At 45.0% G+C, this 288,358-nt stretch overlaps 4 protein-coding genes and 1 long non-coding RNA gene across 6 annotated transcripts in view; 2 read left to right on the top strand and 3 right to left on the bottom strand.

Annotated features, from left to right (window-relative positions):
* KALRN (kalirin RhoGEF kinase) overlaps positions 1-60,241 on the top strand; it is a 605,233-nt gene extending 544,992 nt beyond the window's left edge. Inside the window, exons 34-56 of the mRNA XM_057544931.1 lie at positions 2,444-2,574; positions 7,053-7,119; positions 8,980-9,083; positions 9,265-9,334; positions 9,636-9,722; positions 10,563-10,655; positions 11,424-11,474; positions 12,345-12,422; positions 15,540-15,725; positions 16,097-16,268; positions 20,405-20,643; positions 22,799-23,052; positions 26,624-26,747; positions 27,848-27,907; positions 41,597-41,624; positions 42,132-42,303; positions 43,469-43,590; positions 44,274-44,405; positions 45,919-46,083; positions 47,889-47,967; positions 53,381-53,581; positions 56,854-56,992; positions 57,550-60,241. Coding sequence (XP_057400914.1) covers positions 2,444-2,574; positions 7,053-7,119; positions 8,980-9,083; positions 9,265-9,334; positions 9,636-9,722; positions 10,563-10,655; positions 11,424-11,474; positions 12,345-12,422; positions 15,540-15,725; positions 16,097-16,268; positions 20,405-20,643; positions 22,799-23,052; positions 26,624-26,747; positions 27,848-27,907; positions 41,597-41,624; positions 42,132-42,303; positions 43,469-43,590; positions 44,274-44,405; positions 45,919-46,083; positions 47,889-47,967; positions 53,381-53,581; positions 56,854-56,992; positions 57,550-58,095 — 3,300 coding nt within the window. The 3' untranslated portion in view covers positions 58,096-60,241. The remainder of the gene's footprint in view (positions 1-2,443; positions 2,575-7,052; positions 7,120-8,979; positions 9,084-9,264; positions 9,335-9,635; positions 9,723-10,562; positions 10,656-11,423; positions 11,475-12,344; positions 12,423-15,539; positions 15,726-16,096; positions 16,269-20,404; positions 20,644-22,798; positions 23,053-26,623; positions 26,748-27,847; positions 27,908-41,596; positions 41,625-42,131; positions 42,304-43,468; positions 43,591-44,273; positions 44,406-45,918; positions 46,084-47,888; positions 47,968-53,380; positions 53,582-56,853; positions 56,993-57,549) is intronic.
* Positions 60,242-66,435: 6,194 nt separating this feature from the next.
* On the top strand, positions 66,436-110,029 carry UMPS (uridine monophosphate synthetase). Its single transcript, XM_007175645.3, has 6 exons — positions 66,436-66,591; positions 83,137-83,290; positions 85,183-85,854; positions 89,808-89,983; positions 91,555-91,669; positions 109,770-110,029. Exons 1-6 carry the CDS (start codon positions 66,436-66,438, stop codon positions 109,937-109,939), a joined length of 1,443 nt encoding a protein of 480 aa, XP_007175707.2. The 3' UTR covers positions 109,940-110,029.
* LOC114236904 (uncharacterized) lies at positions 88,215-118,578 on the bottom strand. 2 transcript variants are annotated; one of them, XR_003622752.2, is made up of 3 exons: positions 118,360-118,578; positions 92,016-92,063; positions 88,215-89,531 (listed from the first exon to the last, which is right to left on the bottom strand). It is a non-coding gene; the product is annotated as an uncharacterized LOC114236904 (long non-coding RNA). The 2 variants fall into 2 exon arrangements; XR_009008148.1 differs by lacking the exons at positions 88,215-89,531; positions 92,016-92,063 and adding an exon at positions 109,655-111,375.
* A 2,039-nt stretch (positions 118,579-120,617) lies between these two features.
* ITGB5 (integrin subunit beta 5) lies at positions 120,618-232,605 on the bottom strand. The gene is made up of 15 exons (XM_057544988.1): positions 232,139-232,605; positions 222,699-222,784; positions 212,291-212,495; positions 201,553-201,802; positions 189,344-189,512; positions 171,294-171,455; positions 169,733-169,828; positions 167,862-167,951; positions 160,438-160,572; positions 151,615-152,044; positions 129,910-130,132; positions 125,958-126,061; positions 123,605-123,724; positions 122,113-122,279; positions 120,618-121,337 (listed from the first exon to the last, which is right to left on the bottom strand). Exons 1-15 carry the CDS (start codon positions 232,206-232,208, stop codon positions 121,242-121,244), a joined length of 2,403 nt encoding a protein of 800 aa, XP_057400971.1. The 5' UTR covers positions 232,209-232,605; the 3' UTR covers positions 120,618-121,241.
* Positions 232,606-246,905: 14,300 nt separating this feature from the next.
* LOC103012581 (mucin-13) lies at positions 246,906-284,099 on the bottom strand. Its single transcript, XM_057544930.1, has 13 exons — positions 284,089-284,099; positions 282,096-282,832; positions 281,984-282,040; positions 276,898-277,020; positions 275,546-275,652; positions 272,049-272,104; positions 261,654-261,805; positions 254,473-254,598; positions 254,003-254,132; positions 253,307-253,344; positions 251,606-251,690; positions 249,214-249,415; positions 246,906-247,631 (listed from the first exon to the last, which is right to left on the bottom strand). Exons 1-12 carry the CDS (start codon positions 284,097-284,099, stop codon positions 249,214-249,216), a joined length of 1,824 nt encoding a protein of 607 aa, XP_057400913.1. The 3' UTR covers positions 246,906-247,631.
* Between the last annotated feature and the right edge of the window lie 4,259 nt (positions 284,100-288,358).

The following is a 288,358-nucleotide window of genomic DNA, read 5'->3' as shown; positions in this document are numbered from 1 at the left end:
AAAGCCTGTCTGTCCGGTGGCTTGTCAAACCTCAGCACCAAACACTCATTTCCTTAATAACTGGTTGCAGATCCTGAATCTATAAATTTAGCTAAACTCTTCTTGACCTTTCTATATTTTTAGCCTAGGCTGCTTCTCTGGATGACAGCTTCCATGGTTGATTACTTGTTCTGTGAGATACCTTCATGTCAAGTTAAAAGAAATTCTCTCTCTCGAGCTTGAAGACCCTGTCCTCTTAATGCTGGGTTCTAGTGTTGGTAACAAATTCCTGTTTGGCCCTTGGCACAGGCCGTTGATTTGGGGATGGAGTGGGGGAAAAGAAGGTTGACATCTCAGCTTTAAGTTTTTCAGCCTCCAATTCTAATAATCCCCACCTGTTCTCATATAATGGCCCATTGGTCACCTCATTCACTTTTTGTTTTGTTTACCTGGACTTTTCCTACCTCTATTCAGCCTGTGTTGAAATACAGCAGCTAAGTTAGTTTATGACAGATACTCCAAGCGTGGGTTGTTTAAGACCATGCTGAAGCCTTTTGTTCCTACTACCTTTGGGGGCACTTCTTGATCTTTGTGACTTTAACCTTAGGGCTGATGTTTTCAAAGACTGCTAAAGTAAAGCCTTTCCTTTTCCTACAACAGTGGCTGTAGTAGACAGTCGTTTCGTGTGGATAGTTTGGATTCCTCTCCCGTATTTGTTTTCCATTTGCCCACCTTGACCTTGGTCTCCAGTCTTACTGTTTATCCACATGGTTTCTGCCAGTTTGCATAATGAAATGCTAAGCTGCGTGCTCTTTCTTCTACAGTGCTTATAAAAATGTTAAGATTGGGGCTTCCCTGGTGGCGCAGTGGTTGAGAATCTGCCTGCTAATGCAGGGGACACGGGTTCGAGCCCTGGTCTGGGAAGATCCCACATGCCACGGAGCAGCTGGGCCCGTGAGCCACAATTGCTGAGCCTGCGCGTCTGGAGCCTGTGCCCCGCAACGGGAGGGGCCGCGATGGAGAAAGGCCCGCGCACCGCGATGAAGAGCGGTCCCCGCACCGCGATGAAGAGTGGCCCCCGCTTGCCGCAACTGGAGAAAGCCCTCGCACGAACCGAAGACCCAATACAGACAAAAATAAATAAATAAATAAATTAAAAAGAAAATCTTTAAAAAAAAAAAAAAATGTTAAGATTGACCCCATTTTTTAGCATCCTTATTGTTAATACTTCCATCCATGGGGGCAGTGGGGGAAACCCACCACTGTAGAGCATTTTAAATTTTTCAAGGGGTTGTACACCTATTGTCTCTGACTTTTCCTTAAAAATCTGTAGAAAGGAGAGACCCAGCTTGAAAATTGAGAAAAACTGAATCATGGAACAATTTTATCTGTCTCACTTAAAATCATCCAGGAACTGGCAGGTCTAGGATTAGAATCCTTTACCCTTAGCTCTTTCGAGAGTAACATATTAATCCCTTTAACTTGTTTCTTTTCTTTCTTTTTTTTTTTTAAATTTATTTATTTTATTTATTTATTTTTGGCTACGTTGGGTCTTTGTTACTGCACGCGGGCTTTCTCTAGCTGTGGCGAGCCGGGGCTACTCTTCATTGCGGTGGGCAGGCTTCTCATTACGGTGGCTTCTCTTGTTGTGAAGCACAGGCCCTAGAGCGTGCGGGCTTCAGTAGTTGTGGCGTGCAGGCTCACTAGTTGTGGCTCACAGGCTCTAGAGCGCAGGCTCAGTAGTTGTGGCGCACGGGCTTAGCTGCTCCGCAGCATGTGGCATCTTCCCAGACCAGGGCTCAAACCCATGTCCCCTGCATTGGCAGGCGGATTCTTAACCACTGCGCCACCAGGGAAGTGCCCCTTTAACTTGTTTCTTCGTCCTGCAGCACCTTAATTAAGATGAAAGGGATTAATAAATGAAAGAAAGCCCTTGGTAAATAACCTTAGCAAAGATGTTTTTAGAAAAGGCTAAGTCTGTTTACCTCTTCTTGTCTACATCTCATTGGTCTCTTCAAAGAAAATCGTAGCTGATTTAACAGACATGATTTAACTGAAGAAATTCTCCTATCACTGCCCTCCCCTTGTCAATTCACATTTGATGGTCCTACGAGTGAGGATTTTCTTTCCTCACTGCTTGTTTGGTGTAGAATTGCGATGATTAGCTTTACGTCTGGAGCTCTTACCCAGAGATCAGTCACTTTGACGGTGTTCATTATGTCTGGGAAATTGGCGGCCCCTGACACCAAGCACATCCTAATTGCCTGGGAAGGTGGCGACTCTGGGCTCCCTGCTGCAGGAAGATGGGAGTCTCTGGCCTCCTGGTGCTTCCCTGAAGTTCGGTGAGGACAGCCTTGGTTACTGATCCACCAAGTTGGCTGTGGCTGGGCTGGGGGGACACGAGGACTTCCAGACCACTTTCCCATGTACACTTCTCTGAGGCTATTCATTCTTCTCTTTTCAGAGTCTGGAAGGAGGCTCGTACCGGGGGAGCTTGAAAGACCCCACAGGCTGCCTGAATGAGGGCATGACCCCACCCACACCTCCTAGAAACCTGGAAGAAGAACAGAAAGCCAAGGCCCTGAGAGGCAGGATGTAAGTGCTTCCCCAGACTCCAGCCTGGTGCACGTGTGTGCAATGGACAAGGGACGGGGTCCTGTGAAGTTTGGGGAGAATTAAGGATTCCCCACACTGTGTTTCCTTTGACACCATTCATTCTAAGTAAAGGTCTATACAGTGTGACATTGATCAACAACGAGCTGTTTGGCACTGACTTTAAGGATTTTCAGCTGAAATATTTTCTGTAAGATAGGGGCTGTTACTGACAGTGTGGTTGTAACCAAGTCTGTTAGAAATTTAAAGCATGCTGATAAAAAAGAGAACAACAAAGGTCAGGGAACTATGGGACCATTACTGTGGCCCCGTATCAAAGACTCCGTGTTAGAAAGTCTGATGGAGTTTCATCTGAGGAAACGTTTCCCCTGATGTAGGAAAGTAACGTATAGGAAAAGGGAGCTGTTGGGCTACCAGACTGGGTTCTAGCTCCACCCCTTCTCCAGCGGTTTTATTTATTTAAAAAAAAATTTTTTATATAGTAATATTTGTTTTTTGGGGGGTTTTTTTAGCCCAATTTTTAAAAATTGAGATACCGTTGATGTGCAATATTACATAAGTTGCAGGTGTACAACATAGTGATTCACAAACTTTAAACGTTATACTTCATTTATAGTTATTATAAAATATTGGCTATATTTCCCTGTGTTATACAATATATCCTTGCTTATTTATTTTACACATAATAGTTTGTACTTCTTAATCCCCTACTACTATCTTGCCCCTCCCCCTTCCCTCTCCCCACTGGTAACCACTAGTTTGTTCTCTATATCTGTGAGTCTGTTTCCTTTTTGTTATATTCACTAGTTTGTTTTATTTTTTAGATTCCATATATAAGTGATATCATACAGTATTTGTCTTTCTCTGTCTGACTTATTTCACTGTGGGCTGAGTTCCAAGAGAACCTCTTTACTTTTCGAATGGTTAGGGGTAAATACAATTCACATTGCAGTCCATTCACAAGAACCCATATGTTTTGCAAGGTTTGAGTTATCTACAGTGATGTTAAGTCAATCTTCGGTTACTTAATTTGATCAAGAAGATAGCAACACCATTACTGCAAAACCGCAATCCCTCCAAAACTTCAGTTTTGTTGTTTAGGGTTTCATTCTGTGTTGCACGAAGAGCTGCTGATGAGTCTTGCACATAACTTGATGTGTGAGAGATGGTAAGCACAGTGAGAATGGGATAGGCAGGCGGAAAAGGTCCCGCCCTGTTGCTAATTAGCCTACCCTTCTGCCTTGAACTCGTCACTCCTTTAGCCTGGTCATAGACAAGAAGATTAGCAAAAATAAAGGAGGCCAGGTCCTTCTGTTGCCTGCAGATAGACAAAGTGACCATTTATGACTGTTACCAAGGAAACATCATAGCTAGGGCCTGGCCCCAGAGCAGGGCTGTCACCTCCTAATGGAAATGAGCAAGTGTCTTGTAAGCGCTCTGGTTCCATATTTACCCCCTGAACTTTATGGGTGCTCAGGGGAACCCCAAGAATAGAATAGAGGTAAAGAAATACCATCCCCAAAGGGAAATTTCTTAGGACTTGTACAAAGCTGCTTCTCCTTAGCTTTTCACTTTTTACATAGATGAGGCAGGATTGGAGTTGATGTTCCAGTCTTGTCAAGCCAAAGCAAAACTTATACCAGGAAGGTGAAAGCTTACATTAGGGAGGTAACCTTTAAGGTGACAGGTGTTCCTTGGCAAAGCTTATCTCTACTCTTGTAAAAGGGCCTATGAACAGTCATTTAAGTCATTGTCTTGCTTCCAGACATGATATTGTCTAATTTTGCTCCAACAGCCAAAGGTTTGTTGCCTCTTTCACCCAATTCACTCATTTCTTCCCCCTCTTCTCACTCTCTCACCCTCCTCCACATATTTCCACATCCTGCAGTGTCCCAAAAATCCAGGTGTTAGAATGAGTCATTCCTTTTACTGTATATTGCCCTTATTCTGCTATACTTTATGGTCACGATGAAAGAGAGGATATGAAGGTGTTTAATTGTAAACACCATGTGAAGCTGGAGGCTGGGAAGGGATAGAGAACTGAGACTCAACCCAGTAAGCCCTCAAAAGGTTTAATGAGAGCTCCATGGAGAGAAGATGTAAACAGACAGTTATTTGTCCAGGAGAAGAAAAAAGCCAAGAATGGACTTAATTGTCTTCAAGTTTTAGCCACTCATTTATTCAACAAATATTTGTTGAGCACCTGTTACGTACCAAGTGCTTGGCATACAGCAGTGAATAAAACAAACAATAACAACAAAAGAAAAGTCCATGCTCTCATGACATGTTTACATTCTAATGGGAGAAATCATACAATAAACAAAATTTAAAATAAATCATGTAGTATGTTAGAAGCTGGAAAAAAAGGAAAAAATAGTAAGGGAGATCGGGAGTACGGATGAGGCCATGTTGCGGCTTTAAATGGTTCTGACCAAAGTGGTCTGCACAAAGACCAGAAGGAGGTAAGGAACTAGCCTTTAGCCATGGAGGAAAAGTATTCTCGACACAGGCAACAGCCAGTGCAAAGGCTGTAAGAGATTTTCTGTGGAAGACCAGCCATTCCCTACCATTGTGAAGGACAGAGGTCAGAAGTAGGTCTGACCTGTAGCTGGAAGAAGTTTAGTTGGACCAAAGAATAACATTTACTTTGTAAATAACCTTTACTCATAAGAACTGAATATGAAAAAAATTGCTTTATTGTCAGTTCAGTTTATTTGGCAATTGATTGTGTACTGCCTTGAGATGCCTGTAGCATAAATCTTTTATGTACCTTTTCAGAATGTCTTTTAATGTGTCATTATCTCTCCAAGTGTTTTTCATCAGCTCTTCAAGGGAGGAGATGCTAGGTCCACTGGCAGCACCTTGTCTAATTCTCTTCCCTAGAGGCTGGAAATCCCAGGACACCCTTCAATGTCAGCAGGTAGCTTAGCATAGAAATACCACCCAGAGGCAGAGAGCTGGACTTCATCTCCAGAAGGCCCTTCTAGCCCCAAATTCCCACTCTAACTTTCCTGTGGTTTTTCTTCTACCACTTTCTTCCAAGTGGTAACTCAGACCATGCTAAAGATACATTTAAATGCTTTTATTTGGCCTTGCCGGTTCCTTCCTGTGGCCTGAAACACATAACTGTGTGTATCAGAGAGAGGGAGCTGGTTGGAAGTGTTGGGCGTGCTGATAAAGAAGCCTGTGTTAACCCATTGCCCTGAGGCTCTAGGCCCGGGGATTCGGTGGCTTCTCTGTGCTGTATGGACAAGAATTTCAGAAGAATTGCTTCCTGGGTTCAGAACGGCTACTACCCTTGGGCTGGGGCCCCTCTTTGACATCCTAGAACTTGATCCCTTCTGCCACTCGGGTCAAAAATGCAGTTGTGAGGCTCCGGGCTAAACTCTTGCCAACTTAGATAATACAAATCAGACTCCATTCAGCTGCGTACACCTACCCTGCCCCTGTGCACAGCCATACGTGTTTTATGTCCAGCTCTTTACTGTCTGGACAGGGAGAAAGAAGTGTTTGGGTTTGACACCTCAGGGACTCCAGAGAGCCAGTCTGAGTAGTTTAACCAGGCAGCGGGCGACAGTGAAAGAGCAGAGTCTTTGGACTCTTGTACAACTGGGTTCCAATCCCAGCTCTGCTTCTCACGTTGTCATCTTGGGCGATACTGCCTCAGTATTTCCATCCACATACACTAGGGCTTATAGTACTTACCTTCTCATAAGCTTGAGAAAAGCCAGATGAAGCAACTGGCACAAAAGCAAATGTTCTAAGAGGAAGAAATCATTACAAGAAAGAAACCAAGAAAGTAAATGTCCTCGTAGTGATTAAATCACACATCTGGTGGGGATGGGGACGTGGCCGCATTGAAAGGGGTGATTAGGGAATCTTTCTGGCCTTGACGGGGGATTTTTGCAGGCCAGTTACCACGGACGCCTATCTGAATAACTGTAGCTTCTATATCTCAAACACTTCACTTGATGACAGTGTCTCTGAGGCCCAAAGGTTGCTTATCAGACAAATGTCTTTCTCTTCTTGTTAAGCAAAGAACAGAGCTGACACGAAGGAGGAAAAGCCTCATGCTGATCCCTTGGCTTTGAAGCTCTCATAACTCAGTTTCGCCCAAGTGACTGTTACTCCTTCTGCCTTGTGTCTGTACAACTATTCAGTTATAGGTGAGGGAGGAGGAAGCATAAGGAAGAGGAAGACAGATGCTGGGCTGTGAGCGTTGTTCTTCTGGCTGTCGCTGCCATCTGGGAAAGCCTTCTCAGCCCCGGTGCCCTCAGCTCCTCAGCAGCGGGGGCCTCTCATCCAGAGGGCATCAGCCAGCACCTCCCCCAGGGTGCCCAGCGTGGGTTTGGGTGGTCTTGTCATAGAGACGCCGAAGTAACTTTCCTGTGACCTTCAGTGTGAAGATTTCTTGCTTCACAGTGAAGAGGAACCCTCACTGTTCTTAATCTCCTGCTCAGGTTTGTCCTGAATGAACTGGTACAGACAGAGAAAGACTATGTCAAGGATCTGGGGATTGTGGTAGAGGTGAGTACATGGCCCAGGGCGGGTCTGTGGTCACCCAACCAGTGGCATATTGGACCCTACCTGGGCCCTGCGGTGTTTTTTTTTGGTTTTGTTTTATTTATTTGTTTGTTTATTTATTTTTATTTACTTTTTGGCTGCATTGGGTCTTCGTTGCTGCGCACGGGCTTTCTCTAGTTGCAGTGAGCGGGGGCTGCTCTTCGTTGCGGTGCGCAGGCTTCTCATTGTGGTGTCTTCTCTTGTTGCAGAGCACGGGCTCTAGGCGTGCGGGCTTCAGTAGTTGTGGCTTGTGGGCTCAGTAGTTGTGGCTTGTGGGCTCCAGAGCACAGGCTCAGTAGTTGTGGCACATGGGCTTAGTTTCTCCGCGGCATGTGGGATCTTCCCAGACCAGGGCTCGAACCTGTGTCCCCTGCATTGGCAGGCAGATTCTTAACCACTGTGCCACCAGGGAAATCCCGGCCCCAAGGTGATTTAACTTGACAGTATGTATTTTACTCTCCCTGGGTATTTGTAGAGATGAAACTAAAAATGGTAGTAGATCAAATAGAATATGTAGGTAAGTTTTTTTCTTTTCCCCTTGAAATATTATGAGAGATTTAGAGGAGGGTAGGGCCCCAAATGTTGCAGCCTCTTAGTTAGACCTGAATCCAGTTCACCTTGTTTTAGGTGACCAAGTTATTGTCTCCAGAGCTTTTCATTGGTGTCTAACCAATATATATGCTAGTTATAAATATATATATATCTCTCTAACCATAAATATAAGAATATGCAGACATATATTCTTCAGTTATGAGCCACCGTGGGCACTAAGCAAGTCAAGCAGGTCACTCTTAGTGAAACCTTGGGGCTTCTATGTTTCCCTAGTTTGCTACCAAGAGGACAAAGAAAAAACCACCAATAAGGCAAGATTGGCAGGTCCACAGTTAAAAGTCAACTTGATAGTAAATAAAACAGCTCTCTCCATAGGAGTTTACTTTAGGGGGATTTAGACACTTGGAGGAAAAAGTCTAAGAAAGTAAATGGATAATTTAGATGCCTTAGAGCCCTGCTGTTAATCATCTTAAACGACAGGATGTGAAGTCTAAAAAGTGAATGCCTGATATCTGAATCACCTGCTGGTTCCTTACATTGGGTCTGTAAGCCCCCATCCTATGCAGTCTGCTGATTTAGGGGTTCGTATTTACCTGTCCTGAACCTTGGATACACAGACTAGCCTGGCATATAGAAGACTTGAATTCTAACTTGTGGGAAGTTATCCTCTTTTCCAAGGTGGGATGGGGGCAGCTAGGGGTGTAGCAGCCTCCATAAGCAGTCTAGCCTGGAAGTGGAAGGCTTGGGAATCTGCAGACTGAGGTCCAGGGAAGTCAGACATCAGTGGTGTGACTTAGACAAATCACATAATTCCCCATGCACTGGCTTTCTCATCTTTCGATGGGGATAAATGCTGGTACAACCTCAGAACCTGATTTTAAAACTGAGATAAGATTATATATGATAGCACTTTACAGAATCTAAAGTATTCACATATTAAGACTTATTTCTAGGTCAAACACATCTAGTTTTAAGCCTTTAAAGATGTAATTAATTGGATTGGGAGATGGGAGAAGAACAGGCAACTATTTCTTCTTTGTCCTGCTTTCTTACGGGGGCTGGAGACAAAGAAAGGGACCAAGAACTTCACAGAAGTTTTGTCTGTCCCTCTGCACAAGGGTGAAGTCCTGGTTGAGTGCGGAGAAACCACGGAAGCCCTTGCCCTCCTCCTTACACGCAGGGGGGGCGGCTTCCACGGGGCTGCAGGGTGGGTCTCGGCCCAGAAAGCCTCCTCGTGAAAATGCTTTACTCACCATTGCCTCCGCCCCGCAGGGCTTCATGAAGAGAATAGAAGAAAAGGGTGTCCCTGAGGACATGCGAGGAAAGGATAAAATCGTGTTTGGAAATATTCACCAGATTTATGATTGGCATAAGGAGTAAGTGCTACGTTGCCCTGAGGATCAGGGGGTCTTGGAATCCAGGACTCTCCTCTCCTCCCCCTGTGTCTGACCTTAGGGGTGGGGTTTGGGGAGAATCTTGTGTCATTCATCTCACCATTGAGAAATGATACAGTTCTGAAGAATGTGCCTTCCTTCTCTTCTCTCCATCCTTTTGTAGTGTTTTCCTGGGTGAACTGGAAAAATGTATCCAGGAGCAAGACAGACTGGCACAGCTCTTTATTAAATATGTGAGTGTTGCCCTGCGGCCCCTCCGCTCCCCCTGCCACCAGGCTCATTTGCATGTATTTTACTGTCCCTTCCCTCCTCTGCTCTCCCTTCTCATCCCTCTCTGAGCTGTTGGGGTTTTTTCTCTGGCAGTTTGGAAGATGGGCTCTTGCCCCCTGTGTTTACTCTTCTGTCCTTGGTGCGTCCCCAGAGCATGGGCCACATCTTTGTCCTTTGTCTCTCCGCCCGTAGACCAGCTTAGCACTCTGAGATGATGCAGCGCAAGGCACAGCTGCCTGAGCGCCTTTCCCTCTGCCTTTGCAGGAGCGGAAGCTGCACATCTACGTGTGGTACTGCCAGAATAAGCCGCGCTCCGAGTACATCGTCGCTGAGTACGATGCCTACTTTGAAGTAAGCTGCTCGGGCTTGGCTGAACCACGATCAGGCCGGGACCGCCCCATTCACAAACACCAGCCGTCATCCGTCCACGCGTGGCCCCCTCACGGCACTGTCCATCCCTCAGGACAGGCAGGGCTGCCTCAACAGAGCCGTTAGCTTCTTGGCTAAGTTCTCGTCAGCTCCTCCCCGCTTTTAGAGCCCCCGCTGGCAGAACGACTCTGTAACGCAGAGACCGCTGCAGAAGCTCCGGTCCTCCTTCCGTGACCCCGGAGCCCACTGTGCCCACGCCCTTCCTCAGCGGGCCCTGGAGGCTGCTTGCTGAGGACCCTCCTCCCGGAGGTGCTCACAGCACCTTGTACGTAGCCTCTGCTCCCGTTCCCTGAGGCCCGGCAAGCACCTCAAAGTGTTTGTTCTGCCCCAACCTGGAGGTGTTTATTTTGCTGGAGGAGAGGCAACACCATCACCTGGAAAGAGCCCTTGCCTGAGTGTTTGCAGATCTGAGTTGAGGGCCCAGCCCGTAGGCTTGTGATGTCCCAGGGGAAGCCCTTCATTTCTGACTTGGCCGTGGTGTGGGAGAGAGAGCAGAACACCCATGCTAGCTTGTCCCTGGGACTGGGGTAAGGACACAGAGTGTGGCAGAGCTTGATAGGTAAGAAGGTGATGGTGAGGTGTGCTTTGTCGTCAATAACAAAATGAGCTATTGCGTAGGCAATTCTACCCATTGCGTGGTTTGAAGATTCTAAACCTTTATTGGCAGACACCAAGACCTGCCGTCCTTGCCTTTGAACCCCTACCCAGAGCACCCCAATCCTTTGGTTCCTTTTCCCCTAATGTAGCTCCCTTGTGTTCCAGGAGGTGAAACAGGAGATAAGTCAAAGGCTGACACTTAGCGACTTCCTTATCAAGCCCATTCAGAGAATAACAAAATATCAGCTGCTCCTCAAGGTAAGCGGGCTGTGAGCCCCGCTCAGGGCCAGAACAGGGTCTTCATCAGGCTCTGAGTTAGGGAGCAGGTCAGCTCGAGGTTCTGTCTCCACCACACTTGCCCTGTGAACTAGCTGGGGGCATGTGTGGGTTTTTACCTTTTACCAGCTGGTTATTTGTGTCAGCTTTGCCCCTGAATAAATTGCATGCCTGTTGTTCCTTCCTTAAGGTTGGTGGTTATTTGATTTTCTTTTTTCCAAATCACTTTCTTACCTTGTTGCCATCACTGACTGACTTGGTACCTTTAAAAACTAAAAAATAATAAGAGCATAAAATCAGAGTAGGATACACAGAGAAAGAAAAGGAAAGGCAAAGCCCTAGGAACCTTAGATGAGTAAAACCTAAAATTTGATCATTTTTTTACTTTTTAAAATCATTTAGTTTGACTTGTCTTACAGAAATATGAAGCAAATGAGAGATTTGACAGTCCTTTGTCCCTTTCCTTCTTGTCATCATTCCCCTTTTGTCCCTATTCACACACTTTCTCTCCCCTTCACCCCTCCCGCCCTTTTCCCATAGCTTTGAATCTTTGAATATTCTGGGGCTTTTCTCTGTGTGATTACATCCACCATGACTCACAGCTTCATATCTCAGCTACTACAAAGCATTGCCATCTCTGTGAGGAAGGAAAGTCTCCTGAGTGTCATCTTGGTTTTTACGATGCTACGTTTTTTATAGGGCTCTATTTTCCTAACTGGTTTCACTCTCCCTGCTTCCCCCACTTGCTAGGACTTCCTGAGATACAGCGAGAAGGCTGGTTTGGAGTGTTCTGATATCGAGGTGAGTTTTCTGCTTGTAATGCTGGTGGCTCTTATGGGACAGTATTGGATGTCTGCCCCTAAAGGGGAAAGATGGGCTCTGGGGAATGGAGAGTCCAGGCTGGCTCCTCTCAGACAGCAAGAGCCCCTTGCAAACAGCTGCCCAGCAGGATGTGAAGTGGCAAGTATTAAGGAGCACATTGAACGTTTTTTGAGAATCCGGTCCTGGGCCAGACCAGAGCTTAGCCCCGCTCATGTCCTCCTTGTGGCTCCCAGTGACATGTGGTGGGAAAGGGTGGTGTTTGAACCCTCTAACATCCTGCAGAGATTGGGTGTTTCATTGTGCAGCTTTATCCACGAATCCAGGTACTATTTGAGGCTGACATATAAATTACTCCATTTTCACTCCCTCCCCCGTCCCCGAGGATTACTCCCTAAGTGAAGTCCTTAGAGACAATGTCACCATGGGGATTATTTTAAGCCAGAGAGGTTACAGACCATTCTGGCAGGTTATTTTAGGTTAAAACCTCTAGTATTTCACAAGCGAGGCTAAGCTGTTGCTTCGGCAGCCAGGGAGCAACAAAGAGAAGAAAGAAAATGCAAGAAGGAAAGCAAATGGATAAACAGAAGTGGGAAGGTGAGGAAAAGGATGGGCTGGGTAGCATCCTCCCCGCGTGTGGTCGCTGATTCACGTGGAGCCCCTGCACGGATGACCAACACCCCCCAACTTAGAACAGGAAAGCCCTCCCTCCTCTGAAGTGGACAGCAGGGACCAGTGTCCTTTTCTAGGGTCAAGGAGCCCCCAGGAGGCCCCTGGCTTCCAGCATGGAGCTGCCGAGCCCCCTACCCGAGTTCCGCTCCCCGTCCTGACTGCTGTTGTTCTTTCCCACAGAAAGCAGTGGAGTTAATGTGCCTTGTTCCAAAACGCTGCAACGACATGATGAATCTGGGGCGCCTGCAGGGCTTTGAGGTGAGCCCTTAAGAAGGCTTCTTAGCCCTCTCCCTTCAGGGCAGCAGGAGCCCAGGCTTCCCTTTGAAGTCCTGTGCGCGTGTTCTCTGCCTCTCTCACTCACCGCGTTTGCCCTTGTGCCCGGGCCCCTTGGAATCACAGGCCTGGAAGGTGCACCTATTTAGGACCTCCAGTGATAGGGCAGTCAGAGGAAGTCAACCAAGCTGCAGTCAGGATTGCAAGGGGCTTGGAAAGACCCCAAATTCTTTATAGCTATGGACCTGCCAGTGACCTCTTCCCTTTTCTTGCTTGCTTGAGAAATGCCGGGAATGTGAGGGAGAGCAGGGCTACGTGATGGGAGTAGAACCAGAGGAAAAATGGAACACTTTTTTTTTGGAGAGGGTGGTTCTAGTAAACAGGTCTACATAGTGGCTGGCTTTTTAGTTAAACGAATGTTTAAAGCTCTAAAACATCACAGTGCACATTTCTGTTCTTTGACAAGAAGAATCAAGTCTTGGGAGAAACAGCTAGATGTACCCAGGGTTTGGATTTCAACGAATATGCTAGTGTGCTAGGGCTGCCATAACAAAGTACCACAGACTGGGTGGCTTAAACAGCAGAAATGTTATCATCTCACATTTCCAGAAGTTAGAAGTCCGAGATCAAAGTGTAGGCAAGGGTGGTTCCTTCTGAGTGCTGTGAGGAAAGGGTCTGTCCAGGCCTCCCTCCTTGGCTTGTAGATGGCCGTCTTCATGTTCACATGGCATTCTTCCTGTATCTTCACATCGTCTTCCTTCTGTACATATCTCTGTGTCCAAATTTCCCCTTTTTATAAAGACACCGACCATGTTTGATTAAGGCTCACCGTAATGACCTCTCTTTAACTTGATTCCCTTTGTAAAGGCTCTGTCTTTTGATAAGGTCGCATTCTGAGGTGCTGGGGGTTAAGACTTCAACATCCAAATTGGAGAGGGGATTCAATTCAACCCATAACAGTGAACCTTAGAAGAGCAAATTGACTTTCCTGGTTTAAACTTAATAAGTGGCTGTTATTAATTTATATCCAAACTTCTAACTAAACATAATCTGTTTTAAATATTAATACGATAAAACTGGAACTGATGCAGTTATTGACTGGTGCTTAGTTGTTGTTGAGCCCCTTAGAGAAAGATGTGGATCTTCTAATCCTGTTTCCCAGTAATCCTGCAAGATTTCATTATTCATTTTTTTTCTCTGGCTAAACTAGAATAAAATAGACATAAGGCAGACTGGTATACAAGTAAAGTTAGGAAATGCTATATTCAGGTTTGGGTTAACGAGTTGGATTCATGATGGTCTTGAGCCAAATTCTTCTGTCCTTTTTGCCCTTGCCGCCCATCCTGCTGTCCCTGTCTGATTTCCATTGATTTGTTGTGACCAGGAACTATGTGGAGGGTCCTTTCTGCTGTTCATTTTTTCACAGGTTCTTGTTCTCCACAGTAGACATGAGGCTTTCGAGAAGCAGGGTCATGCAGCAGAAATTCACCCCAAGTTCTCACACAGTGTTTCTTTAGTCATGCTAGATGACGTTTTACCTGTTCCCTTGGAATTATGCCAGATCTGAGCCTATTCTGAACAAAAGTAATTCCTTTTGCTCTTCATCCTTGGTGTCCCTGTCTTTTTCTGAGCAGGAGTCTGACTTGACTTTCTCTTGGTCTCTGGAGGAACTGACCACTGACAGGAGGAACAGCATCTGATGTACCTTCTGACCCAAGTCAGACTTCACAGGAACTGTGTTGTGCATGTTCGTGTGTCCACGGAAGGCCACACACAGGAGGGTGGAATTATTTTCTCTTTTAAATCGAACACCACCATCTCCTTTTTTCATCAAGCCCTAGAGAATATGCTTTGCATTCCTTCAGCTAATTGGCAAGGACCATGAACGTACTTCCATTCCTTCTGAAGTCCGTGGCTTTGGGTCAGGGAGAAGTTAGCCCCTTCCCTTAGATTCTCTCCCTTTTAAATCCTCTAGCTTTCCCTTTGGCATTGACAGGGCTCTAACTCATGGGTCAGGCTCTTTTGTAATATTAATAGAGCTTTTAGAGCTGGTCACTGGCTTAATATTAACTTTGGACCAGGGTAGAGATAAGCCTGTTTGGCTGCTGACCTTGACAGTAAGGAACCCCAATCCAAGCAGAGGGCAGGCGTTTCTCAGGAACATGAAAGGAAAATGGCCTGTGTGTTAGGTAATGTTTGGAACAAGGCATCACATACAGAGAATAGGCCACATTTGCACTAAAGGGCAAAAGTTGTCACCTGAGAGTACAGTTCAGAGGAGGCCCTCTGGCCACTATCTCAGATGCCAGTGTCTTCTTGTTGCAGAACAGTAGAAAAAGCAAGAGCATCCATGAAGACTTGCTGGGTTAGGCCATATTCCCTTTGAAGATGTGACGATGTTTCTGAAAATCTGGTTAGAATTGGCAAACCAGATAGGCTCCACCTCCTACCCTGAGTGTCAAGTGATCTGGCAACTGGAGGCATTGAAATATAGGCACCTGTCGATAGTATCTCAACTGTACCTGCTGATCTGTAGCAGGAGACTAAGACCTCAGAATTTCCCCATTCTGAAATAATAGAAGAGAGGAGCCTGACTCGTCTGATTTTTTTTTTTGTGGTCCGGCCTCCATCACTTCCCTTGGCCCCAGGTTGGTTCTAGGTTCATGACTAGCACCCCAGATCTTGGCCACAAGGGCCAGGCAGGCACAACTCTCAGAGCTCCGAGGACAGAAAGGCCGCTTCCAACTCCAGCATCATCTACTTTCTGTTCTCCTTTTAATAAAAAACAAGAAGGGCCAGCATAATCCCCAAACATTATTTTAGCTAATAATTTTACCTTCCTTCTGGTGTTTTCCTGGAGCTGCTTCTTAGTGGTTCCGCAGCTTTCTTTCCCTTCCCTCCAGGGCCCTGTGTGAATGGGAAGTTGGCCACAGTCTGCCCTAGATGGCTGGGTGGGCCCTGATTCAGTCTCTTACTAGAGCCCCAGGCTTTTACTGTCAGGTCTGTTGTCCATGTCCCCACAGAGGGAGGTTCTGTGACCTAGAGGATTGTGGTCATCTCCCTGTCTTTCACTTACTTCACCCCAGTCCTTCTTTCCGTCAGGGCACCCTGACGGCTCAGGGCAAGCTGCTGCAGCAGGATACATTCTACGTGATTGAGCTGGATGCCGGCATGCAGTCGCGGACCAAGGAGAGGCGTGTGTTCCTCTTTGAGCAAATTGTCATCTTCAGTGAACTGCTCAGGAAGGGATCCCTCACCCCAGGCTACATGTTCAAAAGGAGCATCAAGGTGAGGATCCAGGCGGGGATGAGAAGGGGCAAGGAAGAGTCACACTGGGGGAGCCACTTCCCTACGACAGAGACACTGGCACGAGTGAGGGTCCAGAACACTGAAGATCTTTCAGCCTAGTAACCTTCGGGATTGAAGGTTGATTATCTGTGAGAAAAAGTGACAGGCTCGGTGCCAGTCTCTAACATGATCCTGCAGGTTCTCCAAGATCATGTCGTCCACTCAAAGACAGAAACCAAAGTATTTAAGCTATTAGATTCAGGGCACATTTTTGGAAACATTTCCTGAAATACAAACTCTGAGGAACTGTAATATGTTGTTGATTTTTTAAAACTGCTTCGTATGGAAAGGATCACCTTGGTTTCTTCCAGATGAATTACTTGGTCCTGGAGGAGAACGTGGACAATGACCCCTGCAAGTTTGCACTCATGAACAGGGAGACTTCGGAGAGGGTCATCCTGCAAGCCGCCAACGCTGATATCCAGCAGGCCTGGGTGCAGGACATCAATCAAGTCTTAGAAACACAGCGAGACTTCTTAAATGGTGAGTACTGGGTCTGGCTTCTTGCTGGGCCATTTTCAGGGGACCCCACACCTCTGAGCCTCCTTGGGTCTGGGCTCATGGTGAGTTATGAGCCCCGATCACATTTATATGCATTCCAACTTTGTAGTTTTCAGAAACACTTCGTGTAGAATTTTTCTGAACCCGAATACACAAGTGGGCAGATGGGGCATGATAAAGAAGGCCATCTTTCCAAAAGGAGAAATAATCTCTTGCAGCCTTGACATAGAGGATGTACCTTGTGCCACCATTACCAGCTGGTAATAATTGGGGCAGAAGTCTGAAATGGGCACATCCTCTTTGTCTCGGGGGCCAGCTATCAATGACGTGTATTATTCCATTTAGTAGCTCATGGCTGGTCATCTCAGAGGTTCTCCAGTGCTATCTAGAGATAACTGGCAGTTTGGCAGATCAGCTCAAATCCCCCCTTTGCTCCCAACAGAGGTGATTGCTGACTCTAAATTTCAGTAATACCTTGAAACTTCCCAGAACAAACTGTCAATTACACAGAGAATGAAGCTCCCTGTGGACCTGAAGGAGTACCGTATGGCCATATGTGCTCCCATGTTTACACATACATGTCCACCCTTGGGTGTGTCACCTTTTCTAGTCTAGAATCTGGTCTCTTTCAAATGATGCAAATAGAGCACTTGCTGGGTGTTGTCATGGAACTCAGTGCTGTGGGGATGGACCTTGGGCAAGTCATGACGTTTCTCTGGGCCTCAGTTGGCTCTTTTTTTTTTTTTTTTTTAAAGTTTTTTAAATTTATTATTTATTTATTATTTTTATTTTTGGCTGTGTTGGGTCTTTGTTTCTGTGCGAGGGCTTTCTCCAGTTGCGGCGAGTGGGGGCCACTCTTCATCGCGGTGCGCGGGCCTGTCACTATCGCGGCCTTTCTTGTTGCGGAGCAGAGGCTCCAGACGCTCAGGCTCAGTAGTTGTGGCTCACGGGCCCAGTTGCTCCGCGGCATGTGGGATCCTCCCAGACCAGGGCTCGAACCCGTGTCCCCTGCATTGGCAGGCAGATTCTCAACCACTGCGCCACCAGGGAAGCCCTCAGTTGGCTCTTTTTGTGAAAGACCTACTCTGCAGCACTGGAAGCAGGAGAACATGGCACGCCTCCCATAGAGAGCGTCATTCTCTGTGTACTCGTCAGTCTGTTCGGGGAAGTTTCAAGGCATTACTGAAATTTAGAGTTAGCAATCGCCTCTGTTGGGAGCAAAGGGGAATTTGAGTTGGTCTGCCAAACCCCAAGTTATCTCTAGATAACACTAGAGAGCCTTGTGAGATTACCAGGTATCAATTGTACTCCATGGTAAGGGATTTAACACGGTTGTGTTTATTTTAAAACAAATAAAAAGAGATTATGGAGCAGAATGCCTTGCCTTTTTAAGATAGAACACGAGACTTCAAAGCAATTACACGCTTACGGAGAGTATTTGGGAGCCATGCCCCTGGTCCCCCAACTGTAGAACAGTTTGGTGAAAAAAACTAAACTAAGTGATTTCTAGGGTTCTTTCTCATTCTAAAGAGTCTAAAATTAAACACCAGCCCAGTCCTGAGGGATAGTAATGAAAGCTGTACATAGTTCACAGTTATTGAGTATACAACATTGAATTAATGCTTCTATGGATAAAATAATTTTAAGCAAAAACATGTGCATCTATAAAATACATTCATTAAATTGCATTCTATTAGGAATTTCTGATAGATTCTAAGCTGGAATGAGGTTTTTGAGTTCATCAATTCAGGACAAAAGAAAAATAAGGTAGGACAATAAGTTGAAACCGGAAATAATTGAGTAACAATAACGGCTCCCATACATTGAGTCCTTTCTCTGTGCGAGGCACAATGCAAACCATTTCACATGTGTTACCACACTTAATCCTCACATCAGTGTGGAAAGCTAAGTAATATCATCCTGTATTTTTCAAGTGAGGAAAAGGAGGCTCAGGGAGGATAAGAAACTGGTCCAAAGTCACAAAAACAGTAGGTGCTAAAACAAGAACTGGAACCCAGAACTGTATAACTTGTATAACTTAAAATTAGGCTCTAACCCCAAAACTGCAGTATAGTTGCTAGTGGTAGGGCACACATTTGTCTATGAGTTCCCCAGCAAACAGAGCAAAAAAACAGGACCAGGTATAAGACACTGTATCCATCAGCCAGATACAAACCCTATCCGAAGATGCACAGCTTTCCTGATCCTAAGACCTAAGTTATGCAGATTGAGGCTGGTGGAAGAGCACAGACTTTCTATGCAGCTTATTTAAGAAGACATACTATTTTCAAACACTTCAGCACAGTTATTGCGTATAATCGGGTAATACCCCACTTCCATGAGATGGGTAATGATTCATCAAATCAGTGTGCTACAGCCTGCTTCACAGCTGTCTGCTATCTGCTTCAAACTTAGAGCGGTACTTCTTTGGGCATAGTCAGTTATCCAGACTTGTACATGGTTCCAAGAGACCTTTTGCCTAATTATAGTGAATTATGGAGCTATTAATGAACCAGATTCTCAATACATAAATATTTAATGCTCTCCAGGGAGAAAGGCTGAGGTCTGGCAGCAGCCTGTTCAGCACTTTGACACACTCAAAAGACAAGGATGTGACGATGGACTGGGGCCAGGCTTTTGCTTGTAGACACACGTGCAGGCACCTCAGAGCCAACCTTTCCCTCCTGAGACCTCAAATAGAAAGGAAGTGTGGACTATATGTTGAGTCCTATTAAAGTATATACCTATTACTATGGAAATATCCTTATAATGGAAAGTTCTCAGGGCCCCAGCTGTTAACCCAATTAAATATTTGTTACAGTGAACACTGACAGAAACAGCATAATCGGGCCAGCCTTGAAGTCACTGTTACAGAATTTGACCTGTATGGCTTTTGCCTGGCTGTACCTCTTTATTTTTTTTATTTTTTATTTTTTTAAATTTATTTATTTATTTATTTTTGGCTGTGTTGGGTCTTAGCTTCTGTGTAAGGGCTTTCTCCAGTTGCGGCGAGCAGGGGCCACTCTTCATCACGGTGCGCGGGCCTCTCACTGTTGCGGCCTCTCCCGTTGCGGAGCACAGGCTCCAGACGCGCAGGCTCAGTAGTTGTGGCTCACGGGCTTAGTTACTCCGCGGCATGTGGGATCCTCCCAGACCAGGACTCGAACCCGTGTCCCCCGCACCAGCAGGCGGACTCCCAACCACTGCGCCACCAGGGAAGCCCCGGCTGTACCTCTTTAGTACTAAGACCTTGGAGCTTTATCATCTTAAACTCAGGAAAACAAAGCTCACCTCTTTCCTTTCAAAGCAGCTTTCTCCAGAGTTCCACTGACCACCACTTCTCCCAGCTTCCAAACCCAAGTTACCCTGGCTTCTTGCCATCTTTTCCCATCTAGGCTGTGTCAGCCTCAGCTCCCTCTGGAGCGCTTGCCGCACCGCACCCCTTCCGCGTTCCCGTGGCTCTGCTCAGGTCCAGCCTCTCCCCTTCACTATCTCATGGCTCCTAATCAGCCTGGCCGATCCCTCCCCGCACCCGCAGCAAGGTTAATGTTCTTCAGGTGTACTCTGGTGCTAGCACCTGCATTGAAAACACGAACGTTTACTTAATTCAGTCACTTTTCGTGAACTTCAGAATTAAATCCAGACTCATTCACCTGCTTTCCAGATCTTTCACATCATGGCACCTCCAACTTCCCTTACCTGTCTCATCTCCTCTTCCTCCACAGAGACCCACGGCTCTGTGCTCCAGGGAATCTGACTCCATCCTGTTCCCCAGACCCACTTCCCATTTGCTTCCATCCTGCAGAGCCTGCATGTCGGGGCCTGATGGCTGGCAGTTTCTGAAGCTCTTTACTACCACCCTACCCATCCCTGAGTCCACCCACACACACACGTACTATAGAGCCCTCTCTCCGTCCTTTTGCACCATTTCGTTTTTGCATTTTCATCATTTAGACAAAACTAAGAATAGTTCTCGGTAGATGATACATTCTTTAAAAACGGGGCAGTATCTTCCTCACGTATCCTCACTCTGCCTCACACCAAGCCTGTACCTCATAAGCCTTCAAAGCTTATGGGATTTCCCAAGCTGAGAGTAATGGTCTCCTCTTCCCCTGCAGCCCTACAGTCGCCCATTGAATATCAGCGGAAAGAAAGGAACACAGCTGTGATAAGGTCCCAGCCTGCTAGGGTTCCCCAAGCCGGCCCCAGGCCTTACTCCTCCATCCCCGTGGGCTCCGAGAAGCCCCCAAAGGGCTCCAGCTGTAACCCGCCTCTGCCACCCCTGAAGATATCTACCTCCAATGGCAGTTCGGGGTTTGACTACCACCAGGCTGGGGACAAGTTTGAGGCCAGCAAGGTAAGTGACAGCCCACTACTGCCAGCCTCACCACTTTGAGGGTACAGCCTCTGGGCTTACTTTATAAAGTAGCATCTTTTTTTTTTTTTTTTTTATAAATTTATTTATTTATTTATTTTTGCTGTGCTGGGTCTTCGTTTCTGTGCGAGGGCTTTCTCTAGTTGTGGCAAGTGGGGGCCACTCTTCATCGCGGTGCGCGGGCCTCTCACTATCGTGGCCTCTCTTGTTGCGGAGCACAGGCTCCAGACGCGCAGGCTCAGTAATTGTGGCTCACGGGCTTAGCTGCTCCGCGGCATGTGGGATCTTCCCAGACCAGGGCTCGAACCCGCGTCCCCTGCATTGGCAGGCAGACTCCCGACCACTGCGCCACCAGGGAAGCCCAAAGTAACATCTTTTTATGCCGATCATTTTAGCAGGAAGAGCCCACTCAATACAGCCTAATCTCAATGATTTCTCTTTCTTCCCCTGCAAATTGAGTGAGTTAAACCAGTTCCCCACCTCTCCACTACCCTCCTCCCCCGCCGTCCAGATACTCTGTGTTAAAGGGCTGTCGTCATCTGCAGAAACACTCCACAAATATGGTAATGTTGGAGTGGCAATTAATGATTTGTAGCAAATAGAGGAGCTGTGGTGTGGATCATCTAAAAGTCGCAACTCTAGGGTTTGACGTCTTGAAGAGATTGCCCTTTCTAACGATGAGCCGCTGAAGCGAGCTCACGCCCACTGGCTGAAGCAGCAAGAGGATGTTGCCCATCAGTGGGTGAATGGGGGAAGCTAGCCTTGGATTAGACTATCCGAGATAATCCACAATTCAAACATCTCCATGGGGAGAGTCATCAGTGTAACTGCAGATCCAGTCTACACAGCTGTTTTGACCCCACCAGGTAGTAGGAATGACAATGAATGGGAAAAGTGCTAGATCCCGAGTCGGGCGATCTGGTTTCTATTCCAAATTATGCAACTCAGAACTTTGCCACTTGCCCTGGAACCTCAGCAGTTTACTTAATCTCATCAGGCCTGTTTCCTCTAGAACTCAATGGGTCTATGAATGGGAACATCTGCATTTTTTACCCACATGTTCCCACCTTATAGTTTTATTTTTCTTACCCAAATTATTAGGTGATGTTGATTTTTTTTTTTTTTTTGGCCACGCCGCACAACTTGCAGAATCTTAGATCCCCGACCAGGGATTGAACCCAGGCCATGGCAGTGAAACCGCCAAGTCCTAACCACTGGACTGCCAGGGAATTCCTAATTTTTTTTTTTTTAGTTAACTATTAATGTCTAAGTTCAGTTCTGTGTAAGAGTAACTATACTGACCTATTTTATCACATCAGCTGGAAATTATTTTTTCATCTTAAAAATCCCCTGCCCTTGTGAATAAGTTGAAGTCACATTAACTTACTGAAGAATTTCTGGCTCTCACCATGCTCTATGAGACAGCCAGGCATCTGTGGAAGTTACAGGTCTGTCTAGAAGCAGCTTCCCTGGTGCAGAGTCATGTGCAAAGGTCATGGAGGCAGGACCCTTCATATTAATGAATACAGGGGGACTGGAGTTCTCTTCCCACAGGAGTTGGGTCAGGGTAGGTCATGGCCTTGCCTTTGAATTGGGCAAATGTCTCATTGTTACTGCTGTCTCAAGGAGGGTCAGAATGTAGAGTAAGACCAATGCTTTTTCAAAAGGAAGAAAAACATGTATCAAAGAGCCTGTGTTCTTTTCTTTGGGGGATGGTGACCACTGACCTGACCTTTGCCCTGACCTCACTCTGCCCAGGTGCTTACATATTCCCGTGTCTGTGCCACACTCTTCCTTCCGTGAGCTGGAGGATGCTGGTGGGCAGATGCATGCTAAGGAGGGACTCCCAGGTGGAAGGCGTGTTTACACCTTTACCTAAGGCTGGGCAGTATCTCCACCTTTTCACCCTCAATTATAATATTAATGAGACATTTTCATTATAAATTTTTCATTATAAATAAAATACATTTTCAGAGCCCATTTATGAATATAATTCCATTTCTCAAGATAATCTTCTGCCTGCCATTTACCCTGCTGGCGGGAGGGCTGACTTTCAACCACACATTAGGATGCAGAGCAAGCCCATGTGAACCAGCCTTCCTGTGTCTGTGTCCCTCTCGCCCTTGTCTCCTGGCAGAGCGACCTGGGAGGCTGCAATGGGGTCTCATCCATGGCCGTGATCAAAGATTACTATGCACTGAAGGAGAACGAAATCTGTGTGAGCCAAGGTGAGGTGGTCCAGGTCCTTGCCATCAACCAGCAGAACATGTGCCTGGTGTACCAGCCCGCCAGCGACCACTCCCCCGCCGCCGAGGGCTGGGTCCCAGGCAACATCCTGGCACCCCTCACCAAAGCCACGGCAGCCGCAGAAAATAGTGACGGGAGCATCAAGTAAGTGCCTCGTTGGCTTCCCCGGGAGAGGAGTATGTGGATTAAAAAAAAAATCAAAACAAAGAACACAAAAATGCAAACACACGGTAGGGAATTACTGCTGCTTATTCTCGACAGTGCCACCAGAACCAAGGTTTCAGTGCTGGAACCACAAGCAGCAGGGGGCAACCGGGCTGGAGCGTTCCGATTTTTTTTTTTTTTTTTTGGTGGTGGTGGTAACAGTGGTGGTGTTCCTTTCCTTTTCATTTGTAATCTTCTGTTTGTTTGTTTTTTTTCTTTTCTCCCCCGCCTTGTTAAGAAAAGAACCCTACTGAAACCCTAGGTGACAAAAGGCATGCCTCCTGTTGCTCCATTTGACCCACCACAGGATTCACTGGACTGGACTTCTATTTATATTGTATTAAGTTACTGATATATATATATTTTTTTTTTTGATTGACACCAAAAAATTACCTTAGCACAAATGCCAGACCTGTATAGGTCAGAGGCCTGCTGCTTCTCCCAGGAGAGAGGGAACTTTTTGGTTGTCTATGGCAATTCCTCTGTACAGATTGTAACTTTTTTTTTTTTTTTGATTTTCCCCCCTCCCCTGTCACTTTAATATATGTTCATGGTCATTTGTAAGATATTTCTTTTCCTTATTTTGATTGCGAAGATCCTTCCAAACACATTCCTGTATAAAGTATTTTGCACTATTTAAAGAAACCCATATGGATGAAGTCAGGCTGTGCAATATAATGGAGAGTCACAATGTTCATCATTGTACCTGTAATGTAACTAATAATTTTAAATGTACTATTTTAAATATGTAAAATAAATTTTCACCACGAGCATGTTTTAATGAGGTTAAAGACTAGTTGACCCTTTTTCCTCAGTGCACTATTCCGGGACTTGTAAATGTACAAACGATTCTTCTTCTTTTTTCTTGAAGAGTTGGTTGAATGCATTGGCAGTTCTTTCCTACACAAGAAGTGCCTTTGTGGCCAGAGGTCCAACCCTAGCCTTCCCTTCTAAGCAGCCCGTGTGGGTTCTCTGTAACCTCCGAGGTGAGGGATGATGCAGATCGGATGCTGTCCAGCTGGGCGACCTTGAGGTGCTGACGTAAACCAGTGGCTAGTGTAGAAGGCGGTGGGCTGGCTTGCGGCCCCCACTGCTCTCCACGCTGTGTGGTCACCGGCGGCCGGGGTGGAGGAGCTCCCATGAGATATCTGAGCAGCGACACCAACAGAGCTGCACCTCCTTGGAGCTTTCTCTAACTCAGGGACAGAGACTGCTGACCCCACCCTGGCCTTTCTAGGTAACCGCAGGCCCAGCTGGAAATCAGCAGTGGCCCCTACATGGCAACAGGCCTGATTCATTTTATCCTAAAGACACTTGGTTTCAGTACCTTTTATGAAGCCTTGGATATAAAGGCCCTCAAAGCATTGAGGTTCTTATTAATCAGTGGCTTACAGAGCTAGCTAACTCGTAATGAGTTGTGATCTAATTATCCAGTCACTCAGCACTTCTCCCTTGCATCTTTTGGTCACTTTTTCATACCTTCCATGGGAGGACTCGTAGGAAGGGTGTCAGGCTGGGCAGAAGAGAGCAGGTTCAAATACCAATTGGTCATTCGGTTCCTTGTCAGTGGCTCTTGCACAAGGGTTGGTGGGAGTGGAGCAGAGCAATGGACTAAAAGTGGTTGTCACTATTTATCAGTGAAGGACACTAACCGCACCCTCCCCAGGGCTGCTATGACCACAAGGGTCAGTTGGTTGTGATGCCTATGGGATAAATGTCACTGATACCCTGTTTCCACATCAGTCCCCAGGCTTGTGGCCAAGAGATGGAAGCTCCCCAAACCATGATGACGCGTTCTTCTGGGAAGAAGAATACGAAATTGAGCGTGTCCTGCCACTTGTACTAGTCTGAGTCTCCTTCTCAGTGTTACTTGTAGCATTTCTAGTTTCTCACCAATCATACTGAATGACCCAGAGGGTTGTGATAAACATAGGAATGCACCCCCATGCTCACGCACACACACACTGTGCGGGCTGCCCTAGGAGTCTTTTCAGCAGGGACCTCCCTGACTCAAGATGTTCTCAGGATGAGCCAGGGACATGGCTTTGGGGGTAAAGATAAGGGATGAAAGTCTGCAGTTAAGAGTGATATTATCTGAGGTTCATTTCGGTGACCGTTCTCACTCAGAAACAACAGTTGGAGTGAGGAGCTGGTATGCAAGGAATCCCAGGGAGCCTGCCTCTTTAGGAGGTACAAGAGAAGGGCTGGCCAAGAGATCCTTTTTTGCCTTTTGAAGGAGCCGCTTTCCAAACTAAATTTGAGGACATGACTATTATCGCTCTTTCCTACTCAGAAAGTTGATCGCTAAACCTCCATGCTATTGATAAATATCTTGAGAACACCTTCCCCAGGGCATCCTAAAATCCCTGACATTTATGGAGTTTTGTGGAGGAGATGCTACGCATTTTGGAGCAAATCCCTTCCTCCTAAACCTCATAGGCCTCTCTCTCTCTCCCCTCTCTCCCTTGATGATTCTCTTTTCATTGAGCCCTGTCTGCACAGGCCTAAATTTGATAAGGAGACACTGAAGGGAAGCCAGCCTCACTTACTCCAGACATGACAAAACTTCATCCAAACTCTGTGACCACACCTGAAACTGATGCTGCCTGCCCAGGGTCCCTGATGCTGTTTGAGACTTGGCTTTTGGTGTCTTTGAGTCCTAACATATGTAGAACTCAAGAGCTCTGCTCTGAGCCTCTCTTTCAGGTCTGTGAAGAAATAGCTCCCAACCCTCTTGTGAGAAGGAAGAAGTTAAGATAATGTGAAGGGACATTGCCACCCTCACCTCCCTGAGAGCACGTGTTGGGTCTTCTCCCAACAGGAAAACTCTAGGACCTCTTAGTGGTTGTCAGACAGAGCCTTGTATTCACAAACACTGAGTGATGTGGAGAACATAGACCAAGAAACCCTTCATCCTAAGTCATCCAGATAAATGAGTGGTGCCCACGAGTTTATAAAGTCAAATGCCCTAGAACCTCCTATCTGTACTACGGTGTTTGGGAGTGGCCACAGCCTAAATACAAATAATGAGATGAAAACCTCAAAAGCATCCTTTTGGGTCTTTATATCTGATCCTGGGAAAGTACCAATAGCTTATACACTATAGAATGTACTTCCCTTATCTTTCCTATTTTATCGCCCCCTCCCCACAGTCTTCTCCCATCCATCATACCCTTCAGGAAGGGAATTCCTGAGTCCTATAAGGCCTCATCAGTATATGAAAACTTCCCTCGGTAGAGTTTAATCACTTAGTACTCAGACTTGCCTCAAATGCTACAACCAACCTTGTACATCTATTGGGAGGGGTCAGAGTTCATCCTCACTCATTTCCTGTTGGAGGTGAGATCTGCTGCCAGCCACCACAGGAGCTGGTGTGCAGGTTTGGGGCCTCTGAAGCAGGGGCTTGACTGGAGCGCCTCACCTACTGACTCACCCAAGGGTGGCAAGCCCACCCACCGCCTCACTCTGCCCTGACCTGCCATTTTGATTGGTGCATTTTTTGGTACAACAGGAAGTCATGTTCATGGCATACTCTACGCATGAGAAAGCGGGCGGAAGTGGAGAACACGGGTAAAAATGAAGCCACAGGGCCTCGTAAACCCAAGGATATTCTGGGCAACAAAGTCTCTGTTAAAGTGAGTAAGGTGTTCCGGAGCTGTGTCCGACCTCTCATCTACTCCCACCCTGCAGCATTCTCACGAGGCAACTTGGGTGGATGGGGACCAGAGGGGAAGTAGTTTAGTAGGATTTTGCATGCGAGATCAATTTATTTTTTATGTTTTATTTCTCCTGGCAACTTCGAGTCAAATAAGTAAGTATCTCTTTTTTTTTCTTTTATACCTTCCTCCTTATACTGTGCAGATGTTTTATAGCAAAATTATCTGCAGTATTGTTTATTCTCTTAAAAATGCAAGATGCTTGACTCATATTAAAGTACTCAAAGCCACCCATTCAGTATCCTCGGTTTGAAAATACGTGCAGGGTAAAGAGATTAGAGATGCTTTCCAAACCTCCAACCCTTTGAAGTCTGAGGTTTGGAATTTAAGGGCTACTGTGTCCTTGGTGAAGTTTCATTTCTTTTCCCCAGAATTCAGATGCCATCACCTTCAGGCCTGTGCATGGGCAGAGAAGGGAGGCACATTGATGAAGCCCAAGTTATTGCTTCGTAACAATCCAAATGTTATAGTGAACTCACTGATTCTAAGCTTTGACAGACCCTTGTCCCCCATCTTGAAACGATGTGATCTGTTTTCTTTACATTGGGTGCTCAGAAAAGTCATGGCTCTGGACAATGGAAATTAGACCGCTGATGTTTAATATCGTTATAATGTGTGATTATCTACCTGAGTCTTCCTGAGCAAAATAAGAACAATCAAAACCCGTTCTAATGTCCTTCTTGGGGAAAAGAAATTGTACTCTCTCCCTCACCCTCATCTGGGAAGTCCAGCCTCACAGAAGACAACAATTTAAATTCGACAGCACTCATGCTTCATTTGGTTGCTTCCATTGCTATTTCCTGTGAGATGAGCAGCTTACACGATCCCAACCTCCTCTCCCTGAAAAGAGCATGCTGCCGCCCTAGGTGATCCACACCCCACCTTAGCAGCACCTGGTTTTTCTCTGCCCGATTTCCCATTGTCCATGCTTCTTTCAAGTTCTCCCCACCCTCTAGCCAAAGCTGCCTGTGTTCTAACTGTGTTCTCTTTCTTCCCCCTTCCTCATGCTGCCCATCAAGGAGACGAACAGTTCCGAGGAGTCAGAGTGTGATGATCTTGACCCTAATACTAGCATGGAGGTAGAAGCAGCTATTGTTGTCCTCTTTCCTACAATGATTGTCTTTTTTGATGTGTTCTGTAACAGTGACCTTGCTAAAAGTGACCAGCCAGTCAAAGATACATTGTGATATTAGGGCATCTCTCGGTGTCCCATCCAACTTACAGAAAACAAAACAAAACTTAATTCAGTTTGATTCTGATAGAAAACTTTTCCTAGGTGCATTATTTAAAACTTCTGGTTCTCTTGAATGCTTGCTTAGTATTTTCTTCTTTGGCAGATTTGGCTTTGTGTAGAAAATATCCAACATCGTAATTGGAAACTTAGAAAACATTTTTTTCATGGAAAATAGCATTATAAAGAGTGGTTGGTTCCCAGCTAAAGATAAGAACTCATTTGTTTTAGTTTCTCCTTCCTCCCTTTCCCCTCTTTTTTTCTTTCCCCTTTATGTTCTTTTTCTTCTGGGACTTATTCCTCCCTGAAGGCTCCAGTAAAATCATGGAGTAGGTTATGGTTTGCGGGGATGACCTAGCCCCTAGTCACTGTGTATAGCTGACCAATAGCAAATGAGGAGTGACCGCAGCAACTCCAGAAGCCCCCCTTCCCCAGCCCCCAGGGCTCCTGGGCAGTGGCTGTTCCTGCCACGAAGGAAAAGAGCCCTGGGCACTACCTCCCTCCTGTAGGCCTAGCAGAGGCCTCTCTAGAGACAAGAAGGCTGAAACCTTGCCCGGGGGCCTTTCTCATACTCCAGGGTTACAAAGATGTGGAAGTGAAACCAGTACCTCCACCAACAAGAACATCCAGTCAACTTCCAGGTCCTTCTAGGCCAGGAACTCTTTGGGGTAATAGAAATAGGACTCTCACATGGCTTGCCACTGAATGACGAGCATCATAAATTTACAACACCTAGAGAATTGGAGCAAACTTGGCTTTCCCTGCCATTTTGCCTTTCAGAGTAAATTGAAATGCTTTTCTCCAAATCTGTACCCACATCCCCGATAATGGATAAAAGTTTAGAGATTTCTTCTGTGCACAAAATACAGAATATTTTTTTTAAAACCTTTTCCTTTTTATAGCCCTACGCTTTTCACTTAACTAGATGGAAATTTATTATTCTTATTCTAATTTGACCTAATCCCAAAGAAAGCCACCACCATACTATGACAACCACCACAAAACCCAAGGAAGACCATGTGGCCCCAGGAGGGGTAAGTCAGCGGTGGGAGGCACCAGTTGAGTCGAATCAGGCCAGAGACCAGTGGTTGAAAGTGGGAGTTCTGCCAGAATAAAATAGTCCCCTATGGCTGTGGGTGTTGCCATGGAGCGAAATCTGGCAGATGTGGGCCAGGGCAGGGCTCCCCTGTGGGAGGAGGTGGATATGGCATTCATAGCCTGAATGTATCTTAGAGAATGGGGAAGGCGGGGGAAACTTCTGGCTCTGCTTTCCTTGCATTTCGTAGGATAGGCACCAGCTCCTGGGAAGCCCACATCTGTCAGCCTGTAGATGCCTCATGGTACCTGTATCTCCAGACCTCAGTATTGCTGGCATGTACTGAAAATGTCATCTGCAAATACATGGAGGGAGAGGGAAAGCCAGGTATCTGTGTTGCACAAGGCAATTTGGGACGTTTTTCAACTCTGGTGGACTTTCCCACTCTGCTCTTTAAAGGAAGAATTGGGCCCAGGGAGATGTGGGACCAGATGAGCAACATACACTGAGAAGGTTAACTGATGCACTCCGACGCTCCATTCAACATTTAGATAAGCAAAAGCTTGCACGCGCGTATGTCTTAGCCCTGCTTTGTGAATTGCACACGTTTCTAGGGTTCTTATTCAGCCAGGGCTTGCTGCCCTTTGCATGAGCTGTGTGAGGTGGGTCCCAGGGAGGTGCTGTGGGTGCATAAGGAAAGGTGTTAGGATGTCAGTGCTGAACAGAAGAAAGCCGAAAACTGTATCGATGCGTCTCTGAAAAGCTTTCAAATATAATAAGTTGAGGCAGAACTGGAACTCTTGAGGGGTCATGTGGTTGGAAGCTGCAAATATTCTGGTTAACCCAAGGTTTCTGTAGTAGGTGTGCCTGCAGCCCTTGTATATTCCTTATGGATCCTTGTAGGGGTCAGCAAGCTCTTCTGAACTGTGTTGCCATGTTGAAATTAACTCTGAGCACATAAGCAGGTGCTGAGGGGAAGCAGGCATCTTGGCACTGCTAGTATTTTCAGACACGGATAACAAATAAGATATAGAAAGTCAACCTATTCAATATGAACTGAGAATTTTCTCAAGGGGTAGGTAGGTAGTGCTTTATTGCAATGTCCATTGTAGAAGAAAATGGCCGGGGGTGCCTACTGAAAAGAGCTAAACCTTAAAGGCCGGGTTTGAGAAATAGGTGGGCTGGCCACCTCATAAAGGACTCTTGCTGTTAAACTGATAGCTTTGGGCATCATTACCAGGCCTAGCTTGGCCCCCAACCTCACTCTTGTCTTTTGAACCTGATGACTGCAATAGGTGTTGTCTCATTGGGAGCATGTCCCTGTGCCCTGCTGAGCTGAACTGCAACTCCTGTGGCCTGTGCTAAGATCCCCTGGGCCTGGTCCCCCAGCTGACACCCCTGCCACATACCCTGTGCACTGCTCAATGTTAGATCTCCGAATGCTAAGTCCTGCCCTGCTGACTGCCCACCCTTGACCTGATGCCAGCACGTTGATTCCAAGCCTAGCCGTGTGTAGGCTTTTATCTCCTGCCTCTGCATGAATATCACTTCCAAAACATTCTGATTCTCAATTGGTGGGTTGAAGGGTTCCTTTAAGGAGCAGTTTCCTAGGGTCTTTGCTTACACACCAGCTGCTTGCTCCCCTCAGGGCCGGCGTATGTCCCAACATACTGTTTTAGGGAGATATATAAGCACATCCTTGAAAGCTAATTAAGAGGAAAATAAAGCACCTTGAATCCTAGGAATCTGATTTCCGAGAACACCCAGTTATATAAAGGGAGGCGATTCTGCTCTAATGTGTACATCCTTTTTCTTCCCCTGTAGAGACATGCTCGTGAATATTCTCAAGTACAGACCCACCTCCCACTCCCAGCACCACAAGCCACACCACCAGCTGCTGCAGGACTGGCTCTGGGTCTATGCGATCCCCTCGTGGCCACAACCCCCTTCCCTCCTGCTGATCCGTGGGCACACCTCAGAGGGGACCGTTCTAAAAATGACACGGATCTGTGCACAGTTCAGCCTTCTTCTTTACCCTGCACTGATTACACTTTGGGGGTGGCAGTGGAGGGGGATATTCTATATGAGAGAAATGTCTCTGCATGGAAGAAGAGTCAAATCAGGCTGGAAATCAAACACTAGGCTCTCTTGGGAATGGGTGAATATTAATTCATTTTTTCCAGTAGAGCTTAAACTGCTGATTGCCTTTTATTGACAAGCTAGGCAGGCGTGATGGTGGGCTGGACGCCACATGCCCACCTGCCAGCTTCTCACCCTGCCCTGCCCAGGCTGGAGACAGGGCTGGAGGCTCAAGGCTCAGAATCCCCCCTCTTAGCTGACACCCATCTCTGAGAAGCATGGATTTTTTTCTGAGCTGTACTGGATTTCTCCCAGGACCCAGGCTAGGAAGGTTCCCACATCCGTGCCACGTCTGAAACGTGGTCTGTCGATGCTTGGGTTTTGGCATCTACCCTCCAACCCCAGCACTGCCACTTGCCCGCAGCAGACACTGGAGTAGGAAGGCCTGACCCAGCCTCCCAGTCCCGGGCCTCGGTCTTCAGCCCAGCTTTTATGTCAAGTCCAATTAATTAAATGCATCTTAATTGTTTTGTTAATGCCCAATACCACTTTTAGCAGAGATGGTCAATCCATCAGAGTAAGAGGTTGTCATGATTCCAAAAAGACTGCATCTCTGCCCCAGCCATTTGACACAAGGCCAGCCTCCCCCACGGCACAGGCTGCGTGCGGTCATGATGCCAGCCCCCAGGTATTTAGCTCCGGGTGGAGGTCGGGGTGCTTGAGAACCGGCTTGGGATCCGGTGGGAGAGAAGGCACTTGGAAAGGTGAAGCTAATTTGGAAGGAAATTTCCAATTAGGGTAAGATGCATAGACTCTTAGAGTTGATGAGAACTTGGAAAACTTTAGTTAACCCTATCCCCTTCATTTATTTACTCTTTATGGTGGTAAAATATACACGACGTAAAATTCACCATTTTTACCTTTTTTAAGTGGCATTAAATGCTTTCACAGTGTTGTGCAGCCGTCACCATTATTCATTCCAGAGCTGTTTCATCATCCCAGACTGAAACTGTAGCCAGTAAACAATAACTCCCCTTTACTCTCCATCCCTCCAGCCCCTTCCAAGACTTTGAGAAGAGGAAACTGAGGCAGAGGAAGTTGTAACTTCCTGTTCTAAAGTGAGCGGGTGCCCTGAAGGCAGTTTCTGGTTTCCCTAGCCCTTGTTCCCCACCCAACACCATCCTGCTCCTCTCTTGGAGCCCCTCCCACCTCCAAGTCCAGGTTGGTTTTAATCTAAAACACAGATTCTGGCAGACAAGGAGACGTGCCTTCCAGGGCCAATTTTCCTCTGTGAATTTGTTACTTAACTTTCCAGCTCAACAAAGAGGAATATCTTTTCTGCCCATCCCAGCCCTCCAAGGCTGAAGTAGGACTTAGATAAAAATCACACAAAGGCAGTATCACATGGAAAGAACACTGGACGGGAGCCGGAAAACCTGGACTGCAGGCTGGGCCCTGTCAGCTATGAGACCTCGGGCCAGTCAGCCTTTCTGAGCCTCGGGGTTCTCTGTGGGAGGTCGCACAGCTCCTCGGGCACGGGTGTTTATGTAAGGGACATGAGCCCTTTGAGCCTTGTGCAGATCTAAGGTGTGATATCCAAAGACTTTGCTCTCCTGAACGTCTGACTCTGACAACAGTGAGACCCGAACAGGAGAGAAAGTAGAAGATTCTGTGCTTTGCCCCAGAAACTTGCTTTGCAGGGGGTGTGGCGGGAATGGCCTGGGTACATTTCCTCCCGAGACCCAGCTGGAGTGTCCACTTCCGGTTCTGGGAAGGGCTTGAGTGGCCAGAGCTGAACTTTTCTGTCCCTCCCCAAACCCACAATTCCCCAGGCCCAGCTTCCACGTCTTCAAAGAGCTAGGCTGCTGCTGCCACCTCAGCTGCCTTGGCGCCTTGTCCCAGATTCGGAGCTTCAAAATAACCTGGCCAGACAGATTGAAGGAAACTTTTACACCCCTAGTCGGGTGACTGACCTCCTGGCATCACCAGTGTTTCTACCGGTGCCTGTTTCTGCATTTTATAAAAAGAATTTTTTTTATGAAAAGAACTCTTTGGAGAACAAGTGAAGTATCACACGCCTCTCGTTTTATTTTTACAAAATATTTTCTTTGTAATAGACCTGATAGGTTGGGCCCGGAGACTGACTCTGCTTTGCCTAGCTCTGTTCTAACTCCACATGCAGATTGATTTATATTCTGCCACTGGGAGAAGGATACTCAGCAGACTGGAGCTGGCGTTTCTCCCTCCCGGGAGGTTAATTACAAAATCTTCTACAGCATTAGTCCGTCTATCATGCTTTCTGTTCCTTCCAACCGCCTGGTGAAATTCGGTTTTCTTACCCTCCTAGAAGAAACAGGTTCAGAAAGGTCATGGTCATACAACCAGGAAAAAGGGCAGGTCTTGACTGTGGTGCTTTGAGATGCCAAACGTGGCAGGTGATAGGACGTCTGCTCCCCAAGGGAGGCTCAGGTACTTTCCTTAAGGAGGGTCAGGTTCAGGCCCTCCCCTGTTGCATATTTGCTTGTTAGAGGAGAATTTCTTCCTCAACAACTTTTTTAATCCCTTGACAGTTGGGCTAATTATTTGGCCTCACCACACCCCTTTCCCAATGACTCAGGAGTCCAGCCACAAAAGCCAAGAAAGAGGTCCAATTTCAAGGGCCGGAAACGTCTGAATTGGTTTCTCAGCCCAGCACAGTCACTCAGCACACCCTCACCCTCGTCTGCAGGCCTAGCCCCTTTCATTTAGGTCATACACCAATGAGATTACTAGGTGCCACTGACCCAGGAGAAGTCGCTCTCAGAGCCAGCTATCAGCGGGGCAGAGGTCACCACCTCCGTTGCCCACACCCCGTGCTGTCGAGATCCACCTACTGGCTCACTCAACGTGTTTTCCTAATCAACTCAATATAACAAAAATCAGTTGACAAGGCATTGCAGCGAGTACTATGGAGGGCCAAAGAATTATGTAAGATCTGGTCCCACCCAGTGCTTACTACCGTCACATGAGGGAGGCAGCTCTGATTAAACGCCTGCGTTATCCAGCAGACTTTGAAACTTGCTCTAATGGAGGCATGGAGCCATTCATGTACTCATTCAGTGAATATTTAGATACCCACTCAGGCCCTGGGCTAATAACAGTAGCTTCTCTTTAGCAGCCTTTCCTATATACCTGGCTCCGTGCTGAGTCCTTTCCTCCCAACAGCACCCTGACGTAGGTACTATTATCATTATTTTTGTTTTACAGGTGAGAGAGCACAGAGAGGTTAGTAACTTCCGCAAGGTTGTGGATTCACAGCCTGTCTCCCAGGATGCCGTGAGCGTGGTCATTGGCTTCACACGATGGCAGGGTATGGGTTGGAGGGACTGATAGGATGGAAACAGTCTTGGAAAAGGGTGAAGGGTCAGAAAAGGGCTTGAGCAAAGGCCCAGAGGTATGAGAGTGGCTGGCACATTTTGAGAAGAGACTACGGTCTGGGTAGCTGGGGTTTAGGTATGTGGGAAGAGTGGTGGGAGATAAAGCCTGGCCGGTGTGTTGAAACCAGACTCTGAAGGCCTCAGGGGACTTGCTAGGAAGCCTGGACTTGGTCCAGTAGACAGCGGGGAGCAGTCGAAGCTTGTTAGGCAGAGTCAGGGTGATTCATTCTGGACATTAGGAAGATCACTGGCACCTGACTGAGAACAGTGGGGACAGGCAGGCCCGCTGGAGGGCTGTTGCCATCGATCTAATGAAAGGTGGTAAATACCTGACCCTGACGGGTGGGACAGGGAGAGGAATGAGCGCTAGCAAAAGGCAAAGGAGGAGCAGTGGGGGAAGCAGAGATGACAGCGGCTGAGTGCAGCGGGGGATGTCAGGGAAGGAGCATCGGGCGTGGGAGTTCCCACAAATCAAACTTCCACTCTCCTGTGTCCTCGGAACACACTGTAACCTGTCGTGGGTCCACAGACCCTGGGAGGGTGTTTCACTCAATAAAAGAAGCTTAGGGGATAGGGGTATGATCAAGGTCAAATCATTGAGGGAGGAGACCTCAGAACATTCATCTATAAAGACTTTGAATATTCAAAGTCAAGATCTTGGCTTCCAAGTTGCAAACGTGACTTATAGAAGGGAAGTGATAACACCACCGCTGCACCATCCCACCCTGCAACCCCAGCCCTGTCCTGGCAGACTTCTCTGTGGCTGACAGCCCCGGGAGACCAATGCATGCACAGCAGTAAACCCCCTTTCCGTTCCTTTCCCCTCTGCTGTTTTGTGGGACAGGTGATAGATTTTCTTTTCATTATTCTATTAAAGTCATATATTTATCCTTTTTATGTTTGAGAACACAATAAATGTTCTTTAAGCAAAACACCGAGGAGGAATAGGAGAGGGGGTTGGACTAGAAGTCCCCGTGAAACAGTGTGCTCCACACGTGGACATTCATAGCTCTACGCAGCAATTAGTGCTTATACGTTCTTCCCAGGAACACATGGAACTTTTTATGAAATGTGACCATGTACTACTCATAAAGCAAATCCTATCGAAAATCAAGGAATCAGTATTGTATAGACCAAATTCTCCAACCACAATGCAATTAAGTTAGAAATCAGCAAGAAGATAATTTTTTTAAACCTCATACATTTGTAAATTTTAAAACAATGCTATTACTATTGGGTCAAAGAAAAAAATGGTTGAAGAAAAATACTTAGAACTAAATGATAATGAAAATACTTGGGAGGTACAGAACTAGTTCAAAGAGAGAATTCTATTGCTGTTCAGGGTTGTGTTGCATTTATGTATTTTTTTTTACTGCAATTTATTTTGTGTCCTCTTAGAGATGAACAGAGGTAGGAATATTTTCTAAATTTTTAGAGAAATGTTTTCTAAAAAATTAGAAAATCGTGTCTGGTTTGGCCAGATTAGAAACATGAAGGGTTAAACCTCCAAACCAGAAATCATACCTCAATTTTTAGAAAGTGTTTTTCTGGTATCTGTTCATTTTATTGCCAAATCTCATCATCTAAAATCCCTTTCCTTCCTCCTCTGAACACAGATTCATATGAAACAAGCATAAAGAGAATAGAAAGAAGAGGCAGAAGACAGAAATGTTGTTTTATTCAAGTAGCTCTGAGTTGAGTTCAGGACATTTGGTTTGAGTTTCGTTTGACCATTTTTATTCCCTCAACGCTCTCGATATGTAGTTTTGAACTGTGTTTTGTGACAGGTGATGAGGGATTTAGAAAAAAACAGGTATTTTTCTTCTGGAGTCAGTTGACACCTGCTTTTCTAGGCAGATGGGATTTCACCCTCACTCTCAGGTCTTGAAGTCAGAATCTTAGACACTGAATGGCAAGAAAAATAGACTCCAGATTTCCTCAAAGCTCAGCGTGTTATTCATTGCTGGTTGATTTTGCCTGTGATTCTTTCCTATTACCTCACTGCCCTGCCGTTTTGAAGAAAAATCAAGAAAACGAATGGAATTCTCTCCGGAAGGAAGAAATTAGGTTGCTGATGGACCGCGTCGCGGTGGTTCTAGGAGGACGCACTACCGCCTGCCGCCCTCTGCTGTTCAAATAAAACCAGGCTTCCCAGCAGTTCTTTCCCACCCGGCCTGTACCAGCCTCCTCCTCCTCCTGTACTTGGGTCTCCCAGAGAGAGAGCGTGCATTTTATGTAAATGTCTTCTTCCCTCCACGGCCACTTCCATTTTAGATTCCAGATCTCTCCTCCTGCCCAGCCATCACTTTACATGGCCCCCAGACTGTTTCTAAGGAAGGAAAATGTTAGGATTTAAGAAATAGGCGCATCTCATGATTAACCCTTCAGGTCCCAGACTGATGCCTCAGGTCCCTGCCCACACCACCGGTGATCATAAGACAAGGTGGTCAGGAGACCTAAATTCTAGTCTACTCATTGGCCTCAGTTAACTTGATTTAACAAATTTTACTTGATCTTTGCTATGTGCAAGGTGCTATGTTAAGCAACATGACAAACGGTACATAAAACAGATGAACAGGTTACTATCTTCGAAGGGTTCACAAGTCTGGTGGTGCAATTAACATGCAGGGAAGATGTGTTGATAGATGGCAGCACGTGATCAGAGCCATAGGGAGCGGCCTCTGGAAGAGCAGAGAGGAGAGGAAGATCACTGTTGGCTAAATCTCAGACCCTGACTGACCAGCGAGATTCCAGAACAAGTCAAGTTCCAGATTAATGGAAATCGGGAAACACTCCCAAGTTCACAGCAAGGCATTTTCTCAACTCTCCTCTCCCAAATTAGGACCCCACCATTTCACATTTTCATTGATTTAACAAATATCAACGGAGCACTTATGTGCTAGGTATTACGCTAGGCTCTGAGGCAATGACAATGAAATGAAACATGGCCCTTGCCTGCATGGGCCTTGTAGTCCATAGGGAGCCGTAGGCAAATACAAGATACAGTGTGAGAAGGTTGGCATGACTCTTCTCCAGTCCATACTCTGATTTGCTTCAAAACAGAAAGAGAAAAAACGAAGGAGGAATCTCCTATGGGCATAATCCAGAGTCACAGTTAGAAAAACATTGGTATGGACTTTTTCCAGGCTCTTTGGTCCTTGCTGGAGGAGTTTGCTGAGGAGGACTTGGTAGAGATGATATGTAGAGCAAGGATGGGGATTAAAGGTCAGCAGGCAGGCCTTTGACATCGATGACAAAGTCTCGCGATGCTTTTCCCCAGACCTTGCCTCTGCACTGAGCACTGAGGTGGGAAGAGCTCTGGGGGCCAGTCCCCCGTCACTGTCTCCATAAGGCTGCACTTACTTCCCTGTCTCCTCTGGAAATGGGAATAAGTAACAGCTGCTCGGCACCTCTTCCCAGGGCTTTGGAGGGGCAAGTGAAGGAGTTTGTGAGTAGTTTATGCAGGCCATGCGAGGTTAAACAAATCAGTGATGGTATTACCATTGTCAGCAACACCTAGGCCAGCCAAGAGGCAGCGGCATGAAGACGGGTGCCTTCCACAAGCCGCCTCCAGAGAGAGAAGCTGCAGTTAAGCCGTATCAGCAGCCTTTCTCTCCAAAGTCCCCACTAAGGTCTACACGGAAGCTAGGAAGATTTTCTTTCTAAACGGTGCCTGTGTTTAACAGTATACTTAACACGGTTGGGGTTGTGACGAGAAAGAGAAATAAGGTAAGAAATTCTCTAAGCAGCCGTTTGGGATGTTTATAAAAGTACTGCCACAGTGCAGGTTTACGAAACCCCACTTAAATTTTTATAACGTAGGAAACTGCCATTTGTCTCTTCCATTTGTCATCTTTCTCCTCTCTGTGTCTCCTGGCATGGACTCGATGTCTTGCTCCCTTGTGGATTCCCATCAAGATGGGAAATACAGGCCATCGAACAAAGCTGGCAGCATTCCCAAATCTTTTTTACCCTGGAGTCCTTATGATTGAGTCGGGGTAGGACGAGGGAGAGGGCAGTGCTCTGTGTTCACTGGAGGCTGGCTATTGCCATCAGCCAGGCTCCCTCCTGGACACTGTGAGCCATTTAATTCCATCTTTCCCGCTAGACCATTGGCCCAGTGAGGGCAGGCCACCACCACCTAACCAAGGGTCAGCTCAGTAAATCTTCGTGAAATAGATTGAGCCCTTCAGTCAAACAACTTTCCAGGTGGGCATTATTGTCCCCAGTTTACAGATAAAACCGAGGCCTCAGGTGCTTGGGAATGTTGTTCAAGGCAAGGGAGTATGTCAGCTTAGGGTCTGGATACTACGTACTCTGTCTGCTGCCAGAGTTTACAGTCCCTCCTGCAACCCACACTCTTTAAGACCCTCCTCTCTCAGAGGCCATGGATTTTATTGTTTTTTAGTCATTTTCCAAAACGTTTGCATTCCATTGTGTTTGAAAATAGATTCTATTCAAATAGTATTATACCCAGGAGTAATTATGTTATAGATCTTTTGGTCCTACTTCCAGATTCTATGTATGAATCAGTCCTAAATTCGTTGGAGAACTGAAATGTGGACATAAGTCAAATACTCATTCAACCAACATGTATTAAATGCCCATTACGTGGCAGACCGGGGGCTAGAGGCCTGAGGTACAAAGATGAATAACAAATGGTTCCTGTTTTTGAAGAACTTATGGTCTAATAGCTCTTAAGTGAACCATTTTTCCCTTAAAAAAAATATTACAAAAGTGAGACATACTGACTGCAGAATATTTGGAAAGCCCAGGTAAGAAGAAAAAGAAAAAAAAAATCACCAATGTGCAGATGTTTTATAAATCCTGAGGTCAGGGCCTATGTCTTAGCATCTCTGTATCCACAAAATCTTACACCAGCCTGAAGAAGCAACGTTGTTTGAATGGGTGGACGGCCACCCTTCATCTCATCACCCCGAGAAAACCACTATTAACGTTTAAGAAATATTCCTAGTTGCCTTTTCTTTGACCGTGAAATGACTGGTTCGATGTCATTCTCCCGCCTCACCTAAGTCAGGTGGACCAATTTATGGCCTCCTTAGCACCCCCTACAAGTGATGCTGGACTGCCCACCATGTGTACTGGTAGTTTAGTTAATTTTTCAACTGGAGCAACTCTTTACACGTCTCTGCCTACCATGGCCCAGGGCCTCTTCACATAGAGGCGATTTCTAAGGTGTGGGAAAAGCAGTCGCTTTTACCAAATGCCCCATGCGTCCCCCACACCCACCCCCAGAAAAGACTCAGGGGCAGGAAGGTGGTTTATCTGAGATCAGTTCCCTTGGATGGAGGGGAACTTTCAGCAGCTTTGCTCAACAGGCTGCATGTTGATTCACCTGAGGCAGCTTTTAAAACTGCTGATCCCAACCCCACTTCACTCCAATAAAACAGAATTTCTAGGCATGAGGCCCAGGCACTGGGTTTTTGTGTGTGTTTTTAAAGCCACTTGGGTCAAGGATTGAGAACCGTTGATTTAAAAGCAGGCCGGGCAGTGGTGTGAGTGGCCTTTGGAGACTAGTATAGGGCACTGTGATGGTCAGAGTCTTGAGACACTCAGCCCCGGGACTTGGCGTTGCAAGAGTTTTCTGCAGCCTGCTTCATGAAAAACCTGGGTGGTAGATGCAGGCAATCGGTTTGCAGAGGGGAACTCAGAGGAGGAAATAATATCTTTTTCCAAAGGGCTCGTATGGATGCCTGTGTCAGGTAAAACCACACAGAAGCCAAGTTCACCTATGACTTGGGTAAACTGGGGAGATAAGTGTGACTGCCCCACCAGACGATTTGCAAGGCACATGAGCCTCCTAGCTTCATTATGGAGGAAAGAAGAATTTTGCAAGATAAACTATTAGAGATAAGCCCCTGCAACAATAGGCCTCTTAGCAGAAGGGAGATGATTAGAATTAGATAATCTTTATTCAAATAGTCATTGAATACTTGTTATTTGTCAAGCATTGTGTGACATACAATATTTCATTTAATCTTCATGATAACACTTTGTACTAGGTATTAGTTATCACCATGTTACAGTGAAGGAAAGTGATGATAGTAAGTTTTTAAAAACGAGGATAAAATCACATTAAGCAAAAGAGGTAAACCCCAGCCTCTCCTACTGGGAAGCCCAGATTTTGTTCACCCCACCCAGCTTTATGACCCAGACTGTAGGATTAGAGGTAATACAAAAGATAGGAGAAAAACCAAGGCAACATCTTCTCAAGAAGGGGTAATGGCCAGTCGACTGGAAGGTTTTCCCTTCTGTAAGACCCATGGTGTCACAAAGCAGACACTGTAGTGTGCAGAGGGCTTCAGCACGGCCTCTGCCAACCAGCCACGTGACCAGATAGGTCACTAGGGCAGCCCACGTCTCTGCTTCCTCAACCATGCAGCCAAAAGGGCTGTGCAGTGCTTTTCAAGTTGCCCTGTGGAGGCCTGGGCTACAGGAGCAGTTCAGGGGGGCAGGATGGACAGCTGGGACTCCCCTCTTCCCCCTTCAACCAGACAAGCTCTGCATTTAGCTGCTGGAAGGAAACCACTGGGCTGGTTAACGTCCATGACTCTTCCGGTTTAGTAGATGTCAGTTGCTCTGTTTTTGGAAATTTCCGATGCTGGGAGGAATCAGTGTCATCACGATGCTGGAGTGCACGTTGAGGTGGGGGAGAATGGGTTTTTATGCACATGGCAGGGAGCAAGAGCAAGTGAGGGGAGGGAGGGTAACAAGGCCGGCTGTGGCCAGCCCAGCTCTGCAGTCACAGTACACCTGCCTGCGGCCCGGGCTGCCCAGAGGGAATGTAAACAGTCAGAGCAGATGGGAAAGTAAACCAGGTGCCTTGTTGTTACTGCAATAGTGATGCAGTCACGAGCCACAGAAGCTGGGCTCCACGCTTCTCGCCCCAAACTGTACTGGCTTTTTACTCACTAGGATAGAAGTCTCCCATTCTCTTTTAGTAGCTTAGGATTTAAGCAATTTTCTGTTTCTTTGTGTTTTTCAGATCTTAAATCCAAATTTCATCCAAGAAGGTGAGTTAAAAAGTGGCAGAATTGCGTACGTGGCGATTGGCTAAATAAATTATGGCAAATCCAGCACTGAGGTAGCACCTTTAAACAATGGTGATATAGTTCTCTACTTAGGGACAAAGAAAATGTTTAGGATACACTGTTAGGGTGAAAAAGACCACACCTTGTAATGTGTGTAATGGGATCCACTTTTTGTAAGAAAATATGTGTTTATATAAAGTCGAAAAGGATATATACCAGACTGTTCACAGTAACCCCTGCGTGATGTCACCATGGAGCTTTTTTCTTCTCTTTTTTAATCTATATTTCCTAATTTAATCTAAAATAAACATTTATTACTTTAAAAATACTTTTTCACGGGACACAGGTGACTCTACAGAGTTAAGCTGAAGGTTATTTGAATCGTTACACAACATGGGTGGGGAATGAGAGGGTTGTGTTATAAAATAGCTGTTTTATTCTGTCTGTTCTGAATGATGCAAATTTATGTCGATGTTGATTTGACCACAGTGGCGCCAGAATTCCTTGTGCCCTTAGTGGATGTGACCTGCTTGCTTGGGGACACAGTGACACTGCAGTGCAAAGTCTGTGGGCGGCCAAAGCCCACCATCACCTGGAAGGGTCCAGACCAGAACATCCTTGACACTGACAACAGCTCAGCTACGTACACCGTCTCCTCCTGGTAAGCTAACGTCCCCACGTCAGCAACCCCAGCACCTCAGTGCGGTACCCGGAGGCTAAGTCTGACGTGTAGCTCCTGTTCTGGTTACTTGGTCTCTCAAGAGAAGAGCTGCCCTGGGGCCTATCCTAGCACAGAACCTTTGTGCCCCTCAGAATCCTGTGAAACAGTGTTATACTCAATTCCTTCATTAACTACAGAACAATTTTCTTAGAAGAAACAAAAAATGACTTACTCCAAAGTGTGCAATAGAAAACAGAAAATCCAGCCACAAGCATGCTTCTCACAAAGACTATTTAACACATTTGGTTGACTGCCTCCCAATTATTCTGTTAGTATTTATTGCAGCTAGTTAAGAACTTTTTTGCACAGTACTGCTTACAGAGGAAAGCCGTAAGAAGCTCTAGATGCTTAAGAAACATTTATGGAAGAAACAGCTAGGATCAAGACACTTCATCCTTTAACTTAATGTTTTTGCATGTGAAATGGTGTTCCCAGCAGAGACTCCCTGGCCAGGTCCTGAAATAACAGTGGACCCAGGGAGCTTAGCGTGAGAGTCAGTGCATGGTGAGGCTCATGAAGATCACCAGGTTTTGTGGGAAGGGAGTGGGGCTGACTGTGACCTCTGCATTTAACCCTTTCAGAGCAGTTCTTCCCCTTGATGTCCTGGACCCCAGGCTGGGACTACTGGGAAAGTTAGTCCTTTTGCCTTTGCTTAAGTCACTTAATTATTTTGAGGGTCCCAAATGTAGAATGTGAAATACTTGAACATTTCATTCTCTTTCCATTTTCTTGTACCACTTGTTATTGATTGTGGACTGAAAATGTTTTAGGACCAAGTTGCTAGGTGGCAATGACACTAGTAATATTGGGGACCAGTATTTGCATAGGACTCGATATATTTCAAACCACGTTCTGATTCTTATCCCATTTTACTCCTCTACTAAGCCTCATTTACAACCAACTTGAGAGATGGGCATGGCAAGAATTTTCTTCCTCTGTATGGCATTGGGGAGATGGAGAGGCAAGGTGCTCAGCCAAGTGTGTAAGAAGGTAACAGAACAGGGACTAGACCTTGGTCCTAAGGACTCAGCTCAGCACCCCTTATACTTTTATAGTCACTTGTCTCATTACTGGAGTCTGAAGGGCATCCTTTCCGTGTCCCTAGTGATTCCGGGGAAATCACCCTGAAAATCTGCAATCTGATGCCCCAAGACAGCGGTATTTATACCTGCATAGCAGCAAATGACCACGGCACCGCATCAACGTCTGCTACCGTTAAAGTGCAAGGTACAGTCTCTTCGACAGTCAAACATTTTTTGTGCTTTCTTTTTAATATTCATTTTCTAATTCTGGTAAAATACACATAACATAAAATTTACCATCTTAACCAATTTCAGGTGTACAGTTCAGTAGTGTCAAGTACATTCACACTGTTGTGTAATCCGTCTCTGGAACTCTTTTCATCTTGCAAAGCTGAAACTCTGCACCCGTTAAACAACGACTCTCCATTCCTCCCCACCCCCGGCTCCTGGCAACCACCATTCTACTTTCTGTCTCTATGAATTTGTGTTAGTCAAACATTTTAACTGGACATTACAAGGGATCCCTGAGACCTGGGAAGGAAGAGGTACATTGTGAAAGTTGCAAAGCAAAGTTCCAGCAAATGGGAACAGAATGAATCTTTGATAAGGGCTGTCCGTGCCCTACTGTACACCTCCTCAAGCCTAGTTCTCTGACCAAGCTTTCTCTCCAGGGTGCAGCATTTAGTCCGAGGAAGGACTTCTGACAACAAGGTATATCTCCCAGCTCTCCCTCGGGCCTAGGGAAAGGTGTGCCACTCGGTGGAGAAGGTCATAGGAAACAGTTGAGACACAGGTTAGGTGCCAACATTCCCTAGGTGACTTTCAGCCTTGGTGTAAAATGCCAAGTTCTGCAGAAATAGCATTTGACCCTAATTTCTGTCCCCGTAGGTGTTCCAGCGGCCCCTAACCGCCCCATTGCCCAGGAGAGAAGCTGCACCTCCGTGATTCTCCGCTGGCTGCCCCCATCCAGCACGGGAAACTGCACTATTTCTGGTTACACTGTGGAGTACAGAGAGGAAGGTGCGCCGTCTCCCCCTGCTCTTCTGTTTCTATCTTCTCTTTCTCTTAAGGAGGGCCTTCAGAGTCATAAAACTATTTGCCTCTATGCCTTTCATCAGCTATTCCTTCTCGTGTCTCCCAACTCAGCACAAAGGCCTCAGTGCCGGGCTACAGCCACCTTTGATCTCAAACACCGAGCAGGGTTTTTTGCCAGAATGATAATGACTCATGGCAGGTTGCAAAGTACCTTCACGTGCACTTCTCTACTTAACCAGCCCGATCACCCAGACAGGGACCATCGGGCCCATTTTACAGATGAGGAGGCTAAAGCTTAAAGAAAGTTAAGAAACACGAGGCTGGGGTTCATAAGAGGGAGAGCTGGCACGAGAACCCAGGTCTCTAGTTTGCTAATCTGTGATCTTTCTCCCAGAGAAGTAACTAGGGTGGCAAAAGCAGAGCTCTACCCCACCTCCACCTGCCAACTTTACCCCCAGACAAACTTTAGAGACCACTATATATATATGATGACTTTTCAAATTGTTCAGTTTTTAAATTTGTTACATTTACATGCTAAGAGTGCATACATTTCCTTAGCAGTTAGAAGCAACTATTATCAAGAAGAATTAGTTGAAATGAGAAGCTGCCAGGTAGCTCTAATTGTTAATAACACCTCTCTGAACCGTGTGATGAGTCACACACCTGAATTGAAAGCAACTGTTTGCACCTGGAACCAGAATCCTCTGTTTTACTCTCTGTTACTCTTCTTATTTTAACCCTTCTTTCTTCTCTTAAACAGGCCCTCTGCAGTTATAAAGCTATTTATGTTTGCCTCTTTCTTTAGCTGTTCACTGTGTCTCTCAACACAGCGCAAAGGTATCGATCGATGCTGAGCTGAGAGACATATCTCCCCAAGCCTGTATTTCCCTTAGCATTATTCAGGTCATAGTTCATAAGATGAACTAAGTTCTCTCGGGAAAGTTGTTTAATCATTCTGAGCCTTGGTTTCTTTATCTGTAAAGTGAGATTAACGCTCCCAACCTCATAGGATTTCTGAGGATTTAAGTGAGAAGGTTAAATGAGAGAATTAATGGCTAGACTCCTTCCGCAGTATTTTACATGTACCTAATGCTCCATACATGTTCATTTCCTTTCTGTTTCAATTTCCAAATGCATATTTTCTCTCACTTTGTTATTAATTTACAATATACTTTTCTGGCCTTATTAAAAATGTGCCGTGTGTGCTTCTGTAAATTATGCATGCTCTATGTCTTTTCACTCTCCCATGTGCCCATTTGGAAATGAACAGACTCCACAGGCCAGCTGCTTGCACCGCTCTCAGGACGTGTTCAGTCTTTTAGGAAATTGAACCCAAACCTGCCACAGCTAGCCCACAGGCTCTCAAGGCCCGAGGCAGTGACCACAACTGTCCCTTGAATGGAATGTGTCACTTTTCCTTTCTTTGTTTGCTGAAGGTCTTTGAAACAATGTGCCTCTGGCCTTACCTCTTTCCTTCTCCTCGGAAATTGTGCCCTAGGTTCCCAGGCCTGGCAGCAGTCGGTAGCGTCGACCTTGGACACTTACCTTGTCATTGAGGACCTCAGTCCTGGGAGTCCTTATCAGTTCAGAGTCAGTGCCAGTAACCCCTGGGGGATCAGCCTTCCCAGCGAGCCCTCAGAGTTCGTGCGACTTCCAGAATACGGTGAGTCCCAGCCATGCCCAGTACCCCAGGCGACAGAGACAAGACACCTGGCCGACTGTCACATACTCACTGGCACTGGCTGCCCACTGGCATGTCACTGCCCACTGGCAGTGTCAATAGGCCACTGAGCTAGAGGTGACCTGGATTTGCTTGTCGGCTTCTGCCAAGTAGCATTTCAGAGGCCTCACGAAGAGTGTTTCCGTAAAGTACAGGGCTCAAGTTAGAGCTGCCACCCATGTCTACCCTGGGCCTGCCAGGTTCCCGGGCACCTGTGTGTGTCTCCAGGAACCAAGAGGGGCAGGCAGGGGCCGTGAGTCACATGGATGCTACCGACCCTCTTCTGAGACGGGAACACCGAGCCACCTCTTCCCTGGGAACCCCTGCCGGCCTAAGTGTACCTCAGCCCCACTCACCAATTTAAAACTGGGAGAGGAAAGCAACCTGCCTGAAGGATTTGAGTCAAAATGAGTATTCAGTACTTTCTCCACCCCCAACCCTCCCAGAATGTCTTGTTTCAACATGGATATGTTTTTACGTAGATGTGTTGAATAAGATACGCATTTAACTAGCTGCACATGAGTGTTTTGCAAACGTGGTTCTTATTTTGCCCCCCTATTCATTATCTCATCAAGCCACCTTGGTCCCTGGGACATTTGGTAAGACGAAACTTGTTAACCTGAAGACATCTCCAAATAGCAAGGTTTTGGGCAGTGCAGGGCAGTGGACTGCGTATGTTGGGGCAGGGAGAGGAGGTCACTGTGGTTAAAAGACAGTGAACGTGCGTCTTTGGGTTAAGGGCATCCTGGAGTCTCAAGAGGAGCTGTGGACCCTCTAGGGCCCCGGGCTGCAGCCCCGCCCCCGTGGTTAGCTCCGGAAATGCTCCCCAGGCCTCTCCCCACTGCCAGCCGGGCTCAGCTCTGCTCCCAGGGGCCTGTGACTCACTGGGAAACCTTGGCCCCGGTTCTCTATTTCCTGAGAACTCAATATGGCTAAGCCATGTCCAGGCTCAGCCCGGCTGTGCTCTGGGCAGCCTGAGGTGACCGGGGTCAAAAGAGACATGCTGCAGCCTTGACTACTCTGCTCCCAGGCCACTGCCTAAATCCTGCCCAGGGATGACTGCTGCTTCTGTTTTGCTTCTTTTTGTGAGCCTTGCTCCCCAGCAGTCAAGACAGATAGATATTGGTGTGCGTGCTTGTGTGTGTGTGTGTGTGTGTGTGTGTGTGTGTGTGTGTGTGTAAATCATTGCCAGGGAATTAATGCATCATACAAGGTAATACCATCGAAGATTTTGGGTTAGGCTAAATCACTCAGTACACCAGATAAGCTCATTAATGCTGAGAACAAAGGGGTGAGAAAGCAGTTTTTAGAATGTTTTGAGCACGTTCCTTTCCTTTTCTCCTTGGCCGTATAACTCTTCCCCTTTCCTCTCTGCTGCAACCTCCGTACAGCCCTGATTCTCACTGGCTTTTCTAGGCCTTTCAAAGTGTTTTTCTTTCTCCCTTTTAATTTTTTCTAGCAGATTTCTATTTGACAACACCCAGAAGTTACATTTCTGATTGTTCGGAGTTTTCCCTTGGTTTATGGAGATGGTACAGGGAGTCTGACTCTGTCATGTCAGTTTCCCCTTGGATAATATTTTTTTAAGATAACATTTCAGGGAATTGTGGCATTTTCCCACTGAGTTAAGATTCCATATTTAGTCATGAGAATTGCTTCGGGGGTGATGCTGGAGCTTTTCTGTTAACCTTTTCGTTACTCTTATACGGCTTTCTCAATACTATGAATGGATTCTTTCTCTTCCAAAGATGCTGCTGCCGACGGTGCCCCCATTTCTTGGAAGGAAAATTTCGATTCAGCTTATACGGAGCTGAATGAAATTGGAAGGTAATAACCCAGTTTCCTGTTCCTTTATTCATGAACACTTAAAAACATCACATGATAATGACGACTTCTTGTTTTGTGTTTCTTTCACTAAGTGCATTTTCTCTATACTAAGAAAAAACTAGCATATTTATGTGTATTTTCTATGGTTCTTTTTCTAACTGCTTACACTGAAGTTCTCAGCCTTTCTACTCTTCTAATATAAGAATTTAAGGCTCAGTCTTTTCTTCAAAGTACAATTTTAGCTAAATCCTGAGTTCTGATATGTGGCATTTTCATAATTCAGTTCTAGGTATTTTTCCTTCAACTATGATTCTTTTCTTTGACCCAACGGTAGAACTGTTTTAAAATTTCCAAATGTATGAGATTTTTAAAAATTGTCTTCTTACTACTGATTTCTAATTTAATTGCTTTATGGTTGGAGAATTTGGTCTATATGATACTGATTCCTTGATTTTTGTTGGGACTTGCTTTATGAGTAGTATATGGTCAATTTTCATAAGAAGTTCCATGTGTTCTTGAGAAGAATACATAAGCACTAATTGTTGGGTACAGATCTCTCTCTCTCTCTCTCTCTCTCTCTCGGTTAGAAAAATGTGTCCTCAAAAATGAAAAGGATAGAAATGTGACTTTTAACAGAATAGTGAAAAATAATGTATCACCTGTCTCACAAAATCGTTGATGGGAAGGTTTTACATGCCTGTGATGTATTGGTCTCCAGGAGGTCTAGGTGAGAGAATGTGGGTAGATCTTACAAGTCACCCACCCTCCTGTGATGTGTAAATAAAAGAGCACTCGCTAGCAACGGGCCATTAGCATCCTCTCCATCTCTGATTGACGTCTCTCAATGAAGGGTAAAATTTCCTACATGGTTGTGACAGAGGTTGTGGAGAGAGCAAAAATGTTCATTAGTCCCATTTCTTAGGCAGGAGTAACAATGTAATTCCCTGCCTTTTGTTACAGCTCCTCTCATCAAAAACCAGCTTTAGCTCTACTTTCCTATCTTCTTTGTGTAGCCAAACAGAAAAAAAAAAAAGCCAGTGGAAATTTACATGGCGATGATGGTGATGATGATGATGATGATGGTGATGATGAAGCTTGTCGAGTAATGCAGTATTCTGGATACCATGCAGATAGTACACAAAAGTTATTTAAGCTAATCCTTACAACACCATGAGGTAGTGTATGAGTAGATTTCCAGTAAAGGAAACTCAGGTTCAGGAGGTTAAGTAACTTTCTCAAGATCCCACAACTAGTACGTGTAGAACCAGGATTCAAACCCTGGGCTACCTGACTTTAAGCCTGTGCTTGTTTTACTAATATATGTTGTTTCTCATCATAGCAATTTTTGTCAAAAATAAGTTCTAGTAGTTGAAATCTAGTTTGCTCCATGATATTAAAGTTTGTGAAGCTACATATGACCCCAATAATAAGCAAATCAAATCCCCATCTGGTTCTAAATGAAATTGGTTCCACCACCTGGATGTACCAGTTAATTCCTCCCCAAGGCATGTATTTGCTGTTGATAGCCATAGGCTAAGGCATGTTTTACCTAGAAGAGATGGACGTTTTGATATTTCTTAAGGGGAAATCAATTTTCTGATCTGTTCAAAGCAATTGATGTTTTTGTTTTAAAATTTCATCTCCAATAACCTGAAGCTTTCCCTCTCTCCCAAGTATAGTCTTCATATTTTTAGAAAATCCTTTAAAATGCTATATATTAACAGAATGGAAATAAAACATATAGATACTTACATGAGATACATAAAAGATATCTGTGCCAGGGACATGTAAGTGAGTCAGCTTTCTCCATCACACTTAAACCTAAAATTCTAGATCTATATGACTATCTTGTTAAAAATAGCTCTCCAGTAATTAAGTATTACAAAAAACAAAAAAGAAATAGCTTCACTCCTATAGCCCATCCATAGAAGCAAAGAGCACTTGAGCATGGCATACTTAACCAGAAATAAACTATATAGGCACCGTTGCAGCTTAAAGAAGCCAAAGACTTATCCCTTGGAAATGCTACCTGGTTACCTGTACAGGATCCAAAAAGGTAGCAGTACCAGGCCTCCAGATAAGGATGGCAGGTTGGACACAGGCATCCATTTTCATTCCCTCCTGAGACTTCACTGACTCTACAGTAAAGGATTTTTTTTTAAGCAGGCACGTAAAGATGAGGACATTGGAAGAAGAGATAGCAAGTATTAGAAGCAGAAAAAGAGGTGAAAGTGACAAATGACTGAGAGACCTGAGAAACTCAGTCCAAGTCAGTTGTGGGGTCAAGTGAGAGCCAGTGTAACTTTTGCAGCAGAATTCCCGGAAGGCTCAGGGGCTGGCAGCATCCAGTACCTCTGGAAATATGTGTAAAGAAGATGCTAAAATTGGAAGGGTTGTCTGAACCTTGTGTGAGAAGAAGTTGTGACTCCAGACCTCCTCCCCAGCTTCAGGTAGCTGTGTGATTGTCCTTCCCAATCAAGGAAAAGACTGGAGATTTATCCCCTGGAAAGGGTGAAACAGAGTGCCTCTGTTCTCAGGGACACCCGCCCAACTGAGGGCAATGGAACCATACTCCAAACAGGGCCACTGTGAGAGTATATAAATGCTAGATTCTGAGGACCCCTGCTCTCCTACCCACCAGGCCTCCAGAGGTGGACAGCCAGGGCTTCACCTTCCAGGCAGAAAGTAGGAGGGTCTTTGGGGAATCTGACCAGCTCAAGAGGAAAAACTTAAAGATACTGACTTTGGAGTTTCCCCTGACAAAACAGTCGGTTCAGATCACCCTACAGTGAAGGCCAAGTTGACAGGCTCCACCCACACACACAGAGCTTCCAAACAGCGTTTTAGTCCCCAGCTTTTAAAATGGGCCAACCTCTGATGCTGGCCAAGATGGAGTAAGCCCATTGTAGCCTTTCTCTCCCACTAGCTACAACTAGAATCCGTGGATGAAATACAGATAGCAACTATCTGAGCATTCTGAAAAGTAAGTAACAGAGAGATTGGGGAGGGAAGTTAACACCTGAAAAAAGACAAGGGCAGTGGCAGTGAGTTTTCTGGGTTTTTTTGTTTTGAGGGGTTTTTGGTTTTTTGTTTTTCTCCTGATCTCTTAGCTTTAACCCAAGGGTGGGCTAAATCAGTGAACTGTGCAGCATGCACAGAGAGTAAAATCTCCAAGAGAAATCCATCTTTATGGCCAAAAGACAGGAAGAGAGCAGGGAGATTCCTATTTTTTCCCCTTTCTTCTTTCTCTTACTCTTTTACCCACAAGGGCATTCATGTGGAAGTGTATGAGGATGCCAGAGGCTAAAACTCTTGACAGAATCCCATATTTCTGGCCAGCGGAACTATAGAAAGTGTCCATTTGAGCCAAAGAATGTGGGAGAAATCTCAGTGAGGAGAGACCTAAATATTTTTATAAGAATCATATGCAAAGGATTAGGAATAATAATGCTTTGAACATTAACAGTTAACATCATCAATCACACTAGAAGTTAGAAGGCAATAGAATAATTCCTCAAAATTTTTTTTCAACCTAGAATTATACCCAGCAAAACTAACAATCAAGTATAAATGTAGAATAAGCATGTTTTAGATATGCAAATCTCAAACAACTTATTTCCCATGCACTCTTTTTCAGAAAAGATTGAAGAATGCATTTTACCACAAAAAGGAAAAATAGTCCTAGTTTACTAGAGGTTTAACTGTGACCAACACTGACATAGTTGCAATAATGGAAACACTGAATATTGATTACAATATAATTCTCTTGGGGGGACAGGGGATGGGAAAAGTGGTTATGTGATGGGGACAAAGGAAGGAAAGAGACTAAAATCTCATCTTCTATAGTGGGATGTCAACAGATAATAACTAAAACTGAAAAATCAAGAAATAGCCATACAAGACATACTATATTTAGAGTCATAGAAGTAAATACCTAAATAATCAGCAAAATATACTGAAGTGATATATTAAACTGCCTCTAGAGGAAGAAAAATGGGGACAGGTGGAGGATGAGACACTATTGTTTTTAATAGGAAACTTTGTTAAAGCTAATTGACTTTTTAAACCATGGGGATGCATAACTTTGATACACACAAAATATATTTTAAAAATTAAGGTAGCAGTACCTTGACATAACCACTAATTCAGGAGATCTCTCCTCAGCAATCAATTGTTTTCCTGCATCCAAAGTCCTCTGGAAGGAGGTGACCTATAATAAACAAACAAGAGAAGGTGCTGTTAAAACCCAGAATGGCAGTTTATTAATGGATGATGTAAAACAGAACTGCCAGTCTGACCAAATACTTGTTCACTATGCCAAGAATGATGTCTGACATGTAATAGGCATTTGATTAATATTTGTCTAATACTTGCTTTATTAATTAGGGCTTTCTCTTCTTTGGGGAAAATCTATAGTTAAAAAAAAAATTATTATTATCAGGAAGTTGCTTGGTGAACACAGAGCCAGGTCAAGGAGTCTGTTGGACAATCTTAGTAGTGGCCATGGTGTCTGATGCATTCGTTTCTGCTAGAGGAGTGGACTGCCCTTTGGACTGCTCATTCCTCTGCTCTTGGGTTAGGGCACCTCATGAACAGGCTTTGGATGATGCTGCCTTGTCACCTCTTTGACCCTCCCTCTCTCTGCTTCCATTGCTGACCAGTTTCTCCATCTATCTCCCTCTCTTACTACCTTCCATAGGCCTACAGGTGAGTCTGGGAACCATTCTGTCTATTTCAGCTACAGTTAATTTTGTTAGATATAAAAATGGCATGGTGGTTATATATTTTCAAATGTCCTTGTCAACTAGAGATGCAAACCAAGTATTTATGCAAGAAATAACATGCACTTAAAACACTCCAGAAAAAAAAGAGCAGGAGGTGGGAAAAGAATAGATGAAAGGTTGGCAAAATGCTGATAATTGTTGAAGCTGGCTGCTGGGTGCACAGAAGATCTGTTCTACTATTCTCTCTACTTTTGTGTATATTGGAAATTTTCTGTAACAGAAGGATCATAAATATAAAATAAAATGAAAAAATTGCCTCTTTAGAAAATGTTTTGAAATTACCATAAAGCAGAATTCCTCCTTCTTTAACATTGTCACTGTTATATTTTATAGAAATATACTCTGTTCAGCAAAGAAAACTGAACCTGTGGTTGATGTTCAAAATGACAGAAAAATATATTGACTAAAAATATTTAGTTTTTTGCATCTCAAAGAACCCTAAAATGCTAAGAAAGGAAAGATGGCTTTTCTGAATGATAACATTATAATTAAAAATACAGAAAAGTAGATTCCTAATAAAATGTTACTCTCTAACCACTTCGGATAAAACGTCTCATATCCTTGAATAAAATGATACCTAGTTGATTGAGGAATCTTGGCAAAACACTTTTCTCCCTTTTGTTTTCCAGAGGCCGGTTCTCCATAGTAAAGAAGTGCATTCACAAAGCTACTCGCAAAGATGTTGCTGTGAAATTTGTTAGCAAAAAAATGAAGAAAAAAGAGCAGGCTGCCCACGAGGCTGCCCTACTTCAGCACCTGCAGCATCCCCAATACATCACTCTCCATGACACCTATGAGTCCCCCACTTCCTACATCCTGATTTTGGAACTGTAAGTATAGGCGTCATCTCTCGAAGGTGGTCCCCAGCTATTTGGGTTATTTCTTGCCCACAATTAATGGAAATGGCAGTTACATTTCATACAATGTCTTCTAGTTTACGGAGTGTTGTATGTAACATGCACTCTCCCCTCCACTGTATAAAAATGTTATTCCCATTTTATAGATCAGAAAATCAAGGATAAGGAAGATCATTAAAAGTAGCTCCTTAAAACTAGGAAATGGAGAAGCTGGGACTTGAACCCACATCTCTCTTACTCCAGTTTTCATCTTCTTTCTCTTATGGACTCTTGGGCTGGGCAGGAGTTTAGGAAAAGCTTATTGACAGTGGGCTTATTGACAGGGGTGGAGTTGAAATGAAAGAGAGGGGTTTGTGCATCTATCCACTGCCATAGCATCCTCAATCTACCACCCAAGAAATTCCTTTAAGGGTAGAATCTTACCCTCAAAACCTTCCACTCATTTCAGATTTTCTAGGTACTCAGGTAGCCATATACTTGGGGCCACATACTGGGCCCCAGAATAGACCAATAAGGTCACATCCTTCCCACTTCTTTCCCAAGCTAAGAACAGAGATCGTGCTCTGTGGTTTAGGGAGATCTTACAGAGGCTAAAGAGAACAATCTTTTCAGAAGTATGGAGCCCTCGTAGAAATGTTGTCTGATTGGTGCTGATGAGGCCCTGTGCCTGGAGAGGAGATAGACATTTACACCGAAGACCAGTGCTGTGTCTGGCTCCACATGAACCTACGTTCCGTAGAGAAGCACCTCCGTTTACACCTTTCAACTGTCATTTTAGTCTTGCCCTTGTGTGCTTGTTAGTCTAGGTGTGTGTGGTGGGGGAGGGAGGGGTTCGAAGCAGTAACTTTCTGTAAATTTATTTATGATGAAAAAAAGAAAGCCAAAATGCAAACATCTTAGGCTACATTTTTTAACTGGTTGAAAAGAAACAAGAGGAGACAAAACCATCACTGTTAGTAATTGTAATCCTTTTGTGATACTTAACTTTCTATAGCTGTGTAGTAGCTGGTAAGTTGTCACTTTGTGCTTCTTTTTTTTAATTGATAAAAATAAGTTTAATTTATATGCACGTTAACCACTTATTCTGACCTCATGCTTTACTATTTAGTCCAGTTCTTTTTTTTTTAATTTTTATTGGAGTATAGTTAAGATTGTCACTTTGGATTTCATAAATACATTTACAAACAGCCTTTCAGAGCCTAACCTGTTTGTTAAGAGCTTCCTAACTCAAAAGGTACATTCTGTTGACAGTGAACTATGTTTGTTTACAAGTGACAACATGTTGTACTTGAGTTCCAGTAAAAGGTATTGTCACTTGTGTACCAACCAAGGTGGTACAGCAGACCCAGAACCTTTGCCTCTTCAGACTTGTCAATTACCATTCTGAGGGAAGGTGTTGACTACCAGGCTGCCACAGAGTAATGGAAAGAAGCTGTTCTTGGCATGGAGAACCTGGGTTCTAATTCCAGCTCTGTGATTTGGGGCAGTGTACTTAGTTTCCTGGGCCTCAGGGTCCTCATCTGTGAATTCTGAAGATGTTTCCGCTTCTCAGAGATGTTGCAGGGGTTAACTGAGATGAATATTGCATTGAACTAGTTTATCAAACATTTACTGAGCACTCACTATGTGCCACCCATTGTGTAGACCTGGGCCTGGGTGGCAGGAACAAAGATGAAATGTTACATTTCTTGCCCTTGAGGAGTTAGAAGTCTAATGAGAAAGTCCATAAGTAAATGAATGATTTCAGCATAGTCTGGTAAATGCATATTTTGGAGAGAGTTGTGTGAGAACATATAGAGGGGCTTGGCTGGACTTGAGGTTCAGGGAAGATTTGTGGAGAGGCAGTACCTGAGCTAAACCCTGGTTATGCCATGACTGTGCATACCCCTTTGGTGGCCATCCAAATTGCTGGTAGAGCTTTTCTCTACCAGGCAACTGAGGTTCTGATTCCCTAGTCTATGGAGGGACCTGGGCATCTGCATTATCTAAGAGCTCTAAGGATGAACTTGGTGGCTGAGACTTTCTGGTCTCAGAGTAGAGCTACTGTTAACTTCTCCCTAAAATGCCCTAAGAAGTTCAGGGGGCTGCATCTAACAAGCCCAGTCCTACTCCACTCCATGCTCACCACCCCTATCCCACCCTGGCAGGGTCAGAGGAAGGCAAAGGGGGCCTTCATGGGATCTAGCCTTTGATCCTGTCAAGGAAAGCAGGAGAAGAGAACAAGTTTGTGGGAAGGAACAAGCCAGAGAAGAGAATGGAAACTTGGCAGGGGGATGTCAGCTGTGTTCAAAAGTAGTTTCTGACTCTGGCTCAGGCTCCTCTGCCTGGGCCTTTCCTGGGGATGGGCCTTAATGGCCCAATGCATATTAGAGACCAGCTGCCTGACATCTGGTCACTCCCTGCTAAAGAGGGCCCAGAGCACCTGAAAATAGTTGCCATTTATTGCACACTTACTATTGCTAAGAATTATGCTTAAATGCCTCATTGTCTCACTTGATCCTTGGACAGTCCTCATAATGAAATAGGTATTATTATTGTTGTTGTTGTTACTCTTACTTTAAAGATGAAGAAACCAAAACACAGAGAGTTTAAATGACTTGCTCCAAGCCGCCAACCTGTTAGTGGCAGAACCAGGATTTGAATCCAGGTCTGGCTGGCCCCTTGTACCAGGCTTTCAGATATAGTTTTTAAGATTGGAAAGTTGCCCAAGAGGGATGGGATTCAAAAGGGGGGGTCAAGAATGCCAAGATCAAACTTTGCCTAGTTTCTATTTTTCCCCAACTAAAAATTAACAAGTAAAAGCTATTTGCAAGACATATATGAGGTTCCTTGAAGCCACCAGATTCCAGTTATTCAGACAATTGTAAGATCTCTCTCTCCCTCCTTTCTCTATTTTGCAATCTAACCTCTCTTAAAGGGGTGTCAGACCTTTTTCCCTGTGAGCAGTTTCAAAATTTAACGAAACATAATGTGTCTTAAGGTTATACAGATTTCTTCCCTGAAGCATGCTTGCATCTATCTATCTATCTATCTATCTATCTATCTATCTATCTATCTTTTTAATATAAGTTCTGAACATTGCACTAACTTTGGGCTCTAACTAAAATACACATGTGTTGCAACATTGATCTTCATTTATAATAGGGAGTAGGAGAAATGTTAGCAAACTTACAGATTTTTGTGTGTGTTATTTTTCTGTTTTCTTTATAAACATATTTCCTTTGTCTTTTCCTCCCTATTTTCAGGATGGATGACGGCCGACTCTTAGACTACCTTATGAATCATGATGAGCTGATGGAAGAAAAAGTAGCTTTCTACATACGAGACATCATGGAAGCCCTGCAGTACCTTCACAACTGCAGGGTTGCACATTTGGACATAAAGGTAATAAGAAGTAGCAACCCTAGCAGGGAAATGGTTAAGTCTAACCTGCCAGTCATTACCCTTGAGGGGGGTAAATTCTCATTTTATTTACTTACATTAGAATCCCTATGAATATTAAACACAAAATGGGTTGTCACAATTTAAGTGTGTTATTCATGAATTAGTGAGAACACTCCAGAGTCACATGACACCTGGGGTTAGGGAAGGTAGGGAGGCTTTAACCACTTTGTCTAACTTTATAGAAGGAATCCACTAAATGTCACCATCTTTTTCAAAAAGAAGCCCCTGTTCTCCAAAATAAATAACTTATTCTTTTCTTGATTTAGTGCAGAAGTAAGGGCTAGTTAAGAAGACATGATTTCCAATGTCAAACAACTTCCCTAAAGTACCATTTAACCTCAGAGTTTAGTTCAGTTTGAACATAGGGAATGTCCCATACACTACAGGCTTTTTCAAAGAATGGCAGAACCGTGTCTGAATGGATGGAGTCCTACTGGTAGTCAAAACAGAGAGCTGAACTTGCCTTCTCTTATCCCCGCCTCCTTGGATCTCCACAGCCTGAAAACCTGCTCATTGACCTTCGGATTCCAGTGCCTCGAGTGAAGCTCATTGACTTAGAGGACGCTGTCCAGATCTCAGGTCACTTCCACATCCACCACCTGCTTGGGAACCCTGAGTTTGCTGCCCCAGAAGTGATCCAAGGCATCCCTGTGTCCCTGGGCACTGATATCTGGAGCATCGGGGTTTTGACATATGTCATGCTGAGCGGGGTCTCCCCCTTCTTGGATGAGAGCAAGGAGGAGACATGTATCAACGTATGCAGGGTGGATTTCAGCTTCCCCCATGAGTACTTCTGTGGCGTGAGCAATGCTGCCAGAGATTTCATCAATGTGATCCTACAGGAAGACTTTCGGAGGCGGCCCACGGCAGCCACCTGCCTGCAGCATCCATGGCTGCAGCCCCACAACGGCAGCTACTCCAAAATCCCCCTGGACACCTCCCGCCTGGCATGCTTCATAGAGCGCCGCAAGCACCAGAACGACGTTCGGCCTATTCCCAACGTCAAGAGCTACATTGTCAACCGGGTAAACCAAGGGACGTAGCCATCTCCCAGCCCTCGAGGTTTCACATGGAAGTGCAGTGTGAACCAAAGCAAGACTGAATGTGTCTGTAAATAATTCTGTTCATTATTTCACTCCACGTGGTTTTCTGGATTGAGAGATGTACCTCTTAAACCCCTTCAGTGGTTTTTCAGGGTCTGAGCAGCAGTAAAATCACCCTAAATCCAGGGACTTTTCAGAAGGTCATCCGGAAGAGATACAGATGCAAAGAGTCACGGAAAGTATTCAAAAGAGAGGCAAAGATAAGAAGAATAGCAGCTGTTATGAAATTTTAATTGCGTGTTCCAAAATGAGTGGTTAACTGGGCAAAACTTCAGCTCACTGACGTGAGTATAAAACGTTTCCGCCTTTGCTGAAATTTTAAGCAAAAAGTTCTATTTAACAGAGATGTCATGTATGTCAACTATACTGGATTAGATTACTTAGATATAGTTTCTTAATAGGATACATGTACACATACAGTAAAATATATTGCATTCAGCTTTCAGAGTTTTATAATATAGAGATATATATGAAATCAATCATAAGTAACTTTGGCAGAGTACTCCAGTTAAGACAGTGACTTATTTACTGAAGCATTACATTGTTTTGACTAAGCACAATTAGATGACAGGTTTTTTAGAGCATTTTATAAACCTTGTATAGAACTCTTTTACCAGAACCTGTGCATTAAGAGATAGCAATGTTACCCTTTCACAATCTGTGAAGAGAAGATTTTTCTCTCAGTCACAGGTATTTGACTAACCTAGGTTCTGTTTATGAAATGCTACCCCAGATTCACTGGCAGCTCAGAGTTCATCTGGCAGGAAAGCCTGCCAGGAAATAAGTCCAAATACAGTAAGAGGTGTGGGGCTATTTTTTATGTCTACACTTGGTTTGAAATAGGTAACAAATAAAACAGGTTCATACAAAAGTGCAAATAGAAACCTTTCCTACAGTTCCTGTGAACAACATAACAATGCTTTCTGATGTCTTCTGCCACTGCAGAATGCAGTCCTCCAAAAACTGGCCTGCTTTATTTCTAACCCCTTATGGAAGTGAAGGGGTGCTTACCAAAAGGAGGCAGCCATATAGGCCTTTTAAAGGCCTGGTCCCAAGTCCTTTCTGAAGCCATGGAATAAAATCTGATACATCACCCTAACAGAGCATTGAGTTTTAACTGTGATTGCAATATCTATCACCACTCAGCCACCAATATTTCCCTGGGCTAAAAGGACTAATTGCACTTTGAGGCCAACGCTGCTTTCTGGTGTATATTCTCTGTACAAGATGATTATGAACTGCCCTTTTTTCCACTGGTGGGAAAAAAAAATTAAACCTGGGCATTTCATGGTTTTTTCTTCCTTTCTTTCTTTCTTTTTTTTTTTTGGTTTTTGGGAAAGAGTTTTTGTTTTTGTATGTGTACATGATCCACCCTTTGTTTCCGAGAATGTTTTTTAAATTGCTGTTATGCAAATGATATTTTAAAAATATAACTTAACTGTTTGTCCAGATCAGGTTTAATGGCATCGCTTCTCTCCTGTAGTAGGATTGAGAAAATTAAAATCATGCAGCACAGAAGTGCAAGCAGAAAGTTTATGAAGGATAAATAGAACTACAAACCTATCTTAATGAAGAGGAACGGTGGAAACTAAGACTGAACTTTAATATATAAAAACACTTATTCCCACAGTGGAAATGTAGAATTAAAAATACTCATCATTCTTTTCCATTGGTATCAAAGTCAATTTCCTCATCCACCCTCCACCTCATCCCATCCAAGATTATAGATTAATAAATTAGTAGAAAGTACAAGCAATAAGACTAGATAGCACTTATGTATTTTCAGGATTAACCAAATATGTGGAAACTGACTCCGACTGTATTTGTTTCCTAGTTTTCATATGGCCCTGGGTCATCAAGGCTCCCTTCCTCAGAGCTCTCTCTTGACTAACCCTTCATATTCTTCATTCAAACCCATAGGTATATACAAATACTATATGATACAATATTTTGAAATATAAAACATATTTACTAAAAACTCTTTTAGTAAACATGTCTTCATTATAAGATACAACAAAAAAGAAGAAAGCCTGGTCCCTAGGGCACATCATGGGATGGATTACAGGCACTGAGGATTCCAAGTATCTGTACAGTATGGCTTGGCAAGTTCTGTTCCATCCACTGTGGATGATGAATAAAGAGCCCCCTGCTGAGTCATTGTGAGTTTTTATGACCATGTAGGAGACAAGCTGAGTTTCTGCTTGAGAAAGACAATGGTGTCCAGACTAGACAGGAGAGCATTAATGAAGTCGTGTTGTCGGGAGGGCAGTTGACAGAGTATTAGGCAGAGCCAAAGCTTTTATAACAGGTTTTACATCAGAGTTGGGATGGTCCAGATGGGAGGTTGTTTGGAATCTCCCCCAAGTACACATGTTGGGGAAGTGAAGAGATAGGAGAGGAGGGACAGAGAAATGAAAAGTAGTATGACTTTGTTAACTGGACCCACAGTACAATCATTAGAGTAGAATGGATTTAATAGAGGCCCCAAAAGAAAGGGTGTATATTTTATATAGTTTGATAACTGAAGAAAACTAACAAGGAGGCATCCTATCTGCAAAGCTCCTGGTCCTTCGCAACAGGGATAAGATGATAGCATTCCTGGTTCAAGAATTCTCCATAGCAAGTTGGAAATAACAAGGAATCCCAGAAGATGGGGTTGGGAAATACACTTTAGGTTGCTCTGTGGGCAACTGTGGTGAGGGATGAAGGATTAGGAACCACTTTCTTGTACCTATTTTGGCAGAGATATTTATTAATAGGATATATGTACACATACAGTATTTGTGGTAGAGAAGAGGGGAGAGACAAGGAAATAGTCCCCTTCTACTATAATTATGGTAGTTCTTGCAATCAAAACTTAACTAGGAATTAGTAAGAGTGAACTTCCAGTTGAAATGGGAAAAATAAATGTTGGTTAAGGTCACAAGTTTCTTGCTTGGCTTATATTCATTGCATAGGGTTTTGGGGGTTTTTGTTTTGTAAGGGTGGGATGCAGAAAGAAGGAAAAGATCAGGGACAACCCACAATAATTTTTCTAATGTATAATACTTTACTTCATCTTTTACATTTGTTTCAAATTAAATAGATTTATATCCACTTACAGCTGAATGTGGGAAAATTTTTAAGAAAAAAATCATAATGTTGGAGGTGTCCTTCAGGTCTCTGACAGCCATAAACACTCTTGGGGGAGTAGAGGAAGCAGAGGAAAAGCTGGCTGCACCGCTTTGTGGTTCACAAGTCTTTATAAATAGTAGTGCCTTTCAGAGGGGAGGATGGGAGATAAAGAAGTTCATTGTATTTAGATTGACTGATACTGCAGCATTTTTTCTTTATTTTAACATATCTTTTAAATGAAACCATCTGAACATAGGGTGAGCCCAGGAATTCTTGAGTTTCAACCTCAGCTATTCCTGATTCGTCCTTTCTTACAGAAAGTCTTTGTTTTTTTCTGCCCCAAATGTCCCCATTGTTAAAATGGGAGTTGGGGGGATGGAGGGAGGAATTAATCTCATAGGAATGTTGGGAAAATACCTTAGTTGGGATGTCTAGAAAATACTTTGATTTTTTTAAAGTGCTACACACTGCCAGTGCTAAGAATTTTATCGATAGTAACTTTGAACATTCCAGGATTTCAATATTCATGTCTTTAGATACCATTTGCAAACTCATGAGATTAAATTCTATAAATTAATTTTAATTGGAAGTACTAGGTGCTCTTTGTCTGAATGTTATTTGGTCTTAGCCTGTAATTTCAATCATTTAAAAGCTTGTGTACAGAAAAAGGTTAGGAGAGCTGATGAAGTGTTTGTCGATAAACTGTTTTCTCCAGTATGTCTTATGGCAGAAGCAAAGAGTGAGATGCCCTCCAAAGCAACCGTGACGCTCTTCTCAAGCTTTATGCTCTAGAAAAATTGACAGAGAAGAGCCCAAACAGCCACTTTCCTCACTGGGAGGGCAGAAGTGAGAATAAAATATTTTCTGATATCACAACTCATTTCTTCAGATTCTCACAGGTATCTATAATGAGGCAAGTTAAATGCACAGGTGTAGAAATGAATTGCACTGTTAGTTTTTGGAGGGAATACCTTGGATTTTTTTTTTAAAGATAATTAGGTGTTTCAGGAGTAGCATATTTGCTTTTCCATAGTCTCCATGATTTAGTGCCCGTGAGTTAGTCATTACTTTTTTCTTGCCCTGTGGAAGAGCATGGAAATTTAGATTTGTGAGAATATGAGGGAGCAAATATGTTATAAACTAGATGGTGGTTATTTCTGTGTATTAACTAAAACCTTGTCCCATGAATTTGATAGAAGAGGAAATATTTCAAACATAAGGGGTCTCTGTAGTAGGGCAAAAGTGCAAACTCACCACTTCCTTGTTCAGTTTTGAGGAATGTGGGCCTTATTTATTTCTCTCCTGTGTAGCATCTCTGTGGAGTCTGGGTTAGGCAAACATAGCATGTGTGTTTTCAGTGTATTTATTTACACTACAGTTTTTCTTAACTATTTAAAATCTAGGGATCATTTGAAAATGAATGATTAAACCCAGGTTGGAGTTAGGAAAGATAAGGTTTACCAATTCTCCACTAAGAAAAGGGGAGCTACCACATTAATATCCATTTTCTAAAAACTATAAGGCACTTAGTTGTTTCATTAATTCTAGAGGATTAAAAACGACTGAAATTTGTCCATAGCATTAGACGTCTTTAATAGAGAATATTATGCATGTGAGAAATCTATACAAAAATAGTAGAACACAGAAATATCACAGGCCATATTTTCTATGAAAGACATTTCTTCCTCATTTTCAGTGCATGTAGAAGTTAGAGGAGAGGAAAAAACAATTACTCTAAGACAAATTTTCATCTTTAAGGGACATTTATGGAAAGACTGAAATTAATACTCATGGGCTATTGTGTTTCCTGTCAGCCTATTTACTGGGAGATTCTAAAATGTGGTCAGATTTAGTTTTTATTCAAATGATCAAGATTAACTGTTTATTCAGATAAATGTTATTTCAGACAGTGAGGATGGCTGAGAAAATGGAGGGTGGTAGAAAAGAGTGCAAATAACAATTCTCAGAGTCCCAATCCTGAGGCTTAATTTAAGCAAGCGAATTTGCTAGCCCAGGAATAGCTAGTATAATAGTTCCATCAATGCCTGATTTCCATCAAGAAATGAAGCCACATCCTGGAGTGTTATGGAGACTGTTACTGTGATCTCAAAGACTGTGGTTATGAATTTGAAGTTAACAAAACATACATCTTCTCTTACTAACTTAAGCCATATCTGTCATCTCTGTGTTTGATTTTTTTTGACCCTGGTGCTTTTACTTCTGTTTCTGCCAAACTGCGGCCCACTCTGTGGGGAAGGTGAGTAAAACTAGTAGTTAGGACAAATGTGAAGACTGTGAAAAAACTAAACCTGTTCTTCAGAATGAGATCCTAGTCAGAGAACAGTAGTGATCAAAGTGCAAACTGTTGGAGAATATGGATATATGTACATCTGTACATGTATATAGTGTATAATATGTATGTATATGTTATTGCTCATATGCAGAAATCTATCCAGTTGAAGACAGCCCAGGTGTGTCAGTTTTTCTAGTAGAAAACCATCTAGGGCTATTCAAAACCATTAGGGCTGATAGGTAGAGTTAGATTCTACTCACTGGGGAATTATTGGCTGTCTTTTGAAGTCTACAAAGCCAAATGAACAAAGCTTGAAACATAGTGGGACCATCATATAGGTTATTCCTTTTACCTGGAGTCAGAAGGATCTTTATATTTGAATATTTAATCGTTGGTTTGCAAACTTCACTGGCACCTCTTGGTTTTGAGTGACCCCTCCCCGCCAAGTCTTTTGAGAGTTTGGGGTGGGCTTCTCTGGCCATTCAGATAAAGGGCCTTATCCATAAGTGGACAGGTTTCCCCATACGGACCATTATGCATATACATATAAGTACGTACTTCCATCAGGCTTGTAACAATTGATTTAAAATCACTCCACAGTATTGATAAATAGCTCTATATTTTCAAGGTGCAGAAGAATTCCACAGCCTTAATTATTTCGGTGTCTTGCTGGTCTGCCTTAAGTGTATCTTCTGGGTTTTTGGTTGTCTCATTATTTTTAAATTTTTCTGCAGTTGTTCATTTTGTATGCACACAGCGTCGTTTTGTAAAGGTAGGTTGTAAATATTTTATTTGTAAGTCAAAATCACTCATGTGTGATGTTGTAAAGTGATGACCTGCTGTCTTGTTATTATTACTACAGTAAATGTTATAAGTTATGGATGAAACTTCAAAATGTACATCTCAAGTTATGCATTCCTATAAATATACTATACTAAAGATATTATTTCTTGTGGTCTTTTGTTTTCTAATTAAAACTTCTGGTAGAAAGAAAAGAGTAATTTTTTTTTTTTGCTCTTCCTCCAAATATATGAAAGCCTTTGACAAGGTGAAAATATTGCGTTATCATTACATAACACATTTTGCCCAGCATTTGGAAAGAAAGCAACAATTTTGTTGCCTGGAGAAGTATTCAAAGGCATTTCTCTATCCAAAAGTGCCAAATAAGCCTCCCTGTGTGTTGTTAACTTCATTCTGATGTTTTATTTGGCAACTTTGTTAGAAAATTGGCAGGCCATTTGGGATGGATCCCACAAGTTTACGCAACATATTGTGGACTCCAGGAATCTGGATTGGACTCTGCAGACATGATCAGGCTTTGAAAGTGTCTGTGTGCGCCACCCAAGTGCAAATGAAAGTGATTCATAGTACACTGTCAATTAGCTAGAGTGTGTGAAAACTAATAAAGGAAAATCTCATTTAAAGTGGAGTGAGGAAGCCCTGAAGGAGGAGCTTTCATGCATACACCAGCACATACCACCCTATGCAGCTTATTTTACATCCCTGGGCAGGAAGATGCTTACTTAACTTCCCTAGCATGAGGGTGGAAGATGTTCTCCTTGCACACCAACAATGCAGCCAATAAGAAACTGTCACGACCCTGAACTCTTGATTTCCTCCAATGGACTTTCCTTCAAAGCAGCCCCTCCCAACTTCCCGTTTCTCTGTAAAGTAACATTCCTGGCCTTTGTTCTCCAGACTTGCCTATGTTTTGCCATAGTTTCCATGCCTCAAATGCAATTCCTCTGCCATTCCCAAGTAAAACTCATTTTGTTGGTAAACTAACAGGCCATTTTATTCTTAAGGATGACAAGTATTTGGGATTGAAGTATTTTGATTAGATTATTTTGCACATAAGAAGAAAAATGTTTTAACAGTGGGTTTGTATTTCATCAAGATTTTACTGCATGTATTTGAAATGAGAACTGTCAAAAGCATGGGCTCCTTCACACTGGCTGGTCATCTTGCCTTCAGAGAAAACAGACAAACATAAAAGAACATAGAAACATAGAAATGACTTGAGAATCAATTTGATGAGTAACAATCGTGAGACTTATGGTTTTAAAGGTAATTATCCTTAAAGTATTGCCTTCTACCCACAATGGGAATTTCCTCTACTTTAAGGAATTTATTTGTGAATACAAAATACGCTTAGATTTTCAGATTAGCTGGCATGATTATCCTCCTGGATAACCTTGATACCAAGGTATCAATTCATCTTCTTCTGCTCTCCTCCCTCTCTTCTTCATCTGCTATACATGTATTATGTACCAAGCACTTGTGCTACTCTAATGGGACTAAACCCACGTCCTCCTCCAGACGCAGAGGGCCGACAGAAGAGGTAATGAATAATTACCTGCTAAGAGCTTTATAGTCCCATGTGCAAATTGCTATGACACTGACATTTGCCAAATGCCATGAAGTTAATAAAAGAATTGAGCAAAGGTCCCCGTCTTCCAGAACTTACACTCTATTTGGAGAAAGGGGAGGGGAGGGGACAGTGGTGTTTAATAACGGGCAAATATATGCTCGCCCAAGAAGTAGAATTAAGAGGACACTGCGCTATAAAAAGTAGGTAGGATTCATACAAATTCTCTTGAGAGTCTTGATTTTATGATCCTGGAGCCAATCTAACTATTGGGGCTTCAAAGTCCAGCTATCTCACCCACAGGCAGCGTCGGGGTAAAGTTCGCTACCACTGCCCGGAACCGGACCTGAAATCCTGGGCCCTCGCTACCTGGCACCCGGAGCCGAGCGGAGCAAACTCGCCCAGCCGCCGGAAAAAGGGCCGGAAGAGGCGGGATTTCTCAGGTGACGTCACCGGGCGCCGCGGGTAAGCGGCGGTTTGGAGTTCGGAGTGGGAGAGCGGCACGATGGCGGCCGATGATGCAGCTTTGGAGTTATTGGTAACGGGTCTGTACGACGTGCAGGCTTTCAAGTTTGGGAACTTCGTGCTGAAGAGCGGGCTCTCTTCCCCCGTGTACATCGATCTACGGGGCATCGTGTCTCGACCCCGTATTCTGAGTCAGGTACCTGCCCAGGAAAGGAAAGAAGAGGGTTGGGTGGCGGGGATGGGGACCAGGAGGTGGAGGAGGGGTGACAGGAGTTGGGCTGTGGGTGAGGGCAAAAGAGCCAAGCAGGCGGGTCGACCCTGCTATCGCCCTGGTGGAGTCTGTTTTGCGAAGCCCAGAGACCAGGAACTGTTAGGCTTTTGAGGACCTAGAGGGCAGCCTGCACGGTGACTCGCTTGCTTTGACACGTGCTCTGCAAGAGAGTCGGGGAAACACAGTTTGGGGCCTTGTCTTGCACAGAAGTACTTGAAGGAGTTCCGCGTATTTAACCTCGTGAAAATGGGACGGCGGGGGGAGGGGAGGAAAAGGTGTGTGTGGGGAGAATTTGGTAGCTGCTTAAATACTTGGAAGGGCTCTTGCTAGGAAAGGGGGATTCGATTTTGCACTGTGTGGCCAGGAGCAAGAATTAAGGCCAGAGGGTGGACATTTCATGGAGGTAGTTTTTTGGTGAATAAAAGGGAAAACCTTTGTACAAATTAGAGTTTTCTAGCACAAGGCTTCTTAAACTCGGAATAGATATGAATCACCTGGAATTTTGTTAAAATGCGTACTCTGATTGAGTAGACCTGAGGCAGGGTGGGAGGTTATGCATTTCTCACAAGCTGCCCCCAAAAGCTGCAGACCACAGTGTAAGTAGAAGGGTCTAAATGTGCTAACAGAGTTTCTACTAGCCGCATGTGAATATTGAGCATTATGAATTTTTAAATTTATAGTCACATGCGACTAGTGGCTACCTTATTGGACAGTGCAGATATAGAACCTTTCAGTTATCACAGAAGTTCTATCTAGAAGACTTAGGTAAGTTTTCTCCACCACTAAGGGTTTATGTTCGCCCTTTGTGAACCCCACTCTGGTGTTATTATGAAAAGGACTGAAGCACTAGTTGATGTGGGTTAGACTATTCTCACCATCCAGAATCTTGCTATGGTGCATCTCATCAGTGCTGAGAAAGTGAATGACTAGGGATCTTCTTTTGAAAAGTTGGTTTATTTTTGAAGAAGTCATCAGTTAACAGATGACTAAAAATTATTTTTTGATACTAGATATTGGGGTGTGTGTGTATGTGTCTGTGATGTTTGGTAGTTCACTCAGAAGGAGTTCAAAATATTGAGAGAACTGGATATAACAGGACTCCTTTCATGTCTACTTATTTATGCAAATAGGGTTTCTTATTATTTGCACCCCCGAAAAGCAAAAGAACTTACACTGAACTCTGACTTCCTAGTAGTAAGTAATAGTCAACTACAGTAGATACATTAATTGCCAGGATCAGGTACCATTCATCTCACTAAGAAATGCATTTCCAAAATAATCTGTTTTTATGCTTCTATCAGAATTTGCAGATTATGTTTTAATTAATTTTATGCTTATAACAATTGTAATGATAACAGAATTTTTAACACTTAGTGACTTATGGTCACAGGAAATTTTTTAAATTTACAATTTAAAATTTCAGTTTACATACATTTTTTTTGTGGAGAAGTATCATAGAATGATCAGTAAAAGTTTTTCAAGCACAGATATATATTGCATTAGAATAAAATTTTGTGGAGACAATGGAATGAAAATATGAGTTCAAAAAAATGTAAAATTTTCCAAGTTCATAATTTAGCATTTTCATTTTTTTTTTTTAAGCAGATGTTGAGTATCAAATCAGTATAGCATTTGGATCCCATTGTATTCACTTAAAGGAGTGATGTAACAGTTCTAGGATAATATGTTAATTTTTTCAGTACTCTAGAAGTTACATTTTTTGCAGCTTAAAAATATTCATAAATTTTTCAAATCTTTAGAAATACAGGAACAAAAAGTTTTGAACACCTCTGATCTAGTTCACTACGTAACTCTGATTTTCTTCTTAAAATAAGATGGTGTTGGGTGGGAGTATGCATTCTGGCATTAAAATGTGATGATTTATGTAGAAAAGGATATTATCAACTAGTGCTTCACACAGTAGGCTCTGTATTTATGAGACCTTTATTTTTTTTTAAAGTCACCTTTTTTTAAAATTAATTTATTTTTGGCTGCGTTGGGTCTTCGTGTTGGGTCTTCATTGCTGTGCATAGGCTTTCTCTAGTTGTGGCGAGTGGGGGCTTCCCTTTGTTGCAGAGCACAGGTTCTAGGCACGCGGGCTTCAGTAGTTGTGGCACACGGGCTCAGTAGTTGTGGCTCACGGGCTCTAGAGTGCAGCATCAATAGTTGTGGCACGTGGGCTTAGTTGCTCCACGCACTTGGGATCTTCCTGGACCATGGCTCGAACCCATGTCCCCTGCATTGGCAGGTGGATTCTTAACCACTGCACCACCAGGGAAGTCCTATGAAAACTTTAAGAAAACACTTTGGTATATATTCTTCTGTTGATTTTTTTATTGAGATATAATTGATATATAAAATTATATTAGTTTCAGGTGTACAACGTAGTGACCTATTTGTATATATTGTGTAATGATTGCCACAGCAAGTCTAGTTAACACGTCTGTGTTCATAGTTACAAATTTTTTTTCTTGTGCTGAGAACTTTTAAGATCTCTCAGTAACCTTCAAATATGCAATACAGTATAATTAACTATAGTCACCATGCTGTGTATTACATCCCCATGACTTACTTATTTTATAACTGTAAGTTTGTACCTTTTGAATCCCTTCACCCATTTTGCCTACCCACTACTCTCTGCCTCTAGCAACCACCAGTCTGTTCTCTGTATCTATGACTTGTCTTTTTGTTTGTTTGTTTTTGTAAGATTCCACATATAAATGAGATCATGAAGTATTTGTCTTTCTCCGTCTCACTTATTTCACTTAACATAATGCCCTTAAAGTCCATCTACGTTGAGCAAATGTCAGTGTTTTACAATTATCATGGCTGAATAATATTCCATTTTGTGTGTGTGTGTGTACCACATTTTCTTTATCCACTTGTTCATTCATGGTTGTTTTGCAATTTAGGTTGTTTCCATATCTTGGCTATTGTAAATAATGCTGTAGTGAACATGGGGGTGCAGATATCTTTTCAAGATAGTGTTTTCATTTTTTTCAGATAAATATCCAGATGTGGAATTGCTGGATCACGTGGGAGTTCTGTTTTTAATTTTTCGAGGAACCTCCATACTGTTTTCCACAGTGGCTGCACCAATTAACATTTTCTCCATCAGTGCACAAGGGTTCCATTTTCTTCACATCCTCACCAACACTTATTATTTCTTTTTTTAAAATTAATTAATTAATTAATTTTATTCTTGGCTGCATCGGGTCTTAGTTGTGGCATGTGGGATCTTCATTGTGGCATGTGAGATCTTTCATTGCAGCATGTGGGCTTCTCTCTAGTTGTGGCATGTGGGTTTTCTCCCTAGTTGTTGCTCACGGGCTCCAGAGCACGTGGGCTCTGTAGTTTGCAGCACACGGGCTCAGTAGTTGTGGCACATGGGCTTAGTTGCCCCGTGGCATATGGGATCTTAGTTCCCCGACCAGGCATCGAATCCGCATCCCCTGCATTGGAAGGCAGATTCTTTACCATTGGACCACTGGGGAAGTCCTTGTACTTACTATTTCTTGCTCTTTTGATAATAGCCATTCTGAAAGGTGTGAAGTGATATCACATTGTGGTTTTGATGTGCATTTCCCTGATGATTAGTGATATTGAGCATCTTTTCATATGCCTGTTGGCCATTTGTATCGATATGTCTTCTTTGGAAAAATGTCTATTCAGATCTTCTGCCCATTTTTTAATCAGATCTTTTTTTTTGTTATTGAGCTGTGTGGGTTCTTTACATGTTTTGGACACTAACCCCTTTTTGGACATACAATTTGCAAATATCTTCTGCAGTTCAGAAGGTTACCTTTTTTTGTTACTAATGGCTTCCTTGCTGTGTGGAAGCTTTTTAGTTTGATGTGGTCTCATTTGTTTATTTTTGCTTTTGTTGCCATTGCCTTTGAAGTTAGATCCAAAGAAATATCACTAAGAGTGATGTCAAGGAGCTTACTACCTATGTTTTATTTTAGGAATTTTATGGTTTCAGGTCTTACATTCAAGTCTAATCCATTTTGAGTTAATTTTTGTGTATGGTGTAATATAGTGGTCCAGTTTCATTCTTTTGCATGTGGCTGTCCAGTTTTACGAACACTATTTTATTGAAGAGACCATCCTTTCCCATTGTATATTCTTGGCTCCTTTGTCATAAATTAATTGAACATACGTGCTTGGCTTTATTTTTAGGGTTTATTCTCTATTCTGTTCCATTGATCTATTTGTTTGTTTTTATGCCAGTACCATTCTGTTTATAGTTTGAAGTCAGGGTGTGTGATACCTCCAGCTTTATTTTTCTTTCTCAAGATTGCTTTGGCTATTTGGGATCTTTTGTGGTACCAAAGAAATTTTAGGGTTGTTTGTTCTATTTCTTTGGAAATTTGTGTCTTTGGAATTTTGATAGGGATTGCATTGAATCTGCAGATTGTTTTGGATAGTATGGACATTTTTACAGTATTAATTCTTCCAATATATGATCATGGAGTATCTTCATTTATTTGTGTCATCTCAATTTTGTTCATCAGTGTCTTATAGTTTTTAGTGTACGGGTCTTTGACCTCCTTGGTTAAATTTATTCTTAGGTATTTTGTTCTTTTTGAGGCAATTGTGTATGGCATTGTTTTCTTAATTTCCCTTTCTGATGGTTTGTTGTTAGTGTATAAAAGCACAACAGATTTTTGTATATTGATTTTGTACCTTGCAACTTTACTGAATTTGTTTATTACTTCTAACAATTTTTTGGTGAACTCTTTATGGTTTTCTAAATGTAAAATCATGTTGTTGCCCACTTAGTTACTTCTTCCTTTCCAGTATGGATGCCTTTTATTTCTTATTCCTGCCTAATTGCTCTGGCTAGGACTTCCAATATTATGTTGAGTAAAAATGGCAAGAATGGGCATCTTTGTTATGTTTCTAATCTTAAGGAAATAGCTTTCAGCTTTTCGCCATTGAGTATGATGATTAGCTGTGGGCCTGTCATATATGGCCTTTATTATCTTGAGGTACATTCCATCTCTACCCTTTGTTCAGTCTTTATCATAAATGGTTGTTGAATTTTGTCAAATGCTTTTTCGGTACCTATTGAGATGATCATACGATTTTTATCCTTCGTTTTGTTAATGTGGTGTATGTATCACATTGATTTGTGGATGTTGAACCATCTTTGTATTGCCTGGGATAAATCCCACTTGATCATAGTTTATTGTCCTTGTAATGTATTGTTGAATTTGGTTTGCTAATATTTTGTTGAAAAGTTGTGCCTCTAAATTCATCAGCAATATTGGCCTGTACTTTTTTTGTTGTGTCCTTATATGGTTTTGGTATCAGTGTAATGCTGGCCTTGTAAAATGAGTTTGGGAACATTCCCTCCTCTTTAATTTTTTGGAAGAGTTTGAGGAGGATAGGTATTAAATCTTTTTTGAATGTTTGGTAAAATTCAACAATGAAGCCATCTGGTCCTGGACTTTTGTTGTGAGTTGTTTTTTCTTGTTGTTTTTGTTTGTTTATTACTGATTCATTCTCCTTACTAGTAATCGGTTTATTCATATTTTCTATTCATGATTCAGTCTTAGAAGAGTGTATGTTTCTAGGAACTTACCTATTTCTTCCAGGTTATTTAATTTGTTGATGTATAGTTGTTCATAGTAATCTCTTATGAGCCTTTGTATTTCTTTGGTATCTGGTGTATGTTCTCTTTCATTTCTGATTTTATTTATTTGAGTGCTCTCTTTTTTTCTTGGTGACTCTAGCTAAAGGTTTATCAATTTTATCTTTTCAAAGACCCAGCTCTTAGTTTCATTATTTTTTAAATTGTCTTTTTAATAGTCTCTATTTCATTTATTTCCACTCCAATCTTTATTATTTCCTTCTTTCTATTAACTTTGGGCTTCATTTGTTCTTTTTCTGCTTTGTTTGGATATAAAGTTAGGTCGTTTATTTGAGATTTTTCTTATTTCTTGAGGTAGGCCTGTATCATTATAAACTTCCCTTTTATAACTGCTTTTGTGGCATCCAGTAGATTTTGGTATGTTTTGTTTTGATTTTCATTTGTCTTAAGGGTTTTTTTTCGAAATTTCTCCTTTGATTTCTTCATTGACCCACAGGTTGTTCAATAGCATATTGTTTAATCTTCACGTATTTGAGATTTTTCTTGTTTTCTTTCTGTATTTCCAGTTTCATGCCATTGTGGTCAGAAAGATACTTGATATGATTTCAGTCTTAAATTTGTTGAGACTTGTTTTGTGGTCTAGCATATGATATATCTTGGAGAATGTTCCATATACACTTGAGAAGAATGTGTATTCTGCTTTTGGATGGAATGTTCTCTATGTATTTATTAGGTTCATCTGGTCTAGAGAATTCTTGGTTGGAAGTGTTTTCCTTTGAGCACTTTGAATATATCATGCCACTTCCTTCTGGGCTGCAACGTTTTTGCTGAGAAGTCTGCTGATAGTCTTATGGGGGGGGATTCTCTTGTGTATAACAAGTTGTTTTTCTCTTGCCACTTTTAAGAGTCTCGCCTTGTCTTCAACTTTTGACATTTTAATTATGTGTCTTGGTTTAGGTTTCTTTGGGTTCATCTTCTTTGGAACATTCTGGACCTCCTGAATCTTCAGGAAATTTTCAGTCATTCTTTTTTTTTTTTTAAATTGTGTTCCTTTTTTTTTAATATTATAGTTGATTAACAATGTTGTGTTAGTTTCAGGTGTGCAGCATAGTGATTCAGTTATACATATACATGTATCTATTCTTTTTCAAATTCTTTTCCCATTTAGGTTATTACAGAATACTGAGCATAGTTCCCTGTGCTATACAGTAGGACCTTGTTGGTTATCTTTTTTTTTTTTAATTTTTATTTATTTATTTATGGCTGTGTTGGGTCTTCGTTTCTGTGCAAGGGCTTTCTCTAGCTGCGGCAAGTGGGGGCCACTCCTCATCACGGTGCACGGGCCTCTCACCATCAAGGCCTCTCTTGTTGTGGAGCACAGGCTCCAGACGCGCAGGCTCAGTAATTGCGGCTCACGGGCCCAATCGCTCCGTGGCATGTGGGATCCTCCCAGACCAGGGCTCGAACCCATGTCCCCTGCATTGGCAGGCAGACTCTCAACCACTGCGCCACCAGGGAAGCCCAGTTATCTATTTTAAATATAGTAGTGTGTATATGTCAATTCCAAACTCCCAATTATCCCTCCCTGCCCCCACCACCTTTCCCTTTGGTAACCATAAGTTTGTTTTTTAAGTCTAGGAGTCTATTTCTGTTTTGTAAATAAGTTCATTTGTGTCATTTCTTTTTAGATTCCGCATATAAGGGATATCATATGATATTTGTCTTTCTCTAACTTACTTCACTTAGTGTGATAATCTCCAGGTCCATCCATGTTGCTGCAAATGGCATTATTTCATTCTTTTTAATGGCTGATTAATATTCCATTGTATTTATATACCACATCTTCTTTATCCAGTCATGTGTTGATGGGCATTTAGGTTGCTTCCATGTCTTGGGATATTTTGACCAGCACGGCAGTGAACATTGGGGTGCATGTATCCTTTTGAACCATGGTTTTTTCCAGTTATCTGCCCAGGAGTGGGATTGTTGGATCATATAGTAGCTCTATTTTTAGTTTTTTAAGGAACATCCATACTGTTCTCCATAGTGGCAGTACCAGTTTGTGTTCCCACCAACAGTGTAGGAGGGTTTCCTTTTCTGCAGTCCCTGTCCAGCATTTATTGTTTGTAAACTTTTTGATGATGGCCATTCTGACTGATGTGGGTGGTACCTCATTGTAGTTTTGATTTACATTTCTCTAATAATTAGCGATGTTGAGCATCTTTTCATGTGCCTCTTGGCCATCTGTATGCCTGTCTTCTTTGGAGAAATGTCTGTTTAGGTCTTCTGCCCATTTTTTGATTGGATTGTTTGTTTTTTTGATATTGAGCTGCATGAGCTGTTTGTAAATTTTGGAGATTAATTCACTGCCAGTCTCATCGTTTGCAAATATTTTCTCCCATTCTGTGGGTTGTCTTTTTGTTTTGTTTATGGTTTCCTTTGCTGTGCAAAAGTTTTTAAGTTTAATTAGGTCCCATTTGTTTATTTTTTATTTTATTTCCATTACTCTAGGAAACGGTTTGAAAAAGATATTGCTGCAGTTTATTTCAAAGAATGTCCTGCCTATGTACTCCTCTAAGAGTTTTATAGTATCTGGTCTTACATTTAGGTGTTTAATCCATTTTGAGTTTATTTTTTTATATGGTGTTAAAGAATGTTCTAATATTCTTTTACATAGCTGTCCAGTTTTCCCAGCACCACTTATTGAAGAGACTGTGTTTTCTCCATTGTATAGTCTTGCCTCCTTTGTCATAGATTAATTAACCATAGGTGTATGGGTTTATTTCTGGGCTTTCTATCCTGTTCCACTGATTTATATTTTTGTTTTTGTGCCAGTACCATAGTGTTTTGATGACTGTAGCTTTGTAGTATAATCTGAAGTCAGGGAGCCTGATTCCTCCATCTCTGTTTTTCTTTCTCAAGATTCCTTTGGCTATTTGGGGTCTTCTGTGTCTCCATACAAATTAAAATTTTTTCTGTTCTAGTTCTGTGAAAAATGCCATTGGTAGTTTGATAGGGGTTGCATTGAATCTGTAGATTGCCTTGGGTAATATATCATTTTGACAATATTGAGTCTTCCAATCCAAGAACACAGTATATCTTTCCATCTGTTTGTGTCATCTCTGATTTCTTTCATCAGTGTCTTATAGTTTTCAGAGTTGAGGTCTTTTGTCTCCTCAGGTAGGTTTATTCCTGGGTATTTTATTCTTTTTGATGTGCTGGCAAATGGGATTGTTTCCTTAATTTCTCTTTCTGATCTTCTGTTGTTAGTGTATAGAGATGCAAGAGACTTCTGTGTATTCATTTTGTATCCTGCAACTTTACCAAATTTACTGATGAGCTCTAATAGTTTTCTGGTAGCATCTTTAGGATTTTCTATGTATAGTATCATGCCATCTGCAAACAGTGAGTATTTTATTTCTTCTTTTCCAATTTGGATTCCTTTTATTTCTTTTTCTTCTCTGATTGCCAGAGAAGAAAGTGGCAAGAGTGGACATCGTTGTCTCATTCCTGATCTTAGAGAGATGCTTTCACCTTTTCACCACTGAGTATGATAGCTGTAGGTTTGTCATATATGGCCTTTATTATGTTGAGGTATGTTCCCTCTATGCCCACTTTTTGGAGAGTTTTTATCATAAATGGGTGTTCAGTTTTGTTAAAAAGCTTTTTCTGCATCTATTGAAATGATCGTGTGATTTTTATTCTTCGATTTGTTGATGTGGTATATCATGCTGATTGACTTATGGATACCGAAAAATCTTTGCATCCCTGGGATAAATCCTACATGATCATGGCGTATGATCCTTTTAATGTATTGTTGGATTTAGTTTGCTAGTATTTTGTTGAGGAGTTTTGCATATATGTCCTTCAGTGATATTGGCCTGTAATTTTCTTTTTTTGTGGTATCTTTGTCTGATTTTGGTATCAGGGTGATTGCGGCCTCATAGAATGCACTTGGGAGTGTTCCTTCCTCTGCAATTTTTTGGAAGAGTTTCAGAAGGAGAGGTGTTAAGTCTTCTTTAAATTTGATAGAATTCTACTGTGAAGCCATGTCGTCGTGGACTTTTGTTCATTGGGAGGTTTTTCTGTTTGTTTGTTTGTTTGTTTATTTAAAATAAATAAATATTTATTTTTGGCTGCATTGGGTCTTTGTCACTGTGCGCGGGCTTTCTGTAGTTGCGGCAAGTGGGGGCTACTCTTTGTTGCGGTGCACGGGCTTCTCATTGCAGTGGCTTCTTTTGTTGCAGAGCACGGGCTCTAGGCATGCGGGCTTCAGTAGTTGTGGCACGTGGGCTCAGTAGTTGTAGCTCCCGGGTCTAGAGTGCAGGCTCAGTAGTTGTGGTGCACAAGCTTAGTTGCTCTGCAGCATGTGGGATCTTCCTGGACCAGGGATTGAACCTGTGTCCCTTGCATTGGCAGGTGGATTCTTAACCACTCTGCCACCAGGGCAGTCCCTGCTGGGAGTTTTTTAATCACAGTTTCAATTTCAGTACTTGTGATTTGTCTGTTCATATTTTCTATTTCTTCCTGGTTCAGTCTTCGGAGAGTGTACCTTTTTAAGAATTTGTCCATTTCATCTAGGTTGTCCATTTTATTGGCATATAGTTGCTTGTAGTAGTCTCCTGTGGTCATTTGTATTTCTGTGGTATCCATTGTAATTTCTTCTTTTTTCATTTCTAAGTTTATTGATTTGAGCCCTCTCCCTTTTTCTTGATGAGTCTTTCTAAAGGTTTATCTGTTTTGTTTATCTTTTCAAAGAACGGGATTTTAATTTCATTCATCTTTTCTATTGTTTTCTTCATCTCTGTTTCATTTGTTTCTGCTCTGATCTTTGTGATTTCTTTACTTCTACTAATTTTGGGTTTTGTTCATCTTTCTGTAGTTGCTTTAGGTGTAAAGTTAGGTCGTTTATTTGAGATGTTTTTTGTTTCCTGAGGTAAGATTGTATTACTATAAATTTCTCTCTTAGAACTCTTTTGGTGCATCCCATAGATTTTGGATTGTCATGCTTTTGTTTTCACTTGTCTCTAGTTAGTTTTTGATTTCCTCTTTGATTTTTTCAATGATCCATTGGTTGTTTAGTATCATATTGTTTAGCCTCCACTTGTTTGTGTTTTTTACAGTTTTTTTTCTTGTTGATTTCTAATTTCATAGTGTTGTGATCAGAAAAGATGCTTGATATGATTTCAGTTTTCTTAAACTTACTGAGGCTTGCTTTGTGGCCAGCATGTAATGAATCCTGGAGAATGTTCTCTGTGCACTTGGGAAGAATGTGTAGTCTGCTGCTTTTGGATGGAATGCTCTATAAGTATCAATTAAGACCATCTGGTCTAATGTGTCATTTAAGACCTGTGTTTCCTAATTGATTTTTCTGTCTGGATGATCCGTTCATTGATGTAAGTGGGGTGTTAAAGTCCTTCACTATTATTGTGTGACTGTCGATTTCTCCTCTTATGGATGATAGCATTTGCCTTATATATTGAGGTGCTCTTACGTTGGGTGCCTATTTATTTACAACTTTTCTATCTTCTTCAACTGATTCCTTGATCATTATGCAGTGTCTTTCTTTGTGTCTTGTGACAGACTTTATTTTATTTATTTATTTTTAACGTCTTTACAGTCTTTATTTTAAAGTCTATTTTGTCTGACATGAGTATTGCTACTTCAGCTTTCTTTTGATTTCTGTTTGCATGGAATACCTTTTTCCGTCCCCTCACTTTCAGTCTGTATGTGTCCCTAGTTTTGAAGTGGGTCTCTTGTAGACAGCATATATACTAGTCTTGTTTTTGTATCTATTCAACCAGACTGTGTCTTTTGATTGGAGCATTTAATCCATTTACATTTAAGGTAATTGTTGATATGTATGTTCTTATTGCCATTTTGTTAATTGGTTTGGATTTGTTTTTGTAGATCTTTTTTCTTCCCTTCCTCTTTTGTTCTCTTCTCTTGTGATTTAAAGTTTATCTTTAGTGTTGTGTTTGGATTTCTATTTCTTTTTTGTATGTGTATCTATTGTAGATTTTTGGTTTGCCATTACCATGAGGTTTTGATATAGCAGTCTATATATATACAAGATTGTTTTAAGTAGCTGCTCGCTTAATTTCAAATGCATTTCCAATATCCTGCATTTGTACTCTCCTCCTCTCACAATTACTGGTTTTGAGGTCATATTTGTGTGTGGATGATTTCCTACCTTTACTGTGTGTTTGCCTTTACTGGTGAGCTTTTCCATTCGTAATTTTCTTGTTTCTAGTTGTGGCCTTTTCTTTTCTGCCTAGAGAAGTTCCTTTAGCATACGTTGCAAAGCTGGTCTGATTGTGCTGAATTCTCTTAGGTTTTGCTTGTCTGTAAAAATTTTGATATCTCCATCGAATCTGAATGAGAGCCTTGCTGGGTAGTGTATTCTTGGTTGTATGTTCTTCCCTTTTTATCACTTTAAATATATCATGCCACTCCCTTCTGGTCTGCAGTTTCTGCCGAGAAATCAGCTGATAACCTTGTGGGGATTCCCTTGTATGTTATTTGTTGCTTTTCCCTCATTGCTTTTAATATTTTTTCTTTGTTTTTAATTTTTATCAGTTTTATTACCATGTGTATCGTCATGTTCTTTGGGTTTATCCTGCCTGGGACTCTCTGTGCATCCTGGACTTGGGTGACTGTTTCCTTTCCCATATTATGGAAGTTTTCAGCTATTATCTCTTCAAATACTTTCTCAGGGCCTTTCTCTCTTCTCCTTCTGGTACCCCTGTAGTGCGAATGTTGGTGTGTTTAATGTTGTCCCAGAGGTCTCTTAGACTGTCCTCATTTCTTTTAATTCTTTTTTCTTTATTCTGTTCCGCAGCCGTGATTTCCATCATTCTGTATTCCAGCTCATTTATCTGTTCTTCTGCCTCCATTATTCTGCTATTGATTCCTTCTAGTGTAGTTTTCATTTCAGTTATTGTATTGTTCATCTCTTTTTGTTTGTCCTTTAGTTCTTCTAGGTCTTTGTTAAACGTTTCTTGTATCGTATCCATCTGTGCCTCCATTCTTTTTCTGAAATCTTGGATCATCTTTACTATCATTACTCTGAATTCTTTTTCAAGTAGATTGTCTCTCTCCATTTCACTTGGTTGTTCTTCTGGGGTTTTATCTTGTTCTTTCATTTGGGACATATTCCTCTACTGTATCATTTTGCCTAACTTTCTTTGATTGCAGTTTCTGCAGGCTGCAGGGTTGTAGTTCTTCTTACTTCTGCTGTCTGCCCCCTGGTGGATGAGGCTGTCTAAAAGGCTTGTGCAGGCTTCCTGGTGGGAGGGACTGGTTCCTGCCCACTGGTGGGTGGAGCTGGGACTTGCCCCCTGGGGGGCAGGGCCACGTCAGGGGGTGTGTTTTGCAGGCAGCTGTTTGCTCAGGAAGGCTTTAAGCAGCCTTTCTGCTGATGGGAGTGGCTGTGTCCCCACCCTGTTGGTTGTTTGGCCTGAAGCATGCCAGCTCTGGAGCCTGCCAGCTGTTGAGTGGGGCCAGGTCTTGATGAGAGAATGGCACCCTCCAGGAGGGCTCATGCCAATGAGTACTCCCCAGAACTACCACCGCCAGTGTCTTTGTCCCCACAGTGAGCCACAGCTGCCTCCCCCACCCCACCTTCGTAGGAGACCCTCCAGTACCATCAAGTAGGTCTGGCCCAGCCTCTTATGAGGTTACTGCTTTATTCACTGGATCCTGGTCACATGAGACCTTTTGTGTGCCCTCCAAGAGTAGAGTTTCTATTTCCTCCAGTCCTGTGGAATTCTTGTGATCAAACCTTGCTTGCCTTCAAAGCCAGATTCTCTGGGGGCTCCTCCTCCCATTGCCAGACCTCCAGGCTGGGGAGCCTGATGTGGGGCTCAGAACTTTCACTCATGTGGGAGAACTTCTGTGGTATAATTATTTTCCAGTTTGTGGGTCACCTGCCCAGCGGGTATGGGTTTTGATTTTATTGCGATTGCACCCCTCCTGCCTTCTCATTGTGGCTTCTTCTTTGTCTTTGGGTGTAGAATATCTTTTTTGGTAGGTTCCAGCATTTTTTTTGTCTATGGTTGTTCAGCAGGTAGTTGTGATTTTGGTGTTTTTGTAAGAAGAGATGAGCTCAAGTCCTTCTCCTCTGCCATCTTGTCTCTGCCCCCCAGTCATTATTTCCTCAAATAAGTTTTCTGCCCCTTTTTTCCCTCTCTTCTGGGACTCTTCTAATCTATAATGTGAATGTTATTCTCAATATTTTTCCCTAGGTTCCCTAGGCTATTTTTGCTTTTTAAAATGCTGGTGTTTTGTTTTGTTTATTGCAACTCTGTTAGGGCGAGTTCCACTGCCCTGTCTTCCAGATTACTGATCTTTTCTTCTGCTTCATCTTATCTGCTGTTGAACCCCTCTAGTTTATTTTTCAGATCAGTTATTGTATTTTTCAGCTCTTTGACTTGTCTTTGGTACGTTTTTATATTTTCTGTCTCTTTGTTGAAGTTCTGTGTTCATCCATTCTTTTTCCTATTTTGGTGAGCATCTTTAAGACCATTACTTTGAGTTCTTTATCAGGTAAATTACTTATCTCTGTTTCATTAAGGTTTTTTCTTGGGGTTTTATCTTTTGCTTTCGTTCGGAACGTATACCTGTTTTCTCATTTTGCTTGACTCTGTGTTCTATGTGTTAGGTGATACAGTTATCTCTTCCAGTCTTGACGGGGTGGCCCTGTTTGGGAAATGAACCTTACTGTTTAACCTTGCTCTGGTTCTTGGTTGTTTCTCAAACTGTGTCTTTGATTGTTTCACACCTGTGGGGCCCAGAAATGCAATCCCCCCTAGCAACGAGAGCACACACTCAAGTGGTGTCCCCTATTTGGGCTACATGTGCCCGCTGGCTTTGGTGTGCATCCACACCACTGGTGTGGCTGCAGGATCAGTGGAGGGTGGGGGGACAGGCTGCAGCAGAAGCATGGGGAAGTGGTGTATTCACCCACTGCCTCTGGTGGGGCTGGGGCTGTGGTGCAGGGAGGGGCAGGCGGTAGCAAGTTAGAAAGAGAGTGTAAAAGTGGTGCCTGCCAGTGGCCCCATGCCCGGAGAGAGCCCCAGCAGAGCCCCTCTGGCAGACACTTTAAGGTTAGCAAGTGAATTTACTTCACATGTGATCTAGGCTTTTTTCAGACTGTAGCTTTTGTGCTGGGTCCCAGGGTGAGTGAGTCTGCACGCAAGTCATTTAAGAGCAGATCTCTATTCCCTACATCCATATGGTTTTCCTGGATCCAAGCCCTGTTGGTTTTCAACGCCAGGTGTTGTGAGTGCTCATCTCTCTGGTGTAGGTCCCAAGGGTTGGGGTGACTGATGTGGAGCATCAGGGAGAAGTTCCGTATTTGTGAGATCTCCTGGTTATGGGTTGCTGAAGTAGTGATGGAGTCTTTGTGAGACTATGTCTCTAACTCTCCTACCCATCTCCATGTGCCCTTTTATCCTTTGCTGTGGAGTAGCTGTTCAGCTAGTTCTCAGGTTCTTTTCAGAGGAATTGTTCTTAATGTAGTTGTAGATTTGTTGTGTCCATGGGAGGAGGTGAGTTCAGGATCTTCTTACTCCACCATCTTGAACCACCTTCCCACTTGTTTATTTTTGGTTTTATTTCTTTGCTTTTGGTGTCAAATCCAAAAAATCATTGTTAAGACCATTGTCAAGGAACTTACCGCCTGTTTTCTTCTAGGAGGTTTATGGTTTCAGGTCTTACATTCAAGGCATTAATCCATTTTGAGTTAATTTTTGTGTATGGTGTAAGATGTAGTCTAGTGTTCCCAAAGCCATTTTGTTGAAGAGACTGTCCTTTTCCCTTTGTGTATTCTTAGCTCCTTTGATGTAAATTAATTGAACATATATGTGTAGCTTTACTTCTGGGCTCTCTATTCTGTTCTGTTGACCTGTGTGTCTGTATCTATGCCAATACCGTAGTGTTTTGACTACTATTACTTTGTAATATAGTTTGAAATCAGGGAGTATGATACTTCCAGCTTGGTTTTTCTTTCTCAAGATCGTTTTGGCTATCCAGGGTCTTTTGTGGTTCCATACAAATTTTAGGGTTGCTTGTTCATTTCTGTGAAAAGTGCCATTATAATTTTTTAGAAATTTCATTGAATCTGTATATTGCTTTTAGTATGGACAGTTTAACAGTTTAATTTTTCTGATGCATGACCATGGAATATTTTTCCATTTACTTATGTCATCTTCAGTTTGTTTGTTTGTTTGTTTTTTAAATCAATGTCTTATGTTTTTAGTGTACAGGTCTTTCACTTCCTTGGTTAAATTTATTTGTAAGTGTTTTATTCTTTTTTTTTTTTTTGGCTGTGCTGTGCAGCATGTGGGATCCTAGTTCTCTGACCAGGGATTGAACCCATGCCCCCTGCAGTGGAAGCACGGTGTCTTAACCACTGGACTTCCAGGGAAGTCCCTGTTTTATTCTTTTTAATGCAATTGTTTTCTTAATTTCTCTTGTGAAACTTCTTAATTGAAGACTTCTGTTGGGAAAATAAAACTAGCAGGTGTTAGGTTTAGACATGACAAGCATAATGAATTACTAAGGAAAACTGTGAAGCCTAGGGGTCATCCTTAGTCTTCAGGGTGAACATCATAGCTTTTCCTAACACATTCCGTGTTGCCCTTGGAGCAGCCCTGAGTCTAGCTAAGTAGGTTAATTCTTCTGTTTTTATATTTATATTTGTAAACTGGGATTTGTGGAGAGGATAATCTAACAAAAAGGCATTTATATTTTTCTGATCAGGTTTAAGACTCTCCCTTGCTGGGTTGTTACTGTCTTTATATTGTTACATGATTTATACACCACTTAAAATAGTAATAGTAATAATTGGTTTATGTGTTGTTTTTTGACAGGTTGCAGAAATTTTATTCCAAACTGCCCAAAATGCAGGGATCAATTTTGATACTGTGTGTGGAGTACCTTATACAGCTTTACCATTGGCCACGGTTATCTGTTCAACCAACCAAATTCCAATGCTTATTAGAAGGAAAGAAACAAAGGATTATGGTAAAGTAAAAATAGTATAAGCTTTAAGTTGATATGTAACCTGATACTTTTAGAATTTGTTCTTCTAGGCACTGATGTTCATAGTCACCTTGAATATTCTTCATAGGGCCTTTAAGTTGTTATGGCCTGTGGAATTTGTTAACTGTTGTTATAAATCACCTCCCTTTCCTTTAGAGTCTAGAGGTGAAATGCTTTGTATTAATTAGGCAATGAAAAAAAGTGCTTTTTTTGTGCACCAGATGTATGAAACCCAGCATTTTTACCAGCACTTCCCTCATCAGAAGAATATTTTAAGAGCACTTACTTTCCCAGTGTATTTATATTTAAATTGAATGAATAAAATTAATCTCTTAAAGCAATGTCAGGGAATTCCCTGGCAGTCCAGTGGTTAGGACTCTGCACTTCCACTGCAAGGGGCCCAAGTTCGAACCCTCGTTGGGGAAATAAGATCCCACAAGCTGTCCAGGGTGGCAAAAAAAAAAAAAAAAAAGGCAATGTAAATGCCACATGAAATTCTAAATAGAGATTTTTTTATGGGTTCATGGCAGTAGCTTATCAGGTGGGTGTTTTAAACATGGGCTGCTTTAAAACTAAATCAATCTAAAAGTATTGGAACTGACTTCATATTTGATGATCTTAAGAATTAATGATTTTTTCGTGTTGTTTTGTGTTGGTGTGATACTGTTTTTGTTACTTATTTTTGAAAAGAGTCCTTTTTACAGATGTGTTCTAAAAATTTTATGATGAAATCATATGATGTCTGGGATTTGCGTCTAAAAATTATGAGGGGGGAGGGTGGTGTTGGAGTTATAGTTGAAACAAGATTGCCCATGAGTTGTTAAGTGGTGAGGTGCTGTATTTGTGGAGGTTTGTTATACTATTTTGTGTAGTTTTGTTTGAAATTCTCCATTATAAAAAAATTAGACAAATATTTTTGCCGCTTAGTGGCACAGTGTTTATCTATATGAGTCCCTGCCATAAGACTACTGTTTCTATTTCCTTATTATGTATCTTCAAAAATATTTCTTAGAATAAGATCATTAATTTAAAAATATACCTATAAGTACTCGCAGTCTTATGTTCTCGTCTAAGGTGATTCAGTTAAACTTGCCGCTTCTGCAAGGGAAGGAAAGGAGTTGGGGAAAGGGCAAAGACAGTACCTGTGGGAAGTTCAGAAAGTAGGCAAAATGCCCAGTATATCTATTCTGTTTCAAAATAAGATAAATTTGGTAGTGGAAAATATAAAAATGAATCTCTAAACCATGAGTCTGTAGTCTACAGCCTGAGTATTTACAGTTTGTAGATTATCTGAAAATAGTCTGCAGTAGGGGTTGGAGTGGGGAAGTGTGTTTAGTCGCATTACATTACATAGCTCATAACGCTGTGGTGATTGACCTCAATGGTTGTCGAATATTTTCCCTCCTGCATTTATGTGCTCAGAAGGCCAGTTGTTTGGCTGATATTGAATAAAGAAATTGTTAATGGAAAAAGGAATGATTTCATTGATGATATTGGGCTATTCTTTGTTTCATAACTTTCATTGACCTAGGTGATCTTGCCTTAATAAAACCTGTATTTGAAATTTTGATCATAAACACATTAAATGATGTTTTACACTGTTAAATAATTTGCTAGTTTTACTAAAAATGTTCTGTATATGTAACTTTGACAATTTTGAAATACATAGGCACTGAACAAAACAGTAATTGTGGCACATTGAAGATTCATTAGGAATTTTAAAAATAAAGTAGTTCCAAAGTAGATTATCAGAAAATATAATTGATTATCCCCCTCTTCATAAATACATGCCAAATTTATACTGCAAGATACATCTTGAGTTGGCTGAAATATATAACTTTAAAACAGAGTCAACGTAATTTTTTCTTTTCTAGGTACTAAGCGTCTTGTAGAAGGGGCTGTTAATCCAGGAGAAACCTGTTTGATCATTGAAGATGTTGTCACCAGTGGATCTAGTGTTTTGGAAACTGTTGAGGTTCTTCAGAAGGAGGGCTTGAAGGTCACTGATGCCATAGTGCTGCTGGACAGAGAGCAAGGAGGAAAGGACAAGTTGCAGGCGCATGGGATTCGTCTCCACTCAGTGTGTACATTGTCCAAAATGCTGGAGATCCTTCAGCAACAGAAAAAAATTGATGCTGAGATGGTCGAGAGAGTGAAGAGATTTATTCAGGAGAATGTTTTTGTGGCAGCTAATCACAATGGTTCTCTCCCTTCTGTAAAGAAAGGACCCAAAGAACTAAGCTTTGGTGCACGTGCAGAGCTGCCCGGGATCCACCCAGTTGCATCAAAGCTTCTCAGGCTTATGCAAAAGAAGGAGACCAATCTGTGCCTGTCTGCTGATATTTCAGAGTCCAGAGAGCTGTTGCAGCTAGCAGATGCTTTAGGACCCAGAATCTGCATGCTCAAGACTCATGTAGATATTTTGAATGATTTTACTCTGGATGTGATGAAGGAGTTAACCATTCTGGCAAAACGCCATGAGTTTCTAATATTTGAAGACCGGAAATTTGCAGATATAGGAAACACGGTAAAAAAGCAGTATGAAGGTAAGTATTATTCAGGAACCAACAAGAATCACAAATCCAGCTTAAACTGGCTGAAGAACAGAAGGAAATGTACTGGCTCACATGACGAAGTCCAGCTGTAGAAAAGCCTGTCAAGCGTGGTTGGCTCTAGGAGCTCAAGTGATGTCTTTTGGCCTTGCTTTCTCTCCAAGTCTCAGCTCTGCTTTCTTCTCTCTTGACTTCTTTCTCAGGTAGGCACACTCCTCATACCTGCCCCAGACCAATCACTCAGACCTGGGGTATAGAATACCTTTATTAGCTCACCTGGGTAATATACCCTGCTCCTGGTGATGTGAGGCTATTTTTTTAAAAAATTTTATTGCAGTATAGTTGCTTTACAATGTTGTGTTAGTTTCTATCGTACAGCAAAGTGAATCAGCTATACGTATACATATATCCTCTCTTTTTTTGGATTTCCTTCTCATTTAGGTCACCACAGAGCACTGAGTAGAGATCCCTGAGCGAAACAGTAGGTTCTCATTAGTTATCTATCATAGTATCAATAGTATATATATGTCAATCCCCATCTCCCAATTCATCCCCCCCGCAACTTGGTCTCCTTACGTTCGTTCTCTACGTCTGTCTCTATTTCTGCTTTGCAAATAAGGTCATCTATACCATTTTTCTAGATTCCACATACATACGTTAATATACAATAGTTGTTTTTCTCTTTCTGACTTATATGACAGTCTCTAGGTCCATCCATATCTCTACAAGTGACCCAATTTCGTTCCTTTTTATGGCTGAGTAATATTCCACTGTATATAGTTACCACATCTTCTTTATCCATTCCTCTGTTGATGGACATTTAGGTTGCTTCCATGTCCTGGCTATTGTAAATAGTGCTGCAGTGAACATTGGGGTGCATGTGTCTTTTTGAATTATGGTTTTCTCTGGCTATATGCCCAGTAGTTGGATTGTGGGTCACATGGTAGTTCTAGTTTTAGTTTTTTAAGGAACCTCCATACTGTTCTCCATAGTGGCTGTATTAATTTACATTCCCACCAACAGTGCAAGAGGGTTCCCTTTCCTCCACACCCTCTCCAGCATTTATTGTTTGTAGATATTTTAATGATGGCCATTCTGACCCGTGTGAGGTGATACCTCATTGTAGTTTTGATTTGCATTTCTCTAATAATTAGTGATGTTGAGCAGCTTTTTCTGTATCAATTGAGACGATTATGTGGCTTTAATTCTTCAATTTGTTAATATGGTGTATCACATTGATTGATTTGCATATATTGAAGAATCCTTGCATCCCTGGGATAAATTCCACTTGATCATGGTGTATGATCCTTTTAATGTGTTGGATTCGGTTTGCTAGTATTTTGTTAAGGATTTTTGCTTCTATGTTCATCAGTGATATTGGCCTGTGATTTTCTGTTTTTGTGATATCTTTGTCTGGTTTTGGTATCAGGGTGATGGTGGCCTCGTACAGTGAGTTTGGGAGTGTTCCTCCCTCTGCAGTTTTTGGAAAGAATTTGAGAAGGATAGGTGTTAGCTCTTCTCTAAATGTTTACTAGAATTCGCCTGTGAAGCCATCTGGTCCTGGACTTTTGTTTGTTGGAAGATTTTTATTCAGAGTTTCAATTTCATTACTTGTGATTGGTGTGTTCATATTTTCTATTTCTTCCTGGTTCAGTCTTGGAAGGTTGTACTTTTCTAAGAATTTGTCCATTTATTCCAGGTTGTCCATTTTATTGCCATATAGTTGCTTGTAGCAGTCTCTTATGATCCTTTGTATTTCTGCAGTGTCAGTTATAACTTCTTTTTCATTTCCAATTTTATTGATTTGAGTCTTCTCCCTTTATTTCTTGATGAGTCTGGCTAAAGGTTTATCAATTTTGTTTATCTTCTCAAAGTACCAGCTTTTAGTTTTATTTATCTCTGCTGTTGTTTTCTTCGTTTCTATTTATTTCTGCTCTGATCTTTATGATTTCTTTCCTTCTACTAACTTTGGGGGTTTTTTGTTGTTCTTCTTTCTCTAGTTGCTTTATGTATAAGGTTAGGCTGTTTATTTGAGATGTTTCTTGTTTCTTGAGGTAGGATTGTATTGCTGTAAACTTCCCTTTGTTGCATCCCATAGGGTTTGGGTCGTCGTGTTTTCTTTGTCATTTGTCTCTAGGTATTTTTTGATTTCTTCAGTGATCTCTTGGTTATTTAGTAGCCTATTGCTTAGCCTCCACGTGTTTGTGTTTTTTACAGTTTGTTTACTGTAATTGCTTTGTAATCTCATAGTGTTGTGGTTGGAAAGTTGCTTGATACGATTTCAATTTCTTAAATTTACTGAGGCTTGATTTGTGACCCAAGATGTGATCTATCCTGGAGAATGTTCCGTGTGCACTTGAGAAGAAAGTATATTCCGCTGCTTTCAGATGGAATGTCCTGTAAATATCGGTTAAGTGTATCTGGTCTAACGTGTCATTTAAGGCTTTTGTTTCCTTATTAGTTTTCTGTCTGGATGATCTGTCCATTGGTGTAAGTGGGGTGTTAAATTCCCCCACTATTTATTATTGTGTTACTGTCGATTTCCCCTTTCACGGCTGTGAGCATTTGCCTTATGTATTGAGGTGCCCCTGTGTTGGGTGCATAAATATTTACAGTTGTTAATGTCTTCGTCTTCTAGGGTTGATCCCTTGATCATTGTGAGGCTATTTATGTAAACTTCTTGAACCCCAAGGTATAGTTAGGGGTAATTTCCCTAAAGAAAATGGCTGTGCTTATGCCAGAAGAAAGGGACATGGGTTCTAGGCAGGCAAAAATGACAGATGTTGGCCCTGCAGAACACAATGAGTTCTGAATATTCAAAGAATGAAAATTGCAGATATAGAAAACAAGGAAAAGGTAGTATAAAGTAAGATTTATTTTTAGCAGAAAAAGATCTGTTGATATGCATCCTTTTTAAACAATTTTGTTAAATAGGAGCTCAAGGTAGAGCATACATTAGTTTTAGAAAACTGCTTAATTCTTTACCAATTCTTTACCCATTCTTCTATGCAACTTTCTGTTATAGTGTGTATATCTCTTTTTTCACTTACCCTTACAACAGACATTTTATATTAACAGTTATAATCATCTTTTGAGATAACAATTTTTCTTAAAGTAATACATACATATTCTTAAGCTATTTCTTTAGGCGAGATTTGTCTGTAATGACTTTCTTCATGTGCTAAAGATATTGACTGTTGGGACTTCCCTGGTGGTCCAGTGGTTAAGACTCTGTGCTCCCAATGCATGGGGCCCATGTTCAATCCCTGGTCAGAGAACCAGATCCCGCATGCTGCAACTAAGAGCCCGCATGCCACAAGTAAGACCCGGTGCAGCCAAATCAATAAGTAAATACTTTTAAAAAAAAGATTGACTGTTGAAAGAGTTATACAAACTTTCTACAAGTTTGCATACAGTTTTTTTTCAAAAATCTACTTGGGTTACTGTTGTCTGCTTTTAAAATGAATACAATTGTCTATTGAAATTTGAAGAGCTAAAGAGACCTAAGGAACAAGTAGATTTGAGAGATGGTAAAGTTTCTGAGAGATCCCTACAGAATGAAAATTTGTCATCTTCAGAGGAATTTCAGTTGATATCTTCCACTCAAACAACCTGTCTTCACTGGACCCTTTCCAGTTGCATAAATCTTATTGGTAGTCACAAGCGTCAGCCTGCAAGGAAAAACAGTCTTATCAGTTTTGCTAGTAAACTAAGTGTAGAGCTTATAAGATTTTTTTCTCCTTGTGATTTCTCAACCAGCTAACCAGGTGGACAGATAAATTTTTCACAAGTAGGTCCATTGATAATCACTAAAATTCTTGAAGTGTTTCGCTATTTCATTAACATGTTACTAGGAGATTATTTCCATATTGTAGTTGGTTGGTTGGGTAAAAAGTTAAGGGTTCTTGTTTGGAAATTGACAGATATCTTTTTTCCCCTTTTCATAGGTGGTGTCTTTAAAATAGCTTCTTGGGCAGATCTAGTAAACGCTCATGTGGTTCCAGGCTCAGGAGTTGTGAAAGGCCTGGCAGAAGTAGGCCTGCCCCTGCACCGGGCATGCTTACTCATTGCAGAAATGAGCTCTGCTGGCTCCTTGGCCACTGGGAGCTACACTGAAGCAGCGGTAAGTGACAGAGGAGAGAGACTGGGGCAACAGAAGGCCAGGGCTGTGACACTAGATGTTACAGGGGAAGAAAATACCTTAATTTGGGGTCTATGGAATTGCTGTCAAAAACAAAAAAAATCACCTGCTGTTTGTGTGACAGTATATTAATACTAGTTGGCTAGAATACCCTGATGGTTAATAGCATTTTATATCTTGTAGTGTACACCAAAGAAATTTGAACTGTACTCTAAGAGAGAAACATTGAAACACAGATATTGGGTCAAATAAACATATGTCTGTATTTACCTGGTCTTCAAGATAGAGGAGTTTTTTCCCTTTCACCATGAATTGAAATTGAATAGCTTTTTCCCAGATACACAGTTTCTTGGAATCTCCCGAGTCACACAGAGATGCACATTCTCATGACAGCAGCCCACATGAAGCAGCTTACCTTTTTAGTCTTTGATATTGATTGGCATTGTATGGCATTGTACTCTTAACTAGAGTCCAGACACATTGTTTCCTTTAGTAACTCCCCATTATTAAAAACCTTTATAACACCATACATGTTAGTACCCAGCTCCAACCCCCTGCATGCCAGAAAAAAATGAGAGATGGATAATCATCTAGTTATAAAGCTCCTCTTCACATTCTCCTCTGGGCAAGTTTCATAATTGGATAGTCACCTAGAAAGATGGATGGATTATCTTTGCAGATATTTTAAAGACTATTACTTTTTAAAGTAATAGGAATTTTTATTTTAATAAAATTTTAATTTTTACATGGGAATTTATTTTTCATATTTCAAAGCCTGTGGAACTGTGAAGAATTCACATGGCCCTAGGACCAGGTTTTAACACCACCCCTGAACTGACCATAAATGTCTATGATTTCCCAACTCTCATAGCAGAGGGTCCATGAGTCAGTGCTAATATTTGGCATTCTGGATCTGGCTCAAGGACAATACATTGATTTTTGGTTGGTGGTAGTACTTAGTGGCAAGAGTGGAACAGTCTGGGCCTCAGGGAAGAGCCAAATTAGAAAGTCAGGCAGACCTTCTAGGGAAACTTCTATGAATGTGAGGTAATGGTAGAGAAATTGTGGAGACAAGTTATTGGCAAATGATAAAGAAGAGGGAAAGCTGTAGAGGTAAGATTTCTTTAGCTAGCTCTTAACAACGTAGCGGTTTTTTATGTGGTGGCTATCCTTGAGTATCTATATAGATAGGCAGTAAGTCCGTGTGGTTTTATACCATTATACATGTATTCTAGAGTACTACTTATATTCTTTTTGGAAGTAGGTAGGTCCCCAAGCATTATTACAAATAAGTAACGATGCAGCATCTAGATTTTAGATGCACATAATATAGGATTTTTAGTGTTTTTAGTGTTTGATTATAGGAGAAGGGGACAGAAGGGGTTATTTCAGGGTGGTCTTAATGGGGCAAGTATGTAGATTCATATCTAAGATTACCCGTTTTAGATGCAATTAGTTTAATATGAAATGAGGAAATGCATCTATGAAATAAAGTTTCTTACATTCTGTGTGGTTAAGTGCTTTCTTGTAATCTTTTATTACATTCCATTTAGGTGAGAATGGCTGAAGAGCATTCTGAATTTGTGGTTGGTTTTATTTCTGGCTCCCGAGTAAGCATGAAACCAGAATTTCTTCACTTGACTCCAGGAGTTCAGTTAGAAGCAGGAGGTAAGTCTATTCATTGGTAATGGTTTTTCCAAAATGCTTCTTTACCCAAGTCAGCAAGGACAAAATAAAACCTAGATATGCAAAATAGCTTGCAGTCTAATTTTAGGATGAAAATCTAGAAAGCTACTTTTTGTTGAAAAATGCCCAGAAACTGATAATTTTAATTGTTCCCAACTGATTTTCCAAATATGCTGCCAAGAAAGGTGTTCTGTGCTCAAGGAGGAATGCTCTAGGTTAAACAAAATCAGACATTTGTTTAGGACTTTGCAGAGCCTTTGATGTGCTAATGTTTATTGTGGCTCTTCAGTGTGGAGATACACGGTTCTGTCATGTCATCCAAACTTACCTGAACACGTTAACACTTTTAGCAGTCTGAGAAATGCAGTTGCAGTGACTAAAAGAAAAAGAGCAGACTTTCTCAATGATAGTCTCTAGTCAGTGAAAGAGTAATCTAGGTTATTAAATGTCCTTTTGGGGTTCAAAGTTGTTATGTTTTTTTACTTTTTTAAATTGAAATATAGTTGATTTACAATGTTGTGTTCATTTCTGCTTTGCAGAAAAGTGATTAAGTTACACATATATATACATTTTTAAAGTATTCTTTTCCATTATGATTTATCACAGAATATTAAATATAGTTCCCTGTGCTATACAGTAGGCCCTTGTTGTTTATCCACTCTATATATAATAGATTGCATCTGCTAACCCCAAACTCCCACTCCATCCCTCTCCCACCCCACCTCCCACTTGGCAACCACAAGTCCGTTCTCTGTGTCAGTGAGTCTGTTTCTGTTTCATGGATATGTTCATTTCTGTCATATTTTAGATTCCACATATAAGTGGTATCACAGGGTGTTTGTCTTTCTCTTTCTGACTTACTTCACATAGTATGATAATGCCTAGGCCTATCCATGTTGCTGCAGATGACATTATTTTGTTCTTTTTTATGGCTGAGTAGTATTCGTGTGTGTGTGTGTGTGTGTGTGTGTGAGACTTCTTCTTTATCCATTCATCTGTTGATGGCCATTTAGGTTGTTTCCATGTCTTGGCTATTGTGAATAGTGCCTCTATGAACATAGGGGTGCATGTATCTTTTTGAATTATAGCTTTGTCCAGATATGTGCCCAGGAATGGGATTGCTGGATCATATGGCAACTCTAATTTTAGTTTTCTGAGGAACCTCCTTACTGTTCTCCATAATGGCTGTCCCAACATACATTCCCACCACCAGTGTAGTTAGGTTCCCTTTGGTCCACACCCTCTCCAGCATTGTTATTTGTGGACTTCTTAATGATGACTATTCTGACGTGTGTGAGGTGGTACCTCATTGTAGGTTTGATTTGCATTTCTCTAATAATTAGTGATGTTGAACATCTTTTCATGTGTCTGTTGGCCATCTGTGTGTCTTCTTTGGAGAAATGTCTATTTAGGTCTCCTGCCCATTTTTTGATTGGGTTTTTTTGTTTTATTGTTGTTGAGTTGCATGAGCGGTTTGTATATTTTCTGAAATCAAGCCCTTGTCAGTCACATTGTTTGCAAATATTTTCTCCCATTCTGTAGTTTGTCTTTTCGTTTTGTTTATGGTCTCCTTTGCTGTGCCAAAGCTTGTAAGTTTGATTAGGTCCCATTTGTTTATTTTTGCTTTTATTCTACTGCCTTGGGACTGACCTAAGAAAACATTAGTATGGTTTATGTCAGAGAATGTTTTGCCTATGTTCTCTTCTAGGAGTTTTATGGTGTCGTGTCATATATTTAAGTCTTTAAGCCGTATTGAGTTTATTTTTATGCATGGTGTGAGGGTGTGTTCTAACTTCGTTGATTTACATGCGGCTGTCCAGCATTCTCAACACCACTTGCTGCAGAGATTGTCTTTTCTCCATTGTATATTCTCGTCTCCTTTGTCAAGATTGACCATAGGTATGTAGGTTTATTTCTGGGCTCTCTATTTCTGTTCCATTGATCCATGTCTGTTTTCATGCCAGTTCCACACTGTTTTGATTACTGTAGCTTTGTAGTATTGTCTGAAGTCTGGGAGGTTTATGCCTCCTGCTTTGTTCTTTTTCCTCAGGATTGCTTTGGCAATTCTGGGTCTTTTTTGGTTCCATATAAGTTTTAGGATTATTTGTTCTAGTTCTGTGAAAAATGTCATGGGTTATTTGATAGGGATCACATTAAATCTGTATATTGCTTTGGGTAGTATGGCCATTTTAATGATATTAATTCTTCTAATCCAAGAGCCTGGGATATCTTTCCATTTCTTTAAATCATCTTCAATTTCCTTTATTAATGTTTTATAGTTCTCAGCATATAAATCTTTCACCTCCTTGGTCAGCTTTATTCCTAAGGGGTTTTTTTTTTTGTATGATTTTAAAAGGTATTGTTTTTTTACATTCCCTTTCTGATATTGTGTTGTTAGTGTAAAGAAATGCAACCCATTTCTGTATGTTAATCTTGTATCATGCTACCTTGCTGAATTTATCAGTTCTTTAGGGTTTTCTATATTATAGTATCATGTCATCTGCATAGAATGACAATTTTACGTCTTCCCTTCCAATTTGGATACCTTTTGTTTCTTTTTCTTGTCTGAATTCCAATACTATGTTGAATAGAAGTCATGAGAGTAGGCAACCTTGTTCCAGATTCTAGCAGGATTTCAGCTTTTCACTGTTGAGTATTATATTCGCTGTGGGTTTGTCATAAATAGCTTTTATTATGTTGATATGTTTCCTCTATAACCCACCTTGGTAAGAGTTTTTATCATGAATGGATGTTGAATTTTATCAAATGCTTTTTCTGTATCTATTTAGATAATCATGTGATTTTTGTCTTTTCTTTGTTAATGTGATGTATCACATTAATTGATTTGCATTTGTTGAACCATACCTGTAATCCGGGGGTGAATCCAACTTGGTTGTGGGGCATGATCTTTTTTATGTGTTGTTGGATTTGGTTTGCTAATATTTTGCTAATATTTTATTTGGTTTTGCTAGTAGTTTTTTGCATCTGTATTCATCAAAGATAATGGCCTGTAATTTTTTTTTTTGGTGGTATATTTGTCTGGTTTTGGTATCAGGGTGATGGTGGCTTCATAGAATGTCTTTGAGAGTATTCCCTCCTTTTCAATATTTTGGAAGATTTTGAGAAGGATTGGTATAAGTTCTTCTTTATATGTTTGGTAGAATTTGCCTGTGAAGCCACCTGGTCCTGAACTTTTGTTTGTAAGGAGTTTTTTGTTTTTGTTTTTTGTTTTTGTTTTTGTTTTTTTTTACAGATTCTATTTCACTTCTAGTGATTGGTCTGTTCAGATTATTTATTTCTTCTTGATTCAGTTTTGGTGGGCTGTATGTTTCTAGAAAAACTTGTCCATTTCTTCTAGGTTCGCAAATTTGTTGGCATGTAGAGCTCTAGTATGTGGTCAATCCTAGAGAATGTTCCACATGCACTTGAAAAGAATGTGTATTCAGGGTTTTTTGGATGTAATGTTCTAAAAATATCAATTAAGTCTAACTGTTCTGTTGTATCATTTAGGATCTGATGCCTTATTGATTTTCTGTCTAGGAAGATCTGTCCATTGATGTGAGTGGGGTGTTAAGGTCTCCTACTAATATGGTATTCCAGTCAATTTCTCCCTTTATGTCTGTTAATATTTGTTTTATGTATTTAGGTGCTCCTATATTAGGTACATATATGTTGATGAGAGTAATATCCTCTTCTTGTATTGATCCTTTTATCATTATATAGTGTCCTTCTTTATCTTTTTTTAATGGCCTTTGTTTTAAAGTCTATTTTGTCTGATACAAGTATTGTGACCCCTGCTTTCTTATCATTTCCGTTTGCATGAAATATCTTTTTCCACCCCCTCACTTTCAATCTGTGTGTCCTTTGCCCTAAAGTGGGTCTCTTATAGGCAGCATATTGTAGGCTTTTGTTTTTTTTATCCAGTCTGCCACTCTGTGTCTTTTGATTGGGGCATTTAGTCCATTGATGTTTAAGGTAATTCTTGATAGATGTGTATTTATTGCCATTTAAAATCTTTTTTCCAGTTAATTCTGTATTTTCTCTTCTTCCCCTTTTCTTTTTGTTTTTCCTTTTGTGGTTTGATTTCCTTTTATTTTATGGTTGTGTTCTTTTGGGTTTTTGTGAATCTATTGTGTGTTTTTGACTTGTGGTTACCCTGTTTTTCAAGTATGTTAACCCCTTCGTATATCTACTTGCTTTAGACTGGAAGTCATATAGGCTCAAATACATTCTAAAAAAAAAGAATCTACATTTTCTTAACTCTCCTCAACATTTTATGATTTTGATGTCCTCTTTTACATCTTCATGTTTATCCTTTTGCTGTTCACTGTGGTCATCATCACTTTCACACAAAAAAAATTTATTTTTTTCCTTTTTAATTTGTATAGTGGCTTATTTAAGTGATTCACTTTTTGATTGTAATTTTCTCTTTGATATAGCTTCTTGCTTTTCTATTTAGAGAAGAAGACCTTTATATTTCTTTTTTTTTTTTTAATAAATTTATTTTTTTTTTGGCTGTGTTGGGTCTTCGTTTCTGTGCAAGGGCTTTCTCTAGTTGCAGCGAGTGGGGGCCACTCTTCATCGTGTATATTTCTTTTATGATAGGTTTAGTATTGCTGTATTTTTACTTTTTGCTTGTCTAAGAAATTCTCTCTCTCCTTCTATTCTAAATGAATATATTTTGCCACTCCCTTCTTGGCCTGAAACGTTTCTGTAGAGAAAGCAGCTGATAGCCTTATGGAGGTTTCCTTGTAATGAACTGTTTTTCTCTTGCTGCCTTTAGAATCCTCTCTTTAACTTTTGTCATTTTAATTATAATATGTCTTGGTGTAGGTCTGTTTGGGTTCATCTTGTTGGGACCCTCTGTGCTTCCTGTACCTGGATGTGTTTCCTTCTTTAGGTTTGGGAAGTTTTCAGCCATAATTATTTCTTCAAATACATTTTTGATCCCTTTTCCTGCTGGTGAGGGGGCTCCCCGGGGTACGGGCGTCTTTGCTCTTTCACAGCTTCCTCCCAGGGGTGCAGGTCCTGTCCAGATTCCTTTCTGTTTTTTTATCTTTTATCCTACCTGGTCATGTGGAGATTCTTTTTGTCCTTTTAGAAGTGTGAGGTCTTCTGCCAGCATTCAGTAGGATTCTGTGAGAATTGTTCCACATATAGATGTATTTTTTTGATGTATTTGTGGGAGAAGGTGAGCTTCTCATTTCTTCTCCACCATCTTGATTGCTCTGCTTTGGTTTTGAATGGGGAAGAAATAGTGGCCTGGAAACATTTTTCCTGAATTGGTTATTGTACAAGAAACCTTGCTTATCACAGGAATGGGAGTTTATTCTATCCCACTTTCCATCTCTTTCCTTCCTTAAGATTGGAACTGTGAACATCTGGTTCTCAGCAAAACAATTTAAGATGAAAACAACTCTGCTTCATCGAGTATGGAGAATGTTTTGTGTATGTGCTGCTGTGTTACGTTTCCATGTCTAGTTACCTTTTTACAACTCCACAGTGTATCCTAGTTACAGTTGGGCCATAATATGTTTAATCATTCCCCTGTTGATGCATTTGGACTTTTAACAAACTGAACATCCTTATATATATTTTTGCATGTGTAGAGTTTTGGAATATTCTCCCACTAGGCTACAAACTCCTTGAGGATGAGAGCTCTTTCTGAAGAATGCATATCCTCTAGCACAGTACCCCTGTGCATCATAAAGGTTCTGTAAATACTTATACAGATGTTGAAGGGATGGATAATATGCTGCATAGGAGCAGATGTAAGAGTTGGTGTTTCTGTGAGTGGAATGATAACACTGAGAACATGATTGAGACTATAGATTTGGTAAACCTTGTTTTTTTTAAAACCCTGAAATACTAGAACTGTTGGATACCTATCAACCTTGAAGGAGCTAGTTATTTTATATAAATAATATAACCACACTTACAAAGAAAGATACTACCTTTTTGGGGTTTTGATTTCAATTAAGTACTTTAAACAAAAAACATTATAGCAGGTTAACCAAAGAAAAGTAGATGTTCCCCTGGGGTTAGGGAGGATTGGAGGTCTCTGTTCCATTTCTCAAGTTTCACATTACAGGTTTTATATACTACAGAGTAGGCCGCAGCAGAATGACTTGCCTATCTAAGGCTTTAGGATAGTTGCCTTAGTACTCTACAATTTTTAAACTCTACATTTGTGCTGAACAGTATATGAATCAGGTAGATTTGTATTCCTGGCCCTTCCAGTATCTTTGGACAAGTCACTTCCCTTCTTTAGACCTCGTTTTCTTGATCTGTAAAATGTGGGTAGTAACACTGTTGAACCTCATAGGGTTGCTGAGAGGCTTAATGAGATAATGTACGTAAAGCAACTTAGCACAATGTCTTGGCACAGAGTAAGCACTCTTTGCTTGGCAACTGTTGTTAATGTTCATTGGAAGCCTCCACAATCTTTGACTAGATAAGTACAGTTAGTTAGGATCTAAGCTCTTAGGGATTTTTAAAGCATCTTGGATTTGAAAGATAGATAATAATAAGCCATTTATAGGAGGCTTCTGGAACAGCAGAATTTAAAAAGAAGGAAAAAGTGGGGTTCTGGTTCAAGATGGCAACATAGGAAGATCCTGAACTGACCTCCTCCCACAGACAAACTGAGTCTATAACTATGTGTGGAACAATTTCCTCAGAAAGGCTGGCTGAGCACATACTACACATCAGGCAAACAAGAAGAAAACCACATTGAAGTGGGTAGGAGAGGCTGGGGTGCAACCTCACTGCTAACCCCACCCCTGGTATGGAGACCCAGAATCAGGGTGGAACTCAAAACCCAGAGCTTCTCCCTGAGGAGGGAAGGGTTTGAACTACACATCAGGCATCATAACTAACTTTTAAGACCTGTACCTGAAAGACGAGCCCCCCAAAACATCTAGCTTTGAAAATCAATGGGACTTACTTATGTCCATGGGACCCGCAAGACAGTAGTGATCTGAGAAATGGCTCTTAAAAGGCTTGCAAGCTCAGACTCACCTGCCCCAGGGCCCAGCTCAGAGGGAGCCCGTGCTCAGACTTCTTTAAGTAAAAAAGGCTCGTTTGCTAATACTAAAGAGTTGGCCTGAGGGGTAGGCATATACTTTAACACACATATCCAAGAGCTTGCTGGAACACCCTCCAGGGACAGAGACTGGTGGGCACAATCTTCACACTCTCCCTCTGTTTTGGCTGGCAGCAGCATCTCTTTCTCTTTTTTTTTTTTAACTTTTTCCCACAGGTGCCATCTTTACACTCCCCCTCAGCTTTGCTACAAGCCATTGGGCACATCTTCGCACTTTCCCCTTCCTCATCTCCTGGAAGGGAGCTTTTACACGTGGCTGGTGCCCTGATTTTTGCAGCTGCTGCCCAGGGAACACCCCTTGATTGCTTGGCCCTAAAGGCCAGGGGGAGCTTAGGTTCGGGACTAACAATTGAAGAGATAGATAGTTCCTGGCAGGCTACCACCCCCAGGGCACTGCACAGACAGCACACTGAAACACATCCCATCTTTCTGTGAAAGAGGCCTGTTTGCTTGTCCAGGAGCTTTGGCCTGAGGCTTCAGTTTTGGCAACCACCTGGGGCCTACAGAGCTGTTTTCAGGGAATGTAAGCTGATGGACACCATCTTTGCACTCTCCTTCTGCCTCACTACAGCTGTTATCTCCCAGAAAAGAATTTAGATACTCATCTGGGGACAGCAGTACTTATGCTTGCAGTCCCACAGGACTGTATGTATTTGCATACTTCAAAAGCTACTGCCAGAGTTGGAGACAAGATGGTGGAGTAGAAAGACTTGAGCTTACCTCCTCTCACAGAAACACCAAAATCACAACTGCTGAACAACCACTGGCAAAAAAAGACTTGAACCTACCAAAAAAGATGTTCTACACCCAAAGATAAAGAAGCCAAAACAAGACAGTATGAGGGGCACTTTTACCATATAATCAAATCCCTTACCTGCCGGGTGGGTGACCCACAAATTGGAAAATAATTATATCACAGAGGTTCTCCCACAGAAGTGAGAGTTCTGAGCCCCACATCAGGCTCCTCAGCCTGGGGGTCTAGCATCAGGAGAATGAGCCCTCCCAGAGCATTTGGCTTTGAAGGCCAGTGAGGCTTGAGTACAGCAGCTCCATAGGACTGGGGGAAACAGAGACTCCACTCTTGGAGGGCACACACAAGGTTTCACTTGCACTTGGACCCAGAGGAAAGCAGTGACTCCATAGAAGCCTGGGCCAGACCTACCTGCAGATCTTGGAGGGTCTCCTGGGGAGGTGAGGGTTGGCTGTGACTCACTGTAGGGCAGGTACACTGGTGGCAGAGGCCCCAGGAAATATTCATCAGCATGAGCTTTCCCTGAGGTCACCATTTTGGTGAGGCCTGGCCCTACCCAACAGCCTGCAGGCTCCAGTGCTGGGACACCTCAGGCCAGACAACAAACAGGGTGGAAATATAGTTCCACCCATCAACAAGCAGGCTGCCTAAAGTCATCCTGACCCCACAGCTGCCTGTAAATATAGCCCTTGAGATGGCCCTGCCCACCAGAGACAAGACCCAGCTCCATCCACCAGTGGGCCAGCACCAGTCCCTCCCATGAGGAAACCTGCACCAGCCCCTGGACCAACCTCACCCACCATGGGGCAGACACCAGAAGCAAGAACTACAATCCTGCAGCCTGAGGAATGGAGACCACAAACACAGAAAATTAGACAAAATGAGATGGCAGAGATGAAGGAACAAGATAAAACCCCAGAAGAACAACTAAGTGAAGTGGAGATAGATAGGCAATCATAATGATAGTAAAGATGATCCAAGATCTTGGAAAAAGAATGGAGGCACAGACTGATATAAGAAATGTTTAATAAAGAGCTAGGGGACTTCCCGGGTGGTCCAGTGGTTAAGATTCCATGCTTCCACTGCAGGGAGCATGGGTTTGATCCCTGGTTGAGAAACTAAGATCCTCACATGCTGCACAGTATAGCCAAAAAAAAGCTAGAAGCTTCAGAGAACAAACAGATGAACAATACAATAACTGAAATGAAGAATACACTAGAAGGAATCAATAGCAGAATAAATAGGGCAGTAGAACAAATAAGTGAGCTGGAACACAGATTGGTGGAAATCACTATTGCAGAACAGAATAAAGAAAGAAAAATGATAGCACTGTTTACAATAGCCAGGACATAGAAGCAACCTAAATGTCCATCAACAGAGGAATGGATAAAGAAGATGTGGTACATATATACAATGGAATATTACTCAGCCATAAAAGGGAATGAAATTGGGTCATTTGTAGAGATGTGAATGGACCTAGAGAGTGTCATACAGAGTGAAGTAAATCAGAAAGAGAAAAATAAATATTAATGCATATATGTGGAATCTAGAAAAATGGTATACATGACCTCATTTACAGAGCAGAAATAGAGACACAGATGTAGAGAACAAATGTATGGATACCAAGGAAGAAAACAGTGGGGTGTGAGGAATTGGGAGATTGGGATCAACACATATACACTATTGATACTATGTATAAAATAGACAACTGATGGGAATGTACTGTATAGCACAGGGAACTCAACTTAATGCACTGTGGTGTCCTAAATGGGAAGGAAATCCAAAAGGGAGGTGATACATGCATATGTGTGGCTGATTCATTTTGCTGTGCAATAGAAGCTAACAACAGTGTAAAGCAACTATACTCCAATAAAAATTAATAAAAAAAGAAAAATGAAGTGAGGACAGAGACCTCTGGGACAACATTAAATGCACCAACAACATTCAGATTACAGGGGTCCCAGAAGGAGAAGAGAGAGAGAAAGGGCCTTAGAAAATATTTTAAGAGATAATGGCCAAAAACTTTCCTAACATGGGAAAGGAGACACTCAAGTCCAGGAAGCACAGAGTCCCATATAGGATAAACCCAAGGAGGAACACACTGAGACATATTAATCAAATCAACAAAGATTAAAGACAAAGAGATAATATTAAAAACAACAAATAACATACAAGGGAATCCCCACAAGGTTATCAGCTGATTTTTCAGCAGAAATTCTGCAGGCCAGAAGGGAATGGCATGATATATTTAAAGTGATAAAAGAGAAAAACCTGCAACCAAGAATACTCTACCCAGCAAGGCTTTTGTTCAGATTCGACAGAGAAATCAAAAGCTTTACAGACAAGCAAAAGCTAACAGTTTTCAGCACCATCAAAACAGCTTTACAGCAAATGCTAAAGGAACTTCTCTAGATGGAAAAGAAAAGGCCACAACTAGAAATAAGAAAATTACGAATGGGAAAGCTCACCAGTAAAGGTAAACATACAGTAAAGGTAGGAAATCATCCACACACAAATAATTTGATATCAAAATCAGCAATTGTGAGAGGAGGAGAGTACAAATGCAGGATATTGGAAATGCATTTGAAATTAAGAGACCAACAACTTAATCTTGTATATATGTATATAGACGACTATATAAAAACCTCATGGTAATTGCAAACCAAAAATACAGTAGATACACACAAAAAAGAAAAAGGAATCCAAACACAACACTAAAGATAGTCATCAAATCACAAGAGAACAAAAGAGGAAGGGAAGAAAAAAGACTTATAAAAACACATCCAGCGCAATTAACAAAATGGCAATATGAACATACATATCAATAATTACCTTAAATGTAAATGGATTAAATGCTCCAACCAAAAGACATAGACTGGTTGAATGGATACAAAAACAAGACTTGTATATACGCTGTCTACAAGAGACCCACTTTATTATTTTTTTATTTTTGTGTGCATGTGTGTGTATTGATAGTTTATTCTTTTTTATTGCCAAGTGGTATTCCATGGTATGGATGTACCATCATTTGTTTAGAACATCTTACTTGTTTTCAGTTTTTTGCTATTACAGATAAAGCTGCTATGAATAACTGTGTACAGGTTTTTGTGTGGAATAAATTTTCATTTCTGTGTCATAAATACCCAGGAGTATGATTACTGAGTTGTATGGCAAGTGTATATTTGGTTTTTAAAGAAACAGCTAAATTCTTTTACAAAGTGGCTGTATCATTTTATATTCCCACCAGCAATGTATGAGTGATTCAGTTTTTCCACAATCTCGCCAACACCTGGTATTTTTTTTTTAACATCTTTATTCAATATCTGGTATTATTGCTGTATTTTTCATTTTAGTTGTTCTAGTAGGTAGGTAGTGATATTTCTTCATGGTCTGCATTTTCCTAATGGTTAGTGATCCTAAACATCTTTTCATGTGCTTATTTGCCATTCGTATATTTGCTTTGGTGAGTTGTATGCTCAAATGTTTTTTAACTGGGTTGTTTTCTTTTTTTTTTTTTTACTGGGGTATAGTTGTTTTACAGTGTTGTGTTAGTTTCTACTCTACAGCAAAGTGAAGTAGAGTTCCCTGTGCTATACAGCAGGTTCTCATTAGTTATCTATTTTATACATATTAGTGTATATATGAAGAGACCCACTTTAAATATAGGGACACATACAGACTGAAAGTGAGGGGATGGAAAAAGGTATTCCATGCAAATGGAAATCAAAAGAAAACTGGAGTAGCAATACTCATATCAGACAAAATAGACTTTAAAATAAAGACTGTTATAAGAGACAAAGAAGGACACTACATAATGATCAAGGGATCAATCCAAGAAGATAGAACAATTGTAAATAAATATGCACCCAACATAAAGGCACCTCAATATATAAGGTTTCATCCATAAAAGAAATCAATAGTAACACAATAATAGTGGGAGACTTTAACACCCCACCTACATCAATGGACAGATCCTCCAGACAGAAAATCAATAAGGAAACACAGACCTTAAATTACACATTAGACCAGATGGACTTAATTGATATTTATAGAACATTCCATCTGAAAGCAGCAGAATACACATTCTTCTCCAGTTCACAAGGAACATTCTCCAGGATAGATCACATCCTGGACCACAAAGCAAGCCTCAGTAAGTTTAAGAAAATTGAAATCATATCAAGCATCTTCTCTGACCACAACGTTATGAAATTAGAAATCAACTGCAAGGAAAAAAAAACTAAAAAACACAAGACATGTGGAGGTTAAACAGTATGTTACTGACCAACCAATGGATCACTGAAGAAATCAAAGAGGAAATCAAAAAATACCTAGAGACAAATGAAAACGAAAACACAACAATCTAAAACCTATGGGATGCAGCAAAAGCAGTTCAAAGAGGGAAGTTTATAGCAATACAATCTTACCTCAGGAAACAGAAATCTCAAACAACCTAACTTTATACCTAAAGCAACTAGAGAAAGAAGAACAAACAAAACCCAAAGTTAGTAGAAGGAAAGAAATCATAAAGATCAGAGCAGAAATAAATGAAATAGAGATGAAGAAAACAATAGAAAAGATCAATGAAACTAAAAGCTGGTTCTTTGAAAAGATAAACAAAATTGATAAACCTTTAGCCAGACTCATCAGGGAGAAAAAGGAGGTCTCAGATCAATAAAATTAGAAATGAAAAAGGAGAGGTTACAAAGGACACCACAGAAATACGAAGGATCATAAGAGACTACTACAGGCAACTATATGGCAATAAAATGGACAATCTAGAAGAAATGGACAAATTCTTAGAAAGGTACAAGCAGCCAAGAGTGAACCAGGAAGAAATAGAAAATATGAACAGACCAATCACAGGTACTGAAATTGAAACTGAGTAAAAAACTTCCACCAAACAAAAGTCCATGACCAGATGGCTTCACAGTAGACTTCCATCAAATTTAGAGAAGAGTTATCACCTGTCCTTCTACAACTCTTCCAAAAAATTGCAGAGGAAGGAACACTCCCAAGCTCATTCTATGAGGCCACCATCACCCTGATACCAAAATCAGACAAACATACCACAAAAATAGAAAATTACAAGCCAGTATCACTGATGAACATAGATGCAAACATCCTCAACAAAATACTAGCAAACCGAATCCAACAATACATTAAAAGGATCGTACACGATGATCAAGTGGGATTTATCCCATTGGATGCAGGGATTTTTCAGTATCCACAAATCAATCAGTGTGATACACCACATCAACAAATTGAAGAATAAAAACCATATGATCATCTCAATAGATGCAGAAAAAAACTTTTGACAAAATTCAACACCTGTTTATGATGAAGACTCTCTGGAACCTGGGCATAGAGGGAATCTACCTCAACATAATAAAGGCCATATATGACAAACCCACAGTGATGAAAAGCTGAAAGCATTTCCTCTAAGATCAGGAACAAGACAAGGATTTCTACTCTCACCACTGTTATTCAACATAGTTTTGGAAGTCCTAGCCATGGCAATCAGAGAATGAATCTAGGAGCTGACTGAGACCCTCCCTTTTGGGACACTGATAGGTCTTGGCATACCCTCGAGTACTCGGAGCTATTACAAATATAATAGGCTGCTTTGACAATCAAAAGATTTGAGAGACAACCAGGAGCTAGGGTAGGGTTGAATGACAAGTTTCATCTCATACATGAGGCTACTCCTTTAAGACTAGCTGAGACAGTTGTTTCATCTAATGCATAGAAACCAACCCAGAGTCAAGCAAAATGAAGAAACAGAGGCATATGTTCCAAATGAAAGAACAAGATAAAAGCCTCAGGAAAAGACCTTAATGAAATGGAGATAAATAATTTACCCAATAAAGAGTTCAAAGTAATGGTCATAAAGATGCTCCTGAACTCAACTTCAACAGAGATGGAAAATATATGTATTAAATAGTCACAGAGCTGAGGAATACAATAACATAACTGAAAAATACACTAGAGGGGTTCAGACTAGATGAAGCAGACTAGATGAAGCAAAGAAAGGAACTTGAAGACAAGGCAGTGGAACTTACCCAATCAGGACAGCAAAACCAAAAAATAATGAAAAAAAGTGAAGATAGCTTAATGGACACATCTAGCAGACTGACATTCTCATTATAGGAGTCCCAAAAGAAGAGAGAGAAAGGAATAGAAAACTTGATGAAATAATGGGTGAAAATTTCCCTACCCTAGGGAAGGAAACAGACAGCTGCAGAAAGCCCAGAGTGTTCCAAATGAGATGAACCCAAAGAGACCCTCATCAAGACACATTATAATTAAAACACCAAAAGCTAAATACAAGGAGAGAATCTTAAAAGCAGCAAAAGTAAAACAACTTGTTATGTACAAGGAAACCCCGATGAGACTATCAGCAGATTTTTCAGCAGAAACTTTCCAGGCCAGAAAGTAGTGGCATGATAATATACAGTGCTGAAGGGGAAAAAAAACTTGCAACAAAGAACTCTACCCAGTAGAGTTCTTCAGAATTGAAGGAGAGAATTTTCCAGATTAGCAAATCTAAAGGAGTTCATCATCATTAAACCAGCCTTACAAGAAATGTTAAAGGACTTCTTTAAGCTGAAAAGAAAGGGTGCTAATTAGTAACAAGAAAACATAGGAAAGAATAAACTTCACTGAAAAAGGTAGTGGATCAACCACTTAAAAGGTTAAGAGACAAAAGTAGTAAAAATAATTATAACTATAATAATTAAAGGACATACAAGATAAAAAGATGTTAAAATGTGACATCAAAAATATAAAACCTTGTGGAGGGAGTTAAAATGTAGAGCTTTAGAATGCAATCAAACTTAAGTTGTTATCAACTTAAAATAGACTGTTATGGATACAAGTTGTCATATGTAAGCCACATGGTAACCACAAAGCACAATCCTGTAGTAGACACACAGAAGATGAAGAGAAAGGAATCTAAGCATACCACTAAAGAAAGTCATCATAGCACAATGGAAGAAAACAGAAGGAGGAAGAGAGACTCAATAGATGCAGAAAAAGCATTGGACAAAATTCAACATCCATTTATGATAAAGACTCTTAACAAAGTGGGTATAGAGAGAACTTACCTCAACCTAATCAGGACCACAGCTAACATCATACTGAAAAAGCTGAAAGCTTTTCCTCTGAGATCAGAAACAAAACAACAATGCCCACTTTTGCCACTTCTATTCACGTTAGTGGTTGGAGAGCCTAGCCAGAGCAGTTAGTCAAGAAAAAGAAACAAAAAGCATCCAAATTGGAAAGGAAGTAGTAAAACTGTCACTATTTGTAGATGACATATTATTATATATAGGAAACCCTACAGACTGAAAAAAACTGTTAGATCTAATACACAAATTCAGTTAAGTTACAGGATACAAAGTCAAAGATCTGTTGCATTTTTATACACTAACAAACAATCAGACAGAAAGAGAAATTAAGAAAACAATCCCATTTACAACGGCAACAAAAAGAATGAAATACCTACAAATAAATTTAACCAAGGAGCTGAAAAACATGTACACTAAAAACTATAAAAGACATTTATGAACAAAATTGAAGACAAAGATAAATGGAGGGCTTCCCTGGTGGCGCAGTGGTTGGGAGTCTGCCTGCCAATGCGGGGGACACGGGTTCGAGCCCTGGTCTGGGAAGATCCCACATGCCATGGAGCGGCTAGGCCCGTGAGCCACAATTACTGAGCCTGCGCGTCTGGAGCCTGTGCTCCGCAACAAGAGAGGCCGCGATAGTGAGAGGCCCGCACACCGCGATGAAGCATGGCCGCCACTTGCCGCAACTGGAGAAAGCCCTTGCACACAAATGAAGACCCAACACAGCCAAAAATAAAATAAATAAATAAATAAAATTTTTAAAAAGATAAATGGAAAGATATTTCATGCTCATATACTGGAAGAATTAATACTGTAAAGATGTCCAAATTACCCAAAGCAATCTACAGATTCAGTGCAATCCCTATTAACATTCCAATGGCACTTTTCACAGAAATAGAACAAAAAATCCTAAAATTTCTTTGGAATCACAAAAGACGCCAAATAGCCAAAGCAGTCTGGAGAAAGAACAACAAAACTGGAGGCATCACACTCCCTGATTTCAAATTATATTACAAAACTATAGTAGTCAAAACAGTATGGTATTTGCATAAAAACAGACACATAGATCAATGGAACAGAATAGAGAGCCCCAAAATTAACCCACACATATATGGTCAGTTAATTTTTGACAAAAGAGCCAAGAATATACAATGGGGATAGGACAGTCTCTTCAATAAAATGATGTTGGGAAAACTGGTTAGCCACATGCAAAAGAATGAAACTGGACCACTATCTTACACCATACACAAAAATTAATCCAAAATGGATTAAAGATTTGAATGTAAGATCTGAAACCATAAAATTACTAGAATAAAACATAGGTGGTAATCTGCTTGACATAGGTCTTGGCAATGATTTTTTAAAATCTGATTCCAAAACAACAAAAGCAAAAATAAACAAGTGGGACTTCATCAAACTCAAAAGCTTCCACACAGCAAAGGAAACCATCAACAAAATAAAAAGGCAACTTACTGAATGATAGAAGATATTTGCAAATCATATGTCTGATAAGGGGTTAGTATCCAAATATAAAGGGGTTAGTATCCAAATATAAAGAACTCATACAGCTCAATAACAATGACAACAAAAAAATCAGATTAAAAAATTGGCAAAGGATCTGAATAGACATTTTTCCAAAGAATATGTGCAAATGGCCAACAAGCATATGAAAAGATGTTCAACATTGCTAATCATCAGGGAAATGCAAAACAAAACCACAATGAGATACCACCTCCCACCTGTTAGAATGGCTATTATCAAAGCTTTTCCTATATGATCAAACAAAACAAGGATGCCCACTACCAAAAGACAAGAAATAGCAAGTGTTGGCGAGGATGTGGAGAAAAGGGAACCTTTGTGCACTGTTGGTGAGAATGTAAATTGGTGCAGCTCCTATGGAAAATAGTATGAAGTTTCCTCAAAAAATTAAAAATAGAACTGCCATCTGATCCAGCAATTTCACTTCTGGGTATTTATCCAAAGAAAACGAAAACACTAACTTGAAGATATATCTGCACCCCCATGTTCGTTGCAGCATTATTTACGATAGCCAAGATGTGGAAACGACCTAAGTGCCCACTGATGGATGAGTGGATAGAGAAGATGTTGTGTATATATACAATGGAATATTACTCTTAAAAAAATGAAATCTTACCCTTTGTGACAATATGGATGGATGCCCTTGAGGGTATTACGCTAAGTGAAATAAGTCAGAGAAAGACATACTGTATGATCGCACATATGTGTAACCTAAAATCAACAGAAAACAGATTGGATATTCCCAGAGTTGTGGGGTAGGGGTGGATGGAATGGGTGAAGGGAGTCAAAGGGTACAAACTTCCAGTTATAGAGTAAGTCCACAAGGATGTAATGTACAGTATGCCAACTTTGTTAATAAAACTATATAGCATATTTGAAAATTGCTGAAAGAGTAGATCTTAAAAGTTCTCATCACAAGAAAAAAAAGTTTTGTGACTAGGTAAGGTGACGGATGTTAACTAGACTTATTGTGATGATCAGTTTATAATGTATCCAAATCATGATGTACACCTGAAACTAATGTTACATGTAAGTTACACCTCAATAAAAATTTTTTTTAAAAAAGAAAAAGCCAGAATTAAGAATTAGGGTTTGTATGTAATCTAAGCACTTGGCGGGGCTGAGGGGAAAGGCTGGCTCACACATGTGGTCAGGTTAGATGCCTTGCGAGGACTTTCCCAACAGCATGTCACAGTGCTTCTGCGATGTACACTACAATTGTCTTCAATTGTGAGGCAGTTTTTATCGTATTTTATTTGCTACTGAACCTTTTTTGGCAACATAGGAAATTTATTTCTTTGTTTTTTGATGCTGTTAAAGTATAAACGCTCTAAAATTAGACATTGAAAAGGGATTGGTTCAAGTATCTATTCCCACTGTGGAGGTCTATGGCCAATCCAAGGAGTCCCTTCACCTGCTTTTATTCACTTGCTGTGTAGAAGGGGCATGGTGAACAAGAGCATATTTTTATTTAAAGCAGGTTAGATACTTTTCAGAAAAGTCATATGACAGGTTTTCTGATTTACTGTATTAATTAAACAAACTTTTGTGGTTTTGTAGGTGATAATCTTGGCCAGCAATACAACAGCCCACAAGAAGTGATTGGCAAACGAGGTTCTGATATCATCATTGTGGGCCGGGGCATAACAACATCAGCTAATCGTCTGGAAGCAGCTGAGATGTACAGAAAAGCTGCTTGGGAAGCTTATTTGAGTAGACTTGCTGTTTGAGTGTCTTGGATACATTTTTGTGAAGGCCTTGAAGATACATGGTCTCCTGAGATGCCACTGGCTTGAAATAATAAACAGCCTTTAATACTGCTTGGATTCTTCCACAGGTCCTGTGTGGAATGACTTCTGGAGTTACGACGGCACACAGGAAATATTCTGTGACTTATAATCACTGCAGTGTCACTATAATCAGTTCATTTTCAAGCTGTCTTTTATTGAGACTGATGTTAGTTAGGCAATCACGCCCTGTCCTGTTAGAATCTTCCACACTTGAGGAAGTCCCCCATCTCTAGATCAGACTTTTTGATTCTTTGAATTGCCGTGAGACAGAAATTTTAGGTCATGAAGAGGCTAAAACCAGTAGAGCATTTCTTGTGTCCTTTATTCTGTGTCTAATGCGGTACCCTAATAATATTTAAATATTAGCTGTCCTCCTCCTCTTCTGCTTAAAAGTAATAGTCTAGGTGTCCAAACGGTGCTGGTTCCCCGCACTGCCGTTGCTCACTCCCCGGAGCGGGCCCGGTGGGAAACAGGAGATGACTGACTGTAGCTGAGCCCCTGAAGCCAATATCAGGCTTTCATTTCAACATGGAGAGGACTTCTGACTCAGTTCTTCCCCGGGGCAGCAGTTTAAACCTGTGCTGAACCCCAGTCGCTGATTCCTTTTGCCTTATTTCTATTACAAATGGACCAGCTGCTCCTTCATTTATTTAAAAAGACAGCAGCGTCAAGAGGTCTAAGGTTTCATTTGGAGGTTGGCTTGAGGCTCCTGCATGATTGTCCCAAACGCCGTTGACAGAGAGGGATGTCAGCCTTCACATTTAGAAATGAAGAGAAAGGAGCCCAGCAACAGAGCTGAAGTTCTGGGTCTCCACTGCGGTGGGGCTGGACACTTCACACGTGTGGCAGTTAGGCGGCCTCTCACTCTGGTCCCCAGCGCACTTTCTCCTGGAAATTCTTCTGAGTTTCTGGACGATCCCCGTGCTCCGATACTGACACAGATTTTCTCCATTTTTATATTTCTTTGGTCTGTTCAGGAAGCATCTTAGAGGGAGGAGAGTGACGGGTGTGGGCTCAGGTGATCATTTTGAAATGGCCCGGCTGCACATTCAAGGCCCTGGGGTTCTAGAGCAGGGCCAGGTGGCAGTTGCATTTGAAGGCTCTCAGTTCTGATTCCACCAGCACACTCCCGATCTGCCGTTCTCATCTCGATCATGCCTACAAGCAGTGGCAGGTGTCAGAGGACACTTGCCATTTCCTCAGGATGACAGCTGTTCCCATCTCTGACTGCCCCACTCTTCAGCTTTCGTGAGTCAAATTGAAGCCTGTTGTTAGGTCAACTCGGGTGCTTATCTTGGAGTCTACACTTAGCAGCTTCTGCTCTGAAGTCCAGTTGAGCTTCGGGTCTCATTGCTGCAGCTCCAGAGAAGTTCCCTCTGGGAAAGACAAATTATCACGGAATAAGGCTGGAAGGAAATGGAAGAGGTGTGGCCTCGGGGCTACTCTGGAGGAGCTGAAAGTTAGGAAGAGGTGAAAATTTTTCTACTAAGAACTTACGGGAATTTCTTGGATATGTTAAAAGTCTTGGTGACCTCAAGGCCGAGAGACCTTTGCAGTAATGTGTTGAGGTCTCAAGTGCCCACTTAATGGACTCACTGGTTCTCACACTTCAGCATGCATCAGAATCACCTGGAGTCTCGTTAAATCAGATGTTGGCCCAGCTCCAGCGTCAACTCTGGGTACTTCTAGGATAGGACATGAAAGTTTGCATTTCTAACAAGTTCTCAGGCAATGCTAATGCTGCTGGTACAGGGGCCACACTTAGAGCATCACTACCCTGGTTAGTCACATTTTTCTTCTGCAATGAAATGGTCTTGGGGTCTCTTTCTCCTGCTGAGAACAGGAGAAAAGTCCTGCCATAAGCAGTTCTGTTACTGAAGCTCACTCAGGGCCCCTTCTGGGTAACTTGAAGGGAAATCAGAGGAGCATCAAAGAATCACCTGGGCCCCACCATCAGAGATTCTGTTTCAGCAGATTTGAGGTGAGGCCTGGAAATCTGCATTTCAACAGGTACTTCAGCTTATTTTGCTGTTTCTTGAGACTAAGCCCAGCGCAGACAGTCTGGAGTCATAAAACTTTGGAGCACAAATTGATTGAGACAAGACAAAGAACTTGACTGTCTAGGACCTATGAGGGGACTATTCAGCATAGAAGCATTTTAGAGGCATTTAATAGTCTAGCCCTTTCTCAGTCAAGAAATATTTACAGAGCATGAGCTCTGAGCTTACAACACCGGCCCTAGTGAAGAAAATGGGAACAGTCTTCACAGGGTGCCCAGAACAACATCTGTAAGACTAATGGGAGTGGAGAATATCAATACTGGCCTCTTCCAGTACTCTGGGTGTTTAGTAGAGCACAAGCCAGTCAATTTGTAGTGCCGCAGGAACCTAAGAAACCTGGTCTGCTCTCCTTACTTTAAAGCTACAGAAGTACAGACCCTGAAAAGTAAAGGGATCAGCTCATAACCAGCTTGTGACAGGCCTTGTGACAGGCCACACAGGCCTGGGGTCTCAGACCCAGCTCATCCTCACTCATGGTGATGTGGACTGTCTACGGTCTCTGGAAAAAGGTGCTGGAGGGTGAGGATGGCAGCCCGGGGACACTCAACACCCACTCACCCACCTCTCCTGAACACAGTGCTGCTGGGTCCACGTCGGCAAGGCCCAGAAGCACCGCCATAGGCTTTGCCAGGATCTCCAAAGAAGAGAACAGTTACAGGGTATCATCTCCTTTGAGGTGGGTGGACACAAGGAGCAAGAGTGGGGAGGCTCAGGACTAGGGCGCATGCGCACTCTGTGTGTGTGTGTACACATCAGAGGGCCAACTAGATGTTTCTGCCGCGAGAGGAGCTGAGGTTTCTGACAGCCCATCTTGGTCAGTGCACTGCTGGCCCATAGATGCAGTCTGTGGTCTCCTACCAACCATGGGTTTGCTGCTACGTGCCAGGGGTGGGCAAAAGAAAGAAAACACCTGAGGAAATCCAGCAACCAGGCGAGGAAAGCAAAGAAAACCACCCGTAACAGGTGTTAGCTCCAAGAGAGCGGGGATTTCACCTTGTGTTCCGTGCAGTATCTCTGCACCTGGAACGGGCCCAGCACATGTTTCTGCATGAATGCAAGCATAGGTGCCTTCTGGTGAAGGGGAACTGCCACAGGAAGCAGACCCGCTTCAGAATAACAAAAACAAGATGACAATTTGTGTGTGTTGGGGGGAGGGGGGACTAACATGAAAATTTTCATTTTGAATGTGAAAATGTGATGGAAAAATTTCAAGGTGGTATGATTATATTGAGAACTACACCTGTGGGCAGGTAGATCAGGTGGAAGAAATACCAAAATTCAAAACAAAGGGACAAAGAAATGGAAATAATGAGGGAGTAGATGAGAGGCTTACAGAACAGATTCATGAATGTAAAGAGGAAAAGACAATGGGAGGACAGGAAATATTTACAGAAATAACTGAGGAAATTTTCCCCAGTTTGAAAAAATACTTGAGTCTGCAGAAGCAAAGGGCCCAGTGAGTTCTAGGCAGGTGTTGTGGACAAAGGCATACACCTGGGCACATCCTGTCAAAATTACTGAACTTCAAAGATGGGAAATTTTACCAACATCTAGAGGAATAAAATACTTGGAAAGTGAAAAGAATCCAACTAGTAGCAGACTGTCATCTGTAACACTGGAAGCTTGGAGACAGGTAGTGACATGCACAGGCCCTGAGAAAGGCCGGTCACAACCAGGATTGCTGAGCCCAGCCATGTGATCCGCTGTCGGGCTGCAGCAGCCTGGTGTGAGCGTTCACGGTGCACCTCAGTGCTCTGACTCACATCGACACCAGTGAGTGAGAGGCACTGAGCACGTGCCTCTGAAAAGGCTCCTTGGGGGAGGCCGGGAGTGCACAGGCAGAGCGGGGGTATCTGGCCAATAAAAATGGGACTTGTCAGTCGCTGAAGCAGTGACTGTATCCCAGAATCTTAGGAAACTGATTTTGGAAGCTCCTTAGAGATCATCTAATCTGATCAGGCCATTTCACAGATGAAATTGAGTCCCACTGGGAAATGATTCACGCAAGGTTACAGAAGAGCCAATTACAGGCAGAGGAAGGACTAGAATCCCTGTCGTTACCCTCAGATTTGGTATTTTTGTTATTACACTTTTTATCCCGTTTCTGTAAGGTAGATACATTCAACTTTGTCCCCCTTTCTATCGACATGCAGATACATACTATACATATAATATTCTTTCACCATTTAATCAAGTATTTACTGAACACAGGGAGTGAACCTGACTTACATCGTCCCAGTCGTTACAGAACTCAGTTTCCAAACTAAACTTTCAAAAGGACTTCCATACCATCCTAAGAGACCGCAGCCAGTCTTTCCTTCCCCATCGGTCACAGCTTCATTGCTACCAGGATTCAATAGAAAGGACCAAAACAAGTGGCAATTCTGTTAACGTCCCCATCCTTCCTTCCTCCCTGAGTCCATACACTTTGCCTTACGACTCAGCAGTTCCTCCCATTTGAGGTGGAGAGCATTTCCACAACCCACTGATGTTGGACTCAGCTGTGTAGGTTTCTCTGGCCAATGGAATGTGGGGGGAGGGGACAGCGTCCCAGTTCCGAGTCTAGACTTGTGTTTCTGCCACCATGAGAAGAGCATGCCCTGATTAGCCCACACGTCCCAGGAGAATAAGCGGAGCAGAGCCCACACCAGGCTTCCACAGCTTGATGCCCGGGGGCCCCACCTGGTCCACGAGCCTGTGAGCATGGCAGTCAGTGCTCATCACTGGACGCCATGGGATTCAGGGTGGGGGGCTGTGCAGCAGTAGCTAACTAACAGTTACAGTGTGCTGCGGTGCCCCACGTCTAGCCCTGGTCACCGGGAGGACAAAAGCTTGACTCCACCAAGACTCGGCCTTCCCCGCCTTCACCTGCGGCTGCTTTCAGAGATCTCTCCAAAAGAAACAGCCACTCGGCTCTTGTGGGAATGCTGTGCTTCAGTAGTGAGCCCACTGTCAGCCAGTGGGTAACCATGGACTCTGCAGTTTGCTTCCTCCACCCCTTAGCAGATGGACGTGATACGTGTCGTCAGCGCCCCTGGCTGACTGAGCATGGGCTAAGAGGACCAGTGGGGCAAGGATACCAAAACATGTTTTTTGAAGGAATCTGGTATTTTTTTTAAAAGGGGGGATGGGAATCAGGACTCCTTAGGGTTCTTTATTTTATAGTTAATGCTGTCTTTATTAAATGCTGTTTTATTTTGGATTATAGGACATAGGATGCTATATCTTTTTTTAGATCCTAGGACCTTTAAACTTCGTAATCTGGTTTTGAATGAATTTTTTTTTTTTTTTTCTTCTCTGCAATCTGTTTTCTCCATAGCCCTTCCAAGCCCACACTTGGCCTTTGTGCCTCAGGAAAGGGATGCCACAATGGAAATACAAAGAGAAACAAAACAGAATATTTTTTAACTTTTAAAGTTCAAGGTCTTGACATAAGGACTGCGTTGGAAGAACATTTGCCTCTCTCCTTCCCACCAAGGGAGCAGGGGAGGAGTGTTCCTCTGGCCTGGGGAGAGGAACAGAAGGTGGAGGGGTGGACACAGTCAGATCCTGGGGTGGGCTGTGGTACGGAATCCCCACCCCAGGCAGGGAGGGAGGGAGGAAAAAAGAGGCACAGACAGCAGAGGAGCTCTGGGCCTCGCTTTTCTAGGAGGAGCCCAGGAGAGCAGTGACGCCAGGAAACCCACGCCAGCACGGAGCATGGCAGTGGACGTGGAGGCCACGTGTGGCTGAGGCAGAGCCTGAGGCAGCCTGCGCTTCTGCGGCCCCGTGTAACATGAGGGAGGAGCCGCTTTTCCCTGAAAAGGGCATGGGAGTTAGCTGAGAAACAGACCTGGTGGGCCTGAAGGCTCTCCCCCCACCATGTAGGGACATTTCAGCAGAAAGTGGTCCTGGTGAGGACAGTGACGTCTGAGCGGGTGCCGTGTGCACAGGCAGCTCTGTGGGCCTGCCTCCAGTGTCCTGCTGCTGCACTTAGCCCGCAGCGTGGGGCGCAGGGGACCCTGAAACGACTGTGATTAACAAGACACTGTCCCTCTTTACCTAGTAACTTTGTTTTCTGTCATCACCTGAATAGAGATGGTGACGTTAAAAAAAATAATAAAAATGGTTTTTGCACACCTGGATGACGGCCTGAAGGGTCTTATCCACCTCATAGAACTTGGTCAGGGAGAAACGGCCTCCTCAGTCTCCCATCTCCTTCCCCCGCTTACGCTTTTCTCTTCCGCCCTCACCCCGCCACCTTGCTGCCCTCAGACTTCCCCAAACCCGGGTGGTCTACTCTTGGGCTGTAGCATCCCCTCTTCCTCCCTCCTGTTGCCTTCTTCCCCTTTTAAACTCCAGGTCCATGCGACAGGGGACGTCTCCCAACTCAGGTCGAGCCTACAGTCCCCGAGGCTTGAGCAGCAATGAGCCCTCAGGGGCAGCTCAGCAGGCGGAGAGCAAGGCAGCCCCGGCCTCCCGTCTCTCCTGGGGCCTCTGCCCAGCTCTCCCCTCCCACCCACGTGGGACCCTCCCATGGGTGCAACCCACAACCCTCAGTTGTGGTGGGTTCTGTTCAGTGTAGGTTTTAAAATATTGTTTTATGGTCACAGGCCAGGATGTGAATGCCAACCATCTCACACAACCGCTCATACAAATATTCCATTCCCGCATGGCTGGCTGGACCAGCAGGGAAGTGAGCCACAAACCAGTGCCCGCACCAACCCATGGGCACCTCATGGAAGAGAGTCTTTAAAGTGTTGAACTTTTATGCCAGGAATCATGAAATGTGTGTCAGTTGTCATCTTCCGTCATTTTTTTCCCCCCTCACTTTTTAAATAGAAAAGTTCCTTGAACTGTACCTGGATTTTCGGTCACCACGCATATACCAGAGACTGTTCATAAGGCAGGGACAAGAGAAAAAGATGCAAGGAAGGAGGAGGGGAAGAGACGTTTTATAATCTCTCCATCTGCATGTAGAGGTACTTCGTTTAATTTCAGTAGAGATGTGTGCCTCCAAGGCAGAAATTCAGATGACTCTCTAGTCATAGCGCAGAGTTCTGAGATAAGAAACGACAGTCTTGCTTTTCCCAGGGGGTGCGACAGAGAGGAAAGAGCATCGAACTAGAGTAGGGATCCCTGAGCTGGGGTCTCACTTGCCAACCTTCTCTCCAAGGGGGGGACCGATCTCAATCTCCTCCTTAGTAAGATGGGGAAATACCTCCCCTGAGTACCACGTGGGGCTACCGTGAGGGTCAAACGAAGAGAGGCTGCTTTTGTCTCAGGCGTTTGATAGTCTGTGCAGGTAGGACCAATGAAGCTGTAATTGGCGAGCCTTCCAGGGGGTTTCTGAAGTCAAACTAAGATGGTAAATGGTAACCAGCTGCCCTAATAAATAGGCCCAGGCCTTGTAATATGTTCCCTGTTTACACACGTTATTAGCATTATTCTGACAAGGGGTCTGTAGCGTTCACTAGAACACTGAAAGTGTCACCGACACGAAGTGGTTAAGAACGCCTATCCTAGAAGGTCACCACCTCGGCGCGTGACCCTATGGTTACTTACAGTTTAGAGCTTGCCTTTTTGCAAGAACTTGAGGCCACTTAAAATGAAGACACTATGCAGCAGAACATTCGTCAGAAGGCTCAGAAAGCGTGTGTGGAGGGGGAGGCAGGGCGAGGACGGGGGGCAGTGGAGGGGGCGGGATTCAGTGGAGAGGATGGGGATCCCAATAAGAACTGGAGGTAGGTTCCATTTCCTGGCATTTAGTTCCCAGCCTCCTGACAATCAAGACACCAAAACAGGCCAGATTATACAAGTCCCATGCTATGACAAAAGGAAGCATCGAACGTCCCAGCACTGAACTCCGGAGAAACCAGTTGGATACGAAGACCATCTATCTCACTGTGACACATCACCCAACCCATCCTGGAGGCGGCTCTGTCAGCCGGGGCCGGCCGGGCGGTGACCATCCCTCGCAAAGCTGCAAGATCGGCAGGAGGAGCCACGGGGGCTGAGAAGAACGAGCTCTCCCTTCCCAGCACCACCACCTGCTCAACCGTCTCTCTCATTCTCCTGCCTCCACTCACATCCTCTCCCGAGGGTCAGAATGGCGCCCCGTCCTGCCTGAGAAGTCTGGAACCCCTCAGCTGGGTGAGGACAGAAGCTGGGGGGAGGGAGAGCCCTAGCCAAGCCTCCTCAGCCCCCCGCCAGGACGAGAGGGACAGGCGCGCCACATTCACGGGCACGCTGACAGCCACGGTTGGACAAGCTCCCAAGCGGGTCCCACACGTCCGCAAGGGATGCCTCAGAGGCTCTTACCTCCTCCTGAGTTTCCTCCACGCTGCTGCCCTCCTCCTCTGCTCCACTGCCCCGTCCCAGCCAGGCGCAAAAGGGCTGCGGAAACTGAGTCCACCAGGCTGCCCTTCTCAGAAGCGACAGGAGCCCGGCACGCCTGCCGAGAGCTCTCCAGTGAGGGAGGAGCTTTTCAGTTAAGAGATGTCACGTGAACAGAGAAAAGGACCGCCTCTCCTCCCCTCTGATCTTCCCATCTGTTTGCTGTTACCTGAAATTCATCCCAAGAGTTTCATGATAATCAACTCCAGCTTTGATCCTAATTAAGCAAATTTAAAAAAACACGTCTTCCAAGAAGAGGCAGCTGTTAGTTACTTTAGTTTGTCTAATTACTAGTCAACCAAGTGGAATGAGAATCCCCAGTTCTCTTTAAAAGAGTGACAGCATAATCCTGATTTGGTTAAAATTACACACATATGCACAGAAAAAAAGACCAAGACGTAGTCCCCAAAAAGGGCAAGAGTCGTTACCTCTGTGTGGTGTGATTATAAAAGATTTTTGATTTCTTTATGATCTCTTTATTGTCCATCTTTTCCATGTACTACTTTTGCATTAGAAAAGTAAATTGTTAAAAAATCAATCAGTAAAAATAAGTACCATTTGGAAATCTGTATTAAATCAATGTAGATTGATTTTAAAGGTAAATAGTCCCTCCCCACTCTTCCTTTCCAACAAACAAGCGCATTACTGATCATCTTTCCAAACAGATACGAGTAAAGAATTTTCCAGAGACCACCAGGTGCTCCTTGCAGAGGTCCCTGCGGCCACACAACGAGGCTCACTCCCATCTGTGTGCTTCCACAGCCCAGCAACGACAGAAAATGCCTATCAGCCCTCGGTTTGAGAGAGCTTTGCAACCCACCTGCTCTGTTACCTGTGTTAACTGGGGGCGGTGAGGGCATGGCCAAATCACCAGAGGAAAGAAGTAAGGGAACCACACCCTGGGTCAGAATCTCAGGAGTCAGGTCTCCGAACAGCTGTTCCCAGAGCTTCCAGCAGGGGGCAGCAGGGCATTGTCAGCGACAGCTCCGTCAACAGCCATCTGGTGTCACCGAGGAAATAGCCCTAACTTCCACATCCGGTGGAAGCCTGGAGCAACTCGTCCTTTCTGTCTGTGGCTCAAGAACGCTGTGCCCTTACAGACCTGCCTGATGGAAAATGAGACTTCGAACAAGTAAATGATGTGTCTCCAGGAAACCCACAATCAAACAAGAGAGAAACCCAAAGTTTCTTCTGAAATCATATTTCTCTCAGTTTAGAAAAGTCTCAAAACCACCATGTGTCTATTTTGTATATTTATCTATATTTGGCTTTATTCCAAAAAGGATTTAAGGCAGCCTCACCAAGTCACAAGGTCTCTGTTTCATCCTAATTACACAGGACAAAGGAAACACAGAATCTGTTCATATTTGCCCCAGGTAATAAATAGGCTGTTTACTGATAGGCATTTGTCTTAGTGTGTGCCAAAATGAAGTAAAGGGAACTTGGTCCAAGGCTGAGAACAGATGAATCTGGGATGAAAGCCCAATAGCCTTGAAGTGATGCCAGCAGCAGCAAAGTGATTAGTGAAAGAGACTTTACAAAAAGGAGCAGGTAGCAGGAGGCCGGCACTGCACCTGAGACCTGGTTCTTTGTACCAGCTTGTCATTAGTTAGCCTTGTGACACGTGGGAAAGCCACTGCCCCTCTCTAGTAATGTTTCCTCTTCTATAAACGAGGGATTCCTATTCCCAGATAACTTTTGACTCAGATACGAGAACAGAGGGGACTTAAGGGCCCTGCAGGGAAGGAAAGCTGAAATGGGTTTTGTGCTTTGGGGCACAGGACTTTGGCTGGGGAGGGCACTGGAAGGAAACTGTTGTCAATAATCATGTGCAAGAAGGGATTGTGTGTGGAAGCCACATCTTGACCCTTCTTCATCTGCACAATCTATTTCCAGCCTTAGCACCTGGGAACAGGGTAGGGAGGCCAGAGGGGTGGTCTTCACAGTTTCTAGCCTAAACTTTTTCTTTAAGTAAAAGCTCAGAGGGTCCAAAGACACCTGCTTAGCCCTCCCTGGAGCCACCCCAGCTACCCCCTGGGTACTGCACAGAGCCCTGTGTGATGAGCCCTGGTCTGGAGTATTGCACTGGCTTGTGTGGCGTCCCCTGAGTGCGTACACAGCCATTGCAATCCCCGCTGGGGCAACATCCACTTCAGAAAGGAACGTGCACGTCATAAAGAGTGTCAGGCAAACACAAAATCTTTTGGTTTTAATCTTTACTTTCAATCCCAAACAATCTCTTTCCTTTTTGTTACAAAAGTACTAAACAAAAACACAGACAGGGGAAGAAAGCTGACATCTGCAAACTATGTGCCTTCAACAGGCGTCTCAGTAATCCCATCACCAACACCCATGTGCAAGGCAGAGACACCAGGTAGGTAATTCTCAGGAATCGGAACTATACCATAAATGCACGATCATTTTATTTCATTTAAAAATGATCAACAGGAGCAAAGGCAGACTGTGTGGGTTTTACTCACTCTGACACTCCCAAGAGCCTTCTCATCTGGCCAGACTGGAGGCCCAGCCCTCCCGGAAGGGAGAGGCGGCCTGCATCTTAGCAGTTCATTGAGACGACAAGCTGGATGTGCTGAGGAAAGCCGAGAGCACCGTCGCCGGGCTTGGAGGGGTGGCCAGGTGGCACGGCCGGGCACCTTCCTGTGTGGGTGGGCTCCTCGCCCAGGCTCACCGGAAGGTCTCTGTGCTTGGCCGTGCAGGGAACCGCGCTCAAGCCAAGCAGCTGTCCAAAGCGTGTCAGTCTCTGGCTTGACTGCTTGCCCCTCCAGCCCTCTGAGGGGAAGGAGCCATCAGTCCACTGTGCCATTGTAGGATTTGTTGAACTTGTTGAAGGTGAAATCCACGGTGTGTGTGGAGATGGGCTTTCTGTACAGAGGGTTTGAAGCCTAGAGAACACGGGAGGTAAGAGGACATGTGTTAGTTCATTCGTTCATTCGCACACACACAGGGTTGGAGGCCCTTCTAGGGTCAGTCACCCAGGAAGGCAGTGGGGCCCGCCCGCGGGTGAAGGCAATGGCCTTGTGCTGCAAGACTGGCTCCTCTAAGCCGGCCTGGGACGGTCCTGCCCCTCCCTGAGCTTTCTCTCTCCATCTCTGAAGCGAGCGGCTGTGCCTGTCAGATGGTCTCTGAAGTCCCTTGTAGCTTTAACACACTCACTGGGGATTCAAGGGGGGCTCACTCTTGCTCAGTCCTTCGGGAGCGTGCAGTCTGCTTGGGGAGACAAGACACACATGGACACCGCGACAGACTGTGAGCACGTGGGACCCTCTCCTGGACTGTTGGACACAGTCTCCCTGCCAAGGCTGTGGCGAGCGCCTCTGGCGGTGAGCCTCCCGACCGGGGCCTGGTGCGGGGCTCCATGCAGGGCGTCCAGAACTGGGCACACACCGCCTCTCAGGTTTCGCTTCTTCGCGTTTTTTGTTTTGTTTTGTTCTTTTTAACTTTTTGGCCACACCGCGCAGCATGTGGGATCTTAGTTCCCCGACCAGGGATCGAACCCGAGCCCCCTGCAGTGGAAGCACATTGTCTTAACCGCTGGACCACTGGGGAAGTCCTCGCTTCTTTGTTCTGAATCCCAAAGACGTTAGTGGGCCTCTGCTTGAACTCAACCGGACCGCTAAGCTTGACATTTTTTCTACTTCCAACTTCCCACTGGCTTACCATTTCATAGCGGGCCCTGGATCGCTCGCTCTGGAACTTTGCAAACTCTCTCCGGTCGTGGATGGTGACAAGCAGCTTCCAGATGGCCAGGAGCGCAAGCCCAATCAGGATGATGCTGCCGACCACGGCCAGGAGGATGGTCGTGGCATTGGGGGCCGCTCCACACTCTGGAGGGGACCAGGGCACGATGAGCAAAGCCACCGCCGTCACCGTGCCCCTGCCCCCCCGACCTCAGGCCCGTCGGCTCTCCCCAGAGGCCTTCCCTGGGTTCCCTGAGATGCTCACACCGCTTCTGAGAGAGCTGGCTGGCAGGCAGGTTTCCCCAACGCACATAAAGTGGAAGATTCAAAGAGGGCTGGTCACTGTGCCAAGGCCACACAGTAAGCCAACGGCAAAGTCTAGGAGAACCTTGGTGGTTGCTCCACTTTCTCCCACACGCCGTGCGTACGGCTGCGTCTCCCCAACTCGAAGCACCCACGCCCCAGCCCGGCCCCACCTCCCGTGCAGGACGCTGGACCAGGTCTCAGCTTTCACGTAAATGGTTTCAGGAGTAGATTGGGCGGCAGGAGGTTTCATGAAGCCGCTTCCACAAGGGCTGGGCTGGGGGCCAGCCAACACTTGTAAGCCCTTAGTGTGGAGCCTTTGGAGCAAATGTGCTTATTTTCAAAGAACCGCAAAGACAGCGCTTGGAAACAGAGCCTCCTTCTTACAGGCGTGCATCCTGGGCTAGGACCACAATCCTTCCCTCTGCCTCTGGCCTAGGGAAGGCACATTATGTGGTCTAGCCCCATTTGGAAAAACAGTTTGCAATGTTTTGAAAGGAAGAGAGCAGATCTTTTTCTGCACCGCCCGCCTCTGCCCCGGCAACCTCCACCAGAGAAGAATGAAAGGGTTCATACTAGAAACCCTCATTACCCCAAGGAAAAGGGCCATTGGTCCCCAGGCCCAGCGCGTGGGGCAGAATTGCCCGTGTTAGATGAGAGCGTGCCGTCCTCAGGGGCCCAGGGAGCGAGGCATGGCACTTGCAGGAATGTCAACCCAGCGCTCCATCTGCCCTTCTTGGACTCCACTCCGCAAAGCGGCAGCCCGGCTAGGGCTGTGTGTACCCAGATGCTTCCTGACGCCCAGCCCTCATGGTCCAGACCTGCCCTGCACGCTTGCACCACCACTGGCCATGTAGGCTAAGTGTGTTCTGTGCTTACTGTCACCCCTGTGTCCCTTCAAGATGAGACACTCCCGCAGGGCAGGGGCCTATCCTCATATAACTCCCATTCCCCTAAGTCATGCCCCACCCCCGTGATGGGTCCCCAGATATACAACCATCTTTCTTCTAAACTATAGCAGTCAGGTAGAGGCGACCTTAGATCTTGATCTTTATATGGAACTGTATCCCTCCTCTCTCTGGAGTTTGGAAAGGATAGTGAGGAGAGAACGGGTGATACGTCAGAAACCGAGCCCCCTGGGGGAGCAGACAGAGCTGGCCCTCACCCACCTGGCTCCCTGAGGACTGTCAGGTTGGACTTCCCACTGGGGAGCTCTGCATAGGTGAACATCATCACACAATCCTTGGCAGTTTTGTAGAAACAAAGCACAGCCTCCTGGTCATCTTTCACTGGAAGAAAACCAAGCAGAAATGTCCTGAGTGTGTCTCTGAGCGATGCAGAGCCGCTAAGGGACGGGTGAGGAGCCGAACCCCGCAAAGAAGAAAAGAGGGTGCAGAGAGGCTTAAAGGGAAGGCTGGACCTTAAAAATGAATTTCTCACATCAAGAACGCAGGCCCAGCGCTAAGTTAGGCTGCGCTGGGGACGGGAATTCCCTTCCATGCGAGGGAGGCCTCCGCAGGCTCACTGGGGTGAAAGGAGAGGGGGCACTGCTGCTGGGGCGGGACTGGGCAACGGAACTGGGTAAAGAAAAGAAGGGGCCATCCTGCTGTCCGCGGAGGCCTGAGCGAGAGTTCACGCTTGAGTCTACCTGGCTGAGAGCCGGCTGCAGAGGCCAGGAGGCGGAGGCGCTTTCCTGAGATGAGAAACCAAAAAGACCCACGAGGCAAGGAGGATGGGTGGATGAGAGACTGCACCTCCCACCCACAGTGCGCACCGCTGGCCTCGCTCCCCATAGTAAGAAGCCCCCTTCCTCAAGCTGCCTCAACACCTGCCGTGCCCACGCGGCTGTCACCTGAGGGGAAGGTATCACCAACCCCACTCCCCCCTCCCCGCCCCCCACTGCCCCGCCAGGCATTGTCTGCATTCCAAGCCTCCCCTGGGACAGGGTTAGACTGATTTCCAGGGTGGAAAGGAAGCGGGGAAGAGTGTGAAGCAAGAGACAGGCGGGTGGTAAGGGAATGACCCACTGGTCCTGAGTAACAACTGTGGGCTATTTTGTGACACAAAATGCTTTCTAGCTCCACCCTTTGTAACCCTGTTGCTCGAAGGAGTCTCCACCTAGAGCCAGACAATTTTGAGTGGTTATCAGACACGGAGGCCTGGGCTTTTTCTCTCGGCCCCCAATCCTAAGCCTGGTCTGGGTGAGTGTGAGTGAGCATGGGTATGAAAAAGCCAGGGGGAAGGAAGGAAAAGGGTAACTGGTGAATGCGAACAGAAACCTTCTCTGTGAAGCAACTGATTCATGACAAAGGGACAGACTGAGAGGCAGCTGTGCGTGAACAGCTGCATTTGCTCCAGAGCGAGTGAGTAGTCAGTGGGCCGGGGGAGGCATCGCCATCTTTCTGTGGGTGCCCAGTCAGGGGGGCAACGGCCCCAGGTCTGCAGGCAGAACTTGCTGTGAGCCAGACCTCAAGTCACAAGACAGAAGCAGGGCAGGAAAACGGGCATGAGAGGCCGGATCTGGGGAGGGCGGGGCAGGGGCTCCCTGCTGTGGTACAAGCCCTGGCACGCAGTAGGTGCTCAATGAATTTGTGTTGGCGGAATACATGACTTGGCATCCTCAGGAGCCATGATTCGGCCAGAGCATCACTCAAGATCAGGGAGGCAGGAAAAAGGAGTGGGGAGACCTGTAGGAACGAGGAAGAGCCAGGGTAGCACTCGATCCTGGGTTCATTCGGACAGAATGTGAGCTCTGCCTCGTCTAATGCTGGCAGAGCATCACGAGAGCTGCACTGGGCTGAGGCCAAACAGAGACTGGCTAGCTGGTCACCAAACATGGTTTCCCAGCTTCCTGGGCACAGCTGGATGACATTTCCCGCCATCCTTGCAGTAAACATGGCTGGATGACTGAGCTCTGGGTGGGGGGGGGATGTTGTGTGCCCCACTTCCAGGCCCCACCCATGTAAACCTCCCCCACGATCTTTCCCCATTTGCAGATTCAATGGAGAGAATTCTGAGGACCCGGGGGAGGGTGGAAACACAATCTAGAGGGTACCTGGGCTCCTGAAGGAGCACAGAGAGGCCTTGTCAACCAGGAACATCGTCACTGGACTTCGAGTGAGTGACAAACTGACTTTTATTTTGTTAAGTCATTGAGGTTTGGGGTTTGTTTGTTGTAGCAGCTAACAGTACTTATTCTAACTAATATACCAACTTCTCAGGAAGCCTGGGAGAAGATGTAGGAAGGGACTAGGCTTCAGGGATGGGACAGAAACTTAAGAACGGGAAGGTCTTACACCCTGGAGAGCCCAGAACCTATGACCTAACACAGGTACTCCAAGTCCTCTTGGGGAGCCAGCAAGGACTAGCCAAGGACACTGAGGTTGCTTCCTAACTCAAGGTTAAAACTACCCTCCTGTCTGCCAGGCAGCCCTGAAGATCGTCCCCACGAGGGAGAAAGTCTCTACACGTCTGCCAAGATCCAAAAGGGGCCGGCTGCCCAGGGCCGCTCCCCACACTCACCGATGGTGTCCACCTGTGTGATCACCTCATCCTTGCACAGGTTTTGGCAGGTCTGGTTGTCAACTGAGCTCCCTGAGTGAAGCAGCAAGCACTCAACACAATCTCTTTGGAAAAGAGGCAATAAATGTGGGTGTTAGATGCTGGGTAGTAGCTCCACACATGTAACTGAGTGCATGTCCCAAGAGTGCAGGTCCCAGCCCTCCTGCAAGCCCCTGAAAGTTTTAACTTCTCCCATGTTCAGATGTTTGGCCTCAAGGAACATTTCTGCTCTGTCCTTCTTGCTGCTATCATGCAGGGAAGCCCAAGGGTTCTTGGAGGAACATATGTGGGTTTAGAAGCATGTCTGGTACACATGTCAAGTTGCAGGTTGGAAACCTTTCAAATTCTGACACCAGGAGCCAAATCCATCTGCACTCTGGTGCATCAAATGCCTCACTGAGGAGTCTTCCCCAAACAAGAAGTTTCTGAAGATAAAAAAGTGTTCCTGGCCTCGAAGAGGGGCCCTCACCCCCCTATAGCCCCAATTCCCAGGATCCCCACCAGGAGACCATCACCCAGGCAGGGCTCTCAGCACATTAAACTCTCTGGGTGGGCTTTCAAGACAAAACACCACTGCCTCGGCCCAACCACACCCATGGAATCCGAATCTCTGGGGCTGGACCTGGGCTCTTGGGGATTCTGAGTAAAGGTGAGGGCTGAGAACCACTGTCCTGGAGACTCTCATTGCCCCCTTCCTGCTCCCAGATAGAGCCCACCTGGCAGGGGAGCTAAGCTCTAAGGGTCCGTAAAGCTTGCTGTGGAGGGGAGAGAGGGTCTCTGACCTTTATGGGGGACTGGGAGGTGGGAGAGCATAAATGGGATGGTGAGAACCCAACTCCAGGGAGAAGTGGGTTGGAACAAAACCACCAGCTGATGGGGAATGTGCAGGAACTTCCTGAAGTGATGGTCCTCGGTGGCCGGCCAGGATGGTGAGAGACCCCAAAACAGAGGTTTCCCCAGGAAATGGGGTGAGGACTCCAGAGCCAAGTGTGCTGGGAGGGCCACTGCCTTGCTGCCGCTGTGCCCTGGCACCCGAGGGCAGGGGAGCCTCACAGAGCCTCAGCCACATGGGGGGACAGCAGCCCAACCTACCCCACAGGCCTGTGGGGACCAAAGGGGCTGCGTGTCTGGAAAGCTCCCTGGCAAAAATATGGAGGGTTGTACCATCACCATGCATTGCCTTTATTAGATCATTGTAAAATTCCGTGGGATGGAGAGACCAGTTACTACGTTTCCAGGGCAGAAACTGTGGCCTGAAGGGAGCTGGGAGCGTTTCCTTAAGTCGTCCTATTTTACAGGTGAGGGAAGTGAGGAATCAGTGACAGCAGGGTCCAGCACCCAGGTGCCTGCCTCTCTGTCAAGTTCCTCCCTGAGTCCTTACTCCACTTTCTGAACACTGAGGAGGAATGGGCAGAGTGAGTAGATTGTGGAGGGAAAGTAGGTAAGACTTTCTTACCAGGGTCCTAATATGCTTAAGAATCCAACTATCCTCGGATTGGCCACAAAATCCCACTCTCCTGGGAATGACTTCATGGAAACATTCTGAAGTTAAACAAGTAGGTAATTTCTGCATTTCTCCTGAGGCCAGAGCCCCAGCGGGCAGGCGACTGAGACTTGGCTGGGCACCAGGAAGGCCCGGCTCCAGCTCTGGTCATTCATGCTGCCGCCGCTGCCCCTCCTCCACCCGTGGATTAACACACTGCAAAGAAAGGCGGCTGCTTCCGGTCTCCGCTAGGATTCACTGAGCCCTCCATCTGCACGCCCTGTGGTCATGAAACCACAGGGCCGCTTCCAGGGAACATTCCCTAATCAGCCATGTGGACAAATCGGTTTAACCTGTGTGCTCCGCATACTGGGTTGAATCTTGTGATCTATTGCAGTCACGTATTAAAATGTCTGGCCTTTAAACAAACAAGTTGCTGAGACAGACTTTGCTCAGGGAGACTGTTAATTGAAATCAGCTGAAACTGAACATGAACTCACCCAAGGTGTAGAGCGTGTTTGGTTAGTTCTAGAGAGTGGAGATTGACTGCTCTGAAAGCCCAGAAAAAAAAGGACATCGGCATTCAAAACCTGGTGGCTCTCGGCAAAGCAGCAAGTAGAAAAACAGCCTGAAATAAGGCACTATCAAAGGTACTTTGTTCAAAAAAAAAAAGTGACAACTAGGCTGTGAAAGAGACTGTGTCAGCGTGGCCCGGAGACAAGTAAGAAGGAAGAGTGAGGCTCCCCTACGCATCTCTTTGCTCTCCTTGCTCCCTTGATATTGCTCAATGGATAACAAATCATCAAGTCTATGTCTCCTTGGAAATGAATGCTTTAAACATTTAAAGCTAAGGTGGTCTTCCCAAGGGGCCTTTTAACTGACCTGAGCCAACCCTATATTGCCTTGCTGCTCCGGAAGAAGGAAAGAAACAGGCTTGATCTGCCTTTATTGGTTCCATGTGTATTGTCCTAGCTTGGCACCAACCCCCCATCCACCTCATATGCCCCAAGGTCTGGGAGCACATACTCAAAAGGGTTCTGCTGGTGGGAGAGCTGGGGGTAGGGCACCTCCCTCAGGCATTAAATATTGATAATGGCCATGATTCCAGGCTCAGATAGCCACAGCTATTTGGGCTCCAGATCCAGGATCCTAACCTCCTCCTTCCCCTGGGATGTTTCTATTTGGATTTCTGTTGTATCTCTGCTCTTAGCAGGTCTAAACTAGATCTGTGTTTCTTCTCCCTTACTCTGCCTGGTTTCCCTCTAATTACACAGAATAAAATCTGGCCCTGTCTATCTTGTCTCTCCATCTGCGGCCAGCTTTCAATTACCCACGCCTGGATTATTTGTGGCAAACATCCAACCAGGGGTTCTGCCACCCAGAACGTTTCTGAGTGCAGACTGACCGGCAGCCACGGCTGCTCAGGGAGCATGAACTCGTCTCATTCCGAGCCCGAGCCAGGGGTTTGGAAGGGAAATCTGCCAAAAAAAAATTGCACAGTTGCGTTTCCCAGCCAAAGAGAAACAACGTCTGTATTATTATTTGTTTCTGATTATCTGTGCCCTCCCTCCTGGCCCCTTAGGACAAGGATGATGATAGCACAGCTGTTTCTCTAGCAAAATTCAAGAGAAACTGTCACTCTTGCTTTCCCAATGGCGTAACTCCCTGATTTAATTCCCTCTCATTCGCACTCTGGCAGAGTGTGAAGGGCAGAGCCGTGGGGAGGTCAACAGGGGAACGTAACCCCATGGCTGGGTCAGTGGAGGCCTGGAACCCGCGTCTGGACAATCTCTGCATTCAGCAGCAGCGCAGAGACCCACTCCATTATCTGTACAAATGGAGCAGAAAATTCAAAAGCCACTGCAGTTTGTTCCTGGCTTGCCTTATCTAGGTCGGGTGCCCTCCTGTCCAATTTACCTTCTGATGATGTTTTGCTTAAAGCAGCATTTCCCATATGGGGGGGCCTGTGAAACATTGTTTGGGAGATGCTAATGGGGCAGGAGGTCAAATTCATTTGGAAAAAAGATGCATGCTGAATGTCCTTTTAAAATACTCAGTGACACACTAAAGGCTCAAGAAGATGCTATTTTGGTACTAAAATCAGTTTAATTTCATTTAACTCAGTAATCCTATAACTTCTAAACTTGTTTAGGAACAGAATAAGTTTTTGTTGTTGTTGTTATGTTTTGATTTTGTTTTTTTTTACAAAATCCCCATGGAACCAGTGTTTCAAAGACCCTATTCTAGTTAATGGTAGTAAGAGTTTCGATCCCCAGCAAGGCTGGGTGGGGAAGATGCAGGAGATGGGGGATGAGAGGCTGGCCAGCCTGAGGGCTGACTGGCCGGATGACAGGCCTGGTCTGGGGGAGACGCTGGGGTTGGGGGCGGGGGGGGGGGGGGTGGAGGGCTGTGTACGGGGCGGCGCTTTACCTCTTGGTGCTGCAAGCATCCAGGCAGGTCGGGCACTTCTCACATGTCTCCCCAAAGGCCCCTGGCTCCGTGCACTGGCACTGCCCACAGACACAGTGCCCGCGGTCACTGCAGATCTGGCCATCCCGGGCCTGGCACGTACTGATGTCTGTCGAGCAGTTACAGTTGTCCCCGATGTAACCTGCGTGGCACTTGCATTCTCCGCAGTGACAGTCGCCGTGGCCTAAAGGACACACACGGCACATGGGCGCCTGCCCGCTTGCACGGACACGCGACCAACCGCCCAGCGCCTGCCGTGTGCCGGACGCCGGGGAGCCAACAGAATGAGATGCCGACTGTGCCCTCGCAGTCCGTCTGGGCAGACAGAGAGGGCCTGGTGCTGACACGGGGTGACAGCAGGGCGCCCGGGCAGCGCGTGTGGCCCGGCTGGGCTGAGTGCTGCTCCAAGTCGGTCCAGAACTTGGCCAAGTCGTGCCACAGGCCCAGGACACCAGAGAGCTCCTTCCTGTCTCCCGTGTTACGTGATTAATGGCCCCAGAACCTGTGAATGTGACCTCGTATGGCAAAGGAAACTTTGCAATGTGATTAAGTGAAGGATTTTAAGATGGGGGAGATTCTCCCGGATTATCCAGGGGGGCCCTCAGTGCCACCACAAGGGTCCATATGAGAGGAGGGCACGGGGAGATCTGACTACAGAAGGTGGTGGCGACGGACAGGAGAAGCAAGATGCTGCGCTGCCACCTTTGAAGATGGAGGAGGAGACCTCGAGGAGCCCGGAAGGCAAGGAACGCAGCCCTGCAAGATGGAAAAGGCGAGAGAAGGGTCCTCGCCCAGAGCCTCAGAGGGAGTGCGGCCCTGCTGCCACCTTGACTTTAGCCAGAGAAAACGATTTCAGACTCTGACCTCCAGAAAAGAGAACGCACCTGAGTTGTTTTCAGTCACTAAATCTGTGGTACCCTAACACAGCCACGAAGGAAACCAACACAGTTGCTGCCCCTCAGTCTCAGTGAGACGCTGATTCTTGCTCTGGCCTTGGAGCCTCGGGCCAGAGCCGGATGACTCAGGAGCAGGTACGGGAGACGGCAGCGGCTAACACCCAACTCGCTACGCACGTGTCAGGCTTTACAGCACGAACTCGATGAATTCTTACAACCATCCCACGCGCACAAGTGATGAAACTGACACACGGAAGGATGAAGGGCTTGCTGACGGTCAGACAGCTAGCGGCTGCAGAGCCAGGACCCAAACCGGGGACCCTCCAGGGCCCACGGTCTGAACTCCAAGATCCGTGGCCTCTCAGGAGAAGAGGACAGAGTAGGCCCTAATCAAGATGAGAACCAGCTGAGGGGCCCCCTGCTTCCCCCTTGCAGGAGGAACCCTTTCCACAGCCTGCAAGGGAGGAGGAGCTGGGCATCCCCTCCTGGTTCTTCAGGCATCAAGGGCAGGGGAGCTGCTGGGCTCAGAGGACCGAGTAAGTGTGCACACCAGGCACGCGCGTGTGCACACTGGACAGTGAAAAGCACGGACAGCACCAGCCTCCAAGGGGGCCAGGAGCCTGACAGTTAGTGGATTCTCTATTTTTTGCTAACAGAGGCAGAAAGCAGTGCTACAGATGGTACTTAATTTTTAAAAATCTTCCTTATACTATCACTGCAGCATATTGTCCTTTCTCGTGCCATTTTGCTAAGGCTAATATTAATAGGACCAAGAATTTGTATTTACTGAGAACCCACTGACATACTAGCAGGAGACCAGGCAGGCAGGGGATGGCATCAGACAGGGGCGCCTTGCATTTTATTCCTGCTCCTGAGTCAGTTATCCTTGTAGTTGGACCTCGGCACCTTCTGAGACCACCAATGAGTGTGACCCGCAATTCAGGTCAGGAGCTAACTCCAGAGAGCCTCTTCACCCCCACTTCCTTCCTGTCCCCCTCCCCCACCTGTCTGCTCTGGAGAGCCTAGAATCTGCAGGAGGCAGGGAGGCCATCTGGAGCCGCCAGTCCTCCCCTCCCTCCCATGCATGCGGCGCAGCCTCTCTGCAGCCCAGGGGTGCAGAGCCCCAGCAGATACTGTGCTGGGCGAGAGCACCCTCCCACTTCACAGTCAGTGCCGAGGCATATGGCAGCCCTCTGGGAGGGGTGAGGAAAGCCAGACCCCAGCCAGGAGGAGGCTGTGGAGTGCAGTTTAACTGCCTGGAAGCTGGCATGTGACGTGTGGGCCACAGGAGACAGCAGCACCCCTCCTCATGGGTTACACGGTGGGGGGGAAGGGGCATGGAGGGGAAAGGGCAGCAGAGAGCACGACTCACCCCAGGGAGGGAGGCCTGCACACCCTTCCTCTCCACCGATCCCTGAACAGCCCTGGCAAGCAGGAAACCACCCCCCCACAGGACGTCTTCCCAAATGAAATGGATCCAATCCGCACAACTCCCTAACTCTCGGCCTCAGGACCACATTGGTCAAGAGGCTGTTTTAAATTAAAATGGTTCACTGTCAGGGTGATTTTCCCCCCAGCGTTTTATTATGACAATTCCAAGCCTGCAGCCAAGTTGAAAGGACTGTACAGAAAACATCCATCCATGTACCACCCCCATTCCGCCATCAGGATGCTGCCAGCTGCTTTATCACACATCTTTCCATCCCTCTCTCCATCCATCAATCCATATTTTTTTTCAATGCATTTCAAAGTGAGTTGCAGTTATCAGTGCACTTGAGGAGTGGTTTTTAATACAGCTCTGGTCTCTCCAGTGGCTTGTACATCACGCCATCCCATCAAGCAAAAATAGAGGAAGTAAGAGGCGTGGTTGGTGCCGTATTTACCAGCAGCAAAGACACTACCCAGGCCGGAGAGACTGCTTTGCTTGACACGGTGAGTGTTGTTTCCCTTCCTTCTCCGTCTTTGGCAGCAATATAAAATGAACCAAATAAAAACCTAGCACAACATTCCAAAGTGTCAAAGGTTTGGTGAGGAGGTACTATATTATTTCGTTTTGGGTGAAGTGTGGGTGTGTGTATGTGTTGAAGGGAGAACTTGCTCCCCATGGTGACTGGGCATCTAATGTGAAAAGATCTGCTGCTGAGAAGATGGCAAAGGTGCCAGCTGCTCTGTACTTCCCACCGTGACGGTTAACTGGCAAGTAAACCCAGCTGCCTTGGGTACATCTGACATCATGAAGATCTTGAGAGCTCCAAAACCCAGCCCACAGTTAAAGCAATTGAGGGTGCCCCTAGATCTGGGGTGCAATTACAGAGGTAGGAGTCAAGAGCAGGAGAGAGTGGGAGCTGGTAACTCACCCAAGGTCACCACGGCTCCATGGAGAGGGACGGGACTCACTGCCAGAGACCTAAGCCGTTCCTGAAAGCCTCCTACAGCAGCTGAGAGGCATGGACGTGGCGAGAAAGAAACGCTGTGCAAAGAACCTGTGAGTGAGAGCACGAAGCGCCCCGGCCCACAGGGGTAGGGTGGGCAAGCAGGTGGAAGCCGCTGAGGGCCGGGGGGCCTAGGAAAGTCCTTATCCACGTGGCGTTTTGGCCTCAAACATTTGCCAACTCCAACGCAAGGTCCCAGCAAGTCAAACTAGGAGAGAAGCCACGCTCGGTGAAATGGCAGAAGCCACTGGAGTGCTGTCCTCAGGGACTCCCGTGATGGCCCCAGTTTGTCTGTCAGGTGGTTCATCGCCTCTCAAAGACAATGGAAAGCAGCTACAGCAAAGGGGTGACACACGCCTCCTTGTCCTCCTTCACTCCCACAGCAGACCGTGCCGTCTAATCAGGGGATTCTCTGCCAGGGAGCCCGGGCTCGGCCTCAGAATCCTCAACATTGTCCTCCAAGGAGGTTCTACCAACTGGTGGGGCCGGCACACAAGGTACAACCACTTGCCATTTCGGTTTAAAGTTTCCAAGTCTCCCTGAGAAAGCGTGACCCATATAGAACGTCATAGACTTCGTAAACCTGGTCACAATTTATCCTAATCCAAAGGTCTCGGACCCTGCACTTGGGCCTCCACCTGCCTTTCCCTCAACCTGCACGTACAGACATTTCCACATCCTCTGGTCAGCCCTTGGCCTCTCCTAATGCCCTAGTAGGAACATGTTATTAAAATGACAAGGGTCATTCGGTCCCGTCCCCAGGCTCAATAACCCATCAATCACCAGGAGAACTGCATGGGGAATGGGAACATGATCCTGGCTAACAGCACCCAGAGGGCCAAAGCAAGGACTCTGCATCAAAGCAAAGCTCGTTTATAATGCTTCCCCAGCACCCTGGCAAAGTGCGCTGAATTTCATGATGCCTGTTTAATACTGTGCATACATAAGAATATTTTCATTATACATAGACAGGGATACTGAAGGGCATGTGAAACCACTTTGTAAGCTGTGAATTGCTACATGTGCAAGCTATTATTAGTACCTTTATTAGAATGACTGATAGCTAAATGGACAGGAAGTTGTAAATGTGTCTATTTATACAGAATTTCAGCTCTACAGAATTCAGCAGCTTTCCATCAGCAAGACGGTGCTTGTGTGGGCCATGGGCCAAGACGCAGGCCCCCCCCCCCGCCCCCGCCCCCACTGATCAAGTAGAATACTGGCTATTCAGAGGCAGGGGCACACCTGAAGCAGGCGGGGAAGGAGCTGCCAGAGAGGAGGGAGGGGGCACGTGAGGAAGCCCCAGCGCCAGTGCTCTGTAGAGGTCAAGAAGAGCAAATCCTACAGTGCGGTGGGGCGGGGAGGGCAGAATCCAGTGGTAGAGAGGTGAGGAAGTGGCCACAGCCAGCGCGGCAACTCCCACAAGGAATCTGGCTGTGCAGGGAAACGAAGAGATGGCGGGGAAAGAGGCTGGGGATTTTGAAGAGGGGATATTCGAGCATCCTTCTGATTAAAGAGAAAGATACAGAAGAGAGAACATTTTGGTGGAAGTGGAGGGATCGAGGGAAGAACAAACCCCAAAGAGATCATAGCAGAGAGAGGTTAGTGGGGCGGGTGGGGCAAGAGAGAGAGAAAAAGAGAAAGAGAGAGAGAGAGAGCGAGTAGCTGGGGGGTGAGGACTGTGGCCGGAGGAGCTCAGGCTAACCCCAATCAGCTGCGTGAAAGGCTGGCGGCTGTGCTTGAACCACATTCAAGTGTCACCTTGGGCAAGTCCCTAAACCTGACTGATGATCATTTCTTCATCTGTCAATGAGGACAATGCCTTTCTCGTGGGAGTGTCATCAGAAATACTGGTGTTAATGCAAATCAAGCCCCTATCCACAGCAGCCAGCACATGACCGCACCGCCCCTGAAGCGAAGCAAGCAAGGAGCTCGGAGGCCGTTGCACTGGACAGCGGTCACAGGGCCGTGCAGGCGTGACCTGGAGAGAGGGTTGAGAAGTCGGGGATCATGCAGTGGGAGGGCACAACCTCAAAGGGGGGGAAGATCAACGGGGTAGAAAGCAAGGATCTGCAGGAGCGAGGGGAGGGCTGACACGGGTGGGAGGCGGCCAGTGCCCCTCGTCCTCAGGAAAAGGAGGCGTGGGCATTCTTTCATGAGCTGGAGGATGAAGGAGAGCCTGTTCACCATGGAACATGAGTGGTGGGTAACAGCAGGGATACAAGGAAACATTCGGAAAATGAGGCAGTAGAGTGTGGTGGTTAACATGTGGCTTCTGAAATCAGAGAGCCTGGGGTTGGCCTCCTGAATCTGCTATTTACCAGCAGTAACTGATGTTTAACCCCGCTGCATCTTGGTTTCTTCACTTTAAAATGGGGCCAATAAAGATGTCCCCACTCATAGGGTTGTTGTATGAGTTCAATCACATAACCTGTATAAAGCACTTAGTGTTTGTCATATAATAAGTGCTCAATTAATGCTAGCTAGCTTCATCGCTGTTATAATGGGAGTGTGTGGGGAGGGGAAGCTTGGAGTAGATAATCTCAGAGGATGGGAGAGGGAATAACTTCTGAGAGCTTGGATCAAAGACTTCCAGGGTTAGGGAGTTCCCTGTCAGTCCAGGTGTTAGGATTCAACACTTTCACTGCTGGGGCCTGGGTTCAGTCCCTGGTCAGGGAACTAAGATACTGCAAGCTGCCCAGCTCAGCCAAATTAAAAACAAAAACAAACAAACAAAAAACACATGCCTTCCAGGGTTAAAAGCTCCCATAAGGTTATCTAATCCACGCCCAGCCCAAAGTGAGAACACCCAGGGCCTGGTGAAGCTGCTCCCTCAACCCCAGAGCCTTGGCAGGGAGGCTGACACCCAACAGCACTGGAGGCCCTGCCTGAGGGGCACTCCAGCCCTCAGCAGGAAGGGGACCAGCTGCATGTCTGAGGCACGGCATGTGCGGCCCTCGGCCCCAAGCTGGACTGCGGTCTGCAAAGGCCCAAGGCAGCCCTAGGGTGACCTCAGAGGACCTGCGTGAGGGCCCTGGGGCTGGAGGAAGGAAGGACCCGGCCTGGGACGGGGCAGAAACAAGAAGTGGGTGTCTTCTCCCCATCCTGGCCCCGTCAGGAGCAAGGATCACAACCACACAGACGTCAGACCCTCAGGGTACAAATCGTCTCTCCACAGCTGGTCCAAAAATAGTTTCCATCCAGCTCAGGAATGCACTGCACTTCCCTCGGCTTCCGCCCCCTCCCCTCGGCCTCCAGGAGGCCTTTCAGGCTGGCAGAGGGCTGAGGAGGGGAGGGCTGTGCTCAGCTCCCCAGCCCCCGGGACAGGAACAGCACTTCCCTTGCTCCTGTCTCTCCCTCTCCCTATCCCACTGTCTGCATCCCTCTCTCACACAAGTATGTACTCTCAGTTTCTGCCTCCCCCAAGCTCCCCCATGGGCACCCCTCCTCCCACAGCCCCAGCACCCTCCTCCCACAGCCCCAGCACCCCTCCTCCCACAGCCCCAGCACCCCTCTTCCCACAGCCCCAGCATCCCTCCTCCCGCAGCCCCAGCACCCTCCTCCCACAGCCCCAGCACCCCTCCTCCCACAGCCCCAGCAATCCTCCTCCCACAGCCCCAGCATCCCTCCTCCCACAGCCCCAGCACCCCTCTTCCCGCAGCCCCAGCACCCCTCCTCCCGCAGCCCCAGCACCCTCCTCCCACAGCCCCAGCATCCCTCCTCCCACAGCCCCAGCAATCCTCCTCCCACAGCCCCAGCATCCCTCCTCCCACAGCCCCAGCACCCCTCTTCCCGCAGCCCCAGCATCCCTCCTCCCGCAGCCCCAGCACCCCTCCTCCCACAGCCCCAGCAATCCTCCTCCCACAGCCCCAGCATCCCTCCTCCCACAGCCCTCTGTCTGCCCATCGTCTTCCCCTCCTCTCTCCCCTCTTCTCAGGACAGGCAGCGGGTAAACAGGAAGTGGTTAAGAGAAAAAAGAAAAGGAAGCGCTGTGGGCTGGAAAGCCTCTGCCCATTTGGGTGATTCCCCTGCCACGGAAGTCAGGTCTTGTCTGCGGTGTGGACACCTCTGGGTGACACCTTGGGCCCCGCTCCTGGAACTCTCCAACAGCCGTCTTAAAAAGGGCAGGAAAACCAACCAGAGCTTTCTGTGCCTCCAGCCACCGGTGTCTGTGCGACTCGGGGGTCCCAAGACGCTGCTGAGCCAGAGGAGGCACACGGCCCCGCCCTCCTTAGCATCAGGTTGGGGTTGGGAGCTGCTCCCCGAGAGCCTGTGAACGTAGACGTCCTGGGCACTCACACAATCTCCGTGGGGAACCACAGCCAGGGGCGGGCTGACCTGTGGCCAAACGCACACACAACGCTTCCAGAGCGTCCGGCCTCTGTGTCCGGGGCTTTGGACTAGGAAGGGGAAATCCCTCCTATGAGGGGCGCTCTTCCTGGTCACCTGGCTGATGAGCAAGTGAGGGTCACATAACGGGCCGGGTGTTCTCAGTGTCTCCGGGTCTGGTCCCCGTGGGAACGCGCCCCTCCCATTGTCTCAGTGTTCCCTTCCATGCACTGGCTTTGGTGCCAGAAAAATTAGAGAACAGAGATTCTGGAAATGCACAGGACTTCTACCCAGTTCCCTCATGAGGGATCTTAGCCTGACTCTGGGCACCTCAGCAGAAACTAAATAAACCTCCAGGGTCAAGAGAGAAGTCACTCTTGAACGGTTGTGTCCTCACCACAGGCTTCCCGAGCCTGTAAACACGGCCTGCTCTTGCCAAGGATGAGTTACTGACTAGAGAACTTGCCAACTAAGGGCTGCTCCTCTCAAAGACAGCACAGCTCTCCTCGCCCATCCCCAACCCCGGAGCCAGCTCTCACAGAGTCTGCTCAGACCAACTCGGTCTCACCCTTGTCACTACTTGGAAGCCCTCGGCTGGGGACACGTCTTCTGGACGGGAGCTACCGTGCAGCCTCACCTAGCTACTTGCTGGCTCTGGACAGCAGTCCGCTTCCTTCATCAATAAAAGAGGGACGGTGGCTTGTCTGTCTAATGGGATTGGAGGAATTCCTTGTAAATGTGCAATAAAGAAATGTATGGTTTCAAGAAATTTCTAATTTCACTGAGAAATCAAGTCATTAAAATCTCTTAATAGGGAAACTTGATGGAGCACTTACAATAGGACAGGCATTGTTCTAAGCACTTTACTTGGACTTTCTCATTACTAGTCCCAATCGCCCTACATGGTGGTACGATTATTACCCTAATTTTTGCAAATATGGAAAATGAGGCACAGAGAAGCCAAGTAATTTATCCAAAGTCACACAGCAGGCAGGTGTCAGGGCTGGGATTTGAACCACATTTGTTTGTCTCTGGAGCCCATATTCCTAACCACTATGTGTACTGCCTCTCCAGTATAATCTAGGCATGACTAAGTGATAAAAATTAACACATAGTATAAATGTTCAAGGTGACCCAGGGTGTTTTATAGTTTAAAAATGTGCAACAGATCCATCCCCAAGGCTAGCTCTTTTAATCACTGATCATTAAATCACTCTTGGCCTCCATTTTCCTATCTGTAAAGTAAGGGTGGTAACTACGTGAGCTCTACCATTCCTCCACCGCTGACATTTGCTGTTCTCGGTCAGAGCAGGAGAAATCTGGAAAGCCTGGTACAGGCTCTGGCTTAAGCTACAGGTTTTGGAATAGTAGAGGAGAGAAGGCATTTTGGGTGCAAAAAATAGGATGCATTCACTTGTGAGGATGAATACAGAGAGTGAGCAGCCTGGAAGGGAAGTATTTGAAAAGGAGAGTTTGACGAGAATGGGTACCCGGGGCGTGGACATGGGCCTGTTTGTATGCATGTGTGTTTGTAAGTGTGCATGTATATAAAAAGACAGAAGGAAGGGAGGGAAGGAAGGAAGGGAAAAAGGGAGGGAGGACGACTGTGGAGGAAGGAAGGCCTGAGGGCTAGATTGAGGAGTTTGAATTTATCCTGTAGTCCCCAAACGGCCTGACAATAAACTCCCATCACTAGAGGGAAACTGAGAGCCTCAGCTGGACGCTGCAGCGTTCTCCTGGTTGAGTACTCCTGCTATGGTCTGCCCCTTCCCCAAGTTATGTCCACACGGCCTCCTCCATCATTTTCCTAAAATGTAAACTATGTGATGACACTCTTTTGCTTAAAATCCTTCAACGGCTGCTCACCGCCAAAAGCACAGCTTCCACATGTAAACTTTGTGCCCAACATACAAGCCTGTTATGTGGCCTACCTCTCATATCTCTTCACTTGCCCCTGTGCCCCCGGGCACCCCAGGTTCTGGTCATTTCAAACCACTCCAAGCCTCTCAAACATGCTGAACTTTAGCATATTTTTGTTTTGAAACAATTACTTTGGCTGCAGCATGGGGAGCAGATGAACTTGGATGGTGGTAGCACAGATGGGGAGAAGACGAATTTCAAAGAAATATGAGGTGAGTGGACAAGACTTACAATAGGACAGGCATTGTTCTAAGCACTTTACTTGGATTTTCTCATTAGTAGTCCCAATCGCCCTATGTGGTGGTACGATTATTATCCTAATTTTTGAAAATATGGAAAACGAGGCACAGAGAAGCCAAGTAATTTATCCAAAGTCACACAGCAGGCAGGTGTCAGGGCTGGGATTTGAACCACATTTGTTTGACTCTGGAGCCCATATTCCTAACCACTATGTGTGCTGCCTCTCCAGTATAATCCAGGCATGACTAAGTGATAAAAATTAAAACAACACATAGGATAAATGTTCAAGGTGACCTAGGGTGTTTTATAGTTTAAAAATGTGCAACAGATCCATCCCCAAGGCTGGCAGATGGAATGTAGGAGTTGAGGAGAAGGTAGGAAAAAGGATAATTCCTGGGTTTCTGGCTGGTACAGCTGGATGAAAGGTGGAGACAAGGAAAATCAGGAGAGGACGACAGCTGGGAGGAAGATCATGAAATCAGTCTGAGACATTCTGAGACTGAGGTTCATTTAAGACATCCACGTGGAGCTAAAGGGAGCTTGGGAGCAGGTCTGAGCAACACAAGGGTAACGGAAGGTGTGGGCACAATGAGATTCCTGAGAGAGACTCTGGGGGAGAAGACGTCCAAGCTGTGCCTTGGACAATCTCAGCACTGAATGGACGGCCAGAGGAGAAGGATCCCACAAAGGAGCCTACAGTTCTGACTGACAGTGGGGTGAGAGCTTTTCAAGATGCGCGCGGTCAACAACATCTGCTGTCACTCAACAGTCAAGTAAGATGAGAGCTGAACAAGCCTTAGATGCAGCAGGACACAGACATTCAGGACCTGGAAGACCTGTTTTGGTGGAATCATGGGCCTGAATCCAAATTGGAGTCTGATGAAGGCTGCCTGGGAGGTGATACATGAAGTCAGTGGGTGTAGACAAATGTTTTGAGGAATGCGGCTGTGAATATAGAGGAAAGAGGAGCTTGCAGTGGGGGGGCGGGGAGGGTAAGGGTTTCTCTTTTTCTGTTCTTTTTCTTTTTTTTTTTTTTTTTAAGACTGGAGAGTCCTGAGCATGTTCTAAACCTGACCAGAAGACTTGGTTAACAGGGAGAGTACAGATATACAACCACTTATCACACGGATATATTTGTTTACGCATGCCTCATCTCATTGGCTTGCAAACCCATACAAAATCAAAGACGGTGTTTTTTTTTTGTTTGCCTAATGCCTAGCATGGTGTCGGGCACACAGTAGATGCTAAGAACATGTTGTTGACTGGTGGAGGCTGTGAATGACATCAGGACAAGCCTGAAGCCCTGGGGAAGATACCCGATGCTGGAAATTAGAAAAGGAATGAAGTATTATTGATGCTTATAAACTTAAATGTGATTCTTGAGATATTTCAAATTCTTAACAAACGCCCAAGAAACCCAGAGACTTGAGGATGACACGAGAAATAAAGACTAGGGAATTCTCTTTCCTGTGGCAACCATGGTCATGGTTGAACAGAAGTCACAGGCTTTGCACCTGATACTGTTCTTGCATATTGTTCAGATTTCTCCAGCAAAAGACTCTTCAGAGATGTGAACAATGATGCATCCTCAGTCTCAGGGCTCGCTGCTCCTCTGTCCTTGGCTTAGTGTCAATGAACCAGGCCTGACAAGCTCAACTGAAGGTGTTTTCCAATAGGTGATGCCCTGACAAGCCCCTTACCCTTTGCCTTCATCTGCTGAACTGCATGTTGCATTCTGTATCTGATCAGCAAAATATGACCACTACTAAGCAAATGAGGTGATGCTGCTTTAAGCTAAGCTTCCCCAAACCTCAAGAATACTTTGAGATGATAGCTCTGGCTAGAAAGCCAAGACTCCACTGTCAAAGGCAACAGAGCTCTGTCAAAGGGTATCTTTGCCTTTCTGGTCTTAGCACCTGGTTTCTCGATGTCGATGCCCAGCTGCCAAGTCCCTCTAACTACTACTGCATGCCACACGAGGGCACCAAGGAAAGGACTTGGTGTCTGGCCCAACTCTATCAATCACAGGGAGATTAAGGCAACGGAGGGAAGATGGCAAATCCTGAGTGCCTTAATGAACTCACCTTTCCAGTTTCAAAGGAGTGTGATGAACCATAGTCCTCATAGGACTGAGAATGCTGACTCAGAAAGAAAAACAGAAGGCCTGTGGCCAAGAGAAACAGAGGTGCCTCACATCGACTTCTTGAGTTTGGCTTAACCTGCCTGATCTGCCTGGCAGGCACTTCTGGGGAAATGCCAACAGCATCTGGGGAGACATGAATTCACTCCCCTTTCCCCTGGTCACTGCAACAGGATGAGAGGGTTACTATTTTCACCCTGGAAAACTGTCATGTTGTTGTGGTGGGTTAACAGTTGCCATATTCCATCCTCAGTTGGCCACGGTTCAGAGCCTGGAGCAGTGCTCTCAACGGACACAGCTGGTCTGGAATGTCACATGAGTGGGCCACGCTGAAGCCTGGCTGCCAGGAGCCCAGCCAAGCCAGGAGATGGCAGGAAGCAGCCGCCCAGAGAAGAGCATCCCCTGAGGGTTAGGGTAGGTGAGCTTTTCTTAGGCCAAGGCTTTGGGCCAACCACCGGTGGGGAGCATGGCCAACATGCCAATCTTCTCGGCCACAGCCTCCACCACACGGCTGATCAGTAACAGCCACCTCAGTCTCCTGGTAGAGGAACAACCACCAAATGAGATCATGCATGCCAAGAGTGTTTTATACATTAGAAGAGGCTAACAAAGGTTCATTTAAGGAAAGTGGGTCCAGCCTAATCAATAACAACAGCCAGACACCCACTGACTACTAAGAGGAACGCTCTGTGCCTTTCATCAAATAACAGTCACGAAGGGACGGGTACTTCGGCTGGTCTCTTGCTCTGCGTGTGTCCTTCGGCCTGGTCTGCTATGTCTGATCTATCCTTATGTAACCCAGAGAAACTCACTTAGCAAAACAGAGACTAAAAGTTTCCTAAAATTTTTGACCAGAATGAAAGAGCACTTATTAGGTAAGACTTGGAAAATGTGGGCTAAATGCTTGAGTGGTGGCAGGAAGGGCTGGGCTGGTATTAAAGAGATTTGGGAAGGGTCTCAAGCTAATCAAAATGAGTAAAATTCGGTAGAGATGAGGTAACTATTTACTTACAAGGTTCTGCTCGTCTGAATCTATAATCAAGAATCTCAAGGTGCTTTAGTCCAGGTTCTGGGCCTCAGTTTCCCACAATGTAAACAGTCAATGCAGGTAATAGACAGTTGACCCACTGTGTGTGACTGGTGGTGGTAGAAAAGGCAGAAGATGCAAATAATCCCACTATTTTGTGCTTGCTCGTGAAGAGCACAAAATACTAACAAATTAGCCTCAGTGTGTTTCCAAGGAAAAACATCTCAATATACTAAAAAGTGTGTTAAAATAGATTCTATTTATTATTATTATTATCATTATTATTACAATGTTTGCCTAAAGGCCAATGATGTGATGTCAAATAACATACCAACCTGGGAAGTATATTCCTGTAGCTTAAGGATGGTGGGTCATCTGATGAACACTCTTGGGGGTGATGGTTGTGGGCTGGGGTGGTAGGAGGGCCCCTCCTCTGGGTCAGAGGGCAACAGGCAGGGCTCAGGAAGGTGTCCAGGAGAGAGTGAAACCGTGTGGTCTTCCAGGGACAGACCTTCCCCCTGCCCTGTGTCCTCCAACTCTTGTTTGTAGAAAAGCTTTAACCTCCCAAGGCTTCCCAAGTTCCAAAGAGCAAATTTAATCAGAGGAGTGAAAAAATGCAGGAAAAAGGAAAGCGGTCAAGCAAGACAAAATAATAGTTTAGCCATAAAACAAAGTCAAGGACCCTTAGCTCCTCCTCAAGGGCTATAGATGACATCCTGAGCCATAACCTTGAGTTGCTTTGCAGAAGCTAAACCCCTCCCCAAGCAGAGGAAGTTGACTGCATGCTGAGCACCAGCACATAGTCCCCAGACCATAGACCCCAGACCAGTTGGAGGCAGAAAACTGATAACTGAGATTTCCCAAAATATCACCCTGTTACCTCACCGCAAGCCAATCAGAAGAATGCCCATAAGCTGATCAGACACTCTGCAACCCTCACCCCTAACATTGCCTTTAAAAACTCTTCCCTGAAAGCCCTTAGGGAGTTAGGGTCTTTTGGGCATGAGCTGCCCAATCTCCTTGCTCGGCACCTGCAATAAACACTGTGCTTTCCTTCACCACAACCCAGTGTCAGTAGACTGGCTGTGATGCATGTCACCTCAGTTCCTTTCATTAATAAGAAGATGCAAAACTTCTGGCAGACTGAACTCACTCAGAGCAACTTCCAGACACCAGTGAGCATTTGGATCTGGGTGGAGTCCTTAGGTCAGTGTTCTGACAGTCAGGAACACTTACCCCAAAGGAAAACAGGGCTCCATCCAATCCCGCCCCACCCCACCCAAAGCACTGAGCAGCAGAGTCCTACTATAACCAGTTACGTCACAGTTTCCAAAATCAAGACCAAACTCAAAGTGACAGCTCAACACCCAAGAAATAGAAACAAAGGAGCCTTACAAATAACTATTTCAGTCACCAGAGGTCTCTCATCATTTTCAATTTAACTAAGAATGGAAAATTTTCTAATGTGTTATTCTACAGTATCAACAGTATTGGGTGGTTAATGCCACCCAATTCTATACATGACTAACATCTTATCTTTGGCATTTCTCATGGTTTTCCTAGGATTTTCCTTTTTTTTTTTTTTAAGTTTCATTATTTCCTTCACAAGCCCAACTCCATGACCTTGTATCAGGCCTGAAGTTCAAAGGCATGAGCAGAGTCCTCATCCCAAGCTCCCCTGTCTGCACGCTTCCCTTTCTAAATAGACATAGAAGGGCGGTGAGGTGAAAGCCAACGCTCAGATTACTCCATTTTTCATGATCACTGGTAAATTGTTGCTTAAGATGTTTCTGGAATCAGGATCTGAGCAGTGACCAAGGGCAGTAAGAAAACTCCATTCCCAGAGCTGAGTTCAGAGCATGCAACAAGGCAGGTTCTCAAAATGGCTTGCCAACATGCTTCTTATCTTTCAAGATCTCACACAAGTCTGGATGGTGGAAGTAGAAGCTTAAGTGGTTCATATGCTCATTCCTCAATCCCAGAAAGTATCTGAGGAGCGGAAAATTCTAGGGACAACAGACATTTAGAAATTAATTCAATACTGTGAGCAACTCCAACTCTGTACCCCTGGCACCCAGTACAAAACCTGGCACATGAGGAATGCTCAGTGAGCTCCTGAATGAGATGAATGCAGCACTCTACCTAAAACAAAATGACCTCAGTGAGAGACCACTGTCTCGGTATCTGCAGCTGCACCAAGGTCAGATACTTATTACACTGCAGTTTTTCCAAAGAGCTTTCTCCAACCTCAGGCTGCAAGAGGCTGGGTGACTCCAGAGCTGAGCAGCGCAGCTCACCTGGTTCACGCAGCCAGTCTGAAAGGTGCATCGTTGTGTTACGTGACTAAGCCCTAAATTTCGGTACCTTGTTGCCTTTCAGATGAACTTGAGCAATTATCTGGATGCAGATGGAATTCTTAGAGAATTCCTGACCATTAGATAGATGCCTATTGAGAACTTCTGAAACCAGCCTCTTTTGATGCCATGAATGTCCCTGATGCTTATCTTTGTGGAAGAAAATGTTCCTCCGGGAAGGGAGGGAGGAGGAGGACAGCTCAAAACATTTACTCAGCACCCTGAGTGGGGAGGCAGAGTCCAAGGAGCTTTACAGTTACTGTCCTATTTGATGCTCACAACAACCCTCTGGGGTATTTGACAGATAAGAGAATTTGTCAGAGAGGGTAAGTGAAGAGCCCAAGGTCAGAGGTGGAAAGGGGGAATGCCAGGTTTAGAATCCAGACTTGAACACGCACTGGTCCTCGAGGGTCCTTGTGAATGGTCTTTTGTGGAAGTATCTTTACTAACTTTGTGGAAGTGTCTTTACTAATTATGGGTGTATCATTCCTCACAATCATAGTTACTGAAGAATACTGTAACAAATTCTGTTCTCATAGCCACCATATTCTGAGTACTCCAAAATGCAAGATGACTCTCTTGGTCTTTGCTGTCATGTGCATAATTAGGATTTATATATTACCAGATAAAGAACACTGCTATGAGGATATTCTTTAGAGGGAGAGGAGACCTTTCTCTATAATGCATCTTTGTATTTGCAAATAGCATCCGGGTAAACCATCAAGAAACTGACTAGAGACTATTATACATGAAAAGATGTGAAGAATTTTCTAGGCTTTCCCACCTGAGGCACACAGTGGTAGCAATCCCACCAAGAGGCCCCTTTCTTCTTGGGAAATTAAATATGTCAAATCTTGGTTCATTCAAAAGGTACTTTTTGAGGCCTTTGTCATGAAGCCACATTCCAGAAGGTCCTTCCTATAAGTCATTTATGAAATATGCAAATTGCAATGCAGTGACAGAAGGTAGAGCTGTGACCACAGTCCCAGAGATGGCCACCAGGATACTTACTGTGAGTGTGAAAATTACATTTCTGAAGAAAACGGTATGAATAGGATGAGAGGTATTTTTATAAACTTATCTGGATAACTGTTGCCATGGAGGTGTTTCATCTGGCAAGAATCAGGAAGTCCAGAGTTAGGGCTTAATGTCAGAGGCGCTTTTACCAGGAGAGGCTTAACATAACCTTGTGAAACTTTCTGGAAACCATCAGCCCAGACCAGGAACCTGTGTTTGGATGCCGGCTGTGGCCACTAGGAAGGATGCCACTAGTGTCACTCTCCTTTTTTTTTTTTTTTTTTTTACATCTGAGAGAAAACTGCAGTGCCCCTTGACCTCTAATTGCCTGCCACATATTAAAGGATTCATATATATTTATATGGATAAACCGGCCAAATAACCTATTAGATGAAGTAAAATATATGAGACCTTACTTAGATATACTTTTGGGATCTCACAGTCACAAGACCAAAAGCGTTCTGTTCAAAATTTTATATTCTATTTGATATAAATTTTCTCAATATATGAAACCCAAGAAGCAGGCTATTAGCAAATTATTCCATGTACGCCAGTGCATGCATTTTAAGTACAGAGACTGCTGGAAGCATCAGGGTTGCGACTGATTTCAACAGTTTACCGTAACGGAGTAACCCAAATCCCAGGAAATGCACTGTTTGGGTACAGAAACCAACAAAGAACAACAAAGTTTGAGCAGTAACCTTTAATTCCATTGAAAACAACTCAACAGACCATGTCCTACTTCACATGTTCTATTAGCAGAAGGATTCTGAAGGGTCAGCACTTTATGAGACTCAAAAGAATAGAAACCCTCACAATGGCCCCATAGCTCCCTCTGTACACACAGGAATAGTCTATGGACAGAACCACTCTCTAAGTTATGTTGCCTCTAGAAACCAGACGGAGAAACAGCAGCCCTGGCTGCACACACAGTCCCATGACAGTGTGTCACAAAAGTAATAACCAAGTTGTTCAACTGCTTCCAGACCTTAGTCGGATTTGCTTCACTACTAACTTTTATGATGTATAACATATCACAAACCTGTAATCTCTAGCCCATCCCCTCGGTCCTGTCTCTTGGTTGGAGGTAAGGACCAGAGCCTCTTACAGACGGAAAGACCAGAGAGAATTGGAGGAGCTTCTCCAGGATGTCCCCACTGGTCCTGGCCTGGCTCTGCCTCAGCCCCCGTCTGAAGATGGACCAGAACCACGCAGCCCCCGCGGGCCCAGCTGCAGGGGGAAGGGCTGAGAAACACTGAGAGAACGCTGAAGTCAGCTGCTTGTGAGTCTCCGAGTCAGCATCTTCAAGACCAGAGTCATTGTTGAGAAATAAGACTTCTCCCCCACAAAAACCCCGAAGGCAACAGTGATCCAAGAGCTCAAAACCAGCGGGCCAAATTCCTGAGAGGGAGCCCAGAGCTGACCACGGGAACAAGGAACTGGGGGCGGATCCCTCACCCACCCGCTGCCGCCTCCTGAACAAGCTGGAGTGTTTGTGAGACAAGGAACGAGGAGCTGGGCGCTACATCGACGGGCCAGGAGGATCGGTCCTGTCTGGAGCTGGGCGTCCTTCCTGGATGATCATACACCACCATGACCTTATTCCAGAAACTACTGTCTCCAGGAAGACTTGGATAGCTTCAACTAGTTGTTGCTTTCGAAGTGAAGGGGTGGAGGAGGCTAACTGGGGACGCAGTGGGAAGACAGTCAAGTGTTCTAATTATTGATGTATTCAAGTAATTCAACTTCAGGTGCTTCTTAGGATATAATATTATATGAAAAAAAGCAAGCTACAAAATTGTATACATACACACACTTGGAAAAAATTTAGAAGGAAAACCTCTTAAAGTATGAATGATGGAATGGTGAACAATTTCTTTCTTTGAGAACGTTCTAGACCTAAGAATAATCCTACAGCTAGTTGGAGTTATTCCCTTGACTGAGGACACACTTTAGGAAGGGATGCATGTGAACCAGTGAGGGTAGAAGAAGTTCTTTGTCTGGTTCACCAGATGGTTCAAATTAATCCTGGTCACCAAGAAGGAGACAGACAGCTCAGACTCACCACACATCCATCAACTCCCCCTGTATTTTTCAAGCTTTCCAACTTTGGGGGAACGAAAGACATCTCAGCTCAGCAATTCCGAGGACTTAGTGACTCAAAGCACCGCGCATGTGGGAGCCCCAAGGGCATTTTTTTTTTTTTTATACAGCAGTTCTTATTAGTTATCTATTTTATACACATTAGTGCATATATGTCAATCTCCCAATTCATCACAGCACCACCCCCGCCCCTGCCACTTTCCCCCCTTGGTGTCCATACGTTTGTTCTCTACATCTGTGTCTCTATTTCTGCCAAGGGCATCTTGAACCTCCTGTTTGCACACCTGGGGACACACGAGAGTCTCTCAACACCACAGGGCTGGATGGAGCGGAGGGAGGAGCGAGCACCCAGCATCTGGCAGGAGCCTGAAATGCAACACTAGCTCAGGAGGACTGTGGGTTCTCTGGGTATTCGCTCAGCTACAGAATACTCTCGTTTCCAAAATGACCGGTTTTCCTTACTAAGGCCTCTCGCTCCTCATGTACCACCCGCCCCACACCTCCAGGCTCTGTGCTGTATTATTTTCAGAGGCACATGACACCTGAAGGAAGGAGGGGAGGCAGCCCCCATGTGCTGGGACCTGTTTCCTGCCAACCACCGTGCTGGGTCCTTTATCCACGTCTTCTCTTTCAATTCTCAAAGTGATGCAGAAACAAGGGAGTGCTGGGGTGTTTTTAGAGACAGGAAAACCCAAAGTCCAAGACAACCCAGGCAGTAGGCTGATAAACCATGGGGATGAGATCTGCACAGATCGTCCGACCTAGCAGCCCTGGCTCCCAGGCAACACAGACACAAGCAGCCTTCTGGACAAAGACACATCAGAGGATTATTTCTGGTACCTGAGGGGAAAGGAGGGAGCTCCGTGATAATACTTGCTAATATGTTTAAAAAAAAAAAATTCATGGCTGAAAGTCAATTACAGACACAGCCAGGCTTCTTGGAGCATTTATGGTGGCTGCTAAAGGGAATGGGCAGCCCACCCATCCCGCCGTGCCGGAAGTCCTCAGCAAAGCCCCGACTCACGGGGAAGGCGGCCCCGCCTGCACACTGGACAGCAGCTGGGGCTCCCAGGGGCGTGCGGCACTGACTCTTAAAGGAGCCAGTGGTCAGCAAGGCAATGTGCCTTAGACACATTTTCTTACTGCTCACAACAGCTCTGTGCCCAAAGTGACACAAGTGGCACGTGGTGTTGGTGGTGGTGTTGGACTTAGGCTTGGACCTGCCTGATCCTAAGCACTTTTCCTGCTAATCCAGACAGAACCATCCCGTGGAACCATCCAATCTATCAGAAAGAGTGGATCCCTGTGGCCTGATCAGCACATCAAATCCTGACTCTTGCCAGCTAGCTGACTCTTCTATGACATTATACGTCCTACATTTTCTGGAGTAATTCCAATTTTGAGCATGCTGGTTCCGTTGCACCCATGGGTGTGCTCATACTTGTCTTATGATGCATTCTGCCCCCGGAGGCCTCACGGGCTTACACTCATCTGTGCAACCCTCTGCACTTGTTTCTCCCGTGGAGGGATGGTTACCCCTCCCACAGTGACAGATCATTTACATGTTCTGATTTGTTTCACATGTTTGTGCTTTATCTTCCCTGCCACACTCTAAGTTCCTCTTAAATCAACACTTTACCACTGGAAGACCGTTCACAAAGAAGGAATCCTGGAAACAACAGATTACACAGCAGTAGAAGAAACTACAATCCTGCCTAAAATTGTTCTGCTTACTCGATTTGCAGGTGGCATGGTGTTGGACAGAATGACCCTTTAGAAACATGAATTTACAGTATCTCATCAGAGAGCAACTCCCAGAATGGGAACTGCCGAACTGTAATTTAACTGGAATCCATGTAAAGTCCTATGCTTAGATTCAAAAACTTAAGTGCTCAAACGTGACACAACAGAAACTTGGCTTGGCTATAGTTCATTCAAAATATTAAAAATCTTCAACTTTTGGTATAGTAAAGTTAAAACCAAGTTCAATGGTGCAATGTGACTGTTTAACAGAAAAGAAAAAGTGAGTGTTGTTAGGATGTGTTAATGGAAGTGGAGCGTTCAGGTCACAGGAAGCAAATGTTTCGCTGAACGCGGGGCTGAGCCCTCGTTACCCAGATGACAAATAACACGCCTGATTCTGAGAGGCACACTTAACAAAATGATAGAGCCTCAGAGAAGGAAGACACCTGGTGTGTAGCCTGGATAAGAAAAGAGAACAGAGAAACATAAAGAAGTTCTCAGTCGTTTGACAGTTTGTCACGTGGAAGAGGGAGCCTAAAATGTGAACCACTGGGCAGAAGTGACTGAGAAACAATCTTCTGTTCGATATAAAAGGAAGCTTTCAAATCACATCTATGGGAGGCAGAACAATGGCCCTCAAAGGTGTGCACGGCCTAATCCCTGGAACTTGTATCAGTGTTACTTTACACGGTAAGAGGGACCCTGCAGATGTGATTAAGTCAAGGATCCTGAGATGGGGAGATTCGCTTGGATTATCCCGTGGGTCCAACGCAATCGCAGGGCTCCTTATAAGGAAGAGGCAGAAGCATCAGAGCAAAGCAGAGGTCAGAGTCAGAGACATATCTGAGGATGCTACACTGCTGGCTTTGAAAACAGAGGACGCTGCTACAAGCCAAGGGGTGCAAATGGCTTCTAGAAGCCGGAAAGGGCCAGGGAACAGGTTCTCCCTTAGAGCTTCTAGAAGGAATGTAGCCCTGTTGACACCCGGATTTGAGCCAAATAACACCTGGGTTTTAGCCAATCCATTTCAGACTTCTGACATCCAGAACTAGAATAGAATACATTTGTGTTGTTTTAAGCCACTAAGTCTGTGGTAATTTATTAGAGCAGCCATAGGAGATGAATGGGATGTCTAACAAGGGAATAACCTCTTCTGGCCCCAGGGAGCTCCTTGTCCCCAGGGACCATCAAGAAGAGGCTGATCACCTATGGGTCAGGAATGCTGTGCGGTGAGTCCTGGATGACCCACGGCCAACCCCTCCCCCTCCAACTCTTGAGAGTCCACATCACGTAGCAGTGCCATCTCCTGCTTTTGTATTTGACACGCTGGTCCCACCCCCAAGGCTTGCCCTTGTCTTCTCCCAGGAGGACTGTGGCAGTAAGTGAAAGGCCTGCTTTGGGGATGTCCAAACGGCAACCAGGCCTGTGCCTGGCTCAGAGCAAAAGTGCTTGCGGGGGTGCCTACCTGAGCAGAGGACTCCTTTGTTCCTGGCGCAGGAGAAGTTGTCGCACTCGCAGAAGGGCCCATAGATCTTCCCAAACTCGCTCTCGAAGCAGGAGCACTGGTTGCAGCTGCACTGCCCGCGTCCGCTGCACAGGGGCTTGCCCTCCGCTTCTCGGCACAAGTTCTGGTACCCGCTCTGGCTCTCCCCTTCCTGGCACTCGCACCTGGTGCCCAGGTAGCTGGGGTTGCACTCACACAGGCCGCAGACGTAAGTCCCATTGCCGCTGCACCTGGCGCTGTCCGGCTCCAGCCCTGCACTGCAGCTGCACCTGCAGTTGTAGGTGACCCCCACCTCCAGGCTGTCCCGGAATCCCACGGGCCGCAGGGTGAACATGTGCTGCGCATGTTTGCCCGGGCAGCTCCGGGCCTCCACCGACACCTCAAAAGACGCCTGGGCAGGAGAAAGAGAGGGGACGTGGTGGCCATGGTGCACCTGGGCCTCCCGCTGTCTGCACCAGCCTCCTGATCAGCCAGGGGCCTGGCCCGAGCACAGTTCCTCCAAGGTCCTCAGTGAAGAACTGGGGCCAAATCCAGCCCCTCCCCACACTCACGGAGGGCCACTCCAACGGCCCGAGGAGGAAGAGGCCCCGGAGACAGCAAGCCCCTTCACTTTACCCAGGAAGGGCATATTCAGGCGTGCCAACATTTGACAGGCATCATGCTTGGTTCTTTAACGTTCATCATCTCTTTTATCTCCCAGAGGAAAAGGGCTTCCACAGGAAGGTAGAAAGATTCACTCAAGGTTACAAGGTTCTCTTTCTCCCCTTTTCACTTCTATCCTATCCTCTTCCCATCTCCACTTTGAAAGTCAGCAAAATACTCAACAATTTACCAGGCACCTCCTCTGTGCCAGGCTAGACGTGGCTCCCTGAACTCATGGGGCGCTGTGGTCGAGAGGCCCTGGCAGCTGCCTGCCCTTCTGCAGAGGTGTTCCCTCCCCTGCTGCAGAGCGGAGGGATGACTCTTGGGTCCCTTCCAGCATATCTATCTCCTCACAGACACACCTGAGCCTCCCTCCGCCCCAGTTTCTCTCTGCGTGGTCCTCACAGCCGTGTCTTTCACAATCAGTCCACGGCCCGGAGGTTGTAAAGAAGCATCATTGCCACACACGTGGACAGACGTTTTCTTATTAAACAAAGCATGTACAGGAGTGCTGCTAACTCCCGAGCTGCTTATGGGTTGCCATGGAAACAGGCAGCAAGGTGGACCTCGCTGGCAGATGGCAATGGAGGAAAGATGCCTGTTAGCAGCCCACGTGGCTGGGGTGTGAGGGAAGCAAGGACACTGCTCGCCGTGATTCTCCCAGGGAGTAGAGCGTGATTCCACCTCCCCTCCCCACACCATGTGGTGAGAATGGTCCAGCACGGCCCTCCAAGCAGGGCGCTGTGGAAATCTGCAGGCAGGTAGCTGGCACGCCCTGACCAAACACCATCCTGAAGTCCTTCTCCCGCGAACTGACAGAGGCCTGGTCTCACTCCGGAAACTGACCCACCGCCTCTGGCCCAGATGTCTTTCTTTTTCAAAAGGCTCCTCAGAACATTCTGAAACTCAGAACAAGTTAGGAACCACTTTTAGCTACTGGTATTGTTAACTCTATTATTTGGGTTGGAATAGAACTGGTTTTTAAAAAGCCATCAATAACCTGCTTTACTGGGTACTCTTTAGGTAATAATGTATATTTCTGGAGAACACTCAAAATATCTTTTTCTAAATGTTCTACAGATCCCTGTCACTTTGGGATCTTTACTAATTCTTAAAGGCCCCCCCCTCTGTGACATCTAGGGACGCCACCCCGCAGGGTGGGAGTGGGAGTGCGTGAGGCTGAGCAGGAGACACCGCTTCCTAGGTCCTGGAGAGAGTCTGCTTGGCAACAAGACACCGGGAGTCAGCATTAGTGAAGCAGTATCACAGCAGACACCGTCAGACAGGTGCGCTGAGGAAAATGACCAGGAGCCAGGGTCAGAGGACACCAGGAGAGCCAAGCCAGCTGCAGACAGTTGGGACGGGCCCACACCCCACCTCCATGTAGGGGGCGGGAGGAGGCAAAGGGAGAGGCTGGCAAAAGCACGTTCACAACTAGGTTCCAAGGCCCTCAGGTACAGGTGGGCTCTCGAGGTAAGGAAGCAAGACGCGGACCCACCCACGGCACTGCAATCTGCCTAATGGTTACCAGGTGCCGAGTACTACACGCACCAGGCCCCGTGCTGGGCATTTCCACACGCATCTCATTTACATGCCCTAGGAGGAGGCATCCTCATTTACCAGAAAGAAAACGGGGTTGGTGGGCTCCGGGAGCTTAGTGCTGGTCACACAGCTGGGGAGGGGTGGGGCTGGGCCTGTGCTCTCCTTGGCATGTCACCTCCTAGAAGTAGGGAATGAGGCAGATGTCCAGTGTCCAGACCTGGGTAGAGAGAGAGAGGCCCGGCTCACAGAGGGACCACTAGATGGTGACCCACCCAGTAGTGACCAGAAGCTCCTGGTCAACTTTAAACCTTCCTGCCTTGGGCTGGGGATAACCTGAGCCTGCAGATGGAAGGACACGGAGGCTGCACCTGACCGAGGTGCCACGGGGCATCAAGAACGTGGAGGTGAACATCCCTCCCTCTGAGGCTCAGAGAGCAGCCTACTGCCTCCCAGGGGAATAACTTTGCTGGACTTGTTAAATGGAAAGCCCTGCCCCCCACAAAGGCCGCTGGGGGTCAGAAGTGGAAAAAATTATAAAGAAACAGCCTGGACCAAGAGCCAAAGGCATTTAATTATTGCAAGACTGTGGGGAGTGCCCATCTGTGAGCATAACCTTCCCCCAGGAAAACTTGCCTGCACCAAGGGATCAAGTAACAAGAGAGGGAATTAAATCTCCTGGGCCTCACAGATGTGTCTGTGTTTGCTGGAGAGGGAGTGGAGAGGTTGGGGACGCCCCTGAATCAGCGCCGGCAGCTGATCACCCAGGATTCAGAAAGGCTCACACGCTGCCTGCCCAGTCTAAGGCCTGGCTTCTAAGCAGGTCCCAGTGGCCTTCTTCAGCCAAAGCTCTGGTCTAACCGAGGTCCAAGCTGTCGGGCCCCATGCAGCCTAGCGTGCAGCCGGCCACCTGATAACCAGAGAACAGCTCCATTTCAGCCACTAAGTCTCAGGCCCTGCTGGGCACAGGAATGCTATAAAAAGCACCTCGGCAACAGCAAGTAAATCTGTTCTGCTACCCCTCCCTTCAGAGTCCATTTCCCTGAGGGATCAGGAAAGAATCCAGAGAGTTTGTCAGGCAGCTGGAATGAGGCTTCTCTTCCCTGATTACCGTGGACTCTTGAGAGTGAAGGCTCCCCAGTTCCCGGAGACTTTCCGTTTTCCCACTCCGAGATTCCAGAGGAAGGTCGCGGACATGGCAGTCCTCCCTCCCGCCCAGTCTTATTATTTGAACCTCATTGGGACGCTCCTGGTTCACGCACAGGGCTGCCGGCCTGATCCACCCTTTCAAAGGGGCTACCCAGCCCCCACCCAAACCCACCAAACCCAAGCTCTGCAGATGCCAAGTCCACTAGGAGCTGGCTGAGACAAAGCGCTGGGCATGGGCAAGGGGTGGAGAGCCCCAGGGGAGAGGCCAGAGAGCAGGACGCTGTGGGAAGCCCCGACAGGGCTCACTGGGTCCTTTGTACCAGGCGTTAGTGCCGGTCGCACAGCCAGCCACTTGCATACTGATTTGTCAAAGCCAGTTCATGAGAAAATTGACTCCCAGTGGCCAGGCCCACTCAGTCAGCCCTGGTCGGTGCTGGGAGGAAAATTAGGGAAAAAACAGAAATCACTGGATTTGGGACTGCAAGATTTCATGTAAGGAATATTTCACTGAGGACAACCTTTGTCCCTCACCCCCTACCACCTCCCCTTGCTTCTTGCCTGGACAGATCTCTTAACCCAGAGGACACAGGACAGTCACAGAACCACGGCCTCTGATTGGAAGTGACCATGGAGACAGTGCCCGCCCACCTCCTCCACCTCTGCAGGAAGCTCCGGTTACACGGAGGCAAGACCTGCCCGGATGCCACTTGAACCCAGCTGTCCCGAGGCTCCCCCTCCCCCATGGGCCATGTCCTTATCCACAGGCCAGACCCTGAGATGCACCGGATGGCAGTTATACCCTGTCTGCTTTCCCTAATCCCTCTCCTCCAGTGAGCCCCCGGGCCCTTCTGCTGTGCTCTTTACTCCTGCCTACCCTCCTCGCCATTTCTGACTTACCCAGAGCCCTCCCAGCTCATGGTACTAAAGAACGGAAATAATGCCTGCCAAATAATGGCCAGACACCTTAGCTTGGCATGTATGTCCTACCAGTTGGCCCAATCCTGCCTCTGCAGCCCCAGCTCCTCTCCTCTCGGTTCCCAACCCACTCCCCTCAGCTGCTTCCCACCGGCAACAGGGCAATCAATGCTCTTTCACACCTTCTCGGACTCACCACTAATGGGGCCTCCCCACCCTTTTTCTATGTCTGGAAAACTCTGAGCCTCAGCTCAAACAGCACCCCCTCTGCGATGCGGGGCCCTTGTTCCTTGGGGCTCCCGCAGCACCAGGCCCAGCTTTCATCACTGCCCCCAACTCTACGGGGTTGACTCCTGCGCCTACATTTCCTCAACCAGATTTGTCCCTGGGACAAACGTCAAGAGGGAAATGCCCACATACTCAGGAGCAAACCTAAGTCCAACTGTCAACTCTTTGGAGAAAGTTCAGCCTGAGATGAGGGACAGAAGTACATCTCTCCTCCAGCAAAAAGGGGGTTGAGGGGAAGCCCCCCAGTTCTCCCTCCAGGCCAGCTCCGTGGGCACATGCCCGTGCAGTCACACAGAGCCCCACGCTCAGAAGGGCCCGTGCTTAGTTTAATGCTCTGCTGTTGTCATCTTGAAGTTCTTTATTCTTTAACAAGGACCCCACATTTCCATTTTGCCCTGGATTCTGCCCCCCACTGCCTCCAGGGCCTCAAAGAGCTCACCTCTGGTGGCCTGCGGGCAGCACCAGGTCCAGCTATGACAGGCAAACGGCCACTGCTCTGTGTCAGCTTGTTTCCACCCACAGAAAACAAAACCTCACAGCCCTGGCGGCAGAGCCGGGGGCCATGTGACTGTGGCCTCTTGGGCAGAGAGAGGAAACAAGGAGCCAGCATGGCAGGCCTGCCTTTGGGCCGCTGTCTCAACAGGACCACGGCCCCTGGGAGCCCAAGGGAGGCTCTCCCCCTGGCCCGCCCGTGTGGAACTGCTGTCGAGGGCGTGGGGAGAAGCACCCTTCTTCCTTCTGTTTCAAATGCTCTAGAAGTCATCCAAATACATCTGAGATTTTGCACTTTTGTGAAAAATGCCACTTGAAATCCTTTCCTATCTTCTGGACAATGTTCCTATTTTTCCGAAGTATCCTAGCAAAAAACAAAATCTGTACACTAGAGTGTCCGTACAAAAGTGGTGATGATCCCACCTTTAGCTTCTCTGAAACTTCTACTTTCAAAATGCACGAGGTATAAGGAAAAAAACACGAACTTTGGCATCAGTGGTTGCAGCTCTGACACCTGGCGCTTGTGCCCACCAGCAGCCAGACTTCCAGCAAGTCTCTCAGGGCCACCCCCCCTTGGAGCCTCAGTCTTTCTCACATAAAATGGGGAAGTAATGTCTACCTGACAGAGGCTGCAAGCAGCAGAGGAAGCCAGCAGCCAAGCCCTAGCAGAGCATGGAGAGTATTATAAATTCCCACGAAATGGTAACTCTGTCCTTCCCTCCACGGTCAGAAGGCAACGACTAGGGAGGGAGAGGACTTGGTCTGGAGAGAGCTGTGAGTGCACTGCCGTCTGTGGGTGATCCCACAGCTCGGGATGCCCAGCAGCACCGAGCCCCGGGGGGTGTACACAGAATGTGGTGAGGCGTTCCCTGCTGGAGGCCCCGGCCCTCGTTATGGCGCTCTGCTCTGAGGCGAGCCGTCTGAACGGGGAGGATGGAACAGAACCACGGGCAGCAAGAGGCCAGGGGGAGGGGGCACGGGTGCTGGCATCAGAGCCAGAAAGCCCTGGCCTTGAACTTTCACTTTGCCACTTACTGGCTGCTACTTACTGGCTACTTACTTGGGCAATTAATTGAATTCTTCGTGCCTCAGTTTTTCTCATCTGTCAACATGAATAACTATCTTCCTTACAGGGAACCCGGTGAGGAACACGGAGCTAACTCTTTGTCCAGTTACTTTCCAGTCCTTTCCAATACTAACTGCATTGCCCCCTTGGGTCCATTAGGGACCCAATATTCTTAGAATAATTTCCCCCTTTTTCTTATGGCAGCATAAACCGGCTTCAGTTTCTTGCATTCAAAAAGAATTCCAACTTTCTGCTATTATTATCAACAAACACCAGTTCCTTTGATCTTCCTGGTGTCTAGATACCTCATCATGATAGTTCCTTTACACTTGCCCTTTGGAAAAAAAAAAAAACACTGAACAAAGAACTCCAGATGCAGTCTGACCCACACAAAAAAGAGTGAAACCATTTTCTCTGGGGTTCCATTAATGCAGCCTCAGTTGGCATTTTTTTTTTAAAGCAACACTGCTTGTTCACACTGAGCCTTTGGGAATTAGAATCTACCAGATCCTTTTCTTAAAAGCTACTATCAAACCAACTTCCCTCTATCCTATTAACATTCTGAACTTAATGCAAGATATTAATCCTGATGATTTCAACCCAGCTCAATTTTTTAAAATGTTCTTAAATCTTGGTTTTCCTGCTTTATAAGCTAACCTGTTTTCTCCAGCTTTGTGACCTCCCCACCTTTGATAAGCAGTTCTCCCTCGAGTTAATCTCAAGCCAGTAGTAGACAGGAGACAGCTGGAACCTCGGTCAAGTCTTCCTCCAGATGACGTCATCCACACTCTTAGAAAGCAGGTTTACTCAGCTATGCATCTGCCTAGCTGTGCTATCACCAACCCACGTTACCTGTCTTGGCATAAGGATGTCATTAGAAATTGTCAGGAGACTTCCTGAAACCCAGGCGCCTGCTGTGTGTGCCGTACGTCCTCCTCCTTGCCTCTGTTCCACTGAACCTATTTCTCCAAGTAAAGGGTTCCTTGTTTGGGTGTTTTTCACGCATCATTCTTTAGCTTTCCTGACACACTGCACCAAACATCCCATCCACAGATCTACAGAATCCACTTACATGTAGTTTTTCTGCTTAGTTCTGCCTCCTTCCATTTTTCATAGCTGTCTCTTTAAAGCCGGTGACTACGAGGCTTTTGTGTTTTTTAAAAACATCATCTGGATTGATTAATCATTGCAATTGATCAAAACAACATAAATATATCACAAAATTTGACAAGTATTAAAAATAAAATTTGAAAATATTACTCATTGCTAAATAAGACAGGGAATGGCATCAGTTCTACTCTTATTTTTTATCTGTATAGATTAAAGCACTCTCTCCAAAATTTATTCACGTCAATAGGAAAATGGGAATAGGAGTTTTGTTAACAGCAATGTCACCTTATTCTGAGTACCTTCTTAGCTAAACGCCATAAATAATCATTTTAAATTTTTAATGATTCATCGTTTGAAAACGTGATTAGGCCAATCTTTCACTTTTTTTTTTTTTAAAGCAAAAAGAAACTTGGAAAAAAACCTGCGTTAGAAAAAGATCTGTTACCTAGTCATTAGAGTCCTTCACTCTCTCAACCTTGATACCGCATTCTGAACGGTCCCTTTGCTGGGGTGAGGTACCACTGCAAGATGTAGAATGGGTGAGATGTACGCCTGTGGGTTGTAACAGTGGGCGAAGGGCAGTTGGGAAGGGGAAGGAGGGAGAGAAGCAATTACAGAACGTGAGGAAGCTCCAGCAGACCACGCTGCAGTGCAAGCAGTCTTGCGGCCACACCTATGTCTTTTGCAGCTGTTTCCCTGGAATCCAGGGTATGTCTGCTTATCTCCACCTTGGCCATCATTAGTGCTTATGAAAGCCCAGAAGATATGATCATGTATTTTTAAGGTCCCTATAATTTTTCTGGTTCCAACCAGATTCTTTAGTTACAGAAGAGAACTTTCCCTCAGTTCTCTTTCTATTTGCCTTTCTATTTTCTGAGCAATGAAAAATGTGTCAATAAAGCAAGGAATGGATCTCACAGTCTGCTTCTGGCAGCAGGAATCTCTAGAAGTGAGGCTGGCTCTCCATCACCACTCTGCCTGCCTCTGAGCCAGTATTTCATCTTTGTTCTCGTCATCCATAGATCTTCCTCCTTCCCTCACGTCCTTGGCTTGGTACACAGATACACATCTTTATACACAATGTTGCTTCTCCACCATTGAATTATATCCACTTAAATCCAGAAAAGGCACCCATGCCCTCCATTGCAACAGTTATCCATTCCATCTCATCAAATCAGAAGAGGTGGATGGCTTTCTTCATATTTTACAGAAAGGAAAAGTGAAAGTCAGATTACCCAAGGCACAGAGCAAGCTGTAGAAGACTAGAAACGAAGGCAGGGCCAATTTCATCCCTGTCAAACAAAGAGAATGATGGTTTAAGACACCCAAAGGCACAATGTCAACTTGAGGAAGCCTTAAGTGACAACGCACTGAAGGCTGTGTACTGCCTGGAGCTTTTTACTAAGTCCACCTGCATCTTGAAGGCACAGCACAGAGCAGGCTTAGGAAAGTCCCTCAGCATGCAGAGTTGGAAGACAGAATACAAACTCCTAAAGGCCTCTAATCAGTCACGAAAGTTATCAGAAGCCAAAGAATGATGACCAACGTTAACAAATATAAACCAACGGGGGGTGAGAACTTACTGTGTCCCCGATCTTCAGGCCTTCACACTTCCTCTGACCAGGGTAAGATACACCGTCCTGGCAGGTAGCAGTGAAGAAGAGATTAATATCCTCAGGCTGATCCCAGACAGACAGCTCCACTTTAGACCGGATGCTCTGAACAGAGAGAGAAGATGAAGCCAGAACCACTTAGTAAAGGCTGCAGCCAAGATGTTCTCCACACTGGTTCTCTGATGCCCACATGGCTTCCTTTAACTCCGGGATCTCAAGCCAAGGCAAGAGCCAGTGGGCTAGGTTCGCTGCCCCTCCCTCATCCCTTTCCCCCTTTCCACACCCACACACCATCTTACTAGCCCTGGCCTGAGGTCTCCCTCTGTGATCTCAGAGAAGTTGCTAATGGCCCACCGGCCATAGGATAATCTCATCTGCTTCCAGGGGTCATGCTCTGTTCCTGCTCGTCTCTGCAGAGTCACCCCATCCCCACCCTCAGCTTCAGACAGCGCCTCAAATCTTGCCGTGCGTGCTCCAGACGCCAGGCCTTTGCACGTGCCTGGAATAATGTTCCTTTGCTCAGCGGCTCTTCTCTCTCCTCCCCCCGCCCTCCGTCAGCTCCCTATCTTCCTTCCCCATCAGCTCAGCAGGCACCTCAGATGAGGTCCAACTTCATGAGCTCTGAACTACATTCTGAGAGAATAAGACCTTATATGTGGATTATGTTCTCAAGACAATGGATGAAGTAAAAATCAAGCCAAAATTACCTGACAGATTAGAAAAAATAAAAGACTAAAAATATCAAGTGTTGGAAACGAGTTGGAGCAACTGGGTCCCTCATACCCTGCTGGTGGGAGTGTGAACTGGTTCAACCCTTGAGAAAAACATTAGGCAGTACCTACTAATGCTTAGGTCAACCTTAGACAAGCAATTTACACTAGGATTATATCCAACAGAGATGTGTACTGACCAGAAAACACGTCCGAATGTTCACAGCAACACTGTCTGTAACAGCTAGAAACTGGAACTACCCAAATGCCTATCAACAGAACAGACTTTTTTTTTTTTTTCAAATTATGGTGTGTTCATGTAGAATATCATATAGTACAAGAATGAATATGACTACATGTCACGACATAGATGAATCTCATAAATATCACACAGCCCAAAAGAAGCCAGATGCAAAAGGCATACATATCGTATGATTCTATTTATATGAAATTCAAAAACAGGCAAAACTAACGGTTACCCCCAGGGGATAGTAATAGAAAAGGACAAAGGGGTTCTGGATGCTAGTAATATTCTGTTTTTTTGGCCTGGGTGGTTCTATACTCGGGTGTATTTAGTTTGTAAAAAGTCTGTACAATCTTCTGTATGTCTCCAAGTTTAAAAAATTGACACTGAAAATCTCTAAGGAGGATGTACTTTAGAGACAGAGGCCAAATGAAATAACTGGCTTGTAGTTAGGGCACATCTTACAGAAAGAATTTTTTATACACTAAATACACTCAGAATAGCAGGATGCACATACTCCGAGAGACACATGGACACATGGACCCCCCCCTCCACCCCAGATCAACTGAGGGCCCTTCAGACTCCCATCTGCTTCTCAGGTGCACTCCAGGGAACAGGGCGTTGGACGGAATGGCAGGCAGAGAAGTGCCTCCTGCTCTCATGGGGTTTCTTTTCTTTCTTTGTTTCTTTTTTGCTGAGCATGTAGTGTTAAACTTGAATTAGTTAAATATGCAGTTTTCCCAACACATTCACAGCTTGTTGAAAACACTCTCTGCAAAAAATAGTCTCTCCCTTTGCAACAAATTGTCTAAGTGCTTCTACAACTCTAAAAATACTCTCTCTTAAATCCACTTCCTCTTGTTAGTGCCAGCCTCCACTGGCAGAGGGCTTGGAGAGCGCCACTCAGCACACACAGCTCTCCTGCTGAATGTGGTTAGCTGTTCACAAATCTGTTCTCCCCACTGAGCTGTGAATTTCAAGGGCCATATCATATTTCTCTCTAGGACTGAACACAAGCTTTTGCTGAATGGATGGATAGATGGATGGATGGATGTTTTAACAGCAGCTATGGTAGGCAGCTCAGGCCTACTGGAAGAAACTTAATTTTTGAAAGACAAGGTAGGGGCTTCCCTGGTGGCGCAGTGGTTGAGAGTCTGCCTGCCAATGCAGGGGACACGGGTTCGAGCCCTGGTCTGGGAAGATCCCACATGCCGCGGAGCAACTAGGCCCGTGAGCCACAATAACTGAGCCTGCGCGTCTGGAGCTTGTGCTCCGCAACAAGAGAGGCCGCGGTAGTGAGAGGCCTGCGCGCCGTGATGAAGAGTGGCCCCCACTTGCCGCAACTAGAGAAAGCCCTCGCACAGAAACGAAGACCCAACACAGCCAAAAATAAATAAATAAATAATTTAAAAAAAAAAAAAAAAGAAAGACAAGGTAAATTAAAAATTATATATATTAAATGCAAATAAATGTGAGGATGAGGCAAAACAGTTTATCATTAAAGGGCTAGGTAGATTGGAGCTATTTAAAAATTACTTGGGATCAGTCTCATGAAATATGAGGGCCCTGTGGCTCACAAACAAGACTTCGGGAGAAAGCATCAGCCCTTCCCATCAAGATCTGCTGAAGCCACCACCTGGAAGCATTAATGGGGAACTCGGTGGAGGGAGAGAGAGCACTAGCGACTGGGACTCCTAGTCAATGAATCAATAACTGTAACAGATGGAAACAGAATCCTATATTCTACTCTGGCCGTGAGACCCCAAAGTTTTGTGTTCAGATCTGAAGTTTGTATTATTCCTGATCCCCATGTCATCTCTGGAATCAGAAACTCTTAAGATGTTAGTGAGGGTAGGAACTGTGGAGATTACTCAGTTCAAACCTCCCATTTTATGGAAGTGGGCACTGAGGCCAAAGAAAGGGCCTTATCCAGGGCCACTCAGCTGCCAGGGGCAGGCAGGACCAGAACCGGGCCTTCTGGGTCCCCCGGCAGTGCTCTCTGTAGTCACCAGACCGGGCCCTCCTTTATTCGGAAACTGGCTCTGATCTTGGAGAGTGCAGATGGTCAGGCTGTATCCTGGTTGAGTCAGTCTCCCCTCAAAGATTATGAGCTCCTGGAGGGCAGGACTGTGTTCTGGTCACTGTTTTATTCCCACCGTGTGGCATGATGCCTGCCACACGTTAGGCGGTATTTATTTGTTGAACAAATGAATGAAATGGATGGAGTACAGGGTATAGCAGAGGATCAAAGCCACAGCCAATGCAGTTCTGATGCATGAAAACTTGTGTGTCATAAGTTAATTATGTGAAATTCAATTAACTCCTACCAAATCTGCCTCTGAACATGATTCCTAACTCCTCACCCTAGGACAAGGAGACAATGTCAAGAAGTTTAAAGGCTATTAAATACTCAGGCTAGGTCCCATCTGCAATTGCTTTAAGTCAGGCCAGCTGTGGAGTGGATGGGAGCAGACTTCATGGCAACAACAAAAAGAGAAACATGTGCTCGGAGAGGAGGCCTCTGACGTCACCCTCCACATGCAGCTCTAGTGGTTTCCAGCTCATTCTGTTCTTTCCCACTCTGAAAAGGGACCCCCCCCCCCATGATTTCTCTCTGAGTCCTACCCCCCTTTGTCAAGGTGACATAATGCTGGTGTTGTGTGTGTGTGTGTGTGTGTGTGTGTGTGTGTGTGTGTGTGTGTGTGTGTGTGTTTGCACGCACCCAGGGCCCTACCTCCGAGCTCTGGAAGGGAACCTCTCGCCAGCACCCACTGTACAGCAAAGCTCCATGCTGGTGATCTCTCACAGTAAAGAAGTTGGCACAGCAAGAAAAAATGTAGAAATCGAAGCCCAGAGGTGAAGGTTTCACACAGTGAAAGCCAAGAACGACAGACTCGATTCTACGAGACGTTACGTTAAACGTGCCCTTTCCATTTTGCTCCCTCCCCAGCCTAGAGTCACACCACGGCCATTTCCACTGTTACCTGTGCTCTGCTGCAATCCTTTCAGGATGTCCCCACGGACGGTGTGCCAACTCTAAGCGAGGCAGGAGTCAACCCCAAAGCGCAGAGGTGGCAAGGTGACGCAGAGAAACACAAACAGTCCCATGAGAGCTGTGCTTGGACCGTGGCCGGGGAGAGGAGCAGGTGAAAGGACAACCAGAGCCCCTGCACGGGCCAAACCGCACGTGTGTACACACGCGCGCACACACACACACACACACACAGAGGCCTGTGCAGGCCAAAGTGCACATGCACACGTATGTACACACACACACAGAGGCCCGTGCAGGCCAAAGTGCACGTACACACGTACACACACACAGGCCCATGCAGGCCAAAGTGCACACGCACACGTATATACTCCACACACACACACACACACACACACTGGCCTGTGCAGGCCAAAGTGCATGTGCACACGTATGTACACACACACACAGAGGCCCGTGCAGGCCAAAGTGCATGTACACACGTACACACGTACACACACACAGGCCCATGCAGGCCAAAGTGCACATGCACATGTATGTACTCCACACACACACACACACACACTGGCCTGTGCAGGCCAAAGTGCACGTGCACACGTGCACGCACACACACACACACACACACAGAGGCCTGTGCAGGCCAAAGTGCACATGCACACGTATGTACACACACACACACACACACACACACGCCCGTGCAGGCCAAAGTGCACATGCGCACATACACGTGTACACACACACACATGCCCGTGCAGGTTCAAATCCAGAAGTATGGGCAGCTGAGGCCCAGCCCGGGCCTTCCCGTTTGCCAGAAAGGACGGCAGCCAGCGAACAGGGTGCTAATCAACGTCGAGCACCAACATACCCCCAACGCAGCTTCCACCAACTAGACTTTGCTCTGAATACCTTGCTGTTTCTATATTTAATATATTTCTTTAAATTTCCACTGAAGGAAAGGGCAGAAGTAGGGAGTTACCAAGGGTCCTGACTTCTTAGGGTGATGTACACATTCACTGTCTTGATGTAGTGATGGTTTCACAGGTGTGTACAAGTGTCAAAACTTATCAAAATATACACTTTAAATCTGTACACTGTATTGTTGGTTAATTATCTCTCAATAAATCTGTTTTCATTTTCCAATGAATTTGAATAGTCGTTGTAGATAGTATTCCAGAAACGCCCATTTTAAAGGCTGAATTTCACACGTTCACTCATGAGTCACACGTCTTGTTTCCTAACGTGTTCTCTTACAGACACACCAGTTTAACTCAGAGTCCAGCTACGGTACTACATTCCCAAAGGTCCTCGGGCGGCTCATCCCAGGTTCCAAACGCAGCTCCTGCCTGGAAGAGATCCCTTTCTCTACTCTTCTGGTTCCCGAATCCTCAGCCGCAGAAAGGGCTCCCTGCTCCTCTCTGACCTCCGTCTAACCCCGGCCCCTGGATTTCCAGGAAGAAAACGAATTTATCTACCATGACTCCTGCTCAGGGCCAGTGCAACGTGCCTCAGAGGGAGAGCAGCCCTGAGCGTTTATGAGACCCGCCCAGGGAACCACCACCACTGTCTCGTGCACCCTGGTCTTCAGGGCACCCACACACGGGCGTGGACGTGCAAACCGCCTGGCCGCACAGAACGCTGACTGAGCAGAACGTCTCTTCCATTTCTGGTGCACACCACACCCTGCCAGTTCTACAGAACTGGGTGTCATGATGCCCTCCTATATTAAAGTCACGAGGAGCAGGGCCCTGGGCCTTTGGCAGGAAACACTCCCGGGGGAGCCCCAGAGCTCTGTCAGCCACCCAGGGCGTCAGAACTCAGGAGCTGACCTAGGATGGAAATGCCGGGGGGTGGCTCCTCCCCAGAAACCCAGGAGAAATCCGCAGCCCACGCCAAAGCCCAGGATGTGGTCGCCCTTCAGCCATTTCTTCCCCAAGGGCCCTGGCTCGGCAGGAGGCAAGCACTGGTCACTGCACTGTTGACAGCGGGTCCAGCAGCAGCCCCCTGCTAACCCAGGGGTCTCCAAGCCCCGGGACCCCAGCAGGACAGAGAGAGCAGCCCAGGGTGGGCCTCCGGCTCTCGCACTGACTCCTCTGTTCCATGTCCAGAGCTTGAGGCCCAAGGCATCACGGAGAAGGGGGGCCCTCGGGACAGGGGTGACATTAGGTGGGCCCAGCCCCCCGCCGACACACACTCTTCTCAGACTCTCTCAGCATGTTACGCTTCCACTCACTGTGGGAATCTGAAAACCACCAAGTGTAGTTAACCTGGAAATGTGGTCTCACTGGGTTCTGAGGTGGCCACTGGATACGATGAGGATTAAAGGTCAGAGATCAGAAAAGAGGATGTTAGTATGTGGGGAATAAGTTAGGAAAGGAGAAGGAAGTCTAGTTTCTCGCAACAGGAAGTTCCCGGAGTGAGAGGGATCAGAGCCTGTGTGAGAGGAAGAGGATCCTTAGCTGCACAGAAGGTGGAGGTGGGGAGGAGGACGGAAAACCAGCCACAAACCCTCACTGCTGCCCACTCACCGCCTTCAGGACACTGAGGCTCCAGGAGACCAGGTGAGGGCTGGGAACCCCCAAGCTCTGCGTCCCCCGTGGCGAGGGCATTACCTACAGCTCTTGGTCTAGCCGAGCAGTAACGCTAAATAAGGCTGCATCAGTAAGGTCAAAAATTCAACTGGAAAGGCAGAGCTCCAAATACACATATGTAAATCAGTGGGAAAGTAAGATGGTTTTTCTAACACACATGTGATGTCAGAGTGGTTAATCACATTCCCAGGTTAGCCCACATGTCTACTCTACATAAGTTCAGGATCAACAGCACTCCTTAAACTACATTTCCTCTATGTAGAACTTTAACAGGAAGATGCACTCTGAATTCCAATTTGGGAATTACCAGGCCTCATGAGGGGCTGGGTGGGCACTGGAGGCCTTGCAGGGAGGGGATAGCTGAGGGCACATACTTCCCAGCATAAGAAACCGTGCTTGTCGTTTTCCCGAGAAAAGGTAGGTCTGAGTCAAATACCTCCTGGGTGTTAGAAATTGAGAGAAAGGAGGGTAGGAAGGAGAAAGGTTTGGGAATCATGGGCGACTGGCTTGGGATGTGGCAGTGACTGCTAAACTACATCCTTAAGTGCTGTACTTAGCAGAGCAGAGCCAAGTTAACAGGACGGGTTACAAAAGCACAGAATGTAACAGGCCCACTCAGGTTTCCTCTGAGAGGACCTGATTACAATCAGACCCTAAGTGTGCAGACTCATTCTAGTCTGCAGGTCTATGTGGAGCTCCAGAAGCCTGGGGGATTTCAGTCCTGCCCGCTGGGAGGCGAAGTCAGTGTGTGTGCTTCTCACTTCTCACCACGGGGAACACAGAGGCCTGAGTCCACCTGAGTCCACACCAGCTCCCGGAGTCTCAGTGGGAGAGGGTGGGGGAGGAAACCAGTGACTTACGTTGTATGCATTGATAATCAGTTGAATTATATTTTTGGAGTCTCCGTGTAATATCTCCACCGTCGTTCCAGGTATCAGGGCTGTAAAATTCTTGGGGGGAAAAAAAAGAAAAGAAAACAAATGAGCCCATTTTGCCCTTCCACGCTGTCAAAGAGTGAACATTGCCCTACGGAGCTAGAACAGCCAGGGCCCCCAGCACTGATTCTGCCACTCTCTCACACCGTAAACTAGAGAAGATGCCACAAGCAGAGGTAAGAAGAACTGGCACAAGGGAATGGAGTTGTTGCGGTCAGCTGTGGAATGTCGATTCTTGAAGGTCTGAGTGGAAAGGGCCTGACAAGATCTGTTCCTGACGTATAATGTCATGCTTCTTCTTGGAGACCCCTCCTCTCTGGCATGTAATGGACAACTCTCTGGAATTCCATCCTCTAAGGTCAATATATTCTTGATGTTCTTGCCCTCTCTCCCCTAGACTACATAGGCATTCCCAGGTTCAGTTCAAGGATGCCCTCGACCTGTCCAGCAGGAGTGAAAGGGGAAACTTTTCTAAGGGTCTCGAATACAGCCTCTTTTCCTAGGAGGGAAATGAATGTGAATGGTGCCTTCCCAAGGAGGTCTGGTATCTCTGGGTGAAGTCTTTGGCAAAGCAGGCAGCCTTGAAGTGACTGCCTTTCCTCTTTCACTTGTACGAAGGCCTGAGTATGTCACTTACTAAAGTGACAGAAATAGCTAGAAACACCTGCCACCCTCAGCCTGCCTTGGACTGGATATGCCTCCCGAGTGAGAGGTCCTTGGTTCTGAGCAAGACTGGCTTAAACCAAGGTGGGTCTCTTCCCTCCTGAAGCATCTGGTAGCATTCTCAGTACAGTCTGTGCAATTGATCTGTCTAAAAATGGTATTTGTAAATGGATATGTTCTATCCTGCTATCTTCACTAAACAGTCTCCTTCCCTTGTTTTCATCTTCTAAAATTGATTCAGACTAAAAGAAGATAAAGAACTCACGAAGGTGTAAGTGGCATTTTATCAATGATTATCTCAGGCAGGAGCAGTAGAAACACACCACCAGACAAGGGTTCTTTTGGATATTTAAGAGCAGGAAAGAGAGGCGACGGGGTTGGCTGTTCTAGAGGTGGGGATTAATTTCTCATAACCTCTCAATCCAAAAGATGTCAGAGGTGAGCTGGGCTTCACACTTAGCTCACACGAACACTCCTTGAGCAGTCTGGAGGAGAGTTCTAGGGAAAGGCAACTTGCCTGTGATCGTGGGGAAGAGCACATTCACGAGGGAAATGTATAATGGTGGCCCATGGGATGACCCGGGAAGAGTCTCTCTTAAGACAGGACAGATCACACACATACTGCTCTGTTCACTCAAGACACGTATTGTTTTCTTCAGAAATTCCTGTCCCAAACTAACCCACTGGTCCCCTGTACTCTGCAGGAAGGCATAAAAACTCTGGACTGTGGAACTGGTGATGTAGCCTGTCTAGATGCCTAGTTTTCCTTCTGTACATTTTCATTTTATATCATCCTTCCCTATTCCCTGGGTGTTTCCATTTCATCATCTGAAAAACTATTTCCAAAGTTTTTCTCATTACCAAATTAGAAACCATATGCTTAACTTCCTTGGTATGTACTGCTATATGAATGCTTAAGAGCTTCCTTAATACTATTATTTTCCGCTAGATCAGGACGGGGCTATATTCCACCCTCCTCTGGATCTCCGCCCACATAGAGCAGGGCTGTTAACACTCCTCACCCGGCCCCCCCACACTTCACCTGACCCCACATTCCAATCTCCCATTCATCTCAGGGTCAGCAGGGCCCCCAGATTCAGGCCATCAGCCTCCCTCACTCCCTCCAGGTGTACCTTGTAGAGCATATAATGGTTCTTCGTCACTGCAAAGATGAGGTTGATGTTGTTTTCTGCCAACTTCTCTCCAAGCAAGGCAAGGGATGGATAGTCCTAGGGCCAAGGCAAAAGTCAAGGTTGTAACATTTCTCGCGGGCTGACACACGAGCACGTGGCTCCAACGTGCGCTCAGTAACTCATCACTTGCCACGACAAGCATCGTCCCCTGGCAGCGCCTTAATAACCACGCCCCATCGGCAGCTCCTTACTGAGAACCTGTAGGGGAGATTCTCCAGGAAAGGACCCTCTGGCACCTACTAGACTAGACTCACTCCTCCTACCCCTCCAACCCAGAATAGAGAAGTGATGAGTGGAGGTTTCCCACACGTGGTCCGTGTTTCCATCCCTTCAGCAGGAATGGGGCAGAGGGGGGAAGTCCCCAAAAGGAGAGCCACCACGTCCGACCACCTACCATCAACACCTGTTATCTTCCCTCTCTTCCCTAAGACTTATCTTCCTGATCTCCTTGCCCTATTTTTCCTCTTCCTATGCCCAATGTTGGGCCTGCCAATGTCCCCTACAGGTTCTGCTCAGTCCTCTCACGGCTCAGAACGGGCAGAAGAGGCTGCTGATATTTGGACGAAAAGTTGGGCTATGGCGGGGGAAGGGTGCAGGGCAAGAAGGGAGGGAGGACACCTTGAGGCAGCTTAGCAATGTCTGGAAGGATTTTAAGGGCTGATGATGGATGCAGGGGTCCTCATCGGTGAGTTCTACAGTTATCAGGTTGTATAGTTAGGAGTTCTTTTTCCAGACTCCATTACTATTGACCACCTCTTAAAACTGGAGAAAATGGGCTAGTCCATCAAGAATTAGAAAGAATTTCTCTCTAGCCAGACACCAGAATGGATTTGGGAAGGAAGAGGGTGTAGATTTTGGGAGGAAGAAATTGTACAGTAAATGTGGAAAAATCTTAATTGTTGGGTCTGGTTGACAGTTAGGTAGAGTTCACTTCACTGGCCTAGTGTATGTTTGAAATTCTGCCTAAGTTGTGTTTAATCGCATGGTCCCAGTGACAGACCACTGGGAGTGGAAGGTCCTTGGGGCTTCTCATCCCATGTAGGACACCTGCCACCCCACCCCTGACACTGATGGAACCCAGGGCCTTGGGAAACCCACTTCTAGAAGTCAGGAAGTCTTGTCTTTGCTGATCTTGCCCCATAACTTCTATCCCAGGTTTTGGCTCTGCTGGAATACAGTCCTCTCCCTCATGCAAAATCACCTCTCCCCTTTGAGATCCATCCTGTCTCGCCAGGTCACCTCTTCCCGCGACTAAACACTCCCCGTGTGGGTGCACAACAGCAGAAAGATGAACCAGCTACAGAAATCCCTGAGAAATGTTCTAAGTTAATGACGAGGAGGAGTTCTGGAAGCCCAGTTGGAGAAGATGGAGTAGAGACCCAGTCCCAAGAATGGGGCGGAAAGTCGGTGAGTAGAGGTCCAGAGGAAGGTGGCAAAGGCCGGTGAGGCCTCGGACCACAGGCGGGGTGGCGGGAGCGGTGCTGGGGTCCCCAGTCCTCACCATCTGGTTGGAGGCAGTGTACTCGTTGGCCTCATTCAGGTGGCACTGGCCGTCGTGAGGCTGCACCAGGCCCCCCAGCTTTCCGTCCAGCGCGATGTGGGGCACGTCGTCCGTTGTGAACACCAGCAAGTGCAGCGCGTCCTTTCGCCAGCCGATCTTCTCCTGAGGGACAGAGGTTGAGGGGTGTTAGGCCTTCCTGGCTGCCACCCAAGCCTGCCCTGCGGCATCCTGCCCCTCCCTGCTCGACTCTGTACCTGACAGCCACTCCCCTTGGACGCCTCCCCTTTTAGCCTCCCCTATAGTTCCTTCCGCAGAGCAGCCTTTAGCCCCCCAACCTCCCTTCAACACACTCGGCTGGCTGCCCTTGTCTAACATGACTGGTAAGTGACCACTTCAGTTCCCCAATTAGACACGAATCACTCAGAACAGAGTGTTCAAATGACCAACAGACAGATCTGTCTTTGGAGGATTTGAGAAAACCTGCCATCTTTCTGGTAGAAGTAAACCACTCCAATCATGAATTGAATTACTCTGGTAGTTAAGGTCAATCAGATTAGCTCTTTTCTCCCTTTACTGCTTCACTGTACGGAATGTATCCACTCTTCAGACAGAGGCACGGCTCAATACGAGCTATCTTGCAAGGGAAGGACTCTATTTTTCATATTTAGACACTGTGGCCCCGATACTACACAAAACACTCCCAGTCATTACTATTAGGAGCAGCTAGACCCTGATACAGGGCAACAAAAACTGGGAGACGGTTGCCTTCATACCAGTAGTGAAAGAGCATCCCAAAATACCTGGGTAGCAGGATGAATACAGGAAGGGTTTAAACACTGCCGAGTTATCTACACATGTACACTTGACACTGAAATAGGAGACTGGATTCACAGACTTTACAAGTTAAAAGTTATCACCTTACAGCAGATAAGGGATTGAGGGTATCATCCTCTCTTTCTTATCGCCCCAATGATGGATAAAACAGCCTTCAAGAGCTATGATATTTTCTCATTTGCTCCAAAAGCAGCATGGAAATAAGTCACAAAAAGTCAGCATAACACAAGGAAGAAAAGGCAGTTTGAAAGGAAGCCAGGGAGGACTGAAAGCCAGGAGGCCAGCTGTGAGCAAAGAATTCACCTTTGGGGAATCAGTTTCCCAGACTCTCAACGTTCATCCAACAGACAATTACTGACTTCCTACCACACACAGTCCCCATGGAAGGCACTGGGTATAAGAAACAGCCTGTTCCAGACCTCAAAAAGCTTGCAGTCAAGTGGAAACACAACTTTAACGTATCACAATAAGCATGCTAATGAAGGTAAATACACTTTTAATGGAAACCTGGGGAGGAGGAAAGAAGGCTTCCCAGGGCAGAGGAAATGTCAGCTGAGCTGAAGGTGAGGAGGACCCTTCAAGGCAACTAGAAGAAGAAATGACAGAGGAGGCAGAAGTTAGGGTGGGGAGCGGGTTGCTCTAGGCGCTAGTAAAGGCACAATGATAAGGCCGGGCACGTTTTCAGAACCCAGAGGAAGCAACCTAGAAGGTCCCTTACAGAGATGCATTCTAAGCTGTGACAAAACTAATTTACGGTATTAGAAGTGGAGATAAGTGGATCCCCTTGGAGGCAGGACTGGGTGCCTTGGGAGGGGGTGTTAATAACTGGAATATATGGAAAGACAATGAAAACTCATCAAATAATTTTGAAAAACAACAACGAAGCTGGGGGATTCATTACCTAAGGCCAAGACTTATTATAAAGCTACAATAATTGAGACAGTGTAGTACTGACAAAAGGATAGACACATAGACCAGTGGAACAGGATAGAAACCAGAAATAGACCCACACATACGGTCAATTCGATAGAAGGTATTGGAATAATTAGACATCCATATGAAAAAACAAATGAACCTCAACCCACAGCTCTCACTGTATACAAAAATGAACTCAAAGTGGATCATAGACCTAAAACTATAAAACGTCCGAAGGAAACAAAGGAGAAAAGCTTTGTGACCTTGGTATAGGCAAAGATTTCTTGGATGATTCACAGGATAAAAATTTGATGAATTAGACTTTGTCAAATTAAAAACATCTGCTCTTTGAAAGATACCACTGAGAAAATGAAATGACAAGGCACAGAATGGGAGAAAATGTTTGCAAAAATAAAAATCTGACAAAGGACTTGTATCCAGAATGTATAAAGAACTCTCATAGGCCAATAATAACATAAACAACTGAATTTTAAAAGCTAGAGACTTGAATAGACATTTCACCAAAGAAGAGATATGGATGGAAATAAGCACATGAAAGGATCCTCAACAACATTAGTCATTAAGAAAGTGCACAGGGCTTTCCTGGTGGCGCAGTGGTTAAGAATCCGCCTGCCAATGCAGGGGACACAGGTTCAAGCCCTGGTCTGGGAAGATCCCACATGCCGTGGAGCACCTAAGCCTGTGCGCCAGAGCTACTGAGCCTGTGCGCCAGAGCTACTGAGCCTGTGCTCTAGAGCCCACGAGCCACAACTACTGAGCCCACGTGCCACATCTACTGAAGCCCCCACGCTCTAGAGCCCATGCTCTGCAACAAGAGAAGCCACCGCAATGAGAAGCCCGCACACGGCAACGAAGAGTAGCCCCTGCTCGCCGCAACTAGAGAAAGCCCATGCACAGCAATGAAGACCCAATGCAGCCAAAAATAATAAATTAATTAATTAAAAAGAAAAGAAAAAGTGCACATTAAATTCACAATGAGATGCCATTAGATAGCTATGCCAATGGCCAAAAAAAAAAAAAAAAAAAAAAATCAGCCCTGAAAATACCAAGTGCTGGAAAGAATGTGGAACAATCAGAACTCTCATAAATTCCTAGTGAGAATACAAAATGTTTTGGCAACTCTGGAAAACAGTTTGGCATATTCTTATAAAGTTAAATATACAGTGACCATCAACTCAGCAATCCCACTCTTTGGTATTTATCCACGAGAAATGAAAACTTATGCTCACATAAAAACTACTATGCAAATATTTATATAACAGCGATTCGTGATCACTAAAATTTCGAAACAACCCAAATGTCCGTCAGGTGGTGAATACACAGACATACTGTAGTACATCTCTACAATGGAATACTACTCAGCAATACAAAGGAACAAACTGCTGATACACACAACTCGGATGAATCTCCAAAGCACTAGGTTAAGTGAAAAAAGCCTGACTCAAAAGGCAACTGACTGCCTAACTCCATTCAGAAGATATTCATGGAAAGACAAAAATATAGGGACAGAAAACAGATTGGTGGTTGCCAAAGGCTGAGTGCAAAGGGAGAGGTCAACAACAGACAGGCATTGGGAAACTTTCTGAGGTGACAGAAATTACCTATATCTTTTCTTTTCATTTCTTTTCTTCATCTATATCTTAATTGTGGGTGTGGCTCTAAGACGTTATACCTAAAAAGGGTGAATTTTACTCTATGTAAATCATCCCTCAATACACCTCACTTTAAAAAACCCTTAAAGAAGTGTATACATCTTTTGACTCGATGATTCTACTGCAGGAGACTCTATCTGCAAGAAGTATTCTGAAGTACGCACGGCAGTATTTTTACTAATAGTGACAAAACAGGAAAAAGGTGACTACCCTACCCGAATACGGGAACGGTTAAGTAAACTGAGATTTCTCCTTTCCACTATTAGAAATTATGTTCATAAAAAGTATGAAATTATGTGTAAACGTATAATATAAAGTGAAAAACAAAGAATACAGTACTGTAATTACAGTGTGATTACAAACTATGTAAGAAACAGGCATCACTCTCCACTAAAAAGAGAACAGAGATTGAAACAAAATATACCACAATGATGTTGGGATTGAGATTAGAGGCAGTATCTTTTTTTTTTTTTTCCATTTTTTTTCCCCAAACTATCTTTAATAAGTGCTACTTTTAAAAGACTAGGCTTTGAATGCTGGCTCTGTCATTTAACGTTGTCAGCCTCCTTTTCTTCCACGCCAGCTTCTCAAGGGGCATGCAGGAACCTAAGGAGGGTGACAGCAAGCAGACAGAATAACGTGGAACTTGGAAGCTTGAAGGTGGGCATGGGAGCTTTTTGTCACTACCAACTACCTGTGTAGCTTTGACCACAATTATTTAACATCTCAACGTTTTTTCTTGTTAGTAAGACAGGAATAATACTACTTAACATTTACTGTTCACCTCCACTACTCCATCACATCTTCACTGCAACCCTTATGAAGGAGGTAATATATTGTCATCTTGCAAATGAGGACCCTGGTGTTCAGAGACATTAAGTCACTAGCCCAAGGTCACTGAACCAGTAAGGACCAGAGAAGTCAGATTCAGATGACCTGCCTCTTATCCGCAAAGCTAACTACCCAATCACATAGGGAGAGCCGAGGGTGTGTAATAGTTGAATTGAGATAGTTCATCAAAGTACTTGGCAAGCTCTCAACTAATGACTGCTGATCCAGGATAAATGTTTGTTGAATTGGAAGACTGCATCTGAAACAGAAATAGCTCCACAAATGAGGAGTAGCATGGCTTAATAATATTAATTCTGTCTTCTCTGAAGTGGACTCTTGTTATGTAAGTGACGTTAACAAACTTGGCCCAGAGGTCGGGCTGCACAGAATGACATGCTTATTCATTCACCCAGGCTTTTGGGCTTGGAGATTTTACAAGCACTGACTCCACAGAGAATTTACAATAGAAATAATTTTCCTACTGTCTGCTTGGACTATTTTGAAGTCTTAAGTTCTGTATCCACGTTTGGGGCAGAGATCAGTAGTGGGAAAGCGGATTTTTTTTTTAAAGGAATAACTACAAAATGGAGTGTGGCATGGGGGCCAGCATACGAGAGCTTTGGCACAGACAAGGCTGAGTTCAAAGGTTTGCTTTACGAGACCCTAAGTCGGTCACTTCATCTCTCTCAGCCTCAGTTTCTTCCTCTGTAAAATGAAGATAATCCTACTCTGCAGGGTTGATTCTAGGTTAACAAGTATTTAGTACATAAGACACACTAAAAAAGGGGTCTATAGTTACTACTCTCAGACTAGTCATAACTTTTACATTCCTTCTCGTCTCCTTTTGCTTCTTGCTGTGTGAGGCTCCACGGTCACTACACGGACCATGAAGGCTTGCATACCGAAAAGTTTAAAAGCTTTGTATTAATTAAAACCACAGTGAGATTCTACCACACACCTAATAGAATGGCTAAAAATTAAAAAGACTGGCCACATAAACACTGAGGGAGATGTGGAGGAAACGGAACTGGCAGACACTGCCCATAGGGTTGTAAAATGATACATGTACTTTGGAAAACAGTTTAGCAATTTCTTAAAAACTTAAACACCAGGGACGTCCCTCATGGCACAGTGGTTAAGAATCCGCCTGCCAATGCAGGGGAGACATGCTCGGGCCCTGGTCCAGGAAGATCCCACATGCTGCGGAGCAACTAAGCCCGTGTGCCACAACTACTGAGCCTGCGCTCTAGAGCCTGCGAGCCACAACTACTGAGACCACGCGCCTAGAGCCCGTGCTCTGCAACAAGAGAAGCCACTGCAGTGAGAAGCCCATGCACCACAACGAAGAGTAGCCCCCGCTCGCCACAACTAGAGAAAGCCCGCGCAGCAACGAAGACCCAAGGCAGCCATACATACATACATACATACGTACATAAATAAATAAATAAATAGTTAAACACCTACCATATGACCCAGCCATCCCACTCTTAGGGATTGACCCATGAGAAATAAAAGCATACACCCACACAAAGACTTGAACACATTTATAGCAGCTCCGTTTATAATAGGCAAAAACTACCAAATATCCAAAACAACCCAGATACCCATCTGCAGGTGGATGAATAAACTGTGGTGTATCCACACAAGGGAATACTACTCAGTAACAAAAGGAGTGATCACTCCTTAGCACGGATGACACTCAATAGCACAGATGAATCTCAAAACAGTTGTTCTGAGTGAAATAAGCCAGGCCAAAAAGAGTATATACTGGATTTCTAAAGTTTTAACAAACGCAAACTCATGTGGAGTGACAGAAAGCAAAGTAGCGGCTGCCTGGGGAAAGAGGGCAGGAGACGCAGGAGGGAGAAATGACAAAGGAGCATAAATACTCTTTTTTGGGGGGAGAAGGATATATGTTCGTCATCTTGATTACGGTGAATATTTATCTCACGGGTATGTATAAATGTCAATATCCGTCAAGTTGTACACATTCAATATGTGTAGTTTATTATACATCGATCATACCTCAGTAAAGTTTTTTTAAACGAAGGCTTGGTGTGCTCAGAAGGTCATTCAAATATAGTAAATTAGATGACCAGACTGAATGTCAATACTGTGCTGGGAATACCAGTTATGCATATCCCTTTGTTTGGTGGCAGTGCCCACAGAGCAGCTGGGAGTGTGGGCTCGGATGAATGGCAAACCTCAGTTCATGCCCACATCTTCCCTCGGCTTGTCTTTGTGACACTTGGCATGTTAGTTAATCTTTCCCAGTCCCAGCTTCTCAGCTATAAGACAGAGATAATAATAGTATTGATAGAATGGGGTTGTTGAGAGGATTAAACAAAATGATACACAAGGAGCACACCCAGCTTAGTACCTGCATGTAGTAAACAGTCAATAACTGACAGTGATTTTCCTCAGTATTTCCATGGAGCTGAAAATCTGTGACTTAAATCCAGAAACACATAATCTTATTTTTGGATTGTAGGGTTATGGGTGATGTTTATTTCCTTTCTGCTCTCTGCATTTTCTAAATTTTTAGATTGAATATATTCTCTTTTTTTACAAAACTATTTTAAGAGAGAAAAAGACAGACTTGCTTAGCTAAACTTTTCTCTAAGTCTCTGGGTAAAAACAAGATTTTTAAAAGCCAATCTCGGGGCTTCCCTGGTGGCGCAGTGGTTGAGAGTCTGCCTGCTAATGCAGGGGACACGGGTTCGAGCCCTGGTCTGGGAGGATCCCACATGCCGCGGAGCGGCTGGGCCCGTGAGCCACAATTGCTGAGCCTGCGCGTCTGGAGCCTGTGCCCCGCGACGGGAGGGGCCGCGATAGAGAAAGGCCCGCGCACCGCGATGAAGAGCGGTCCCCGCACCGCGATGAAGAGTGGCCCCCGCTTGCCGCAACTGGAGAAAGCCCTCGCACGAACCGAAGACCCAACACAGCCAAAAATAAATAAATAAATAAATAAGAAAATCCTTTAAAAAAAAAAAAAAAAAAAAAAAAAAAAGCCAATCTCCTCAAACATGACAGAGGTCAGCCCTCAGATGAAAATGTCACGGGTGGGTGGGACAGAAATGCGTTAGACCCCGAAGCCAGAAATCCAGCATCTGGCCAAGCCTGCAGTTTACCTACCTTCTCTTCAGTCTAATCTGCATCAAATCCACCACAAGGTCTGTTCCAGCTTCCCACCTCCCAGTTCCCACGCGCTCAGGTGAGCAACGGACACAGGTAACAGGACTCGCCTCGTCTATTCCAGGCGCTCAGTGTCTGGTCCCACAGCCCTGGTACGTCTCTGTCATAAATAAACAGGCACCCCCCTGGCCTCTCTGGTCTTAATGCTCTCAAGGAAGGAGTGCTCTCCCTCCCCAAGGAAACGCAGCCCCCAAATCGCACCCTCTCCGGAGCAACGTTCCATCAGTTAATTTCCTCTGCATCCTTTCCTTGTGCCTAAAGATACACTCACGACCCACTTCTAATAAACACTCTGTTTTTGACCCAACACCTCTCATCACCTGCCTCTACGACTAGCAGACTGGCTGCCTCTATTTCCTCTCCCCAGCTCCGTGTAACCCGACGTCTCCACACGCCCCTACCGTCTCTCTCACCGGCGGCTCCCAGGCCCCCGCCTCCTGCCCCCACATGCACAGTGGTTCTCTGCCCCAGCTGCACGTAAAGTCCTCAAGGGAGCTTCGACGATGCTAACGCCCGGCGGTTCTGATGTGACCTGCAGCCCAGCCACCGGGGCTTCTAAAGCTCCTGGGTGAGCCGACTGTGGTGCCAAGGTTGAGAACCTCGAAGCTCGCGCTGAGGTCCTGCCGCCAGCCCCGCAGCCATCCTCTGGCCTTGCTCTCCGGCCTCTCTGCTGCCGACCAGGGCCTCCTTCAAGCCCTCCTGCCCTTGGCTTCCTGGACACCGCACCGTCCAATGCCCCCGTCCCCTCTGGCTGCTCGCAGATTTCACCTCCTCTCCCGGCACTGGATGAGGTCAAAGGTAACACTGTCCCCGAGGAGATTTACCCAAGTTCCATGCATCTGCTTGGACAGCTCGCAATTAATTACCTCTCCCACTTGATCTCCTTCCTGAGCTTTAGTCCCAGGTCTGGACCAAAAGCCAGACATGTCTGCCGTCACCCAAAACTCAACTTCTCCAAAGTTGATGCACCATCTTCCCCTCCAGGCTTCCCCATTGCTGACAAAGGGACCATCAAATGTCTCATATTATCTTTTTCATCCTACTTCCCTGGTCCCACAGCAACACCCGTCCAGTCCCGAACTGTCCATTCTGTCTTAGAGTCCACTCCCATGACCTGTGTTGAGCCAGAGCCTTTGGGCAATGCTATACATCTTACCCTCCTTTCCCTAAGCCCACTCTGGGTGAGCAGGCAAGGCCCAAGGGTCACCCCTCTCCCAGCCACCAGCCTGCCTTCTGCCACCCGAGGGTGATGTGTTCTGTGACCCACGTTTACTCCAGCTGTTCCAGGCGAATCACACGTGTGCAGGAGACCGTGCTATGTGAAAAGCAGCCATCCGCAGACTCTGGACACACGTGTCAGAAGTAATGAGCGGTGGGGGGAGCTGCCGCCAAGCCCAGAACCTCTGACTCCGTCCACTCCCAGGAGGCAAAGCCTCTGGTTTTGTACGGGCCACCAGTCCAATCTGCGCTGGGGCCAGAGATGACTTTCTCCAGTTGGAAGCTCAGTGGAGAACTTACCAAACTCTGCTCTGTCCGCGGAAAGCAGCAGAGATCTGGAGCTGAGAGAGGAGAGGAAGGGGTGTAGGGCCCAGAATAACACAGAGCACTGCACCTGGAACATACTTGGCACTCAGTGAGGAATGAGTAGTAAGTGGATACGTGAACAAGATCAGGGTTGGGTAACAAAAATCCTCCCTCACAATGTCTACAAGTCTTCAATCACATCACTCCCAATTCCACCAACTATTTAATATGCTTTGGAATCCACCAGACATCTTCTTTTAATCATACAAATATGGGAAGCAGTAAGGGGCTAACTTAAGTGAAAATATTTCATCAAATCACCTGTCATACACTGAGATCTGAGAAAACTAATGGGAATTGCAGAAAGGGTGGCAGCAGGGCCCTGGGGATCATCCAACACAAGCTGCAGAAGGGTGGAGGAGGGGAGAGGGGCCAGGGCAGTCAGTGGGATGGTTATTGGAGGCCCTGGGCAGCCAGGCCTGGAAGTCAGCCTGGGGGACCTGGGACCCTGAAATGGCAAAGAGGGAACAGTAGTCCATGAAAAGGGGAAGCAGAATGGAGGTGGAAGACCAGGCCTTACAAGCTTTGAGAAAATAAATATAAACTGGCTCCTCCCAAGAGTGAAGACAGACTTGCTGGCTTGTTCACCTCCAACATGTGGCCCCAGAGAGAGTGAAATAATGGCTAGGGAGTAAGGATGTCATTTCCCTGTTTGAGGACATGAAGCTCCGGCCCGTGCGGCAATTTGGTTTCTGGGGGTGGAACGAGTCACACGCGAGGGGCTACACGGTCTGACAAAGAGGAAGGTCACTCAAAGGCTGCCATCCTCCCCCGCCCACCTCCAGACTGCCCCTGGGTGCCCCTGAGCTGCCTCACCGCACCTGGACTTTCACCCACTTGGTAAGGTGGCTCCTTGGGGAAGCCATCGGGAGTGGAAAGCTTTTCTGGGCGCCAGCTCCAGGCAAGCTGAGCTTGGCACACAAAACGAGTGTGCACGGCAGAGTTCACGGTCATGGTGGCCAAATACAAATGTAGCTTAAGAGGGTGGCAGTGAGGACCAGACAGGCTAGAAGGAGCCACTACAGAACAAAAGCACCAGTGGGTTACTGGGCAGAAAAGCTGCCTCAGAGGAAATAAGTAGCACCTGAAGTTTGGAAAGAACCTCCGAGGTTGGCTCATCCACGTTCCACCCGTGCAGGGATCTTTCATCTGGCACCTCCTCCGCATGGGCCTGGGGTCCCCGCTCTGACTCACTGCCGCATCTGGCAGCCCGCTCCACAGCTGAGCAGAGGTCTTCGCTAGAAACTTCTCCCTTTCCTTGAACTGAAACCTGCTTCCCCGTGGCTACCCTAGTTCACTCCCTGGAAAAGCCCTCTTCTGTAGTGATGTCTGAGGTTAGGCGACACGCTTCTTCCTGTGGTGTCTCTCGTCTTGGTTAACCTTTAACCACTCCTCAGAGGTGTGGTTCCCAGCCCACCACCATCCACTCACCTCTCTCTGCTCTCTAGCTATCAGCGTCTGCCTTAAACACAGCCCCGGAGGCAGACGCAGGTCCCTGGATGTGGTCTGGCTGCAGAGGAAGGCAGGGCTGGGACTGCGGCCTGCAGGCCCTGCAGCGCACGGCCTGTGTTTGGCAGCTGAATCTTCCGACAGGCTCACAGAAGCCTGTGGGTCCCAATATCCATGTCCTAGTGACTTGCTTATACACAGGGACCACGGCAGAGCATGACAAGCCTGAGAGGGAGGCTCAGGGATGCCCTGTGGGAGGGTGCATGGGAGGGCCTGGAACACCGATTCCTGGGGACCTGAGAAAAGCTGACACCCCACCCAGCGGCCTTAGAGGACATGGGTGGTGGGGCCCACCCGAATACAGCCTGGCTCGTTTGCCTCGGCTTGCTTGTTCCGAGACAAGGCCCGCAATACTCTCTCTGGTAAACAGTGTTCAATACAGGGGAGGCCTAGGTCAGGATGCCGTTTCAGCGAGGACAGAAACACTAGCTTTAAATGATGGGGTTCTCTGTTCTCGATGTCAGTCTAAGTTAAGTAAAACCGATGGCCACCCAGACACCTGGGTCCTCCAGCCGGGTGTCAACATAGCCCATGGGCCTCAGCTGTCACTGAAGAGTCGCCAGCCACATGCTCCCTCACTGCTGAAAAGGACACGCCATCTGAAAAAGTGTCTTCACAGCGCTATGTGGGAGAGCTGAAGAGCAGAACCCATGGTTCCGAGACGCCGTGAATTATGAATGAAAAGGGGGTTATCAGTGTTCCCGCGTCACAGATGGGGAAGCCAAGGGCAAAGACAAGCAGGCTCACTCAAAGGACTAGCCTCCAGCAGCGCGCCGACCTTGGGACAGTACCCGTGGTCTCCCTAGAAAACCCGGAGGCTGCCAGAGCCATGTTATAACTGCTTCTGATAAACAGGAAACTCTTAGTTCCAGAGAACAGCGGCATGTGCAGCTGTCTTTCCCGGGACAGAGTCAGTCCTGGCTCTACCACTGGCAAACTGGGTCACGTGGGAAATCGAAATGGTTCCTTAGAGGAGGACTTTGCCCTCTTTGGAAGCACACCCCTCCCACTTCTCCACTCCTGTGTGGCCACAAAAGACGGCAGGTTATCTAAGGTCAAGGTTGAGAACTCCCATCTTTGGAGCCGGGAAGGTGGGTACAGTTCCATCTCTGGCTCTGTCATTTCCAGCTGTAAGACCTTCAGGAAGTTACTCAACCTTTCTAGGGTTGTTTCCTTATCAAAAGCGGACAGTACAACCACCTTCAAAGGATTAAGTAAAGCAAGCCCCATGAGGTGCTTGGCACAGAGCTCGGCTCTCACAAAGCATGCAGCCAGTGGTAATCAATAGCGTCATCAGCACCAGAGCCTCAGGGCAAACACGGGGAGGCAGAGAGACCAAGGTGACCCTTGAAGGGGAAGAACACTGTGATTCAACCACTGGGTCCTACCAGGGCCAGACCTTCTACAGTGTCTGCGCACTCCGCTGGTACCTTAGATTGCCGTATAGGCATCTGTTGTCCGACTGCAGTGATCTCACAGGGACGGGAGCTGTGGCTCAGTCATCTGTGCAAGCCTCACAGCAGCTAGTGGGGCATCTTGCAGACGGTAAGTGCCCAACAAATTTCCAGAAGTCAAAACTAAAACACTCTGTACATTGACCTTTCAGGCAAGCACAGAGAGAGAACAGGTTTGGGGGAAGAAATGAGGAAGGAAAGGGGGCTGACCTGACTAGCCAAGGGGCAGACCCTACAGCAGATCTGAGCTTGGGGACTAAGGAGTCTTGATTCCTACAATGCACTTAAGGAAAAATAAGGCTGAATTCTTTCTGTGACTCGCTTCCCCAATCATGTGGGTGTTCAAGCCTATTTCTGTCACTTCGTAACAGTAAACACATTCTCACCAGTAGTCTGTTTCTCCTGTTTCCGTCCATGCTTTGCAATGAAAAATCTTTTTAAAAAAATCTGTCCGTGGTTCAACTTAAGAAGGGCAAAATGTCATATTCCTTTCCTTAGGGAAAAGAAATCTCGGCCCATGACTCACGATTTAGACATTCATCTAGAGCCTAAGCCCTAACAACATGCAGTAGAACATGTCTGACATAGACTCTACGCAAGTCCAATCTGAACTAAAGAAAAACGTTTGTACATATGAGGCTGAACCATATGAGTTTTCTATTTTTGTAGGAGAAACTATCAATGGTCAAATATTAAATTTCATTGACAGTCACATGTCCATAATTTCACATGGTTCCAGTTAATGTTTACAAATGAGTTGTTCTATTTCTTTTCTAGTGGATCTGAAAGCTCAAATCAAATCCGTGAGGATGGGGACTTTTTCTCATCTTTTTTAAATTTTCTTCACCATACCTGCCACTGAGCACTTACTGGGCACACAATAAACATTCCTGAGTTGGAAAGCAGAACCAGTAGCTGCGAGCGGGGCAGTGACGCCTACAGCACAGCTCACGGGCAGAAGGCAGAACAAGGACACGCCCCTCCAGGGACTAAAACAGTCGAGTGATTTAAAAGTACACAATAAACCACGACCACGTGCAAAACAGAAAGCCAGGGAGAACCCTTACCACCTCCGACAAAAGCACTGCCCGGGCACGGGCGGGGCGCCTGCATGCCCACCCACAGCCCCACAGCCTCCGTGGGCTACAGGGAAATCCAATACTCTCACGGGCTTCATGAAGACACTGAGACAGAGGAAGAGCAAGCAGGGTGGGTTGCATTAAGCCCCAGAAACTGTGGTGCGACCTGCTGGCACTAACGGCTCACACATGCCGAGACAGATAACCCAGACTGCATGAACACAGGACTTACGGGGGCATCCCCTCGGGGGGCACGAAGGCGTTAGGGGCCGCTGCCCTCCTTGAGGAAAGGAAGGCAGTTTTCTATGTTGCTCAACTCATGCGTGGAAAAATGACAAGTCTCAGGTCTAAAAGAAATCGGGCAACAAGTCGGAAGAAGCCAAATCAACTCTGGGGGAGGCTGGGCAGAGTGAAAACCTCTCACAGCTGAGCCTGCCTCCAGGAATGGGGAATTCTCCACCCTCTCCTGGTATCTGCAGCAGCCCCTGCCTGGCCTGGAGCTCAAGCCTGAACCAGGAGAGGCAAAAAGCAAAATCAAGGGCTCTGGGCAAAGGGGCACAAGGCTGTGACAAGTCCTTTGTGAAAAGGAGCACTGACCAGCACAGCTGGAGGGCATCCTGGACCTCCTCCCCTCCAGCCCCACCTCCCTGCAGCCTCCAGATGAGCACTCAGGCCACCGCGGAGCCGGTTAGTAGCAGAAGAGGCACAGCTTGAATCGGGACAACAGGAATCTACGTCCTCTCTGCTCTGCACGGCACTGCCGCTACTTCCCAAAGCACCTGGCACAGCGTTAATAGACAGGGCTTGGGCTTTAGAATCAACTGGATCTGGTTCAAATCCTGGCTCCACCCCTTTCCAACAGTAAGTAGAGTGAACCCTGTGACACTCAGTTTCCTCACCTGTAAACTGGGGACAAGCACCACCAATACACTGAGGGACTGCTGTGAGAATCAGAGATAGCGTATACAACATAGCTGGAGCACAGATGACAGTAGAGCAAGGGCAGCCATCATTTTGTCTCCAGAGGCCCACAGAGTCTGTATTCCTGCAGAAAGTCTTGTTGCAGGAAGCTGTTCCTCCGGCCTCTCTGGGGATGTGGTCTCCATTTTAGATTAGGATGCTCTCGCCAGCCAAGGGATAAAGGACCCAAGCCACGCCAAGACGTTTGACTCAGCATGCAAACTTACTTTGTTTGCTTTGAGACTTGCTTATCCACCTATTTCTGAGAGGACACACAATGCTTTAAAAACTTAATAAATAACGCAAAATTAGATAATCAAGACTAAAACAGAAAGGATAAGAAGGATAAATGTTAGGGGGCTAGAAGATGAGGCCAAAAGGGAAACAGGCTGGGTTGCAGGGATCTGATTTTTCTGTCTGACGGGAGAAAGCAGCCCGTAGAATCCGTGTGGCCAGGATGTACCCAGCCAGGCTTAACTTTGCAGGGAACTTCTTTAACCTGAGAGCCATGGAGAGCAGCAAAGCCATGAGTGACAACTCAGAGCTCCTGGACCACCCCGCCGCCCTCTGTCTTCCCAGGGCACCAGATCTCCCTGTTTTGGGAGAACAGGAAAGCAGCCATGGTTCCAGTCTGAACCACTCATCACACTTCCACCTATACATTTTCAGAATAAACAACTTAGAGTTAACTTCTAGAAAAGTCCCAGGAGAGCAATAAAAGCGGTAATGGGAGAAACTATTATTCAGACCAAGAAAAAGTATAAACAAGTTTAATAATAGGTTTCGAGGTAAAGATAAGAAATTATGGGTCGCGGCATTACCTCATCCCAACCCAGGCCGGTACAGCATTGGGAAAAATGCCTGCATTGGTGACAGAGGGGTTCCTTAGCTGTGGATACTCTTCGATGGCCTCTCCTAACAATATGACCTGCTGGGGGGAAAGATGGCAACTCAAAACTTCCACTCGTGGAAGCAGTTCTACTTCCTAAATCGAATCCTAAGTAGAAACAGACTGTTTCCTTCTTTTTGCAAAGAGCAGCTTTCCAAGAAATGTAAAGTTGGCCTTGGGGGTGCGATTTAAGACCAGTCATGTGAGCATTCCATACCCCTAAGTCCCTAACGTTGGTAACTAACAGTCCATCCCAGGGAAACCAGAGTGAGACTGAAATCAGAACAAAGAGCCTCCTGTGGGCTATTAAGCAGGCCTGTTATCAGCTCCGTCTCCAGGGCATGGGGTCAAAGGAAGCCGAGCGTGCACTGCTGCCGGGGCTGCCCAGCCAGCTCCAGCCTGCATGAGACGCCTCTCCAACTGCAGAGATTACAGGCCTGCTGGCTCTGTCACATTCAGTTTTCAGGATTAAGAGGAAGGGCCTTTAATCTGGGCAAATCAGGACAAGGCAGAAAATTCAGTCAACAAAGTAAGGCGTGCTTAGGGCTTTTAAGAAAACTTTTAAAATCTAATTACAATTGAAATCTAATTAACATTAAAAATCTAAATATCATTGAAACAAATGATATCTGGGATTTACTTCAAACAATGGGGAATAAAATGGTTAGGAAGGCAAATGAAACAAGATTGGCTACAAATTGGTAACTGTCCAAGATGGACCATGGGTACATGGGATTTTACTTCACTATTCTCTCTACTTTTATATGTTTGAAATGTTCCGTTACAAATTTTAAAAATCACACGTTATTTATTGTGAAAACTTAAGTAAATATAAAATAACACAAAGAAAATAAAAACCACACCTAATCCTATCACCAGAGACAACTGCTGTTAACACTTTGGTCTATTTATTTCCAATCTTTTCCATATTTTTCTTTCTTTTGTTTGCAAAATAGGGTCACACATCTATGCTGTTTTATCACTTGCTTTCCTTTCCTCTCTTAATTTATCTTAAGTATTATTCAAGTGCTCAAATATTCTTTTAGGGTATGATTGTTATAGCCTTTCATCAATAGACAGGCCATAATCTATTTCCAATATTTAGCGACTATAAATAAGGCTGTGGTCAACCAGGAAGATGACGTTATAAATAGGTGATTTCAAGTGAGAAAGAAATTGCTTGATAGGTACCCAAACACAGACTGACAGCACAAGGAAAAGAAATGGTGAGGAGAAAAGCTGGGATCTCATCGACTGCATAATTCCAAGCAATTAGTAACTTTCCAGGGATGCCCCATGACAAAGGCCAAGGTGGGGAATAAGAGAAAAATGCCAAAAGATATAAAACTGAAACACACACTAAAATGCCTCTCAGCCAACAATAATTCATAACCAGGTACGGGCACTGAGTTTAAGAAATCTGCTAGCATCTGCTTTGAAGCACTCGAGTCTTGAAATACTGAGTTTTCAAAGGGAAGGATATTTTCATGGGTCTGGATGGCACAGGAAGGTTCCGTGGGCAAAAGAGCGAATCAAATGGCTTCTCATGGACCACCGTGCCTCAAGCATTCCATCATGCCATTCTGATTCATCTAACTAAACAGAATTAATATAACTGGACAGTGCGTAGGCTTGTCACTGGGTTCTTCCCCTCAAGCCTTAAAGACAATTTCCTCCCCCGGAAAGAAAACCCACAATATTCCCAAGACGGGAAGATAAGAAGGATCCCGTGTTTTCCCTGCACTATTTGTTCCTGCCAAGAGTGGATTTGGCAGGATGTCCCTGAATATAACACCCCATACAATCAATAATCTGAATGCCAGTCAAAAACATAATTTTTCTTTCTGAAGTAAATCCATAAACTGTCTATTCTGTGATGCATTTGAAAGATTCAGAGCTGAACACATTCTAGCTGTGTCCCATCTGGCTTTCTTAGGCTGCTACAAAGTATCAGGGGCCTCTGAATCAAACCGTTCTGCTCTAGCCAGAGGCCGGGCAGGGGCCACTCTGCAGCCATCCTGGGTAGGGGGCCACTGTGAGACCGTCCTCTCCGGGGTGGCCCCAAGGACACAGGGACGGGCAGAACGCCAGTGGGACCAAGAAGAGGACTGAGGAAGCTGTGCTTTCTTCATATCTTTCTTTCCCCTTATCCATCCTGTCTACCATTTCAGTTTTTTATTTCAGAAAGGACAACCGTGGCTCTCTTATCATTTTGTCAAGGACCAAGAGGAGGAAAAGTGAATCTGTGACACACTAAACACAGGCTCTCTGAGGTCAGACATGCGGCCTCTCCAAACTGAGCTCTAACCTCCTTACCCAGCCCTCCCCCAGACATGAGCACCCCAACCACCGCCCTGTCGCTGAGTCCACCAAAATGGTCAAGAAGGCATTACCAATTATGCATAGTCTATGATGACCACTATGGGAAAAAAGGTTAAAGCATGTGCTAGAATAGCACATTCAAGAGTGATATTTATTTTTATCTTTTGTTATTGTTATTGGGCTGTTTTGACATAGAAAACTATGTTAAGAATAAGTTATTACCAACATCCCATTTTACATATTTCGCTGAGATTGGACCGTCTCAAAGCATGAGTTCACTTCTGACCTAAGTCTGTGTCCTCCCTCTGGATTCACATATCACAGAGAAACACAAGAAAAGCAAACAAACAGAAACAAAACCAAAGATGACAAGCGATTCTCTTTTTAGCTGGATTCCCCAACAGAGCACTCTTTAATGTTTATCAAAATTGGGCCATAAAATTCTACAAGATTCTATGCATATGGCTTGACCTTTTCTTCCCCCTGCTCCCTGCCCCAAAAGGAAGCAAAAGAGCCAAATATAGAAAAACAGAACAGCTGTCTGCTGGCAAAGACAACATCCCATTGTACACAGCCACACCCTGACACAGACACACACCAGCCCTAAGCCATCCCTGCACTCCAGCTGGTCTGACTTCTGTAGATTTTCCCAAGGGCCCCCTGAGCTCACCCTCTGATGCAAGAGTGGACAGGAGCCACAGGTTGCAGTGACGCAAAATCCGCAGGCAGTGCCAATGCCCGTCACCCACACCGACACCTCTTCGCTGACCTCCCACGCAGGGACGGAGCCAGAAGGGAAGGTTACCTTGCAGACAGCCGCCTGGAGCACTGCGTCAAAGCCGCCCTCGGGGGCGTCGCGGTTCCGGGACACCCTCTGCTTCCGAACTTCCTCGTTGAAGCTGTCCACTCTGTCTGTGAGAGGCAGCAGGTGGCGGAACCCAAAGGAGGGGACACAGTTTGGGAACAGCTTGTAACTAGAGAGAAAGAGGAGAAGAGTCACTTTTCCTTCATTGCCCCCAAAATCTTAAACAACCAAGTACTCTGTGCATTTACGGAGTGCCTTGAACGGCACCAACGGATACTCACTCCGCACCTACCACGCACCCCTGGGACAGGCACAGTGGGGGAGCACAGAGAAACAACATAGTCCCTACTCTCCAAACACAAGCCCTAAACTGCAGGCGAGACAGCACATACCAGGTTGTAAGTGAATGAAATGGACAAATGGGTCGTAGGAAGTAGAGGTTAACAGTGGGCTACTGCAGTCAGAGGAAGATGTCACGGAGGCGCCCTGATGCGGGCCTTGGAAGATGCAAGCGCCTGGTGGACAGGCACCACAGCCTGGGCAGCACCGAGGGGAAGGAAGGCTCTTACAGGCTGAGGAAGGCGGGCAATGTCGAGTAAGGGCAGCGTGAGCAGAGTGACTATACGACACCAGCTTCTTGCATCAACTCTGCTGCTGCCACGTGACAAAGGATCACATAACCCCTTCATGTCAACCCACTCAGAGACCCAGGACATGCTGGCAACCGAGCAGACACTAAATGCAACAGGAATGAAAACGTGCTGTTTCTTCGTTCATTTATAAATATTGGAATGATAAAGCATCAGCTCTCCTAGATGCAAAGAGAAATCACTTAGAAGCAAACCATCTTTGAATGGAAAATTCTACCTGGAAATCTGGACAGAGGGAAGTATTGCACCTCAATAGGAGGTTAATGCCATGTCTTTCTCCTGAATATTGGGTGTTCTCATCTTCAGTTTGCAGCAGAGATGGCCCCATTCCTGGAGGAAGTTAGAGCCCAATCACATCTGCAGGAGTTTCACTTGGATATATAAACCAATGAAATAGGAAGAGGGGCCTTATGTTGTTTCCAAAAAGGTTCACTGGGTAAAAGGGGTGAGGGAAGAGCAAATGCAAGGGCCCTGTGGCAGAAGGGAGCACAGAGAGCCCAAGGGCAGAGGGAGGCCAGTTAGACTGCAGGGCGGGGAATAAGGGCAAAGATGGGCTATGAGGAGGCGGGGGAGGCAAGCTGGACCAGACTGTGCAGGTCTGTGGCCATGTTAAGGAAGCCTCTCTTTCAGAACTAAGATAGAAAACAAACACCAACAGAGAGGCATGAGGCAAAGGCTTCGTTACCTACCCAATTCAAGCCGTGTGCATGGGAAGGGAAACAGGCTTAGCAACTCCTAGGAGTTCCTGCCTAACTGCCATCAAGAAGGGCGGCTGGGGCAGGTCTGAGAGGCTCCCCTCCTCCCCGAGAGAGGCAACCTTGGGTTTTCTAAGAGGCTCTCTCATCCCCTCTAAGGGTCTACGGTACCTGCTCCATCAGTCACTCGCAGCAAGCCGCCTCTGCAGGGTCAACCCCACTGCCATGATGGTCACGGTGCCTCCAGACAGGGAGAGCTTCGAGAAGCTGTCCCCACTTGCCATTCCTTTGTTTCACTCCCTCCTCCTTCCCCCAAAATCTTCACCCGCCCCTTGTGTTTGCACAGGTCAGGCTCTTATGTAACCCATGCCTCTGGGCCACCCAAACTTTCTACTCCCATCTCAGTTCCCCATAAAGACAAAGGTCATAGAAATTGCATTCCCAGCTGGAAGCAGGAAGTGAGCTGATGTCCCATCATAGCGATGTGACAAACAGATGGGCCCAGGAGGAATGAAATGTACACAAACTCTCACTCCCCTCCCTCGCCCTCTGAGCAACTTCACCCTTCTGTGCTGTGCTGGTCCATGGCTGCGGACTTCAGGTGTTTACTGTCTCGGTTGATGGGGTCGGTTGAGGAAGGGAGGAGAGGAACAAAAACTATGACTGCTGTTCAGTGAGAAAACCAGAAAAGCTGTGAAAAGCTCAGCTAAATTAGTTCAGCACTTTATACCTCTTCCCTTCCTGCAAAGGGGAGTAAGTAGATATATTTTTACTGCGGAGAATTACTATTAATAATCAGGAACTAGAAAATGTGTTTGCCAGAGAGAAGACTTCATTGCAGAGAATTTATTATAACCAAACCAGAATCACCTCTTAGTGAGAGGAAAAAACAGCTTTGTCACACAGGCTCTGTTGAATGTCTCCGCAGTCTCTACAAGACAATGTCAACTGTGACTAATTTAACCCCTGGAAGAGCTGTCTGAGCGACCTGAAGATCTGGGTGTTTGAGGGTCTCATGCCAGGAAGCCCTCCCACCCCCAACTGTGTCTGTGCCATAGGACCCCAGTTTAGGGCCTACTAAATCTTTACTAGATTAAGAATTATGAACCAGGAAGATGAATAAAATATATATGCTGAAAGAGCCTGGGGGAGCATGTGTGTATAAAAAGTGAATCCCATTTGCAGATGCTAGATGTAGGCAAATCCAAAAAACAATCCAATGCTTCAGGACAATATTGTGGACCATGGAGCTGACAGGGAAAGACCTCCCCTCTTCCTCTAAACAAAGAGAACTGCTGGGTAAAAATCTAATCTTTAAAAATGTTAATATGTAGCCAAGACTGGAAGCTTAGCAGGGAAATCCCAGGTGCCAAGAACGGAGAGAAAAGCATTGAACAAATGAACGGACTTAAACTAGGTGGGAAGTGAGCAGGGATCTCCGTGGCAAAGGGGTCCCCCACCCCCCCACCCTAGCGTGTTGGGGCCTGACAAAGGTCTGGGGCTTGGGGCCAGGTTCTAACAGGGATAGATGATGGACCTCAGGCCAGCGCAGGGCTGAGCACTGAACAGGGCTCTCTGCATAAAGCTGAGTGTTACAAAGAGCTGCCCTGTCACTAAAATCAAACCCAGAAAAATTCCAGCCACTGGTCTGGGAGAGAAGCGAGGAAGATGCACTCTGGGCTCATGGCGAGATGAATCACCCAAAAAGATTGTAACTCCAGGCCTAAACAAGTCAGAATTCATTACTTTTACAAGGAAGGAACCCCCCTGCTGAGAAATAAACAGAACTAGTCCCACAGTGAAACCCAGAGGATCCTAGCATCAGGGAACAGAAAACCACCCTGCAGGGAAGTCAGTACCCCTGAGGCACATGATCCCCTAATGGAAAACAACCTCTGATGAAGAGGAGCTAATGAAAAAGTTATAGACCCCATGAGAAATAAACTACCATGAAGGAATATCAGCAAATTCAACCAACTGCAGGATCTGCAGTTCAAGAAACAGATAACAAAATTATCTAAAGTACATTAAAACAAAGATATTTAAAACATTCAAGGAGGAGGAAAAAATACCGAAGACTAGAATGGGGTATTATAAGGAAGAAAAAAAAATCAGAAGGCTATGAAAAAATAGTATGAAAAACAGAAGTCTAAAAGAAAGAAACAAAAAATATTGTCAAATTCAAAAATGAAACTTCAGTGTATGGATTAAAAAAATTGAAGAACAAGGTACTGCCACAAAAACCAAAATATAGATCAAAGGAACAGGATAGAAAGCCCAGAAATAAACCCATGCACCTATGGTCAATTAATCTATGACAAAGGAGGCAAGACTATATATATAATGGAGGAAAGATAGTCTCTTCAATAAACGGTGCTGGGAAAACTGGACAGCCGTAGGTAAAAAAATGAAATTAGAACATTCTTGGGACTTCCCTGGTGGCTCAGTGGTTAAGAATCCACCTGCCAATGCAGGGGACACAGGTTTGAGCCCTGGTCCGGGAAGATCCCACATGCCGCAGAGCAACTAAGCCTGTGCACCACAACTACTGAGCCTGCGCTCTAGAGCCCGCAAGCCACACCTACTGAAGCCCACGTGCCTAGAGCCCGTGCTTCACAACAAGAGAAGCCACCGCAATGAGAAGCCTGTGCACCACAACAAAGAGTAGCCTCTGCTCGCCACAACTAGAGAAAGCCCGCACGCAGTAACAAAGACCCAACACAGCCAAAAATAAATAAATACTTATTTTTTTAAAAAAAGAACATTCTTGGGCTTCCCTGGTGGCGCAGTGGTTGAGAATCTGCCTGCTAATGCAGGGGACACGGGTTCGAGCCCTGGTCTGGGAAGATCCCACATGCCGCGGAGCGGCTGGGCCCGTGAGCCACAACTACTGAGCCTGCGCGTCTGGAGCCTGTGCCCCGCAACGGGAGGGGCCGCGATAGTGAAAGGCCCGCGCACCGCGATGAAGAGCGGTCTCTGCACCGCGATGAAGAGTGGCCCCCGCTTGCCGCAACTAGAGAAAGCCCTCGCACGAACCGAAGACCCAACACAGCCAAAAAATAAATAAATAAATAAATAAATAAAGTAGCTATAAAAAATAAATAAATAAAAGAAAAAGAAAAAGAAAACTTTAAAAAAAAAAAATAAGAACATTCTTTAACACCATACACAAAAATAAACTCAAAATGGATTAAAGACCTAAATGTAAGACCAGATACTATAAGACTCTTAGAGGAAAACATAGGCACAACACTCTGACATAAATTGCAGCAATATCTTTCTCAAGCCATCTCCTAGAGTAAGGGAAATAAAAATAAACAAATGGGACCTAATTAAACTCAAAAGCTTTTGCACAGCAAAGGAAACCATAAACAAGACGAAAAGACAACCTGCAGAATGGGAGAAAATATTTGCAAACGGTGTGACTGACAAAGGATTAGTCTCCAAAATTTACTAACAGCTCATGTGGCTCAGTATCAAAAAAAACAAACAACCCAATCAAAAAATGGACACAAGACCTAAATAGACATTTCTCAAAGACATACAGATGGCCAAGAGGCACATGAAAAGCTGCTCAACATAACTAATTATTAGACAAATGCAAATCAAAACTACAATGAGATATCACCTCACACCCGTCAGAACGGCCATCATCAAAAAAAATCTACAAATAATAAATGCTAGAGAGGGTGTGGAGAAAACGGAACCCTCCTACACTGTTGGTGGGAATGTAAATTGGTACAGCCACTATGGAGAACAGTAAGGAGATTCCTTAAAAAACTAAAAATAGAGCTACCATATGATCCAGCAATCCCACTCCTGGGCATATATCTGGAGAAAAACATGATTTGACAGTATGCATGCACCCCAATGTTCATTGCAGCGCTGTTTACAATAGCCAAGACGTGGAAGCATCCTAAATGTCCATCGACAGATGAAAAGATGTGGGAATTCCCTGGCAATCAGTGGTTAGGACTCTGCACTTCCACTTCAGGGTGCACAGGTTCAATCCCTGGTTGGGGAACTAAGATCCCACAAGCTGCATGGCGTGGCCAAAAAAAAAAAAGATGTGGTACATATATACAATGGAATGTTACTCAGCCATTAAAAAGAATGAAATAATGCCACTGCAGCAACATGGATGGACCTGGATATTATCATCCTAAGTGAAATAAATCAGACAAAGACAAGTATCATATGATGTCGCTTATGTGCGGAATCTAGAAAAAAATGATACAAATGAACTTATTTACAAAACAGAAACAGACTCACAGACTTAGAGAACTGAGCTTATGGTTACCAGGGGAGAAGGTTGTGGGGGGTGGGGATAGACTGGGAGTTTGGGATTGACATGTACACAGTGCTATATTTAAAATAGATAACCAGCAAGGACCTACTGTATAACACAGGGAATTCTGCTAAATATTCTGTAAAAACCTAAATGGGAGAAGAATTTGAAAAAGAATAAGTACATGTATATGTATAATGGAATCACTTTGCTGTACACCTAAAACTAACACAACATTGTTAATTGACTATACTCCAATATAAAATAAAATTTATTTTTAAAAATTGAAGAACAGGGCTTCCCTGGTGGCGCAGTGGTTGAGAATCTGCCTGCTAATGCAGGGGACACGGGTTCGAGCCCTGGTCTGGGAAGATCCCACATGCCGCGGAGCAACTGGGCCCGTGAGCCACAATTACTGAGCCTGCGCATCTGGAGCCTGTGCTCCGCAACAAGAGAGGCCGCGATAGTGAGAGGCCCGCGCGCCGTGATGAAGAGTGGCCCCCGCTTGCCACAACTAGAGAAAGCCCTCCCACAGAAACGAAGACCCAACACAGCCAAAAATAAATAAAATAAATAAATTAAAAAAAAAAAAAAAATTGAAGAACAAAATGATAAACTGGAAGAAATTTTCTATTATGAAGCTAAGGGAAAGAAAGAGGTAGAAATTATGGGAGAACAATTTAGAAACATGAAGTTTAGAATGAGAGGCTCCAACACTCACCTAGTAGTGTTAGAAAGAAAATGGAGAGAATCAGAGACAGGAGTCAGATGATGTCTGAAAATTTTCAAGAATAAAGCTATATTCTCAGATTAAACAAGCAGAGCAAGTTCTGAACAATGCAAATAAAAGTACTAAATCCAACCTAGCCACATTGGAATGCATATCATTATAGGACATGAAAAGCACAGGGAAATATTAAAAGCCACCAGAGAGAAGGAAAACCATTAGATAGAAGACTTTTCGTCAGCCACAGGACATGCCAGAAGACAATGAAATAATACCTTCAAGGGGGTGAAGGAGTACCATGACCTCTTGGAAGAAATACAAAGGGTAAGAAAAAATATAAATGATGAAGGATGAAATGTATTATCTCACCTGCAAAGATTTTTACATATGTATTTCTATTTTGTGTGTGTGTGGTGAGAACCCTTAAGATGTACTCTCTTAACAACTTTCAAGTATACAATTGTATATTTCAAGTATAGTATTGTTGCCTATCACCACCATGCTGTACATTAGAGCTCCAGAATGTATTCAACTTATAACTGTAAGTTTGTACCCTTTGACCAACATTTCCCCCTTCCCCTGCCAATCACCACTCTACTGTCTGTTTCTATGAGCTTGGCCTTTTTAGATGCCACATATAAATGAGACATGGCATGTATATCAGCAACAGCTTAATACGTCTAACAAAAGAAAAAGTGTTCAGAACCAGAAATAACAGGCCGGATTAATCCATCAAATCCTGTACCAGTGAATATCATGTGACTCTTCCCAGGAACACTATTTCTATTACTCAGAATAGCAATTAAACAGTTCTTTAATCTGATGATTAAATTGCTTTTTTTTCTCTTCTTATGGCAGCCCTGGTACTACTTACTTCAGTTCTGGCATTTCTGGTTCATTCTAAGATGGAAGGGGATAAGTATAGGATTTTGATCCTTTGGCCGAAACACCTGGCGCAGGAGGAGGGCCAAACCTAAGAAAGCCCCATGAAAAACTGGTTCTCTTCTGAGATGTCCTGCACAGGTGGTTAAATCACTCCTCCTGACTCCCCCATCTCCCCAGAACTTCCCGGGGCTACTGCTGCTGCTTCCACACCACCACAGGAGAAAAAAACCTAACAGAAGGTACCATTGAGAGAGAACGCTGTGATTTTCTCTCCACATGAGCTGAAGGAAAAGAACAGACAAGGATCACAGACAGCAACTACGGAGCCAAGCATGGAACTCAAACTGAGACAGGAAGACAACAGTACAGCCATTTTGGAAAAGGACCAAGGGAACGACCTTGAGAAAGCGGGCTTGACAGGCCAGTAAAACAGCACCTAAAAGCTTGGGCTTCTGAGACAACAACCAGAGACTCACAGGAGTAAAAGATTAGCTCTATCTCTGTTCCACTGACATGTGTACATGGTTTCCAAAGGACAAAAGCGGAACTATAAATCCACCACCTAGCAGAATTGCCAAACTCCCAGTTCCCTGAAAGATACAGATAAAAGCTTGACACACATTGCTAAGGTGTTTTAGCAGGAAGCAGGCCCCCAGATGAAAACTGCTGACTGCAGGCACACAGACCCCAGACTGCGTGAAACCTGAAGGTTGATGATGCTCCAAACTTCACCTCCATGCCGACCAATCCAAGAACTGAGCACAAGCTGCTCAGGCACCCTGTGGTCTCCTCCCTCACACTGCCTTTAAAACCCCTTCCCAGAAAGTCCTCGGGGAATTGACACACTTTTCCACCTTCTCCCTTGTGCACAAGCTATCCTTTCAATAAAAAGCTTCGTTTGCCTAAGAGTCTTGTGGGAGCAATATTCCCTTCCATGGTATTGCTGTCCAAGAATCTGGAGAGGGCCCGATAACAGAACCAGTGAAGCAGCCCAGCTGGGAGACAAGAGGGAGTGGTAGGGACTGTGGCAGCCAAAGAACATGTGGAACAAGGCGGGCTTTACTAGACCTCCTGGTTTTTTGAGAAAACCTGAAATCCTGGCTATTCTTTGTTAAATCTTTTATTTTTAACTGTTGGTAACTAATTCACAGTGCCATTAAAACTGAGGAAAGCAAACAAAGCACATGTACAGGCTGAATCAGGAACAGAAACAGCCTGATTACATCCCCCCCGCTTGCTCTGTTCTCCTCCAGGAACAGTGGGGAATCTCCGAGGATACCCAGGCAACCACAAATAGTCCACTGCCTGGACGCGGGAGATACATCTCAGCCTGCTCACTGAGCCATGCAGTGACTCCCCTTTTGTGCTGCCCAGCTTAGGGAAGAGAGATCTGTATAACTCAGACCTGATGTTTCCTTCCAAACCCCCATTCTTTCACCGGATTTCCTGTCTCCCAAGCAGCTTGTCAGTGTGCCTTGTACTCACTGTCAAAACTTCTACTGTCTGCAGTTGGTTCTGCCTTCTAGGGCTTGGAGAAGTAGCTCTGAATAAGGAGCGTGTAATAACCTTGAATATTCAATGCTGAGGGCCCCGAGCCAGTCCTTCATCCTCTGCCAGCCTCCAATCTAGCATCTGACAGTTCGCCGATGGTCCCCAGAAGAATCAAAGTAGAGACACGCCCTGTCTGTCAGGAGACAGGACCCAACCAGAGGGCAGAGGTGGAAAGTAGCAGACAGAATCACTATTCCGGATGAACTGAAAAAATTCTGGGTTAAGATGCTGTTGCTCCTGGTAAGTAGCAGAACTCCAACAAAAAGACATGCGGGGGCTTCCCTGGTGGCACAGTGGTTGAGAGTCTGCCTGCTAGTGCGGGGGACACGGGTTCGAGCCCTGGTCCAGGAGGATCCCGCATGCCGCGGAGCAACTGGGCCCGTGAGCCACAACTACTGAGCCTGTGCGTCTGGAGCCTGTGCTCCACAGCAGGAGAGGCTGCGATAGTGAGAGGCCCGCGCACCGCGATGAAGAGTGGCCCCCGCTTGCCGCAACTGGGGAAAGCCCTTGCACAGAAACGAGGACCCGACACAGCCAAAAATAAATAAATAAATTTAAAAAAATAAATAAATAAAATATACTGGATTAAATAAAATATATTTAAAAAAAAAAAAAAAGACATGCAGCACTGGGATGCAGCTGAAAAGGGCCTTGGGGACAGGAGCAAAGTGACAATAATGCCAGCAGCTACCTGTGGCCAGGAGGAATCTAAACCCAGCAAGTGAGGACACCTAGTGCCTCTCTGTGGCTAAGGAACTTAGAATCTCATTTGTACCTAAAATTTTTTCTTATCTTATTGTTTTTTCCACTGTTGTGTCACTGCAATCCCGGGGAAGATCTAAGTTAGCTTCTAGGAGTGTGTACAGAAGGATCAGGAAGGATTCAGAACATACAATACCAGCATAAATGCCACCTCACCCCCACCCCCCAGGTCCAACCCAGAGCTGGGAACTGTTGAGGCTGCCAAAGGGGAGACAAGAAGTTAGACAAGGTTCAGGGGCTTAAGAGCAGCCCTCTTCCCCTCAGGGGCAGCCAAGGAGACAAAGAATAGAAAATGACATCACAAGAATCCCTGAGTCACCACTTGAAGAAGAGCCACATCAGATTTTGTACAAGCAAGAAATAAACTTTCATTCTGTTGAGCCACTGAGATCTGGGGATTGCTTGTTACTGCAGCATAGCCTAACATTACCCTTAGGCAAGTGCCTAGAAGGGTGGGTGGTTTTGGAATGGGTATTATTACTCAAACTCAAGGAAAGCATCTGGGTGGCAGTGTGATTTGGATGGGGAAAAAATAAGCATCATATTAATGGAAACAGCCTTTGGAAGTAGTTCATCCTGATTCATATTCCAAGTCTACCCCTTACTATTTGTGTAATCTTTCTAAGCCTCGTTTCCTCATCTTTAAAATACAGCTCACCGGGACCTCCCTGGTGGCTCAGTGGTTAACAATCCGCCTGCCAGTGCAGGGGACACGGGTTCGATCCCTGGCCCGGGAAGATCCCACATGCTGAGGAGCAATTAAGCCCGTGCACCACAACTACTGAGCCTGTGCTCTAGAGCCCGTGAGCCACAACTACTGAGCCTGCGTGCCTAGAGCCTGTGCTCCGCAACAAGAGAAGCCACCGCAATGAGAAGCCCGCACACCTCAACGCAGACCCCACTTGCTGCAACTAGAGATCCTGCGCGCAGCAACGAAGACCCAACGCAACCAAAAATAAATTAATTAAAAAATAATAATAATAAAATAAATAAATAAAATAAAATACAGCTCACTTCTAGAGACCTCAAAAGATTGCTACGAGATTTAAATGGGATAATCCATATAAGGTATGAAATGCAGTGGGTGCCTGACACTTAGTAAGAACGTAAGTCTTAGCTATTCCTCATCTAGCGATGCTTTGGGGCCTCACATGCCAAAGCCTAACCAAAGCTGAACATGGAAATGGGTCAAGAAAAAGTTGAAGGTTATCACTCGTTGTCACACTGCATAATCTTGCCATTTAAAAGAACACTTGAAAGCCCAGAAAGGAAACAAACCACCTTCACAAAGGTTGTATTGGGGAGTTGGAGGAAGTGACCCTCCACCTCCAATACACAAATGCACTACGGCAGGGACCTATTCACCATCCCCTTTCCTCTTCCACTGCGCACAGCTAACCTAGTTCCCAGCCTCCCCGCTAGAACCCAGCTCTGTAGAGCAGAATGTAGGAGCAAGGCCACTCTATCCTGGTCCATAGGATCCTCCTATGAGCAATCCTCCAGGCATGATGACCTTACAAGCCACATGTGAACCAGTGGAGCCTGGGACCCCGAGTCACTGCTTAGAGGACAGGTGTCCACTGATCAGGAGACCCACCTGCACTTAGGTTAGCAGAAAATAAACTTCCTTCAAGTTTGAGTCATTACATACTTTTGGATTTGCTCACTGCAGTAGTTAGAAACTCTTGTTCTCTAATAATTTCTCGAAAATTTTCTTTTTAAAATTTTTTTTTAATTTTTAAAATTTATTTATTTTATTTTACTTATTTTTGGCTGCATTGGGTTTTCGTTGCTGTGCGCGGGCTTTCTCTAGTCGCCACGAGTAGGGGGCTACTCTTCGTTGTGGTGCGTGGGCTTCTCATTGCAGTGGCTTCTCCTGTTGCAGAGCACGGGCTCTAGGCATGCGGGCTTCAGTAGTTGTGGCATGTGGGCTCTAGAGTACAGGTTCAGTAGTTGTGGCACGAGGGCTCAGTAGTCGTGGCTCACGGGCTCTAGAGCGCAGGCTCAGTAGTTGTGGCGCACGGGCTTAGTTGCTCCACGGCATGTGGGATCTTCTTGGACCAGGGCTCGAACCCGTGTCCCCTGCATTGGCAGGCGGACTCTTAACCACTGTGCCACCAGGGAAGCCCTGTCGAATATTTTCTAATTCAAGTACTTATGTTGGGGGAAAAAAAAAAAAAAATCACACCTATAAAGGGCAGAGTTTTCATTTTGTTTTGTCAAGGTAAGTTATAGTTATGTATATAAACAATAGGAACCGACTTTGATTCACTTATTCCAAACATCTCAGTCACTCTAAACAAGGAGATAGTTTAAGTTGTTCTGTCTGCTCCCTCCCTGATCACCAGGGTCCATCACTTCCTGAGAACACTCTCTAAAATCTATTAATGTAGAAAACAGTGCTGTGTCTGGCAGGTAGGAAAACAATTGAGCTATCATCATTGTATCTTTAGGCAACCTTGTAACAATTTAGTTCTTTGCAGGCAGAGGGAGGACAGAGCTGGATCATCCTTCATCAAATTTAACACCTTAGCCAGGTTCCCTCCCCGCACCCAGATATGACCTCCCTAGGCCTTTCTTTAGGCTCAGTCTTCCCGCTGATCCGTTCCCCCATCCTTGAATACCCAACAGAAGGGCAGCTGGTCACTCACCCAATGCACGGGTTGGTCTGGTACCTTGGCGCTGTGTAGGAGAAAGGAGAGATGTTCTTGTCTACAAAAGACCCAAACCCCAAGCGGAAGTTGCTGGTGAGCTTCCTCATCTCCTCGGCAAGCTTGGTGCCCAGGCTCCGAATGTTGTCCAAGTCATCCTTCATGGACAGAGAGAGGTCCATCAGGTAGTACAGGTCCACTGGATAATCCTCCACCTGTCGAACCTGCAGCTGGAAGGTAGTCTTGTCACCTGTGCCAACCGAGAGACCGTGCGTGTTAGAGGTCATTCAATTCGCTGGGGCTGAAGGGATGGGTTTTGCTTTCAAAGCTGGTCCACCTCTGACTTTTCTTTAGTGATTGTGTGCCTCTCAGAAGACATCTTTTTCACTCTGGAAACAGAGTGACCGAAGGGAATATGGGTGCTGAGGATGCAGCTCTAGGTTCTCCTTTCACACACAGGCCTCAGCATTTTTTAAGGAAAACTCTTTAAGAACCAATCTCCTTAGTAGTGTCCTGTTTTCTCAGCAAAAAGGACCCTTAGGTAATTGGCGGACAGTGAACCAGACAATTCCACAGACACAAATTGGGTGAAAGTAGCCCACCAACCACATACCAACTTCAGAGAAAGGACTGGCCAAGACGGGAATGTGGCCAGGAGACTGTAAAGGTGTATGTGAAACAGAAAACAGGAAAGAAGTTAACAAAAGTAGGGTACAGACATGAGTAAGAACTGAGGTGGGGAAGAGAGATGTACAAGGCAAGGGAGACTGGGAAAACAAAGATGGTTACTTAAAATACCCCCAGAGGGCAAAAATGTTTATGCTTACGCCGGGCCACCTATTTCTATCTCCCTAGCCATTTATCAAACAATCGTATTTTAGCTCTCCAGCATATCTGACATCACAGACACAAATCATTATTATCATAAATGATATGTATAAATATAGGAAGACATGGTCCAAATTTTAGCACCATCGAAAAGAAAAAGAAGAAAAAGAAAAGAAACACTACTAGATTTGCCTACAGCTACAAGAAAGAGAAAATAACTTTTGGTTCTATAATAAGCAGTCAACAGCCAAAGGGAAAAGAAATTGATTCAGAGGAAAAGAAGAAAAAAAAGGCAGTGTCTGGCAGGCATGGCCTCTGCAAGCTAGCCCCACATGGTGTGTGGAAAGGCCCAAACCAAGTCAGCACAGTAACCGGAGGACGCGTGCCAGGATGATGATCCTTCAGCATTCATAATCTCTAAAAACACACTGTTCAGAAACAACTTCAAGTAGTGAATTTTACCAGGTGATCCTATCTGCCCTCAGGCTTGTTGGCCTCTCAGAGGCACCAAGAGATGTCCTTGAACTCTTCGGATAGAACTGTCCACACACATTTGAAATCTGGACATCCTTTGCGTGTTCAGAGGTGCAACGGCGAAGGTGGCCTCGCTCCCGCACGAGGGCCCACACCTCATCTGCCCGCAGTCACGTCTCAGAGGAATCGATCTTTCACCTCAAGCTGACAACCAGCGAGCTGAATGAAGCCTTCTTGAACTTGCAGGATAGGGAACCCAGTGCTCTGTGCTCCCCGCACCTCCTCCCACCCCAGACGAGGCATACTTCATTAACAAGATCTTAGTCCAAATTCCAGCTCTGCCCCTCAACTAGCGGTGCAACCTGAGCCTCCATTTCCTTAACTGTAAACTGGCAATAACAACAGCACTACAGCATTAAGGCTATGAAGCACTCATGTGGGAAGGAGTGTTCTGTAAGCAGTGAAGGCCTGCCCAAATGAAGGATGATTATTATAATTACCATGGTAGTCTGAGTGACAGAGCCGAGCCTGCTTCCCCTGACTTGTCCTTGCATGCGCTGCTCTAGCCTGATGATGGATGTAGTTTGGGTTGCCTGTTGGTACGAGCCTATTTTTAAAAGCCATTGGAGTCTGACTCAAACAGAGGAATGTTCGAGATTTCTTCCAGAATGAATTCCGGACTGCTACAATATCTGTCTCTGGTTCCCATGTCCCTGCACAGGGCCCCTCCCATCCCTGGATACCACATCACAGTGGGGGAGGGGCGGGAGGGCCTGCGATCATGTCCCCTCTGTCCAATCCCATGACCTCTTTACAAGGTCTCCTGTATTTTGTTACCTGTGCCCTTCCCCCAAGTTCCCAGGTATACCTTCTTTAATCCAGAATCCACTTCCACCTTTTGGGGGATTATGAGCAATTACAGATGAACACTTTAGGACCAGGAAACAGGGAACTAGCTTGGATTCAGGGAGGCTGGGAGGCACCCATGGGAGGGAAGTGGACACTAGCCTTGGAAAGCAAGAGCTGGGTTGGAATCCAGACCTTGTCACCAAGGGCTCAAGACCTCAGGCTCCTTTAAACTTGCTGCTCAGTTTCCGGATCAGTAAAATGGGGAGGATGCTAATTATTGTGGGTATTGAGGAGACAGCATATATAAACACCATACAAACGCTTCCACACAAGAAAAACATCGGTCTCAGTTCCCCTGAAAGTCAATTATTAAAGCAGTTTCCTGCGGGGCTAAAAAGAGAGACAGAACATTCTGCCAAAAACTTGAGTGTGAATGGTTAACGGCCTTGGGTATTATATTTAACTCCAAATTTTCCAGACATGAAGGCAAAGAGGGAAACAAGATGTGATACATAGGTCTCTTTGTATACTAAGAGGTTATCTATTCTGAAGTAAGAAATCTCTTGTCATTAAATTCTAAGAGAAATTGATCACTAAAACACACACACACCTCCCCATAGGGAGGCTGCAAATGGTAAAAAAAAAAAAAAAAAAAAAAAAAAATTTCTCTCCCAGTTTTCCAAGAAGGGAGGGGTATAAGAAAAGGGGTAATATCATTAATGTTCAGAATGAGGGTCTATGGCTACCTTATCTATGCTGGATTTTAAATGCTACAAACTCCTCAATGGGCCTTGGCAATAATGGAATGTTCTGTCAGTGTAATAGGGAAGAAAGAACCTTATTATTCTACTACAAGTTAATCACTAAAGGGATGTTGCCTGTAAGATTAAATTATACATACTGACCCATCTCTGGGAACGCTGCCTCCCAGGTAATGAGCGTTAAGCTAAAATACCTTTGTTTAGCTCACAGGAAACATCCTGACCAGGCCTACATGTGATTAGCTGCAAGAAGGAAGAAATTAACACATTCCCATCCAAGTCTGGCAGGAAGCAGGCCCTTACCCCCTCCCCTGTTAGTATTAAAGAAGCCAGAATTCTAACTCAGGGAAGATGGTTCTTTGAGACGCTAGTCTACCATCTCCTCGGTCTGCTGGCTTTCCAAATACAGTTGCTATTCCTTGCCCCAGCAACTCGTCTCTCAATTTACTCGCCTGTTGTGCGGTGAGCAGTACAAGCCTGGACTCAGTTACATCAGCAGATTTTGGAGGGACTGACATTTCTGGACCAGTTCTCAGCGTGGGTGCTAAGCGTGGGAATGAAGCTACAGTGCCGCAACTCCCCCACCGAGGGAGCCCCCATGGTTAGCTGACTGAAGGTGAAGCTGCTGCTGCACCCCAGGGGCACCCTATGCCGGGAGAGGGTCTGGGGCACGTTCTCCATCTTTGGGTACACTTCCGGAACCATGCACACTCAACAATACCTCCAGCCACCCAGTTCTGCACCACCCGAGACTTTATTTTTTTTTTTTTTATCATAACGACATTTCCTTTTTTTCTGTTTTTTTTAATTTACTTTTGGCTGTGTTGGGTCTTCGTTCCTCCGTGCGGGCTTTGTCTAGTTGTGGTGAGCAGGGGCTACTCTTCATTGCAGTGCATGGGCTTCTCATTGCAGTGGCTTCTCTTGTGGCGGAGCACGGGCTCTAGGCGTGTGGGCTTCAGTAGTTGCAGCACACGGGCTCAGTAGTTGTGGCTTGCAGGCTCTAGAGCACAGGCTCAGTAGTTGTGACGCACGGGCTCAGTTGCTCCGTGGCATGTGGGATCTTCCCGGACCAGGGATCGAACCCGTGTCCCCTGCATTGGCAGGCGGATTCTCAACCACTACGCCACCAGGGAAGACCCCACCCGAGACTTCAAACCAGTCGCCACCTCCCGTGAGTCCAGGAGAGTGAGAGCCAGGCTCACCTTCACTGTGGGCACTTGATCTGTGCCAGTCTCTGGTGACACCGCCCAGCCCACGTGTCCCCCTCCTCCCTCTCCATATAAGACCCCCTTACAGGGACTTCCCTGGTGGCGCAGTGGTTAAGAATCTGCCTGCCAGTGCAGGGGACACGGGTTCGAGCCCTGGTCCAGGAAGATCCCACATGCCACGGAGCAACTAAGCCCATGAGCCACAACTACTGAGCCTGCACTCTAGAGCCCGCGAGCCACAACTACTGAGCCCGTGAGCCACAACTACTGAGCCCACGAGCCACAACTACTGAAGCACGTGCGCCTAGAGCCCATGCTCCGCAGCAAGAGAGGCCACCACAATCAGAAGCCCGCGCACTGCAATGAAGAGTAGCCCCTGCTTGCTGCAACTAGAGAAAGCCCACGTGCAGCAACGAAGACCCAACACAGCCAAAAATAAATAAATAAATTTATTTTAAAAAGACCCCCTTACAGGCTCATCTATTCCTGTGGCTGCAGCCCTCCTGTCTGGAACCATCCCCCATAACCCCCGCCTCAGGACAAGCAGCAGGATCAGAGAAATAGGAAAAAGCAAACCCCAAAGAAAACCTTATCAGGGACTTCCCCGGTGGGCCAGTGGTAAAGAAACCGCCTCTCAATGCAGGGGACGTGAGTTCGATCCCTGGTTGGGGAACTAAGATCCCACATGCTGCGGGGCAATAAGCCCGTGCGCCACAACTACTGCGCTCGCGGGCCTCAATTAGAGAGCCTGTGTGCCACAAACTACAGAGCCCAAGCGCTCTGGAGTCCACGTGCCACAACTAGAGAGAAGCCCACACACAACAAAGAGCCTGCGTGCTGCAACGAAAGATCCCGCATGCCTCAAAGAAGATCCCACATGCCGCCAACTAAGACCCGACATAGCCAAATAAATATTAAAAAAAAAAGAAAAGAAGAGAAAAGCTGATCACCTCACACCTGTGAGGAGGAAGCTTCTCCTGCAAGCAGCCCCTCCCATGTCCTGCTGGTTTTTCCTGCTTCCAATGCACCCAGCCCCAGCTGTATTTCGCACAGAATTCCTGCCACTGCTGGTTTCCTAAGTGTAGATTCTCCCACCATAATCAAATATCAACCAGCATTCCCTCTGAAATGTATTTTTAAAGGTTTCTTCTATCTTCCCTTCAATAAAAAGTGAAAAGTGAGCTTTTTCCTTAGGAACATATACCAGATGACAAACATTACCAGAAAATGAAAGTAGCGAATTCTAGCAACAACTTTTGGGTTTTTTAAGATTGATTTTTGTTCAAATATTAAGACAAAGTAGTGTCTCAACAGATAAATACTCCTGCTATCCCCAATATAGTTTTTTGATTCCCTAGAATTATACTTCTGTGCTAGAAATCGAAAGAAACATTAAAATCAGCTATGTTAAAAATGGACTACAGCTGAACAGGGAATTAGGGGCCTAGTGCACAACTTATAAGACTATCATCCAGCTCTCTGTTCACTGCAGCAGAAGGCAATCAGTACCCAGAATTAAATCCAGACCCAGAACCAAAGAACCACCTCACTGGCCGCCCTGCTGTACCAAACACCACTCCCCACCTCAGAATTCTGACACTTGACAGATGGAACCATTAGAAGAGTTACTGGCCTTTACAGTGTCTGACCCCAAGCAATTAGGGCTTGGCACTTCTAGTTTCCTTGAAAATAATCTTATCTTAGTTCAGGCTGCTATAACAAGTACCATGGACTAAGTGGCTTACAAACAACAGAAATTTATTTCTCACAGTTATAAAGGCTGTAAGTCCAAGATCAGGCCAGCGTGGTCAGGTTCTGGTGAGAGCCCTCTTCTGGGTTTCATACTACAGACTTCTTGCCGAAGTGGAGAAGCACCCTCCAGGGTCTTGAGGGTTTTTGGGTTTTGTTTTGATAGCACTAATCCCATTCACGAGGGCTCCACCCCATGACCTCTCAAAGGCCCCCCTTCATTTCCTAATACCATCACATTGGGAGTCAGTTAGAATTTCAACATATTCAGTCTATAGCAAAGCACTATCCATCCATCATCAAGTCTTTTTAAGTGAGCATTGTCAGTCTGGGTAGCAGAAGCAATACCTAAGTCAGGTACCTGCCATCTCCAATCAGAACATGGGAGAGGGGAGAAAAGCAGCATAGATAAGGGCTGGCAGGAAGCCCATATCAAAAGCAACCAATCACCTGTAGTTTAGTCAACAGTATGATACCCAGGTCAATTTCCTGGCTTTGATAACATACTCTGGTTATGTAACATGTTATCATCAGGAAAAGCTGAGAAGGGTACACAAGAACTCTCTATTATTTTTGCAACTTCTTGCAACTCTAAAATTACTTCAAAATAAAATATTAAAAAAAATTTTTTAGCTACCAATCAGAGGTCAGTTTTTAACAGGCTAAGGGACTGAGGCAAATAAAGACTTAAGTAAACCTTTTCTAACTGCTCCACCTCTAGCTTTTTACCATTTCAATATGCTTTAAAGTTTACGTCCTTTCTTAAGGATTTTATACCCTTTGTTAAGGTTTCTTTAAGATTGTTATCCTGACATACAGTTTCCAGGACTGGAAACAAAATGGAAAACATGATCTTGTGTTTATACAAAATCTTGCTTAAAGTTTGGCAGTTCCTGAAAAAGTTAAACATAGAATTACCGTATGATCTAGCAATTCCACTCTTAGATATATAATCAAGATTATTGAAAACATATGTCCACACAAAAACGTGTACATAAATGTTCACTGCAGCATTAGTCATAATTGTCCCAAAGTGGAAACAGCCCAAATATCCATCAACTAAAATGTGGTGTATCTATAAATATACAATGGAACATTATTTGGCCATAAAAAGGAATGAAGTCCTGATTCATGCTACAACATCAATTAATCTTAAAAATATTTTGCTTAAGTGAAAGAAGCCAGAAATAAAAGACAACATATTACATGATTTAAATGAAATGTCCAGAGTTAGCAAAACCTCAGAGATAGAAAATAGATTAGTGGATGTCAGGGGCTGAATATGGCGTGGAGGCAGAGGATAAGGAGTGACTATTAACGGGTACAGGGTTTCTTTTCGGGGTGATGAAAATGTTCTGGAATTAGATAGTGGTGATGTTGTAACCACCTTGCAAGTACACTACAAACCACTGAATTGTATACTTCAAAATGGTGAATCTTACGGTATGTGAATTATATCTCAATTTTTTAAAAAAAAAGCAAAACAAAATATTCTGCTTAAAGTAGAGGAAAAATTTTCTTTCTTTTTTTTCCAGGCTTATCCTGGAACAATTAACTTTGCCTTGGTGAAGTACCTCACATATTGTGCTGAAGCTTGTCCTTGACTAGTCTGGCATAAGGCTAATAAAGTGCTACACTTCATTCAACAAATACCTATTATGAGGTATTGGGGAGCAGGGCAAAGGAGGAGACAGGAAAGCATTTCTAAAAATACACAATGGAAAAACCGATCGTTACATACCTGAACGCCTTCCTGAGTCACGGGGGCATTACCTTGAAGTAAGTACCCGCTTGGTAAACTGAAAATGTTGTTAATTGCAACATACCATTCTCCCTTTTCCCCAAATAAATATCTGTGGTTTGCCTGTCCTTCTCTTTATAATTACTGAAATTTTCAAAATTCGAAGAGGCATCATCGGCTTCAAGTGTTTCTATATTTGAGAAACATGTTCACAAGGTTCTAGACCTCTAGGAATTCAGATTATCATCTGATCTCCTCCTAGTCTTCATCTCTACAGACTGAAACACCCTCACAGCTTGGGTGTGCCTTCACAGGGCAGCCAGCCCCTCCTTCACCTTGACCACCACAGCAAAGGGCTCTCCATCACCGCACCTTCCGCAGGACCAGAGCTACACACAGCACTCGCATCACGATTTTGTATAAACACAGGATCATGTTTCCCATTTATTTCCAATACTGGAAACTGAATCATAATGCTTAGCGAGAGATTTGACTATACCAAATAAGACTGATTTCTTTCTTTAATTGAGTATACGTTGAGCTTCACGCATAAATAAGCATTGTGCATAAACTTCGTGAGAACTTTGACAACTCTGCCCAAGGAGGGTGCCCTCACTCAAATCACTTCTTTGGGGGCTGTTTTAAAAGCCAGTTGATAAGTCAAAGCAAACAACAGTCTCTCTGCCTTAGAGCCACACCTGAATTCTGATTTTGCAAACTGGAATTGAAACTGTGACATCTCTGATTCTGTGTGACCTCCAACTCTTCCCTAAATTAAATCTACCCTAAAGAATAAGGATTTGCCACCATGAAGAATGTTTCTTGGAGAGAGCACCACAGGCTCAGAGTAATTCTAGATGAGCAGTTCCAAAAATAAAAACCTCCCTCGATGATGACCCTCAAACTATAACTCTTCTGGAGGTGTTAATTTTGGTCCTTGTTTCCAAAAATTAAGTGAAAACAGTACACAGTAATAAATACATTGTTAGTATATGAAAAATATGAACACATATACAAAGACAGAAGATCTAGTAAGAATGAAAAATAGTGTTAAAGTGAATGACTTTAAGAATTTTCTTGAAGTGACTGTTACACTGTTACGTTAAAAAGGAAAATACACCATTGATGTTAGTCGTAACCATTCTTATCATACACTGCGTTCTGATATATTAATAGTCTACAACAACGCCTACGTCCCCTTCTAGGTCAGAGCCCTTGACCCTGAGCCTGACTCCACGTGGGGAGAGGCATTCATCTTCCCCCTGGAGGACACCACCGGACACTGGCCCACAGAAAGCTTCCTCTTCTCTACCCACTCACACAGCTTTGTAAGGGCTCCCTTCTCTCTCTCAACTTGGAATCTCACTAAACAAACGGCGAAGTGTCCCCTCCAGTGAGATGACTTGTGAAAACAGTTACTTCAGCTAATCCCAGCACTAATCCCTGGGCCATCCAGCAGTTTATGCTGCTCTAATGCCACTTATACCCTTCTTTGTTTCTTATTTCCAAGACAATTCAATAAGCAAAATAAAACAGTTCTCAAATACATGGTGACTCAGCGTTCTTTCTAACGACAACAAGAAGAACAGGCAATACTAAGAGCTTAAGACGTACAGGGCTGTGCTAGATCCATTTCTGAGACATGAGAATCTCTATCCAAATCTAGACGTGGCTGACTCCAAAATCTGCATCTTTGGCCATTACTCTTTGAAAACAATAATTAAAAGTTCTTCAAGTGCATTTATACAAAAAGTCTCATTTAAGCCTCTGAACAGGGCTGTGAGCAATGAAGGTGACAAAGACCCTGAGATGCTAAGGAATAGAGCAGCTTGCCCAGGACCCCCGAGCTAGGAACAGAGCCAGAGCCAGAACCTAGGACGGCCAACTAGATCCCTCATCTTTCCACTGACCCAGTGCCCTGAAGTCTAAACAAACCACCTGGAAATAGTTATTGCCAGTGGTTTCCTAGACAATGAGAAAGAAGAAAAGGCTAAAAATCAATGGGATTTGGGAAAAAAGCTGCCTTCTCTCAACAATGTGATACTTTCTAATTTGGTCACATTCACATCCTCCCTTGACATCGCAAGGGACCTATTATGTAGAATACAAAACGACAAAAGTGGTGAGCTAGAAACAACCATGAGTTGTGCAACCACAAAGACTCAATATTGAGTCAGGTTCGCTGCTCTGACTGGGAGCCCTTGAGCACCCAGCTCCTCAGATGTAAAGTTACATCAGCTACCTTCGGGTAGGTCAAGTAATAGGCACAGAGTAGGTGTGCAAAAACTGTCAGCTCCCTTATACCACAATCAACTCCAGGGTTGGCAGAGGCTCCAGGGTCATAAAAAAAATAAATAAATAAATCTCTACTCTGCAAGTTCGTCCCTTCAGAACGCCACTGATTCAAATGGAATTTGCTGACAGGAAAAAATACTTTCTCCTGGCAGTAGCACGTTCCCTGAGAAACTTGCATTAACTAGGGAGTAAACATACCAGCATCCTCCCACGGAAAACAAGAACATTATTCACAGTTGTCAAAAGGTGGAAACAATCCAAGAGTCCATCGATGGGTGAATGGATAAACAAAATGTGTCTATACGTACAATGGAGGATTATTCACCTTGAAAAGGAAGGAAATTCTGACACGTGCTACATCATGCATGAACCTGGAGGATGCTACACTAAGTGAAATAAGCCAGTCACAAATGGACAAATATATATGTGAGTCCACTTCTATGAGGTACCTGGAGTAATCAAGTTCACAGAGACAGAAAGTGGAAGGGTGGTTGCCAGGGGCTGATGGGGGAGGGAGTGAAGGGTTAGTGTTTAATTGGTACAGAGATTCAGTTTGGGATAACAAAAAAGTTCTGGAAATGGAGAGTGGTGATGGTCAGACAACATTGTGAGTATACTTAATGCCATTGAACTACACACTCAGAAATGGTTAAAATGGTAAATTGTACGTTACATATATTTCACAATTTTTTTAAAATAGCAAAGGTACTCTGATCATCCACAAAGGCCTTGGACTCTGCTTCCTGGGGTCTGGACCACACCTCACCATTGCCCCCTCCCTGCCCGGCTCATCTTTCCACCATCCTGAACAGGTCCACCCCAAGGGCACTCACCGGGCCGCAGGTTCACCGTGACCTCCTGCGGCGTCATCTGGATGACGTCTGACCCTGCGGGGCTGGAGCCCTTGCTGCTGAGAGGCAGGCTCCGCAGGACCTGGGTGCTGCTGACCGGACTCTCAAACTCGCCGCCACAGCCGTTCCTGACCAGGTTTGCCTTCAAGTCGCACCGGGAGGTGACCGACCGCAGGCTGCCAAAGTCCTGGAGGTGCGGAAACAGGGGAAGAGGGTAGGAGGCGGTCAGAGCGGCTCCAGGACACCTCAGGCTGTAGACTCATCACCACCCTGCGACCTTAGACCCTCTACATTCCACTTCCTAAAAGCGCACAAAACAATAACTCCCCCAAGTGCCTCACCAAGCATCATGAGGGTTAAGTGAGGTGTCGGATGTGAAAGCATTTTGTAAGCTGTAAACATGCACAGTAAAAATGTTTGGTCTCGTCATTTTAATGGTCAAAAACGCTCCTTTAAAAAATGTGCCTGTCAGGGCTTTCCTGGTGGCGCAGTGGTTGGGAATCTGCCTGTCGGTGCGGGGGACGCGGGTTCGAGCCCTGGTCTGGGAGGATCCCACATGCCGCGGAGCAACTAGGCCCGTGAGCCACAACTACTGAGCCTGCGCGTCTGGAGCCTGTGCTCCGCAACAAGAGAGGCCGCGATAGTGAGAGGCCCGCGCACCGCGATGAAGAGTGGCCCCCGCTCGCCGCAACTGGAGAAAGCCCTCGCACAGAAACGAAGACCCAACACAGCCAAAAATAAATAAATAATAAATAAATAAATTTATTTAAAAAAAAATGTGCCTGTCTACATGATAAGGAGGAGAAAATAACTGATATGGTCAAAAGTTGCATAACTAAAAATTTTTGAAAGATACCATACAAGCGGCCAAGTAGTCATCACTCAGACAATCAAGAGTTAACTTCTGAGCCGTTCCCTCATCTACCATGCAGGCACAACCATTCTGGAGAGCAATGCGGTACCTTTTGACCCCTCGGTCGCCTCCTAGGAATTTACCACAAGAAAATTATCAAAAGGAAAGCAAAACTCTATAAGATATATACTGCATGTTCTTCAGAATAGCACAATCATAAACTTGAAGCCAAAATCCCTAAACCAGAAGAAAAATATGGTATATCACCTCAATAGATGATACAGCCATCACAGATAATTATGAAGACTAAGCAGAAATTTCAAAACATTTATATTAAGAAAAAAAAAATCAGAAAATAGAATGGTATATGCATTAGGATGCCAAAGAAAAATTAAAAATTAAGATAGTTGAGGTGTTAGGGGAGAGGGAATAAAATGATATTTTTCTTTTTCTCTTTATTGTTGTTTAAACAATAAAGCCACATTGATAAGAAAAATCTTTCTTTTCTTCAGTTGGATTTAGGAGAAGGCTGTGCATCAGGATGACCCACCCTAGTTTGGGGCACTAGGAGTTTGGGCCATTTACTTTAAAATGATATTATATACTTTGTTATCAAGTAGGATACCTGTCAGCAGTGATCATTTTCCAGTAAGGGGGTTTTCAATGGCAAAGCAAACCCATTCATTGCTGGGTGTAGAAAAGAAGATCCCCTCCTCCAGCTGGTTGGACTGGAGTAATGGCTGGAGGAGTGAGATGCTCTCTCTTCCTCCCGCCACTGTAAACACTTTGCCAAAGAGCCTCAGATGAGTCAAGAGTCCGCTGACCGCAGAGGGGCTCCCCTCCCCCTTCATCATGGTCTAGGATGCCCCAAGACCAGTCAATGCCCACTGGGGCCTTTGCAAGATTCAAGACCAAGAAGTCAAGAAGACTTTGCAGTATTTTTAAGTAAGTAAAACCAGATGTGTTGTTCTGGGCCTCTGTGATTTTGGTTTTTCGTTTGCTTATAACTGAATGTTTTTGTTTTTTTTTTTAATTTTGTCTATTGAACTCTTGACATGACGGGAGATCTTGCATGTCAACAACCTCGGGACTGCACTGTAAATATAAATGGCTCCACAGACACTTGTGGAACAGGGTGAGAACAATGATTATTCTAGAAATTACAAGATTCCAAAGCTGAGGTTTCTAAACTGGGTTCCGAACAGTCTAGCTTGGCTCTGATGAAGCAGTAAAAACCTCCCAGGGATAGGGGAAAGGAGAGGTAACTTCCTGAGGGCCTTACAGGTATGGGACTGCTGTCTTGAGCTGTGTGAAGCACAGGGTGAATTAGCTGTCCAGAGCTGAAAGGGCTTAGGGGTTTGCCTGCTCAGAGCTTACGTGGCTAGAGAATTTCTGAACTTCTTGCCAGCGTGCTGGGCCTTGCTGCCAGCTCCTCCAATTCCAAGGAGCTGGTTGTCCTCCACCCAATTCTGATTGTCAAAGTGCACCTGTCTTGACCAGACCACTGCACATCCCCTCCCCACCCCACCCCCCCACCAGGCTGGCGAGGAAAGCATCTTCAATCTCCCAGGAGCGATGGAAACCCCTAACGGCCCTCCCCTTGGTCTGAAGCAGCCTGCACTCCGGAATAGACTAGGTCACAGAGCCAATCTGTTCCACCCTAAGCAGGAGGCAGCTACATGATTCCTCACCACAGCCTCAGCCATTCACGTCATCAAAATCATTCCCTAATGCCTGGACACCTTCACCAGCAATGAACTTCGTCCAAGCTTCCCAGGCAATCTGCTCAAAGGCCGTTTCTGATAGACAGTACCAGTCCCTGAGGGAGGACTTGTACAGGGCCACCTGCTGCTGCGGGAAGATGCACCTGCTGGGCTCCTCAGGAGACTTTAAGTCCAGGACATGCTTCCCAAACCTGAAGAACTGAGAGGCAACCACGGAGTGCCAATTACAACCTTGTTTGCGTAGCTGGCTTTCCTGATTGTGCTCTGGGGCTTTATTCTCTAGGATGTTAGGAGCAAAGCCCTCTTCATGCCCCTCATTGGTAACAGCTCTCCCTTCGTTCTCCTTAGTAACAGTCTTCAAGGGGGTGGCAAACCTCCACTCCAGTGCACGTGGCTTCCGTGAAGTTTGCTGCACCAGCAGGAAAGACCGTGAACTCCTGTCACCCAGCTGCCGGCGCAAGAACCACCACTGAGAGCATTAAGACTGCCAGTTGCAGGATGACTTCAGAAGTGCCTACCACGTCAGCAACGTGACGGTACAGGGGGCCCACACCTCAGCAGCTCCAGCGTCACAGGCAGCAAGGGACGGCCTACTATGGCGCTCATACCAAACTCAGACTTGGCCTCAGGGCCATCCATTTCTTTCAGGTTTGTCAACCTTCTCCTGTTTCACAGAGTTCAGTTTCTTGCTACTTGGGGAAGCCCCAGTCGTTTCACTGATGTGCTTGAGAACCTTTGAGACACCTTTATATATTGAGTCCTGTCACTGTCCCAGACCTTTAGGGCCTCAAAGACACTGGCTGAGGCACCTCTGGGCATGGCAAGTCTGGAGAACCTTCTGAGAGTAAGGCAGCTATCTCGACATCAATCAAGGATGCCCACAACAGATGAAGGTCTCTCCGGCATGCAGTCTGAAAATAGCCATGACTGACTTCTAGCATAGGCTCTTGCTGCCCAAGAAAGGGACAGAGAACACTGCAGACCCAGCAGGGAATGGTAACCCCACCAGCCCAAGAGCTTTTCCTCTAGCTCCTCTCTAGATATTTTAATTTTGAATAAGGATGGATGCATATTTAAAGAGAGGAAACCAAAACCACAAAGACCAGGGGCATATATGGTGATGGTTATGACCTTCCAGGTACACACATGTTACAAATAAAGACAATGCCTCAATACCACCATTTCCAAGCTTCGAATTCAGTGAATGCAGATGCCCCAAATTATAAACCCTTGGAGGACAGGAGGACTCGTGATTAAGAAAATCCTCCTCACATGAGTGACATCCTGAAGTCTGATATGCTAAGAGCCTATAGATCCCAGAGACCTGACGCCTGACCCTCTGCCAGGTGTCAGAACACAGCAAGTTCCAGGGGGAAGGGACCGTGGGTGCCAGCCCCTCACTTCCACAGATGAGGAATCAGAAGCCCACACGCCTAAGTTCACGCACATGTGCACCGGAGAAGGTTAAGTTCCTCCGGCCTCAGCTTTCTGGACGTAAGCTCGGTGTTCTTTGCATCGTCTGCCTCCCTTCTCAGCCAAGGTCACTGCTGAATTCCAGAGCGGGAAACTAACTCTGGGCCCCCAAACTCCATCCCTCTGAATTTAGTATTTCCTTGCTGCCCCAGGTGTTGAGCTCTTCCTGCCACCTATCACACTTGGAGGATAAATATCCACTCGATGCAGAAAAACAGGTATGAGTCTTCATCTCAACACAGAAAAATGGAAACTACGTTCAGGATGGGCTCTCATGGGGCAGCTCAAATGCTCACAGGTGCTTACAGCTCTGTGCCAGAAGAGGTTTCAGTTCGTGAAGGAAGCATCTGTCCATGGTCTCCAGAAACACCGTCATGAACCCTCCAGAGGGCTCACGAGGGAAGGGTAACTACATGACAGGCAGATTACCAAGAGAAGCAACAGAATGCACACGGGAACTTGAAATACCTTTCAGGGCTTTTAGTCACTAGGCGGTAATAATGCAAGAAAGAAAAGGGAGGCGTTCCAAATTTAGATGGCTTTTACTTTGTTCTAACACTGGCGCTCGGGGTTTTTACAACCTGGCCCTCTCTGCTCCCTCCATCGCCTGTTACACGGAGGATATAATGAGGTCTACTGTTCGCTGTACACTTAACTCCCCTACGTTCTGTTAATAAAAACCCTCCCTCCTGCACCCAAGGCCAGCGCTCAGCGGGCTCTCTGCTGTCCGGCACCGTGGCCAGGGCGCTCAGCTTGTCCGCCTGCGCCACTCTGGTCATCACGTCCTCTGGGCGCCTCGCTGCCTGCTGCAGAAACAGACAGCAGGGTGGAAGAGCTGAGAAACTGCAGGCCTGGGGGAAGAGGAACCCAAGCAGGAAAGGGGGCAGACTGCCGGATCCTGGGATGAGGGGGAAGAAGTCGCAAACTGGTGAACAGGCAGAGAGCCGGGCAGAGGCACGGAGCCGGCTGCTTTCTGCGCGTCGGCCCTGGCTTGATGGAGCCCCCGTGGATTAGGGGGCGAGGGAGGGGAGCAGAAGGTTAAGGGATGACAAACTGAACTCTGTGCACCATCAACACACCCCCACGTGGCCTGCCTGCCTGGGGGATGGGGAAATCCCTGTCAGCTTCCGCTCGGCTCACTTAATGCACTGGACCAATGTTCATGAAGCACCTGCAATAGGCCAAGATGCTTCCTTTCAGGACCGCAAAGAGATGTTCTCTCATAGATCTGTATTTTATTGTGAGCTCGGGCGGACGCTTATGTTTTTCATTCCTTCCCAGCTCAAAGGAGACTACAGGTCACGGTCCCTCCCTCTCCTCTCCCCACCGCGGTAATCTCCCAGAAGGCCCAGGAGGCCGGTCTTGCTTCCCGGCCTCTATTCTGTCTCCTTCCCCACATTCCCGCCTCCAGTCCTAGTGACCCCTTCATGCCTCCTCTCCACGTCCACCTCCACGGCAAAGACCCTTCCCCGTGGCCCAGGTTCCCCATCTCCTCCCACGTCTGCCCCTACATCCACCATCTAAGCGCCCCAGGCCTCCCTGTTCTCGTCCCGTGGGATTGCACACGGTGGCCACGTCTGCCTGGTCCTTCTCCCTCTGGTTTCACAGCAGCCTGGACCGCTCACGGCAACATGGCCTCAGGCTGGCTCACTTTCACACCCCAAGAGCCTCCCTCACCCCCAACCCTGAGTGCCATCGCCCTGCCTCTGCCTCCACCGGGGCTCCCACAACCCTGCTTTCTGTGCGGGGCCAGGGGGACCACACGCCAGTCCTTCGGCCCCGCCCACTGCTGCCCAAACCTTGTCCTCTGTCCAGCACGCTGGCCTCCCTGCCCCCGGCACAGGCTGCTGGTCCACAAAGCCCCTGCCCCCTTCCTCCCCAGCACACAGCTAGATTAAGTCTCCCAGCTCCTACTGCACTTAGGCTGAGGGATGGAACTGGTTTTAGGTGAGAAAATGTGAGTGGAAACAACATGGGCTGTCCCGAGGCCTTGCCATAAAAGCATTCACACACATTCTTCCCCGCACACGTCTCTTCACAGCTAGCTGGGTTGTGAAACTTACTCTCTTAGAGCAGAGGTAAATGTCTACTTTTAAAAAATGAAGGACAAAATAGATAATAAGCTGCCGGAGTTTGCTGTATGTTTTACACTGTGCAGTACAAACAGCACAGGGAGTGTTCAAGCTGGCCGAGAACAGCCCAGAGCTGTGACGAAGGACAGGAGACGGGGGCTGAGCTGTGTGGTAAAGACCAGCAGCAGCCCCTCCACATCCTCGTCTAGGGTAAGGGAGAGTCTGACAACTCTGGTCTTGAAGCCAGAGGGTAAGGTCTAAAGCAAAGGTGCCAGGACTTCCCTGGTGGCACAGTGGTTAAGAATCCGCCTGCCAATGCAGGAGACACGGTTCAAGCCCTGGTCCAGGAAGATACCACATGCCGCGGAGCAACTAAGCCCGTACGCCACTACTGAGCCCATGCGCCGCAACTACTGAAGCCCGTGCGCTCTAGGGCCCGTGTTCCGCAACTACTGAGCCCGCGTGCTGCAACTACTGAAGCCCACACACCTAGAGCCCGTGCTCCGCAACGAGAGAAACCACCGCAGTGAGAAGCCCGCACAACACAACGAAGAGTAGCCCCCGCTCGCCGCAACTAGAGAAAGCCTGCATGCAGCAACGAAGACCCAACGCAGCCAAAAATAAATAAAATTTTTTTTTAAATCCCCAAACACATTAAAAATAAATAAATAAAAAATAAAGCAGCGGTCCCCAGCCTTTTTGGCACCAGGGACCAGTTTCGTGGAAGACAATTTTTCCATGGACGGGGGCGGGGGGGATGGCTCAGGTGGTAATGCGAGCGATGGGAGCAGCAGAAGCTCCGCTTGCTGGCCTGCCGCTCACCTCGTGCGGCACGGCCCGGTTCCTAATAGGCCACAGACCAGTACCGGTCCGTGGCCCACAGCTTGGGGACCCCTTGTCTAAAGCCACCAGGGAAAATGAAGCCACAGTTAGAAAATGAAGACAGGAGAGGCAGGTTAACAGGGCCATGCAGCAGACCCAGGCAGACTGAACCAGCATGAAGTGTGGAGACGGGGGGCGGTGAGGGCACTGGCTGACTCAAACGCCACACCTGTGGGAGAATACAGTGACAGGAGGGGGGACTGGGGAGGAGATGGAATTAGGCTACAAGCAGTGTCAAATGCAGAGTAAGACGTCCCCACCCCCACCCCAAATAAATAAGGAAGCCATTGTGGGACCTGGAGCAGCGGGCTCCTGACGGAATGTGTCTGGGGGTTAATCTGTGGTGGTACGCAGCCACAGGGCGGCTGGCGGCGGGTCGGCATCCACGGGAACACACTAGTTAGGGACCTGGCCCTCCCTGGCCCTCCACTCAGCACCGGCCCTCCAGCGCACGCACATCATGTGCTCTTGGCAGAAACCTCACTTCTGTGCTGATGTCCCAGGATTCACTGTTAAGGCACTCGGCCACACTTATCCTGTCTTGCTAAGGGGCAGGGGTTGATCAAAACTATTCCTGAATGCCCCAAACCCAGCTCTCTGGAACACGCTCAGGCCATGGGGAAAGTTCACCTCCGAAGAGGACGGGAAGCCGCGTTCCCGTGCAGACATCACAGGAGGTTCTTCAGCCAAGACTGAGGCTGTAAGCACAGAGGGAACCGAGGTGTGGGCCAGGACAATGATATGCTCCGCGAGATAACATCAGTCACTACCAGTATCGGGACGTCAGACTTGGGAAGTACTAGCACAGGAACGGAAGAGACCTAAAGTAGACAATCCAGCCCAGCTTCCTGACCCACTGCCCACATTCCACTAGAAAACATCCGTAGATGACAAGGTTCAGGAGGCTTGGTTGCTTAGCAGTCCCATCCACAAGCCCTCTCGTGAACTGATCTCATTTTGTACTCCCAAAATGCTGGAGGGTGAGAACTGTCATCTTCATTTTACATACCAAGAAAGTGACAATAAATCATGGTAAAACTGAGATTTAAACTTTCGTTTTCTAACTCCATGTCTTTTTAGCAGGGCTCTTTTATCAAATATGAATTCCTGCCAGATTCTTGGCCAGATCTGAAGATGAATAAGACAAAGATTCTCGAGGAGGTAATGATTTCATTGGAAGCAGGCATGAAAACAAATGCACAGAGTAAGAGGTTATAAGTGCGACGGAAGGAGGACAGACTACAGGGGAGACAAAGAGGTGGTCATGGCCTGTATGTGCAGACACGTAATAAACAGCCACTCAGTGAAATCCTTCCATCAATCTCTTACTGAGCAACTACTATGTGCCAGGCACCAGTCAGGGTGTGGGGAATCCAGCAGCGAAGAAAACAGATAAAACCCCTGCCGTAACATTCTGGTGGAGGGAGCTTACATTCTAATTTCAGATGGATGGATGGATGGATGAACAGATGGATGGTTGGACAGATGGATGGATAGATGGTTGGGTGGACAGACAGATGTGTCTGGCGGAAAACCATGAACGTTTTCATGGAGTAGATGAGTCTTGAACTAACTTTTTCTTCTTTTTTTATTTTTGGCTGTGTTGGGTCTTCATTGCTGCACACAGGCATTCTCTAGTTGCAGTGAGCGGGGGCTACTCTTCGTTGAGGTGCACAGGCTTCTCAGTGCGGTGGCTTCTCTTGTTGTGGAGCACGGGCTCTAGGTGCGTGGGCTTCAGTAGTTGTGGCACGCGGGTTCAGTAGTTGTGGCTCACGGGCTCTAGAGCGCAGGCTCAGTAGTTGTGGTGCACGGGCTTGGTTGCTCCGTGGCATGTGGGATCTTCCTGGACCAGGGCTTGAACCCATGTCCCCTGCATTGGCAGGCAGATTCTTAACCACTGTGCCACCAGGGAAGCCCTTGAACTAACTTTTGAAAACTGAAGACAAGGTGTTGGTCAGGGAAAGGAGGGAAAAGCCAGGAAGGCCCTGCAGGAGAAGCAGCAGCACAGGGAAAACCATGAGGGTGTTTGTTCATCAGTCAGGGCTCTCTGGGTACCTTCGAGTCATTCCCTGGGGCTAAAGTGTTGGGGGCAAGCAAGGGATGAAGGTGGGGAGGCAGGCAGGGGCCACAGAACTTGGATTTGTCATGCAGGTCATAAGGAACCAGTGAAAGGTTTTAAAGAAAGTTGAAAACAAAGACAGTACAATTAAGCACAAATACGAGGGGTTCATATGTTGGGAAGGGTCCTCTCTCAAAGTAGCTTGTTTAGTAATCTTACTCTCTACTAGAAAAAATTCTACAATAGTCACATGGAAGAGGCAGTGTAGCCTAGAAGAGAGAGCCTGGGCTCAGAAGTCCAAGAAGCCAGACTCAAACCCTAGCTTTGGAACATGGTGTGGCCTTGAAACAGTCACTTCACCTCTCTGAGACGGAGATTTTCATCAGTAAAACGGGTGTATTGCCACCCACCTGACAGAGCTGTCGTGCGAATTAGAGATATGATATAGGAAGTGTGTGGCATCTAGTAGGGGGTCCCCACACGATTGTTTTTAGCCATCATAGGCTAAAGGAATCCCTAGACTTCTGGAGGTGCATCATGGCGAAGAGGTCCGGACTCCCAGGAGCCATCCTTGGTCCTCCTGACAGGCACGCACACTGAATTGCAGAGGCTGAGCCAGCCCAAATGGCGAATCTTGGGTTCTTTTAAAAATAACTTTAGTGGTGCACTAGTGCAAAGAGGGTTTGTGCTCCATGGTTCTAACAACAGTTTAGAGAAGTGACCCAGAAATTTCCCCCAAGACAGGAGGGTTAGAAATTGAGTATTTCCTGATTAGCCCACCAAGCACCGATATTTGTATTGCTTTACGATAGCAATATGCGTATCACCACCCCAAACTTACATCCCTTCCTATAGGGCTTGAAGAAACAGCAGCCATTGTTTTCAAATAAAATCATTTCACAGATGCCAGTTCATATTATTCATCCTCAGATAAGCCACTCCACAATGGCTGGCGTCCACCAACAGGCCACCCACCCAGGCATGTTTTAAATGGTTATGCAACAGACTCACTTCACAAGCTCAGGTCTTTTACCAAATAGCAGAAAACTATACAAGAGTCATAACTGGTTCCCCCACAAAAGGGAAGGAAGACCTTGCTTCCCTAAAACAGGATTAAAACATTCAACACTACCTAGAGACCCAACTTATAAAAATGTAGCTTTTCTTTTGTCATCGCCTTGGAGAAAGAGGAAGAGGCAACTCGCAGAATCTGCACACTTTCTGCACAGTCAACTTGTGTGCTGTGGTGCAGCCCACACCCTCCCCACCCCTCCCCCACCCCTCCCCCACCCCCTCACAGCACTCCTCCCCTCCCCCACCCACATACCTCTTTGGAGCACCAGGCACATTTTGGGTGGATGAGCAGACATTCTTCACACGAGGTGGCACTTCCACTAGTGCATATGTTGAGACCTTCAAAGAGAGATAAAGATGCACCAATTAGTTTCTGGCCGTAATCTCTATTAATGAGGCTTTTGAATGGGGCGGGAGGAGGAGTCACTTCCTTTATTTTTTAACAGGGGACCTCCGCGAGGCTGAGGAGCGCAAGGCCCCTGTGCTAACTGCAGGTGAAGGCTCACTGGCCAAAGCTAAACACTGACAGTTTTTGAAGCACCCACCACGTGCACACTTGTGTTAGCAACTCCCATTCCTTCTGCTGCACCCACTTAGATTCCCACCGCCTTCTCCCGTAACACAGCAGGTCCTGCTTCATTGAGGGGGAACAGGCCCCTTTACACTTAGTCCAGCCAAAATGACAAAAATAGTACAAAAAGGAAAGAAAAAAAAAAAAACTGATCGATCTTCTTCAGGCATAAGAAAATCCTAAATCAGGTAGTGTCACACCAAATCCACAGTGTACCAAAAGAAGCCAGCACAGCCCTTAAAGAAGAATACATCCCAGGAATACAATGTCAGCTTAGGATATGGGAAATCCATTAATTCAATATATCTACTAGTAGGTCAAGTAAGAAAAAAGCATATCACCTCAGGAGGTAATAAAAAGGCATTTGATCAAATTCAAAATCCATCCCTGATTTTTAAATAAAATCAGAAACTAAGATTAGAAGGAAATTTCTTTATTGCTATAAACGTCACTTATTTCAAGCCCAGGCCAGTACCTCCTCCACCCCCTGTCCCTGTGCCATTCATCTGGGGAGGGGCCTCCCGAGGCCGGCTCAACTGTGGTACTGAGGTTAAAGCCCTTGTCCCCTCTCCTCCCCCACCTCCCTACCTCACTCTATCCCCCCTCCAGCTCCCACCCCAACAGCAAAGACATTCTTTGTGAAACTTAGCATCCAGTTCTTTTTCTTCCTTTCTGAAACATCCCGGACAGATTTCTTTTGACCAAGAGCAGAACTGGTTGGTTTTTCTCTGAATAGAAATAACTTTATTTGGTCCTCACAGCACTAACAGACCCACTGGTCTCTTCTGGTTATTGCCTAGGGGCACAGCAGATAAACAGAAGAAAGAAAAACCCAGGGCCACCAGCCCTAGGAAGAAGGGCTTAGACCATAAAGGGGAAAAAAAGAGTCAACGAGATTAACAAGAGAGAGTAGAGGAGAAAACACCGGGAGGTGGAGACTATTCCCTAGCTCCACAAAACAACATAATATTGGTTGTAAGACATCTTAAAACTGTAACATTTCCCTAATTTGCTAATTTTAACTCTCTGCTTCTTCTTTGTCACTAGCAGTGAAAAGCCACAGAAACTGGGTGACGCAGGAAGCTGCACTGTGTCACCCCACACTAGAGGGAACAAATACCATTTGGGATAAGAATGGCAGCTGGGATGGAACCCGAGGTGCTAGGAAGAAAGGCAGGGCAGCTTTGGGAGCCCACAGAGGGTGAGAATGATGGTTTTCCCCAGCCAGACCCCAACCTGAACCCTCCCCACCAGCCATCGCCCTGTTGGGACCCCTGCCTCATACCCCTGGAGCTGGGGGACCACAATCTCACTGCCAGGCCTACAGCAGGACCTCCTGGGTGCAGTGCTGGACTCAGAACACACTTTCCAGGAGAAACAAGCTGGGACCAACCACCGTGCACACCTCATTTCAGAAGGAAGAGTTCTTTCCAGGTCCCAAACACTCACCAAGGAGGTCTTAGAATCCAGCCCATGGGGAAGTTGGGCTTGCCTGCCTCCTGCCTGCCTTGACAACCTCCTTTCTCATTTTAAAATGAATCCACTCACTTGGACTTTCAGATAGGAAATATTTTTTTTAATTGAAGGCAAGCTTTTTTTTTTTTTTTAATTTATTTTATTTATTTATTTATGGCTGTGTTGAGTCCTCGTTTCTGTGTGAGGGCTTTCTCTAGTTGCGGCGAGCGGGGGCCACTCTTCATCGCGATGCGCGGGCCTCTCACTGTCGCAGCCTCACTTGTTGCGGACCACAGGCTCCAGACGCGCAGGCTCAGTAACTGTGGCTCACGGGCCCAGCCGCTCTGCGGCATGTGGGATCTTCCCAGACCAAGGCTCAAACCCGTGTCCCCTGCACTGCCAGGCAGACTCTCAACCACTGCACCACCAGGGAAGCCCCAGATAGGAACTTTTTTAAACACCTTTTAAATAATGCCATTTGCAGCAACATGGATGGTCCTAGAGATTGTCATACTGAGTAAAGTAAGTCAGACAGAGAAAGACAAATATCATATGATATCGCTTATATATGGAATCTAAAAAAAGGCTACAAATGAACTTATCTACAAAACAGAAATAGAGTTACAGATGTAGAAAATAAACTTATAGTTACCGAGGGATAAGGGGGGAGGGGAGGGATAATAAATAAATAAATAGAATTAAAACATAATAAAATAAAAAAGCCTTTTAAAAAAGAGAATGATGGCAGGAAAAGTTTCAAAATGCCAGTTCCATGTTTTGGTCAAATCTCCTTACCTGAATCACTTTGCTGTACAGCAGAAATAAACACAACATTGTAAATCAACTATACTTCAATTTAAAAAAAAAAATATTCCCCAGAATACTTAGCTGGAAGTATTGACATTAAATAAATAGATGTGGATAACTGAAAAAAAAAAAAAAATCTCCTTACCTGTCAGAAACCACTACCTGAGGGGGTGAAAAAAATCAAAACTAGAATGAAAGTGACTTTTCTCCTGCTCTCCTCAACCTTATCAAGTACACACTCAGGCCCTTGGGGCATGTCATTTGCTTTGATGTATAAAATCATTTCTATAAAAATAATGGAATTGCAGAACCTTGGAGCTAGAAATGCTTTAGCATGAGCTCGTCAAGTCACCTCATTTTACAGTTGAAAACATGAGAAAACAAGAGTGACTTGAAAGAAGGAGCCCAGTCTACAAGTAAGAGGTCAGAAGGGGCACTGGCCGGCAAGTGCTCACATAGGGTACCTGCCTGGGGATCCCTGCACTATCCCAGACGCAGGCCATGTGACCAGTGAGCTCCAGGGTCCTCCGGAGAAGAGAAGTCCAACAGGCCCTCAGTCAGAAAGGAATTTGAGATTGGATGTCTCATTTATGTTTCTGCCCTAATCAACATAAATTCACAAACACCACTTTCTAAATACCAGGGGCTCATCACTGAGCTCTGGGACCTTGGGTCGGGGGTCTCGGGTTCACAGCATTAAGGGCTCCTCCGTTCTGACCCATATCAGACTGGGCTCTGGTCTTCTGCTTTGTCAGCCTGAAAGACCTTGGACATAATCCTGAAGATGCTCCAAGGATGTGACAGGCATCTGGTATGAAAACATACTGAACAACTGTAAAATATTTGTCATCCTTAATTGTTTCTGTTACTCTTACATATTCACATGCAATAGTAAAGTAGTTTCCCTGCACTCAAAATGATTCCTCCAAAATCACACTGCTATAATTTGTAATAACTGTAAATGGAAAGTAACCTTTAAAAACTGTATAAAAATTAAAAACTTATTTTAAATATAAAAATAAAATTAGGCTGCTGTTGGGACACATTAAAATTCAGGAAACCCTGTTCTAAGCATGTCCCAAACGCCAAGCACTGGACTAGGGGATGCTAGAGATACAGAGATGAATGACCCAGGCCTTGCTCCGCAGGAGCTCACAGTCTGCCAGGGACCAGGTAGCAGCCAGGAACTCAGGGAACCAGAAGCATAGACTGTGTGCTGATATGAGCCACAGTGCCAGCCTTACTCCCTCTGGCATCTCTCCTCTTTCCACCTATTAATATTTCAGTAAGCTTGGATTTGGCTGGATGAGTCACTTGGCACCAATAGCATTTTGAAAGGAAGGAAGCAATGAAAAAAACGTTAAACAGCTGCAGTTCACAAATGTCAGAGTGTTGTGTCTAGGTCATGGTAATAGGTGCTAGCGGCCCAGACAGTGGCCACAACTTTTCTTGGTTACTGTTTGCACAGTGACCATTCCAGCTCAACGTCAACTGCCTGCAGCCCTTAATGTCTCTGAAGCCGGGGGGTTTACTGCAAACCATCATCTAAAAACATGCTCTCCTTCCAAAACTCATTGACTCATCCTTGCCTGTCATCAATCATATCCAGGCAGCCGCCATGTCCGGCCGATCCTTCCTTCAAGATGCATGAAATGTTTCTCCTAATCCAACCATTCCTGCCTGTACCCTCCTCCAGCCAGGTGAGAGAAACACAATCCCGAATTACATTTTACTCATTGTTTTCCAAGACAACAGAAAATAAAAACATTTCATCATTCCTGTTCGGGGGCGGGGGGTGGGGGGGGGGAGTGGTAAGGCACTGGAGTGCCTCTCCCCACGCCCTGAACCACAATCCCCACGTGTGACAAAGTCTTTCCAGTGCTGATTCTAGCAATTAAAGAGTCATCAGTCTAAAGATGTTACCATGAAGTGTAAATACGCCCTAGGAAGGATCTGTATTGTTTATATCTTTACTGCCTTTCTGAACAGCAGACATCTGCAAAACACGCGACAACGTCGGCTTTACAGATATGACTTGTTTTTTTAAAACACCAATTCAAACACTAGAATACTACATGGCTTTAAAAAAGAATGTGCATGCTCCCTATTCCCTGCATACTGATACGAAGCTCACTCTGATTTACTTATCGCTAAGTTAACATAAAAGGCAAGGTACAGAACAGGGTGTTTAGTGCTGCGTTTCAATAAAACTGGGGGGGGGAGATTTGTAATAAATGTACAGAAAACACTATGAATCCATAAGAAACTGACAGGGATGGTCTGAGCAGGCAAGGGGGTCGAGGCAATGTCCCAGACTAACAGGCAACAAGAATGGAAGAGAGATCTCTCACCCTACACTTGTTATGCTTTAAAAAAGTATGTGAATATATTACCTATTCAAAAATTTATTTTTAAAAAGACAACTGGGGACTTTTCTGGTGGCACAGTGGTTAAGAATCTGCCTTCCAATGCAGGGGATGTGGATTCGATCCCTGGTCAGGGAGCTAGATCCCACATGCCGCAACTAAGGAGCCCTGGATTTTAGTTTATAATAACATATTGATGTGGTTCATTAATTGTAACAAATATGCCATATGAATGCAAGATGTAAATAACAGGCAAAACTGGAAGTGGGGCATATGGGAACTCTCTATACTACCTTCTCAATTTTTCTGTAACTAAAATTGTTTTACATGTTTAGAAAGTTGAGGTTTTTGTTTTTATGGTCATTGAAACCATGGTAGGAGTGGCCGGGCAGGGAGGACTCAACTGAGTACCAATCATTGTGTCTGTATCAGGGACCTAAAGGTAAGTGAGACCCGGCAATTCACCACGTAGCACATGAGGCAGCCCCCAGTCTCTCTAACAGACAGAATATGCTATGAGAGCAAGGGAAGGAGAGGCCAACTCTGCTCCACCCGAGGGATGCAGACAAGGCTTCACAGAGGACGGGACATTTGGGCTGGAGTCATGGGTTGAGGAAAGGATATCCTGGCACGAAAGATCCAAGTACTTGTTGTGTCACTTATTGGCTACAAGTCATTTAACCTTTCCTGGCCTCAGCATCTTCCTGCAAACAATTCCGGGGGTGGACTAAATGGCCTCTATCACAGATTCCAGCTCAAAAAATCTTGACCCACTCAAATGAGTTCTCTCCCTCGCACGATGAATGTTTCCTCCTAATAAGTTACATGCATAGTCCCTGACCTCAAAGCTGTTGTAGAAGGAGGCAAGGAGGTGAGGATGGGACACTCCGCCTCCAGCACACACACACACTACCAAGACTCGTGTTCATCCATTCATTCAACAAGTATGAGTCAGGCACTGTTCTAGGCACAGAGAATACAGTGTCAAAGAGAACGGACAAAACTCCCTGCCCTCACGGAGCTTACGTCCTGGTGAGGGGCAGAATGCTCAGAAGAGAAGATGGACAATAAGCCAGATACGGAAGTACATTAGATGGTGATAAGTGCCAGGTAGAAAACTCAAAGAAGGCAAGGAGACAGGAAGAATGTGGGGCAGGAGGCTGCAGCTCTGGCTGAGCTGGAGACACTGAGAAAAGGCTGGTGAGGGGGGAGGGAGGGGGGGAGGCAGCCCACCGTGCAGAGATCTGCAGGGAGAGCATTCCAGGCAGAGGGAAGGCCTGCAGCTGAGCTCAAAGACAACGAGGCCCTCGGTGCTGGACTGAAGTGCATGAGGGGAAGTGGTGAGAGGCAAGGGGGGCAGGGGGCGTTCATGGAGAGCCTGGCAGGACACTGGCAGGACTTCTGGAAGCCACTAGAGGGTTTGAAGCAGAGCGACACGATCTAACTTGAGTTTTAACAGGATCACTCTGAGCAAGAGTTGAGAATAACTCTCCAAGAGACAAGCAACCATCTTTGAAAAACTCGGGGGGGGGGGGCGGGGGGAAGGGAACTAGCCTGTAGGTGGGGAGGGGCACTCTACAGCCCTGCCTCAAGCGTCCGCCACAGGGCAGGTGTCAAGGCCTGTCTGGGAGCAAACTTTTCACCATGTGGCCCAGGAATCAAACCCTGCATTCAATAGAAGCAGCAGCCTCACAAACAAATGGGCACCTATAAATAAAGTGTTCCTTTACATTTATAAAGGCCATTAATCCCATTCCAACTAGAAAGAAAGAGAACACACCACAGCCCTCCGCCCCGGCCAACTGAAAATACCTGTGAAGCGACCCCACCCCATTAACACAGCTGCACACCACCACGTGAAAGGGGCACTATCATTTAAGTACTGCGTAATCATCCCACACGATGTTAAAACTTCTCAGAATGTTTCCATGAGCTGGCTGGAGGAGAAAAAGTAGTTACCAGGATAGGCAGGCACAAAGGGCCTTCTGCCAACTACTTAGATATTTTAATTCTCCGTTGCCTCAGTAGCTAAATAAGCATGGAGAACAAGCAGGAGAGGAATACTAATTAGAGCTAATTAGGCCCTGCCCTCTTCTGCCTCAATCCCCTTTATTGAAAGTCCCCCTAATTCAAGGATGATGGCGCTGAAGTGTAAATACCTAGGGTAAACAGCAGCCGACACACCAAACCCCCTGTTTGCATTTCTGAACCTTTGTCTGGTTACCTGAGGAGGGCTGCAAACCCAAGGCCAAATTCCAACAGCCCCAGCATAGACCACGGAATCATGGGGGGAGGGAGTGCTGCCAACAGGAGCGCAGTAAATAGGATAAAGGGCTCTCCTAGGATTTCGAGCATTCTAACGTGCAGGACATTCACCAGAAGAACATTTGATTTTTTTCCTTTTAATAAACAATGATAGCAAACATGACTCCAGTTCCGCAGCCCGATCAATGCCACACTCCTCCCTCCTTCTTAGTAGAGATCAAGGGCCTCACCCCAGAGAAACCCTTCCCTGGTTATGCGGGAAGACCATATCTTCGGGTCCTGTCTGGAGGCCCTCGGCAAGGGGATAATAAGGAGAGCAGATAACCCTGGGATGGGGGTTGTCAGCCTGCCAGGGACTTGTTTGAAGTGAGCCCCCTTAAATTAGAAGTCTGTTTCCTGCTGGATTAAACACACAGATGAAAGATGTATACAAACTTTGAAAAACAGAAATCACAATGCAAATGGAAAATAATGTATTGAAAGAATTATTTGCAACTGGAAGTATTTAAGGTTTTACTAAAATCAGAATGTCAAACTGTAAGGAAACTAAGAAGTCATCTCCTTCAGCAGTTCCCAAACTTTTGGATTTCACAGATCATTAGGGTCATTATGATTTAAAAAGAAAACAAAAAGAGAAGGTAAAATGTATATAGGATTACCAGATTTTTTCTTTTGCTCAAAATGAAAACCTACTCTCTATTATCATTACAAAATATATATTAAAAGAAGTTTTCCCACCAAAAATAAAAAAGACATAATTTCAAATTAAAGGACAGTCCTTGGGAAGCAGGGGGCTGTTGGCAATGATATACTCCTGTGTGTGACACAGGATACATCCTTCTCTTTGCCTTTCCCTGGGGACCCAGGAAAACATCAGCAATGGGCACTGGTTGCCAGATGGGTGTTTGGAAACCGGTGATCTACCCCAAGCTCTGGAGTGAAAAAAGAAACCTGCTACAGTAATAAGTTTGAATTAGGCCCTGAAGAAAGTTTTTGTTTGCCCACACCTCTCCTCTCTCTCAGACAGAAACCTCCACTGCCTTCATGTAAATGAGACACGGCAGGGGACAGTCCTTCCCTCCCTCGCAGCCAGACATTTGCTTCACGAGAGCAATCAAGAATCTCGGGCTTGAAAGTGAATTGAGCACCCCAACACAATTATCTCCTACGGGAAAGGAGAAAGTTTGGAGCTTCCTGCTTTTAGGGGGGGGAAGGGATGGCGGTAGCTCATCTGCCTGGCAGCCCCAGCGCCCAACAGAGCATCCCTCCGCTGCGGCCTCCCAACTGCCACATCCAGCCCCCTCCCAACTCCGAAAACTTAAAGCAGGTAACGGAGGGCTCCTCACGCAGCCGCCGGCCCCGGGCAGTATCGCGCGAGTGCAACTGCACACCCCCTGCCCTCCGTTCCAGAATCAATCCTCCAGAATTAAGGCAGTGTGCTGCACGGGGTGTTTGTAAACTCCGGGATAAAGCCAGGCAGAAGGAATCAGATCGGGATGTTCCAGCTGGGACTTGGTTCCCAGCTGGAGCTTGGTTCCCAGGTGGGGCTGTGGTTTGGGACGCGGGTCTCCCCTCGGGTATGCGAGGGCTTGGGGGAGGAAAGAGGGGGTTACATCTTTAAAGGAAGGCGGCTGGCCTAGGCACGGTGAAACTCTAGGATTCGCTACGAGGGCCTGAACACCCGCGCTTCCAGGAGACTAGCCCCCTCGGGAGTAGCCCTGGCCCCCACGCTTTGACTCCAGCGAAGACTCCGGGTCACGCGCCTCCAGCTGCCCTTCGTCTCCCCGGGACCAGGGTACCGGCGGCATCACTCGGCGCCTCCCAGCAGCCAGGCCGCCCCCGGCCGGCCACAAGGGCCGCTTTGTGCCGGGAGTGCAGAGCCCCGATCCCGACGCGGGGCTGGCGGCGGCCCTCCCCGCGCAATGGGCGCGGGCGCTCGCAGGCTGGGTCAGCAGACGGGCAGGGCTGTTTACACAGGAAGGCTCCTCCTCGCCCGGGAGGGGACCGGAGGCCGACGACAGCCCTGCGGGGCTGCCGCGGGCCGTGCGCCGGGTGGCGCCCGCAGTACGGAAGCCCCCCACCGGGCCGTCCCCAGCGGCTCGCCACCTGGGAGTGCCCCGAGGATGCCTCCCACCTTCAGACAACGGCCCGGGGCCCTGCGCCTCCGAGACGCCAAGGGCGGCTCCGTGCGCCACAAAGTTTCTTTGCACCGCCAGCGGCACGGCTTACCTGGGAGCCGGGGCACGAGCGCGCAGAGCCCGAGGAGGCAGGCGTACAGGGGCGCGGGGGCCCGCGGCATGGTGGGGCGCCCGGCTCAGCTGCGGCGCGGGCGGCGGACTCCGCGGGGGCGTGCGGCCGGGGCGCGGGGGCGGGGGGCCGGGGGCCGCGGCCTTGCGGGAGGCGGGGGCGGCTGCGCTGGCTCGCGCCCCGCCGCCACCATCCCTCCCGCAGCGCTTGCCGCCGAGTCCCGGGGCCGCCGCTGCGCCGGCTCCCCGGCCGGGACGCCCGGGGTGTCGCCGCTCGGGGCGGTCCCGGCGGGCGGCTCTGTGCAGGGAGGACTCCGGCTCCGGGACGCACCGCGGGCTGAGGCTCCCCCGCGCGCCGGTACACTGTGCCCGTTGCCTCCGCCCCTTCCCTTTTCTTCCTCCCTCCAGCCCGCGGGGCTCCACTTTCCTCCTCTCCTTACTCCTCCCCTTCTCTCCCCGTCCCGGCCCCCGCCCCGCTGCCACAAGGTCAGTTTACGGCGAGGCGGGGCGGGCCGAGCTCCGCCCCTCCCGGGGACCCGCCGGCACGGGAGGCCGAGGGCATCCAGGTGGAAGTTGCTTCCGGCGCACCTGGCGGCCAGGGCAGGGGTCGAAATCCTGGGGTAGCGTCTGGCCCGGCTTCCCTAGCAGCTGGGGGCTACGGGAAGGGGGAGGGGCACGCTGCACGGGCGAGCCGAGATTATACTTGGGGTTGCTGGATTTAAGGAGAGAGAGCGGGTCCGCGGCGGGGAGCGGGGAATCGTGCCGTGGCAGTCTAGTCCTCCCGAAGCCGCGCTCGCCGGAGGGACGGAGCACCGGCGAGTGTTACCGCGAGGCGACGCGCTCTGTGGGGGAGTGAGGGCACGTGGGGCGTGGAGGCACACACAAAACGCACTTTTCCTTCATTAAAGTTTTGCCCCTTACGCGGATTCGAGACTGGCCAATATGTCACTATTCTGCGTTTTTCTTATCTCAATACGCTGGCGGTTTCCGTGAAGCCGAACAAATAAACTGAAGAACAGATGCTCAGACTTTCACCTTATCCTTTACACCTGAGCTGGTTCTAAAATTGACTGTAAGGAGCGGGGGTGGGGAGCTTCCCCTAACAGCACGTGCAAAGGACCAGGTGGGCTTGGGCTGGGCCACGATGAGTGGGTTAAGACTGGAATGGTTAGGCAGGAGAAGAGGCAGCCTTCACGTACCAATAGAAGGAAATAATAGTAGGATGCCTAACACGTACAGTACAGAAAGCACACAGCTAGCCAGGCACTGAAATGTAAATACTTACCTTGTTAATTCACGAAATCCTCCCCACAACCCTACTGTTATCCAGCTGAGAAAACTGAGGCACAAAGGGGTTAACTTGCCAGAAGTGACAGAGCTGGATTCATTGTCCAAAAGTTCAGAATGCCTCGACTGAAAATAGAAGCAGTAAGAAGTAAAGAGCAAAGTGATCTGAACTTCGCAGATCAGGAACCAGTTGGCGAGATGGCTCTGAGTGGGCCAGCAGTTCTAACTGCCCAGGTTAGGGAGCTGCAGTTTAACTGTGCACTCCCACCCCACACTCTACCAGGGTGGTGCCCTAATGCCAGAGAAAATAAACTTATTCTTGTGGTATCGTGTGCATAGAGGCCAAGCTCCAACTTCCACTTGAAGGACAGTGTTTTATGCTTAAACTCCATGGAAAATATCATCGTACTCTAAATATTCCCCATGTTTATTGTGATGTAAGAGTTATGCTTGTCCCCAAACATTTTCCAGTAAAATTTGTGCTGCAGGGGCTGCCCCAGGTTTATCTTGGGTCTTTCTGCCTCAGTAGAATGGCCTTGGGGCTACTTTTATCCAAGCTTGAGAGGCAATGATTATAAATAATGGGCAGCCAGTGAAAGAGTTTGAACTGCGAGGTGTCAGTGCCAAGTGGTGATTTTAAGATTTTTCTGGTAGGGATGTGATGGATGGATTAGATGCAAGGAAAGTTAAGTTGCAGAAACTGGGTAAATATTGCATTGATAAGTACCAAAAAAATCTTGCATTTATCAAGCATCCTCTAAGTTTACGCCCTGTGTTGTCTGATCTGTGCATCACCTTCCCCAGCCCAACATGGCGCTTTACTGTTCAGACCCAACACACACCCCTGTTTACCTGGACTGCACCTGGAAAGTGCTGCAACCCAATCTGCCCTCCTCCTGTCCCACCTGGCAGTTTCCAACCTGCCCAGACCTGCCATAAACAGCTGAATCCCAAGTGATGACAACATTCTTCCACATTCCATTATCTCAGAACTAGGTTGGAGATGATAGACGGCTCTTCTAATTCCTCCCAAGCTTTTGTTTTCTGGTTTGTGGCTTTTTCTTGTCCAGTCATCCTTCATTCTTTGTACTAAGCTGGAGAGTGGAAGTGCCTTTTAAATGCTTTGACTTCCTCTGATTGGCAAAGTCAGCGTGCACTGATGGCCTCCGTCGGTGCTTCTCACAGCCGCTGGAACAGTTCCCTTTGTGGCTGCCTCCACAGCATCCCATTTCTGATCATTGCTGAGCTTCTGGGCCCAAAGGAGGCTGCTGCTTGCATTGAGTTTGCGTCTCAAGGTTTGAACACAGATAACCCAGAGGAATTTTATGTTTCTTATTAGTTTTAAAATAAGATGAATTCCTCAAGAAGTTAAATATAGAATTACCATATGATCCACAAACTCCATCTCCCAACTCCCAAAAGAACTGAAAGCAGGGCCTCAAACAGATGGTTATATACCCACGTTCACAGTGGCATTATTCACAGTCACCAAAAGGTGGAAATAACTCAAACATCCATCAACAGATGAATGGATAAATAAAATGCAGTATGTACATACAATGGAATATTATCCAGTCTTAAAAAGGAATTAAATACTGACACATGTTACAACACATATGAACCTTGAAAACATTAAGCTAAGTGAAATAAGCAAGACACAAAAGGACAAATATTGTATGATTCTACTTGTATAAGCAAATTCATAGAGTCAGAAAGGATAAAAGAGGTTACCAGGGGCTGGACAGAGGGGCAAACAAAGTTATTAATTAATGGGTACAGAGTTTCAGTTTGGGATAATGGAAAAGTTCTGAAAATGGATCATGGTGATGTTTGCACAACATTGTGAGAATACTTAATGCCACTGACCTGTACACTTAAAAATTATTAAAATGGTAACTTTTGTGTTATGTGTATTTTACCATAATTTTAAAAAAACTTGAAATCGGATTAGTTAAAACTTTTCTATTTCATAATTCAGATTTGCATGCTAATTCACTCCCACGGTGAGTCGTCATATTGTGCAATTCAATCTATAATCCAGGTCAAAAATATTTTACTGAGGGGCTTCCCTGGTGGCGCAGTGGTTGAGAATCTGCCTGCCAATGCGGGGGACACGGGTTCGAGCCCTGGTCTGGGAAGATCCCACATGTCGCGGAGCAACTATGCCCATGAGCCACAACTACTGAGCCTGCGCTCCGCAACAAGAGAGGCCACGATAGTGAGAGGCCCGCACATCGCGATGAAGAGTGGCCTCCGCTTGCCGCAACTAGAGAAAGCCCTCGCACAGAAACAAAGACCCAACACAGCCAAAGATAAAAATAATAAATAGGGTTTCCCTGGTGGCGCAGTGGTTGAGAGTCTGGCTGCCAATGCAGGGTTCACGGGTTCGAGCCCTGGTCTGGGAAGATCCCACATGCCGCGGAGCAACTGGGCCCGTGAGCCACAACTACTGAGCCTGCGCGTCTGGAGCCTGTGCTCCGCAACAAGAGGCCGCGATAGTGAGAGGCCCGCACATCGCGATGAAGAGTGGCCCCCGCTTGCCGCAACTAGAGAAAGCCCTCGCACAGAAACGAAGACCCAACACAGCCATAAATAAATAAATAAATAAATAAATAATATTTTACTGATATATAGTTGCAATGTTATATGCAGGGGAAAAAAAGTTGGAGGGGGAAAAGACAACAACCCTACAGTATTCACCTTCGTTTAGGTAATATGCTTAATTTACTCTGCTTTTAATAGTCATGCCTGGGGTTTGTCACAGTGCCAGAAATGAATGACCCTGATGACAGAATATTATAAAATTCTTTTGCAGCAATTGATAGGGCTATGAAACATGTATACAATTTTCTTTAATGTTAATTTTCACTTTTTTTTTTTTTTTTGGCCACACCGCACGGCTTGTGGGATCTCAGTCTTTGACCGGGATTGAACCTGGGCCACGGCAGTGAAAGCCCGGAATCCTAACCACTGGGCCACCAGGGAACTCCCTAACTTTTTATTTTAAAAATATAAAATTATATTCTTTTTTATAGGAAAATGTTCTTTATAGGTTTTTCTCCCCCTATGTGACATGGTGTTGGTTAGGAAAAAATACTCCCCATGACAGCCCTCAGAGTTTGCAGCCCATACAGGACGGCCAAGGACAGACCTAAAGGCACCATCCACATAATGGATGAACACAGGAGATGGGCAGATGACAGGCCATGGTGAGCACAGCGGGTTCCATTTTGGTGAAAATAGCCTATTATGTTAACTGGCATATAGTAGATCTCTCAGCAATTTTTGTTTGTTTATTTTGGGGTTAAGCATGGACATCGTGGTCACGCCACAGCTGAGACGGCTGGAATTTCATATTGAGAGACGGATACAAAACAAGTCTTGATGGAAATTTTCAACAATGAGGAAAGGTGTTTCTCTTTGTTGTTGTTGCTTTTAATGTACAAATGTGTCATAGAAATGTACCATTTCTCTGAAGCTGAGAAGCACATACAAACATTTTAACCTTATTTATGGAACAGCTAGCACACCCTCGATAAATAAGTCGTGTGCTTTCAACCTCTCTATTCATAGAATTATCAATTCTGAAAACGCTCGTGAATTATTATATCTTTCTGTAACCAATTTTCAAAGGTTAGTTTTGAAAATATTTTTAAGATTATATATTCCAGAGGGAATGTATGTTTTCCAGCTTTCATGAACTGAAATATTTTAAAACAGTGTCCATTAATAAAATTACAGTAAAAGTTGTGATATTTTTCAATGAATTTTGGCATATGTTTCCTTTTTTTTTTTTTTCCTTTTTAGAAAACTTTTCTTTAAAATTGTCTGTAGAGGGGATTCCCTGGTGGCGCAGTGGTTGAGAATCTGCCTGCCAATGCAGGGGACACGGGTTCGAGCCCTGGTCTGGGAAGATCCCACATGTCGCGGAGCAACTATGCCCGTGAGCCACAACTACTGAGCCTGCGCTCTAGAGCCTGTGCTCCGCAACAAGAGAGGCCGTGATAGTGAGAGGCCCACGCACCGCGATGAAGAGTGGCCCCCGCTTGCCGCAACTAGAGAAAGCCCTCACACAGAAACGAAGACCCAACACAGCCAAAGATAAAAATAACAAATAAATCAAAAAAAAAAAAAAAAGATGTCATCTTTAAAAAAAAGAAAATTGTCTGTAGAGCTTAGACCCAGAGGAGACTGCTAGAGTCTTTCTCTAAATGCCCCTTTTCCACTCTGGCAAAGCCATTACAATTTGTTTCTCTTTTCCTAGAAGTTATCTCACACCACCTAAAGGGCACAGATGCTTTTCCAGTTATTTAAATAAAAAGTACAATGAATGAAGACAAGTACACAGACACACACAGACACACTCACACATGCATACCCCTTTTTAATCATATCTAGATACTTCTAGCGTAAATACCAGGAAACAAGGAGTGAGTAGGGAATGGGGAAGGAGCACAGAACAGGTATGGTCCATGCAGATGTGGCCTGGGAAGAAATGCCACAGAATGAGGGGGGTGTGATGGGATAGAGGGAAGTGAACACCATAGACGCTGGCAAGAATGGAGATATCTGAAGAGCAGAGGAAGCGGCGGGAACTTGGGAATGCTCTTGGAGGCTGAGCCAGCATTCTGCCTCGGCCACTTGAGTACCACTTTTTTTTAATCCTCCTTTTCACCTACAATCCCCTCTGTGCCAACCCCCACTTTCGTCTTGCCTTTCTCTTCTGCCTTGTCTTAGCTCTATCAGTGGTCCTTCAGACAACGCTGGAGCTAGGAATTCAACAGCTTTTCAAAAGGTAGGACAAGCTTCTGACCCTTACCCCTTTCTGGGGGCCAGGTTTGGGGATATGATGGGGGGGTGGAGGCTGAGCAGCTTGCTGAAGGACCAGGTCTACAGAAGTCAAGGGCCAACAGCCCTGCAAAAAGCCTCCAGCCCAGGACCCAACTTTGGCCTGTGTACAGGGGCTACTGCACCTTTTGTAGACTATAGCTCTTCATATTTGATTGCTAGCAGAGGAAAACTATAAATCTGGACTCAGAAGAATTCAGTTCTGGTCCTCAGTGCTATCAACTAGCTGAGCAACCATGCAATTACCTGCCCCGCTCTGGACCTCAGTTTGCTCAGCTGGAAAGCAAAGGATCTGGTCCATGCCAGAGCTGGCTCTATAATTACTTCTTGTGAACTCAAATGTGTTTGGCACTTGGCAGCAGGCTCTGGTTTACATAACCTGTTCTACCAACTAAAAATTGTCCTTCGAAAAACTACTGCCCTTTAATAGGATACAGGACTTGGTTGAACACATTTGCTATTTGGGAAGATTGTGAGGGCCTGTCTTGAGAGTAGACTCTGAAAATGACCATTTCACCTCTTTAAGGGATGTCCCAAGGAGCCTCCATCAGCTCCCTGGCTAATCTACTCCGATTATTTAATCATCAATCAGAGCAAGTTCTTCATTCCATGTAACCCAAGTTCCTTCTTTGGTAGTTTCCGCTTCCCCAGCCTCACTGGAGATAGGCCACTATCTGCTCCAACATTTCAGAGACGATACAATAAAACATGATGGCTGCAGTACCCACCAGAGGTTCCTCCGAGGGTCAACTCAATATTCAGACTCACAAGCCTTCTAGAGGTCACACTTGGCTTTAAAAGTCAAGACAATGTAGGGAGGAACCACAGCTGGCCAGCCTGGCAGCATTGAGAGTTCATCTCATGGGAGCTCTGCTCTCAGTCTAGCATAGCAGTCAGCTCAGGTGCAGGAGCTAAGAGCCTCATTGCTCAGGTGTAGGCCCCTCCCCAGCTTAGAAGCCATCATATTTTGTAATAACTCTAGGAGTAGAGTTTCCAGGTTCCTCACAAAGACAAGCACAGCTCAAAAAGTCCCCACACTCAGAGAGAATGGAGCCCAGCCAAGTATTTATAGCTCAGTCAGGTATTTACAGTACAAATCAATGCTGTAAAACATACCTCATTCTCCCCATTTGGACGCTGGGGCTTAGAGAAGGGATAAGTGATAGAGCCAAGATCTCCTGACTCCAAGGTCCACAGTTCTTTCTGTTCTATCACAGCTGCCTCATTTTGAATGGAACTCTGATCTTCACTATGACTATGACATAGTCTTGATTCGAGTGTACTTAAAAGAAATATATCTTAATATTTTCGAAAGTGCAATGTTATCTCATAATTGGGCTTATTTGTGATCATTTCAGAAAATATTTACATGCAAATTAGCAAATACATCTGAAAATACCTGGCACACAGTAGGCATTCAATAACTATTTATTGAATCTGCCTTGTACTTCCTAAATTGGGTCCCCACCTGATTTCTTAGGGTGACAGCTTTGACCCACTATTCTTCGGAGCCATGTTATGTTATACAGGGTGGCCATCCAGGGGGACAGCGGACCTTTCATGACATGGAGCCCCATGCTTTATAACTACCCATGTAACATTCATCCCCAAACCACAATTAACAGCAAACACAGGGCCTTTTACCCTTAGGTCAATAGGCTGAAGTGTAGTTAGCTGTGGAGATCTGTGACTCCCCAGACTAGGGCACCCAAATCATGTTTTCCAAATGCAGCTGAAGGACAAAGCCAAGCCAGACCCAAAGCAGGATGCCTGCAAACTATAACTTGAGGTAGCTGGGCTCCCTCCTTCCAAAGAGACCAGGGAGGGCATTGCAATTGTCTCCACACAAGAAGGCAGGACTTGAGTGAATGCCTTATTAGGTATAGTTGTTCAGCCTTCTCTTCAGAAAAAGCAGGTAGGGCACATAGTTGGTATAACTGAAAGATCAGCACACCAGGAATCAGATGATTATGCAACACACAAGGCCCTTCAGAGCCTGGCCCCGACACCCACCCTCACAAACACATTCCCACCTTTGCACATCATGTTTCTTCTCCATAGATGGTCATGTTCCTGCTCTTTCCAGCTAGTAAACTTGACTCTTCTTTCCATACCCAGCTCAAGCCTTCCAGAACTGATGTTCATAGAACGTTTTCCTCCATGTTCTCAAACGGCTTGGTCCTTGCTCTATCAGATGAGTTGAATTTGAAATTACTTGCTTAGGGCACAACTGACTCTCTGACTTAATTGAGAATTAAGAGAGTAGGCACTTAAGTATCTGTGGGATAAACAACAAGGTCCTACTGTATCGCATAGGGAACTATTAATATGTTCAATATCCTGTAACAAACCATAATGGAAAAGAATATGAAAAAGAATATATATGTATATGTATAACTGAATCACTTTGCTGTACAGCAGAAACTAACCCAACATTGTAAATCAACTATACTTCAATAAAATAAATTTTTAAAAAAGTATTTGTGGAATGCCTCATTTTTTAAACAAATATTTATTGAGTGTATACTCTGTGCTAGATACTGCTCTAGGTTAGGGATGGGATTGTGATATTTATGCAGAATCTTGAAGGGTGAGATAATGTTGTAAGGTAGAGGGAGGGAGAGGAACAGAGACGGGATAGATGTTCACAAAGCACCCATTTCCTGGTCTTCCTGGACATGGAGCTCTCCTATATTCCTCTGTCTCCCTGGGTGTGTTGGGTGTAGTTATGTGACTACGTTCTAAGCCAACGTGATGTGGGAAAAAATGAGAGGTATTAACACCAGACCTGACCCATAAAAATCTCTCTTGCATGATCCTCCATGCTTTTTCCCTTTCCAGTAGATTGATGCGGATGAGTACAGTGTGACCTTGGGAAACATGTTCAAAATGAGGAAGCCGTAGCAGGAAGGAGCCTGGATCACCACTTAGAGGAGAGCAGAGGGCTCATGAGGAGCACCCAGGAGCAAGAATAGACGTCTCTGGACTATAATGCAGTCCACTGTCCAAATGTCTATTTGTGTTGACCCTTTTGAGGTGTGCGTTTTGTTTTAAGCTTGAGACTTAGAATAATAACAATAGAAAATTTTAAAAGATTAGTTTAAAATGATAGACATTCTATTATGGAATAAGAATTACGTACAATTTAGAGGGTATTGTATAAGTTAATTCCTCTCAAGAAAATGGTAAAGCTGGTTAGTTAGGGCTGGCTAAGAGAGGCTTTCTGTTATGGACTAAGCTTAAAAAAAAAAAAAAATACTTCAGAGGTGTCATTACAAATAGACATTTGGACAATTGACCCTATTATAATCCAGAGACTTCTCCTCTTGTTTTGCCCTAATTCTATTCTTTGCTTCCATAGTCCAGGATATTCCTTGCTCGAGGATGTTACTTCACTGAAATAGGGCCTTCATTCTTTCTTGTTTTGTTGAGGACCTTCTACATACCAGAGAAATAAGACAGAGGGTTTTTCTCCAGAAGCTCAGGAGCAGAGAAGGACTGGCTGATAAAGGTGGTACTAAGCAGGGGTGGGGGTTGGAGGTGTTCAGTGTCAACCCAGCGGGGCCTTGGACCCTGTCAGGAGGTTATTGTTTCCAGCATAAGGAAAGAAGCCTCAAAGATTCCTCTGTTGCCACATACGGGCAGGATGCCACAGCTGGGCCGAGAGAGAATGGAGAGACTTTTCATTAGAGAGAAGCTGGAGGCCCCACACCCAAACAGAGAGGGAAGCCACAGCCACAGCTGGGGCCATCAGTAATGCACAGCAGGCATTTTGCAGATGATTTTAGATGAATTACTTTAACGGAGAGAGTATGTTCTGAAATCTGAACAATTACATAAGGACAGAATTTTTCATTTTTGGTAATAAAGGCCCATTAAGCTATACACTCCAGGAAGATCTGTTTGTATCTGGCCCCAGGCCTAGTAAATATAGGCCACTCTCAGTTTCAAATATACGTCTCATAGTCTCTACGAACCATTGAAATATCCTGCATGTGTTAATATTTTGGCATTAAATGACAGAGAGCTGTGCTAATTACTACCCACAAAACTTTGGGCAAGTTTCTTGCCTCTATCTCCCCAACTATTGAACAAGGGTAATAAGAGTATTACTTCACAATTATTGTGAGAATGAAAGGAAGAGTTGTGCCTGGCCTATATTAAATACTCCGTAATATATTGACTATTACTATTGTTGTTTTTTCAATCTGGCTCTCATCTGGAAGCAGGAGAGAATTCTTTCATTAGACCACATGTTCTGATTGTGGGCTCAGAAAATGTTACTGAGCCTGCAGGAATAATGAAGCCTTCGATGGTTTGCTCCAAGCTTTGTCTTTGAATAAAAGTGCACACGTGTCACAACCTGGAGGTTGAAGAAAAGTTCCCCATACAGTGCTCCAGGGCTCTTCGCAACCTCATTCTCTAAAAAATCCAGCCAGACCTTGCTCACCTCGTAAAAGCTGATGAAAGACAGAAATCTCCCACTGTTGGCATTTTTTTTTAAACCTAAAATGAAGAATTTTTCAATGCAAATTGATTTATCTTCTTTTTTATTTTGGAAAGCCATTAAATAAAACATTGATTATCCGAGTAATTGTACCAAATTGTATGCATCATTAAGATGACATTAACATTACTTCAATTCTTAAGTTATTATAGGACCACTGGAAAGAAACAATGTATGATTCTAATGATCCAGTAAAAATTATGCAAATGTGCCACAAGAGTGAACTGATAACATTCATGTTTCCCTGGCACAAGAGCAAGGAATGAAGAGACCAAGAAAAAGTCAAGGGGGAATTGTTTAGAATTGTTGCATTAAAAGTGAATGATTTCCAACAAGGCTTTTAAAACAACTGTCCCACCGGAAGTTGGGTTTTTGCAAGCCATAGGAGACAGCACCACCTACTGGCTGCAGAATTTGCCCAGCGGCTAGGAAGAAGGAAGAGGGTGGTGGGTAGTTCAGGGGTAAAATTGCCCCAAAGATTTAAGTTTCAAGCTGTTTTGGTGCTGATGCCACCTGGACGATTGACCTCCTCCTCCATAAGGAAGCTCAGAGACCACTGAAGCTTCTTATGCATAATAGATTCCTGGTTTCTAGAATCTCTGGGGAAGGAATGGGAAATGATGTGATCTGGGGCTTGACCTCAAGGAGCCAAACCGCTGGTCGAGAGTAGTGATTCTCAAACTCCCCTGCACATGCGAATCACTTGCGGAGCTTAACCCAGCCGGATGCTCTAGACCAATGAAGTGCTCTGGGATGAGACCCAGGCATCAGTGATTTTTAAATCTTCTCCAGTGACTCCAGTGTACAGCCGAGACCTGCTGCTGTCGGGGCAATGGTCCATCCCCAGCTGGTTTTACCCAACGCTGACCTCAGAGAGCCTTCAGGCTGAAGCAGAGATCAGCAGAATATGTATGTGCTCCTGTGCTGTCTGAGGGCAGTGACCAGAGGATGCCTCCCTCAAGGTCAGAGAGGCTCCCGCAGGAGTGTCCACACCCCACTTAAAAAAAAAAAAAAAACAGCTCAATTGAGGTATATATACAATAAACTGTACATATGTAACGTTTGTACTTTAAGTTTTGCTATACCTGTGGTAACCTTCACCACCATCAAGATAATGAACATACCCTTCATGATTGAGCTGGAAGAGTCCCGCTTTATACTGTTTCATAACTATTTAATATTCTATGCCAGGCATTGTGCTGGATGAGAAAGAAACACAGACTTACCATGCAGGACCTCTTTACCAGGGAAATGAGTTCCAGGACCCGGCTGACATGAAAGAGGCGATACTTCTGCTTGAGAGGGCTGTGTGGAGAAGGGGAGGATTCAAAAAAGCTGGTCAGAAAAGATGGTGTTTTAGCTGATCTAGACAGTTGGAGATGTTTATTAGGCAGTTGAAGGAAAGGGGCATTTCAAGTGCAGGGCACAGCACAGGCAAAAAAATGGAGGTAGTATAAAATAGATAACTAATAAGAACCTGCTGTATAAAAAAAATAAAATAAAATGAATTCAAAAATTCAGAAAAAAATGGCAGTAGGAGGAGGTGGCATGTTTAGGGAATAGCAGGTATGCCAGTGTTAGTGCACTGCGGGGGGTGGGGGGATGGGGACGGGGGAGGAGAGGCAACTCTGGAGCACTTGAGCCACAAGGAGTCTGGCTTGAATCTCTGAGCTTGATTCTCTCAGTGGAGAACCCCTGAGAGCCTTAAGCAAGGGAGTGTCATGATCAGATTCACATCTTAGAAAGTTCATTCTGACAGCCCTCCAAGGTTGCAGGACAGTCAGTTAGAAAACCTTTGCAAAGGTCCCAGTGAGCGGAAGCAAATGAATTACACGTCCTATTATGTAAGATCAAAAGCAACTTTGGAGGCAAAAGCCATTTTCATAAATATTACACATATACATATTTGGAGCATTATTTTTATTCAAACAATAGCAATGAAATTCTCCCAAGAATGGATGTACTCTGGTCCATGAAACCCAGAGTTTTGTATGGCCCAGGACCTTTGAGAAGTGACGGAAACTGACATGGTGTAGTGCAGAGGGGCACGAGAAAGGAGGGACTCTTTAGAAAAGAGGTTCAGGGACTTCCCTGGAGGCGCAGTGGATAAGACACTGCGCTCCCAATGCAGGGGGCCCGGGTTTGATCCCTGGTCAGGGAACTAGATCCCACAGGCATGCTGCAACTAAAAGTTTGCATGCCACAACTAAGGAGCCAGTGAGCCACAACTAAGGAGCCCACCTACCGCAACTAAGGAGCCCACCTGCTGCAACTAAGACCCGGTGCAACCAAATAAATAAATAAATAAATATTTTTTTTAAAAAAAGAAAGAAAAAAGAAAAGAGGTTCAAATAGCCTACTTTTAGCGCTAAATCCAGAATCATCTTCAAATGTAAAGAAGGTAACATGCAGGTCAGAACTAGAGTCTGTGATGTCAAGTTACAGTGGTCAGCCAATTTTAAGTTATGTCTTCATTAATTCTGTTAACCTATTGATTGCTGACTAATATTTTTACTGTGGGCATTAAAAGGTCATACGAGTTTCTTTTATTACGTTCACCAGCTAGCCTTGAGAACACAAGAGTAATCACAAGCTGTATCAGTGAGGATGCTCTCACCTGCAAAAACAGAAGCAACTACTCAAACTGTCCTAACAGTAAAGTCCAGAGCCTTCAGGGATGGTCTGATCAGAGCACCAGCTCCATTTTTCCATGGTTCTCTCAGCTTTGCCCTCCTCTATGTGTCAGCTCAGCAAAACTGAAGCAGTTCGAGGCCTCACATCCTCAACCCCACTCTCCAGAACAACGAGTTTCTCCTCCTCCAAGCCTCCTACCAACATTTGAGATTTATTCTAATCGTATCCACTTGTGCCATGTGCTTGCTAAGTCAATCACTGTGGCAAGAGGGCATGGGATTCCACTGATTGGCTTGGGCCAACCAAGGCCTACATTTGGAGCTAGGGGTTGGATCAATCCCACCCAAAATGCTTGGTTGCTTCATAATGGAAGAGTTGTGGGATATGCATGGGGAAGCAGCCAAAAATGTCTATTCCATGATAAAAAAAAATTACCTTGGGTAATCCAACAGCCCCCAATGAGCAGATGTTAATCAATTCGGTTTACCATGTGTCATGTTTGCTATTGAAAGTGAAATTTAACTGCTACGTGCATCACCCAAAGTCCCAAACACAAGGGAGGACACCATCTATTAAAGACACTTTATTTCTTACTGTTTATAGTTAACAGTCAAGGACAAATAATAACAACAAATAACAATAACTTGCAAAAGACCAGATATTAGACATAAACAAGGATACTACTAACATTAAAGAAAGCTGTGCCGGAGGTGCTGCCCCCATGCTTGGCTGTGTGTGTCAGTGACCACGGCTAAGGCTCTGTCCCCAGGGAAGGCTGAGGTTTTGGTGGAATACCTCTGGAGTCTGTATCACGAGGCTGAACATTTGGATCCAGAGCACAAGCTCCCTCACTCACCATCAGCCAGTCAGAATGTCTACAATTTCAAAGTGACTTCAAACTCTTGCTCTGGGGGGTTTGTCTTCACATCCTCTCCTAGGTTCTAAATCTTGGGTAGGGCATGAGTTAGAGGAAATGCCCATTTGCTCATTGAGGATGAAGGTGGGCCCTGGGAACCTTCTCCCTTACTCAGCCTACCAGCCCAGCTTCCTTCTACCTCTGTTCCTCCTACTCCTGGTCACATTTGTCCCCACTGACCCCCCTACCTACCGGCATTTCAAAACCTCTAGAATGTACCCCCGCAGAGGACATTTCTAGTTCAGGCCTTCCAGTTGACATTAAGAAGGCCCTGGGTTGCCAGTAACTGCTCCCAAAAAGCTAAGAGACCTGTCTCTTTTTATCTGTCCTCTTGATTTGAGCCCAGGTCACAAGCTCCTGGCAGTTCAAGGGTAATGAAATCCCTACATTTGAGGAAAAGAAGCAGCTTCCCTGTTTTTTTTCTTTTTTTAAAATACCATTCTTTTGACATAAAGTGTAACACACCACTTTTTTTTTTTTAATTTATTTATTTTTTATTTTCATTTTTGGCTGTGTTGGGTCTCCATTGCTGTGCGCAGGCTTTCTCTAGTTGCAGTGAGCGGGGGCCACTCTTCGCTGCGGTGCGCGGGCTTCTCATTGCGGTGGCTTCTCTCGTTGAGGAGCATGGGCTCTAGGCGCGCGGGCTTCAGTAGTTGTGGCGCACAGGCTTAGTTGCTCCGCGGCATGTGGGATCTTCCCGGGCCAGGGCTTGAACCCGTGTCCCCTGCATTGGCAGGCGGATTCTTAACCACTGCGCCACCAGGGAAGCCCCAGCTTCCCTGTTTTAACTTGCCAGAGAATGAACCTGAGCATCTTCAAGGATGGTATCTCCTCCCATCTCCTGGGACGTCCACAGCTGATGTGTAAGAGTCTCCCAGAATACGTCAATTATCTACAGGGTATCAACTCAAAGCAACAGTCTTCTAGACTCTTTCAGGAGTGAAAAATCCTGGGGAGCTTCCCTCTAGATAGATAGAATGATTACTGTTGCACGGCCAGGAAAAACAAACCTAACCATTGTACTGATTGGAGTAAATCAACTATCTTAAGTATAGATGCTTACTAATAGCATCTATGTGCATTTAATGTCATAGGTACTTAGTTAGCAAACAAGCTGTATTCATTGCAAACAGTCACAACTCCCATTCAGAGAGGCTGGATGGAAGAGAAATACCAAAGGCCAGATCTTCATGGCTGCTCCCTTCTCCATCAGTCTTTGAAACACTCAAAATAAAAGCTCATATGTTGGGTTGAGGGGGTGGATGGTTCCAAATTTTTACCGTTCTAGACAAAACGAGAGAGAGAGAAAGAGAGGGGGAAAAACTCTTAGAAAAGAAGTATTCCAACAGAAACATATGAGAAAATTTAGATTCATAAATGATTAACATTACTGTAATTAACACAATTTGAATACTATTATTCAAATTAGAACCCATCGTGCTGTGTTCTTTATGCATTTTGACTTATTTGATCTTTACCCTCTGAGGTAGGCTTCATTTTAACCATTTCACAGATGAGAAAACAAACCCAGAGAAGTCAAATAACTTGTCTGAGATCACACAGCTCGTAGCAGGAAGGGCCAGGCTGTGAACACAGGTCTGTCCGATTCTAAATCCCATGCCTGCTCAGCCACTAAAGAGCTTTCTTCAGAGGTTATACTTGAAGTAAGGGCTCCACTGTGGGGAAAGGGAGGTTTGAAATGAGTTCCATGGTTAAGGTTCACCTCAGGTAGGACCAAAGGGAGGTCCATTCTCGGCTCTTGCTGGCTAGACCCTGTGTCCGACCCTACATGGTGCATTTTGTGCAAGTCATCCCTTCGTGCATGCATGGAACACTTAGATTCCATGACTGAAGGAAACTTGATATGTAAAATCAACCGTGGGATTTCAAACGAAAAATAAGTCAGATTTTCCCAGAATATTCAAAGTGCGTTAAGATCCGCAAAGGATGACCCGCTCACCTGGGCCGCCTGCAGAAGCAAAGCTCACACACAGGGAGTGGGGATACTGTTCTCCCCTTCCCCGGCCCCTCTACCACCCTCCAGGGTCCCCCTTCTCTTTCAGCCTCTTTATTTTTCTTCTCTCCTGGGGATAACTTACTCCTCCTTCTTTCCCTTTCTCCCCACTCTTCCTCTTTTAAACAAGTCATTTCTCTCCTTTCCTCTCTTCTTCCCCCTCTCTCTTCTCTGGCCACTTTTCCTCTTCCTTCTGTCTTGTCACTCCTCCCCGAGGGAGTCCTCTCTGACAGGCTTTCTCCTTTCAGCATTTCATTTGGTCACACTGAGCAATGCCAGCTACGATTCTCCAAAACAAATCTAACAAGGACAAGCTACTTGCCTTGAAAGTCCTCCCAAGGGAAAGAAAATATTATCAGCCTCACTTGCCTTGTCGCTTTAGAAATTGATCGGGTGGCCTTGTGGTCTGGGGTGGGGCGGGGAGGAAAGGAGAGATTTGCCTTCATGTGGGCTGGCTGGAAAGGATCCATGTAAACAGAACCATGTTTACATCCAACAGTCCTCCCCGGGCCTGACCTAGGTCCTAGGCCCTTCAGTCTGGGAATTGTCATCACAACCACTGGAGTTGTATCCCAAGAAACATATAATTTAAGGAGACCTTAAGGGCATCTGAATTAAGCTTCCTTTTTTATAGCTGAGGAAATAGATGAATAGAGAAATTAAGTGGTGTGTCTAAAGTCACATAGATGGTCAGTGTTAGGGACCAAGTGGTGGCTATTTTCAATAGCTTTCGATTAAAAAAAAAAAGTCTACTGGGCAGCCAGGGCTGCTGATGATACAACAGTCAGGTCCCAAGTCGGCCCTGGGAAATTTCACTCTGCAAAGGCAAACAGAAAGCATGCAAAGACTCACCTAATAGTCTGCGCGGGGTAGACCACCCTGGACTATGTAGGGATTCTGTGGCTGACTCTCTTTGGGTAGGTTCACCCTGATCTTAGGGAAGATGCTCCCATCTGCTCCTAGATTGCTAAAGCCGGTCTCCCACAGTTTCAGATTTCGAAAATCGTTCTCAATCAAGTTCTCTTCTTCTGCATTCCTGCTTTTGTTCTTTGATCTGTAATCAGTAACAGGAATTAGGATCTGACAATGGCGGCAAGTTCCTTGAAGCAAATGTTAATATTCTTTCTTCAAAATGTTTTAAATTTTTGAAATAATTTCAAATTTACATGTAAGTTACCAAAAAAAAAAAAAAAATTACACAGAGCTCCCATACATCTATCACCCAGATTCCCTGACTGTTAACATTTCTGAACCATTTAAGAATAAGCTGCAGACCTGATGTCCATTACTGGTAATACTTCATTACTTCATTCAGTGTAGATTCCCTAAGTCTCCTCATAAGCTCCATGTAACCATCAAAACCAGAATGTTAACCCTGATCCAACATTACCATCTAATTCCTCCAGTCCCATTTACATTTTGCTAATAATGTTAGAATTTTTCAGTGTGCCTTTGCATTATTTATGGAAATGATAATAAAAGTCAAAGAAAAAGATGATTTGTGATACAATTTTTCATTCAGGCAAAGTCAATGTCTACAGAAGCACCTCAATGAATAAAATGAGTTCAAGGCATAAAGGTCTTAAGGAGAAATAGGAGTTTCCCAGGTTGTTCTGTGGGCCCTCAAGGATCTCAGGTGTAAGCATTCAAAGGCAAGTGGGAGGACTTGCAGGTGAGGGAGGCACCTGTCCCCCAATTAACTCTGATCATGACCCTTCTCTCCTTCTGGCCTGCAGCGACAGTCCTGCCCTGTTAGAATATGGGTAATGGGGCCAGAGGCATCTATTATGGCCACAGGGCAGTTCTGGGGTGACTTTCAGACACTGGAATGTCAGAAAGGAAGACCCACTCACCTGGTGACCCTGATGGTCAGCCCAGCCCACCACTGAGTTCCTGCCCTGTGACAGCACTCCCATCTAAGGTAACTGACAAGAGGCTTCCTTCCCTTTGGAATGGGCAAGAAATTATAATTCTTGGAGAGCTCCCAAGAGTCATGAATCTGTGGCTGAGCAAAGAGCAAATGGGGCTCTGCAGCAGGAAGGGGAACCGAGAACCGAGGCTCTCAAGGGGCACAAGCTCTATCACAGTCCCTGAGGACCCTGGAGACTGGGGCGGTGAGCCGGTCCACTGTGGAGGAAGCAGCCTTGCTCCAGAGTCGAAATGTCCTGTCCCCCATACCCCCACCCCTGGAAAAGGGGAAGTCGTGTTCTCAGTTCCCAGCTTGGCATCCTTATAATCAAGTCTCTGGGGAAGAGTTAATATCAAAATGGAGTAAAAGAAGAAAAAAAAAAGAAACAAAATATTTTAGGAATGTAAACTCTATCCTCTCACATTACAGTGCAAAAAAACCTATTTTGCCAAAATATAAGATATTAGCTAAAGGTAATTTTCAAAAAGTAGCTTTTTTTAAAATCAGAGTGGTTCCTCACTTGGCACATTTAGAATGGAGTAGATGATAGTATTCCATCTCTATTAATGGAGGGAACTTTATCTAAATGTTTGTAGAATAAATGAATGGACCCTACTTAATTTTTAAGAAGGTCACTTAAGGCACAAGCTGAGAAAAGGCCATGCAGAGATAACGTTTCTACTTAAAACCCAGGCGGCTCAGTTGAGGTGGACGTTAGGCTATTTGCAGCGAGGTCCTGGGCAGGGGAGTGACTTAATGAAAATTATATCTGACAACATCAGTGGAGTTAAATACTGCTAACAAAAGAGTGTTTTGTTTTGTTTTGTTTTGTTTTTGAGCAGATAAAGGTTTATTGCAGGGCCAAGCAAGGAGAATGGGTGGCTTGTGCTCAAAAAAAAAAAAAACCTGAACTCTCAAAAGAGTTTTTAATGACATCAGAAAATGGTTGCTATGTCACTTTATAGTATTAAGCAAAAACAAACCTCAACAAAAAAAATTTTAAAGCACAAAAGATACTAAATTACATATATAACATCATTTTAAAAAGTAGCGAAAAACCTGGAAGGATGTATGCCAAAATGTTGGTTGCTTCAGGGTGGTGGGTTTTGTGGATGACTTTTTAGTCTGCTCCTTTACACATTTTCTATTTTCTTCAGTGATCATGTGTAGCTTATAGAATCAGAAGAAAATTCAGGTAAGACAACAAGGGCAATGGTATTAGAGAGGCCTCGCCCTATTTTTCTTCTCTTGCCCAGGAAAGGCTGGGCGTGTTTGGAAACCAGAGTGTAATGCCAGTGGCACTGTGCCCCAGGAAAGGGACACTTCACCCCGTACCTCACTGAGAAGATGAGTGCAATCACCATGCCGAGAAAGAGGATGCCAGCAACGGTGCCCACGATCGTGAGGATCAGCTGAAATGCTGAAAGGGAAAAGAGAAGAGTAGGAACGGCTTCCCCCAAGCAGACTCCCACTGTCTACTGCACAGGTACGTGTGTTCCCAGTGGTTCCTGGCCAAGAGGACAATTGGGCTCTGGTTTCTGACCCTCTTCCAGGACCAGGATGGGTGGGTGGCTCACCTCCTTTAGCCCTCTATCTGCCCACCCCCAACTGTGTCTTCAGAACCCAATCAAAAGAGGCAACCTTGCCAGATAAAAGAAGTCCATAGCACAGAGGAGGCCATGGTGGCAGGACCTTCCTGGGCTTTGTGGGGGGTGAGATCTCATCAGAGGTCCACACTACCTCCTTACCTCTGCTGCCTTTGCCTGCCTGCCATAACGGACTTTGCTGATAAACCAGGGGAACTAGGTTGGAGTTAAATTTGTCACTAACAGAGGAGCTTGATGGAATTGATGAGGGAAGAGTCTGGAGGTTCATTACCACCCACTCTCCTCTAGATCTGCTTGTTTAACGCTCTTGAGCACTTGAAATATGGCTATGGGGTGGCATGTAAGTGCAATTTTAACATACACAGCAGATTTCAAACACACAGTATAAAAAAATGTAAAATATCTCATTAATCATGCTTGTATTGATTGCCTATTGAAATGATATTATTTTCTATATGTTGAATGAAATAAAATGTTATTAAAATCAATTTCACCTATTCCTCTTTACTTTTTAAATTTTACTTAGAGCTTTTAAAATCTGAAATTAAATCTGAAGCTCGTGTTACATTTCTATTGGACAGTGCTGCTCTAGATCCCTTTGATTCTTTCTGCTACATGACTGCCATATATGCCACCTCTAACCAGGATGCAAGGGGTCATCGACTATTAAGTCTGGAAAATCCCTCAAAGGTTAGCTGATCCAAACTTCTCATTTTATAGGTGTAGACACTGAAAGCCCAGAAGAAAGAAATGTCTTAACAAATCCAGCCTTACAACAAAATACAGTAGAAATTAAAAGCATTTCTTATCACTAACTTTGTGGCTGGCTGGGAGGCTAACAGGAATACTCCCTTCATCTTGGATCATTGATCTTTTAGTTCATTATATAAAATTTAAAATATGAAATCATTTAAAATATACAGTTAGTATTGTCCCAATCTGGTGGGGGTAGGGCCTGGGAGGGAACCAAGCAACTGAATTTATGACAACACATCCCAAATTAGTAAATAGCTCTGAGACAAAAAGATGATTTGAGTATTTGAACGTCTGGTTTCTAGTTCTGCTCTACTGTGAACATAAACATTTTTGGAATATACTGGTCTTTATCCTTTTTAGTAACAGACAATGCATATTTAATCTAATGTAGGAAATGAATATAATGTTGGGACAACCTTCTTTGGCCTGGGACAAGTCCAGAGGCACCAGCCCACCTCTTGGGCTGAGTTCTATTATTTCCCATAACAGAGAGGCTCTGCCCACAACCTAAGTGTGAGCATGGAGTGGCCTGACCCAGAAGACAAACTCCCAGGTAGATTTTCTCTCTCTTTATGAAACAAGCCAGAGACTTTGGGGAACTGGACAGAATTTTGAATGTGGTCAATGTCTGTTTCTTAGAAGCTTATTAACAAAGCAAGACTCTTCTACTCACAGTCTTCACAATCAACTCCGCTGTAGCCAAACGCACACCTAAAATACAAGGAGTAGGAGACCATGGTAAGGAGCCTTGTGGGAGCAGGTCAGAGTTCCCACCCAACCTCCATGTCTTCCTTGCATCTTTCTTTCATTCTCTCCTCCCCGTTCTGTCTCCCCTTTCTCTTTTCTTCCTTACGCTCCCATTCTTCCAGGTGAGCGCCTTTCATGGCACTCTGGAAGGTTGAGGGGGTACACAATCCCGTGTGGTTCTATTTGCTAGCAACTGAATGCTCCATCTTCTGAGCGCCAGGAGGATTCAGCAGTTTGGGCGAAGCCGAGTCCCAGAGGCATGGAGCTTAGTGGGACCCCCTCGGGCTGCGAGACCACCTGCCTCGGCCATTTATTTGCTGCCCTGTGAGTGGGGACATGTCATTTATATTCTCCGAGCTTCAGTTTCCTCACTTGAAAATGGGGAATAAATACATTCCTGACTGTTGTTGTATGAGAAGCATTACCTGCTGTGGTTCCCAGCACACGGAGAATGTTCAGAAACTGATGATGATGATGATGGTGGTGATGGTGATGCTCTGTACCTACCAACTTATGCCAGCGAACCAACTTCCAGACCCTAAACTCACACATATGTGACAAGCGCTATCCTTTTTGCCTAGCTTCAGCTATGACAAGATGAAAAAGGAGTGATTTCTCTTACGGTTGACAGATCCCACGATTATCTTCCTTGTAGCCTGGCAGGCACACACATTTAGCTTCCCTGCTGTTCTTCACTAGGCATTGCTTCTTGTTCTCTGTGTTGCAGTTACCAGGACACTTTGGATCCAAAGCTTCAAAAGAGAGTGATTTCTGGGTAATTTTCAGAAACAACCCCTTCAACACCAAAGTGACACATCACAGAATACAATTTTTTCACGTTGCTTTTTCTGGGTAAAACAAGGTGCTCAGTGGCTCTGCACTTGACGTGCGCCCTGTGAAGTGGCACGTGGGCCTCCTCACCAGCTCTTAGCCAAGGCCCTATCCAGGCCCACAGGACTAAAGCCAAAATTCACATCCCTCGGACTCTGAAATGCACATGGAAACCTGAGCAGGAAAGTGTGTACTTTGCAAATGCAAAAGGAGAGAGTGGAGGAGGCATGAAGAACATTTAGAAGCAGGTGGAACACTTACCAACACACAGAGGGATCTGTGGTCTCGGTCTCTGCAGCCCCGGTTTGCACTGACATAGTAAACCACTGGCGCAGTCATCTTGTGCATCCTTTTTCTTACAACCATAATAATCACACCGATCTTGCTCTAAGAGGTACAAATAATTCAAAGACATATTTAGCAAGACAATATGGATAAGGTAACTTGTGAAAGCACCCCATTCCATTGTGGTTATTGTTGCCTTTTAACACATTTTGGGATTCAACCAATGAAAATCTGAGATTCTGAAATTCAACTCCCCAGGGGATCTCTTCTATAACTATTTCCTTATATTATTCAATTAAAATTAATTCAATCCAGTGCAATGCAATGATGTTCCAAATCTCTTTTGCACCTACCTCTTTGCTAGGTTCCACAAAGGACACAGTAGCTGCATAAGTTTTGGACCCCATCTTTGGAGACTTACCTGTTTACACCCTTAGAGAGTTGCATCCAGCAACTCATAATACAGACTTTAAGTACAGTGGGAATTCAGGGGCTCAGGTAGCTAAAGGTAACATCGTGGAGGAGGTGGAAATTGGGCTAAGTCTTGAAAGATAGGAAAGATTTGAACAGTCAAAGGAGAGGCAAGGTCTAAGTGGAGTAAACAAGGCATGAAAAGAAGTAAGGATTCTTATCCGGGAGTGATGGAGTTGTACTTGGGCAGGGGAGAGGCAGTGTGGTGAGGAGGAACAAAAGTGAGAACTCTTGGCTCTACCGTTGTTTGGCCGTGGGCTTTTTGTTCAATCTTTTAATTTGTGGTGGGTCCAAGTTCCCTCCATCTATGAAATGGGCTAATGATTCTTGTTTCACATGATTGTTGTGAGAACTGAATGAACTAATGTAAATGCAATTGTCCACTATAAGATACTCAACAAGTAATCGTTCTTTTGTTCACTCATTGGTATAGCAGGGTTTGAATGTCAGGTTACGGACACTGACTTTTATCCTACAAGCCTGAGAATCCATTGATAGATTCTGAACAGCATGAGAAGCATGGCATGAGAAAGCCATCTTTTAAGAATGTTAGTCTAGAAGCAGATTGGAAGACATTAGGGACAAAAAGATGAATCTGAGAATAGATTAGGGGGAGAGAATAGGAGCAGGTAGAACAGATATGTGGTTACTCTCTTCTAAACATCCCAAACCTGTAACTAACCTTCCTTCATTACCTGCCATTTGAAAATGCCTCTAAATAAAAAACAGAGAAAGAGATTCTACAACTTTTGACACAGAAAAGAGAATCTGTCTTTGCAGCAGAAGCAAGAGAGCAGGAAAAGGTGTTTTTCTCTAAAAGTTCTGAGCTCTCCCTTCCATGTGCTGGGCAGCTCATGCTCCTGTGGCCATCTCTAGCTGGCATCATTTGGTAATCTGTTAATGTACCTAAGAGCACATGCCTGGTGTCAGAGTGGAGAGATGTTGAGAAGAGTTGTCCAAAAACAGAGCAATTCTCAGCACTGAGACCAGATGGTTTCAAGTCTTCCAGGGCTCAGAACCAAGGCAGTTACTAAGTAGAGCCAAATGAGAGAATTGCAAGGGTCCCCAACTTTATTTTGAAGAATGCACTGGTTATTTTCATCTGACAACCACTTGGAGTGGTCAGTCCCCATGCTGATGGGGATCCTCAACTTCCTCACACTTGCCAGAAGTCTCATTCAGCCAAAAGCAGAGCATATGATAAGGTTTTTGTCTTGCCTTGCTGACAATTTCATCTTCCGGGGATAGAGGTTCTGACGGCATGAATTGCTACTCTGGACCAAATTCTGACCCTGAGGAGAAATTTATTGGCAGGTAGAAGTGATGAGTCCCTTGGAAGACAAGGACCAAGTGATAGCCAGAAAGAGGAGTATGACTTTGAGAGAGTAAATATTGAAATGTTCAAAAAGGATAAGGTGTAGTTCCATGGCATGAGACTCTGGAAGATGAAAACAGTTCAGGAAAGTAAGAAGCTCTGAAAATGTAATTCTAACTGTGCAGCTGCAGATGATCCCAACAAGCTATAAAGAAAAAAAAAAATGGGAGAGGGCCAGGTAATATAAGAAACTGGCATAGTTTGCACAGGAAGCTCTCAGATGAGAGACATAAAATATAAAAAGAAGGTCCCATAACCAAAAATGGAATATTAAAAGTGTGACAGAGACAGTCTAGAGTCCCAAATGAGCTCAGGCTTGCCACAAACAAAACCCAAAACAACAACAAAAATCCAACAACAAAGAGCAAAGGGTTAAAAATTAAAAATGGGCAAATGAGAAATGAAAAAGGAGAAGTAACCACTGACACTGCAGAAATACAAAAGATCATGAGAGATTACTACAAGCAACTCTATGCCAATAAAATGGACAACCTGGAAGAAACGGACAGATTCTTAGAAATGCACAAACTGCCGAGACTGAACCAGGAAGAAATAGAAAATATGAACAGACCAATCACAAGCACTGAAATTGAAACTGTGATTAAAAACCTTCCAACAAACAAAAGCCCAGGACCAGATGGCTTCACAGGTGAATTCTATCAAACATTTAGAGAAGAGCTAACACCTATCCTTCTCAAACTCTTCCAAAATATTGCAGAGGGAGGAACACTCCCAAACTCATTCTACGAGGCCACCATCACCCTGATACCAAAACCAGACAAAGATGTCACAAAGAAAGAAAACTACAGGCCAATATCACTGATGAACATAGATGCAAAAATCCTCAAGAAAATACTAGCAAACAGAATCCAACAGCACATTAAAAGGATCATACACCATGATCAAGTGGGGTTTATCCCAGGAATGCAAGGATTCTTCAATATACGCAAATCAATCAATGTGATACACCATATTAACAAATTGAAGGAGAAAAACCATATGATCATCTCAATAGATGCAGAGAAAGCTTTCGACAAAATTCAACACCCATTTATGATAAAAGCCCTGCAGAGAGTAGGCATAGAGGGAACTTTCCTCAACATAATAAAGGCCATATATGACAAACCCACAGCCAACATTGTCCTCAATGGTGAAAAACTGAAACCATTTCCACTAAGATCAGGAACAAGACAAGGATGCCCACTCTCACCACTATTACTCAACATAGTTTTGGAATTGTTAGCCACAGCAATCAGAGAAGACAAAGAAATAAAAGGAATCCAAATCGGAAAAGAAGAAGTAAAGCTGTCACTGTTTGCAGATGACATGATACTATACATAGAGAATCCTAAAGATGCTACCAGAAAACTCCTAGAGCTAATCAATGAATTTGGTAAAGTAGCAGGATACAAAATTAATGCACAGAAATCTCTTGCATTTCTATACACTAATGACGAAAAATCTGAAAGTGAAATTAAGAAAACACTCCTGTTTACCATTGCAACAAAAAGAATAAAATATCTAGGAATAAACCTACCTAAGGAGACAAAAGACCTGTATGCAGAAAATTATAAGACACTGATGAAAGAAATTAAAGATGATACAAATAGATGGAGAGATATACCATGTTCCTGGATTGGAAGAATCAACATTGTGAAAATGACTCTACTACCCAAAGCAATCTACAGATTCAATGCAATCCCTATCAAACTACCACTGGCATTTTTCACAGAACTAGAACAAAAAATTTCACAATTTGTATGGAAACACAAAAGACCTCGAATAGCCAAAGCAATCTTGAGAACGAAAAATGGAGCTGGGGGAATCAGTCTCCCTGACTTCAGACTATATTACAAAGCTACAGTAATCAAGACAGTTTGGTACTGGTACAAAAACAGAAATATAGATCAATGGAACAGGATAGAAAGCCCAGAGATAAACCCACGCACATATGGTCACCTTATCTTTGATAAAGGAGGCAAGCAAATACAGTGGAGAAAAGACAGCCTCTTCAATAAGTGGTGCTGGGAAAATTGGACGGATACATGTAAAAGTATGAAATTAGAACACTCCCTGACACCATGCACAAAAATAAACTCAAAATGGATTAAAGACCTAAGTGTAAGGCCAGACACTATCAAACTCTTAGAGGAAAACATAGGCAGAACACTCTATGACATACATCACAGCAAGATTCTTTTTGACCCAGCTCCCAGAGAAATGGAAATAAGAACACAAATAAACAAATGGGACCTAATGAAACTTAAAAGCTTTTGCACAGCAAAGGAAACCATAAACAAGACCAAAAGACAACCATCAGAATGGGAGAAAATATTTGCAAATGAAGCAACTGACAAAGGATTAATCTCGAAGATTTACAAGCAGCTCATGCAGCTCAATAACAAAAAAACGAACAACCCAATCCAAAAATGGGCAGAAGACCTAAATAGACATTTCTCCAAAGAAGATATACAGATTGCCAACAGACACATGAAAGAATGCTCAACATCATTAATCATTAGAGAAATGCAAATCAAAACTACAATGAGGGGCTTCCCTGGTGGCGCAGTGGTTGAGAATCTGCCTGCCAATGCAGGGGAGACGGGTTCGAGCCCCGGTCTGGGAAGATCCCACATGCCACGGAGCAACTGGGCCCGTGAGCCACAATTACTGAGCCTGAGAGTCTGGAGCCTGTGCTCCGCAACAAGAGAGGCCGCGATAGTGAGAGGCCCGCGCACCGCGATGAAGAGTGGACCCCACTTGCCGCAACTGGAGAAAGCCCTCGCACAGAAACGAAGACCCAACACAGCCAAAAATAAATAAATTAAAAAAAAAAAAAAAAACTACAATGAGATATCATCTCATACCGGTCAGAATGGCCATCATCAAAAAATCTAGAAACAATAAATGCTGGAGAGGGTGTGGAGGAAAGGGAACACTCTTGCGCTGTTCGTGGGAATGTAAATTGATACAGCCACTATGGAGAACAGTATGGAGGTTCCTTAAAAAACTAAAAATAGAACTACCATACGACCCAGCAATCCCACTACTGGGCATATACCCTGAGAAAATCATAGTTCAAAAAGAGTCATGTACCAAAATGTTCATTGCAGCTCTATCTACAATAGCCAGGGCATGGAAGCAACCTAAATGTCCATCGACAGATGAATGGGTAAAGAAGATGTGGCACATATATACAATGGAATATTACTCAGCCATAAAAAGAAATGAAATGGAGGTATTTGTAATGAGGTGGATGGAGTTAGAGTCTGTCATACAGAGTGAAGTAAGTCAGAAAGAGAAAAACAAATACAGTATGCTAACACATATATACGGAATCTAAGGGAAAAAAAAAAAAGGTCATGAAGAACCTAGTGGCAAGACGGGAATAAAGACACAGACCTACTAGAGAATGGACTTGAGGATATGGGGAGGGGGTGGGGTGAGATGTGACAGGGTGAGAGAGTGTCATGGACATATATACACTACCAAATGTAAAAGAGATAGCTAGTGGGAAGCAGCCGCATAGCACAGGGAGATCAGCTCGGTGCTTTGTGACCACCTAGAGGGGTGGGATGGGGAGGATGGGAGGGAGGGAGATGCAAGAGGGAAGAGATATGGGAACATATTGTATATGTATAACTGATTCACTTTGTTATAAAGCAGAAGCTAACACACCATTGTAAGGCAATTATACTTCAATAAAGATGTTTAAAAAAAAAAAAGATAAAAAAATGGGCAAATGAATGAAAGGGTGTGTATGTTTTCCATGTTACAGGGGCTCATGGAAAGGCCAGGCCTGGTTGGTGTAATGTTGATGAATGACATGAAAAAAACAGAATGGCTTCAGAACAATTTTTCTCCAGTCTCTTCTGCCAGGAAATAATACTTGGATGGAAAAGAGTTGAATGGACATTGCTAAAGGGACCACAGCCCATGGAGAGGGTACAGTGCAGGGGAGCCCCCATCCTTTATGATAGAATTTTAAGTGTTTTATTCCAGAGCATTTACATTCCAGGTCCTGAGAGAACAGTGAGCATCTGTGAAATCTCGAAAAAGAGAGAAGGTGCTAGAAAACTATAAATGAACAGAATTTGATTATATTTTCAAAAAGAGAAATACGTTTTGCAAACTAGGACATGGAGGTTACAATAAGCCAAAAGCAAAAATTTAAGAGACTAAAGAAGGAGTCGTAGAAGGATCAAAAGGAAAGATGAAGAAGGCAGAATGGGATCAGGAGAATGGTGAGTGGAGGTCCAGAGAGAAGAGGACTTCAGGAATGGGAGGATACTAGTATCAAATGCTACAGAAAAGTCAGATAAGTTGTGTCTCAACAGAGGCCTTTGGGTTTGGCAACCAGGACTGAGAACCAGTTGCACAGAGCTGCCTCCAGGGCTGGCGCTGGACACCTCTGAGATGAGGAACTCCTGATGACTGCTGTGGTGACTGCAGTAATAGTGCCAGTTTATTCCTGCCTTCCTGTGTCCATGCCCCTTGGTAGGGCCTGCCACACTGTGCTTTGTCATGTGAATTGCTTTGGCCATCAGGACAGTTGTAAATATAACATTAGCAGAGAGTGAGAAGCACCTGTGTACTGAAATGTGCCCTCTTGCTGCTCTTGAAACCCTTTTGGACTAACCTGCTGGAGGATGAGAGATCATGCGGAGCAGAGACAAACCATCCAGCTGAGCCATTTTAGATCAGTCTGCCCTCAGCTGACCTACCTGGCAGCTAATGGCTGATGCCTAAGTGAGCCCAGCAGAGATCAGCCGAGCCCCACCTAGATGAGCAGAACCGCCCAGGTAAGCCCAGCCCAAATTCTGACCCACAGAATTATAGCATTATAATAAATAAATGGTTGTTGTTTAGGCCACTAAGATTTGGGGTGTTTGTAACACAGTAAAAATGAACTGTTAACAGCTGTCCTGTGGGGGGTGTGTGTCTGCCTAAAGGGGAAACAGTATAGATAAAACTTTCTATAGTATTTGGAAAGCTAAAACTTGGTATAGAGCCCTCTTGTTTCTCCTTTCTTCATCTTTCCTGGTTCAGAGGCTATTTGTCCAAGACTACCTTCCAAGAAGAGGAACAAACTAGTCAGTCTGACGACTTGGGGGATGGTTATAAAGGAGCAGAATCCAAATGACAGGGGAAAGGGAGGGAGGAAGAAAGGACAGATTCAAAGGAAACTGGGAAATGTCCGTGGATTCAATTATCCAGTGCTTCTGGCCCCCTTCAAACATATAATAGAAAAATTTATGAAAAAGTAGATAGGTCTTCAGGTAATCATTGTATAAAATTATTTCATACTTACTGGTGTATCCTGTAAACTCAGTTGTGCTGTTTGCAATTGCTTTTTTAATGGCACATGTTATGTTTTCTTCAGTTTCTTTTGTAGTATCTGTAAAAATGTTTACTACTTCTACGCCAACAGTACGAATTTCAGATCTTGCTGAAGGAGATGGGCTAAAAATGAAATGAATCCATCACTTGATGAATTGAACTGAAGCATCAACAAATTAGTCTTCACAGCAGAAGCAAGAAGAAATACAATTCTGCAGCCTGTGGAAGGAAAACCACATTCACAGAAAGATAGACAAAATGAAAAGGCAGAGGACTTTGTACCAGATGAAAGAACAAGATAAAACCCCAGAAAAACAACTAAATGAAGTGGAAATAGGCAACCTTCCAGAAAAAGAATTCAGAATAATGATAGTGAAGATGATCCAGGACCTAGGAAAAAGAATGGAGGCAAAGATCAAGAAGATGCAAGAAATGTTTAACAAAGACCTAGAAGAATTACAGAACAAAAACCTAGAAGAATTATAGAACAAACAAAGTGAGGTGAACAATACAATAACTGAAATGAAAAATACACTAGAAGGAATCAATAGCAGAATAACTGAGGCAGAAGAACAGATAAGTGACCTGGAAGACAGAATGATGGAATTCACTGCTGCAGAACAGAATAAAGAAAAAAGAATGAAAAGAAATGAAGGCAGCCCAAGAGACCTCTGAGACATTAAACACAACAACATTTGCATTATAGGGGTTCCAGAAGAAGAGAGAGAGAAAGGACCAGAGAAAATATTTGAAGAGATTATAGTCAAAAACTTCCCTAACATGGGAAAGGAAAGAGCCACCCAAGTCCAGGAAGTGCAGAGAGTCCCATAGAGGATAAACACAAGAAGAAACATGCTGAGACACATAGTAATCAAATTGACAAAAATTAAAGACAAAGAAAAATTATTGAAAGCAAAAAGGGAAAAACGACAAATAACATACAAGGGAACTCCCATAAGGTTAACAGCTGATTTCTCAGCAGAAACTCTACAAGCCAGAAGGGAGTGGCATGATATATTTAAAGTGATGAAACGGAAGAACCTACAACCAAGATTACTCTACCCAGCAAGGATCTCATTCAGATTCAATGGAGAAGTCAAAAGCTTTACAGACAAACAAAAGCTAAGAGAACTCAGCACCACCAAACCAGCTCTACAACAAATGCTAAAGGAACTTCTCTAAGTGGGAAACACAAGAGAAGAAAAGGACCTACAAAAACAAACCCAAAACAATTAAGAAAATGGTCATAGGAACATACATAATTAGCTTAAACATGAATGGATTAAATGCTTCAACCAAAAGATACAGGCTTGCTGAATGGATACAAAAACAAGACCCATATATATGCTGTCTACAAGAGACCCACTTCACACCAAGGGACACATACAGACTGAAAGCGAGGGAATGGAAAAAGATATTCCATGCAAATGGAAATCAAAAGAAAGCTGGAGTAGCAATACTTGTATCAGATAAAATAGACTTTAAAATAAAGAATGTTACAAGAGACAAGGAAGGACACTACATAATGATCAAGGGATCAATCCAAGAAGAAGATATAACAATTATAAATATATATGCACCCAACATAGGAGCACCTCAATACATAAGGCAACTGCTAACAGCTCTAAAAGAGGAAATCGACAGTAACACAATCATAGTGGGGAACTTTAACATCTCACTTACACCAATGGACAGATCATCCAGACAGAAAATTAATAAGGAAACATAAGTTTTAAATGACACAATAGACCAGATAGATTTAATTGATATTTATAGGACATTCCATCCAAAAAAGAGCAGATTACACTTTCTTCTCAAGTGCACCAGAATATTCTCCAGGATAGATCACATCTTGGGTCACAAATCAAGCTTCGGTAAATTTAAGAAAATTGAAATCATATCAAGCATCTTTCGTGACCACAATGCTATGAGATTAGAAATCAATTACAGGGGGAAAAAATGTAAAAAACACAAACACATGGAGGCTAAACAATATGTTACTAAATAACCAAGAGATCACTGAAGAAACCAAAGAGGAAATCAAAAAATACCTAGAGACAAATGACAATGAAAACACGATGATCCAAAACCTATGGGATGCAGCAAAAGCAGTTCTAAGAGGGAAGCTTATAACTATAAAAGCCTACCTCAAGAAACGAGAAAAATCTCAAATAAACAATCTAAGCTTACACCTACAGGAACTAGAGAAAGAAGAACAAACAAAACTCAAAGTTAGCAGAAGGAAAGAAATCATAAAGATCAGAGCAGAAATAAATGAAATAGAAACAAAGAAAACAATAGCCAAGATCAACAAAACTAAAAGCTGGTTCTTTGAGAACATAAAAAAAATTGATAAACCATTAGCCAGACTCATCAAGAAAAAGAAGGAGAGTACTCAAATCAATAAAATTAGAAATGAAAAAGGAGAAGTTACAACAGACACCACAGAAATACAAAGCATCCTAAGAGACTACTACAAGCAACTCTATGCCAATAAAATGGACCACCTGGAAGAAATGGACAAATTCTTAGGAAGGTATAACCTCCCAGGACTGAACCAGGAAGAAATAGAAAATATGAACAGACCAATCACAAGTAATGAAATTGAAACTGTGATTAAAAATCTTCCAACAAACAAAAGTCCAGGAGCAGATGGCTTCACAGGTGACTTCTGTCAAACATTTAGAGAAGAGCTAACACCCATCCTTCTCAAACTCTTCCAAAAAATTCAGAGGAAGGAGCACTCCCAAACTCATTCTATGAGGCCACCATCACCCTGATACCAAAACCAGACAAAGACACTACAAAAAAAGAAAATGACAGACCAATATCACTGATGAATATAGATGCAAAAATCCTCAACAAAATACTAGCAAACAGTATCCAACAACACATTAAAAGGATCATACACCATGATCAAGTGGGATTTATCCCAGGGGTGCAAGGATTCTTCAATATATGCAAATCAATCAATGTGATACACCATATTAACAAATTGAAGAAGAAAAACCATATGATCATCTCAATAGATGCAGAAAAAGCTTTTGACAAAATTCAACACCCATTTATGATAAACACTCTCCAGAAAGTGGGCATAGAGGGAACCTACCTCAACATAATAAAGGCCATATATGACAAACCCACAGCAAACATCATTCTCAATGGTGAAAAACTGAAAACATTTCCTCTAAGATCAGGAGCAAGACAAGGATGTCCACTCTCACTGCTATTATTCAGCATAGCTTTGGAAGTCCTAGCCACAGCAATCAGAGAAGAAAAAGAAATAAAAGGAATACAAATTGGAAAAGAAGAAGTAGAACTGTCACTGTTTGCAGATGACATGATACTATACATAGAGAATCCTAAAGATGCCACCAGAAAACTCCTGGAGCTAATCCATGAATTTGGTAAAGTTGCAGGATACAAAATTAATGCAAAGAAATCTCTTGCATTCCTATACACTAATGATGAAAAATCTGAAAGAGAAATTAAGGAAACACTCCCATTAAACACTGCAACAAAAAGAATAAAATACCTAGGAATAAACCTACCTAGGGAGACAAAAGACCTGTATGCAGAAAACTATAAGACACTGATGAAAGAAATTAAAGATGATACAAATAGATGGAGAGATATACCATGTTCCTGGATTGGAAGAATCAATATTGTGAAAATGACTCTACTACCCAAAGCAATCTACAGATTCAGTGCAATCCCTATCAAATTACCAGTGGCATTTTTTACAGAACTAGAACAAAAAATCTTAAAATTTGTATGGAAACACAAAAGACCCTGAATAGCCAAAGCAGTCTCGAGGGAAAAAAACGGAGCTGGAGGAATCAGACTCCCTGACTTCAGACTATACTACAAAGCTACAGTAATCAAGACAATATGGTACTGGCACAAAAACAGAAATATAGATCAATGGAACAGGATAGAAAGCCCAGAGATAAACCTACGCACCTATGGTCAACTAATCTATGACAAAGGAGGCAAGGATATACAATGGAGAAAAGACAGTCTCTTCAATAAGTGGTGCTGGGGAAACTGGACAGTTACATGTAAAAGAATGAAATTAGAACACTCCCTAACACCATACACAAAAATAAACTCAAAGTAGATTAGAGACCTAAATGTAAGACTGGACACTATAAAACTCTTAGAGGAAAACATAGGAAGAACACTCTTTGACATAAGTCACAGCAAGATTTTTTTTGATCTATCTCCTAGAGTAATGGAAATAAAATCAAAAATAATCAAATGGGACCTAATGAAACTTAAAAGCTTTTGCAAAGCAAAGGAAACTACAAACAAGATGAAAAGACAACCCTCAGAATGGGAGAAAATATTTGCAAATGAATCAACAGAAAAAGGATTAATCTCCAAAATATATAAACAGCTCATGCAGCTTAATATTAAAAACACAAACAACCCAATCAAAAAATGGGCAGAAGATCTAAACAGACATTTCTCCAAAGAAGACGTACAGATAGCCAAGAAGCACAAGAAAAGCTGCTCAACATCACTAATTATTAGAGAAATGCAAATCAAAACTACAATGAGGTATCACCTCACACCAGTTAGAATGGGCATCATCAGAAAATCTACAAACAACAAATGCTGGAGAGGGTGTGGAGAAAAGGGAACCCTCTTGCACTGTTGGTGGGAATGTAAATTGATACAGCCACTATGGAGAACAATATGGAGGTTCCTTAAAAAACTAAAAATAGAATTACCATATGACCCAGCAATCCCACTACTGGGCATATACCCTGAGAAAACCATAATTCAAAAAGACACATGCACCCCAATGTTCATTGCAGCACTATTTACAATAGCCAGGTCATGGAAGCAACCTAAATGCCCATCGACAGATGAATGGATAAAGAAGAGGTGGTACATATATACAATGGAATATTACTCAGCCATAGAAAGGAACTAAATTGGGTCATTTGTAGAGACGTGGATGGATCTAGAGACTGTCATACAGAGTGAAGTAAGTCAGAAAGAGAAAAGCAAATATCGCATATTAACGCATATATGTGGAACCTAGAAAAATGGTACAGATGAAGCAGTTTGCAGGGCAGAAATAGAGACACAGATGTAGAGAACAAACGTATGGACACCAAGGGGGAAACTGGAGGGGTGGGGGGTGGTGGTGGTGGGATGAATTGGGAGATTTTGATTGACATATATACACTAGTATGTATAAAATAGATAACTAATAAGAACCTGCTGTATATAAAATAAATAAAATTCCAAAAAGAAAAAAAAATTGGTCTTCAGACCTCCCAGACTCTCAGATCTCCCAGCACTAGTCCCTACCCATTGTTTTATATCCACCGTTGAGGCTCACATAGGGAGGCATGGGGTTGCCATAAGATGGCCATTTATAGGCCTAGAGATCTCTATTCGGCATGCATTTGGAGGAAATCTAGGGCTATAGCAAGGTCTTGTTGGAAGATACTCAGAAAAATTGTGGACAATCATTCTTAGGATTGAGGAGCCTGGAGTGAACCAGAAGTAGAATAAGTGACATCTGAAATAGTAAGCTGTCACTTTCTGCAGAAAGTCAAGAGTAGGTCTCTTGATGAGCTGTAAAATCTCAGATTTGTGCTTTGAGACAGAGGGGTGTGTGTTCCTCCCTGTGCACAAAGAGAGCAGTAATCAACCATACAGAGTCTGGATCATTCCCAGAAGGGGCCCAGGAAGCCAGAAGTCAGCTTCAAAGTGTGTGTGTGTGTGTGTGTGTGTGTGTGTGTGTGTGTGATTGGACCTGGGCACACCTGACCCAGAAGAGAACTGATCCCAACGAGGGATGGGATGGTGAGAAGCATCAGAATATAATACCAAATCATTTCACCAGATACTAAGTGCTTGCTATGAGCAAGACATCATAAGAATCTCTCTAATCAGCGCTGCAACTTGGGGCCCTGAGATCAGCTGTACCAAGTTCTAATTCTTTCATTATCCAAAAAAGAATCAAGTGATACAACCACTGAGAGAAAAAAAAGGACTTTAAAAAACTTCTTCCCGCCATTCGCCCCACGATGGGCGGTTACCACAGCTGGTTTAGGGCCCCGACCACTGGGGCCCCCTGTCAGGAGGAGGCAGCCTCCGGGCTGGGGAGAAGCCGCTGCCACCTCGGGCGGCCGACGTGGTGCCCTGGGACAGTGCACTTCCTGGCCTCGGTTCCCGGCCGAGTTCGGTCTCCGGGGTTCAGGCCCGGCTCCCCTTCCTGGTCTCTCTTCTCTCGCTGGGCCAGTTTATCAGGAGAAGACTGTTTTCCAGGGCTAGAAATTGGACTTCTGATGATGTTTGACCCAGCGGAAGCAATATCAGGCAACGTGATTTCAAAGCTGGGCTCAGCTTTTGTTTCTTCCCTCTTGTAATCACAAAACCCATTTTGGACCAGGAATTCCAATCATGTCTGTGATGGTGGTGAGAAAGAAGGTGACACGGAAATGGGAGAAACTCCTAGGCAGGAACACCTTCTGTTGTGATGGCCGCGTGATGATGGCCTGGCAAAAGGGCATCTTCTATTTGACCCTCTTCCTCATCCTGGGGACACGTACGTACACTCTTCTTCGCCTTCGAATGCCGCTACCTGGCTATCTAGCTGTCTCCTGCCATCCCTGTGTTTGCTGCCATGCTCTTCCTTTTCTCCATGGCTACACTGTTGAGGACCAGCTTCAGTGATCCTGGAGTGATCCCTTGGGCCCTACCAGATGAAGCAACTTTCATAGAAATGGAGATAGAAGGAAAAGGACTTCCCTGGTGGCACAGTGGTTAAGAATCCGCCTGCCAATGCAGGGGACACGGGTTCAAGCCCTGGTCCGGGAAGATCCCACATGCCGTGGAGCAACTAAGCCCGTGAGCCACAACTACTGAGCCTGCGCTCTACAGCCCGCGAGCCACAACTACTGAAGCCCACGCGACTAGAACCCATGCTCTGCAACAAGAGAAGCCACTGCAATGAGAAGCCCATGTACCGCAACAAAGAGTAGCCCCTGCTCGCTGCAACTAGAGAAAGCCTGCACACAGCAACGAAGACCCAATGCAGCCAAAAATAAATAAATAAATAAATAAAAATTTATTTAAAAAAAAAAAAGAGTAGAAGGAAATATACCAAAATGCATAAATATCCCTGAGTTGAGAGACCGTCAGTGATTTTTTTTTTTTTTTTTTTTAAATACTTTCTATTTTTTTTAAAATTTATTTATGGCTGTGTTGGGTCTTCGTTTCTATGTGAGGGCTTTCTCTAGTTGCGGCAAGTGGGGGCCACTCTTCATCGCAGTGCGCGGGCCTCTCACTATCGCGGCCTCTCTTGTTGCGGGGCACAGGCTCCAGACGCGCAGGCTCAGTAATTGTGGCTCACGGGCCCAGTTGCTCCGCGGCATGTGGGATCTTCCCAGACCAGGGCTCGAACCCGTGTCCCCTGCATTGGCAGGCAGATTCTCAACCACTGCACCACCAGGGAAGCCCCCGTCAGTGATTTTTTTGTCTTCTATTCATATTTTCTGTTTTTTCCAAATTTTTTTACAATAAGCGTATATTACTCTTATTTTTAAATAATTGTTTTTCTGATTCTAAATATTACCAGTCTTTTTTCATGCATATATTTTACTTTTGCAAGGTAAAATCCTTTATACAAGCTTCTTTTTAGCATACATTTTCATTTTTTGGTACGTTGTGAATATCTTCCTGTCATCATTTAAAATGTGTACATCATTTGAAATGGCTACATAATATTCCATCCCATGCATGTATCATAATGTACTTAACCAACCTCCTATTATGATATTGAGGTTATTTTCAGTCTTTCACTAGTAAAAGGGACTCTGTGACAAAAACAAAAACAAAAAACCACCACAACAAAAAAAACTTCCCTCTCTGATTTGTGGCTGTGTGTTTTTAAGACTCAGGATATATTTTTCCTGTCCAATTGTTTTCCGATACTCCTTTCTGACTTTTAAAGAAATAGAGAAGCTTGAAAACATAGCCAGCCTACTTAGAAAATGTTCACAGCCATGTGGGTTCTGCAGAACAATCCAGAAAATCCAAAACACGAACCAAATTCTGTTTTTAGGAATGATCACCTCAAAAGGGAGTCTAAAAAGCAAAATGGGCTTCAGAATTCTAATTTAACATTTCCTATCATGATTTGTTCGTGATGGGATTAGGAGGTGACAGTGGAAGGTATAGGGCAGTGAGAAAGGGGTACTTGATACAAGCTTTCTTTATCAGTTGAAAGATGACCAGAGATCTATGGTATAATTTTGCAGTGGGGCTAGGAAAGAAATGCCATCCATAATTCATTCATTTAAAGAACCTGCTAGCATACTCTCAATTCAGGAGACAAGACATGACACTTACAGAACAGTTCAAGAAATGATGGAGCGGCCGTGTTCTTAAGTGACAAAAAGCTGTAGTATAAATGACTAGAGCACTAGCCTCTGAGTTAAGAGCCCAGAGATCTAGACCCAGGATAGCCACCATCTTTTGTGGTCCAAGACCAGTCCCAGCTTCCCTCAGCCTGAGTGTCCTCCTCTGTCCAAAGAGAGGTTTGAGTGTTAGAGAAATTCTGAGGATCCTTCCAATTCCAACATTTGGATGGTAAATAAAGAGCTTGGGGATTCAGAGGAGAGAGCACTGGTATGGAGCCTAAGAAATGCCTTCTGAGGTGAGACTGAGGTCTATCTGACTGCCATGGCCCCCCTGCTGGGGGAGTCCCTCCTGTCAGGACACTGAGCTCACAGGTAAGGGGTTGCCTCCAAACTCCCCTTTCAGTAACTCCTTAAGAATGCAAGGAGTGCCACAGTTTCCCCAAGTGACTCTGTGGGACCAGCTCTCCATCATACATGCAGGGTCCCATATTCTGGAAGGGAAACAAAAGGGGAACTAACTTGTTGAAACTGATTATGTGCCAGGCACTTTGCGCAGGGAATCTTTCCAAAGGTATCTCATTTGCTCCTCCCAGGGTTCTGGGAAGGTTGATCAGATTATCCCAGTTACAGAGATGAGGCAACAAAAGTTCAGAGAGGTTAAAATGCCTACCCAGTCACACAGCAATAATGTGCCAAGGCAGGGATCCAAGCACAGATTTACACCTCACTGTTACTGTTTTTATCCAGTCATCCCGACGCATGAACTCCCTGTTGTCCCCTAAATCAAACCTGATGCCCTTCAACAATGCATAGACCTTCAGCAGTCTGCTGTACCTCCAGCTTCCAGCCTCTGCGTTGGGGCCCAGCCTCTCTGCCTGCTGCTTGCACCGTGCCTCCCATTAAGCTGCCTGCTGGCCTTCTGGCTACCCATCACATGTGCACCTTGCTCACCGCCAAGATCAAAACTCACCACTTTTAGGAGCTCTTCTCTGAATTCACATATCTAAATATATATAGTATGTTTTTCCACAAAGGACTTGACAAAGTTTATAAAGATAGATGCAATAGTAAAGCCATAAAATATAAATACATTAAAGCTGCTCTTTCTGCATGGTTCTGTTCACCTTAGAGCCGCGGTCCCCAGCGTTTTTGGCACCAGGCACCGGTTTCATGGAAGACAATTTTTCCACCGATGGGGCGGGGATGGTTCAGACGGTAATTCGAGCCATGGGGAGCCATGGGGAGCAATGGGGAGCGATGGGGAGCGATGGGGAGCGGCAGATGAAGCTTTGCTCGCTTGCCGCTCACCTTCTGCTGTGCTGCCCCCGGGGGGTTGGGGACCCCTGCCTTAGAGCATTCTTTCCTCAGCCTGTAGCACACGTGTATCAATACGTTTCAGAGAAGGCCAAGATGGAATCACTAACTTCTTGAGAATCCTCTGCCTCTTTGGGTTCCCAAATAGCATGCAACCCTGGTCACTGCATGTTGATAAGCTCACTGTATGCTTGTTCTTACTGTAGAAAGAGCTCACGACAGGCCCTTCAGTAGCCAGGTGCATGACTGGGGTCTTCCTGTCTGCCTCATTCCCCCCTATGAGGGAAGAGATGGCCGTGAGCCATTCATTCTCCTCCTGACCCCCTGGAATGCACATTCCAGGGATTGACCAGGTGTGGTTTGTAGCCAAGGCATCAAACCAAACAAACAGAACCAGGTAATACCCTGGACTATATGTGCAAGTTGCTGAGTAGCCAATCACAGGCAGCATCTTGCTATCCCCAGGTTACACCCTGCCCACCCAGGCCAGGGTCAATGTGACATCAGAGGCAGGGCCCTCCGTGGTACTCAGACTAATCATCTCTTCTTGATCTGTGACTAGCCATCCTAGGGCCTCAGTGCCACATGGGGTATGCAAGAGAACACAGAAGTTAGGCAAACACAACCTGCTTCCAAAGTACCCCATCGGTCCACAGCAAACTTACCTTAATTTACCAATTACAGTCTGTCCGTAATCAGTATTGTTAAATGCATTTTTAAACTGTGGAGAAGAAGAACAGAATTAAGAACAACTACAAAGGGGGAGGACAAGTGATATTACATCTAGGTTTTAACATAAATCCATTTCTAAACTCATTATGTAACTATAACACACCAAATTATTTATTCTTTCCACGCGCTCTAATACCTTTCAGTAATTTTTGCTCTAACATAGGAAGATTCTGATATAATTCAGAGCCACCCAGGAAGAAGATGGAAACCTGAAGCACCCAGCCAAATCAATATTCTTAAAAATAACGTGACTGACTTGTTTTGTCTTTTCAAAGTTACTGTTAGACTTACCTATATGCATACTTTATACACTCATCAATTTACCTAAGGAAGACTTAAATGCCTACCTTACCAAGGCATCATGCCTGAGACATAGAGATTACCAAGATGGGCAGACCCAGCCTCTGATCAAATAAGAGGTTACACCATGAAGTTGAGAGAGGTAAGTGCCAGAGAGAGTAGAATCTACCGTGGAAGTGCAAAGAAACTCTCATCTAGTCGCAGAGAACCAGAGAGGGCTTCATAGAGGAGATGGGCTGTAAAGCATTTCAGTAGGTAGTGCGGGGCCAGGAAGTGGAAGAAGGAGCAGCCCACACCAATGCTCAGAAGCAGTGCGGCTCAGAAGGCAGCAGGCTGAAGTGCCAAACTTCTCCGCTTAGCTTTTGCAAAATTTAACTGCTTTGAACCTCACTTTCTCATTGGAAAATTTGAGATAGCAGTAATTCCCACCACATATTGCTATCATGTGGAGAAAGTGAGATAGAATATATGATACATGGCTTTGTGAGCTGGAAGGGGCTCCAGCACAGGTAGATCTTCTTAGGCCTGAGTTGCGTTCTAAGAGCAGAAACAATTCTAGACACTTGTTAACATGTGGCCAGAGATTAAGCTGGGACCTCTGGCAGGGGTGAGGTGGAGGTAGGATGGGGGTCTCAATTAGAACATAAGTTCTTTGATGCCAAGAATGGGGTTCGTTTTCTCTTTCTTATGACACCCCCTACCGCCTGCCCATCCCCATCCCTATTCCATAGCACTCAGCACAGGGCAATCCCTAGGAAACACTCATCAAACACCAGTTGACCGATGATTGAATGACTTAACTGTGAAAGACATGACCTTGGACATGTCTTCCTCTCTTTGGACCCCATCTCCATATTTATTACATGAATGTTGAATTGGGTTGGTGCAAATGTTTTTATTATATAATCCAAAAATTTTATTATTTTTCTCCCATGGGGACCCCACATTTTAAAAAATCATGGCAACCAATGTCATTTAAAAAGATGTTAAATCATTTCTCTTTTATTCTGGTCAAATTCAAATATATTGATGCTCTAGTTAGTCTGGGCAACCTTGTATCCAGAATATGTCCATATTCCTTTTAATTCTTTTAAATATCAGGAAGAGCAGGTATTTCTGTAAACCATCAGGGCCCTGGGAATCTACTTAGGAACAAGTTCACTGGATGACCTCCAAGGTTCTATCCAGCTCCCCTACTGACCATTGCACTTTTAATTTTCTGAATCCCAAAAAATGAGATTGCAAAATTAGCATCTGGCATAGGAAAAAGGTTTTCCATTTTTCTTCTTCTATCAGGTCACCCTTTGAGGATTTGGGGATATACACCTCTCAGTCTGAAGGGCTGCAAGACTGGGCAGGAGGGCATGAACTATGCTAACAGGCCTGCCCGGACCTCATTGCACAACGGAGCCAGCAGGGAAGGAGAAGCAGCCCTGAGGTCAGGCAGGTCTGGGTTCAAATCCCCCATCCTCACTCATCAGCTGGGTGACCTTCGGTCAGTTACTTAGCCTTCCTGATCCTTGACTGTTATTCTGTACTTTCTGGTCCATTTTCATGGCCACCGTGCTTCCTAGGCCCCCATTAAGATGTTAGTTTTTTAAAGTGTTTCTCCAAGAGAACCCTCTTGCACTGTTGGTGGGAATGTAAATTGATAGAGCCACTATGGAGAACAGTATGCAGGTTCCTTAAAAAACTAGAAATAGAACTACCCATACCACCCAGCAATCCCACTACTGGGCATATACCCTGAGAAAACCATAATTCAAAAAGAGGCATGTACCAAAGTGTTCATTGCAGCTCTATTTACAATAGCCAGGACATGGAAGCAACCTAAGTGTCCATCGACAGATGAATGGATAAAGAAAATGTGGCACATATATACAATGGAATATTCCTCAGCCATAAAAAGAACCGAAATTGAGTTATCCATAGTGAGGTGGATGGACCTAGAGTCTGTCATACAGAGTGAAGTAAGTCAGAAAGAGAAAAACAAATACAGTATGCTAACACACATATATGGAATCTAAAAAAAAAAAAAAAAAAGGTCATGAAGAACCTAGGAGCAGGACGGGAATAAAGATGCAGATGTAGAGAATGGACTTGAGGACGTGGGGAGGGGGAAGGGTAAGCTGGGACGAAGTGAGAGAGTGGCACGGACATATATACACTACCAAATGTAAAATAGATAGCTAGTGGGAAGCAGCCGCATAGCACAGGGAATCAGCTCGGTGCTTTGTGACCACCTAGAGGGGTGGGATAGGGAGGGTGGGAGGGAGACGCAAGAGGGAGGAGATATGGGGATATATGTATATGTATAGCTGATTCACTTTGTTATAAAGCAGAAACTAACACACCATTGTAAAGCAATTATACTCCAATAAAGATGTTAAAACAAAAATAAAGTGTTTCTCCACCTAGAGTTCTAAGACATATTTCCAAGCTAACATTTTTCCCTTCAAAACTAAATTTTGAGAAACACTGGCTGGACACCCTCTCTAAGACCTTCCAGGTCTGACATCTGTGGTTCCAGAATAGAGATCTCCATCTCTTTCATGTCGACACACTCACAATAATCAAAATGACATGAAGCTGTTGTTCATTTTGACATTTTTGACAGTGGGAAAAAGAAGTAACATATTAATTCAGATGGAGTTCCTCTTCCAGACATGAAAAAAGCCAGACTAGTATGCAAATTTGATTGTAAAAAGGAAAAAAAAATCATCATCTTTAATTTTTTTTTCTCTTCAATTCTATGGAAGTAATTTATTTTAAAACAGCATTACCTTTCTCTGTCCACTTACAAATATTTAAGAATATTTCTGTATGAATGAGTATGGCATGGCTGGAGGTGGCTTCTAAAGGCCTTCTGCTGTGCCAGGTGTTACCCCTCTAGGTGCAGGATCACGGTGAGGACCCAGGGCCCCAGAGGAGGAGCCTGGGCAACCAGGAAGCAGTGGCCCCCAGGAGTCTGGAACAGCTACTGTTTACAAACCAATAAGCATGCATTTCACTACTTGAACCACCGGATCAGCTGTACCAGCATGTACCACCTGAACACCGGTCTACACTCTACAAGTCAGTGTTAGAATAAAGAATATTTATAGAGGAAGGATGTTTGGAAAATACTTACAAATGTAGTAATATTAAGGTATAATTCCTGATAGGCCACAGAATTTTCATCTTCCAAGATGGATGTAGATGATATTTTGACCGTAATTGTACCAGGGAATATCGTTCCTGAAATTCAAGCAGAATCTCTCTGTGATATTTAATGTAAAGAGGGTCATTTCCATTTTGTTTAAAACATAGTTTATTTTTAAAAATTCTAAACGTATGATGATACTACAGGAAATCTGGAAATACGAAAAACATTACCCCAAACCTGACCTAACCTACCACAACTATTCTCATTTTGGTATATTTCTCCCAGCTGTGTGTGTGTGTGTGTGTGTGTGTGCTTAATTTACATCGTTATAATTCCAAGTTTGTATCATGAGTCTTCTTTACTTATTATTAATAGTAAACATTTTTCCAAATCATTACTTAGTCTTCATAATTAACTTAAATGCTACATAATATTCTGTGAAATACATCTTTCCTTCATTGATGCAGTCATTTTTTTGTTTTCAGTGCTTTAATCATTTAAGAGGGAAAAAAACAGTTGCAATGAACATCTTCATGCACAAACCTTTCTACATATGGAGTCATTTATTTAGAGTGGATCCCCAGAAATGAGAGTATTAGTGCTAAAAACAGGAACATTCTTTTGGCTTTGGGGATATCTCTAATTTCTGTGGCCAACACAATGCATTCATTTCCTGTACAGTTGGTCTGTTCTGGCAAGGAGGGATAGTTCTCATTCATAAAACAGACAAAAACATGTAACTCAGGAAACAGCCTTGGACTTTCATAGCACCCAGCTGATATAACCAAAAAAGTATAGGGTCGATTTGCTCTTAAAGTTCATTTCCAGAGCTGAGAGGCTCTTAAGTCTCCAAAAATAGGGTTTGCTGTTATAGAACAAGCAAATCCTATGACAGAGAACTGAACCAAGGTCAGAGACCAGGTTCCTGGTTTGTCTGACTCTGTGGTTTTAGGAAATCACCTTATGCTGCATCAGTGTCCCCATGTAACAGCACCACTTTGTATTTATGCAGCCTGTGTACTTTTCCAGGGACTCCGACATCTCTCATTCTCATTCTGACCCCATGGCACCCTTCCCTTGAACAGTTTAAGTGAAGGGACCCATCTACTCCCGTACCTCTAGGACTAGCTCACAAATCTGAATTGGTCTATTGCCTCTCCCACTGGGTTCCACTGAGATAAAGACAGGAACCTTTTTTCTACTTGGCTGGCCTTTGTTGCCTCTAAATTTTCCTCTAACTTTAGTTATTATGGAAGCTCTTTTTGCCATTATTTTAAGTTTTCTATTCCACTCAGGTCTGAGGTACAGCTCTCCATGATTCATCCTTTGTAACTCACCTTTATTGCATGTAGAAGAGTTATAGTAATACCCTTCTGAACACAGGCAAAAATGTCTATCATGCAGATTAACACATGAAGAACCACCCTCACAGGGATCCACTTGGCAAGGTTTGCTGGGACCTGAGATACAGTAGAAAGAGATTAAAAATCCATAGGATGACAACAAAAAACACCAAGAAACATACTTTTTTTTTTTTTCCCCCCTACTTTATTTATTTATTTATTTATTTTTGGCTGTGTTGGGTCTTCGGTTCGTGCGAGGGCTTTCTCTAGTTGCGGCAAGTGGGGGCCACTCTTCATCGCGGTGCGGGGACCGCTCTTCATCGCGGTGCGCGGGCCTCTCACTATCGCGGCCCCTCCCGTTGCGGGGCACAGGCTCCAGACGCGCAGGCTCAGCAGCTGTGGCTCACGGGCCCAGCCGCTCCGCGGCATGTGGGATCTTCCCAGACCAGGGCTCGAACCCGTGTCCCCTGCATTAGCAGGCAGACTCTCAACCACTGCGCCACCAGGGAAGCCCAAGAAACATACTTTTAAATCTCCCGGGCACTTTCTATTCCTTGGCTGTGTTACTCCATGGCACACCCTTCGAACAGCTGAAACAAATACATATTTTCTTATGTTTCTAGGAAGCTTGTTGCTAAAATTCTGGAGCCAAGCACCTGTCAACAGTAAAGGTCAGAGGTTGGTGGGTAAGAGTCTGCTCAGAGAGAGACAGCAGTCTTCTAACTCCAAGGAGTAAAGAAACACTTTGGACCTCAAGGATCCTCCAGAACCTTGATGTCTGGTTCTCTAACACTAGGTAGAGCTCTCCAAAACCATTTTAGAGAAAGCATCATATTTGTTTTTGGAAGATATGAATAATTGACTTATAGGGAAGACCATGCCAAAAGCTCCCCAAAGAAACTAGATATTCTGGTTAGCATACCTGGTATACAGACCCACGAGGAAAGGCAAGGGAGAGTAAGGGAACAACGTGGATTAACTCAGTGAAAATTCTAAGAGGAAGTGATGAAGGGCCACTCTACTCTCTGGCTTTCTGAGTGGATGACCTGAATAAATGGAGAGAAGAATATTACAATGGTTTCTATACCACTGGCCAGGACTCCTAGAGCAGGCAGGGTGAAGCATCTTTCTTATCTTTGGAGAACTGATGGGATCCAAGAAGGGAAGTTAGGTCAGTGGCCAAATGGTGATCTTGGCTAGCCATTTCCTTTATCTCTGTCAAATGAAATGATCCTGAGCTTTGATTTCAGAATAGATCAAGTAACTGACAACCTTCAGAACTGTCTTAAGATTCTAATAATCCTGTAGGTGCAAATCGTTGCTTAAAAAAAAAAAAAAAGAGACTACATATGAGGTACAATGTGTATAACATGGTCTCTTTTTTTTTGAAGTATAGTTGATTTACAATATTACATTAGTTTCAAGTATACAGTACAGTGATTCAGTATTTTTGGAGATTATACTACATTATAAGTTATGACAAGATAATGGCTATAATTCCCTGTGCTATATAATATATCATTGTTGCTTATCTATTTTATACATAGTAGTTTGTATCTGTTAATCCCATACCCCTAATTTGTCCCTCTCCCCTTTGGTAACCATAAGTTTGTTTTCTCTATCTGTGAGTCGTTTTTTGTTTTGCATATACACTCATTTGTATTATTTTTTAGATTCCACATATAAGTGATATCATACAGTATTTGTCTTTCTCTGACTTATTTCACTAAGCGTAATATTCTCTAGGTCCGTCCACAATGCTGCAAAAGGCAGAATTTCATTCTTTTTATGGCTGAGTAATATTCTATCATGGGCATGTATCTTTTCAAATTGGTGTTTTCGTTTCTCTGGATATATACCCGGGAATGGAATTGCTGGATCATGTGGTAAAAATTGAAAATAGAACTACCATATGATCCAGCAATTCCATTCCTGGGTATATAGCCAGAAATAACATGCTCTCTCTTATGATAAAAAAAAAAGGCGGGGGGACTTTCCTGGTGGCACAGTGGTTAAGAATCCGCCTGCCAATGCAGGGGACACGGGTTCGAGCCCTGGTCTGGGAAGATTCCACATGCCGCAGATCAACTAAGCCCGTGCGCCATAACTACTGAGCCTGTGCTCTAGAGCCCGCAAGCCACAACTACTGAGCCCGCATGCCACAACTACTGAAGCCCACGCGCCTAGAGCCCGTGCTCCACAATAAGAGAAGCCACCGCAATGAGAAGCCCGCGCACCATAACAAAGAGTAGCCCCTGCTCACCGCAACTAGAGAAAAGCCTGCATGCAGCAACGAAGACCCAATGCAGCCAAAGCTAACTAACTAACTAAATAAATATTTTTTAAAAAGGAGGGAATACATAGAAACATATAAGTCTATGTGTTTGTATTTGCACAAACACAAAAAACTGGCCACAGAAGTTGCCTCTGGGGAAGAAAACTGGGGGTCTGGGTCCTAGGGGTCTAGGATAGGAGGGATACTTAGTTTTTACTGCATATACTTTTGCCCCATTTAAGCTTCTTTTTCCATAACTATGGGCCTAATTGACTTTTATAAAAAATAAATAAAACAGTACTGGTGAGGAGCTCTGATACCGGTTGGGAGTGTAAAATGGTGCAGCCACTTTAGAAGACAGGCAGGCAGTTTCCTACAGAACTAAACATACTCTTAACTATAGGACCCCACAAGTGCACGCTTTAGTATTTACTCAGTGTAAATGCTAAGTAATCACTTATTATTTATCAACTTACATCCACTCAAAACCCTACAAACGAATACTTATAGCCGTTTTCTTCATGACTGCCAAAACCTGGAAGCAACCAACATGTCCTTCAGTAGGTGAGTGGATAAACAAACTGGTACAGCCAGACAATGGAATATTATTCAGTGTTCAAGCCTTGAAAATCGACATGGAGGAATCTTAAATGCATATTACTAAATGAAAGAAGCCAATCTGAAAACGCTACATACTGTGTGATTCCAACTACATGACGTTCTGAAAAAGGCAAAACTATGGCAACAGTAAAAAGATCAGGGGTTGCCAGGGGTTAGCAGGGAGGAAGGGATGAATGGGCAGAGTACAGTAGATTGTTAGGAAGGTGAAAATAGTCTTTATGATACCATAATGATGGATACATGTCATTATACGTTTGTCCAAACCTACAGAATATACAACACCAACAGTAAACCCTAATGTAAACTGGACTTGGGGGTGATTATTATGTGTCAATGTAGATTCATCAATTGTCACAAATGTACCCTCTGGTGAGGAAAGTTGATAATAAGGGAGGCTATGCAGCTGTGGGGGTAGGGAAATATGCGAACTCTACCTTCCTTTTGATTTTGCTGTGAATCTAAAACTGCTCTAAAAACAAAGTCTATTGAAAATAAAATTTTTAAGAGTGAAAAAAACAGTCTACATGGGACACAGGAGGCGTAGTGCAGTACCTCATAAACAACAGTAAGGGTCACCTCTCTGAGAAGGTGTAAACCAATATTCTAAGTAAAGTAAATGGCTTTTTAAAAAGCCTCAGCCACATTGCAAGGATGATTTGGCAAATCCTAGGGAAGAAATTGAGGGCAGCTCCATTCTGGATATACTGGTCAGATAACTCCTGGTGTGCTTTCTCCCTGGCAATAGAGGACAGACTTGTTAGTTTTTCTGTGTGCCAGGAATAAAATCACAGGATGTTACAGTGGGAAAAGGATTTTGGTGGCTATTTAGTTCAATCACATCTTATTACCATTGAGTATGTTGAAGCCAAGAGAGAAGTGATTTGGCCCATGCCCCATAGTTAGTGTAGGGTCAGAGCACAAGAAGACTGCCTTACTCTGAGAGAGTGTCTGGGGAAGCAGAAATAGCTTAGAAAAGCTCCCTTTCCTGACTGCAGGAGAACTGATTGTGTAGCTGTGTCCCTCTTGACCTAGCCTTCAGAGCGGCCCCTGCAAACATGAAAGAAGATTGGGAACCAGGTTTTGATACAGGCTCTGGCTCCATTTGCTTAATCATCCATTTCTTAGATCTATTGCAGAACACTGGGGAAGCCAAAAGAAGAAAGTATAGGGAAACATCAACTTGCTCTTTGACCCTGGGCAAGTTGCTGCCCTCACTGGGCCTCAGTTTCCCTAACTGAGAATAACAGGGTTTATCTAGACCCTTTAAGCCTAGGTTTGAGGATTCTTTAAGACCAGGGGTTGGCAAACTATAACTTGTGAGCCAATTCTGGCCAGTCCTCTGTTTTTGTAAATAAAGTTTTATTGATACACAATCAGGCACATTCATTTGTATATTGTCCATGGCTGCTTTGATGCTAATATGTCAGAGTGGAGTAGTTTTAAGAGAGACCTTATCATGGCCCACAAAACCTGAAATATTTATTAGTTTGCCTTCACTGATAAGGTTTACTGACCCCTGCTCTAAACTTTGGTAAATGAGGCAAGTGCTTTCTGTTTCAGTAACTTGGGCTTGAGGTCAATCGTCATCTCTTAGATAGTATCCCCAAACATCTGTCCTTTGGACCATGGCTCTGATCATGTCTAGGACTGTTTGAGTACTGCTGTTGTTTGGCTTTTTAATCTCTCAGGCTCAAATTCCATGAATTAACTCAAATTCTAAATTGTAATCAGCTACCTTTGTAATGTCATATTTTTCCATAACATTTGATGAAGAATCAGGGTAGAAGTGACTCTTTCCTTCAGTAGACCAGGGATCTAGACCAGTGGGGCTGGAGAATCAGTGCTTATTTGCACCTGACCTCAGAGAAGCTGAAACTATTTGCAAAAATCTACTAGGGAGAGGGAAGCTGGAAAAGTAGCTTTTATAAAGTCCAAGTTCATAAAAATATTCCACATCTGGCAAATAACTTGAGGAAAGGAGAATGGAACTTCAGGTAATCTTTTAGCATGTCTGCCATTACTATTAGCCTGTGCGACCCAGACTTTTTAATTCCAGGGGTTCATATCCAAGGACACCTTGGGTCTCTTTATACGCACTTCCCTACGCTGGTAGAACAAACTTACCTACCATCCTCCACAATACTGTGACTCCTCAGTGAGAAGCTCTGAGGGAATTGCTCTTACCTGGGATACTTGTGGAGGGAGTAGGTGTACTCGTTTTGGTGGTAGGAGGGGTGGTGCCTGTGGTAGAAGCAGTTGCGCTCGTGGCGGCGGCGGGAGGGGTGGTGCCTGTTGCGGTAGAAGCAGTTGCGCTCGTGGCGGCGGCGGGAGGGGTGGTGCCTGTTGCGGTAGAAGCAGTTGCGCTCGTGGCGGCGGCGGGAGGGGTGGTGCCTGTTGCGGTAGAAGCAGTTGCGCTCGTGGCGGCGGCGGGAGGGGTGGTGCCTGTTGCGGTAGAAGCAGTTGCGCTCGTGGCGGCGGCGGGACGGGTGGTGCCTGTTGCGGTAGAAGCAGTTGCGCTCGTGGCGGCGGCGGGACGGGTGGTGCCTGCGGTAGAAGCAGTTGCGCTCGTGGCGGCGGCGGGACGGGTGGTGCCTGCGGTAGAAGCAGTTGCGCTCGTGGCGGCGGCGGGAGGGGTGGTGCCTGTTGCGGTAGAAGCAGTTGCGCTCGTGGCGGCGGCGGGAGGGGTGGTGCCTGTTGCGGTAGAAGCAGTTGCGCTCGTGGCGGCGGCGGGAGGGGTGGTGCCTGCGGTAGAAGCAGTTGCGCTCGTGGCGGCGGCGGGACGGGTGGTGCCTGCGGTAGAAGCAGTTGCGCTCGTGGCGGCGGCGGGAGGGGTGGTGCCTGCGGTAGAAGCAGTTGCGCTCGTGGCGGCGGCGGGAGGGGTGGTGCCTGCGGTAGAAGCAGTTGCGCTCGTGGCGGCGGCGGGAGGGGTGGTGCCTGCGGTAGAAGCAGTTGCGCTCGTGGCGGTGGCGGGAGGGGTGGTGCCTGCGGTAGAAGCAGTTGCGCTCGTGGCGGTGGTAGCAGCTGTAGGAACACCTGTGGCAGAAAAGGCAGCTGAGGTTGAAACAGTTTGGTTCTCGGCCGGAGGAACAAAGATATTAAGTTTCAGAAGACATAACATTGAATATATAATGACAGTTGCTATTATTTAATACTAATTAGTACCTAATCCGTTTTTTTTTCTGAAAAATAAATGTAGTGGATTACATTAACAATGAAAATACATGACTACTTCTTAAAAAAAAACCCACAATAAATGAAATTAAAAATTAAACAGACAGAACTGGAAAAATGTTACTAGGGAGTTCCCTGGTGGCCTAGTGGTTAGGATTCCAGGCTTTCACTGCCGTGGCCCAGGTTCCATTCCTGGTCAGGGAATTGAGATCCCGCAAGCCGCGAGACACGGCAAAAAAAAAAAGTTACTGAAAAATATGATGGTATCTGGCCTGTTAGCTCAACTTGTAGAAAAATATGATGGAAGAGTTAATATTATTTATTGTATTATTATTAATTATAATAGATTAATATAATTTGTAATATGAAATATTAATTATATATTAATATCAACATGTCATATTATTACAAGATGTAATATCATTTATGCCTGTAGTTGCAGAACTGTCAATCTGAGTTTAATATTCCTCAGAGCAGTTCTCAGTGAGGGCAATTGAAAATGCCACCAGGTGGAGCTGTTTACTACCTCACATGGCCTCCTTTTGTCTTCTTACAGTTTATAGCAATTGCCCCAATTTTCCATTACATTGCTTATTAGCTGAGGGATGGTAGGGAAGGGGTTGTGTTTAAAGAATGATGAAATAAAAATACCTCATTAAGGTATTTAATGTATTAAACTTCTTCAAAATGTTTTCTAGTGATGCTTACCCATTCATAATTCTAGAGACATGAACTTTTTAAAGAATAAGATGAATATAGATGGTTTTTGCCTTAAGGGCTATGCTGATCATCAAAGCTGCCTTTTTTCAAATCTTAGGAACCCCTGGACACATGGGGTAGTGTACTCTTAGTGATCCTATAATCACTTTTCTAGAACGCTTAATTGTCTCTAAGAGCTCTAACAATGATAATCGGTTAAAAAAATTAAAAGGAAAAGTTTTAGTGAGGAAGCTATTCGTAAACCTTTGGATATAGAAAACTGCTGAAGATGTTACCTAATTACCCCTTGGGTCTGGAAGCCCCTGGATGACAGAATCTGGCTCTTCACCTTGAACAGGGCTGGGCTTAACCAGTCATTCATAGGCAAATGCTCTCCCAGGAGCAAGAAAATAGTTCACCAGCTGGCCATCTCGACAGCTGCTACCCCGTTCCTCCTACTACTCTCACTTATCAAGGGCTTACCCTGTGCCCAGCAGGCCTGTGGAATAGATATGAGCATCCACATTTGACAGGAATGCCCACCAATACTCAAAGGGATTAAGGGATTTGCCCAGAGGTAAGCCTTGACCCCCATGAGTAAGGGGCAAAAAAGAACTCTTGATGCCACATTCAGGGATTAAACCAGGTCCCTGCTCTGCATTAGGACCCAAATGACATCTGGAGGTTAAAGAGAAGGAGATTCTAGGGCACTGAGCCCTTGGAACTACCAAGTTGTTCTTGTCTGGCCTCAGGATTCTCAGGGACAAATCTCTGGCTTGCTGAACCCCAAATCTTAGTCCAGAAGCCTCTTTTACTACTCTTCTATCTGCCTTCATCACAGACTGAAATGCCTTGTGTCTTTGAGCCCAGTTGGAGAGGAAACTTCATCCACAAAATAGTCCACCTAATGGGGCCGTGGGAATTAAGCTTAAGCCTGCTGATTCTATCCCAGAGACAACAAACATGATTAAAAGAATTTTAAAATTTTAAATGTTCCTTACCTGAGATTAGAGAAAGGAGGAGGGCAAGAAGACTGAGGTGAGTGAAGGCTTTCATTTGAGATGTTCTTGCTAGGTAATCCAGGGAGAAAATGATTTCCCTCCAGCTATCTTTCTTTTTAACTCTCTCTCAGGTTCAAAGTCCAGTAATTAACTGACGTCAAACCAGACAAAGGCAATTACTAGTTAGGGTTTGGTCATATAGCGTAGGTCCCTTCCGAGCTTTTGAGATAGAAGAGGCGAACCAGGAGTTACGGATTATTTTTGTCTCATAGCCCAAAATAACTCAGGACAGTCCAAACATCCTTGGGAGATTGGGGGGCAGAGGAGGGGTGTCAGTTAATCTCTTTATATTCCAAACATCCCCAAGCTACCACCTTTTAGGAGGTCACCATTCCTTTAAACACCCAGTAATATAGTCTGTGCTCTTCTCACTCCACTGGAGTGCAGGAAATCCATAGTTTCCTCCAACTATAGTTCTGAGAATCCCTGAGGAGTCCTCATGTGTTTCTCCAGACTGTTTGTTGCTGAGCTTTTATCACCTTTCGCTGTGGACCACCACTCTGGGCCTCTCTGACGGTCACTTCTAGCAACTTTGTATTCATGTCTCCAAGCTTCCCTGGCTCCCCACATATCACTGTACCTGGACATGACCCCCCATTAATGTCCTCAAAAGCAGTGAATATCAAATTGTAACCTTTAACCTAACTTTACTGAGAGTTTGTGTGTGACAGATCAAGGAGGGGAAAATACAGTGCAGAAAGAGAATACCTTAAAACAGATGACTTGATCTCTTGACTCGTGGTTGTTCATGGGCCAGGTCCCCCCTCGCAGGTCCTCTACTCACCTCTTATTCCTCAGCCCCTGACCTCTCACCACGTTTCCGGAACCAGCTTTATTACTTGGATGAAGGTCTTCTTAATCCAGTCCTCCCTCTTTAAAATCCAGGACCCCCACCCCCCTGCATTTGGCCCCAGGCAGAGGAATGAAGCCAATAACACCTCGTGAATATTAGCCAGAGTTTTCACTCTAACCTTAGTGAAAACAAAAATTTTTATATTACACAGCAGGCGAGTTCCCTGTTGTCCCAAAAATCTTCATTCAGGAATAGGATTTGGGATTTACTCTTCACAGCTGAGAGGCTCATTTAAATATTTTTCCCGAGCAAAGACACCTCTTGGGCCCATACGTGGTACATTATTCTCAGCTTGAATGATTCCTGGCAGCAAGAGTTAAACAAAGGCCTTTTAAAATTCTTTTTGTCTTTTTTTTTTTTTTTTTTTAATTTATTTATTTATGGCTGTGTTGGGTCTTCATTTCTGTGCGAGGGCTTTCTCTAGTTGTGGTAAGTGGGGGCCACTCTTCATCGCGGTGCGCAGGCCTTTCACTGTCGTGGCCTCTCTTATTGCGGAGCACAGGCTCCAGATGCGCAGGCTCAGTAGTTGTGGCTCACGGGCCTAGTTGCTCCGTGGCACGTGGGATCCTCCCAGACCAGGGCTCGAACCTGTGTCTCCTGCATTAGCAGGCAGATTCTCAACCACTGCGCCACCAGGGAAGCCCCTCTTTTTGTCTTTTAAAACTCACTTTATTTAGGTAGGTATAATTTACTTCAATAAATCAATCCATTTGAAATGTAAAACTCAATGAGCTTTGATAGATGTATATTCATGTCAAACCACCATTACAATCAAGATACAGAACATTTCTATCACACCCAAAAGTTTCCTCTTGCCCTTTTGCAGTCTATTCTTTCCTCCACCCCCAACCCCAGGCAACTGCCAACCTGCTTTCTGTCACTAGAGATTAGTTTGCTTTTTCTAGAATTGTATATAAACGGAGTCGTACAGTATGTGTTATTTTATGTCCAGCTTATCTCCCTCAGCACGATGTTTTGTGAAATCCATCCGTGTTACTGTGTCAGTTCTTCCTCCTTCCCTGCTTCCTTTCTTTATTTTTCCCTTCTTTTGCAACTTTATTGAGGTACAATTTATGTAAACTCACATATTTAAAGCGTTGACACGTACACACACCCATGAAACCATCACCATAATCAAGATATCAAATGTTCTCATAACTCCCCAAAGTTTTCTTGTGTTCATCCTTCCCCACACCTCCAGTCTAAGGTAACCACTGATTGCTTTCTGTCACTACAGATTAATTTGTATTTTCTAGAATTTGATACAAATGGAGTCATACAGATGCACTGCATTTGGGACGGGGTTATTCTTTGGTCTGGCTTCTTTGACTCAGCACAATTATTTTGAGAGTCATCCATGTTATTGTATATATTAATAGTTTGTTTTTTCCTATTTCTGAAGAGTATTCCATTGTATAGATATGGTGAACATACTATGGTTTGTTTATCTAGTCATCTGTTGATGGACATTTGGGTTGTTTCCAGGTTTTAACTATTACAAAGGTGCTATGAATATTCATGCACAGGCCTTTGTGTGGTCATATGCTTTCATTTCTCTTGAGTAAGTACTTAGGTGTGGAATGGCTGTAGCATATGACAGGTATGTGTTTAACTTTTAACAAACTCTCAAACTGTTTTCCAAAGCTGTTCCATTTTACATTCCCATCAGCAACATATGAGTTCCAGTTGCTACCCATCCTTGCCAACACTTGGTTACTCTCAGTCTTTATAATATTAACCATTCTAAAGGGTATGTAGTGGTATCTCACTTTGGTTTTAATTTGCATCTCCTGATGACAAATGATATGGAGCACCTTATCATGTGCTTCTTAGCCACTCATATCTCTTCTTTTTAAAAATATTTGTTTCAAATCATTTGTCCATTTTTAGTGGAGTTGTCTCCTTATTTTTGAGTTGTCAAGTGTTCTTTATATACGTGTTGCAAATATGTTCTCCCTTTCTGCCATTTTTACATGGCATTTCAACCTAGTGCATTCATTTTATAAAAGGCTAACCAGGAATTTAGGAAAATTGAGAAAGTGGCCTGAGGTCACATAATTAGCTGCAGGGTCTCAAATCCTGTCTCCTAAACCAGGAAGAGCCCACTGCTCTACCTTTTTCTGGTTTCAAGATATCAAGAGAGTAGTATCCACAGAGCACTACCGCCAGTGTCCGCTAATGCCACTCTATTACAACAGTGTCGATATCTACTGTGGTTTTCTACTCCACTTCTCTGCTGAGGACGCAAGGAAGTATGACCAGGAAGGGATGGAGGTCTGCTAGGCACATGCTTTCCTGACTCTTCCCTGGCCTTACCTGGCAAAACGTGTGCAACAAGAAGGTCAGGTAGTCCTGAACGTATGAATCCACAGTCATCTTTTCTTAGGCCTCTTTGAACCCAGGCCACACCAGACTGTAACACGCCAGGACTATAGAGACAAGTACATAGAGCTTCTCAGTTGTGGAAATGCTTCTTCCTCATTGCTGATGTTTCCTTCCCTGTGGAGCAGCTCAGTGAGCGCCACGCTCCTGGCCTCTCAGTGCCTTTACTGACTCTGCCCTAAGTGAGGTGTGCTGACTTATTTCAGAAGCATAAACTGGGAATACTAATCTCCAATCCTGCTTTACCCTTCTGGGAGAGAACCTGGGTATTCAGGACTGTTGTAGCTGGGAGGTAAGGATTCAATATTAGAAAGCCCTAAATCACATTCTCCAAAATAAGCTCCTGTTGAAAGTGATATTTTGTCTCCATCTGCCATATTCTTTGCCTCAATT

The sequence above is a fragment of the Balaenoptera acutorostrata genome, chromosome 4 (genome assembly GCF_949987535.1).
Source record: "Balaenoptera acutorostrata chromosome 4, mBalAcu1.1, whole genome shotgun sequence".
Taxonomy (NCBI): Eukaryota; Metazoa; Chordata; class Mammalia; order Artiodactyla; family Balaenopteridae; genus Balaenoptera; species Balaenoptera acutorostrata.
Note: the sequence above shows the minus strand (reverse complement) of the source record. Positions and strands in the feature narration are given on the sequence as shown.

Excerpts from the sequence above, each read along its gene's own strand:
- ITGB5 (XM_057544988.1), bottom strand. The coding sequence starts at position 232,208 with ATGCCGCGGGCCCCCGCGCCCCTGTACGCCTGCCTCCTCGGGCTCTGC. Across the intron at positions 212,496-222,698 it reads GTGCCTGGTGCTCCAAAGAG|GACTTTGGCAGCCTGCGGTC; the intron begins GTATGTGGGTGG and ends CCGCACCTCCAG. Across the intron at positions 121,338-122,112 it reads CCAGGGCCCGCTATGAAATG|GCTTCAAACCCTCTGTACAG; the intron begins GTAAGCCAGTGG and ends CGTGTTCTCTAG.
- LOC103012581 (XM_057544930.1), bottom strand. Across the intron at positions 275,653-276,897 it reads CTCTTCTACATGCAATAAAG|GAACGATATTCCCTGGTACA; the intron begins GTGAGTTACAAA and ends CTTGAATTTCAG. Across the intron at positions 254,133-254,472 it reads ACAGATCCCTCTGTGTGTTG|CTTTGGATCCAAAGTGTCCT; the intron begins GTAAGTGTTCCA and ends TCTCTTTTGAAG.
- UMPS (XM_007175645.3), top strand. The coding sequence starts at position 66,436 with ATGGCGGCCGATGATGCAGCTTTGGAGTTATTGGTAACGGGTCTGTAC. Across the intron at positions 83,291-85,182 it reads GAAAGAAACAAAGGATTATG|GTACTAAGCGTCTTGTAGAA; the intron begins GTAAAGTAAAAA and ends TTTCTTTTCTAG. Across the intron at positions 89,984-91,554 it reads GGAGCTACACTGAAGCAGCG|GTGAGAATGGCTGAAGAGCA; the intron begins GTAAGTGACAGA and ends CATTCCATTTAG.